The 288,358-nt window shown below is 47.5% G+C and overlaps 1 protein-coding gene and 1 pseudogene across 4 annotated transcripts; both read right to left on the bottom strand.

Moving 5' to 3' along the window:
* Positions 1–72,376: 72,376 nt before the first annotated feature.
* Positions 72,377–221,267, bottom strand: ets1 (ETS proto-oncogene 1, transcription factor). 4 transcript variants are annotated; one of them, XM_085968167.1, is made up of 10 exons: positions 221,108–221,267; positions 219,785–219,866; positions 216,371–216,512; positions 140,273–140,392; positions 138,560–138,760; positions 136,617–136,703; positions 135,846–136,088; positions 131,132–131,392; positions 80,417–80,535; positions 72,377–76,071 (listed from the first exon to the last, which is right to left on the bottom strand). In XM_085968167.1, the coding sequence occupies exons 2-10, from the start codon at positions 219,851–219,853 to the stop codon at positions 75,856–75,858; spliced, it is 1,458 nt and encodes a 485-aa protein (XP_085824293.1). In that variant the 5' UTR covers positions 219,854–219,866; positions 221,108–221,267; the 3' UTR covers positions 72,377–75,855. The 4 variants fall into 4 exon arrangements, with proteins under 4 accessions (XP_085824293.1, XP_085824296.1, XP_085824294.1 ...); XM_085968170.1 differs by lacking the exon at positions 135,846–136,088 and having other exon boundaries at positions 221,108–221,266; XM_085968168.1 differs by lacking the exons at positions 216,371–216,512; positions 219,785–219,866; positions 221,108–221,267 and adding an exon at positions 181,247–188,241.
* On the bottom strand, positions 168,625–173,974 carry LOC147100445 (uncharacterized; annotated as a pseudogene).
* Positions 221,268–288,358: the final 67,091 nt, after the last annotated feature.

Genomic DNA, 288,358 nt, shown 5'->3' with positions numbered 1-288,358 from the left:
TGAGTGGCGGCTGCAGTCACTGCTGTGCATCCGCGAGGCTGAGAGCTATGTGGATAGCACGTTTCGGGAGGTGGTCACCCCGCAGCTTAAGAGTGTACAGGCAGAGAGGGAATGGGTGACCGTCAGACAGAAGAGGAGGACCAGGTAGGTAGTGCAGGAGTCCCCTGAGTCCATCTTGCTCACCAGCCAATATTCGGTGCTGAGCACTGGTGAGGGCGATGGTTCCTCTGGGGAGTGCAGCCAGAGCCAAGTCCACAGCACCATGGAAGGCTCAGCTGCACAGGTGGTGGAGAAGAGGAGAGGGAGAGCAATAGTGATAGGGGATTCAATAGTTAGGGGGGCAGACAGGCGTTTCTGCGGCCGCAGACGTGACTCCAGGATGGTATGTTGCCTCCCTGGTTCCAGGGTCAAGGATGTCACTGAACGGCTGCGGGGCATTCTGAGGGGGGAGGGTGAACAGCCAGAGGTCCATATCGGTACCAACGACATAGGTAGGAAGAGGGATGAGGTCCTGCAGGCAGAGTTTAGGGAGCTAGGAAAGAGGTTAAAAACCTGAATCTCAAATGTAGTAATCTCCAGGTGCTGGTGAGTACAGAAATAGGAAGGCAGAGCAGATGAATGTGTGGCTGGAGAGATGGTGTAGGAGGGAGGGCTTGAGATTCCTGAGGAATTGGAACCGTTTCTGGGGGAGGTTGGACCTCTACAAGCCAGACGGGTTGCACCTCAACGGGAAAGGGAACAATATCCTCGTGGGAGGGTTTGCTAGTGCTGTTGGGGAGAGTTTAAGCTAGCTTGGCAGGGGGATGGGAACCTAAATATAGAGTCAGTAGGGTGGCAAGAAAAACTGGAATTGGAAAACAAAAAGGTAGAAAGTAAATTGGAAGGACAGAGGAATCAAGGGCTAGATAGTAGTCAACAAGGAGGTTTGCCTGTACTAAATGGGATATACTTCAATGCAAGGAGTACAGCGAACAAGGCAGATGAGCTGAGGGCACAGGTAGATACTTGGGACTATGATATTATAGCTATTTCAGAGACATGGCTGAAAGAGGGGCAGGTATGGCAGCTCAACATTCCTGGTTACAGGATTTTCAGACGGGATAGAGAGGGCGGTAAAAAGGGAGGGGGGGTCGCAGTATTGATTAAAGAAACTATTACAGCTGTGAGGAGTGATGATGTGTTGGAAGGATAGAAACATAGAAGATAGGAGCAGGAGTAGGCCATTCGGCCCTTCGAGCCTGCTCCGCCATTCAATGAGATCATGGCTGATCATTCAAATTCAGTACCCTGTCCCTGCCTTCTCCCCATATCCCTTGATCCCTTTAGCCTTAAGAAATATATCCAACTCTTTCTTGAATATATTTAATGAACTGGCCTCCACCGCCCTCTGTGGTAGAGAGTTCCACAGGTTTACCACTCTCTGGGTGAAGAAATTCCTCCTCATTTCAGTCCTAAATGGCCTACCCCTTATCCTTAGGCTATGACCCCTGGTTCTGGACTCCCCGGCCATCATAAACATCCTTCCTGCATCTAGCCTGTCCAGGCCTGACAGAATTTTATAGGTTTCGATGAGATCCCCTCTCAATCTTCCAAACTCCAGTGAGTATAAGCCCAATCGACACAATCTATCCTCATACGTCATTCCTGCCATCCCAAGTATCAGCCTGGTGAATCTTCGCTGCACTCCTTCCATGGCAAAAACGTCCTTCCTCAGGTAAGGCGACCAAAACTGCACACAATACTCAAGGTGCGGTCTCACCAAGGCCCTGTACAACTGTAGCAAGACATCCTTGTTCCTGCACTCGAACCCTCTCGCTACAAAGGCCAACATACCATTTGCCTTCTTAACCGCCTGCTGCACCTGCATGCTTACCTTCAGCGACTGGTGCACAAGAACACCCAGGTCTCTTTGCACTTCCCCTTCTCCCAATCTATTGCCATTCAAATAATAATCTGCCTTCCTGTTTTTGCCACCAAAGTGGATAACCTCACATTTATCCACATTATAGTGCATTTGCCATGTTTCTGCCCAGTCACCCAACCTGTCCAAATCGTACTGGAGTTTCACGACATCCTCCTCACAGCTTACCCTCCCACCCAGCTTTGTGTCGTCAAACGAGGCCATATGGGTCGAATTGAAAAGCAAAAAAGGGGCGATCACACTGCTGGGAGTGTACTACAGACCCCCAAACAGTGAGAGGGAGATTGAAGAACAAATATGTGGACAAGTTTCTGAGAAGTACATAAACTATAGGCCAGTAATAGTAGGGGATTTCAACTACCGCAATATTAACTGGGATAAAATTAGTGTGAAGGGTATAGAAGGTGCAGAATTCCTAAAATGCATCCAGGATAACTTTTTTAGCCAGTATGTAGCAAGCCCAACAAGGGAGGGGGCAGTTCTGGACTTAGTTTTAGGGAATGAAGCTGGGCAGGTAGAAGGCGTATCAGCGGGGGAGCATTTTGATGCTAGTGACCATAATTCTGTTAGATTTAAGGTAGTTATGGAAAAGGACAAGGATAGACCAGGAATAAAAATTCTAAATTGGGGAAAAGCAAATTTTGCTAAGCTCAGAGGGGATTTAGCCATAGTGGACTGGAAACAGCTACTTGAAGGTAAATCAGTGTCAGAGCAGTGGGAGGCATTCAAGGAGGAGACCCGAAGGGTTCAGGCCAAATATGTGCCCTTAAAGAAAAAAGGTGGGACTAACAAATCTAGAGCCCCCTGGATGTCTAGGGGCATACAGGGTAGGATAAAGAAAAAAAGGGAGGCGTATGACAGATACTGCGGGCTAAATGCTCCAGAATCTTTAGAGGAGTACAGAAAGTGCAGGGGTGCAATTAAAAAGGATATTAGGAAATCAAAGAGAGAGCATGAAACATTCTTGGCAAGTAAAATCAAGGAAAGCCCAAAGGTGTTTTATAAATATATTAAGAGTAAGAGGTTAACTAAAGAAAGGGTAGGGCCTATTAGAGATCATGAGGATAATCTGTGTGTGGAGGCGGGAGACGTCGGTAGGGTTCTTAATGAATACTTTGCGTCTGTTTTCACAAAGGAGAGGGGCGAAGCAGATATTGCTATCGGGGGGTGGGGAGGAGTGTGAAATATTAGATGAAATAAACATAGTGAGAGAGGAAGTATTAAGGAGATTAGCAGCTTTAAAACTGGATAAATCCCCAGGTCCGGATGAAATGTATCCCAGGCTGTTAAGCGAAGCAAAAGAGGAAATAGCAGAGGCCCTGACCATCATTTTTCAATCCTCTCTGGCTTCAGGTGTGGTGCCAGAGGACTGGAGGACTGCTAATGTGGTACCCTTGTTTAAAAAGGGAGAAAAGGATAGACCGAGTAATTATAGGCCAGTCAACCTAACCTCAGTGGTGGGAAAATTATTCGAAAGAATTCTGAAGGACAGGATAAATCTTCATTTAGAAAGACATGGATTAATCAACGATAGTCAGCACGGATTTGTTAAGGGAAGGTCGTGTCTGACAAACTTGATTGAATTTTTTGAATGGTTACAAGGAGGGTAGATGAGGGTAGTGCATTTTGTAGTGCCCGCGTAGCAATAACACACGGACTGCAGGAGAACGGTAATAACAGGTGTTTACTGAACAGAGGGTATGCTGGAACTGAAAGTGCAGAAGGCTGCTACGGCTTTATATACAGGTGTGGTCACTGCCGGTACTACAGTATAAAAGCAGTTCTCTCTTAAAGGTACATACACAGCAATTCCTCACCTTTTAGATAAACAGTACATAACATTCATTTTACAATTAAATAATAACTAATTACAATGGTTGAATTCCATATTCAATTAGAGGGTGAGAAGGTTGGATCTCAAACAAGCGTGCTAAGCTTGAATAAAGGAGACTATGAAGGTATGAGAGCGGAATTGAGTAGAGTGGATTGGGAAAATAGATTAAAGAGTAAGACGATACATGATCAGTGGTGTACATTTAAGGAGTTATTTTACAACTTCCAAAAAATATATATTCCAGAGAAGAAAAGGGTGTAAAAGAAAAGACAGCCATCCGTGGCTAAGTAAAGAAATTAAGAATAGTATTCGACTAAAAACAAGGGCATATAAGGTAGCCAAATCTAGTGGGAGGATAGAGGATTGGGAAAACTTTAAAAGACAGCAAAAAAATAACAAAAAGATTGATTAAGAAAGGGAAGATAGATTATGAAAGTAAATTAGCAAAAAATATAAAAACAGATAGTAAGAGTTTTTATAGTTATATAAAAAGAAAAAGGGTGGCTAAAGTAAATGTTGGTCCCTTAGAGGATGAGACCGGGAAATTAATGGTGGGAAATATGGAGATGGCAAAAACACTGAATGAATATTTTACATCAGTCTTTACAGTAGAAGACACTAAGAATATCCCAACACTGGACAAACAGGGGGCTAAAGGGGGGGGAGGAGCTAAACACGATCAAAATCACTAAGGAAGTGGTACTCGGTAAAATAATGGGACTCAAGGCGGATAAATCACCTGGACCTGATGGCTTACATCCTAGGGTCTTGAGGGAAGTGGCGGTAGGGATTGTGGATGCATTGGTAATAATTTTCCAAAACTCCCTGGACTCGGCAAAGGTCCCGGCAGACTGGAAAACTGCTAATGTAACACCCTTATTTAAAAAGGGCAGTAGACAGAAGGCTGGAAACTATAGACCGGTTAGCCTAACATCTGTGGTAGGTAAAATTTTGGAGTCCATTATTAAGGAGACAGTAACAGGACATTTGAATAATCATAATTTAATAAGACAAAGTCAGCATGGTTTTATGAAGGGGAAGTCATGTTTGACAAATTTGCTGGAGTTCTTTGAGGAAGTAACGTATAGGGTGGATAAAGGGGAACCAGTGGACATAGTGTATTTAGACTTCCAAAAGGCATTTGACAAGGTGCCACACAAAAGATTATTGCTTAAGATAAAAAAATCACGGGATTGGGGGTAATATTCTGGCATGGATAGAGGATTGGCTATCTAACAGAAGGCAGAGAGTTGGGATAAATGGTTCATTCTCAGACTGGCAATCAGTAACTAGTGGTGTTCCGCAGGGGTCAGTGCTGGGTCCCCAACTCTTTACAATCTATATTAACGATTTGGAGGAGGGGACCGAGTGTAACATATCAAAGTTTGCAGATGATACTAAGATGGGAGGGAAAGTCGTGAGTGGGGAGGACATAAAAAACCTGCAAGGGGACATCGACAGGCTAAGTAAGTGGGCAGAGATTTGGCAGATGGAATACAATACTGGAAAGTGTGAGGTTATGCACTTTGGCAGGAAAAATCGTAGAGCAAGTTATTATCTTAATGGCAAGAAACTGGAAAGTACTGAAGTACAAAGGGATCTGGGGGTCCTGGTGCACGAAACTCAAAAGGTTAGTATGCAGGTGCAGCAAGTGATTAAGAAGGCCAATGGAATGTTGGCTTTCATTGCTAGGGGGATAGAATATAAAAATAGGGAGGTATTCCTTCAGTTGTACAAGGTATTGGTGAGACCGCACCTGGAATACTGCGTACAGTTTTGGTGTCCATACTTAAGAAAGGACATACTTGCTCTCGAGTCAGTACAAAGAAGGTTTACTCGGTTAATCCCGGGAATGAGGGGATGGACATATGAGGAGAGGTTGAGTAGATTGGGACTCTACTCATTGGAGTTCAGAAGAATGAGAGGCGATCTTATTGAAACATATAAGATTGTGAAGGGGTTGGATCGGGTGGATGCGGGGAAGATGTTCCCGATGATGGGTGAAACTAGAACTAGGGGGCATAGGCTTAGAATAAGGGGCTGCTCTTTCAAAACTGAGATGAGAAGGAACTACTTCACTCAGAGGGTGGTAGGTCCATGGAATATGCTGCCCCAAAAAGCTGTAGAAGCTACATCATTACATAAATTTAAAACAGAAATAGACAGTTTCCTAGAAGTAAAGGGAATTAAGGGTTACAGGGAGCGGGCAGGAATTTGGACATGAGTCTAGGTTCAGATCGGTCATGGCCCTGTGGGTAGCGGAGCGGGCACAGGGGCCGTGTAGCCTGATCCTGCTCCGATTTCGTGTGTCTAATTCTGTTAGATTCAGGAGATGGTTCTGTGATAGTGGATTGGCGGTTAGGATCAGATCAGCCATGATCTTATTGAATGGCGGAGCAGGCTCGAGGGGCCGATTGGCCTACTCCTGCTCCTATTTCTTATGTTCTTATGTTCTTACAATTACAATTTTCTCTGTACTATATACATCAACTGAAGTAATCATTTATAAATTCAGTCTTTGAGGAGGCTTCCTGATCCTGACTGGATAGCGCCTTTCTCGAGTATCCTGTTCTTGCGGCGGAGTCGATTCTGGCTCATTGTCATTGGTTGGTTCGTCAGCTTCCAATACCACTGATTCTGAGGTAGACGCAATCTGTACTTCGGGTTCATCACCAGGTGCGCATGCTCGTGGTATGGGTTTGACTTGTTCCTGTGACTCTAGAATCTGGTCGGCATGGCATCTCACGATGCTCTCTCCAACGTCCAGTGTGTACATTAGTGGTCCCTGCTGTGTGCATATCGTTCCTGGCTGCCATTTTTCTGTTCGGTAGTCGCGGGCCAGGACTGGTTGCCCTATCTTGAAGCTCCTGGTTGGCTTCTCATTGATGTGCTGGAATTGCTTATCCTCAACATCTCATGTTATGTTTGGTTTGAGCAAATCCAGGCGACATCTTAACCTTCGGTTAAAGAACATCATGGCTGGAGCTTGGTTGGTGACTGCATGTGTCGCATTCCGGTAAGCAAACAAGAAATTATCCACCTTGTGTTGTAGTGGTATGTTGTCGTTATACATCGCCTTTATTGCTTTTTTAAAGGTCTGAACAAACCTCTCAGCCAATCCATTTGTGGCTGGGTGATATGGGGCAGATGTGTAATGTTTTACCCCATTATTCCTCAAAAACCTGCGGAAATCATTGGACACAAACTGTGGTCCATTGTCGGAGCAAATCTGTTCTGGCAAGCCATTACTGGCGAAGATGGTCCGTAGGACTGCAATAGTTTTCTCCGTGGTGGTGGAGGACATTTTGATGACCTCTGGCCATTTCGAATGTGCATCCACAGCGATTAAAAACATTGAGTCCATAAATGGACCAGCAAAATCAATGTGTACCCGTTGCCATGGAGATGAGGGCCACTCCCATGGGTGTAGCGGGGCCTGTGGTGGAGCGTTTTGGACTTTCTGGCATCCTGTGCATCTCTTGGTCATATCCTCGATTTCTTTATCGATTCCCGGCCACCACACAAACGCCCTGGCTAGGCTCTTCATTTTTACCCCTCCCAGATGACCCTCATGAAGCTCATTGAGCACTGTATCTCTCAACTTGGGTGGAATTACCACTCGGGATCCACACATCAAGGTCCCCCGGCACGCTGACAGCTGTTCTCTCCTTGGTGAGAATGCTGGCAACAGTGAGTCGCCATGTGCTGGCCATCCCTTCACCATCAAATCATAGACCCGAGAGAGTGTCGGGTCATTTCGGGTTTCCTTCTCTATACTTGAGTTTGTAACAGGTAGACATTCGACTATGGTCGAATGGAATATCTCAACAGGGTCCACTGCAGGTGCTTCCTCCACCGTAGGCAATGGCAGGTGCGACAGCCCATCAGCGTTTCCATGCTGTTTCGTACCCTTGTACTCTATGTCGTATTGATGTGCCCCTAGAAAAAGGGACCATCTTTGCAGCCGTTGCGCCGTCATCACCGGAACGCCCTTCTTTGGGTTAAAAATGGAGACAAGAGGCTGGTGATCAGTCAGTAGGGTGAATTTCTGCCCGTGCAGATAGTGATTGAACTTCTTCATCCCCCACACCAGGCTGAGGGCCTCCCTGTCAATCTGGGCGTAGTTACGCTTGGCTGAGGTTAACGAGCGCGACGCAAAGGCTATTGGCCTCTCTGAACCGTCAAGGAATTTGTGTGACAGCACCGCTCCAATGCCGTAGGGAAACGCATCACATGCCAACCGAATCGGTAGTGTTGGATTGTAGTGGGCCAATACTTCTTTTGAAGTGATTAGGCATTTACATTTCTGAAAGGCACGCTTACACTCATCACTCCATTTCCATGCTACTCCAGTTTGCAGCAGGGCTTTCAGTGGGTGCAGAATTGTAGATAAATTTGGCAAGAACTTATGGTAGTAGTTCACCAACCCGAGGAACGACCTCAGTTGCGACACATTTTCTGGTGCTGGAGCCTTGACTACTGCCTCAATCTTGTCTGGGGACTTATGTAACCCCTCTTCATCAATCATATGGCCACAATACGAGATTTGTTTCCTGAAAAACTCGCATTTGGGGCGGTTGGCTCGTAGCCCATATTCTTGTAATCTAGTGAGCACCTGCTCCAGGTTGGCAAGGTGTTCACTGTCATTTTCGCCCGTAACCAGGATGTCGTCCAAATAACACTGGGTCCCCGGGATCCCTGTCAGGACTTGTTCCATCGCCCTCTGCCAAATAGCCGGAGCTGATGCTACCCCGAATACCAGTCGGTTGTACTGGTAAAGACCTTTGTGAGTGTTTATCGTGAGGTATTTTCTAGATGCTTCTTCTACCTCCATTTGTAGATACGCTTGTGCCAGATCAATCTTCGTAAAGCATTTCCCTCCAGATAGTGAGGCGAAAATATCTTCTATCCGCGGAAGTGGATATTGTACTGTGTGCAGGACTGGGTTCACAGTTACCTTAAAGTCTCCACAGATGCGAACCTTCTTCGGTTCCCCAGGCGTGCTGCTCAATGATTTCTTCATTACAGGAATGATGGGTGTGGCCCACTCGCTCCAGTCCACCTTGGACAGCACACCCGAACGCTCCAGACTCTCCAGCTCTGCTTCGATGGCTGGGCGGATCGTGTACGGTATCGGTCTGGCCTTTAAAAAAATGTTGGGTTTGCGTTATCTTCAATTTTTATCATTGCCGTTATTCCTTTTAGAGTCCCAAGTCCTTGCTGGAACACCTCTTTTGCGTCAGTTAGAATTTTTGACAGTCGTCCAGGTGTGACGTCGTCATCCTTTTTGTCAGCTACAGTTAGCGCCTGAATGGAATGCCAATCCAATTGTATTTTTCGGATCCATTCACGTCCCAATAATGGTGGTCCTCCATCTTGTAGTATATATAGATACAGTTTCTGTGTTTCCTTGCCGTTGTATTTAACGGGCACCCTTATTTTTCCTCTGGGGTAGACTTTTTGCCCCGTATATGTCTTCAATACAATGGACGTGTCCTTCAAGGGTATGTGTGAGAATAGCCGCTCATAGTCTCGTCGATTCATGACTGTTAGGGCTGATCCTGTGTTCAATTCCATCTTTACTTGGGACCCTGCTATCATGAGGGTGACGCAAATGGTTCAGTGATCCTCCTTTGCGATCACGTTGTGTAACTTTAGATAACTTAGTCTCCTGCTCCCGGAGTCATTATCACTCTCCTGATCTTCTGAACTGCTGTCTGTCATTTTTTTTACTTTCTTGTACTTTTCCTTAGTAGTTCTTTTAGTGTTGGTTTTCTTTCCCGACCTGCAGACTCGTGCTATGTGTCCCACTTTTCCACATTGTCTGCATACTTTGTCCTTAAACCAGCAGTCCTTCTGGTCATGGGTTGTTCTGCCACAGCGATAGCACTTTTCTGCTCCATATGCCATTTCGTTGGTGCTATATTCTTACGGTTTCTGTTGTATTTCCGTAGCTCCCCGTGCTGCTGCTTCGTAGGATACTGCCACGCTGAAAGCCTTTTCTAGCGTAAGGTCCTTTTCCGAAAGTAGTCGTTTCTGGGTTCCTTCACTCTGGAGCCCGCAGACAAACTTATCCCGCAAGATATCTGCCAGTCCTGCTCCGAACTGGCAGTGCTTCGATAACTTGCGTAGTTCCGTAAGATAGTCAGCATTACTCTCATCTTTGTGCTGGTTTCTTTTATGGAACTTGAATCTTTCTGCTATCAGCAGCGGTGTAGGGTTTAGATGTTCCTGTAAGATATTAACAATCTCTTCAAAGCTTTTCTCCATTGGTTTAGTTGGGGTAATTAAATTCCGCAATAGGCCGTACGTTCTCGCGCCCATCAAATTTAATAATACCGACGCCTTCTTTTCATCGGCCACCCCATTTGCCTTGCAGTACACTTCAATTCTTTCCACATACGTGGTCCAGTCTTCTATTTCGTTGTCGAAAGCAGTGATACTGCCACTCTTCGGCATCTTTGGCGGTTTAAAATGGCGCCTCCCGCGCTTTTTCTTCTTCCCCAATGGATTAAAATGGCGCCTCCCGTGCTTTTCCTTCTTCCCCTTGCTGCCAATGCTGCTCCTAGTGTTCTAAATAGTAATGGCAGCGCCGCGTGGCTTCGGCACGTCTCTCTTTTGTTAGTTAAATTCCTTAGTTTTATTCTTCTTCGACGCTGTCCTTCCCCTCTTTTATTTTCTCTAACGCTGCCCGGCTCTTGAGCACCGACCGCGCCCTGTGCGCTCCACCCTCTCTCTCTCTTTTCCTTCCCGACGACGCTGCACGGCCCCCTTGCAGAGCCGCTCGATCGAGCTCAAGCCCGCCGCAGTCCAGAAGGGTCAGCACACTACCTGCTATCAGCAGGATTTGCTGGAACACCTTGACTGGGGAGCCAAGCCCAGCTTTCCACAGCTTCCCCTGCGATTCACTGAACTCCGATGGATCACTGGGCGGTTGCCCATGGTCGACACCCGTTACTCTGGCTTCGACCTCCAAGAAGCTTCTTTTCAGGGATGGATCCCCGTGAGGTGATGCAGTACTGCAGGTGAGTTCGAACCTGCTCGTCGCCACTGTATTATCCGCGTATCAATAACACACGGACTGCAGGAGAACGGTAATAACAGGTGTTTACTGAACAGAGGGTACGCTGGAACTGAAAGTACAGAAGCCTGCTACGGCTTTATATACAGGTGTGGTCACTGCCGGTACTACAGTATAAAAGCAGTTCTCTCTTAAAGGTACATACACAACACATTTGATGTAGTGTATATGGACTTTAGCAAGGCTTTTGATAAGGTTCCACATGGCAGACTGGTCACGAAGTTAAAAGCCCATGGGATCCAGGGCAAAGTGTCAAGTTGGATTCAATACTGGCTCAGAGACAGGAAGCAGAGGGTAATGGTTGATGGGTGTTTTTGTGACTGGAAGGCTGTTTCCAGTGGGGTTCCGCAGGGCTCAGTACTAGGTCCCTTGCTTTTTGTGGTATATATCAATGATCTACACTTGAATACAGGAAACTCTTTTTTATCCGGCACCGTCAGGACTGGCATGGTGCCGGTTGATCAAAAAGTCCGGATTACAGAGAGGTATAATTACCAAGCTTTGAGAGCCCCGTACACGGCCACAGATCCAGGAGTCCCTGTTGCATGGCCACAGGTGCAGGAACCCCGGTTACACGACCACAGATCCAGAAACCCCGGTTACACGGCCACTAATATATAGTAAAACTTACCTGAACCTTCTCCTGAATTTTGCCAGTTGAGAGAGATTTCTGGATATTTAGGTGTCGGTTAAAAGAGAGTTTCCTTATAAGGGGTAGGATTAAGAATTTTGCAGATGATACTAAAATCGGCTGTGTGGTTGATACTGAAGAAGGAAGCTGTATACTGCAGGAAGATATCAATAAATTGGTCAAGTGGGCAAAACAGTGGCAAATGGAATTCAATCCGGAGAAGTGTGAGGTAATGCATTTGGGGAGGGCTAACAAGGAAAGGGAATACACATTAAATGGTAGGACACTGAGTAGTGTAGAGTGTAATGTATACAACATTGAAGGGACTACTTTGTATTGTGAATGTACATCCTTAGTTGCGAGCGTATATAACAGACGCGTATCGATTTGTATAGTCAGTGCCGAAGTTCCAGTTACCCAGTAAAGATCACTTGAAGTTACTCTCAGTCTCTGCTACTTCATTATTTTATGTAGTTCTGTATAGCGGTACAAACACAACAAATTGGCGACGAGAATTATGAACCTATGTCTTCCTATTCTGGCATCGCATCCAGAGGACACCGAAACTTGGAAGAAAGGAGCGAGAAGGTAGAGAAAACGGAGCACGCTTGCTAAGCTAGGCAGGGGATACGTAAGTCAAGTGAAAAGTGCACAGGACTTGCATGACGCTAGCTGACTAGTAAAGAAAGAAAAACGGGTTTGGAAAAAAAAATGGCGATGATTGGCACGATTGCAGCATTTGATAGCAGCATTGAAGACTGGGCAACTTACATTGAAAGAGTGGAGTTGTACTGTGAGGCTAACGGAGTAGAGGTAGAAAAGAAACCCACTGTTTTGCTGAGTGTTATGGGCGTGAAGACATACGGGCTACTACGTAGTTTATTAACCCCTGAAAAGCCAGCAAACAAAACATTCAAACAAATAGTGGACACACTCCAAGACCATTTAAGCCCCAGACCACTGCTCATAGCTGAAAGATTTAAATTCCATAAACGGAACCAGAGCAAAAATGAAAGCATTTCTGAATATTTGGCAAAGTTGCGCAAATTATCAGAACATTGCCAATTTGGAGTGCGCTTATCAGACGCATTGAGGGACAGATTTGTGTGTGGCATGAAAAGTGAAAGCACACAAAAGAAGCTCCTGTCTGAAAAAGACCTCACATTGGAGAAGGCTCTAAGTATTGCAATATCAATGGAAGCAGCAGCACGTGGCGCCTTAGAAATTCAACAAAAATCCCTGGAATATTCCACTAACAAAATGTCACTGAAACAAGAAAAGAAGTGCTAGCGCTGTGGTAAAATGTCACATGACCACAATGACTGTTGGTTTAAAGACAAAGATTGCAGACAATGTGGCAAACGAGGGCACATTGAAAGAGTTTGCAAAGCAAAGAAGCAGAAAACTGATACAATACAGAGCAAAAAGGCACATCAAGTGACTGAAATCAAGAAACCTTTCAAAGATAGATACAAGAAGGTACACTACGTGACTGGAGACAGTTCAGATAAAGGAAAAAGTGACACAGACTCAGAGGAAGAGGATCTGGCTTGTCTAAAACTACACAGTGTGAAAGAAACAGAGGATCACAGAATAATATGGGTTACTCCAGAAGTGGCAGGAGTTAGGCTGAAAATGGAGTTGGACACAGGCTCAGCTTTAACAGTGATCTCTGTACATGACTACAAACGACTGTTTTCACACATACCGCTAAGGCCAACTAAAGTACTGTTAAAGACATACACAGGACAAAGAGTGTGCCCCAAAGGTAAAATAAAAGTGACAGTGACATACAAAGAAAAAAAAATACCACAATTGAACCTCTATGTAGTGGAAAATGGAGGACCACCATTGCTGGGACGCGAATGGCTCAGGAAAATACAGTTGGATTGGCACACCATCCAAGCACTGTTTGTGTCAGCAAAGGAGGACAGCAACGCCACTCCTGAGAGACTGTCACAAATACTCTCTGACTCTTAGGAAGTGTTCAAGAAGGGAATAGGAACACTTAAGGGCATGAAAGCAAAAATTAAGATTGAGGAGAACGCAAATCCAAAGTTCCACAAGGCCAGACCAGTGCCTTATGCAATTCGCCCTTCAGTAGAAGCAGAGCTGGAGAACTTGGAGCAGCTAGGGGTCCTGTCCAAGGTGGATTGGAGTGAATGGGCCACACCTATAGTTCCAGTGATGAAGAAAACCTCCAGCACAAAACCAGGAAAGCCAAGAAAAGTGCACATCCGTGGAGACTTTAAGGTGACTGTTAACCCAGTCCTCCACACAGTACAGTACCCATTGCCTCGCATTGAGGACATCTTTGCTTCCCTGTCAAGAGGGGAACGCTTCACAAAGATTGACTTGGCCCAGGCCTATCTCCAAATGGAAATTGATGATGCATCAAAGAAGTACCTGACAATAAATACGCACAAAGGCCTTTACCAGTACAATCGGCTGGTATTCGGAATAGCATCAGCTCCTGCAATCTGGCAAAGGGCAATGGACCAAGTCCTGCAGGGGATCCCAGGTACTCAGTGTTATCTTGATGACATCATCATTACTGGCAAGAATGACAACGACCACCTTTCCAACCTTGAACAGGTGCTCATCAGGTTACGGGAGTATGGGCTCCGAGCGAACCGAGACAAGTGTGAGTTTTTCAAAAAGGAAATCTCATACTGTGGACATGTGATTGACAAGGACGGTTTACACAAGTCTCCAGACAAGATTGAAGCTGTGATTAATGCACCAACACCTGAAAATGTGTCTCAGTTGAGATCATATCTTGGACTGGTGAACTACTATCACAAGTTCTTGCCCAACCTATCCACAGTGTTACATCCACTAAATGCACTGCTACAGACAGGGTCACAATGGAAGTGGAGTGACAGCTGTGAACAAGGTTATCAAGAGAGTAAAAGACTCATTACTTCAGAAAAGGTGCTAGCTCACTTTGACCCATCCTTACCTATTCGACTGGCATGTGATGCTTCACCCCATGGCATTGGTGCCGTGTTGTCACATAAGTTCCCAGACAGCTCAGAAAGACCAGTAACCTTTGCGTCAAGATCATTGACTACAGCTGAACGCAATTATGCACAGATTGATCGAGAGGCCCTCAGCCTTGTGTGGGGAGTCAAGAAATTCAACCACTACTTGTATGGTCAACAGTTTACACTGTTAACTGACCACCAGCCTCTCGTTTCAATCTTCAACCCAAGGAAGGGCGTTCCAGTGATGACGGCACAACGGCTACAGCGATGGTCACTCTTCCTAGGGGCTCACCTGTATGACATTGAATACAAGGGGACCAAGCAACATGGCAATGCCGATGGTTTGTCACGTTTACCACTGCCGACCTCAGAGGAAACTACAACAGTTGACTCAGCAGAGATATTTCACACAACAATAGTTGAGCAGCTACCAGTGACAAACTCCCTCATTGAAAGAGAAACACGCAATGACCCTACATTGTCAAAAGTTTATGACATCACTGTGAAGGGATGGCCAGTGCATGGTGACTCATTGTTTCCAGCATTCTCAGCTAGGAAGGAGCAGTTATCAGTGTGTCGAGGAACACTGATGTGCAGCTCACGAGTTGTGATTCCTCCCAAGCTTCGTAACCGAGTGCTAGATGAACTGCATGAAGGCCACTTAGGTACGGTAAAGATGAAAAGTCTTGCCCGTAGTTACGTGTGGTGGCCGGGAATTGACAAACAGATCGAGGACCTGACAAAGAGCTGCTCAGGATGTCAAAAGGTCCAGAATGCACCACCACAAGCCCCTCTCCATCCATGGGAATGGCCCTCATCACCATGGCAACGTGTGCACATCGACTTTGCTGGACCGTTCATGGACTCCATGTTCTTGATTGCAGTCGATGCACATTCCAAATGGCCCGAGGTCATTAAAATGAAATTAACCACATCTGAAAAGACCATTTCAGTTCTGAGGACCATGTTCACTAGAAATGGCCTACCAGAACAAATCTGCACAGACAATGGTCGACAATTTGTCTCTGATGAATTCCAAAGGTTCACGAGGAAAAATGGAATCAAGCACTACACATCTGCCCCGTACCATCCAGCTACAAATGGCTTGGCAGAAAGATTCGTACAGACTTTCAAGAAGGCCATCAAAGCAATGTACAGCGAGAATCTACCACTGCAACACAAGATAGACAATTTCCTCTTTGCTTATCGGAACGCAGTACACGCAGCCACTAATCAGACTCCAGCGATGATGTTTCTGAACAGGAACCTGAGATCTCGCATGGACCTTCTTAAACCGAATGTACGTCGTGACGTAGAGAACAAACAGTTCAAACATTTGAATGCTAAGCCAACAAGAAGCTTCAGTGTGGGACAGTCAGTTCTTGCTCGTGATTTCCGGATGGAAAAGTGGCAACCAGGTACAATATCCACAAGAGAGGGACCACTGATGTATACTGTGGATGTAGGAGAGAACGTTTTGAGACGTCATGTGGACCAAATTCTGGACGTTCAGGTGGAAAACACCCCTATACCTCGCCCAGACTCACCTGACATGGAAACAGACACTCCTGATTCATTAGCATCAGCACCAGCCTCATCCTCAGCTGAGAGCTCTACCTGTGCTGATAGCTCATCTGATGCAACTGTGCCTGTACAGTCTCATTCCCCAAAGCAAAAGAGTCTGGAGAGACGTTACCCAGAGAGGCAGAGGAGGCCTCCCCAGAGACTTGACTTGTAAAAGGGCTGTTGACAAAATAAAATGTTATGTTGGAATTTGAATTTTGTTACTGTAAAGACAGGCTCTGTATGTTAATTATAGAAATTTTGCGTTAATATACTATTAAACTAAAGGGGGAGGAAGTGTAATGTATACAACATTGAAGGGACTACTTTGTATTGCGGATGTATATCCTTAGTTGCGAGCGTATATAACAGACGCGTATCGATTTGTACAGTCAGTGCCGAAGTTCCAGTTACCCAGTAAAGATCACTTGAAGTTACTCTCAGTCTCTGCTACTTTATTATTTTATGTAGTTGTGTATAGCGGTACAAACACAACATAGAGGAACAAAGGGACCTTGGAGTGCATGTCCACAGATCCCTGAAGGCAGCAGGCCAGGTAGATGAGATGGTTAAGAAGGCATACGGAATGCTTGCCTTTATTAGCCGTGGCATAGAATACAAGAGCAGGGGGGTTATGCTTCAACTGTATAAAACACTAGTTAGGCCTCAGCTAGAGTACTGCGTGCAGTTCTGGTCACCACATTACAGGAAAGATGTGATTGCACTAGAGAGGGTACAGAGGAGATTTACAAGGATGTTGCTGGGAGTAGAGAATCTTAGCTATGAGGAAAGACTGGATAGGCTGGGTCTGTTTTCCTTGGAACAGAGGAGGCTGAGGGGAGACCTTATTGAGGTGTATAAAATTATGAGGGGCATAGATAAAGTGGATAGAAAGGACCTATTTCCCTTAGCAGAGGGGTCAAAAAACCAGGGAGTACAGATTTAAAGTAATTGGTGGAAGGTTTAAAGGGGATTTGAGGGGAAATTTCTTCACCCAGAGGGTTGTGGGTGTCTGGAACTCACTGCCTGAAAGGGTGGTAGAGGCAGGAATCCCAACCACATTTACAAAGTACTTGGATGTGCACTTGGGATGCTCTAACCTGCAGGGCTATGGACCAAGAGCTGGGAAGTGGGATTAGGCTGGATAGCTCTTTGTTGGCCGGCGCGGACACGATGGGCTGAAATGGCCTCCTCCGTGCTGTAACTTTCTATGGTTCTATGATCCTAGGCCCTAAATTCTGGAATTCCCTCCCTAAACCTCTCCACCTCTCTCTCTTGCTCTAAGTCACTCCTTAAACCAAGCTTTTGGTCACCTGCCCTAATATCTCTTCATGTGGCTCGGTGTCGATTTGTGTCTGCTCACGCACCTGTGAAGCGCCTTGGGACGTTTTACTCAGTTAAAGGCGCGGTATAAATACAAGTTATTGGTGTTGTTGAAAATTCAATGCAGTTGTTCAAAGTTGAGCCAGTCTCACAGCCATTGCTAGCTCCGCTACCAAAGAACAGAGGAAGAAGCATCACAAGGTCAGAGGTCACAATGATTGATGGCATTGGAGATGCTTGTGAGCAGAAACCTCACTGATGTTTGATTCAATCCCTCTAAAAAATGACACATCTTCAAGGAAAGCCAAGGCAAGTACTTTCAATTGTGATCTCTGAAACCGCAGGGGCCAGAAGTGTATGAAGGTATGTTGTAATTACTATTATTATATTAATTATTCATTTATTCCCAAATGTCTAATGATTTGCAGTGAAGTTGAGTGATTCAAATTGGCTGCAGAGCATTGCCTAGTCCTGACCATGTGGCATGGTTGAGCTATGATAAAGGTGTTGGCAATAGGGATAAAGGATCTTGAATGTGCAAGAACACTGCCCATTAATGTTCAATATTTCACTGGGTTATGCATTTAGAATGAAATCTGATGGTGTAATGTGCTATTTTTGCACAGCCTCTTCAACATGAAAGCACAGTGTGCAACGGGTCTGCATTCAATAGCTGCTTCTCTGAAACAGCTGTGTAAGCAACCGAGTAACCTGCTCGGGTGGGAGTCATTCATAAATTCTCATTAGCATTGCTGCGCTAATGAAAAGCAGACCCGAGGATTTCTTTTAATGAATGACTTGGTCCTTTGCAGATGCTGAGGTAAATTGACCAAAAAAAAACGTGTCTTTCATTTGGAAAACTATCTGGTAATCTCGCCACCCTGTCAAAGCTGGGTCAGGTTTTATTTGCATGTTTGGAAAGTCCCCAGATGCACCCTCAAAAGGGGACGCACTTTTGAGTTTTGGCTGAGTTGAAATTTTTTCACAACTTTTCTAGCTGAAGCTTGTTGCAGTGATCCTTGCAGACGTTTGCCCAACACAAGCAATCCTTCTCTGTCCTGTTGCAGTGACGCAGGACCCCAAAGAGTGGTGTGAAGAGCCATTTGAAATGTCTCGGGAGGGTTGATCCCAGGCTTAACAATAGTGTTGGGGAAAACCTAGCGTGGGTTCAGGAAGTGAGGAAGGTTAGGGGTCACTTTCGCTATAAGGACCTATTGCCCGAGTCACAGGACAATGCAGCAGATGAATTGGTTTTATTAATCATTTTCAGGTTTGTGATGTCCCAGCGATGAATTAAAGTACTGAAACCATTTTTTAAATCATTTCTTCTAACACAGAACGACCAGAGGAGAAAACAGAGTGTTGAATGGGGCTGCAAAAGTGTTAAGTAGACCAAGGCTGATCCAGAGCAGTGCCATTCAAAACTCACTCTGATTTAATTCAAGCAGTTGCCATGGTATTCATGACTTGCAGCATGGTATCTGGTGTCCCTGGGACGTGGCTGTTCAGTGGGATCAATCGCTCCCAGAACCAGTACAGCATAAGTTAGCAGGTGAATACAAAACCTCCCACGCTGATTCTACAATGTGCCACAACCCAGTCTCAGAAGAAAGGCACCCTCTACTTCACCAGTCAATGGAACTTTGCCAGTCAATCTTGTGTCAGCTTGTCTTAGTTGTCCCCTTTGTGTGAGAAGGATTGTCCCACACCAGAACCTCAGCACGTAGTCCAAGCTTAAAGACCAAGCAGTGCTGAGGTGATACTACGTTGCTGAAGATGTCATTGTTCAAATGTGATGCTAAAAATCCTACAACATGAATGATAGAATCATAGCATGACACAGCACATAAGGAGGCCATTCGGGCCATTTTGCCTGTGCCCCTGCCACAGTACTGATATGGCTCTTACCAAGGTCACAAATGACATCCAAATTGACTGCAACAAAGGTAATCTATCCCTTCTTGTCCTCTGGGCCTGCCTGCAGTCTTTGACATGGTTGACCACAAAATTCTGCTCCAAGGCCTCTCCACCGTCATCCAGCTGGATGAGACTGCACTCGCCTGGTTTCATTCCTATCTATCCAACCGTAACCATAGAATTAGTTGCAATGGCTTCTCTCCCCGATCCCACACCATCGCCTCTGGTGTCCCCCAAGGATCTATCCTTGGCTCCTTCCTATATCTCATCTACATGCTGCCCCTCAGTGACATCATCCAGCAACATGACATGAGTTTTCACATGTACGCTGATGATACCCAGCTCCACCTCTCCTCCACCTCGAACCCTCCACCATCTCTATACTATCAGACTGCTTGTCCGACATCCAGCACTGGATGAGTAGAAATTTCCTCCAATTAAATATCGGGAAGACCGAAGCCATTGCCTTCAATTCACGCCACAAACTCTGTTCCCTTTCCACTGATTTGATCTCTCTCCCCGGCAACTGTCTAAGGCTGATCCAGTCTGTTTGCAACCTTGGTGTCATATTTGATCACGAATTGCGCTTCCTACCTCATATTCGTTCTATCACTAAGACCGCCCATTTCCTTCGTAATATCGCCCGGCTCCGCCCTTACCTCAACTTATCTGCTGCTGAAACCCTCATCCATTCCGTTATCACCTCTAGACTTGATCATTCCAATCCACTCCTGGCCGACCTCCCTATTGCTACCCTCCATAAACTTGAGGTCATTCAAAACACTGCCACCCGTGTGCTAACTCGCACCAAGTCCCGCTCACCCATCTCCCCTGTGCTTGCTGACCTACATTGGCTCCCAGTTAAGCAACAACTAGATTTTAAAAATCTCATCCTTGTTTTCAAATCCCACCATGGCCTCGCCACTCCTTATCTCTGTAATCTCCTCCAGTCCTAGAATCCCCCCAGACCTCTGCGCTCCGCCTATTCTGGCCTTTTGGACATCAGTGATTTTAAATGCTCCATTATTGGCAGTCGTGCCTTCAGCTACCTGGGTCCTAAGCTCTGGAATTCCCTCCCTAAACCTCTCAACCTCTCCACTTATCTTTCTTCCTTTAAGACACTCTTTAAAACCTACCTCTTTGACCAAGCTTTTGGTCATCTGCCCATACATCTCCTTATATGGCTCGGTGTCAAATTTTGTATTTTTTTTTATAGCTCCTCCGAAGCACCTTGGGACGTTTTACTACGTTAAAGGTACTGCATAAATTTAAGTTGTCGTTGCTCTCTGAAAGAACTACCAAGCAATCCCACTCCCTGCTCGTTCCCCATAGTATGTGTTTCCTTTTCTCCAATTCCCTTTTGCTAGTTACTATTGAACCTGCTTCCACCGCCTTTTCAGGCAGTGCATTCCAGATCATCATAATTCACTGCATAAAAAGATTTCTCCTCATTGATCCCCTAGCTTTTATGCCAATTATTTCAAATCTGTGTCCTCTGGGTACCGACCCTCCTGCCAGTGGAAACAGATTCTCCTTATTTACTCTATCAAAACCCCTCATAACTTTGAACACCACCATTAAATCTCCCCTTAACCTTCTCTGCTCTAAGGAGAACAATCCCAGCTTCTCCAGTCTCTCCACATTTTGAAGTCCCTCATCCCTGGTACCAGTCTAATAAATCTCCTCTGCACCCTCTCTAAGGAATTTTGAATTGGAGAAGAACAGAATTCTCCCAGGATCTTTCCCAACTTTGCTCCTTCAACCAAACCTCATTCATCTCATTGTTGTTTCTGGATCTTGTTGGTGCAGAATGGCTGCTGTATTTACCAATATAATAACAGTCAATGCCCTTGAAAGTGAAACACTCGCTCCAGATATTTAGATGAGGCCGATGGTGATGTCAGTGAGTGTGTAACGCTGATTTGACGCACGATCTGCTATGTTGGACGTCACCGCTCCATTTAACACCCTCTCCTAATCACGACCAGCTGACCGTGCGTTCAGCAGCAGGAAGGACCTCCAGCAGCGTTAGTTGAAGTAACCATCAACAACTTGCAGCTGACTTGCTTTTTAGGTTCTACTGGCTCTGTCTAAGTTTGTGCAGCTGTTTGGAGTTTTCTAGAGTTGTAAAGTTGCTGAGGTGTCAGGGAGTATTGGTGCAAGTGGAGAACACCTTGCTTCTCATTTAAAGGCTTCTGCTCACACCACTTGCTCCCAGTCATGGGGGCTCCACTGCAGGCTCCCTCTTGCACGAGTGTGACAGGCAGATGAAGCGGAGGCAGTGAAGAAGAGGACAAGCTGCTCGCAGAGGGAAACATAGAAACATAGAAGATAGGAGCAGGAGTAGGCCATTCGGCCCCTCAAGCCTGCTCCACCATTCAATGAGATCATGGCTGATCATCCAAACTCAGTACCCTGTCCCTGCCTTCTCCCCAAATCCCTTGATCCCTTTAGCCTTAAGAAATATAGGGAGGAGGGGGAGGGGCAGGAGGGCTCTCAGCAGGCGGTCTTACCCGCCTAGGGTCTTCAGGGAGCAATTCTCCTTCCTGCAATCCGTGGGAAGGATATACTTGCCATAGAGGGAGTGCAATGAAGGTTCACCAGACTGATTCCTGGGATGGAAGGATTGTCCTATGAGGAGAGATTGAGTAGACTAGGCCTATATTCCCTAGAGTTTAGAAGATTGAGAGGTGATCTCATTGAAACATACAAAATTCTTACAAGGCTTGACAGGGTAGATGCAGGGAGGATGTTTCCCCTGGCTGGGGAGTCTAGAACCAGGGGTCGCAGTCTCAGAATAAGGGGTTGGCCATTTAGGACTGAGATGAGGAGAAATTTCTTCACTCAGAGGGCGGTGAATCTTTGGAATTCTCTACCCCAGAGAGCTGTGGAGGCTCAGTCGTTGAGCATATTCAAGACAGAGATCGATAGATTTTTGGATATTAAGCGAATCAAGGGATATGGGGATAGTGCAGGAAAGTGGAGATCAGGTAGAAGATCAGCCATGATCTTACTGAATGGCGGAGCAGGCTCGAGGACCTGAATGGCCTACTCCTGCTCCTATTTCTTATGTTCTTATGTTCTTAGAAGGGACTAGATTGTCTTCTCTTTGAACAGAGAGAAGCAGGAGGAGTGCGCATGTGGCTCTGCCAGAATATCCGGCTTCCCCATGGTCCAGGGCACCATTGACTGCACACACATGGCTTTGGGGGAGCCGCATAACAATCCTGAGATGTACGCAACTGCAAAGGCTACCACTCACTTAATGTGCAGTTGTTATGTGACCACGTCAGCATATCATGATGGTGAATACCCGGTATCCTGGCAGTCATGATGCCTTCATCCTAAGTCAGTCCGGCGTGCCAGAAATCTTCCAGCCACCACGTTGAACCCGAGCATGGCTGTTCGGAGACAAGGGCTATCCGCTCGGCACCTGGCTGATGATTCCTCTCCGCAACCCCACCTCTTGTGGCCAGCACTTATATAATGACAACCATGGGAGCACAAGGAACCTCACTGAGCAGACCATCGGGGTGCTACAGCAACGGTTCTGCTGCCTTGATACAGGAGCCCTCCAGTACACGCCGGAGCAGGTGTCCCATTTCGTGATGGTCTGCTGCATGTCCCACAATTTGGACACCCTTGCCACCGCGGATTCCGGGGACCACCTCAGGAGGAGGAGGAGGAGGATGGAGGAGGAGGTCGGCAGCAGATCCCCATTCTGGACAGGCTGTCCGTGAACGCTTCATCAGAATTCAGTTCCAATGAATGAAGCTCCAGGTCCCCATTGTTCACCACTTCCCCATCATTCCATCCCTCTGTCACAGAACCTCACAGCGTCCTTCTGGGCACAAAGCTGAAATGAGAGCCACCACAAAACACACATTCCAAACATAATTTATACATTTTTCAAATGCAATTCAAAAGAATAAAGTCAACTAATCACCATTGTACATTCCCTTAGGCCGCGATTTTATGAACCTCGGCTGGCGATGTCGGTGGTGGATCCCGACTCCACTGCTGTCTCCATCCCGGCCTCTGAAATGAATTTCCCCTGACTGGGCTTGTTAAGCCAGCCCAGCGTGTTTGCTTGCTAATTAGAGGAAATGGGTCTGGTGATGTCATTTTATGATGTGTTATCAGCCAGTTTCCTTAAAGGGACCATGGCCAAATTTAGTTTGACATTTGTGCTGTCAGTATTCTACAGCATTGAGGTGCTGCAAACACTGACAAGCACTGCACAGAGGTGCAGGGCTGCACCCAGGCTCTCCCATGACTCCCTCCATATGCTTATGGAGGGAGTCACAGTACGCAGGCAGGTCCTTTTCCCTTCCCATGGGCAGAAGAGACCTCCCCAGGAGACCAATGCAGTCTGGTTGCACATTGCACAGGAGGACACAAGCAGGGATGTGGTCAGGAGGACCAGGCTGCAGTGCCGCAAATGTTTCAATGATCTCAGTAGATCACGAAATGTTAGTACAAAGCCACACTCAACCTCATCCTGCTGTTCCTCTCATCACATCCACATCACTCTGCCTTCCCTATCCTACTCCTACGCATCCTTACTCACACCAACTTACCTTGCACCTCCACCCATCCCTCTCTATCTACACTATCACTTCCCCATCTCACTAGCCACCCCTCACATTCACCCTCATCCTAGTGCAATCATACCAACAAACAACACACAAAGGTAGGCACTTGGGTGCTTTACATAATGTTCATGTAAAGTTAATGTGCTGTCAAACATTGAAACCTTTATTTTCAACAGTTTATGTTCTTGGACAGAGTTGTGCGTACCTTTGGAAGTGTTTTAATGAGTTGCAGTGAATGGTGAGACATAACGGTACCCCCCCCCCCAGTGGTGATGAGTGAGAAAGGAATGGCTTGGGCATTGTAAGGATGCTTTATGGTGTTGGTGTAGGGTGGTGCCAACCTTATGCATCATGTGGCAGCCAGGGTGTACAGCATCAAGTGAAGTAAATCTGGCCATGGTGAAGCCATCGTTGGCCTTCTGGGCAGCAATGTGTCCTGTGCAGCATCAGTTGATTGCGGAGAAGGTTTGTGTTGTTGTTGGACATGCTGGTGTGCCTGGTGCTGCTGGTGTTGAGGCTGATCGTGATGGGATTCTGCGGACCAAGGTGAGAGAGTTTCAAGGGCATCCATGCTGATGGAGTAGATGGCAGGTGAAGTATAGTTGACAGAAGCGATCTGTCAATGGTGGGAGAGGTAATGAGGTCAGACTGGATGGAGACTTGTGTAAAGACTTGCAGCATCCTGAATCTGTAGTGGAAATGCAGTTTAGAGAAGCTACTGGTTAAGGGAACATTTCTCAATCAGCTGGGATCTTTGACTTGACATTTGAAGCTGTCAACTCATCAGCTGATTCAATGGCCACTGACCTCCCGCCTCAGCTTCACAGACGAGGTCTAGGCACTGCGGGAAAATGGTGGGCGACCTGTCAAATCCAAAAAGCTGGAAAAAAACCCATAGATAATTGGGTGTAAACAAGCCACCAATGATTTTAATTGCCTCCCCCACCGCTGCATGTTGGGTCTGCTCAGCGCTGACAGACCCGACATTTGGTAAAGGCGCGTGGTGGCGGGTTCACAGCGGGGTCCCAACCCGCTGGGGAAAATAAACACTTTCCCACCTGAACCGCCACCGATAGCACCCACTGACCCCCCGCAAAATCCAGCACTTAGTGTCTGTCTTTCATGTACCTTTTCCTACTCTAGTACTCCTAAGAGTGCTCGCCCAGTGGCTACATCATGGCTTGTGGAAGGCTGCTGGCTTTCAGTGAGGGAAACTGCAGATGGCCTTGGAGAATGACCTTGAGCAGATCTGGGCCTAGAAGGCCCAACTGTGGACTGCATTGTCTCGGCATGGGCGGCAGCAGTCTGGGCTGGCTGGATGACAGGCAGCTGCAAGGGCACTGGCGGAGTTGTCATCTCACAGCTTGCACACACTGCCAGCTATTCAACCACGACAGCCACATCACCCAAACAGATTGCACCACACTCACTGACACACTTCCCTGCCTCTTGCAGGAGAAGTTGGTGCACAACCGAAGGCCGCAGGAGCTAACCGGTGGGAGACAGGTGCTCCTGCATGCTCTAACCCCCATGGAGGAGACGGTAGTCGCCATTATCGGAACAGCCATTGCTGAGGCCGTGGCCAGTGGCGGGGCTGAGCGCATCGAAGATGACAGTATCCTCATTCCTAATCCTCCTTCTCAAATCCCACTTCCTCCTCATCCCACAATCTTTTCTGACTTACAAGCTGCAGATGCACGTGCACTTCTTACTTTCCCTTCCTACCCTCACCACAACCCAACCCTTGTGCCTTTCTCCTTTCAGATACCCAAGAACTGCAACTGCAACAATCTTCAGCTGCTTCATCAATGACCTTCCTCCATTTTAAGGTCAGAAATGGGGATGTTCGCTGATGATTGTACTGTACAGTGTTCAGTTCCATTCGCAGTTCCTCAGGTAATCAAGCAGTCCATGCCCGCATGCAGCAAGACCTGGACAACAGTCAGGCTTGGGCTGATAAGTGGCAAGTAAAATTTGCACCGCACAAGTGTTAGGCATTGACATAGAAACATAGAAAAATAGGAGTAGGAGTAGGCCATTCGGCCCTTCGAGCCTGCTCCGCCATTCAATATGATCATGGCTGATCCTTTATCTCAATACCATATTCCCGCTCTCTCCCCATACCACTTGATGCCTTTTATGTCCAGAAATCTATCTATCTCTTTCTTAAATATATTCAGTGACTATCTCCAACAAGCGAGAGTCTAACCACCTCCCCTTAACAGTCAATGGCATTACCATCGTCGAATCCCCACCATCAACATCCAGGGGGTCACCATTGACCAGAAAATTAACTGGACCAGCCACATAAAGATTGTCACTACAAGAGCAGGTCAGAGGCTGGGTATTCTGCAGTGAGTGACTCATCTTCTGACTCCCCAAACCCTGTGTTCAACGTGAAGGAGCATTGGGGAGTCTGGCACCACCTTGGCACAGGGCTTTGCACAGAGCTTGGAGCCCATCCTTTGCAGCATGGAATCGGTGGCCATCTCCATCAGCACACTTGTGGACCCATCCAACGTGCCCTCTTATTTTTTTTTCGATGCCCTTTAACTGGCTGCGCATCCCATATCAATTTCCGCGCATGCGCGGTTTCTGCTATACAGAAAAAGCCGGTGAACGACCTGCGCTGGACCTCAAGACCACTGAGCGGCCGCGTGACCGCACAGCTTAACAGGAACATGATGCAGCATCTGATGACTGATGTCTCAGGTTCCCAGGTTGCACAAACAGCTTCCACCAAAAGTCTGAGTGCTGCAGTGGAAGCTCAGTCTGAAGTCATGCAAAGTCAGCTTGCTGCCATCATGGCTGTGGATGGCAGTGTTCAAAGGGGCTTGCAGGGTGTCACATCAGTCCAGCAGTCTGTCCTCCAACAGATTACTAGGATTGCTGAGTCGCCGTCCTTGGGGAGTGGCAGTGGCTCCATGGAGCACGAACCTGCTGTCCTCTTTCACAAATGACAGCATTCGTGATCCCACCCCTGCCGCTCCGCCAGTGTCCTTGTTGTTGCTTGTCAGCCAGCCAGCCCAGACTGCTGCCGCCAATGCTGAGATGGTGCAGCCTGAAGCCGGGACTCCTAGGTGCAGAACTGTTTGAGGTCGACCTCCAAGGCCATCTGCAGTCTCCTCCACTGAAAGTCAAAGCCTTCCACCAGCCATGCTGCAGCCACTGGGGTAGCACTGCGTAGGAGCACTGGGACAGGCAAAGGCACACTGAAGACAGGCACTAAGGAAATGCACAAGGGTGATTAGTTTCCCTTTTGTATGCAATATGACATGGTTTCATTGATAAATTTGGTTTGGAATGATTATTTTGTGTTGACTTTTATTTTTGCATTATGACCAAGAGGACGATGTGATGGTCAGTGACAGAGGTGTGGGACTATTGGTGAATGGGGAATTGGGGTTGAAGTTACTGGTATCACACTCGGATTAGTTCTTCACATACAGCCCGGGCAGAAAGGGGCTGTTTAGGTTGCAGCCTCCCTTCCTTTTCCTCTCCTTCTGCCTCCTCCTCCCCCATCTCCTTCTCCTTTGGTTTGCTGTGGTGGTTGAAATACATCTGGCACAGCGGACTGCCGCTGAATGAAGGCATCATGACTGCTGCCAGGATACCAGGCATTGACCTGCTTGTGGAATCCCTTCCGGTTCTGGTACATGGCAGTGATGACATGCGGCGCCCGCAAAGCTGTGTGCGTGCTGTCAATGGCACCCTGCACCATGGGGAAACCTGCAATCTTTGCAAAGCCGCACGCTCACTCCGCCTGCTTGTCTCTGACTAGAGTGAATGGAATGAAGTTATTTCTCTTTGAATAGAGAGCCTCAGTGGCCTCCCTTAAGCAATCGTGCACTGCAAACGGCGAGATGTTGCCAATATCTTCAGCAGCAGGCTGGAAGGAGCCGGATACATAAAAGTTCATCGCCACGGTCACCTTCACAGCCACTGGCAGTGCTCTCCTCGCCTTGCTCTGAGGTTGTAGTTGTGGCTGCAGCAGGTGGCAGATTTCAGTGAGGACCTCCTTAGTGAAGCACAAACGTCTCACACATTGTTCCTCACTGAGGGTCAGGTAGGAGAATTGCTTCCAGAGGGCTGAGGGCCCTTCACCCACTCCTCCTCCTCCCTCTTCCAGCCGCTTGTCCTGCTCTGTGTGGCCTTGCTCATTCTCCCAGTTATGCTCGATTCCAAGAGGAACTCCAATGAGTGCACTCACGACTGGGGGCAACTGGTTTGTGCAGAAACCTTGAAGTCAGCAAAAAGTACTTCAGCGCTTGCCACACCTGTAACCTTTGGAAACTTGAAACAACTGTGGCAAGCACCAATAAACGTGTAGAATTGTAGCAACAGCCTGAAGAAATAAACCAGCAACTAATCTGTAAGTAGCTAATGATCCCTTTCAATAGCACTGGTGGGGGGTCCTTCCTGCTGCTTAGCGTCGTGTTCAGTTTGCCAGCTTAAGAGAGGGCGTCAGCTGAAGAGTGGAGCTCCAAAATGGCAGAGTTGGCGGCAAATCAACATTCCAAGCTGATTGACGTCATGATCTGCCTGCTCTGCATGCTTCGGGCGGGCATTAACTGCTCGCGCTAATACCTTTACCAAAATGGGAACTGGCACACTTCACATCATAAGTGTGCCCGCCCGCCGCAGATGCCATTTTGGATCCATCACGGAAATCGTAGTGCCATGAAAACGGGGTCTGCCAAGTTCAATATCTTGCTGACTCACTAACCCAGAATGAAATACTCCTGATGTGGGGGTCCAGTCAATGACTCCCCCTGATGTGGGGGTCCAATCAATGACTCCTGATGTGGGGGTCCAATCAATGACTCCTGATGTGGGGGTCCAGTCAATGACTCCTCCTGATGTGGGGGTCCAGTCAATGACTCCTGATGTGGGGGTCCAGTCAATGACTCCTGATGTGGGGGTCCAGTCAATGACTCCTGATGTGGGGGTCCAGTCAATGACTCCTGGTATGGGGGTCCAGTCAATGACTCCCCCTGGTGTGGGGGTCCAGTCAATGACTCCCCCTGATGTGGGGGTCCAGTCAATGGCTCCTGATGTGGGGGTCCAGTCAATGACTCCTCCTGATGTGGGGGTCCAGTCAATGACTCCTCCTGATGTGGGGGTCCAGTCAATGACTCCTGATGTGGGGGTCCAGTCAATGACTCCTCCTGATGTGGGGGTCCAGTCAATGACTCCTCCTGATGTGGGGGTCCAGTCAATGACTCCTCCTGGTGTGGGGGTCCAGTCAATGACTCCTCCTGATGTGGGGGTCCAGTCAATGACTCCTGATGTGGGGGTCCAGTCAATGACTCCTCCTGGTGTGGGGGTCCAGTCAATGACTCCTGATGTGGGGGTCCAGTCAATGACTCCTGATGTGGGGGTCCAGTCAATGACTCCTGATGTGGGGGTCCAGTCAATGACTCCTGATATGGGGGTCCAGTCAATGCCTCCTCCTGATGTGGGGGTCCAGTCAATGACTCCTGATGTGGGGGTCCAGTCAATGACTCCTCCTGATGTGGGGGTCCAGTCAATGACTCCTGATGTGGGGGTCCAGTCAATGACTCCTGATGTGGGGGTCCAGTCAATGACTCCTGATGTGGGGGTCCAGTCAATGACTCCCCCTGATGTGGGGGTCCAGTCAATGACTCCTGATGTGGGGGTCCAGTCAATGACTCCTGATGTGGGGGTCCAATCAATGACTCCTGATGTAGGGGTCCAGTCAATGACTCCTGATGTGGGGGTCCAATCAATGACTCCTGATGTGGGGGTCCAGTCAATGACTCCTGATGTGGGGGTCCAGTCAATGACTCCCCCTGATGTGGGGGTCCAGTCAATGACTCCCCCTGATGTGGGGGTCCAGTCAATGACTCCTGATGTGGGGGTCCAGTCAATGACTCCTGATGTGGGGGTCCAGTCAATGACTCCTGATGTGGGGGTCCAGTCAATGGCTCCTGATGTGGGGGTCCAGTCAATGACTCCTCCTGATGTGGGGGTCCAGTCAATGACTCCCCCTGGTGTGGGGGTCCAGTCAATGACTCCTGATGTGGGGGTCCAGTCAATGACTCCCCCTGATGTGGGGGTCCAGTCAATGACTCCTGATGTGGGGGTCCAGTCAATGACTCCCCCTGATGTGGGGGTCCAGTCAATGACTCCTGATGTGGGGGTCCAGTCGATGACTCCCCCTGATGTGGGGGTCCAGTCAATGACTCCCCCTGATGTGGGGGTCCAGTCAATGACTCCCCCTGATGTGGGGGTCCAGTCAATGACTCCCCCTGATGTGGGGGTCCAGTCAATGACTCCTGATATGGGGGTCCAGTCAATGACTCCTGATATGGGGGTCCAGTCAATGACTCCTCCTGATGTGGGGGTCCAGTCAATGACTCCTCCTGGTGTGGGGGTCCAGTCAATGACTCCTGATGTGGGGGTCCAGTCAATGACTCCTGATATGGGGGTCCAGTCAATGACTCCTGATGTGGGGGTCCAGTCAATGACTCCTCCTGATGTGGGGGTCCAGTCAATGCCTCCTCCTGATGTGGGGGTCCAGTCAATGACTCCTCCTGATGTGGGGGTCCAGTCAATGCCTCCTCCTGATGTGGGGGTCCAGTCAATGACTCCTCCTGATGTGGGGGTCCAGTCAATGACTCCTCCTGGTGTGGGGGTCCAGTCAATGCCTCCTCCTGATGCCGTACTGAAATCAAGAACACATCATGTGCGGACACACAGAGAAGGTCCCAGTTATTCCAGCCATAGAATCAGCTTCCACATCTACACTGACAACATCCAGCTTGCTTTCTCTTCACCTCCTCTCTCGACCCCTCCACCTGCTTGTTTCAACATTCAGTTGTGGATGAGATGTAATTTCCTGCAGCTGAGAATGGGGAAGAGCAAAGCTTTGCCTTCGGTACCCGCCACAAACTTCAACCCTAGCTACCGAATCCGTCCCCCTACCTGCTCACTGTCTCAGGCTGAACCAGACTGCTCACAACTTCAGTGTCATATTTGATCCTGAACTGAGTTGCTGACCCCATAGCCTCACCATCTCAAAGACCGCCCGGCTTCTACCTCCCTATAATCACCCATCTCCGCCCCTGCCTCAGCCCATCTGCTGCTGAAACCCTCACCCATGCCTTTGTCACCTCTAAACTCAACTATTCCAACTCTCTCTCGGGTGTCCTCCCATCGTCCACCGCCCGTAAACTTCAGATCATCCAAAGCTCTGCTGCTCGCATCATATATCGGCCCTCGTCCTGCTCACCATCACTCCTGCTCCATTGACCTACATTGGCTCCCATTCTCTCAATACCTCAAATTTAAAATTCTGATACTTCTGTTTAAACCTTTCATGGCTGCACCCCTCCCTCACTCTGTAACCTGCTCCAGCCCTACAAGTCTTTGTTTCTCTGAATCTGACCTTCCGTGGACCACCCCCCCTCACCCCCCCACTCCACCTGCCCTTCACCCCACCATCGGCGGCCCTGCCTTCAGCTTCTCAGGCCTAAGTTCTGGATTTCTCTCCCTAAACCTCTCCTCCACTCTCTCCTCCTTTAAGACCTTCCTTAAAACTCACATCTTCAACCAAGATTGTAGCCACTCCTCCTAATATCTCCTTCTTTGGTTCGATGTTCATATTTTCCAATGTGTCTGTGAAGCGCCTTGTTTTTACATTAACGGTGCTATATCAATACAAGTTGTTGTCGCTGAATCTTCTCAGGTCCCGGCCGGTGTAAGGTCGGAGTTTACTTGAGATGGCCGGTGGTGGAGCTGATGTGATTTATGGGAGGGATTTCCTAACCCTTTCAAGAGAAAAAGATTTTCAATTTTTGGAAAAACTTGTTTTATCACATGACCTCATGGAAAAAGTGACCAGTGATGAGAGCTACAGACTTAAAATGTTCTGAGAAACTACCCAGAACCACAAGGCTTCTTAATATGTCTGGCTATTGAGAGAATGGCAATTACTTAGAGGGAGAAATTCAGTATCACCCGTTTGGGGGCGGTAACTTGGAAACTTAGCGCCAGGCGCTAATGATTCTCAGCTTTTAAAAAATTGGGTTTTAGTGCGCCAGGGAGGAAGTAGAGCGCTAAATCAAGCTCCACTTCCTTCCTGGAGTGCAACAGGCAGCAGGCGGGGCGGTAGGTGCTGCACACTGGGCCGCGCAGCGCTGCCGTGTTGGAAGACTCCTTCCCTCCCTTAAAGGGAAGGGCCATCGCTGCAGGTTCTGCAGGGGGAAACCTTACCTGGTCCCCGACGGCAGCCGCGATCTGGCCCAATCAGCCCGATGCCCTGCAGCAGAGGCCGGGCTGATCGATCGCTGGCAAAAACAAAGGAAAAAAAATGAGGAAGAGCATTTCAGAATGTTTTTGACTTACCTTGACCACCTCACCTTTAAGTATCGCCCCCGAAGCGCCCGGCCTCCCGATGAACGCCTCCTGCATCTGCCGGTGTTTTCGTCCGGCGATGCTGTAGGGGGCGGAACCGAAGCTCGGGTCTGGGGCACTACCGGGGCGATGACCTCCCAATCTCCGGCCGAAGGAAATCGTGGCGCTAGGGGTTAACGCCCCCACAAACCGCCAGGTGAATTTCGTGGGTGGCGGTAACATTGCCGCGCCTGGGCGGTAAGTCCTTAGCGCCCTATTAGCGCCCCCCCCCCCACCCGGAGGCAATATGGTGCTAAGGAGGCCAATTTCTAGCCCAATCTATCACTTCCTGTATTTAAAGACTCTGTCATTGTTCACTGAGTTAAAGGGGCATTGTACTACAATTCCAATAACAATACATTCCATGTTTATCCTTTCCTGACACTTCCTTATGATTATTTTTAAGATCTATTTTGAGTGACACAACGCCAATTCTTTCGCATTTTTGATCTCATTTTAATTCCTGGATCATGTCTAACTGGGGACTGATGCAGCAGCTGTACTTGTCCATCGTTTCAACCGGGCTCTGGTTTACTGCAAATTCCTGCTGGTTCACAACACCCTACAGCTGTAGTTAAAGTGGTACATCCGAGAATCTCAGTCAGGGCGTTGTTGTGAGAATGTCTACACTAAAGCAAAAGGCCTTCAGCGATGTGATCAAAAGAAAGGACAGAATACTCCAGCCAGCAGAGGTAATCAGATTGACGTGTGTCCACAGATTGAAAGCTCCTCGTTGCTATAACACTAATGGGTTGTCCTTGCTTGCAGAACAGGGGTACCCCCTTGAAACATTCAACAGTCTGTTCTCTCCACAGATGCTGACTTATCTGTCAGAAGTTTCCAACTGTTTGTTTTAGTTTCAGATTCCCAGCGTCAGCCGTGTTTTGCTTTTTATTTGTAATTGCCTCAGTCTGTTCCATCACCTCTTTTCAGTAACGTTAGATTGTTTCCACTGCAGCGAGACCCCTCCAGAGTTCATTAACTCTTTCACGGTGAGCACCAGCACCTTGCACATCTCATCCCATGCCTCTCTTAGAACCCTGCGATAAAGATCCCCGGGGCTGTGCTTGTTTTTAACCCTGTTTTAGCCAATAGATTCCATGAGTAATCCTGTTTGAGACATACTGGCCCTGAAATTAGGATCGGGAGCTTGCCGCGTGTGCAAGCCCCCGATGTGCACTTACCCGGCGCGCTGACATTTTAATCCTGGCTCGCATTGCATTTCCTCTCACTGGCCCGCTTGAGGTCCTGCCGCGCTGTGCGTGCGTGACCCAGCAGCGTACTTAGTGCGATGAGCCGGCTGGGATCACGTGAGTACAGGGCAACCAATGGGAGGTTGCAAAAGTTCATTCGTGAGTTTGAGAGTAAGAGCTGTCAAACTCATGAAAACTCCTGGCCCCAAAACACTACTTAAACTTGAAAGGAAATTTTACAAAACATTGCACTACTTAGATGAACCATAAATAACTGTAAAAAACTATTTTAAACAATAATTTTAAAATTTGAAAAAAATTATTATATAAAAAATCAGGGCTAAAACTAAACTTACCTTACTGTAAATTCTTTAAAAATAATAAAACTGTGGAAAAAAATATTATAAATTGTATTAATAGACCACTTACCTGTAAAACTAAGTACTTACGTGTGGTTTTTCAATGCGTAAAAACCGGAGGCCTTTACACATGCGCAACTCTCTAAAAATAAAGGAAATCCAAGTCGCACGCGCAGACTCCTGCGCGCACGCGTTCAGCCTCTTAACCCCTTGGGTCAGAGGAGAGGAAATGCCGGTTTTCCCCGTATGCGCTGTGCATGCTGAAAACCGGCAATACCTCCGGGCACACGCGTGAGTACCCCGTCCGTACTCACGCGTTGGGACAGGAATTACTGGGCCACTGTATCTTTGCAAGATCCATTATAAGGGCAGGTCATCTGACAGTTAATTATCTACAGCCGATTTCAGGACACTTCAGCAAACAGGAGCTGACTTGACCTGATTAATAATGATTTACACTTGATATGCATCTTTATTCAGCTCTGCAGGCTGAGAGACTGATTGTTAATTTAGCTTTTAATACTTAATGTGATCAAGCCAACAGTATTCCATTTTCTTATTCTAATTTATGTTTCAAATCTATTTAAAAACTTCTTGTATTTCCCTGTGTTTTTGAGAATGGGGCCTATTAGGCCTGAATTGAGAAGAGGACCATTAGCCCTGCCAGCACCAGACTAAAGAACAACCTAGTAATAGCAATTATAATTGTAAATAACAGTTGAGAGAAAAATATTTTGGGCCATAATAGTATAAGTTCCAAGGTAGATATAAGGCTTCATGGTGCTAAATCATTTAGACCAGTAAATTAAAATTTATCAGTAATCTTGTACAAAGGAAATCAATTATTTTTCAGAATACTTCAATCAGGACATTATTCTGATGTATGCAGCTGCCACTTGTTCTGATACTAATGATTATCCCCACATTGATGCACATTTCAGTAAACACACCATGTCCTTTGTACATTGAATTGGATTATTCTGAATAGACTTGGATTTGTTTTCATGAAGAAGCTTAGATAAAGAGCAAAGGCCCACAGTGAAGGATGGCACTGTGATGAAATAACATAACAGGCACTAGGGTTGAAAAGCGGCAGAGAGTAGATGGGGTAAATTAAGAGCTAGGTGGCACTGGGCACTGTTAATCTGGTGGAGCAGGTCGCCCACCTATTATAGAACCTGTCTGATTTTCTTTGCATTGAAATCTATGGAATGAAAATCAGGTGGGTTCTATAAAGAGTGGGCAATCTGCTCCACCAAATTACCACCCAGGCAGTGAAGATGAAAATCTATCCTATTGAGTTTGTTCATTAATAGCCAGTAGATTGTAAGAGGACAGCAAGACAAAGTGAGGTAAGGAGTCCCACAGTTTTGACAGCACAAAGATAAATACAGCTGAGGGCAGCCATTTGTCCCATCTGAACCATCATTCCAATCACGCCGACAATCTCCCCATTGCAGCATCTACTACCTTTTGAATGGCTCCAGAGCTTGTCCCTCCCTTTCTCTGCCTTCTCCTACTCTACCCGACCTGGAAAACATTCCAGGTATTCGTCACTTAAGGTGTCAGCGGTGGGTAGCACTCTTGCCTATGTCTGACTCAGAAGGTTTTGAGTTTTGAGCCTTTCCACCACCTACAAGGCACACATCAGGAGTGTGATGGAATACTCTTCACTTACCCAGATAAGTGTAATGATATCAGCAAATAGAGATGGTATTTGCCTGTTCGATTATGATGCCTTAATAGCATGTTTGCAGGTATTGATTACTTATGCCTGACCAGCAGAGGTCATGTGACCGAGGCAAGCAAGGCAGTTAGTTTGGTTTCAGTTTCGTTCTAGATGCATCACGAGCATAATGGTGTCTCCTGAATGCTGTATAAAGAGTTGAACAGACTTTAGATTAAAACTCATTCTCTTTCATAAATGTCTCATCATTCAACCCACAAAGAAATCAATACATGGTGTCAGAAGTGGCTGAAAGAGAACAGAAGAGAAAAAATCTGAAGTTAAATCAGCTCTCCACAGATTAGCAAGCCAAAAGAGAACATCGTTGCTTACCATTGGAGAATAGCTAATGAAGTGAAAAAATGGAAGGTTTACACCCACCGGCGACGCTTCAGTTGACAGGTAATGTGGCTGAAAATTGGAGGCGGTTCAAACAACGTTTGGGGTTGTATTTATCAGCAATCGGAGCTGACGAGAAAAGTAATAAAAGGAAATCGTCACTGTTCTTACATGTCGTGGGTGATGAAGCGCTGGAGGTGTATAATAACTTCACATTCGCTGTTGATGGAGACAAAATGAAACTAGATAAAATAATGGAATGGTTTGAGGCCTACTGCATGCCTAAACGTAACGTGACGTTTGAGAGGCACAGATTTTTCACATGTGTACAGAAAACGGGTGAGACTATTGATCAGTATGTGACTGAACTGAGAAACAGAAGCAAATCGTGTGAATTTGGGGGACTGACAGACTCGCTGATAAAAGACAGGCTGGTGTGTGGTATTCCGGATAATGGTCTAAGGGAAAGACTGCTAAGAGAGCAAGATCTAGACCTGGGAAAAAGCCATAGCACTGTGTAGGGCTACAGAGACTGTGAAGTTGCAGGCAAAGGAGCTGTTCAGTGACAAAAGCTGCAACGTGGATGCAGTGAGAAAGAACGGATACAAACCGTTTAACAAAAAGAGCGCCAATGTGAAAAAAGAGGCGTGGCCAGCGAACGAAAATGAAAGGGACAATCGAAAGACATGTAGTCGATGCGGTACACAGCATCCACCAAAAAAGTGTCCAGCATATGGTAAAAAATGCAATAGTTGCAACAAGAACAACCATTATGCCCGTTGCTGTAAGAACCAAATGCAACAAAGCAAGGTCCATGCAGTAGATGAAAGCGACATAGAGGAGTTCTATGTAGATGTTGTGTCTGAAAACAAAAAAGAAGAAAGAGACTGGATGTTGACACTAAAAGTGAATGACATACACATTCCATTTAAATTGGATACTGGAGCACAAGTTAATGTGATATCAGAGACTGATTTTAAGAAAATTAGACCCAGACCAAAGATACATGGAATCAAAGTGAAAGTGACAGGATACTCAGGTACTGAAATACCAGTGAAAGGAAGATGCATTGTCAAAGTGACACACAAGGACAGAGAGCACACGTTAGCATTAATCGTGGTGCCAAAGGAGGTGCAAGCCATACTAGGTTTAAAAGCCTGTGAGAGACTGAACCTGGTAAAGAGAGTCCTCGTTGTGGAAAGCGAAGGAGAGACAGTCTATGATGAACTGAATGTTGCGTACACACCGGGTAAGCTGATGTATACAGCAGACACGTTGTCCAGAGCTGTTGACCCAGGAGAGCCCGCAAACACAGTGAAAAGACTGATGTACAAGGCAAAAGACAGTGGAACTGACTTCTACCAGAGCATGCTTGTATACCGCACAACGCCGCTCGAGTGTGGTATGTCACCAGCCCAACTCCTTATGGGACGTATGCTAAGGTCAAACCTACCCATCCCGGAGAACCTCCTGAAAACAAAAGAGGGGGAGAAAGTGAGGAAGTTCAAAGAACAACAGAAAGAAAAGCAAAAGTACTACTATGACAGAGGAACACAAAACCTACCTGAACTCCACACTGGTGACCAAGTAAGATTCAAAGACAAAACAAACACATGGACTCAGAAGGGAACTGTCCTGAGTGAAGTTCAACCAAGAGCATACACCATTCAGACAGATGAGGGTGCTGTTCTGAGAAGAAATCGTCGAGATCTTCTCATGGGACCAGCCACAGCAGGTCAAGAGACTGATACTGTTGAACAACCTGATCACACAGCTGAGAAACCATCATCTGAGGCAACAACTCAGATTCAAGGACAATCAATCAGAAAATCCTCAAGACATGTGAAGCCTCCTGAGAGACTCATTGAGCAAATTTAAGGACTATTGTTATAGAAGGAAGTAATGTTATCTTATTCTTTCTTCAAGTTCTAGTGTATTTACATATTTCATGTGAACACACCAAGCAAGGTTAAAAAACCTTGATCATGATAATGATAATGTAAGTTCATTAAGTGTTACAGTTAAAATGCAGATTAATACAAAGAAAACATGTTGTTAGTTAAAAGTAAAATACTTTTGTTTTAAGAAAAGGAGATGTAATGATATCAGCAAATAGAGATGGTATTTGCCTGTTCGATTATGATGCCTTAATAGCATGTTTGCAGGTATTGATTACTTATGCCTGACCAGCAGAGGTCATGTGACCGCGGCAAGCAAGGCAGTTAGTTTGGTTTCAGTTTTGTTCTAGTTGCATCACTAGCATAATGGTGTCTCCTGAATGCTGTATAAAGAGTTGAACAGACTTTAGATTAAAACTCATTCTCTTTCATAAATGTCTCATCATTGAACCCACAAAGAAATCAATACAATAAGTGCAGCTCCAACGACACTCAAGACGCTTGACACCATCCAGGACAAAGCAGCCTGCTTGATTGGCACCCCATCCACCACCTTAAACATTCATTCCTTCCATCACCAGCGTATCATGGCTGCAGTGTGTACCATCTACAAGATGCACCGCAACAACTCACCAAGGCTTCTTCAGCAGCACCTCCCAAACCCTCAACCGCTTCCACCTAGAAGGACAAGGGCAGCAGGCACATGGGAACATCACCACCTCCAAGTTCCCCTCCAAGTCACACACCATCCTGACTTGGAAGTATATCGCCGTTCCTTCATTGTCACTGGGTCAAAATCCTGGAACTCCCTCCCTAACAGCACTGTGGGAGTACCTTCACCACAGGGACTGCAGCGGTTCAAGAAGGTGGCTCACCACCACCTTCTCAAGGGCAACTAGGGATGGGCAATAAATGCTGGCATTGCCAGCGACACCCACCTCCCGTGAACGAATAAAAGAAAAGTTCAAGCCCCACCCCAGGGATTTGCACACATAATGGCTGATATTTCAGTGCTGTACCGAGGGAGTGCTGCACTGTCAGAGGTGCTGTGTTTTGGATGAGATATTAAACCGTGGCCCTGTCTACCTTCTTATAAAAGATCCCATGGCACTATTTGAAGAAGAGCAGGGGAGTTCTCCCCAGGAGTCCTGGCCAATTTTTTATCTCTCAACCAACATCCCTAAAACAAGTTATCCGGTCATTATCACATTGCTGTTTGTGGGATCTTGCTGTGTCCAAATTAGCTGCCACATTTCCTACATTACAACAGTGGCTACACTTCAAAAAGGTACTTAATTGGCTGTGAAGTGCTTCTGGACATCGTGAAGTTGTGAGAAGGTGTTATAGAAATGCACGTTTTTTCTTTTCGTGCACTCTTTGTGTAAAGAAGGGTTTCCTGACTTCAGTCTTGAACTTGTCTTTTATGTGATGTGATGCCTCAGGCATTACAACAGCGATTACACTTCAAAAGTACTTTATTGGTTGTAAAGCACTTTGGGACATGCTGAGGTTGTGAAATGCAAGACTTTCTCTTTTTAAAATTAAAAGTTCTCTCTGTAATGCCTGGAAAATACAAACATGACTGATGATCAATGTCTACTCCACAATTATATGCTCCCAACACTAAATATGATTATCTGTTTCAATTTGCAGATCAGAAATGTCTGGCTGTCAGACTGGATGAGATCTGTCAGTTGAAGGGTGCTCTGCAAACTGGTACTCTGCATTGATCACCAGGACTTGGAATGGCAATGTGCCAGAGAAATAGTTGTGGGCGTCACACCAGTGTGGTGAGCAGAGTGCCCAGAGAACACCAATTGTGCACAACCCAATTACATAGTATCATGAGGTGGCCATGTTAAAGTGCATCTCGTGCTCTGAGACAAGATGCTAAGGATATTCTCGATATCTCTTTAAACAGGCAAACAGCCAGCTTTGAAAAGCTGATGGGACATCAAAGGGCTTTTAACTGCCTTGTGTGAAAGGCTTGTGCCCTTGACTGCTGCTGTATCTCAGAGAAGAACATGGCAACGACCATCCTGTCACTTGGCAACACTCTGAGCAGTGTCTTTGCTGGATGGATGTGCGAGGATTGCCCACCAGCAGAGGATTCTTCATCCTGTTGCCTCATCGCTGCACAAGAATGCATTGCGACTGGTCAAGTAGATCGCAGTGGTCTTGTACATTCTCCTAAAACCAGCCAGCTGTGGCGACAAGCGGGACATTATTCAATTCATAACTTGAAAGTAAACATGCTGATGGCTTGGAGAAAGCCCGCAGCAGATGCCAGCTAGCACAGTTCAACTGCAGATAAGTAATACTTACAAACAATATAAGTACATAGACTTTTTCAGAGTAAGACTATAAAGTATTACACAGCAAACAAAACACATTATACATGTTGCAGTAGATTTACTATTAAATTTGATGCCTTTCAAGTCATGAGCAGCTTGCATCAATGTTGCAGATGCATGTGAAGTCTCCGCTGTTGTACTTGTGCTTCACAACTCGCCCATCTCAAGCTGCTTCATCGCATTTCTTACAATTGGGCCACAAACACTCCTGCGCAGAGAGGAAATCAGCAACACCGAGCAGTGCCTGCAGACACTGTCTGCAAACCCTGGCTTTCTGACTGAGACTTGACCAGCTTTGTTGATGGGCTCAGTGAAAATTACAATGGCCTTCTTCTGTCCATCGGTCAGCCACTCATTAAGTCGGTTGCCAAGCTGCTTGGGCCGGGATTGCTGGTTATGCCGACACTGGCACAGAAACTCCAAGGTCCTGGCAGGAGATTGTGAAGAAGGACATGACTGTGAATGCTGCATGTCTAACCTGGACAGTAAACACATCTACTGCTTCTCCTTGAGTTGGCCCTGAACAGTAGTTGACGATCAGTGTTTTTTGCTTTTCTCACTACCCATGCTGCTCCAGCTGTCCTATCCATCCTTCGATCTATTACACCATCCCCTACCAATAATCCCACAGCAGGCTCTTGGGCATAGGCAAAATATTCTTTCTTCCATCCTATACCCACCTTCAATCGTGTCTCTGTGATGAGAGTAAGGTTAATATTTTCATCAGCTGTATAATGTAGCATCCGTGTGTTGATAAAGACACTGAAGACAGGAGTTGGTTCATAGGTATTTACTAAGCAAAGTCTGGGGGGGGGGGGTTCTAACGGATATACACAATATACAGGCTTATATAGCCCGAGTGGCAATTGCCGGCATTACACCACACCTGGGGCTCTTAAAGGCACATACACTACAATTCCTCCCCTTTTAGCTAACCAGTACATCGTATTTTAAGTAATTATTAATTACATGTTATAAGCAAAATAATAATACATTGCTGTAGTTAATTAATTATAAGTCAGTCTCTCAGGAGGCTTCCTGACTCGGTCCGGATAACGCCTCGGGGGTGTAGTAGTTTCTGGTGGTGTAGTAGGTTCTTCTGGCAAGGCTGATTCGGCTTGAATGCCAGTGTCGGGTTCATCGGGTTCCAGTATCACCGGATCGGAGGTAGATATGGGTATCTCTACTTCATCGTTAGATTTATAGAGTTGTGGTGTAGGTTGTCCCTTTTCGGATGACTTTATGATTTGGTCAGCATGGCGCCTTATTATGCTTTCTCCGATGTCCACGGTATACATCAGTGGTCCTAGTCGTGTGCAGATAGTTCCAGGCTGCCATTTCTCGGTACGGTAGTCCCGGACCAAAACTTGTTGACCTATCTGGAAGGTTCTAGTTGGCCTTTCATTCATGCCTTGAAACTGCCGGTTCTCCACGTCCCTTCTGATGTTGGGCTTGACCAAATCCAGCCGGCATCTTAGGTTTCTATTGAAGAACATCATGGTGGGAGTTTGGTTGGTAACCATATGTGTTGCATTCCTGTATGCGAATAAGAAGTTATCCACCTTGTGCTGAAGTTTTATGTCTTCATTACCCATGGCCTTTATGGCCTTCTTGAAGGTCTGGAAAACCTTTCAGCCAATCCATTGGTGGCGGGATGGTATGGGGCGGACGTGTAGTGCTTAACCCCATTGTTTTTTAAGAACTTTCTGAATTCTTCGGACACAAATTGCGGTCCATTATCAGAACATATCTGTTCCGGCAGCCCATTCCTGGCAAATATGGTCCTTAATACTGTGATGGTTTTTTCCATGGTGGTGGAGGACATCTTTATTACCTCCGGCCACTTGGAGTGTGCATCAACCGCGATTAAGAACATTGAGTCCATAAATGGACCAGCAAAGTCGATGTGCACCCTTTGCCAGGGAGATGAGGGCCACTCCCATGGATGTAGAGGGGCTTGTGGTGGAGCGTTTTGGACCTTCTGACATCCTAGGCAGCTCTTGGTCATTTCTTCGATGTCTCCATCGATACCTGGCCACCATACAAACGCCCTAGCTAGGTTCTTCATTTTCACTCCACTCAGATGCCCCTCGTGAAGCTCCTTTAGCGCTTTATCCTGGAGTTTGGGTGGAATTACCACTCTGGATCCACACATCAAGGTTCCTCAGCACACTGACAGCTGTTCTCTTCTTTGCGAGAATGCTGGCAACAGTGGTTTGCCATGTGCTGGCCATCCCTTCACTGTTAAATCGTAGACCCGTGAGAGAGTCGGGTCATTTCTCGTCTCACTTTCAATGGCAGAATTTGTTACTGGTAGACATTCCACTATGGTAGAGTGGAACATCTCTACTGGGTCTACTGTAGGTGCCTCTTCTACCGTTGGCAACGGTAGGTGCGATAAACCGTCAGCATTCCCATGCTGTTTTGATCCTTTGTATTCTATGTTGTATTGGTGTGCCCCTAGAAAAAGGGACCACCTCTGTAGCCTTTGCGCTGTCATAATGGGAACACCTTTTTTAGGGTTGAATATGGAGATGAGGGGTTGATGGTCAGTCAACAAGGTAAATTTTTGTCCGTGTAGGTAGTGGTTGAATTTCTTCACTCCCCATACCAGGCTGAGTGCTTCCCTGTCGATTTGGGCATAGTTACGCTCAGCTGAGTTTAATGAGCGTGACGCAAAAGCTATCGGCCGTTCTGAGCCATCAGGGAATTTATGGGATAATACTGCTCCTATGCCGTAAGGGGATGCATCGCACGCCAGTCTGATTGGCAGTGATGGGTTGTAATGAGCCAAAACTTCTTCGGATGTGATTAAGTCTTTGCATTTATGGAAGGCACGTTTACAGTCTTTGTTCCATTTCCAAATCACTCCTGTTTGTAGCAGTGCGTTAAGAGGGTGTAGAAGAGTTGATAAGTTCGGTAAAAATTTATGATAGTAATTTATTAATCCCAGGAATGACCTTAATTGTGAAACATTTTCAGGTGCTGGGGCTTTTATGACCGCTTCAATTTTTTCAGGTGACTTATGCAACCCTTCATTATTAATTATGTGGCCACAATATGATATCTGATTTTGGAAAAATTCGCACTTGGGGCGATTCGCTCGTAGGCCCCGTTCTTTCAGCCGAGTGAGCACCTGCTCCAAATTGGCAAGGTGCTCGTTGTCGTTTTCTCCTGTTACAAGGATGTCGTCTAGGTAGCATTGAGTCCCCGGAATCCCTTGCAGGACTTGCTCCATAGCTCTTTGCCGGATAGCTGGAGCTGATGTTACTCCAAAAACCAGTCGATTGTACTGGTACAGGCCTTTGTGTGTGTTTATCGTGAGATACTTTTTAGAGGCCTCCTCAACCTCCATCTGTAGATATGCCTGTGCCAAGTCAATTTTGGTGAAACGTTTCCCTCCGGATAGTGAGGCGAAAATATCTTCTATCCTCGGAAGAGGATACTGTACTGATGCGAATTTTTCTCTGTTCTTCAGATTTATCTTTATTCAATGCTTTTTTCATGACTGGAACGATGGGTGTTGCCCACTCGCTCCAATCTATTTTGGATAATACGCCTGCTTTTTCCAAATTCTCCAGCTCTGCCTCGACTGCTGGACGTATTGCGTATGGCACCGATCTTGCCTTAAAAAATTTGGGAATTGCTGCATCTTCAACTTTTATTGAGGCGGTGATGCCTTTCCAGGTTCCTAGTTTCTCTTGAAACACTTCTTTGGCGTTGGCCAAGATGTCTTTTAATCGTTCAGGTATGATGTCATCATTGTTTTTTTCTTACTGGTCACCGTCAGTGCCTGAATGGAGTGCCAGTCTAAACGTATCTTTCTGATCCACTCACGTCCCAACAACGGTGGACCACCATCTTGTAGAATGTATAAATACAACTTTTGTATTTCTTTGCCATTGTATACAACAGGCACCCTTATTTTTCCTTTGGGGCATACTTTCTGACCCGTATATGTTTCTAAGATAATGGATGTGTCTTTTAGAGGTATATGCGAAAATAGCCTCTCGTAATCCCGTCGATTTATTACGGTTAGAGCTGATCCTGTATCTAGCTCCATTTTAACTGGGGACCCTGCTATCATGAGGGTAACCCAAATGGTTTGGTAATCATCTTTGGCAAGTACATTATGTAATTTGAGACAGCTTAGTCTCTTGTTTTCGAAGTCGCTATCGCTCTTCTGGTCTTTGGAGCTACTGTCTGTCATCATTTGTACCTTCCTGTACTTTTCTTTATTGATTTTTTATTTTCTGTCTGTGGATTTATTTTGTCCAGATCGGCATACCCGTGCAATGTGTCCAATCTTTCCGCATTGCCTGCATGCTTTGTCCTTGAACCAGCAGTCCCTCTGGTTATGGGTGGATCTGCCGCAGCGATAACATCTTTCGAAACCCTGTGTCATTTCATGGGTGCCGAAGTCCTGTGTCTTTTATTGTATCTCTGCAGCTCCTCTTGCTGCTGCTTCGTATGATACAGCCATACTGAAAGCTTTGTCCAATGTTAAATCTTTTTCAGAAAGCAGCCTTTTTTGTGTTCCTTCACTTAAGAGACCGCAAACGAATTTGTCTCAAAGATAATCTGATAGTCCTGCCCCGAATTGGCAGTACTTTGATAGCTTTCTTAATTTGGTTAGGTAATCAGCGTTACTTTCATTCTTGTGTTGATTTCTCTTGAAGAACTTGAATCGTTCCGCCATCAGCAGCGGTGTTGGGTTTAAGTGCTCCTGCAGGGTATCAACAATTTCTTTAAAATTCTTGTCCTTTGGTTTGGCTGGAGTGATTAAATTTCGTCACAGCCCGTATGCCTTTGCGCCCATTTAGTTCAGAAGTACTGAAGCTTTTTTTTCATCTTCTATTCCATTTGCAGTGCAATATACCTCTACTCTTTCCACGTATGTGGTCCAATCCTCTATTTCGCTATCAAAAGCATCAATATTGCCAGATATAGGCATTTCAGAAAAGATATGGCGCTTCCCGCGCTTTTTTTTCTTTTCTGCAGCAAAGATATGGCACTTCCCGCGCTTTCCCACCGCTGCTGCCGATGACAACGCTGTTTACTGCGGTTTCCGTTCTTTTTTTTTTAATTTACTGTTGGAGACTCGTTCCCGCCAGAGTTTCTCTCCAGGTCTGAACGCTGACCTGCTTGCCGCGCCGGCCGTCTCCTGAGTGCTCCCTCCCAGTCCGTTATTGCTTGCCTCCGATTTCGCTGCCTGTCTCAGCTGTAGAGCCAGCCGCTGGAGCCCCAGCCTGATGCCCAGGAAGGATTAGCGCAGTACCTGCCACCAGCTTGGCCAGCTGGTGAAACCACAGCTTCTCTCACTTCCTTGAGTCTTCTGGACGCCCGAGGAATCGATGTCCTTGAGGTGCTGCCGAATTGCAGGTAAGTCCGTTTCCACTTCGTCGCCACTGTAGTGTCCGTGTGTTGATAAAGACACTGAAGACAGGAGTTGGTTCATAGGTATTTACTAAGCAAAGTCTGGGGGGGGGATTCTAACGGATATACACAATATACAGGCTTATATAGCCCGAGTGGCAATTACCGGCATTACAGCACACCTGGGGCTCTTAAAGGCACATACACTACATATAAATACCTCCAATTCCAAATGTTTATTTCGAATGTTACTTGTTAATTCCTTTATTATAAAACATTTCATCGAATGCACCTTTTTCTTATTTAGTTCCCTTTCTTTGGTTTAAAAACATTAGTTTCGAAATTTGGTGCTCATTTTTGGGTGTGCAAAGGGCACAGAGTATGATTCCTGTGCCAGAATAGTGAGGCCCAAGGTGCCCCCGATATTGGTCCTCAGGCCTCATTGCCATAAAGTGGGTGAGCTGCGGAGAGTAAGAAGCAGCTCACCCAGCGAAACGTCACTGAAGATCGGGCCGCTGCGACGCTGGCACCTCCCCCCTCAGGTAAATGAGGAAGAGGGGGGCAAGTGGGTCGGGGGGTGGGGGGAATCGGTAGCTGGATCAGGGGGCTCGCTAGTTGGGTGAAAGGGGTTGGTGGCTGGAGCGATGGCGGCTCGTGCTCTTTCAGTGTGGGGTCGGGAGAAGGGTCACTCCTGCTCCATTCAGGTAAATACATTTTCAACACTTGCATTGCTGGTTGCGGCCTGCAGCGGTCCCTTTAAGGACCACCTGTTAAGCCGTATGTAGATCTGGTTTTACTGAGTGCGACGGTTCTGGCTGCCTCAGGCTCAACCAATCTGGCAGATGGGGCCTCAAAAACAAGCCTTCGGCGCTTTATTTGTATATGCAAAGAGATTAACCCCTGTTTCAGGCGTAGGCACTGCGTGCCGATTTTTTGGCCTTCAACAATATGGCGTGTGATGTACTAATGGCTCGTGATGAGTGTACACTTCCTGCACGTGATATTAGAAGCTCAGGAGGCCATTTAGTGCCTGAAAAACGGGTGTTGCACAGCCAAATTTCTAGGCCATTAATTGCTCCAGCTACAAATCTTTGCTCCTATAAATTCCCTAAACCATTGCCTCCCCCTTTCAAATCTAGTTTAAAATAGAATTCACTAAGGTTATTCTGCTATTCTAAACCTATCAGCCTTAAACCTCTAATGCGGATAAGGCAACGGTACTTAGTGTGGGAAGAGTTAAATTCATAAACTGCTTTGCTGCGATGAAACAATAAAAACTTAATGAATTTATTCCCAAGAGAAACAAGATTGCTTTTGTAAACTTCAAGGGACTGTGACATTTTATTGACTGGAGTTAGTGGCAATGGATGAATCGCCACTTAACCAGGATTTACGTCAGATCACTGGAATTCCCATTCACAGATCAAGAGCAGTAAAATCCTTGCGAGTCATCACATAGCATCCTCGCTGTAGTCCGAGTGGGTTTATTTTGGTGACAATTCTGGAGATGTTCCTCGGGCCTTGCCCGATTGGGACCAAGCATCGTGGAATGCAAACTGGTAACATGCACAAAGGTCATCCACATAACAGGAATGAATGCATTTCAAAAGTAACCCATTGGCTCCGAAGCATTTTGGGATGTCGAGAAGACATGACTGGCACCATATAAATGCATTCTTTCTCTGCCTAATTCAGGAGGAGAATGCCAAGTTCAGTCATGTCATTGAAAACACATTTTTTCATTTCTTTCTTTATTTTCCCAAGATCAAGACGCTGGGCATAATCAGTAGCATAGTGGTTATGTTACTGGATGAGTAATCCAGAGGCCTGGAATCATGATCGAGAGACGTGATCCCACCACGGCATCTGGGGAATTTAAATTCAGTTAATTAATAAATTTGGAATAAAAAGCTAGTATCAGTAATGGTAACCATGAAACTACCAAATTGTCGTAAAAACCCATCTGGTTCACTAATGTCCTTTAGGGAAGGAAATCTGCCGTCCTTACCCGGTCTGGCCTATGTGTGACTCCAGACCCACAGCATTGTGGGTGACTCTTAAGTGCCCTCTGAAATGGCCTCACAAGCCACTAGTGGTGGCAGCACAGTGGTATACAGTAGGGAAGGGGTGGCCCTAGGAGTCCTCAACATTGATTCCGGACCCCATGAATTCTCATGGCATCAGGTCAAATATGGGCAAGGAAACCTCCTGCTGGTTACCAGCTACTGCCCTCACACAGCTGATGAATCAGTACCCCTCCATGTTGAACACCACTTGGAAGAAGCACTGAGGGTAGCAAGGGCACAGAATGTACTCTGGGTGGGGGACTTCAATGTCCATCACCATGAGTGGCTCGGTAGCACCACTACTGACCGAGCTGGCCGAGTCCTGAAGGACATAACTGCCAGATTGGGCCTGCGGCAAATGGTGAGAGAACCAACACGAGGGAAAGACCTACTTGACCTCGTCCTCACCAATCTACCTGTTGCAGATGCATCTGTCCATGACAGTATTGATAAGAGTAACCACCGCACATTCACTGTGGAGACTAAGTCCCGTTTTCACACTGAGGACACCCTCCATCAAGTTGTGTGGCACTACCACTGTGCTAAATGGGATAGAATCAGAACAGATCTAGCAGCTCAAAACTGGGCATCCATGAGGCACTGTGGGTCATCATCAGCAGCAGAATTGTATTCCACCACAATCTGTAACCTCATGGCCTGGCATATCCCTCACTCTACCATTACCATCAAGCCAGGGGACCAACCCTTGTTCAATGAGGAGTTTAGAAGAGCATGCCAGGAGCAGCACCAAGCGTACCTAAAAATGAGGTGCCAACCTGGGGAAGCTGCAACACAGGACTACATGCATGCTAAAAAGCGGAAGCAGCATGCTATAGACAGAGCTAAGTGATCCCACAATCAACGGATCAGATCAAAGCTCTGCAGTCCTGTCACATCCAGTCATGAATGGTGGTGGACAATTAAACAACTAACGGGAGGAGGCGGCTCCATGAATATCCCCATCCTCAATGATGGTGGAGCCCAGCACGCGATTGCAAAAAACAAGGCTGAAGCGTTTGCAACCATTTCAGCCAGAAGTGCCGAGTGGATGATCCATATTGGCCTCCTCCTGAGGTCCCCACCATCACAGATGCCAGTCTTCAGCCAATTCAATTCACTCCACGTGATGTCAAGAAATGGCTGAGCACACTGGGTACAGCAAAGGCTATGGGCCCCGACAATATCCTGGCTGTCGTGCTGAAGGCTTGTGCTCCAGAACTAGCCGCGCCCCTAGCCAAGCTGTATTAGTACAGCTACAACACTGGCATCTATCCAACAAAGTGGAAAATCTCCCAGGTATGTCCTGTCTACAAAAAGCAGGGCAAATCCAATCCGGTCAATTACCACCCCATCAGTCTAATCTCTATCATCAGCAAAGTGATGGAAGGTGTCGTTGACAGTGCTATCACGCGGCACTTACTCACCAATAACCTGCTCACTGAAGTTCAGTTTGGGTTCTGCCAGGACCACTCGGCTCCAGACCTCATTACAGCCTTTGTCCAAACATGGACAAAAGAGCTGAATTCTAGAGGTGAGGTGAGAGTGACTGCCCTTGACAACAAGTCAGCATTTGACTGAGTGTGCAATCGAGAAGCCCTAGAGGAAAACTCTCCACTGGCTGGAGTCATACCTAGCACAAAGGAAGATGGTTGTGGTTGTTGAAGGTCAATCATCTCAGCCCCAGGACATTGCTGCAGGAGTTCCTCAGGGCAGTGTCGTAGGCCCAACCATCTTCAGCTGCTTCATCAATGACCTTCCCTCCATCATAAGGTCAGAAGTGGTGATGCTCCCTGATGATTGCACAAGGTTCAGTTCCATTCGCAACTCCTCAGATAATGAAGCAGTCTGTGTCCGCAGGCAGCAAGGCCTGGGCAACATTCAGACTTGGACTGATAATTGGCAAGTAACATTCGTGCCACACAAGTGCCAGGAAATCATCATTTCCAACAAGCGAGAGTCTAACCACCTCCCCTTGACATTGAACGGGATTACCATCGCCGAATCCCCCACCATCAAATTCCTGGGGGGGTCACCGAAGTTCCGGCTTTCCCGACCTCAAATCAATGTCCCCGCCCGCCTCCGAGCTAATATCCAGCCTAACATTTCAGGTCAGGGTGATCAAAAGTTAGGTTTTTAGGAGGGTCTTTAAAACTCCTGTGGAGGTGAGGGGCTTTTTTAGTTTATTCTCAGGAAGTGGACATTGTTCTCAAGGCTGGCATTCATGTCTACATCGCTAGATGCCCTGAGAAGGTGGTGGTGGGACTTCTTCTTGAACCGCTGGCAGTGGTCTGATAAAACTGAGTGACTTGCTTGGCCACTTCAGTGGACCGTTAAGAGGTAACCACATTGGTGTGTGACTGGTGTCACATATAGAGCAGGCCGGGTAAGGACGGCAGGGTTCCTTCCATAAAGAACATTAGTGAACCCTTTGGGTTTTTTATGACAATCCGACAGCTTTGTGGTCACTGTCATAAATCTCATCATCGAGAAACTACCTATGAAACAACACTGGACGGCCAGCTGGTGGCGCCGTCCAAGGAGTATAAATACTTGGGCGTTGGCCCCAGCTTGCCAGGGACATTTTGTAAAGACAAGGAGCTAGTGAAATACAACTAGGCCTCCATGTTCTGAAACAAGTTGATTAAAGCTTTGCTTTATGCTCAAACCAAGTGGGCAGTGAGTTTTATTACGTCAGTCACTTTTACTGGTACCAGCATTTTTTTATATAACTGAATTCAAATTCTCAAACTGCCATGATGGGAGTTGAACTCTGGTTGAATTATTAGTCCAGGCCTCTGGATTTCCATTCCAGTAACATGACCGCTTACACTACCGTCCCCCTTTGTAGCACGTGCAACGTAGGAAACATCCGAAGGCTTCAGCGAGGGGCTAGGCGTAGCTATCCATGAGTCAAGTTTCTGACAAAGCCACAATGTCAATGCTATCACCCACAATAAGGTCACACGGATGGCCTTGTTTGTAAGGGAAAGAACATTCGGTACTTTTAAATCTTTAGGTTTTAGAGTCAAACCCAATAAAGACCAGTGCTGGTGTGATGCACATGGTCACTTTGCCTGTTCAGCCCAGGGACTGCTTCATTCTCTCCAAATGGTGAGCAGCATCAGTTTAAAACATGACATCTATCTGCGTCACGTAAGGACACTGGACAAAGCTCCATGGTTGGAAGGTGCTGATGATGAAGCGAATGAAGCCCCTCAAATCTTTTGCACATTAAACTTTGTGAAGATAGATTTAAGTGTTTATTAATTAAAATATAGCATTTTTTCTGATAATAAACTCATTTTCTGGTTACAAGCATAGCCTTTAACCTAAAGGCTGATTTCTTTATTGACCTAAATTCAGCAGAAATAAAACGTGAAATTCAGACAAAAATGTGTGTTCATACTGTGTGGTATCCCAACCCGATTATCTCAAAATTCTAAAAACTAAGGCGTTCCTTACTCATTTCTGTATAAACCATTGCTCTGTGTCACAGACAAAGCTCTTTAATATCACAAACATAACCAGCTAAAGTGCTTTAGCTGACCACAGACTCGTAAACCTTTTCACACCTCGCCTAACTGTCAATTATCAAACCCAAACCACATTAACTATCAGCATATGCACGATGCACGGCCTGAGCTGTGGATTCACTCCCATCCCTGCCCTCCGCCCCCCCCCACACACGCACCAGCAACAGCAACAACTTGCATTTATATCATGTTTTTATTCATTACAACAGTGACTACACTTCAAAAGAATTTCATTGGCTGTAAAGTACTTTGGGAAGTCCTGAGATTGTGAAAGGTGCGACATAAATGCAAGTCTTTCGTTCTTTCTTTTAATTTAAATATATGTCCCAAGCTGCCTCACAGGAGTGTAATCAAACTAAAATCAATGCCAAAAGCTTGATCAAAGAGGTGGGTATTCAGGAGGGTCTTAAATGGGCAGAGGGAGGTAGAGAGGCGGAGAGGTTTCGGGAGGGAATTCCAGAACATAGGGGCTAGGCAGCTGATTGTAGGCAGGGCCACCAATGGTGGGGCAAAGGGAGTAGGGGATGCACAAGAGGCCAGTCAGAGGAATGCAGGGCTCTCGGGAAGCTGTTAGGGCTGGAGGGGGGTACAGAGGTAGGGCGGGGTGAGGCCATGAATGGATTTAAACATAAAATGGACTCCTAATCCAGTGAACGTGAGTTCAAATCCCACCATGCCAGTTTGAGAATTTGAATTTGGTTTAAAAAACAATCTGGGAATGAAAAGCTGGTAAAAGTAAAAGTGGCCATGAAGCTGTCAGGTTCCTACAGACCACCTAATAGTGGAAAGGAGGTGGAGGAAGAAATATGTGAAATGAGTAAAGGACATATAATAATAATAATGGGAGATTTTAACTACCCCCCAAATAAACTGTCAAGAAGAGGCAGCAAAAGGGGTTCAGGGAATGGAAATTTTGCAATGTGTACAGGACTCCTTTTTTACCCGGTATATAAAAATCCCAACAAGAGAAGAAGCACTGCTGGATCTTGTACTGGGAAATGAAGCAGAACAGATAAGAGAAGTAAGTGTAGGGGAATATCTAGGCAACAGCGATCACATCATAATATGTGATTCCAATATTTAAAAAGGGAGATAGAACAAGTCCAGGGAAGTATAGGCCAATTAACTTAATGTCAGTGGTAGGAAAGATAATGGAATCCTTACACAAATGATGTAATAGAAAAACATTTAGAAACTGGAAATATAATAGTCATCAACACAGATTCCAAAAGGGAAGGCCATGCCAATTCTGGCCTCTTGCGCATCCCTGGTTTTAATCGCTCCACGATTGGCATCCATGCCGTCAGCTGTCTAAGCTTTGTAATTTCCTCCCTTAACCTCGATGGCTCTCTACCTTTCTTTCCTTCTTTAAGATGCTCCTTAAAATCTACCTCGTTGACTAAGCTATTGGTCATCTGTCCTAATGTCTCCTTGGTTTCAAGTTGTGTTTGATAATGCTCTTGTGAAGTACCTTGGGATGTTTTACTCTGTTAAACGCACTATATGAATGCAAGTTGTTGTGTAGCTAATATAGAGGAGGATGGCGACAAAATAAAGGAAGACATTAATAAGCCTGCAGAATGGGCGTGTAATTGGCAAATGAACTTCAAGATAGATAAGTGTGAGGTGGTACATTTTGGTAGGAAGAATAAGGAGGCCACGTACTCCTTGGAAAATACCTGTCTAAATTGGATAGAGGAACAGAGGGATCTGGAGGTACAGATACACAAAAGTTAATAAGACCATAAAAATAAAGCAAACCAACCACTCGGGCTCATTTCTAGAGCGATAGAGTTGAAAAGCAGATAAGTTATGTTAAACTTGTATAGATCCTTGGTTAGACCACACTTGGAGTATGGTGAACAGTTCTATCATCAATATTATAAAAATAATATAGAGATACTGGAGAAGGTGCAAAAAAGATTTACAAAGCTGATACCAGAACTGAGAGGTTATACCTATCAAGGAAGACTGAAGAGGCTAAGGGGGTGAAATTTGGTATCGCCCCGTTTGGGGCGCGATTATCGGCTGGGCGCAAAGATTAGCGCCTGGCGCTAATTATCGCCTCCAACTGCAAACTTGGCTTCTATCACCCCTGGAGGTGATTGAGCGCTAAATCAGGCGCTTCACACCTCTCTTAAGGCGCTAACGCCAAGGAGCGAGGCGCTACCTCAGAGCGCTGGCGAAGCTCATGTGATGTCAGTCAGCAATGGAACACAGACACACTGGCACCGGCCAGTTCTTAAAGGGGAGGGTCAATCTTGCTCTCCATCCACACCCTGCTCATTGCAGCCTTGAATCTCGGCCTGGACAGACCTGTACATCAAATCTGCTGGAAAGAACAATGGAGAGACCCAGGGAAAGAGCTCAGAGTGCAGCCCCCATAGACTCTTCTAAATCGATGCAAGGAAGGTCAAATCAAAATGAACCTGCAAAGTGCTGCTCAGTACCCAAAACTCCTCAACACAGCGTTGAATCTCTCCAGAAATATCTCTCTCTCTCAGAATGTGTGGTGCAAAAACGTTGCCGACAAAAAAAGGTAGGAAGCGGTCGCCTTTAAATAGCGCTCCCCCAGTCCCTTCCCGACTGCAAAACACTCCCCTCAACCTATCGTTGCTAGCGGCAGGTGGTAAGGCAGGGGGCGCCACTCAATATTGGGTCCATGGCGCTACCGGGGCGTTGCGCACTCAACTGACGTCATGATCTGCGGGCGCAGGAGATTGTGGCGGTAGTGTTTAGCGCCGCCGCAAAATGTCTGGTCAATTTCGCGAGCGGCGCAAACATCGCCGCACCCGAGCGCTAGTTGCTTTGCGCCCCATTAGCGCCCTCTTAGGGCACTAACGGGAGGCACAAAGCAACCAAATTTTTCCCCCTATGAATCTGGGAAGTAACCTAAGAGAGCGCTTTATTATAAAAGGGTTTGATAGGGTAGACGTAGAGAAGATGTTTCCACTTGTGGGCAAAAACAGAACTCGAGGGGGGAAAAATTCAGTTGATTGCGCCTCCCGTCAGCGCCTTAAGAGGGTGCTAATGGGGCGCAAAGCAACTAGCGCCCGAGCGCAGCGATGTTTGCGCCGCTCACGAAATTAACTAGACATTTTGTGGCGGCGCTAAACACTACCGCCACGATCTCCTGCACCGGCAGATCGTGACATCAGTCGAGTGTGCAATGCCCCGGTGGCGCCCCAGACCGGATATTGAGTGGCACCCCCTGCCTTACCGCCTGACGCTAGCAATGACAGGTTACGGGGAGCGTTTTGCAGTCAGGAAGGGACTGGGGGAGCGCTGTTTAAAGGCGACCACTTCCTGCCTTTTTTTGTTGGTGACATTTTTGCACCACGCATTCTGAGAGAGAGAGAGAGACTTCTGGAGAGATTCAACGCTGTGTGAAGGAGTTTTGGGTACTGAGCAGCACTTTGCAGGTTCATTTTGATTTGCCCTTCCTTGCTTCACCAGCGCTCTGAGGTAGCGCCTCGCTCCTCAGCCTTTGCACGTTAAGACAGGTGTGAAGCACCTGATTTAGCGCTCCAATCACCTCCAGGGGCGAGAAAGGCCAAGTTTGCCGTCGGAGGTGATAATTAGCGCCAGGCGCTAAACTTTGCGCACGGCCGATAATCGCGCCCCAAACGGGGCGATACTGAATTATTCCCCCTTGGGGTCATAAATATAAGATTGTCACTAATAAAGCCAGTAGGGAATTCAAGAGAAACTTTTTTACCCAGAGAGTGGTGAGAATGTGGAACTTGCTACCACAGGGAGTGGTTGAGGTGAATAGCACAGGTCCACAACCCCTTATCCGAAACCCTTGGGGCCAGATGTGTTTCGGAATTCGGAATTTTTTGGATTTCAGAACGGTATTACGGTAACACCCTAGCGGGGGTCTGGGCAGCACCCCGTAAGCAAACACATTAATATTTCTGCAGCGAACCTTATGAATATTCACACTGAGTGGGATAAATAAAGACTATAAATAGTATTACAGTTTATTTGTACAGTAATAATTTGGTAAATTAAATAGTGGGATAAATATAGACCATAAATACTCTAGTACAGTTTATTTGTAAGGAAAACATTCAGTAAAACTTCAAACATATACAGGTACAAACTAAGCTAAATACCTGTACATATACATGCAGTAAAGGTACATTACATCTGTAATGTATATACCTTTAAGGGGGGAACTATGTTTTACAGCTCATATATACTGCAGTACCGGCAGTGACCACACCTGTATATAGCACTGAGTAGTAATCTGTACAGATCAGTTGCAGCGTGAGCCACGTTGAGTAAACACCTGTTGTACCGTTCTCCGCAGTCTGTGTTTTATTATACACGGACGCAACAACATCTGGCTTGAGGATCTTGGCGACGAGGGTACATCAGTGTTGTCATCGTTGTCATCAGGTTGGAGTCGGACATCTGAAGATGGGCCAGGAACAGGATTCTCAAGTGATGAAGAAGCACTACAACAGACGGCCTTTTTATATCAGAGAGCAGCAGATGCACGTGTGCCTGGTAGCAGCGCTGAGACACAACTGATGCCTCACACCTGCGTGGGTCAAGCATCGGCCGCGTCGGGTCATGTTTGGCGCCACTCGGGTCATGTCATGAACACGAGTGATGCTCCACGAAAAAACTTTAGGTTTTCAGAGCTTTTCGAAATTCGGAATTGCGGATAAAGGGTTGTGGACCTGTATAGGTCACATGAGGGAGAAAGGAATAGTCGGATATGTTGATGGGGTGAGATGCAGAAGGGTGGGAGGAGGCTCGTGTGAAGTATAAACACTGCAACAGACCAGTTGGGCCGAATGGCCTATTTCAGTGCGTTAACTGCTGTGTAATTCTATGCAACAGTTGTCCATACACCCAAAACCAGAACTTACATTCACCATTACCCAACATCCATGACAATCCATACAGATTTGCACAAAGATCAGAGAGAAAGAAACCTACATGGAGCAACTATTATATGGTCAGTAATTGCTGCAAACTAAGAATGCAGTTACCTCAGTGCAGCTGCCAGCGTAGCTGGAGAGCACCACAGCAGAGGTACCTCCTGTCAGCACCCCAGACTTTAACAGGAGTATACTCACTGCCAGGAACACAGGTCAACATCGGTTACAAATTAACTTCCACATAATGCGTGTAAGGCCTTGTGGGCACACTGGGATTCTTACACATTTAGCTGAGTAACTCAGTGCGAATGTTCTGCCGTGTACAACTGCATTAACAACGTTTTGGAGAGTCTGATTCATTAAGTGCCGACTAACATTTTAATACCTTTATTACTGGTGTATTCTGATTGGCTGAATGCATAGTAATCAGGCTTTGCAAAATACAGCTCTCCGGTAATTTCCTTCCCAGGCTGTGGGTTGGGGGAGGGGCAATAACCCCCAATGTGTCTAACCCAACCTCGGAAGTGGACCCAGAAACTTGAGGAACAGCACCTCATCTTTCGATTAGGCAATTTACAGCCTTCTGGACTCAACATTGAGTTCAACAAGTTCAGACTATAACCACTACTCCCATTTCCTCGGACACCAGGTGCTGGTAATGGTTCTGCTATTTCCATTTACACTTCAGCCGTGGCTCAGTGGGCAGCACTCTCTCGGTGGGAGGGGCTAGGAGTGAACAGGCGTTACTGGTTGCCTAATTGCAGCTGGGTGTTGGAGGGAGTTTTGTAAAAAGTTGGTGGTGGGTTTTGGGGTTTTGTTTTCAGGTTTTAGGGCCGGGCCCCTCGGAGGACAGTGTTCCCGAGAGGAATTTAATTAGGGAAGAAACTGTGGTGGGAAAGGAAAAAAGAAGGCCCAAAGATTTGGGCCGGGACCCCAGGAGGTTTGGTAAAGAAAACATGGTGGTGGTGCAGTGTGAGGATAAGAAGATTCGAGCCTGGGATATAATCCAGGCAGTTCATGAGGACTGTGGTGAGGGAAGCTGCTTTGCCTGCCAACCAAAGCCGAATGTGGGATTCGAGGTGACGGTCAGTGGCCGTGAGGAGGTGAAAAAACTGCTACTCAGTCTGAAAGTTGGTGAGAAATTCTTGGAGGTGACTGCTATATTCAGAGGAGGTGGTGGTTTCATTTTTGAACTTGCCAGTGTACATTGAGGACGAAGTGCTGAGCAAAAAGTTGGAGTCGTGGAACATTAAAATCTGTTCTGAAATAAAGAGGAGGTACTATCCGGGAACATGGGTAGTAGACAGAACCCGGTATGTAAAGGTGCGGTTCCCAGAGTGGGTGAGGTCTTTGCCGTACAGTGTGAAGTTCGAGACACTGGAAGGAGTGCAGTACTTTCGTGTGCTGCACGATAACCAAGTAAAGGTGTGCTATTATTATCTGGGACATGACCATCTCGTAAGAAACTGTCCAGATTTGTTTTGTTACAATTGCGGTGAGTCAGGACATATCGCTCGGAGCTGCAAGGCGGAGAGCTGTGGGGTGTGTCACAAAGGCCCCACCCGCTGTGAGTGTGTGGCAGAAGGGAGCGATATGAGTGATGAGGAGATGGGAGATGGGAGAAGGAGAAGGAGATGAGAGTGGAACGGCCGGAGGAGCGGTGCAGTCGGAGGACACAGCCGGTAAAATGAAGGAGAAAGGAGCACAGGAAGAGGCAGAGGATGGCGGAGCGGAGAACGGGATGGAGATGGCGGAAAACACGCCGCGTGCTGTGGTGGGGAACAAAGACAGCAGCGGGCAGCGAGGGTCGAGTGCAGACTCGAGCCTTAGTGCGGTTCGGCTCCCCCTGGGGAGTCTGGTGGCTGCGGGGGGAGAGGAGGCGGGAGCGGGGTGTGTGGTGGGTGTGGGTGCTCTGGGGAGAGGCGGGGAGTCGGATATCTTGGTGAGCAGGAGTTGGCAGGACGGGGAGAGGGAGCAAGAGGCAGGAGCCTTAAAGGGACAGCAGGGTGCGATCGGCGAGGTAGAGACGTCAGAAGGGAACAATTTAGGTGCGCCATTGTCCCATGGAGAGAGGGAACAGGGTGTAAGGGTCAGAGGTGGAGATGTGGTCAAAGGGAGCGGCACAGTGGGAGAAACTGCGATAGCAGGAAGACTCTCTATGGGAGATGAAGTATCTGATGGGGAGCAGGATTATGTATCGGACGGGGAGCAGGCACAGGGGGTTGCAGAAGATCTTGAGTGTGAGGAATTAGAGGGGGACAGAGACATGGAAGTCGGGGGTGGGGTGGCATCATGTGGAAAGGGAAAGGTTAGTGAGAGGCAGAAGGAGGGAGGAAGGGCAGCTCCTGGGCCCAAACTTAATGCAAGGAAGAGGCTGAAACAGCAGGGAAAGTTTAAACAGGAGGGGAAAAAGAGTCGGAGGCTGCAGGAAAAAGCAACAGCTGCCCGAGAAGTTGGGAAGGAGCATGTGAGGAGGGAAGGGCCAGAGATTAAATGATGGGGAGATTATCAGGCATACTTCCCTTCTTTGGAGCCATGATTACATTGGTCTTGATTAATGTGAACGGACTGAGGGGTGAGAAGAAATTGCAGAAGTTGTTGCAGGGTTTTAAAGGTACGGACTTGTTGTGTCTGCAAGAAACCTTTTGGGATGAGGATATCCTAGAAAGAGTTCAGAAGGTTTGGAAGGGAGAGGTGTTTGCAAGTTGTGCAAACAATAACCGTAGAGGGGTGGCTGTTCTGGTGAGTCCGTCCATAAAAGAGAACATTGCCTTGACGGACAAGGACGCTGAGGGGAGATTTTTACGGCTAAGGGTAAAAATGGAGGGATTTAATTGCGATCTCTTTAATATCTATGCACCGAACGACCATTGCAAGCGTCGTGAGTTTTTTCGGGGGTTATTCACTGAAGCGGCAGAGGTGGAAAATCCTTGTATAATGGGGGATTTTAATGTATTTTTATCTCGGATGGACATTTCAGCCCAGATGACCTTTAAAGATGATAACTCCAGAGGGCTGATTGTAAAAATGATGGCAAATTTAAATTTGAGAGACTTATGGAGGGACCGGAACCCCATAAAAAGGGAGTTCTCCAGATCAGGTTGGGTGGGTGATGTTTTAAAACAGAGCCGAATAGATTTTGTGTTAATGCGGGAAGGGTTAAGTTCTGGTGATGGAGATTTATTATAAAAAAGTATTTTTTAGCGATCACTCGGCTTTGGTTCTTAGAATTAGGAACAGCAGAGTTAAGATCGGTTCAGGGGTGTGGATTTTAAACAATCAATACCTGAAAGAAATTGTTTATAAAGAAGGGATTATAAATATAATAAAGGATGCTCGGAAGGAACCTTTGTTCTTGAAAGAAACAAGAGTTTGGTGGTATAATTTCAAATATGAGGTGAAAGTTTTTTCGGTACGTTATGGGAAAAAGAGGGCGGCAGCTAACCAGCGTCGAGAAGAGAATATAAATAAAAGGTTTATGGATGTCTGTAAAGCAGTTGATGGAGGGGATAAGGGAGCGGAGACTAAGTTCCGGGTGCTAAAGGAAGAGTGGGAATTATTGCAAGCTGAAAAATGCAAGGGGGCCATTCTCCGTGCAAAGGCTAGAGATGCATTGGAGGGCGAAAGATGCACTAGATATTTTCTAGAGCAAGAAAAGCTGCGACAGAGATTATCGTTAATTGAAGAGTTGAAGGTTGGGGAGAAGATCATTCATGAAAGTGGGGAGATTTTAGAGGCGGCTAGCAGCTTTTATCAAGAGTTATATACAAAAGAAGACATTTCCAAATTGGCGATGGAGAAGGTTACTGCTTTTATTGAAGAGGGTTTAAAGGAGGATGAGAGAAGCATGTGTGACAAAGAAGTAGGACAGCGGAAATAAAAGTAGCAATAAGTGGAATGAAGGGGGGGAAAAGCCCAGGGTCCGATGGACTAAGTGCAGAATTTTATAAAGAATTTTGCGAGATTTTAAGTCCATTGCTCTTAGGAGTTTTTAAGGAAATTAAAATTGAGGGAAGCCTGGCCCCATCTATGAGGAGAGGGATCATAAGCTTAGCTTATATAAAAATAAAGGGGATAGATGGGATCTGAAGAATTGGAGGCCCATCACATTATTAAATGTGGATTATAAGATCTTGGTGAGGGTTATGGCAAATCGTTTGAAGGAGGTGTTACCGCAGATAGTTTGGCCCTCTCAGTCCTATGGAGTCATAGGCCGGGACATCGCAGACTCTGTGGTTTCAATCCGAGATGCGACAGAGCTCATGGAAGAGAGTGGGAGGGAGGCTTATGTATTAAAGATAGATCAAGAGAAAGCCTTTGATAGAGTCTCTCATGAGTTTTTATTGAAGGTTTTAGAAGCATTTGGTTTCAAGGAAAATTTCATTCAGTGGATAAGGATTTTTTAATTCAATTCAATTCAATTTTATTTGTCATATATGCAGCAGACTTGTACTGCACAATGAAATGTTGATTTTTACGAGTCCTCCCAACATTGGAATAAATATGGCATAACAATGATAAAAATACTAATAGAAATACAGTAACAATAAATAAGACAACAGTAATAAATAATAATAAATTATTCATTCATGAGTCTTATGGCCTGGGGGTAGAAGCTGTTTCGAAACCTGCTGGTACGAGACCGTATGCTTCGGTATCTCTTACCGGACGGGAGCAGGGCGAAGAGGTTGTGGCTGGGGTGGCTCGCGTCTTTAATGATTCTCAGGGCCTTCCCCTGGCACCTCTCGGGGTAGATATCCTGGACAGCAGGTAGTTTAATTCCTATAGTATGTTGTGCAGCTTTCACCACCATCTGTAGAGCCTTGCGGTCTGTGGCGGTGCAGTTGCCATACCAGGTAGTGATGCAGCCGGACAGGATACTCTCGATGGTGCACCGGTAGAAGTTGGTGAGAATCTGGGGGGACATTCCAAATTTCTTCAGTCTCCTGAGGAAGAACAGGCGTTGGCATGCCTTCTTTCTTACGACGTCGATGTGATGGGACCACGTTAAGTCCTCCATAATGAATACACCCAGGAATTTGAAGCTGCTGACCCTCTCCACCTCAGCCCCTTTGATGTAGATTGGGGTGTGTCCCTCCCCCTGCCACTTCCTGTAGTCCACGATTATCATTCAAACATATTTAGCTGTGTTAAATGTAATGGTTTTTTATCGAAGTATTTTCCGATACAGAGATCAGTGAGACAGGGTTGTCCCCTGTCCCCATTGTTGTACACATTGGCCCCGATTTTCGGCTTGTGTGGGAAATGGTCGGGTTTCCCCGAATGTGGGGTTTCTGACACACATAAAAATGTGTCAGCCAGCTCCACGCAATTTTCCCTCAATTGGCCAATTAATTCCCAGCATGTGGGAAGCCTTGCTAATTGTCCAATTCGAGTCAGAAATCCCCACAGTATGATGTCATCATTCGTGGTGCTTTCAAGGTCCATAGCAAGCACTGCATCCTCTGAAGGCTTCCAAACGAACCATACAGGATGGCAGAGGAGCCTGCAGCAGCTGTGGCCAGTGCCAGACCCCGAGCTGCCTTCAAATTCGACGAGGCTTCACTGCAGGCATTATTGGATGGGGTTAGGGCCCACAGGGAGGTCCTCTTCCCTAGGTCAGGGAGGAAGAGGCCTCCCACTGAGACCAATGCTGCATGGATGCAGGTGTCAGCAGATGCCAACTCGCTGGGAGTCACCAAAAGAACCTTGGCATTACATCTCTAACTCCTTCCTTTACTCCCCCACAGTACCAACCAGAGCCCCCGTCCTCACTGTGGAGGAGGAAGAGGCTGTGCAGCCAGACTCCTCAGAGGAAGCTCCAACCTCTGAGGGCACAGCATCAGCAGAAGTAAGCGCACCCAGCACCAGCGCAGACACTCACACCTCAGGGGGACCTTCGGGACATAGAGTAGTGTTGTCACCTGGTGCTTCACAGCTCACAAGTGAGCCTCAGCAGATTCTGGAGACAGGGACAGCAGTGGAGAGTCCTCGTCGGAGGGCGCAGGACTCTGCCAGCTCAGCTCAGCTGCGCTGCATGTCGACCCTCTGCCTCTGGGTCCATCCGCAAGAGAAGAGGTGATGGATCTCCATGCACAGATGCAGGAGTCTCTGGCAGGTTTTGTCTCCAGGGTCGCTGCGAGTGTGGAGCGAATGGAGGAGTCCATAGCGACCATGAGCAGAGCCTTTGTGGAGTCATTGGCGCATGAACGCATCACCATGGAAAGGTTGGCAGCCTCCATGGAGGAGATAACTCACCAGGGTACGGAAAACATGGTGAGTGCTCATAAGAGAATGACATCTCCTGAGGAGCGTTGGCCATCTGTTGAACAGAGAAACCAGATCTTCATGGAAGTCCTTCTGAGTAGGACTGCCAGTGCAGATACGGGTCCCCATGGCCCCCTAAAGCACAGCAAGGTGCTCTCAAGCTACTTCCAAGCGCTGGCCCCTCCTGGCCTGTGCAGTTTCAGGTGATTGAGCAGCAGCCTGGTGCTCCTGGTGCTCATCCTGCTGTTCCTGGTTCTGCTGCTGCCGCCTCTGCTGCTGGAGATCCTGTAATGGCAAGAAGGGAAGGAAAAAAGGCGTCCCATGCTTCTCGTAGATGCCTCCGCTGAGGAAGCGCTGAGTGAGGGTGGCGAGAGCGGCTTCCCAGGAGATCGCATTGGAGAAGTGTGTGAGGCTCCAACCTTCCACAGCTGTGCCAAAACCTTGAAGTGATAGCCCCAAACCTGCAACAACAAGGTCCTTCAACATACAAGTGCTGTCCCTTTAAATCGCAGCTTTCCCGAATGACCTGCAGCTGACAGCAAGTAAGCCGGCAAGCTTCACGCCAGGTCTCAGCAGCGGGATTCCCCGCAGGCGGGTTTCACGTGGGGAAAGCCCCAAAGTCACAACGGCCCCGGAAAATCGACTTCAACAAGCTGATTATTGGTAATTAGTGTGCCGATGGCCAGTCCCGCCAGCGGCGGCCGGGACTGAAGCGGGGAGCGGGGAAACGGCGGTGCGAAAGTCGGACGGGGCGGGGAATCAGGCGGGGGGGGGTCCCGACCCGCTTTTTCGACGATTTTCGGCCCCCGGCCGCCTGAAAATCCGCCCGACGGCGGCCAGAAAATTGACCCCATTGGTAGCAGAACCATTAGGTTACATGATGCGAAAGAAACAAGGTGTAGTTGGGATTGTGGTCCCCAGTTCTGGGCTGGTGTCGGTGATACACAAATATGCAGGTGACACAACCTTAACATTGAGAAATGGGGAGTCAGTGAGGAAAGCTATGGATGTAGTGGAGGAATATTGTAGAGCTTCAGGAGCCAGAGTGAATTATAGTAAGTCCCAATGCCTGGTTGCAGGGAGGGGTAGGGGGGAATGGTTGGGGGAATGTCCCTTTAAGGTGGTGGAAGTTTTGAAAGTTCTGGGGGTGCATATGGGGTGCAAGAAAGACAGGGATGAAGTGGATCGATTAAATTGGGAACCGAAGGTTATGAAAATTAAAAAGATTTTGGGAAGATGGGAAAGAAGGTGGTTGAAAGTGCAAGGAAGAGCGACAGTGGTGTCTGCCCTCCTGCTATCTAAGCTATGGTACTTATTGACGGTGGAGGATATTCCTGAGTGGCCGGAAAAGTCCATCCGAGAGGCTTGTGTGAGGTTTTTATGGGAAGGGAAACCAGCCTTGGTGGCTTACAATACCATCATTGGATGGAGAAATCAGGGAGGACTCAATTTCCCAGATATTGATTTGAAGAAAAAATCCTTTAGAATCAAATGGGTGAAGAGATTTCTTCAGAAGTCAAATACAAGTTTTTGGAAGAGTTGTTTTGAGCATTTTTTAAAACGAAGTGGGAAAGGAGGGCAGGTGATATTGTATATGGAATACAATAATATGTTTTTGAAATCGATTAAACTTCTCCCTAGGTTTTATAAGGGGGTTGTAGAGACTTGGGCCCAATTTTTAAAAAGTGTGCAGTTTATGCCCAAGGGGGCGGAGGAATTTTTAGAACAGCTCTTATTTTTTGAACAGGTGGGTCAACATCGAAGGAGAGGTTTTATTTAATCAAGCTTTTATAAAAGCTGGGATTATATGTGTGAAAGATGTATTATACGAGGTGATTCCAGGTTGGTTGCCAGTGGCGATAGTGAGGGACATGGGCCTAAAAATTCAGTTGCTAGCGCCAGCCGCTAGCGCTTTAGGAGGAGAAGTGGGGCGCTAAGCGGCTAGCGCCCGGGCGCGGCGCAATCTGCGCCTCTCGTGAACTTCACTCAAGATTTAGCGCCGGCGCAAAACCGCAGCACCCGCTCAGCTGCGCGCGCAGATCCTGACGTCATTTCATGGTGCAACGCACTTGGTACGTCCCGAACCGGAACTTCAGTGGCGCCGCCCTTCTGTGCGCCTGGCGCCCCCAGTGACTGGTAGAGGGGAATGGTTCCCAGTCGCTGCGGGGCGCGGGGGGCGCTATTTAAAGGGGACTCCTCCTGCATTATAAGTGGCAGCCATTTTGTGCCAATCCTTCTGTGTGAGAGACGGATATTTGGAGAGAGACAAAGGGAGAGAGCTTTCTGCTTTGACTCAGTGCTCGCACAGGTACTTCTGGCTTCAGGCCAGAGCTTTGCACTTGGATTTAACTTTCAGTGCCATAGCCTTGAGTCGCCACATATAATGGGGGCTGCAATGGGTGGAAATGTTGGGCTTCTCCATTGCATTCAAAGGGCTCAGAGACGCCGTGAGAGAGTGCCAGTCATGGCCAGACGGAGAAGGGCCAACAGGCATCGGCACAGGAGGCCTTACCCACCCAGGGTATACCGCCAGCAGTTCTCATATCTGAACATGTCTGAGGAGCAGTGTGTTCGGAGGCTGCGATTCAGAAGGGAGGTGGTCACTGAGATCTGCCACCTGCTTCGCAGAGATCTGCAGCCACAGCTGAGGAGCAGGACGTCTCTGTCGGTGGCAGTGAAGGTGACGGTGGCTCTCAACTTCTATGCCACCGGCGCCTTCCAATCCGCTACTGGGGACATTGCCAACATCTCCCAGTTCGCGGTACATTGCTACATCTGCCAGGTGACCAATGCCCTTTTCAGAAGGAGACGTCAGTACATCTCCTTCCCCATGACCCTGGGCAAGCAGCAAGAGCGTGCAATGGGATTTGGAAGAATAGCGGCCTTCTCCATGGTCCTGGGCGTAGAACTGATGAACCCGCAATGGTCAGGCCTTGCTTCAGGGCTGCAGTGTGCAGGGCGTGCCAGCCAAACAAATCGACCCTCCCCCTTTAAGAGCTGACCGGCGCCAGCGTGTCTGCCTTCAATCAGCAACTCGCCGCACCTGCGCTGCGCCCGCCCTCGGTGTTAGCGCCTCGGCTCGCCGGCTTAGCACCTTATGATAGTCGTGCATCGCCTGCTTTAGCACAGCAGCAACCTCTTGGGGCGATGCAACTCAATTTCGGCGAAGGTGGCGCTAAGTTGCGTCGGGCGCTAAATTTAGCGAACGCCCGGCTGTAGCGCCCCAAACGTGGCGATACTGAATTTCTAGGCCATGGTGTGGGAGGAGGATCAGGAGGTAGAGGAAAAAGCAATAGGAATTATGTATGAGAAGATTGTGAGGGCAATGCCACAGGATTGGATGGAAGAAATAAATGCGCAAATCTCCAAAGGAAGTAAAATGCATCCTGCTTTTCCAAGCTTTGTACTGGAGAAAGGGGGAGAGTTGGTCCAATTTGACAACTGTAATACTCAAGATTTCTATGAGGTATTCAGAGAATGGAGATTCAAGACACCTGCTGGTCAGGAGTTTTGGCAGAGTATATACCCACAGCTGGACTTCAACAGAATTTGGAAGGGAGTGTAGGCGAATTTTAAATGTCTAGAGTGGATTGAACTGGATTTCAAATTGGCTCATAACCGGATTTTTACCATGACGGTCTTGTGCAAGATTGGATGAGTGGAGGCGGCAACTTGCCCAGTGTGTGGGACACGGGATGAGACTCTGTCCCATTTACTGGTGTTATGTCCGCAGTTAAATGACTTTAAGTACTATGTTCGACGGTTGTGTGAAGCTTTTTTGCTGGGTGGGGACCGAAGAGTGAGAATGGGAATCCCGTGGGACTCAATTTTGAGATGGGGATTGCAGGAGAGTCTGCCCGAGTCTAGTGGAGTGGCAATTAATTTAATGTTCAGTTTGGCTAGATTCATGATTGTGCAAAGAAGGAATGCGCTGTTTTTTAAGGGGAGGAGAATCAATCTAAAAGAGTATTTTAAATATAAGCTAAAAGATCATTATAAGGCTCTGTGGATGTTTTATTCAGAAAGGAATTTAAGGATAGTATTTTACAACCAATTTTTAAAGTACTATCGATTAATACATGTTACAGGAGACAAACTAAACTTCAGGTTTTCATGTTAAAATGTGGTGGCGGAATGGCTGTGCAGAGCGGCGGAATTGCTTTGTATCATACAATGAAATGATCAAGATGTTGTAAATGTTCTTAATGGTCAATAAAGTATATATTTATAAATAAAAAGTGGGTAGCACTCTCGCCTCTGAGTCAAAATGGTTGTGGGTTCAAGTCCCACTCCAAGGACTTGAGCATATAAAGCTAGGCTGACCCTCCCAGTGCAGTGCTGAGGGAGTGCTGCACTGTTGGAGCTGCTGTCTTTCAGAGGAGATGTTAAAACCGAGGCCCCGTCTGCTCTCTCATGTAGGTGTAAAAGATCCCATGGCACTGTTTCGAAGAAGAGTAGGGGAGTTATCCCTGGTACAACAACAAAAGATGCTGGAAAAACTCAGCAGGCCAGGCAACATCCGTGGAAAGAAATTATAGTCGACGTTTTGGGTCGAAACCCTTTTTCAAAACTGGAAAGGAAATGAAACAGATCGAAGGCAGGGCTACGATAGAACAAAAGAAGTAAAGAGACATTAAGAGGTATTAAAACCAGACGAGATGGTGATAGGACAGTGGAGACAAAAGACGGCTCAGATTCGGTGTGAAGTGTACTGGCAGGATGAGAGACAGCTGCCATGTGGGAGAGAGACAAAAAGTAAAGGGGGGGGGAAGGTAAAACCCAAAACAAAGGGGTGGAAAAAAAATAAGTAAAAATGTAATAGGGGCCGAGGTTATGATCTGAAATTGTTGAACTCGATATTGAGTTATCCCTGGTGTCTTGGCCAATATTTCTCCCTCAACCAAAATAACAAGAACAGATTATCTGGTCATTATCACATTGCTGTTTGTGGGAGCTTGCTTTGCGCAAATTGGCTGCCTTATTTCCCACATTACAACAGTGACTCTACTTCATTGGCTGTAAAGTGCTTTGAGATGTCTGGTGGTCATGAAAGGCGCTATATAAATGCAAGTCTTTTCATCTAGACCCATCTTTTGTTTCTTATCTTGTCCCATTACCATCCTCTTTTGCCTCGCACCATCATGCCCTTTGACCTTTAATCTTTGCTGCCTTCTACCCTATCACAGACCTTCCCTTTTGTTCTTTCCTCCCCTCCCCCTCTTTCCCTGCTTCTAAAAAAGATCTGAAAGGTTAAGTATAAAAAACTCAAACTACAGCAAGCTGTTTAAAACCTGTTACATCTTTAACATCTCCCAGTTCTGACAAAAGGTCACAGGCCTGAAACATTCACTCAGTTTCTCTCTCTTACAGTTACTGCCTAACCTGCTGAGTATTTCCAGCATTTTCTGTTTATATTTCAGAACAGTCTTAGCACATCTTTTTGGCAACTTTTCCATTCGTGGGCACAAGGGGACAAAAATGTAGAACCCTTTACCAAAACATTCGCATATATCTAATATATATTTCAACTCTGGGAAATCTGCATGGGTAACAAAGGTGGCTGGAATTATAAATGTGGAGATAGAAACCACAGATGGGTCGCCGAGCTGATATCACGTTTTACACTCTCGCCCCAGCATCACAATTACCCCCATAGTCGTGGAATGGAGTGCGGCAACAGCCATTTGATGGCTGGAGAAGTGGGGGTGGTTGCTGTATGAGGTGATGAGGAGGAGGATGGTCCTGTGTGCACTACATGGAGAACTAGAGGGCATGGCTGAAAGTTACTGCCACTGGCAGTACCGGTCCTGTGTCGCATGGTAGCTGCAGGTGTCCTTGCAGCAGATGGCACAGCTCTGCCCCTGCTGCTCCGGTGACTCCAGGCATCTGCACGCAGAGGTACTCTGACCAATACAGGCAGGCGTGCCCTGACTGTAAATGTGGGCGAGGATGCTGCCACTTGGGCACACCTATTTCTAGTGCAGTGTGACCTGCCTTGCATCCCCACCTTAATCCTTCTTCCAGAAAACAACTTAATCAAAGGATTCCATAGAGCAGCTCTTCGCATCAATATTGGGCAATGGGAGTACTAAACTATGTGACACAAAGCTTCCGGAGTATCTGACAAGAAAAAGATGTAAAAGGTTAAATGTAAAAAAAGCTCAAACTACAGCAACCTCTTCTCATAAGGCTCCTTGCAGTTCTGCAAATGACACTGCCAAGTTATATGGGCATGTTCTGGGATATTGTGATAGAAGTTCAAATGACGTTAAGCAAGGCCTCATTTAAATCTTACAACTGGTACTTCCAAAACCTGACCAGAAAATTAAGTGGGGCTCTAAATAGGCATGGTAAGCGGTTTCTGCCCAGATTTCCAATTAACTGCACCCATTTTATGCCCACTTATTGGGTCGAACAGTACCATGTCACTCTCGACACCTTGATCAGTTGACAGAGAACTCAGGTGCAGAGAAAGATGAACTGATAACCATGTAACTCAAATCGTCCATTTGATGATGATGGACCAAGGAGTCCTGATGTTGTTGATCTGTAAAGCACAACTCATTGGCCCAGAAATTCGGGTCGGGGGCTTCCCACGGGTGTAAGCCTCCGACCTGCACTTACCTTGTGCGCCGGCCATTGAGCTGTGGACCCCCGTGGAATTCCGATCCTGGGCCTGCTCCAGCTGCCGGCATGCAGTGCTTGCGTATCCCAGGGGCGCAGTTAGTTCGAAGCGTTCCCTGGGATCACGTGGGCCATGGGCAGCCAATCGGAGCAGGGAATGCTCCATTCATAAGACTTGACAGGAAGTGCTGTCAAGACTTATAAATACTACGGCCCCAAAATAGCACTAAACCTTCAAATACATTTTTTTTTAATCATATTTTTTAAATAAACTATAAATTGCATGAAATAACTATTTTAAACAATAATTTAAATTTTTGAAAAAAATAATTTTATATTCTAATGGGGCTAAAAATAAACTTACCTTACTTTAAAGTATTTAAAAATAATAAACCTGTGGAAAAAATGTTTTAATTTTAATTAATTCACCACTTACCTTGTAAAAAGCAGGCCTTACACCTGCTTTTTACATTTCTAAATTCTGCAGACTTACCCTCCCGGGAAAACCTGTAAAAAAAAACGAAGTTCGATGCGCACGCGCTGCCTCCCCCGCGCATGCGTTCGACCTCTGAACCTCTGCTTTCAGAGGAACGGAAGTGCTGGTTTCCCGCGCATGCGCAGTGCATGCAGGGAACCGGCACTTCCATCGGGCCTACGGGTGAGTACCCCGTGCGTACTCACCCGTGGAGACCCGAATTTCTGGGCCATTGTACCCTATGAGCTAAATACCTATGCTCCCAATCAAAGAACCCGATCTGATACTAGTTTATTCCACACGTTAAAAACCACTCATCCAGGTTCAACCAGAGGAAATGTTAGTCTCGGGACTGATTTTGTTTTTTGTGCAAAGTCTGCTTTGAGATAGATTGTATATTCTCGAGCCCTTGAAACAGTCTTCTGAATTAATGGCGAGAACGTAGCAACATCAGGGTGAACTGAGGCGTCATGGTAACTGTTGGTGTCTGACCAAAAGTTTGATGAAACAATCAGCTTCCAACGTTGTCAAATGTTGCCAATAAAAAATGGTTTCATGAAGCATTGTCCTGGTCAGGGGCACTTGAATCTCAACCAGCAATTGGTGAAGTCACAACCCGATACCATTGTAAGAGCGCCATCACAAGACTGCCGTGGTTAAAGGAGGAGGCCCAAAACCACCTTCTCAGGGCAACCTCAGATGGGTAACAAATGCAGGCTTGCCCGCGTTGGCCACATCCCATGAGAAAACACAGATGATTGGAGTCAAATAAGGAAAAATCATTAGCCAAACGAGAGAGCGCAGAAGGTCACAACGTTGTAGGAAATAACAGAATAGACTCTTACTGAGTCATCTTATCATTCAGGAAACACCAGGACTCATGGCAATGTAGGAACATACCGCCAGGTTTGGACATATTAGGGCGATGCAAAGGTCCCAACACAATTATGCAAATTAATTGCTGCTAAAATTGAAAATAAAAGGTTGAAAAGCAGCAAGCGTATACCCCGTTACCAACACATAGTGTATACCCTGATACTAACACATGGCATATACCCTGATACTAACACATGGCATATACCCTGATACCAACACATGGCATATACCCTGATACCAACACATGGCATATACCCTGATACCAACACATGGCATATACCCTGATACCAACACATGGCATATACCCTGATACCAACACATGGCATATACCCTGATACCAACACATGGCATATACCCTGATACCAACACATGGCATATACCCTGATACCAACACATGGCATATACCCTGATACCAACACATGGCATATACCCTGATACCAACACATAGCGTATAACCTGATACCAACACATGGCATATACCCTGATACCAACACATAACGTATAACCTGATACCAACACATGGCATATACCCTGATACTAACACATAGCGTATACCCTGATACCAACGCATGGCATATACCCTGATACCAACACATGGCATATACCCCGTTACCAACACATAGCGTATACCCTGATACTAACACATAGCGTATACCCTGATACTAACACATAGCATATACCCTGATACCAACACATAGCGTATACCCTGATACCAACACATAGCGTATACCCTGATATCAACACATAGCGTAGACCCTGATACCAACACATAGCGTATACCCTGTTACCAACACATAGCGTATACCCTGATACCAACACATGGCATATACCCTGATACCAACACATAGCGTATACCCTGATATCAACACATAGCATATACCCTGATACCAACACATAGCGTATACCCTGTTACCAACACATAGCGTATACCCTGATACCAACACATGGCATATACCCTGATACCAACACATACCGTATACCCTGATATCAACACATAGCATATACCCTGATACCAACACATGGCATATACCCTGATACTAACACATAGCGTATACCCTGATACCAACACATAGTGTATACCCTGATACCAACACATAGCGTATACCCTGATATCAACACATAGCGTAGACCGTGATACCAACACATAGCGTATACCCTGTTACCAACACATAGCGTATACCCTGATACCAACACATGGCATATACCCTGATACCAACACATAGCGTATACCCTGATATCAACACATAGCATATACCCTGATACCAACACATGGCATATACCCTGATACTAACACATAGCGTATACCCTGATACCAACACATAGTGTATACCCTGATATCAACACATAGCGTATACCCTGATACCAACACATGGCATATACCCTGATACTAACACATAGCGTATACCCTGTTACCAACACATAGCGTATACCCTGATACCAACACATGGCATATACCCTGATACCAACACATGGCATATACCTTGATATCAACACATAGCGTATACCCTGATACCAACACATGGCATATACCCTGATACCAACACATGGCATATACCCTGTTACCAACACATAGCATATACCCTGATACCAACACATGGCATATACCCTGATACCAACACATGGCATATACCCTGATATCAACACATAGTGTATACCCTGATACCAACACATAGCATATACCCTGATACCAACACATGGCATATACCCTGATACCAACACATGGCATATACCCTGATATCAACACATAGTGTATACCCTGATACCAACACATAGCGTATACCCTGTTACCAACACATAGTGTATACCCTGATACCAACACATAGCGTATACCCTGTTACCAACACATAGTGTATACCCTGATACCAACACATGCTGGTCATTGAACTACATTTTCAACGGAGGTTGATTTCTTCGCAGGCAACAACGTTGGTCAATTTCCAAGCCCAAAGGTCAAATGATAATGGTGTGTTGATTACCGGTCTGCATCTCCAGATTATGTTTATCTTCCATGAATTAAATCACTCAGAACTGGACTGAAAACCATGGGGACCATTGCAAGTCAACCTAGGAAAATTGCAATGACACATTCAATGTAAAAAAAAAATGGAAGGCAGAAAGACCAGACTGAATTGTAAAGAATAAGCACTTTTTTATTGAAATAACTCTTAATAAATTTCATAAAAACACAGAGTCTTGAGTTCCATCTCAAATGGATATGGAGGCACTAGCAGCCTTGCACTTGGGCCGCAGAGGGCGGAATTTGGATTGGAGCTACAGGAGGTAGATTCTAACAACTTTGATGTAAAAATCTTTTAAGAACATTGGCACTGGTATTACATTGGAGCCAAAAATAATCCAAGTTTCACAGCTCATCTCTTTTTATGAAGCATTTCCACAATTTGTAACATTTATATTTAAACTACAGTAAGAGTACAATTATATAAAATATCTCCAGCAACATGATGTGCCAGCATCAGCAACTAAATTTACAGGAATCCTCACTCTGCTCCAATGAGATCGCTACATCTCTAAGCTACCTCAGTTTACAAAGCACCAGCTTTCTTTTTGCTTTTTTGTCCTTTTAAAAAATATAAATTATTCTTAAAAAAAAGCTAAAAAATAAGTCTTGAACAAAATACATAAAACATCTTTTTTTATATCCACTATTTTAGACTTTAAACCCGCAGCAAGAAACTGTTTACTCTGTTGAGGCAATTCATCGGGATTAAAAAACAAAAATCACAGAGCCAATGAAATGTACAGTGGGTTAACACCTGGTCACGGCAACTCTGAAGCAGTGATTTGTGCTTTTGGATTCACACATACATGAGGACATTCTCTAAACAATGTTCCACATACTTGCAATATATCACCACATTCCAGCTCCTTGTTCACACCACCAGTGAGGCACACAAATCTGTTTAGAAGCAACTTTTTTCTTTGGCCACTTGCATGATGAACTGCACTGTACTCATTAGAGAGGTGGCTTCAGTCAATCTACGGAAACACTTTTGAGAGCTGGGCCCCAGCTCAAAGTCTCATATTCACCCTTGCATAATCCCAACCACTTCTTCATCAGGAACTCAGACATCACCCTTGAAACAACTACAGAAAGTGGACAAGTTGTAGACTACCTTTCCCCTAGTGCAGTAATACGCATCGTACATCTCTGGGGACATTTGTAGCCCGCCCTCCTTCACCTATGGCCCTCGGGAGACTTGCTATACCATGTGCATTCACAGCCTTAGGCCACTTGTGTAATGGTGTCCAAGCTGAGAATCAGCGCTGTTCCCTCTTCCTTTCTTGTTCTCGAGAAAAACAAAGCTAAGCGCTCATTAGGAAGCCTGTCTAGCTCAGCTTCCAAACAGCAAGTGAAGAGCCCTCTTAAATAGAACTATTGGCCCTGTAGCTTTTCCCACGTTCTCTTGGGAAGTGACTGGGCTTCCACTTAGTAACTGCCCTTCGTGAAAGAATTGAAAGTTACAGCTCACTGTTTGGGGGAAATCATTGACCCAGTGCCCTGGCCAATATTTATCCCTCAACCAACATCTAAAAACAGATTATCTGGTCATTATCACATTGCTGTTTGTGGGAGCTTGCTGTGCGCAAATTGGCTGCCGTGTTTCCTACGTTACAGCAGTGACTACACGTCAAAAGTACTTCATTGGCTGTAAACCACTTTGGGACTTCCTGAGGTCACGAAAGGTGTGATCTAAATGCAAGTCTTTCTTTATGTTCTATCCCTCGATCGTGCTGTGTTATCCAACATTCCTGGCAGTGACCCTTGCTTAACATATTGGCTTGGATTGGTGCCCTTGAGAAAAGGTTGGTAACAAAGCACAACTACATAACTCATTGGCAAATGAATATGAAATTCACACATGCCCTTGTCGTTCTAATAAATCTCATTTTCTCATTGCCTCCGTTTTCATCATCTTTTGATAGAGCTGGACGTGCTCGTTGGAAAGATAACATGTCCGGTGGGCCAAGTAACCATGAATCAACCAGCTGATACTTTACAGTGCAACATTTCAGTTCTTCACTGAGACACTGAGGGCAGTCAAACTGGGTTTGTAAGCAAACTGGATGAGATGGTGCCCAATGACGTTTCACGGGCGGTGTAACGTCACTTACTGATGGTTGGTAGAAACACCTCTCTAGCAATGTGGTCAGGAAAAGTGAGCAGAAAAATGAAGTGAAGTTACACAGTGCATTCCAGACAATGTCTAGACACCCTGGCCAAAAACTTTAAACTAGCAAGTCACACAACAGTCTTTGGCTCATTGAAGATAGCAAAGAACCATCTCCATTTGCATCCAGTGACCATACTTAAAGTCTCCCTAGTTCAGTAGTGACACAAAGTCACCAGGAAGACTGGCCTTCCCTTGCTTGGACGTAACAATGGAATTTCTCCTCAACTTCACGCAACTCTCCAATCAGACAGATTTCCTGTCTACCTCTTTCATTCCAGACTCTTTGAAGGTTCGAAATGTCCATTAATTCAAGGATACACCTGGCCTTCAAACTCTCCGTGCCCTCAGATTAGACAGAGGCTGCCTCAACTCAGTTCATTTGCGAGGCTTCAGAGCTGTGAGACCTCGAGGTGGACCTGGGTATACCTCTGCCCTTCACCTTATTTTGTTTGGCCAGACTCGAACGTGGAGATCTAATCAGGATTCATATCTATCCCATTGTTCCCTCATCTCTTTGGACCTCCCTGGCATAACACTAGGGCCAGTATTCAATTTACTTTTCCATGTAGCTTTTTATAAAGATCTTCCCAGAAGTGGTCTAGTTGCACAGAACATATTCTCTATACAGTATATAAGCAGTTGTGTCAGACAGTATCAGGAAACAATCACAGTGCTTCAGAGCATCTCATCTCCTGTATCTCTGTAGCTGACTATTCTCTATTTAAAAAAATAAAATGATGTAATGGACCACACTGATTGTCACACTGGACAAAGAACAAGTCACAGATTCCAACGGGATTGGCATAACGTGACGTGACGTTACGTTTTTCGGTGCTTCATCCTATTGCAGCCCCCTTTCAGATTCTTAATGAGTCTGACGTGGTCTACAGACCTTCAACACTTGATCAGATCACAGCTGGTAAGGTTCCTACACTGCAAATACTGAGACCAACTTAGATATGAGCTTAAGACAAAAATACTGGCAAATAAGGAACATAGTAAACTACCTAATACATTAGTTTCAGTCCACCAAATAGACCAAGTCTGTCAATGGACAAGTGGAGAGTGACAATCATGCAGCTGGCCATTGGTGGCAATGGTTTTCCTTGCAGGCAGCGTGCCTGTTACCATATTAGACAATGCTTTATGTCATCACAATCCTCGCACAGTCTGTCTGTTGCACTAGTAAGGCAGGAAAAACGAGAGTTTACAAAACCAAAAACACAGATAAAATGATTTTTTTTAAGAAGAAACTGGTTTTGTTTGCCTTATAGAGCCGTGCATTGTTTTTAAATGTCTGACTTCGAAGCGATGATTCTTGGCTTTCTCTACGAAGCTTAAGCAAACAAACCATATACAAGTTCTGTACGTGAGCACAGCTTGGAATTCAGTCCCCACAAGCGGATGCTCCTTATTCATCAGCGTCTGGTTTAACATCGAGCATGGCGTGTAGCTCCTCTGGTGTGTACCCCAGCAGGCTCTGGAGGTCGCAAACAAACCGGTACACGTAACGCTTGCCCGCTGTTTTGTGAATGATGTTCTTGTCATAGTAATAACGCAGGCCTCGGCTCAGCTTCTCGTAGTTCATCTTTGGCTTATTCTTCCTCTTTCCCCATCGTCTGGCAACCTGAAAAAGAGAAGAGGCATTCACAGAATTACATAGAATTTACAGCACGGAAACAGGCCATTCGGCCCAACAGGTCTGTGCCGGTGTTTATGATCCACACGAGCCTCCTCCCACCCTACTTCATCTAACTCCATCAGTGTATCCTTCTGTTCCCTTCTCCCTCCTGTGCTTATCTAGCTTCCCCTTAAATGCATCTACACTATTTCCCTTAACTACTCCCTGTGGTAGCGAGTTTCACATTCTAACCACTCTCTGGGTAAAGAAGTTTCTCCTGAATTCCCTATTGGATTTATTAGTGATTATCTTATATTGATGGCCTCTAGTTTTGGACTCCCGCACAAATGGAAATATTTTCTCTACGTCTACCCTATCAAACCCTTTGATAATTTTAAAGACCTCTATCAGGTCACCCCTTAGCCTTCTCTTTTCAAGAGAAAAGAGCCCAGCATGTTCAGTCTGCCCTGATAGTTATAACTTCTCAGTTCTGGTATCAGCCTTGTAAATATTTTTGTACCTTCACCAATGTCGCCATATCATTTTTATAAAATTGAGGCAAGAACTGTGCATTGTACTCCAAGTGTGGTCTTACCAAGGTTCTACACAAGTTTAACATTCACTGAGAAGGTGTCCCTTTAATACCAAAAATCCGTCACTTCCCTGCTTAGTGTTTGGTTCAGTGGATCAACATGATGGCAATCAAATTTGCTCCTAAATGGTTTAACTTCTCTTCCTATTACATATTATGGACCCAAAGCTATCATGGGAACTCTGCCAGGCAGTAATTATTTTTAGAAAATAGCCATTTGCCTGTCTGAATGCATCACACTTACAAAATAATTCCATCTTGACTTCAATTTTTGCAGAGGCAGTTGCTGTGATCTGGAATGCGCTGCCTGAAATAGTGGTGGAAGCAGATTCAATAATAACTTTCAAAAAGGAATTGGATAAATACTTGCAAAAGCAAAAAAATGCAGGGTTGTGGGAAAAACGCAGGAGGGTGGGATTAATTTGATGGCTCTTGCAAAGAGCCAGCACAGGAGCAATGGGCCGAATGGCCTCCTTCTGTACTGTATGATTCTATGTGACTGTAGAGTACATACAGCTGACTGGTGCTGTATGTTCTGAGGCTGCAGGAATGAATGGCAGAACCCCCAGTATATAAGCAGAACATAAGAACGTAGGCACAGGAGTGGGCCATTCAGCTCCTCGAGCCTGTCCTGCCATTCAATTAGATCATGGCTGATCTGTACCTCAACTGCACTTACCCGTGTTTGTTCCATATCCATTGATAGTTGTAAGAACATAAGAAATAGGAGCAGGAGTAGGCCTTTCGGCTCTTCGAGCCTGCTCCGTCATTCAATAAGATCATGGCTGATCTTCGACCTCAACTCCACCTTTCCCACTATTCCCATATCCCCTGATTCCCTTAGTATCCAAAAATCTATTGATCTCTGTCTTGAATATACTCAACGACTGAGCATCAACCGATCCCTGGGGTACAGAATTCCAAAGATTCACCACCCTCTGAGTGAAGACATTTCTCCTCATCTCAGTCCTAAATGGCCAACCCCTTATTCTGAGACTGTGACCCCTGGTTCTTGACTCCCCAGCCAGGGGAAATATCCTCCCTGCATCTACCCTGTCAAGTCCTGTAAGAATTTTGTATGTTTCAATGAGATCACCTCTCATTATTCTAAACTCCAGAGAATATAGGCCTAGTCTACTCAATCTGTCCTCATAGGACAATCCCCCCATCCCAGGAATCAGTCTGGTGAACCTTTGTTGCACTCCCTCTATGGCAAGTATATCCTTCCTTAGGTAAGGAGACCAAAACTGTACACAATACTCCAGGGGTGGTCTCACCAAGGCCCTATATAACTGTAGAAAGACTTCTTTACTCTTATACTCCAATCCTGTTGTAATAAAGGCCAACATACCATTTGCTTTCCTAATTGCTTACTGTACCTGCATATTAACTTTCTGTGATTTGTGTACAAGGACACCCAGGTCCCTCTTAATACCAACATTTCCCAGTCACTCAACAATTAAAAAATATTCTGCTTTTCTCATTTTCCTACCAAAGTGAATAACTTCACACTTCTCCACATTATATTCCATCTGCCATATTCTTGCCTACTCACTTAACTTGTCTATATCCCTTTGCAGCCTCTTTGCATCCTCCTCACAACTTACTTTCCCACCTAACATGATATCATCAGCAAACTCGGTCCTCTCATCTAAGTCATTGATGTAGATTGTAAATAGCTGAGGCCCAAGCACTGATCCTTGCGGTACCCCACCAACATTCCCTATAAGCTGCGCAGCCCGGGACTGGCTTTTGCAATGTTATTAGTTACAGCCTGCCAACCCGAGAATGACCTGTTTATTCCTACTCTCTGTTTTCTGTCCATTAACCAATCTTAAATCCATGTTAATATATTACCCCCAATCCCATGAGCCCTAATTTTGTGTAATAACCTCTTGTGTAGCACCTTATCGAATGCTTCCTGAAAATTCAAATACACCACATCCACTGGTTCTCCCTTATCTACCCTGCTAGTAACAAACTCAAAAACCTCTATTAGGTTTGTCAAACACGATTCCCTTTCATAAATCCATGTTGACTCTGCCCATTAATATTATGATTTTTGAAGTGCCCTGTTACCACGTCCCTAATAATAGATTCTAGCATTTTCCCTACTACTGATGTCAGGCTAACTGGTCTCTCTCTCCTTTCCTGAATAGCGGGGTTACTTTTGCTACCTTCCAATCCATGGGGTCTATTCCAGAATTCTGGAAGATCAAAACCAATGCTTCCACTATCTCTGTAGCCACTTCTTTAAAACCCTAGGATGTAGGCCATCAGGTCCAGGGGTATTTGTTGACTTAGCCTGACTTGATAAAAATCTATTGATCCCAGTCTTGAAAATTTCAACTGACCCAGCCTTTTGAGGGAGAGTGTTCCCTATTTCCACTGCCCTTTGTGTGAAAAAGTGCTCCCTGATTTCACCCCCTGAATGGCCTGACTCTAATTTTAAGATTGCGCTCCCTTGTTCTGGACTCCCTCACCAGAGGAAACAGTTTCTCTGTATCTATCCTAACGTTTCCTTTTATCATTTTAAACACCTATATTAGATCACTCCTCAATGCTCTAAACTCAAGGGAATACAACCTACGGTTATGCAGCCTGCCCTCATAATGTCACCCTTCTAGCCATGCTATGATTCTGGGAAATCTAGCTCAGTTGGTGAGTGGACTTGCCCAGTGTGGTTGAGCCATGCAAACCAGGAAGGTCCCAGGTCCAGTAGCTGGTCTGTGTTGAAGTTTGTTGATCTTGGAAGCATTCCAATTGGCCTCACTGTATCTGGGTTGGAGTGGAGCAGGGCAGAGGGAATAACAAAAATAAAGAAAGCCAGTGCTCGCACTCCAGGAACTCCTCAGGAATTGACACTGGGCGAGGCTTTAATGCAGCGCCATAGACCAGTTTTCATGCACCAGGGGCGCACCGCTCGTGTGAGTCGGGCAAGGTACTGAGAGGCTGGTTGCTTTCTAATGGAATCTTGCCCAAGCATGTTTCAGGCTAAGGAAAGAGTGAATGATACTGCACCTACATGCCAGCAATAAATTCACTAGGACTCATCTCCCTTCTCTAGTAACTGCATCACAGGAAAATGATATGCATTGATTGATTAATTAGAGTGTGGCGACTCTGAATTCTGACTCAGATTTCCAGAGTCTAAAAAATCTACCATTTGGACCAGTACCAAGGCTCGGAGGTCCCTACAGCTCCCTGGTCAACGTCGGGCTTCTCTAGATCTGAAGTTCCAAGAACTCCACCCAATCTCTTCAAGTGCCCACATCTCAAATTGGTCTGGCCGTTTATGCAAGGACAATATATCCACAAGATGGGGACACTAGGGGACAACAAGGCCAGCACCACGGCCATTTTGGGTGCAGAACACAGCCACAAGAATAACAACTCAATGATGGTTTTACTCTCATGAAGTACAATGTTAATACTGTTCAGAACTGGAATGATATGACAAAAAGGAAATAATTACAACCTTGGCCAACAAATTAATAGATTATAATTTCAAAAATCTCACTAAAAGCTCTTTACTCAAGAGCAGCAGAGATTTAATACAGAAACTGGAGAGAAAGATCAACTTTTACAGAGTCCCGAGTGGCTGGGGATCTGGCAGCCTGACCTCCGTCCCTGGGCTCTGTGCTGTAAACCTGCAGTCTGCGTAGGAATTTGAACACAAGTCTCTAAACCCAGCTTAATGTAAAAACCATAAAAAGTTGGCGATTGTTCATGACACACTCAATGTCACTACATCCTTACCTCATCGGGATCTGCCAGTTTGAACTCCCAGCCATCACCCGTCCAGCTGATAAACGACTGGCAAGATTTGTCGGTCAAGAGCTCCAACAGAAACTGCCACAACTGGATGGGTCCACTCCCTGTCACAGAGAGAGAGAAGAGGACGTTAATATACAGATCCCAGAGAGATCACAAAGCTTTGACCGTACCTGAATGGCCCGTGCTGCTGACAGGAATTTACGTGCACACAAATCCTAGCTAGTCATAGTCATAGATTTATACAGCACAGAAAGAGGCTCTTCAGCCCATCGTGTCTGCGCCAGCCATCAAGCCCTATCTATTCTAATCTCATTTTCCAGCACTTGGTCCGTAGCCTTGTATGCTATGGCGTTTCAAGTGCTCATCTAAATGCTTCTGTAATGTTGTGAGGATTCCTGCCTCTACCACCCTTTCAGGCAGTGAGTTCCAGATTCCAACCACCCTCTGGGTGAAAAAGTATTTCCTCAAATCCCCTCTAAACCTCCTGCCCCTTACCTTGAATCTATGCTCCCTGGTTATTGACCCCTCTACTAAGGGGAAAAGTTCCTTTCTATCTACCCTATCTATGCCCCTCATTATTTTGTACACCTCAATCAGGTCCCCCCTCAGCCTTCTCTGCTCCAAGGAAAACAACTCCAGCCTGTCCAGCCTCTCTTCATAGCTGAGGCGCTCCATCCCAGGTAACATCCTGGTGAATCTTTTCTGCACCCTCTCCAAAGCAATCACATCCTTCCTATAGTGAGGCGACCAGAACTGCACACAGTACTCCAGCTGTGGCCTCACCAGCGTTTTGTACAGCTCCATCATAACCTCCCTGCTCTTATATTCTATGCCTCGGCTAATGAAGGCAAGTATCCCATATGCCTTTTTAACCACCTTATCTACCTGCTCCGCTGCCTTCAGGGATCTATGTACATGTACACCAAGGTCCCTCTGACCCTCTGTACTTCCTAGGGTCCTACCACTCATTGTGTATTCCCTTGCCTTATTTGTCCGTCCAAAATGCATCACCTCGCACTTTTCAGGGTTAAATTCCATTTGCCACTTTTCCGCCCATCTGACCAACCCGTTTATATCGTCCTGTAGCCTGAGGCTTTCCTCCTCGCAATTTACCACCGCACCAATTTTCGTGTCATCTGCGAACTTACTGATCATACCTTTTACATTCTCATCCAAATCATTTATGTAGATCACAAACAGCAAGGGACCCAGCACCGATCCCTGAGGTACCCCACTGGACACAGGCTTCCAGTCACAAAAGCAACCTTCGACCATCACCCTCTGCCTCCTGCCACTCAGCCAGTTTAGGATCCAACGCGCCAAGGCACCCTGGATCCCATGGGCTCTTACCTTCTTGACCAGTCTCCTATGCGGGACTTTGTCAAAAGCTTTACTGAAGTCCATGTAAACCACATCCACAGCATTTCCCTCATCCACCCCACTAGTCACCCCCTCGAAAAATTCGATCAGATTTGTTAGACATGATTTACCCTTGACAAAGCCATGCTGACTATCCCCGATTAATCCTTGCCTCTCCAAGTGGAGATTAATTTTGTCCCTCAGAATTTTTTCCAATAATTTCCCCACCACAGATGTTAGACTCACTGGCCTGTAATTCCCTGGTTTATCCCTGCTACCCTTCTTGAATAATGGTACTACGTTAGCTGTTCTCCAGTCCTCTGGTACATCCCCTGTGGCCAGAGAGGTTCTGAAAATTAGTGTCAGAGCCCCTGCAATCTCCTCCCTTGCCTCCCACAGCAGCCTGGGATACATCTCGTCCGGGCCTGGGGATTTATCCACTTTTTGGCCCGCTAAAACCGCTAGCACCTCCTCCCTCTCGATGCTAATATGTTCAAGTATGTCACAGTCCCCTTGCCCGATTTCTATGTCTGCATCGTCTTTCTCCATAGTGAACACAGATGCAAAAAATTCATTTAAAACCCCGCCTACATCCTCTGGCTCTACACACAGATTGCCACTTTGGTCCCTAATGGGCCCTACCCTTTCCCTGGTTATCCTCTTGCCCTTAATATACTTATAAAACATCTTAGGATTTTCCTTTATTTTGCTCGCCAGTGTTATTTCATGGCCCCTCCTCGCCCTCCTAATTTCTTTTTTAAGTATGCCCCTGCACTTTTTATACTCCTCTAGGGCTTCTTCTGTCTTTAGTCTTTTGTAACTGCCAAAAGCCCCCCTTTTATTTCTAATGCATTTTTGTATATCCCTTGTCATCCAAGGTTCCCTTTGCTTGTTGGTCCCACCCTTGACCTTTACAGGAACATGTTGGCGTTGTACTCTCTCTATTTCCCTTCTGAAAGTCTCCCACTGTTTTGATGTGGATTTTCCTATAAGCAGCTGCTCCCAGTCCACTTTGGCCAGATCCTGCCTTATCATATTAAAATCGGCCTTCCCCCAATTTAGAACCCTTATTTCCGGGCCGTCTTTGTCTTTTTCCATGACCACCTTAAATCTCACCGAATTATGGTCACTGTCGCCAAAATGCTCTCCTACTGACACTTCCACCACTTGCCCGGCTACATTCCCCAGAATTAGGTCCAGTACCGCCCCCTCTCTTGTAGGACTTTCTACATGTTGGCTCAAAAAGCTCTCCTGGATGCACTTTAAGAATTCCGCACCCTCTAAGCCTTTCACACTCTGACTGTCCCAATTTATATTGGGGAAGTTGAAATCCCCCACTATTATTACCCTATTATTTTCGCACTTCTCTGAGATTTGCCTACATATCTGTTCCTCTATCTCCCCCTGACTGTTTGGGGGCCTATAGTACACTCCCAGCAAAGTGCTTGCCCCCTTTTTGTTTTTAAGTTCTACCCATATGGCCTCATTAGAGGAACCTGCTAAGATATCATCCCTCCTTACTGCTGTAATTGACTCCTTGATTAATATTGCGACACCCTCTCCTCTTTTATACCCCCCTCTGTCTCACCTGAAGATTCTATACCCCGGAATATTGAGCTGCCAGTCCTGCCCCTCCCTCAACCATGTCTCTGTGATAGCAACAATATCATACTCCCATGTGTTCATCAACACCTTTAATTCATCTGCCTTACTCATAAGGCTCCTTGCATTAAAATAAATGCCATCCAGCCTTGCCATACTCCCTTGTGCCATTACATATTTGCTCTGCCTTCCAGACTGACTTGTTTTCTCCTCTATATTTGGCTGTGCATCACCCCGTACTATAGCTCCACTCCATATCCCATCCCCCTGCCAAGTTAGTTTAACCCCGCCCCCAACAGCACTAGCAAACCTCCCCGCAAGAATGTTGGTCCCGTTCCGGTTCAGGTGCAACCTGTCCGACTTGTACAGGTCCCACCTTCCCCAGAAACAGACCCAGTGATCCAGGAAACTAAAGCCCTCCCTCCTGCACCAACTCTTTAGCCACGCATTCATCTGCTTTATCCTCCTATTGCTATACTCACTAGCACGTGGCACCGGGAGTAATCCAGAGATTACAACCTTTGAGGTCCTGCTTTTTAATCTGCTACCTAGCTCCCTAAATTCTTGTTGCAGGACCTCATCCCTCTTTCTACCCATGTCGTTGGTACCAATGTGAACCATGACCTCTGACTGTTCGCCCTCCCTCTTCAGAATGCCCTGCAGCCGTTCAGTGGCATCCTTGACCCTGGCACCAGGGAGGCAACATACCATCCTGGAGTCACGTCTGCGGCCGCACAAACGCCTGTCTGCACCCCTCACTATTGAGTCTCCTACCACTATTGCCCTTCCACTCTTCCTCCTCCCCCCTTGTGCAGCTGAGCCACCCACAGTGCCGTGAACTTGGCTCTGGCTGCACTCCCCAGAGGAACCGTCACTTTCACCATTTTCCAACACAGGAAAACAGTTGTTGAGTGAGATGCACTCTGGGGCTTTCCTGACTACCCGCTTGCCCCCTTCTTCTAACTGGTGTAAACTATCTGGGTGTAAAAATACAGTCTCTCGATAGTCCCACTGATTTGTTCTTAAGATGTCAGCGTTTTAATGGAAAAGCTGGCAGGTAGGGGGAAAGGAGGGATGTTGCAAGAGCGGAGTGAAGGGGAAAAAGACGGGAGAAGGAAAAGAGGGGAGGGGGAAAGGGAAGAGGGGAAAAAGGGGTGGAAGAGGACATGGGGAAGATAGGTGAGAAAGAGGAAGAGGGAAAGAGGGCATGGAGCAAGAGGATAGGTGAGAAAGAGGGCATGGGTAGTGTTATGTTCATTAATATGATCACTACAGGTAGGAGGGAAGGGGGGAGCTGCCAGGTAATCTCACTGGTAGAAGAGATTCACAAACATTACAATTCCCAATGAATGCATCATTCAACAGGAAATGCAGCCGCATTGATTGCACCAATCTGCATCATGGAAAAGGACAATGACTATTTAAAAAGTGTGAATGCTTGCAACAGAAGCGGTGAGAAAATCAATCAAGACCCGCTGGAATCACATGTATATATTGGAACCGAGAGGCAGCTTGAAGCGTGTAAAACATCAACAGCACAGCACTGGCAGCCTGGCTCCTCATGCACCCATACAATTGGCGGAGGCTCTGCCCACGGGCTTGGGGAAGGAAAGGTACACAGCCTGTGTGGAGGGCTCAGCAAAAACCAAAGACCTGCAAGCAGCTGCAACTGCGGCACGATGGGTGATTATTGTGATCACTCATCCCTCAACAAACAACCTTTGAACCCGAGCCACGGCGCAGGATAAAATTTGCAAGAGGAACAAGAAGTCCTGAAGGGGTTCCCCCGCTCAGTTGAGCAACTTGTAGGGGCAGTGCCAACAATCTGCAGGCTGCCCATGCAACACAAATGTTAATCTCTCCATCACAATCTAATTCTGGCATCTGACCACATTACCCTTGAGAGGGGGGTGGTGGGGGGGGGGGGAAATGCAACACAATCGGAACTCTTCAAACCCAATCCACTGAAAATACACTTTGCTTTGGATGACTATTGAGCAGGTTTACAGGGGTTTGTTTTATTTGTGTGTGGGGGGGGGGAGGCGGGCGGTAGAGAAGTTGCAGTATCTTCAAAACAAAAGTCAGGATCTATGACTCAATGGCACTGTTCTACCCACTACATCCATGACGCATATTACCCACCAGTTGCCACTGAGAACAAGGGCTAGGCCTGCTGCCCTTGGACAGCTTGATTACAGATCTGACCTACTATCCATCAACAGTAGATTTGGCAGCCTGCTATAAAGAAAAGACTCGCATTTCTACAGCACCTTTCACGACCGCAGGACGTCCTGAAGCGCTTTACAGCCAATTAAGTACTTTTTGAAGTGTAGTCACTGTTGTAATGTAGGAAACACGGCAGCCAATTTGCGCACAGCAAGCTCCCACAAACAGCAACGTGATAATGACCAGATAATCTGTTGGTTGAGGGATAAACATTGGCTAGGACACCGGGGAGAACTCTCCTGCTCTTCTACGAAATAGTGCCGTGGGATCTTTTACGTCCGCCTGAGGGGGTAGATGGGGCCTCGGTTTAACATCTCATCCAAAAGAGGGGACCTCTGTCAGCGCAGCGCTCCCTCAGTACCACACTGGAGTGTCAGCGTGGATTATACACTCAAGTCACTGGAGCGGTACTTGAACCCACAGCTTTTTGACTCAGGTGTTATCTCTGACACCTAAGCAAAGGATTCAAACTTACCCACCCACCTACTCGCTCACCCCCAATAATCAGCTAAATGTAGGGAAGCCTCTCAGGAAATGAACAGGCGTCACCCTGCATTAACCCTGCCCTTCCCAGCAAGCAGCCTAAGAATAGAGCGTGCACCAGGGATCACATGCTAAAGATTCCCCACAATGAGCACAGTGTCTGCTGAGCAAAATGCCCCCTCGCCCAAAATAAAAAGTTCATGCAGAAATATTTAAGCAGAACTCACAGATGTACGATGGCATCAGTTTATTAGAATGTGGAAGCTGAGTATTATGCCTCTCTGCTCCCAATTGGGAACAAGGCAGCGCATTGATGGGGCTGTGAAATGCAGTACAGATAATCACACACACTCAGTCAGTGTTTCCATCGGAGATGAGGTGACAGTGCTGGACTCTTTAGGTCTCTCCATTTTTTGGGTGATTTCACTAATAAATCCTTTTATGGCAGCGATGATCCAACTGTAGAAGAATGTGAGCAGACAGCGAGGGTCGCTCCAGGCAAGTGCCGCCAAAATAGGCAGCCAAGAAACAGTCATTGAGAGCCTTAAATCACAGGCTGCAACTCCCAGCAACACGCTCTTCAACTCCATTCATTCTCAGGCCTGAAAGTGCATCTTCCTCATTGCTCCAGCCTTTACTAAACCCGACAGCACCAGTTTAGGGGCTGTTTTCATTCGAACAGAAGGGATTAAGTGGTGATTTGATAGAGCTGTTTCAATTTATGAAGGATTGGGACAGGGTAGATAGAAACAAACTGTTCCCAGTGATTGAGAGGGTCTAGATAAAAAGGGACATAAATGTAAGATTAAATGCGAGAGATTAAGGGACAACATGCAGAAGCAACCTTTTTACACAGCGGAGTTGTGACGCTGTGGAATGCACTCCCAGAGTTAGTGATTGAAGCAGAGACTGTGACAACATTGAAGGGAAAGGGGGATAAAGGGAAATGGGGACAGGGCAGGCACATGGGATTAGGAGACTGTTCGTCTGGAGGATGAATACCAACATGGACTGGTTGGGCCGAATGGCCTGCTTCTACATTGTAATTTCTATTGTATTAACCCACTGATCATATCTATGGCACACACACACACACATACACTCACACACACATATACATACTCACACACATATACACACACACTCACACACACACTCACACACTCACACATATACACACACACTCACACATATACACACACACTCACACATATACACACACACTCACACACACATATATACACACTACACACAACACACACAGACTCACACACACACACAGACTCACACTCACAGCACACACACAGACTCGCAACACACAGCACACAGACACTCAAACACACACAGACTCACACACACACAAAAATGACCTAGACTTCAGAGCCATTGCGGACACTCTCAAGCTTGAATGGTACGAAGCTAAAGCTCACCTACAAGAGCAATTTAAATATGAAAGCCAAAAAATGTAGAAAGGGCAAGAAAGATCCAAAAAGCTAACAATGTCATCCTTTGGGTGAGACATTAAGCTAAGGGCCTGTTTGCCTATTGAGGAGGGTATTTAAAGTTGTAATGGGAGGGGGAGGACAAAGGACTCATCTCTAGGGTTCCTCACAAGACTCGGTTGAATTGTCCTGATAGGAGGTCAGGTGCTTCCTACAGCAAAGATGCAGTGCTCAAGACAACACTGGGCCAATCTACTAGTGGCTGCCTCCGGAGTAGCACAGGTTAGTACCTGGCAATAAAACTGGGGCTTAGAACAAATCAATGAGGGGGTAGGTTTCTTGGGACAGGGTGTGTATATGTGACTCCCAAAATAGCCCAGTTAGAAGGCCCTCGATTAGTGAGGAGGGGTTTCTTTCTCAAGATAGAATGAAAACTCTTCACTATTAAGTAGGGTCGAAGTGATTACAGTGAGAGACCCCTCCTCATTCACTGTCAGGGTCTGTGTTACAGTGAGAGACCCCTCCCCATTCACTGTCAGGGTCCGTGTTACAGTGAGAGACCCCTCCCCATTCACTGTCAGGGTCCGTGTTACAGTGAGAGACCTCTCCCCATTCACTGTCAGGGTCCCCGTGTTACAGTGAGAGACCCCTCCCCATTCACTGTCAGGGTCCGTGTTACAGTGAGAGACCCCTCCCCATTCACTGTCAGGGTCCCCGTGTTACAGTGAGAGACCTCTCCCCATTCACTGTCAGGGTCCCCGTGTTACAGTGAGAGACCCCTCCCCATTCACTGTCAGGGTCCCCGTGTTACAGTGAGAGACCCCTCCCCATTCACTGTCAGGGCCCGTGTTACAGTGAGAGACCCCTCCCCATTCACTGTCAGGGTCCGTGTTACAGTGAGAGACCCCTCCCCATTCACTGTCAGGGTCCATGTTACAGTGAGAGACCTCTCCCCATTCACTGTCAGGGTCCCCGTGTTACAGTGAGAGACCCCTCCCCATTCACTGTCAGGGTCCCCGTGTTACAGTGAGAGACCTCTCCCCATTCACTGTCAGGGTCCGTGTTACAGTGAGAGGCCCCTCCCCATTCACTGTCAGGGTCCGTGTTACAGTGAGAGACCCCTCCCCATTCACTGTCAGGGCCTGTGTTACAGTGAGAGACCCCTCCCCATTCACTGTCAGGGTCCCCGTGTTACAGTGAGAGACCCCTCCCCATTCACTGTCAGGGCCCGTGTTACAGTGAGAGACCCCTCCCCATTCACTGTCAGGGTCCCCGTGTTACAGTGAGAGACCCCTCCCCATTCACTGTCAGGGTCCCCGTGTTACAGTGAGAGACCCCTCCCCATTCACTGTCAGGGTCCGTGTTACAGTGAGAGACCCCTCCCCATTCACTGTCAGGGTCCGTGTTACAGTGAGAGACCCCTCCCCATTCACTGTCAGGGCCCGTGTTACAGTGAGAGACCCCTCCCCATTCACTGTCAGGGTCCGTGTTACAGTGAGAGACCCCTCCCCATTCACTGTCAGGATCCGTGTTACAGTGAGAGACCCCTCCCCATTCACTGTCAGGGCCTGTGTTACAGTGAGAGGCCCCTCCCCATTCACTGTCAGGGTCCCCGTGTTACAGTGAGAGACCCCTCCCCATTCACTGTTAGGGTCCGTGTTACAGTGAGAGACCCCTCCCCATTCACTGTCAGGGCCCGTGTTACAGTGAGAGACCCCTCCCCATTCACTGTCAGGGTCTGTGTTACAGTGAGAGACCCCTCCCCATTCACTGTCAGGGTCCCCGTGTTACAGTGAGAGACCCCTCCCCATTCACAGTCAGGGCCCGTGTTACAGTGAGAGACCCCTCCCCATTCACTGTCAGGGCCTGTGTTACAGTGAGAGACCCCTCCCCATTCACTGTCAGGGCCCGTGTTACAGTGAGAGACCCCTCCCCATTCACTGTTAGGGTCCGTGTTACAGTGAGAGACCCCTCCCCATTCACTGTCAGGGTCTGTGTTACAGTGAGAGACCCCTCCCCATTCACTGTCAGGGTCCCCGTGTTACAGTGAGAGACCCCTCCCCATTCACAGTCAGGGCCCGTGTTACAGTGAGAGACCCCTCCCCATTCACTGTCAGGGTCCCCGTGTTACAGTGAGAGACCCCTCCCCATTCACAGTCAGGGCCCGTGTTACAGTGAGAGACCCCTCCCCATTCACTGTCAGGGTCCCCGTGTTACAGTGAGAGACCCCTCCCCATTCACAGTCAGGGCCCGTGTTACAGTGAGAGACCCCTCCCCATTCACAGTCAGGGCCCGTGTTACAGTGAGAGACCCCTCCCCATTCACTGTCAGGGCCCGTGTTACAGTGAGAGACCCCTCCCCATTCACTGTCAGGGTCCCCGTGTTACAGTGAGAGACCCCTCCCCATTCACTGTCAGGGTCCCCGTGTTACAGTGAGAGACCCCTCCCCATTCACTGTCAGGGCCCGTGTTACAGTGAGAGACCCCTCCCCATTCACTGTCAGGGCCCGTGTTACAGTGAGAGACCTCTCCCCATTCACTGTCAGGGTCCCCGTGTTACAGTGAGAGACCCCTCCCCATTCACTGTCAGGGCCCGTGTTACAGTGAGAGACCCCTCCTCATTCAGCCTCAAGGTCTGTGAATTTATGATGAGCGTTCCTTTCTCCCCTTCTCGCTCCTGTGAGGATCGATATCCCAGACGGACAGTCGCACCGGTTAGTGTCAGCAGCATTCAGCTCAGGTCTGACTTCAAACAGCTTCAGTCAGGGAGTGAGTGTGTGAAGTCTCAGGGAAAGTCTCTCCAGCCAATCACCTTCAGCCCAATTCACAGGGTACAAGGGCTGAGATTAGATTTTATTTCAGCGCTCTGGTACAGCAGAAGTGGGCCAGAGTAACAGCGTCAAAATAACGGTGCGCCAAATAGCGCGCGCTGTTATTTATTCACAAATGCTACAGCAACTCCAGGCGAGGGCAGATGCGTGATTAAATGTGGAAATGCCGGTCTGAATTTGCTGTCTGAATTGCGCCGTGCTGCTATTAGCTTCACAAGAACGGCATCTCACTGTCTGGCTCCCCAATGACATGCATTGAACGGGTGATAATACTGTATTTGAAATAAACTCGCCGCAGAAAGCTAAGCCTCGTCCATTTCAGTCTAAATACACTTCTAACGAGATGATAACTGTTAATTACTGCTAATCAACCTCTCTGGCACTAAAAAGTAAATATTAGAAATGTGGAGTCTCAATCCTTCAGGATTTAATTTTTTAAATGTCAAATATGAAATTAAAACATTTTTGTTGACTTTTACTCTGTCACTCCTTTCTCTGTCTCTTAATCCAATCTTTCCTCCCATCTCTTTATTTCTCTTTCTGTATCTGAGTTGACACTGAATTCACCCGCACTAATTTACCCTTTCTTCTCAGTCCTTGCGCTGTTAATTTTACAATCGTTCAGCCCGATTGGTTGAGGACATGCCCTGTTGCTTTCCCGGTTCACTCAGGTCCCAGATGCCCAGTCTCCCTGGCTGCGCCATTAGCAGCTCGCACTTTCAGCAACTTGCTACACATAGGGGGGAAAATTCAGTATCGCCCCGTTGGTGGCGCCGTTATCGGCCGCGCGCAAAGTTTAGCGCCTGGCGCTAATTATCGCCTCCGACGGCAAACTTGGCTTTTATCGCCCCTGGAGGTGATTGGAGCGCTAAATCAGGCGCTTCACACCTGTCTTAAGGGGCAAAGGCCGAGGAGCGAGACACTGCCTCAGAGTGCTGGCGAAGCAAAGAAGGGGAAATCAAAATGAACCTGCAAAGTGCTGCTCAGTACCCAAAACTCCTTCACACCGCGTTGAATCTCTCCAGAAGTCTCTCTCTCTCTCTCAGAATGCGTGGTGCAAAAATGACACCAAGAAAAAAAGGCAGGAAGCGGCCGCCTTTAAATAGCGCTCCCCTAGTCCCTTCCTGACTGGAAAATGCTCCCCTCAACCTGTCGTTGCTAGCGGCAGGAGGTAAGGCAGGGGGCGCCACTCAATATCTGGTCTGGGGCGCTACCTGGGCGTTGCACACTCGACTGATGTCACAATCTGCCGGCGCTGGAGATCGTGGCGGTAGTGTTTAGCGCTGCCGCAAAATGTCTAATTAATCTCGCGAGCGGCGCAAACATCGCCGCGCCCGGGCACTAGTTGCTTTGCGCCCCACTAGCGCCCTCATAAGGCGCTAACGGGAGGCGCAATCAACTGAATTTCCCCCCCAAAATCTTTTAAACCTAACCATGCAAGGGCAAGTCTAACTCATGGCGGAGGATGACAGATGCCCTGCCATGACAAATTCAAGGCCAAATATCCAACAAACAATACAGCCGAAGACATCACTCTGTACAGTGTGACCCTATATTAGAACATTCTGTACAGTGTGACCCTATATTAGAACATTCTGTACAGCGTGACCCTATATTAGAACATTCTGTACAGCGTGACTGTATATTAGAACATTCTGTACAGTGTGACCCTATATTTGAAAACTCTGTACAGTGTGACCCTATATTCGAACACTCTGTACAGTGTGACCCTATATTCGAACATTCTGTACAGTGTGACCCTATATTAGAATATTCTGTAGTGACACTATATTAGAACATTCTGTACAGTGTGACCCTATATTTGAAAACTCTGTACAGTGTGACCCTATATTAGAACACTCTGTACAGTGTGACCCTATATTAGAATATTCTGTACAGCATGACCCAATATTAGAACACTCTGTAGTGTGACACTATATTAGAATATTCTGTACAGTGTGACCCTATATTAGAATATTCTGTACAGTGACCCTATATTTGAAAACTCTGTACAGTGTGACCCTATATTAGAACACTCTGTACAGTGTGACCCTATATTAGAATATTCTGTACAGTGTGACCCTATAATAGAACATTCTGTACAGTGTGACCCAATATTGGAACAGCTTCTGCAGCCGCCAAAGCACATGCCAAGGCAAAAGCTGCCCAGGCTCAATTGTCCTTCGCTGAAAAAGAAGCTAGTGTGATGAAGCAGAGAGCTGACTTCGACGCCAGTCTCCACATTCTCCAAAGCCAGAAAGCTGCCGCTGCCGCTGAAGCTTATGAAGAAGGTGAGGAGAACGAAGGCGGGGAGCACAGCCATGAAGCATATGTTCTAGAACAGCCCCTCAGTCCAGTGCAACGTACAAGTGAGTATGTCCAACAACACTCCAAATTGTTCTTCAAGGAAACATCCAGGTATCTCGACGCAGAACCAGCTACTCACCACAGTAACAAACAGCCTGTTTTCGGAGACACTGAGCTTAAAAGAGAAGAAACAAGTAAGACCTACCTGCAGAGACCTCCACAGCACTCGGCCAATCCAGCCAAGCAGTCCTCATCCGAGCCACAAGGTGCACAAGACCTCGCTAGGTACCTCATCCGCCGAGAATTGTTAAGTTCAGGTCTTCTAGAATTTGATGACCGCCCTGAAAATTATTGGTCATGGAAAGCGTCCTTCCTGAGTACCACCAAGGACTTGAATCTGTCAGCCAGAGAAGAACTAGATTTGATGACAAAGTGGCTCGGAGCTGAGTCGTCAGAACAGGCGAGGAGAATTCGCTCAGCGCACGTCTGCAATCCCACAGCAGGCCTCAACCTGGTTTGGCAACGTCTCGAAGACTGTTATGGGACACCAGAAGTCATTGAACACGCACTGCTTAAGAAGATTGAGGACTTTCCGAAGCTAACCAACAAAGATAATGTCGAGCTTCGAGAACTGGGTGACATTCTCCTCGAACTGGAGTGTGCTAAGGGAGAAGGTTACCTGACAGGCCTCTCGTATTTGGATACAGCTCGTGGGGTAAACCCAATAGTGGAAAAGCTCCCCTACAACCTTCAAGAGAAATGGATAGCTAAGGGATCCAAGTACAAGGAGGACTATGGAGTGGCATTTCCCCCCTTCTCTCTCTTCTCCAGGTTCGTCCAACAACAGGCAAAGGTGAGGAATGATCCAAGTTTCACTTTCTCCACCTCCAGCAGTTACGCTCCTTCGAGAACAGAGAAACCCACAAAGTACAGCAACAAAGCCTCTGTGAGCGTGCACAAAACAGATGTTCCAGCCGAACCCTCAGTCAACCGATCCAGTTCTGTTGGGAATAAAGTGGATGACCCAGATCGTCAGTGTCCAATACACAAGAAGCCCCACCCACTCAAAAAGTGTCAAAGCTTTAGAGGCAAGCCTATTGATGAGCGCAAATCATACCTGAAAGAGAATCGCATCTGCTTCAGGTGTTGTGGGTCGACTATGCACATGGCAAAAGACTGCAAGGCGACAATCAAGTGCTTCGAGTGCAACAGTGAAAAACACATCGCAGCCCTGCATCCAGGTCCTCCTCCTTCGACCACCGAGAGTGCTGCGGTTGACAAAGAGGATAGCGGGGAGCAAAGCGAAAGCGCATCTTCTTCAGTCACCTCCAAGTGTACAGAGGTTTGTGGAAATGCAAGCAGCCCACGCTCATGCTCCAAAATCTGCTTGGTTAAAGCATATCCTGCAGGGAGAAAGGAGAAGGCAATCAAGATGTACGCAGTGCTTGATGAGCAAAGTAACAAGTCTCTAGCGAAGACAGAATTCTTCAATCTCTTTGAAGTCAAGGCTAGCGCAGCTCCGTACATGCTAAAAACCTGTTCAGGGACAACAGAGACTACGGGAAGGAGAGTTGGCAACTTCATGATCGAGTCCATGGATGGGAAACTACAGCTTCCCCTCCCCACCTTAATTGAGTGTGACATGATGCCAGATGATAGGACGGAAATTCCCTCCCCAGAGGTCGCACGCCATCAGCCCCACCTACAGCCAGTTGCCAACAAGATTCCAGCTGTGGACCCGGACGCTCCAATCCTCCTGCTCTTGGGAAGAGACATCTTAAGGGTGCACAAGATGCATGAGCAAATCAACGGGCCCCACAATGCTCCTTATGCGCAGCGGCTTGACCTGGGATGGGTCCTCGTGGGTGGAGTTTGCCTGGGAATAGTCCAGAAACCAGCAGATGTCAACGTATATAAAGCAAACGTGTTGCACAACGGTCACACATCCTGTCTCAGCCAATGCCCAAACAGGATCCAGGTAAAGGAAGACTACGATGGCATGACGCCGCATCATAGGTCAACCTCCTCTGCCTGTGAGGAAGAGGCAGGCCTCAGTGTGAGCACAGACAGCCTAGGATGCTCAGTGTTTGAAAGGTCCAAGGATGATGACAAGCCAGCACTATCCATGGACGACAAAGCTTTCCTAACCATCAATGCTGAGGAGGTTTTTCTCAATCCGTGGTCCAGCCAAACTTCTCCGCTCCGACAGAGGGACTAACTTCATGGGTGCCTGTAAGGAGTTGGACATCCACACGGACGATGCAGCGGTAGGAAGCTACCTCCAAAAGAAAGGATGCACGTGGGTGTTTAACCCCCCGCATTCATCCCACATGGGTGGTTCATGGGAGAGGCTCATCGGTGTTGCCAGGCGTATTCTGGATGCTTTGCTGCTTCGGACGGGACCCACTCGTCTCACACACGACGTCTTGAGCATTCTCATGGCTGAAGTCATGGCGATCATGAATGTAAGACCCCTGGTGCCGGTGGCCACCGACCCAGACATGCCTGCAGTCCTCACCCCAGCGATGCTCCTGACTCAAAAGATGAGTGCTATTTCAGCCCCCTCTGGAAACTTCGACATGGCTGCTGCACGGGAAGCAGTGGAAGCAAGTCCAGTGTCTTGCAGACACTTTTTGGAAGAGATGGAGAGCAGAGTATTTGTCCACCCTACAGAGCCGTAGGAAATGGACAGAAGACAAGCCAAATGTCAAAGTGGGAGGTGTTGTCTTGCTGAAAGACAGCCAAACACACAGAAATGAATGGCCAGTGGGACTGGTTGTCAAAACTCTGCTGAACAGGGACAAGAGGGTCCGCAAGGTGGAGGTGAAGATTGTCAAGGAGGGGACTGTCAAAGTGTTTCTGAGGCCAGTCTCAGACATCGTAGTCCTTCTTTCTGAAGAAACCTAGAGAAAGGATTCTGAGTATGTTTGCAGCCAAAGGATGTTTTCTTTAGGTTTTATTTTGTATCTGTAGTGGTACAATGGAATTGTACCAAGCGGGGAGTGTGCTGCCTTCCTTTAGGAATTTATGTTAGTTTTCCAGTTAATTCAGGGGTTTGAGTAATTAGGGTCGATTTCCATTGTGTGCTGCCACCTAGTGGATATTTGGCACTACTGTATATCACAGACCTGCAGCCACACATGGTCTGGTAAGTTATATTCTTGCCACGCCCCAGCCTTGGGCACTATTTGTCTGTAAGTACTTGAGAATGTTATAGATGATTAGTGTACACTATATTTTGCAGAAAATGTTTAGTTTGTTACTTTTCTCTGTAAGCAAACTTACACAGCTAGCCGTGAAGTGCTCGCTCTCTGTCTAGCTGGTTAACTTGTAGCTGTATTTTGATGCACTATGTACAGGGCTAATTTAAAGAGAATGCCTTTCAGTTTGCTAAATGTATATTCACAGTAAGCTGTGTTTCCACGTGATTTGGTAAGTTACATGCCAAATGTACTCTGTTGCTCAGGCGTATTTAAATGTGTGTATGCATATCAGTTATGTGCTTGTATACTAATGTGTGCTTCCATTTCTGAATTGTATTTCAGTTTCACAATAAGAATCTTTCAGTAAAGTTTACAAGAAAAGTCAAGCCTTGTGACTTTTATGGGAAGATATCAAGTTGTTAGCTACCTGTCTAGCTCCGCATAGGAACGCGCTGCAAGGGCAGAATACCTATATTAGAACATTCTGTACAGTGTGAACCTATATTAGAAAACTCTGTACAGTGACCCTATATTAGAACACTCTGTACAGTGTGACCCGATATTAGAACATTCTGCACATTGTGACCCAATAATAGAACATTCTGTACAGTGTGACCCTATATTAGAACACTCTGTACAGTGTGACCCGATATTAGAACATTCTGTACAGTGTGACTCTATATTAAAACACTCTGTAGTGTGACCCTATATTAGAACACTCTGCACAGCGTGACCCTATATTAGAACACTCTGTAGTGTTGTGGTGATTATTCTTCATGTTTAGTAAGAAGTATTGTGATTGGTTGTTTGTTTCCTGCCTTGGGATATATGCTGTAATCTCATTGGTAGTTGATGTCATGTGATTTGTGGTGGCCATCTTAAATTCAGTTCTTTCCAGCCTTTAGTTGGGACTGGGTGTTGAAGATGTGCTACAGGATTTTTAAGTTAATAAAGCCTAGATTAGAAAGGCAAATCTATTCTTTATTTCAATTTATTAACTTTATGTCAGAATGGAGCGATATCTTCAACCAGAACGATTCAATGCTGACCCTAATTCTGCAGGAGTGGATGATAAATGGAAACACTGGTATTGTACATTTAAAAACTTTTTGGGCGTGTTGGATCAAGAGTCTCTAAATAAGCTGAATATGCTGATCAACTACATTGCTCCGGATGTGTATAAGTATATTTTGGACTGTAAAACTTACGAAGTGGCTATTTCTACACTGGAAAAGATTTTTGTTAAACCAAAGAATGAGGTATTTGCACGTCACCTTCTATCTACCCGTAGGCAGCAGGTGGGAGAATCTTTGGATACTTATTTACAAGCACTTCGGTGCCTTAGTGTTAACTGTAATTATAAGGCCGTGACGGCTGAAGAATATAAGGAAGAATCGGTACAGGATGCTTTTATGAATGGATTACTGTCTAGATCAATTCGTCAGCGGTTGTTAGAAAATAAGACTTTGGATCTTAAGAGTGCTTTTGAGCAAGCTTCTACATTGGATGTGGCTCAGAGAAGTTCGGATTCTTATGCTCTTTTTAATCGGCCTGTGACTGTGGTTTCAGCAGTTCCGGATGAAAAGGAATTATGTGGACTTAATAGGAGTGGTTTACTAGATTCTGAAACAGTTTCTACTTCAGCGGCTGTTGCCTCTAGGATTCAGAAGTGTTATTTTTGTGGGAACGTCCGGCACCCTCGTCTGAAGTGTCCTGCTCGGGAGGCTGTGTGTAGTAAATGCGGCAAGAGAGGTCATTACGCACGTGTGTGTAAATCATCAGGTTCAATTACCTCTTCTGTGACTATTCAGCCTTTAGATAGGGCGTTTATTGCATCAATTTCTGCTGCATTTGCTCATGGCCTAAACAAAGCTATAGTTACGGCCCAAGTTAATGGGTTGGAAGTGAAGGCCCTTATAGATACGGGCAGTACCGAGAGTTTTATAAGTCTTCAGTTTGCAAAGGAGAAGCATTTGAAAATTTCGCCTGTTTCCTATCAGGTGTGTATGGCTCAGACGACTCTCACTTCACAAGTAGCTGGTTGTTGCCTTGTGAAATTGATTCTTCTAGGTAATACGCATACTGATATACGCCTATCTGTTTTGCCTAATCTCTGTGCAGATATTTTGATTGGTCATGATGTGCTTCAGTTACACGAGTCTCTTAGTCTTTCATTTGGAGGGACTAAGCCACCTTTATCTATTTGTGGATTAACCTCTTTATCCATTTCTCCATTATCACTTTTTTCCAATTTGATGTCGGATTGTAAGCCAATTGCTACCAAGTCAAGAAGGTATAGCAGTCAGGATAGAGAATTTATTAATTCTGAAGTTCAACGTCTCTTATTGGAAGGAATCATTGAACCTAGTTGTTCGCCTTGGCGGGCACAGGTAGTTGTCACGACTAACGAGAGACATAAGAAACGAATGGTGATAGACTATTCCCAAACTATTAATAGGTATACTCAATTAGATGCATACCCTTTGCCTAAGATTGATGAGCTTATCAATAAAGTATCTCAGTATAAGGTTTTTAGCACTATTGACCTAAAGAGTGCTTATCATCAGATTCCTATTGTTAAGAAGGATCAACCATATACGGCCTTTGAGGCTGGTGGAAAGCTGTATCAGTTTTGCCGAATACCATTTGGTGTTACTAATGGTGTTGCTTGTTTTCAACGGGCAATGGATGCTTTTATAAGTGATAACTCTCTCTCTGACACCTTTTCATACTTAGATGACATCACGGTGTGTGGCAAATCAAGGGTGGAGCATGATTCTAATTTAGAAAGATTCCTTCAAGCTGCGGAAAAAGTTGGTTTAACTTTCAATAAAGAGAAGTGTACCTTTTCGACCACTGAGGTAAATCTACTGGGGTACATTATCTCGGGAAACAAGATTAAACCAGACCCAGAACGTCTGCGACCATTGATTGATTTACCTTGTCCTACTAATTCTAAGGCTTTGCAACGAGTTGTTGGACTGTTTTCTTACTATTCTAATTGGATTGCAAATTTTTCACAGAAGATCCGGCCTCTTATTCGGGTTACGACATATCCTCTATCATGGGAGGCCAGGACGTGTTTTGATAATTTTAAAAAGGATATCCTTGGAGCAGTTGTGCATTCTATTGATGAGCAGGTTCCTTTTGTGATTGAGACGGACGCTTCTGATTTTGCAATTGGGGCTACTCTGAACCAAAATGGAAGACCTGTGGCCTTTTTCTCACGTACCTTGAACAATAGTGAAAAAAGGCATTCTTCAATAGAGAAAGAGGCGTATGCAATAGTAGAAGCACTGCGTAAATGGAGACATTATTTATCGGGGCGACATTTTACGTTGGTAACTGATCAAAAGTCTGTGTCCTTTATGTTTGATGTCAAACATTTTGGAAAGATTAAGAATGATAAAATAATGAGGTGGAGGATTGAGTTGGCATGTTACCATTTTGATATAGTTTATCGTCCGGGGAAGGATAATGTTGCTGCTGATGCGCTGTCGAGGGCTTATTGTTCTGTGATTCACGGAGATACGCTTATTAATCTTCACAATGCCTTAAGCCATCCTGGGGTTACGGGGATGATACACTTCGTACGCAGTAAGAATTTGCCCTTTTCAGTTGAAGACGTCAAGTGGATGACTTCATCATGTTCTATCTGTGCTCGGTGTAAACCGGATTTCTTTAAGCCTCAACGAGCTCATCTTATAAAGGCTACTTCTCCTTTTGAACGTTTGAGCGTCGATTTTAAGGGGCCTCTTCCTTCAACTACTCAAAACCGATATATATTTACTGTTGTGGATGAGTTTTCAAGGTTCCCTTTTGCTTTTCCTTGCGCAGATGAATCAGCTGCTACAGTTATCAAATGTCTGACTCAACTTTTTGTCATCTTTGGGATGCCTGCGTATATCCATTCGGATCAGGGAAGTTCTTTTATGTCTTCCCAGTTGAAGGAATACCTTCAGAGTCGGGGAATTTCTACTAGCAGAACTACCCCGTATAATCCCCAGGGTAATGGACAGTGCGAACGATACAATGGGGTGATCTGGAAGGCAGTTATGTTGGCTTTGACATCCCGGAACCTTAAGAATACACAGTGGGAAATGGTACTGCCTGATGCCCTACATTCCATTAGATCATTGCTTTCAACGGCTACTAATGTGACCCCCCATGAAAGGCTCTTTAACTATCCGCGGAGATCTACTACGGGATATTCGGTACCTTCATGGCTTACTATGCAGGGACCTGTGCTGCTTCGACGCCATGTTAGATTGTCAAAATATGATCCTTTAGTGGAGGAGGTGGAGCTGTTGGAGGCAAATTCCCAATATGCTCATATTCGATTCCAAGATGGGAAAGAAAGTACCGTTTCAATTAAAGATTTGGCTCCTTGTGGTGGCCAGCCCTCTTCTGAGGATATTAACAATAGTCATGATTGAGATAATGTGGATGCTGTTACAGATACTATGAATATTTCCAATCCGACTGCAGATAATTATACTTCTATTAGTCAGCCCTCGATGGATGTTCATGACCGTCCCAGTTTACCTCCTGATGGGATTTCTAATCCGGAAACCGTTGAAAATCAGGATATGGATAGCCTTCCTGCAGAAGATACTTCTGTGTCTCCTGGTGTGGGAGGGCAAGGAATTTTACCAAGGTTAAGAAGGTCGACACGAACAAGATATCCGGTCGACCGATTGAAAATGGACTTTTAAATTGATAGTAATGTTTTAAAATTGTTGAAATATTATATTATATTGTTTTAGTTGAGAGATACTTAATACTTATGTGCAATGTTACTATTTGTTGTTGCTCACTTAGTATTGTGTCATGTTGAATAGATTTATTTTGTCTGTGTATAGTTTTAGTTGTAAATAATTAATTATAAATTGTAAAGGTTATTTAGGTTTGAGTATATTTTAAAAGGAGGGGTGAATGTGGTGATTATTCTTTATGTTTAGTAAGATGTATTGTGATTGGTTGTTTGTTTCCTGCCTTGGGATATATGCTGTAATCTCATTGGTAGTTGATGTCATGTGATTTGTGGTGGCCATCTTAAATTCAGTTCTTTCCAGCCTTTAGTTGGGACTGGGTGTTGAAGATGTGCTACAGGATTTTTAAGTTAATAAAGCCTAGATTAGAAAGGCAAATCTATTCTTTATTTCAAGTGTGACCCTATATTAGAACACTCTGCACAGCGTGACCCTATATTAGAACACTCTGTACAGTGTGACCCTATATCAGAACACTCTGTACAGTGTCATCCTATATTACAACATTCTGTACAGTGTGACCCTCTATTAGAACATTCTGCACAGTGTGACCCTATATTAGAACACTCTGTACAGTGTGACCCGAAATTAGAACATTCTGTATAGCGTGACCCTAAATTAGAACATTCCGTACATTGTGAAACTATATTAGAACATTCTGTGCAGTGTGACCCTATATTGGAACATTCTGTACAGCGTGACCCTATATTAGAACATGCTGTACAGTTTGACCCTAGATTAGAACACTCTGTACAGTGTGACCCTATATTAGAACGCTCTGTACAGTGTGACCCTATATTAGAACATTCTGTAGTTTGACCCTATATTAGAACACTCGCTACAGTGTGACACTATATTAGAATATTCTGTACAGTGTGACCATATATTAGAACACTCTGTACAGTGTGACCCTATATTAGAACATTCTGTACAGTGTGATCCTATATTAGAATATTCTGTACAGTGTGATCCTATATTAGAACACTCTGTACAGTGTGACCCTATATTAGAACATTCTGTACAGCGTGACCCTATATTAGAACATTCTGTACAGTGTGACCCAGTATTAGAACATTCTGTACAGTGTGGCCCTATATTAGAACACACTGTACACTGTGAACCTCTATTAGATCACTCTGTACAGTGTGACCCTATATTAGAACACTCTGTATAGCGTGACCTTATATTAGAACATTCTGTACAGCGTGACCCAATATTAAAACATTCTGTACAATGTGACCATATATTAGAACATTCTGTACAACGTGACCCTATATTGGAACATTCTGTACAGTGTGACCCTATATTAGAACATTCTGTACAGTGTGACCCTATATTAGAACATTCTGTACAGCGTGACCCTATATTAGAACATTCTGTACAGTGTGGCCCTATATTAGAACACTCTGTACATTGTGACCCTATATGAGAACACTCTGTGCAGCGTGACCCTATATTAGAACGTTCTGTACAGGATGACCCTATATTAGATCATTCTGTACAGCGTGACTCGATATTAGAACATTCTGCACAGTGTGACCCGATATTAGAACACTCTGTACAGTGTGACCCTATATTAGAACATTCTGTACAGCGTGACCCTATATTAAAACACTCTGTACAGCGTGACCCTATATTAAAACACTCTGTATAGCGTGACCCTAAATTAGAACATTCCGTACATTGTGAAACTATATTAGAACATTCTGTGCAGTGTGACCCTATATTGGAACATGCTGTACAGTTTGACCCTAGATTAGAACACTCTGTACAGTGTGACCCAATATTAGAACATTCTGTACAGTTTGACCCTATATTAGAACACTCGGTACAGTGTGACACTATATTAGAATATTCTGTACAGTGTGACCATATATTAGAACACTCTGTACAGTGTGACCCTATATTAGAACATTCTGTACAGTGATCCTATATTAGAATATTCTGTACAGCGTTACCATATATTAGAACACTCTGCACAGTGTGACCCTATATTAGAACATTCTGTACAGCGTGACCCTATATTAGAACACTCTGTGCAGCGTGACCCTATATTAGAACGTTCTGTACAGGATGACCCTATATTAGATCATTCTGTACAGCGTGACTCGATATTAGAACATTCTGCACAGTGTGACCCTATATTAGAACACTCTGTACAGTGTGACCCTATATTTGAATATTCTATACAGTGTGACCCTATATTAGAACATTCTGTACAGTGTGACCCTCTATTAGAACACTCTGTACAGTGTGACCCTATATTAGAACACTCTGCATAGCGTGACCCTAGATTAAGGCATTCTGTACAGCGTGACCCTATATTAGAACATTCTGTACAGCATGACCCAATATTAAAACATTCTGTGCAGCATGACCCAATATTAAAACATTCTGTACAGCGTGACCCTATATTAGAACATTCTGTACAGCATGACCCAATATTAAAACACTCTGTACAGCGTGACCCTATATTCGAACATTCTGTACAGAGTGACCCTATATTAGAACATTCTGTACAGTGTCACCCTATATTAGAAGACTCTGTACAGAGTGACCCTATATTAGAACATTCTGTACAGTGTGACCCTATATTAGAACATTCTGTACAGAGTGACCCTATATTAGAACATTCTGTACAGTGTGGCCCTATATTAGAACACACTGTACAGTGTGAACCTCTATTAGATCACTCTGTACAGTGTGACCCTATATTAGAACACTCTGTACAGCGTGATCTTATATTAGAACATTCTGTACAGCATGACCCAATATTAAAACATTCTGTACAATGTGACCATATATTAGAACACTCTGTACAACGTGACCCTATATTGGAACATTCTGTACAGTGTGACCCTATATTTGAACATTCTATACAGTGTGACCCGATATTAGAACATTTTGTAAAGTGTGACCCTATATTAGAACATTCTGTACAGCGTGACCCTATATTAGGCATTCTGTACAATGTGACCCTATATTAGAACATTCTGTACACTGTGACCCTATATTAGAACACTCTGTACAGCGTGACCCTACATTAGAACATTCTGTACAGTGTGACCCTGTATTAGAACATTCTGTACAGTGTGGCCCTATATTAGAACACTCTGTACAGTGTGACCCTGTACAGTGTGGCCCTATATTGGAACACTCTGTACATTGTGACCCTATATTAGAACATTCTGTACAGCGTGACCCTATATTAGAACACTCTGTGCAGCGTGACCCTATATTAGAACGTTCTGTACAGGATGACCCTATATTAGATCATTCTGTACAGCATGACTCGATATTAGAACATTCTGCACAGTGTGACCCTATATTAGAACACTCTGTACAGTGTGACCCTACATTAGAACATTCTGTACAGGGTGACCCTATAGTAGAACACTCTGTACAGAGTGACTCTATATTAGAACACTCTGCACAGTGTGACCCTATATTAGAACGCTCTGTACAGTGTGACCCTACATTAGCACACCCTGTACAGAGTGACTCTATATTAGAACACTCTGTACTGTGTGACCCTATATTAGAACATTCTGTACAGTGTGACCCTATATTAGAACATTCTGTACAGTGTGACCCTATATTAGAACACTCTGTACAGTGTGACCCTATATTAGAACACTCTGCATAGCGTGACCCTAGATTAGAGCATTCTGTACAGCGTGACCCTATATTAGAACATTCTGTACAGCATGACCCAATATTAAAACATTCTGTGCAGCATGACCCAATATTAAAACATTCTGTACAGCGTGACCCTATATTAGAACATTCTGTACAGCATGACCCAATATTAAAACACTCTGTACAGCGTGACCCTATATTAGAACATTCTGTACAGAGTGACCCTATATTAGAACATTCTGTACAGCGTGACCCAATATTAAAACATTCTGTATAGTGTGACCAGATATTAGAACATTCTGTACAGGGTGAACCTCTATTAGAACACTCTGTACAGTGTGACCCTATATTAGAACATTCTGTACAGCGTGACCCTATATTGGAACATTCTGTACAGTGTGACCCTATATTTGAATATTCTATACAGTGTGACCCTATATTAGAACACTCTGTACAGTGTGACCCTATATTAGAACACTCTGCATAGCGTGACCCTAGATTAGAGCATTCTGTACAGCGTGACCCTATATTAGAACATTCTGTACAGCATGACCCAATATTAAAACATTCTGTGCAGCATGACCCAATATTAAAACATTCTGTACAGCGTGACCCTATATTAAAACACTCTGTACAGCGTGACCCTATATTAGAACATTCTGTACAGCATGACCCAATATTAAAACACTCTGTACAGCGTGACCCTATATTAGAACATTCTGTACAGAGTGACCCTATATTAGAACATTCTGTACAGAGTGACCCTATATTAGAACATTCTGTACAGTGTCACCCTATATTAGAACACTCTGTACAGAGTGACCCTATATTAGAACATTCTGTACAGTGTGACCCTATATTAGAACACTCTGGACAGCGTGACTCTATATTAGAACATTCTGTACAGTGTGACCCTATATTAGAACATTCTGCACAGCGTGACCCTATATTAGCACATTCTGTACAGTGTGACCCTATATAAGAACATTCTGTACAGTGTGACCCTATCTTAGAACATTCTGTACAGTGTGACCCTATATTAGAATATTCTGTACAGCGTGACCTTATATTAGAACATGCTGTACAGTTTGACCCTATATTAGAACACTCTGTACAGTGTGACCCTGTACAGTGTGACCATATATTAGAACACTGTACACTGTGACCCTACATTAGAACTTTCTTTACAGGGTGACCCTATATTAGAACACTCTGTACAGCGTGACCTTACATTAGAACGTTCAGTACAGCGTGACCCTATATTGGAACATTCTGTACAGTGTCATCCTATATTAGAACATTCCATACAGCGTAACCCTATATTAGACAATCTCTACAGTGTGACCCTATATTAGAACACTCTCTACAGTGTGGCCCTATATTAGAACACTCTGTACAGAGTGACCCTATATTAGAACATTCTGTACAGTGTGACCCTGTATTAGAACATTCTGTGCAGTGTGACCCTATATTAGAACATTCTGTACAATGTGACTCTATATTGGAACACTCTGTACAGCGTGACCCTATATTGGAACATTCTGTACAGTGTGACCATATATTAGAACACTCTCTACAGTGTGACCCTATATTAGAACATTCTGTATAGCGTGACCCTATATTAGAACACTCTGTACACAGTGACTCTATATTAGAACATTCTGTACAGTGTGACCCTATATTAGAACACTCTGTACAGCGTGACCCTATATTAGAACATTCTGTACAGTATGACCGTATATTAGAACACTCTGTACAGCGTGACCCTATATTAGAGCATTCTGTGCAGTGTGACCCTATATTAGAACATTCTGCACAGCGTGACTCTATATTAGAACACTCTGTACAGCGTGACCCTATATTAGAACATTCTGTACAGCGTGACTCTATATTAGAACACTCTGTACAGCGTGACCCTATATTAGAACATTCTGTACAGTGTGACTCTGTATTGGAACACTCTGTACAGCGTGACCCTATATTAGAACACTCTGTACAGTGTGACCCTATATTAAAACATTCTGTACAGAATGACCCAATATTAGAACACTCTGTACAGCGTGACTCTATATTAGAACATTCTGTACAGTGTGACCCTATATTAGAACACTCTCTACAGTGTGGCCCTATATTAGAACACTCTGTACAGAGTGACTCTATATTAGAACATTCTGTACAGCGTGACCCTATATTAGAACATTCTGTACAGTGTGACCCTATATTAGAACACTCTGTACAGTGTGAACCTACATGAGAACATTCTGTACAGGGTGACCTACATTAGAACATTCTGTACAGGGTGACCCTATATTAGAACATTCTGTACAGTGTGACCCTATATTAGAACATTCTGTGCAGTGTGACCCTACATTAGAACATTCTGTGCAATGTGACCCTATATTAGAACATTCTGTACAGTGTGAGCCTATATTAGAACATTCTGTACAGTGTGACTCTATATTGGAACACTCTGTACAGCGTGACCCTATATTGGAACATTCTGTACAGTGTGACCATATATTAGAACACTCTGTACAGTGTGACCATATATTAGAACACTCTGTACATTGTCAACCTATATTAGAACATTCTGTGCAGTGTGACCTATATTAGAACACTCTGTATAGAGTGACTCTATATTAGAACATTCTGCACAGTGTGACCCTATATTGAACACTCTGTACAGAGTGACTCTATATTAGAACATTCTGCACAGTGTGACCCTGTATTAGAACATTCTGTACAGTGTGACCCTGTATTAGAACACTCTGTACAACGTGACCCTATATTAGAACACTCTGTACAGTGTGACCCTACATTAGAACACTCTGTACAGCGTGACCCTATATTAGGCATTCTGTACAATGTGACCCTATATTAGAACATTCTGCACAGTGTGACCCTATATTAGAACACTCTGTACAGTGTGACCCTACATTAGAACATTCTGTACAGGGTGACCCTATATTAGAACATTCTGTACAGCGTGACCCTATATTAGATCATTATGTTATGCGTGACTCGATATTAGAACATTCTGTAGTGTGACCCTATATGAGAACATTCTGTACAGTGTGACCCTATATTAGAACACTCTTTACTGCATGACCCTATATTAGAACATTCTATACAGTGTGACCCTATATTAGAACATTCTGTACAGCGTGACCCTATATTGGAACATTCTGTACAGAGTGACCCTATATTTGAACATTCTATACAGTGTGACCCTATATTAGAACATTCTGCACAGCATGACCCAATATTAAAACATTCTGTACAGCGTGACCCTATAACAGAACATTCTGTACAGCGTGACCCTATATTGGAACATTCTGCACAGCGTGATGCTAAATTAGACGTTCTGTACTGCGTGACCCCAGATTAGAGCATTCTGTACAGCGTGACCCTATATTAGAACATTCTGTACAGCATGACCCAATATTAAAACATTCTGTCCAGCGGGACCCTAGATTAGAGCATTCTGTACAGTGTGACCCTATATTAGAACATTCTGTACAGTGTGACTCTATATTAGAACATTCTGTACAGCGGGCCCCGATATTGGAACATTCTGTACAGTGTGACCCTATATTAGAACACTCTGTACAGCGTGACTCTATATTAGAACATTCTGTACAGCGTGACCCGATATTAGAACATTCTGTACAGTGTGACCCTGTATTAGAACATTCTGTACAGTGTGACCCTATATTCGAACATTCTGTACAGTGTGACCCTATATTAGAACACGCTGGACAGCGTGACCCTATATTAGAACATTCTGTACAGAGTGACCCTATATTAGAACATTCTGTACAGAGTGACCTTATATTAGAACACTCTGTACAGCGTGACTCGATATTAGAACATTCTGTACAGTGTGACCCTATATTATAACATTCTGTACAGTGTGACCCTATATTATAACATTCTGTACAGTGTGACCCTATATTGTAACATTCTGTACAGTGTGACCCTATGTTAGAACATTCTGTACAGAGTGACCCGATATTATAACATTCTGTACAGTGTGACACTATATTAAAACACTCTGTACAGCGAGACCCTATATTAGAACATTCTGCACAGCTTGACCCTGTATTAGAACACTCTGTGCAGCGTGACCTTATATTAGAACATTCTGTACAGCGTGACCCAATATTAAAACATTCTGTGCAGTGTGACCCTATATTAGAACATTCTGTACAGTGTGACCCTACATTAGAACATTCTGTACAGCGTGACCCTATATTAGAACACTCTGTGCAGAGTGACTCTATATTAGAACATTCTGTACAGTGTGGCCCTATATTAGAACACTCTGTACAGTGTGACTCTATATTAGAACATTCTGTACAGTGTGACCCTATATTAGAACATTCTGTACAGTGTGACCCTACATTAGAACATTCTGTACAGCGTGACTCTATATTAGAACACTCTGTGCAGCGTGACTCTATATTAGAACACTCTGTACAGAGTGACTCTATATTAGAACATTCTGTGCAGTGTGACCCTATATTAGAACACTCTGTACAGAGTGACTCTATATTAGAACATTCTGTACAGCGTGACTCTATATTAGAACACTCTGTACAGAGTGACTCTATATTAGAACATTCTGTGCAGTGTGACCCTATATTAGAACATTCTGTACAGTGTGACCCTATATTAGAACATTCTGTACAGTGTGACCCTACATTAGAACATTCTGTACAGCGTGACTCTATATTAGAACATTCTGTACAGTGTGGCCCTATATTAGAACACTCTGTACAGAGTGACTCTATATTAGAACATTCTGTACAGTGTGACCCTATATTAGAACACTCTGTACAGTGTGACCCTATATTGGAGCATTCTGTAGTGTGACCCTATATTACACCATTCTGTACAGCGTGACCCTATATCAGAACATTCTGTTAAGTGTGACGCTATATTAGAACACTCTGTGCAGCGTGACCCAATATTAGAACATTCTGTGCAGTGTGACCCAATATTTGAACATTCTATACAGTGTGGCCCTATATTAGAACACTCTGTACAGTGTGACCCTATATTAGAACATTCTGTACAGCGTGACCCTATATTGGAACATTCTGTACAGTGTGACCCTATATTTGAACATTCTATACAGTGTGACCCTATATTAGAACATTCTATACAGTGTGACCCTATATTAGAACATTCTATACAGTGTGACCCTATATTAGAACATTCTGTACAGCGTGACCCTATATTAGAACATTCTGTACAGCGTGACCCTATATTGGAACATTCTGCACAGTGTGACGCTAAATTAGGCGTTCGGTACAGCGTGACCCTAGATTAGAGCATTCTGTACAGCGTGACCCTATATTAGAACATTCTGTACAGCGTGACCCTATATTAGAACATTCTGTACAGCGTGACCCTATATTAGAACATTCTGTACAGTATGACCCTATATTAGAACACTCTGTACAGTGTGACCCAATAATAGAACATTCTGTACAGCGTGACCCTAGATTAGAGCATTCTGTACAGAGTGACCCTATATTAAAACACTCTGGACAGCGTGTCCCTCTATTAGAACATTCTGTACAGAGTGACCGTATATTAGAACATTCTGTACAGAGTGACCTTATATTAGAACACTCTGTACAGCGTGACTCGATATTAGAACATTCTGTACAGTGTGACCCTATATTATAAGATTCTGTGCAGTGTGACCCTACATTAGAACATTCTGTACAGTGTCACCCTATATTAGAACAGTCTGTACAGCGTGACCCTATATTAGAACATTCTATACAGTGTGACCCTATATTAGACATTCTATACAGTGTGACCCTATATTAGAACATTCTGTACAGTGTGACCCTATATTAGAACATTCTGTACAGTGTGGCCCTATATTAGAACATTCTGTACAGTGTGACCCTATATTAGAACATTCTGTACAGTGTGACCCTATATTAGAACATTCTGTACAGTGACCCTACATTAGAACACTCTGTACAGTGTGACCCTATATTAGAACACTCTGTACAGTGTGACCCTATTTTAGAACACTCTGTACAGCGTGACCTTATATTAGAACATTCTGTACAGCGTGACCCAATATTAAAACATTCTGTACAGCGTGACCATATATTAGAACACTCTGTACAGCGTGACCCTATATTCGACATTCTGTAAAGTGTGACCCTATATTAGAATACACTGTACAGCGTGACCATATATTAGAACATTCTGTACAGCGTGACCCTCTGTTGGAACATTCTGTACAGTGTGACCCTATATTTGAACATTCTATACAGTGACCCTATATTAGAACATTCTGTACAGAGTGACTCTATATTAGAACATTCTGTACAGTGTGACCCAATATTAGAACATTCTGTACAGTGTGACCCTATCTTGGAACATTCTGTACAGTGTGACCCTAGATTAGAGCATTCTGTACAGCGTGACCCTATATTAGAACATTCTGTACAGCGTGACCCTATATTAGAACATTCTGTACAGCGTGACCCTATATTAGAACATTCTGTACAGTGTGACCCTATATTAGAACACTCTGTACAGCGTGACCCTATATTAGAACATTCTGTACAGTGTGACCCTATATTAGAACATTCTGTACAGTGTGACCCAATATTAGAACATTCTGTACAGCGTGACCCTATATTAGAACATTCTGTACAGTGTGACCCAATATTAGAACATTCTGTACAGTGTGACCCTATATTAGAACATTCTGTACAGCGTGACGCTATATTGGAACATTCTGCACAGTGTGACCCTAGATTAGAGCATTCTGTACAGAGTGACCCTATATTAGAAAATTCTGTACAGAGTGACCTTATATTAGAACACTCTGTACAGCGTGACTCGATAGTAGAACATTCTGTGCAGTGTGACCCTATATTCAAACACTCTGTACAGCGTGACCCTACATTAGAACATTCTGTACAGCGTGACTCGATATTAGAACATTCTGTGCAGTGTGACGCTAAATTAGAACATTCTGTACAGTGTGACCCAATATTAAAACATTCTGTACAGTGTGACCATATATTAGAACACTCTGTACAGTGTGACCCTATATTAGAACATTCTGTACAGCGTGATCCTATATTAGAACACTCTGTGCAGCGTGACCCTATATTAGAACACTCTGTACAGTGTGACCCTATATTAAAACATTCTGTACAGTGTGACCCTATATTAGAACATTCTGTACAGTGTGACCCTGTATTAGAACATTCTGTACAGTGTGACCCTATATTAGAACACTCTGTACAGCGTGACCCTATATTAGAACATTCTGTACAGTGTGACCCTACATTAGAACATTCTGTACAGCGTGACCCTATATTAGAACATTCTGTACAGTGTGACCCTATATTATAACATTCTGCACAGTTTGACCCTATATTAGAACACTCTGTACAGTGTGGCTCTATATTAGATCATTCTGTACAGTGTGACCTTGTATTAGAACATTCTGTACAGTGTGACCCTATATTAGAACACTCTGTACAGTGTGACCCTGTACAGTGTGACCATATATTAGAACACTCTGTACAGTGTGACCCTACATTAGAACATTCTGTACAGGGTGACCCTATATTAGAACATTCTGTACAGAGTGACTCTATATTAGAACACTCTGTACTGTGTGAACCTCTATTAGAACACTCTGTACAGTGTGACCCTATATTAGAACACTCTGTACAGCGTGACCCTATATTCGACATTCTGTGAAGTGTGACCCTATATTAGAATACACTGTACAGCGTGACCATATATTAGAACACTCTGTACAGTGTCACCCTATATTAGAACACTCTGTACAGCGTGACGCTATATTAGAACATTCTGTACAGCGTGACCCTCTATTGGAACATTCTGTACAGTGTGACCCTATATTTGAACATTCTATACAGTGACCCTATATTAGAACATTCTGTACAGTGTGACCCTATATTAGAACATTCTGTACAGTGTGACCCTATATTAGAACATTCTGGATAGCGTGACCCTATATTAGAACTCTCTGTACAGAGTGACTCTATATTAGAACATTCTGTACAGTGTGACCCTATATTAGAACACTCTGTACAGTGTGACCCTATATTGGAGCATTCTGTACAGTGTGACGCTGTATTAGAACACTCTGTACAGTGTGACCCTATATTGGAACATTCTGCATAGTGTGACGCTAAATTAGATGTTCTGTACAGTGTGACGCTATATTAGAGTGACCCTAGATTAGAACATTCTGTACAGCGTGACCCTGTATTGATTTCTTTGTGGGTTCAATGACGAGACATTTATGAAAGAGAATGAGTTTCTAATCTAAAGTCTGTTCAACTCTTTTTAACAGCCTTTACAAGACACACCATGCTGTGATGCATCCAGAACGAAACTGAAACTAAACTGCACTGCCTTGCTTGTCTCGGTCACATGACCTCTGCTGGTCAGGCACAAGCAATCAATACATACAAACATGCTGTTAAGGCATGATAATCGAATAGGCAAATACCATCTCTATTTGCTGATATCATTACATCTCCTTTTCTTAAAACAAAAGTATTTTACTTTTAACTAACAACATGTTTTCTTTGTATTAATCTGCCTTTTAACTGTAACACTTAATGAACTTACATTATCATTATCATGATCAAGGTTTTTTAACCTTGCTTTGTGTGTTCACATGAAATATGTCAATACACTAGAACTTGAAGAAAGAATAAGATAACATTACTTCCTTCTATAACAATAGTCCTTAAATTTGCTCAATGAGTCTCTCAGGAGGCTTCACGCGTCTTGAGGATTTTCTGTTTGATTGTCCTTGAATCTGAGTTGTTGCCTCAGATGATTGGTTCTCAGCTGTGTGATCAGGTTCTTCAACAGTATCAGTCTCTTGACCTGCTATGGCTGGTCCCATGAGAAGATCTTGACGATTTCTTCTCAGAACAGCACCCTCATCTGTCTGAATGGTGTATGATCTTGGTTGAACTTCACTCAGGACAGTTCCCTTCTGAGTCCATGTGTTTGTTTTGTCTTTGAACCTTACTTGGTCACCAGTGTGGAGTTCAGGTAGGTTTTGTGTTCCTCTGTCATAGTAGTACTTTTGCTTTTCTTTCTGTTGCTCTTTGAACTTCCTCACTTTCTCCCCCTCTTTTGTTTTCAGGAGGTTCTCCGGGATGGGTAGGTTTGACCTTAGCCGACGTCCCATCAGGAGTTGGGCTGGTGACATACCACACTCGAGCGGCGTTGTGCGGTATACAAGCATGCTTTGGTAGAAGTCAGTTCCACTGTCTTTTGCCTTGTGCTTCAGTCTTTTCACTGTGTTTTCGGGCTCTCCTGGGTCAACAGCTCTGGACGACGTGTCTGCTGTATACATCAGCTTACCCGGTGTGTACGCAACATTCAGTTCATCATAGACTGTCTCTCTTTCACTTTCCACAACGAGGACTCTCTTTACCAGGTTCAGTCTCGCACAGGCTTTTAAACCTAGTATGGCTTGCACATCCTTTGGCACCACGATTAATGCTAGCGTGTGCTCTCTGTCCTTGTGTGTCACTTTGACAATGCATCTTCCTTTCACTGGTATATCAGTACCTGTGTAGCCTGTCACTTTCACTTTTATTCCATGTATCTTTGGTCTGGGTCTAATTTTCTTAAAATCAGTCTCTGATATCACATTAACTTGTGCTCCAGTATCCAATTTAAATGGAATGTGTATGTCATTCACTTTTAGTGTCAACATCCAGTCTCTTTCTTCTTTTTTGTTTTCAGACACAACATCTACATTGAACTCCTCCATCTCGCTTTCATCTACTGTATGGACCTTGCTTTGTTGCACTTGGTTCTTACAGCAACGGGCATAATGGTTGTTTTTGTTGCAACTATTGCATGTTTTACCATATGCTGGACACTTTCTTGGCGGATGCTGTGTACCGCATCGACTACATGACTTTCGATTGTCCCTTTCATTTTCGTTCGCTGGCCACGCCTCTTTTTTCACATTGGCGCTCGTTTTGTTAAACGGTTTGTATCCGTTCTTTCTCACTGCATCCACGTTGCAGCTATTGTCACTGAACAGCTCCTTTGCCTGCAACTTCACAGTCTCTGTAGCCCTACACAGTGCTATGGCTTTTCCCAGGTCTAGATCTTGCTCTCTTAGCAGTCTTTCCCTTAGATCATTATCTGGAATACCACACACCAGTCTGTCTTTTATCAGCGAGTCTGTCAGTCCCCCAAATTCACATGATTTGCTTCTGTTTCTCAGTTCAGTCACATACTGATCAATAGTCTCACCCGTTTTCTGAACACATGTGAAAAATCTGTGCCTCTCAAACGTCACGTTACGTTTAGGTATGCAGTAGGCCTCAAACTGTTCCATTATTTTATCTAGCTTCATTTTGTCTCCATCATCAGCGAATGTGAAGTTATTATACACCTCCAGCGCCTCATCACCCACGACATGTAAGAACAGTGACGATTTCTGTTTATTACTTTTCTCGTCAGCTCCGAGTGCTGATAAACACAATCCCACACGTTGTTTGAATCTCCTCCAATTTTCAGCCACATTACCTGTCAATTGAAGCGTCGCCGGTGGGTGTAAACCTTCCATTTTTTCACTTTGTTAGCTATTCTCTAATGGTAAGCAACGATGTTCTCTTTTGGCTTGCTAATTTGTGGAGAGCTGATTTAACTTCAGGTTTTTTCTCTTCATCTCCTTCAGCCACTTCTGACACCATGTATTGATTTCTTTGTGGGTTCAATGACGAGACATTTATGAAAGAGAATGAGTTTTTAATCTAAAGTCTGTTCAACTCTTTTTAACAGCCTTTACAAGACACACCATGCTGTGATGCATCTAGAACGAAACTGAAACTAAACTCCACTGCCTTGCTTGTCTCAGTCACATGACCTCTGCTGGTCAGGCACAAGCAATCAATACATACAAACATGCTGTTAAGGCATGATAATCGAACAGGCAAATACCATCTCTATTTGCTGATATCATTACAGACCCTATATTAGAACATTCTGTACAGCATGACCAAATATTAAAACATTCTGTGCAGCGTGACCCTATATTAGAACATGCTGCACAGCTTGACCCTATATTAGAACATTCTGTCAAGTGTGAACCTATATTAGAACACTCTGTACAGCGTGACCCTATATTAGAACACTCTGTACAGAGTGACTCTATATTAGAACATTCTGTACAGTGTGACCCTATATTAGAACATTCTGTACAGTGTGACCCTATATTAGAACATTCTGTACAGTGTGACCCTATATAAGAACATTCTGTACAGAGTGACTCTATATTAGAACATTCTGTACAGTGTGACCCTATATTAGAACATTCTGTACAGTGTGACCCTATATTAGAACATTCTGTACAGTGTGACCCTATATTAGAACATTCTGTACAGTGTGGCCCTATATTAGAACACTCTGTACAGCGTGACCCTATTAGTACATTCTGTACAGTGTGACCCTGTATTAGAACATTCTGTACAGAGTGACCCTATATTAGAACATTCTGTACAGAGTGACCCTATATTAGAACGCTCTGTACAGTGTGACCCTATATTAAAACATTCTGTACAGTGTGACCCTATATTAGAAGACTCTGTACAGTGTGACCCTGTACAGTGTGACCCGATATTAGAACACTCTGCACAGCGTGACCCTATATTAGAACATTCTGTACAGTGTGACCCTATATTAGAACATTCTGTACAGTGTGACCCTATATTAGAACATTCTGTACAGTGTGACCCTATATTAGAACATTCTGTACAGTGTGACCCTATATTAGAACATTCTGTACAGCGTGAAACTAGAACTAGGGGGCATAGTCTTAGAATAAGGGGCTGCTCTTTCAAAACTGAGATGAGGAGGAACTACTTCACTCAGAGGGTGGTAGGTCCATGGAATATGCTGCCCCAAAAAGCTGTAGAAGCTACATCATTACATAAATTTAAAACAGAAATAGACAGTTTCCTAGAAGTAAAGGGAATAAAGGGTTACGGGGAGCAGGCAGGAATTTGGACATGAGTCTAGGTTCGGATCGGCCATGGCCCTGTGGGTAGCGGAGAGGGCCCAGGGGCCGTGTAGCCTGATCCTGCTCCTATTTCGTGTGTCTAATTCTGTTAGATTCAGGAGATGGTTCTGTGATAGTAGATTGGCAGTTAGGATCAGATCAGCCATGATCTTATTGAATGGCGGAGCAGGCTCGAGGGGCCGATTGGCCTACTCCTGCTCCTATTTCTTATGTTCTTATGTGACCCTATATTAGAAGACTCTGTACAGTGTGACCCTATATTAGAACATTCTGTACAGTGTGACCCTATATTAGAACATTCTGTGCAGTGTGACCCTATATTAGAACATTCTGTACAGTGTGACCCTACATTGGAACATTCTGTACAGTGTGACCCTATATGAGACGTTCTGTACAGTGTGACCATATATTAGAACACTCTGTACAGCCTGACGCTATATTAGAACTCTCTGTACAGTGTGACCCTATATTAGAACATTCTGTACAGAGTGACCCTATATTAGAACACTCTGTACAGCGTGAACCTATATTAGAACATTCTGTACAGAGTGACCCTATATTAGAACTCTCTGTACAGTGTGACCCTATATTAGAACACTCTGTACAGCGTGAACCTATATTAGAACATTCTGTACAGTGACCCTATATTAGAACACTCTGTACAGTGTGACCCTATATTGGAACATTCTGTACAGTGTGACGTTAAATTAGACGTTCTGTACAGTGTGACCCTATATTAGAACACTCTGTACAGTGTGACCCTATATTAGAACATTCTGGATAGTGTGAACCTATATTAGAACATTCTGTACAGTGTGACCCTATATTGGAACATTCTGTACAGTGTGACCCTATATTGGAACATTCTGTACAGTGTGACGCTAAATTAGATGTTCTGTACAGTGTGACCCTATGATAGAACACTCTGTACAGCGTGACCCTATATTTGAACATTCTGTACAGTGTGACCCTATATTAGAACACTCTGTACAGTGCGACCCAACATTAGAACATTTTTTACAGCGTGAACCTATATTAGGACGCTCTGTACAACGTGACTCGATATTTGAACATTCTGTACAATGTGACCCTATATTAGAACATTCTGTACAGTGTGACCCTATATTAGAACATTCTGTACAGTGTGACCCTATATTAGAATGTTCTGTACAGCATGACCCTATATTAGAACATTCTGTACAATGTGACCCTATATTAGAACATTCTGTACAGTGTGACCCTATATTAGAACATTCTGTACAGTGTGACCCTATATTAGAACATTCTGTACAGTGTGACCCTATATTCACAGAAACCCCACAGTGCAGATAGAGGCCATTTCGGCCCATCGAGCCTGCACCGACACATATCCCACCCGATCCCCGTAACCCCACGTATTTAATCCCCCCTAACACTAAGGGTCAATTTATCATAGCCAATCATCCTAACCTGCACATCTTTGGACTGTGGGAGGAAACCGGGAGCACCCGGAGAAAACCGACGCAACCACAGAGAGAATGTGCAAACTCCACACAGACAGTCACCCGAGGCCGGATTCGAACCCAGGTCCCTGGCGCTGTGAGGCAACAGTGCTAACCAGTATGCCACCGTGCTGCCCTTAGAACACTCTGTACAGTGTGACCCGATATTAGAACACTCTGTACAGTGTGACCCGATATTAGAACACTCTGTACAGTGTGACCCTCAATTAGAACACTCTGTACAGCGCGACGCTATATTGGAACATTATGTACAGTGTGACCCTATATTGTAACACTCTGTACAGCGTGACCCTATATTAGAACATTCTGTACAGCGTGACTCTATATTAGAACATTCTGTACAGGGTGACCCTATATTAGAACATTCTGTACAGCGTGACTCGATATTAGAACATTCTGTACAGTGTGACTCTATATTAGAACATTCTGTACAGTGTGACCCTATATTAGAACATTCTGTACAGTGTGACCCTATATTAGAACACTCTGTACAGCGTGACCTTATATTAGAACACTCTGTACAGTGTGACCCTATATTAGAACACTCTGTACAGCGTGACCTTATATTAGAACACTCTGTACAGTGTGACCCTATATTAGAACACTCTGTACAGTGTGACCCTATATTAGAACACTCTGTACAGTGTGACCCTATATTAGAACACTCTCTACAGTATATATATGGTCATATATATGAGAGCAGTTGCAGTGCAGTATAGCCAGAGATGTATTGCATGGCAGTGAGGTAGAAAGCATCCTTTTACATCGTTTCACTGAACTGTTCTGAGTGCGAAGCAGCAGTGCTCATCTCCCCCTGTCCAATGCACAGAGTGTAATAAATATGTAGCAAAAGCTGTACTGGGTATGAGCTCACCGTTGTGAAGTAGTTTTACCTTTAAATGGTGCAGAGTGGAGCAGTACAGTTCAGCAGCACACACCGTGTTCCATGCTGATTGTGTGGTTAGACACGTGTCCTTACACAGCACTCCGAGCCCCAGCACAGGCCTCGCTAGAACAAGGGCAGCACCACATCGGAGACCTAGTGGGCAGCTGTGCCACAAACGTGACTGTGTGGGCATGCGCCACGTTCTGAGATCAAACAGTCTATTGCATGAAGCCTTTGCGAGTGGCCTATTTACACATCAGCCAGCACAACAAACCCAGGCTTAGTCACAGCCCCAGTGCAGTTCAGTAAATTGAAATTGGGTTACCTAAGATTACATAGAATACATAGCACAGAAACAGGCCATTCGGCCCAACCAGTCCATGCCGGCGTTTATGCTCCACTCGAGCCTCCTCCCGTCTTTCCTCATCTAAATCTATCAGCATAACCCTCTATTCCCTTCTCCCTCATATGCTTGTCCAGCCTCCCCTTAAATGCATCGATACTATTCGCTTCAACCACTCCCTGTGGTAGCGAGTTCCACATTCTCACCACTTTCTGGGTAAAGCAGTTTCTTCTGGCTTCCCCATTTGATTTCTTGGTGACTATCCCACATTGATGGCCTCGAGTTTTGCTCTTCCCCACAAGTGGAAACACTCTGGCTTCGAAATTCGGTAGGGCCTGAAAACGAGCGGGGGGACTGCGATCCGATAGGGTCCCACGCCCGTTCAGAGGACTGCAAGCAGCACGTAAGACCCATGCTGTCTACTATTTTGCACGATTGGAGCATTCAGCCGAGCGCTGATCAGGCTGCTGAGTGGCTGGCCGCCCAGCAGGGGGGGTCCCAAGTTCATGCGAGGCTAGCTCCAACTAAAACTAAGCTGCACCTCTTAAAGGGGAGGTGCCTTCTGCCTACAACAGGCAGTGAAAGTGATTGTGACCGCTGCTATCAGAAGAACAAGATTGAGTAGCGGCTCAACAGGCCAGAGAAAGGGCTCCAACATGCTCCAATGCAGCACTGGAGGCGTTGGTCCAGGAGGTCAACTCCAGGAGAGAGGTCCTCTTCCCTCAGGGGGGGCCAGGAGGCCCTCCAGGCAACAGACCAGACTGCAGTGGGAGCAGAGAGCCAATGTGGTCAATGCCAGCAGTATAGCCCCGAGGACCTGGACTCAGTGCAGGAAGCAGTTTAATGACCTGACACGCATGGTCAAGCTCAGTGAATTCATCTTCAAATGCCATGTCCCACCATCTGCACCACTCACACACTGCTCAATGCACCACATCCCCATCACTCACCTACCAACATTCTCTACCAAACACAACTCACATTCATAGCTTCACCTCACTTACCACTGCTGCAAGCCTCACACTCACATCTGACAGCTTGGACACCCTGTCATCTAGTCAACCATGACAGGCACATCAGCCAACACATTACACCACACTCACTGACACACTTCCCTTTCTCCCGCAGGACAAGGTGATGCATAACCGCAGGCAGCAGAGCTTGACCGGCGCAGGGTCAGGTGCACCTGCATCAACTCACCCCCATGTTGGAGACGGTGCTGGCCATTCCTGGCAGGGGTTGTGGCCAGCGGCAGAAGGAATTCAGAAAACTGGTATTGTCATATGTTATCCTCCTTCTCACATCCCACTTCCCCCTCATCCCACAATCTCTTCTGATTTACAATCTGCACATGGTGCCAGCATGCAGCTATTGCTCCCCACCCCCCCACCACAACACCACCCTTGTACTGTTCCCATTTCAGACACCCAACAACTGCAGCCTGCCCAGCCAGTGATCAGAGAACAAGAGGGGGAGGAGAGTGAAGAAGAAGAAGAAACACCGTTACTCGATTTCACACTCCCAGCCATTAGCTCAGATACTGACAGTCTACGTACTTTAGAGGATAGGTTAGACGCAGGATCTGCACGTGGTGAGACACCGGGCATGAGCGGCCTGTAGCCAAGGCAGGAGGAACGGGTCGCTCAGGTGCCGGCTCCCCAGAGGGCAAGGTCTACTAGGCCTAGAGCTCCTTGAGGTCGTCCTGTAAGGCCATCTGCAGTCTCCCCCACTGAGAGTCAGCAGCCTTCCACCAGCCATGCTGCAGCCACTGGGGTAGCACTGCGTAGGAGCATCAGGAGAGGCAAAGGCACACACAAGACAGTCACTAAGGGAATGCACAAGGGTGATTAGTTGAATTTTTCATGTATTATTGGATGGATGCAGGAAACTCTCGTTTAAACGGCACCTAAATATCCGGAATTCTCTGTTAACCAGCAAAATTCTCACTCCGAAAACAACACCTCAATAACCGGCAATGTTGCTGAATCCGAGTCTCCCGCGATGGCCGAGTTAGTCAGTGGGGGTAGTTCTCCAAACTGCCACTACTCGGCTTCTTGGCGCTGTCGGGAGTCGGAACACCTCAATAACAGGAGTCTGACTCTCCCGCGCTGCCGGTAGTCTCTTCTGATCCGCCATTTTACAGGGGTACTGTGTGTCTCCCGCGCTGCTGGTAGTCATTGCATTGCATTACCCTCAAGTGGCAGTACTGTACTTAATCAAGCATCTTCCACCATCCATTTAACACAACATTCTGTAGGTGAGTACCCAATTACTGTATACTGCACATTTCTTGATTTTTTTATTATACTTTGTTAAAAATAGCCTCGGTAGATAACCCTCTCCATCATCCGGAATTTTTAATCAACCGGCAACACACCGGTCCCGTCGGTGCCGGATACCAAAGAGTTTCCTGTATATGGATAAAGTTTAATTGGAATGTTTGCTTTGTGGTGGCTTTTATTTCAGCATTGTGGCCAAGAGGATGCTGTGATGGTCAGTAACAGAGGGAAGGTAAGGTGTGGGACTAATGGTGATTGGGAAATGGGGTTGTAGTAACTGGGACCGCAGGCGGATGATTCCATCCCGGCTATCCCGGCTATAAAGGGGTTGTCTGGGTTGCCACCTTCCTTCCGTTTCCTCCTCTTCTGCTTTCTCCTCTTCTGCCTCCTCTTCCTCTTCCTCCTCCTCCTCCTCCTCCTGACTGGTGGCTGTTTCCCTGGTGACAAGGGCTGTGGCCTCATGGTGGACAGCAGACCAATGCTGCAGTGAGTCCTCCAGAGCGATCCAGGCAGCGGAAGCATTGCTTCACGATGCCAATGGTCTGCTGTATGATGTTTCATGTGGCAGCATAGTTCTCATAAGCATGCTGCCTACGTGTGGTTGGGTTTCGGAGCGGAGCCATGAGCCAGGTGGTCAGCGGATCACCCTTGTTGCCCAATAGCCACCCTCTGGTTTGTCTTGGTGGCTCGAAGACTGATGGAACAGCGGACTGGCGCAGAATAAAAGCATCATGGCTGCTGCCAGGAAACTGGACATTCACCATCATGATGTGCTGAGCATGGTCACACACCAACTGCACATTCAGCGAGTGGCCACCTTTGCGGTTGCGGTCCATCTCAGCATTTATATACGGTGCCCGCAAAGCCACGTGCGTGCAGTTGATGGCATTGTGTATCATGGGGAAGTCCACTATCCTGGCCAAGCCACGTGCACGCTCAGCCTGCTTCTCTCTGGTTCCCCTCTCCTGGCATAACGAGCGTCTGTCACCTCTCTTATGCAGCAGTGGACGGCGAACTGGGAGATGTTACAGGTGTCGCCTGTTCCAGCCTGGAAGGATCCTGACGCGAAGAAATTCAGGGCCATGGTCACCTTCACAGCCACTGGTAGTGCTGTCCTTACCCTAGTGTGAGGCTGATGGTCTGGTTGCAAGAGGTGGCAGAGTTCCGTGAGCACCTCCTTCGTAAAACGCAGATGCCTCACACTCTGCTCCTGGCTCAGGCTGAGGTAAGAGAATTGCTCTCGGAAGACCCGAGATGGGTAAGGCCTCCTGCTGAGAGCCCTTCTCCCCCTCCTCCTCCTCCCTCTGCGAGCAGCTTGTCCTCTTCTTCACTGCCTCTGCTCCATCCCCCTGTCATGCTGCAGGCCAAGGGAGAATGACAACTAGAGAACCCACGACTAGGAGCAAGTGGTCTGACCAGAACCGTTGAAGTCAGAATCAAGGTCTTTGCCACTTGCAGCACCACTCCTGTCACCTCACCAACTTTAAATAACTCTAGAAAGCTCCAAACACTTCCACAAACTTACACAGAGCCAGTAGAAATCAAAAAGTTGTTGATGATCCCTTTAAATATTGCTGGTGGCGGGAGTCCTTCCTGCTGCTGAACGCATGTTCGGCTGTGCGAGGTTAAGAGAGGGCGTTAGCTCCAGCAATGACGACGAAAATGGCAGCGCTGGCATCAACTCAGCATTGCACGCTGACTGACACACTTCTAGCGCACGCTCCTAACGGCCGCCCTCACCAAGATGGCATCCGGCGCGGCCTGCACCAGAAGTGTGCGCGTGCTGCTCGGAAGCCATTTTGGTCCCAATTTGGTACCAGTAGCGCCCAAACAACGGGCACTATGGAACCAAATTTCTTGGTCACTCTCTTCAAGCCCCTCAAAGTGATTGAGCTTGCAAGCTGAGGTTCAGTCTGAATTCTCGTACTCATGGGCTTGTGCACTTACAGCTCTGGCAACAGAAATACTCTGCATCAGCCAGCATACTTTGTGACACATCACTGGGACCCACGTACAGTTACGGTGACTGTTGTTTGCAAGAATGAAGGAAGTGTAAACATGAATCACTCTGCCTGCTGAGCAGTGTATATTTTCTGCACTTTAACACACACACACACACACACACACACACACGCAGGTACGCACACACACGCACACATGTATATACACACATGCATATACACACACACACACACATACACAGGTACGCACACACACACACATAAGCACAGCAAATTAAACCAGAAACTAATACCAAAACCACAGAGCATATGGTTCAAATTCAACCCAGTTTGAATGCGTGTGCAAGAGTGTTTCTGCCAAGTAAGGATGGCTGGTGCCAGCTTGAAAGAACAGCACCTGTTAAAAAATATACCCTTGTCTTCTCATCTCTAGACCTGGGCCTGAATTTAACCCAGAGTGATGCAATAAAGTCCTGGCTGTCTCTGCTGGCTGTAGGAATGCTTCTCAAAATAAGTTCAGGTTAGTCTCGATTCAGTTCCCACTGCACGTGGCACAATGCTGCCCCTAACTCAGCACAAACTTCCACTAAAATTGGCAGTCACTCAGAGAGGCTGCTCCCTGAAGTAATAATCCACTCATTTCACAATTACATGGCTAGGGGGAGAGGGAGGGACAACTCTGAGCTGCTCAATACAGTGCAGCATCTGGGTATGTCCAGTACACCCTCGATCTAAGGTAGGTAAGGTGGCCAATCCTCCAGGATTGACCTGGCGTCTCCAGAAATTGACGATTAATCTCTAGGACACGGCTGTGAGATGAGGCGAGAGTGACTGCCCTTGACATCAAGGCAGCATTTGACCGAGTGCGGTATCAAGGAGTCTTAGTAACACTGAAGTCAATGGGAATTGTGGGAAAACTCTCCACTGGCTGGAGTCATACCTAGCACAAAGGGAGGTGGTTGTAGTTGTTGGAGGCCAATCATCTCAGCCCCAGGACATCACTGCAGGAGTCCTTCAGCTGAGTGTCGTAGGCCCAACCATATTCAGCATCTTCATCAATGACCTTCCCTCCATCATAAGGTCAGAAGTAGGGATGTTTGCTGCTAACTGCAGTGTTCAGTTCCATTTACAACTCCTCAGATAATGAAGCAGTCCATGCCCGCATGCAACAGGACCTGGACGACATTCAGGCTTGGGCTGCTAAGTGGCAAATAAAATTCACGCCACACAAGTGCCAGGCAATGACTATCTCCAACAACAAAGAGTCTAACCACCTCCCCTTGACATTCAACAGCATTACCATTGTCGAATCCCCACCCTTAACATCCTGGGGGTCACCATTGATCAGAAACTTAACTGGACCAGCCACATAAATACTGTGGCAACAAGAGCAGGTCAGAGGCTAAGTATCCTGCGGTGAGTGTCTCACCTCCTGACTCCCCAAAGCCTTTCCACCATCTACAAGGCACAAGTAAGGAGTGTGATGGAATACTCACCACTTGCCTGGATGAGTGCAGCTCCAACAACACTCAAGAAGCTCGACACCATTCAGGATAAAGCAGCCCGCCTGACTGGCACTCCATCCACCACCTTAAACATTCACTCCCTCCACCACCGGCGCACCGTGGCTGCAGTGTGTACCATCTACAAGATGCACTGCAGCAACTCGCCAAGGCTTCTTCGGCAGCACCTCCCAAACCCGCGACCTCTTCCACCTAGAAGGACAAGGGCAGCAGGTGCATGGGAACACCACCACTCCCAAGTTCCCCTCCAAGTCACACACCATCTTGACTTGGTAATATATCACCATTCCTTCATCGCCGCTGGGTCAAAATCCTGGAACTCCCTCCCTAACAGCACTGTGGGCGTACCATCACCACATGGACTGCAGCGGTTCAAGAAGGCGGCTCACCACCACCTTCTCAAGGCCAATTAGGGATGGGCAATAAATGCTGGGCTTGCCAGTAAAGCCCACATCCCATGAACGAATCAAATAACTCCAGAAGAGAAATCATGGGGGTATTAAAAAAATTGTGTGCCCTTTTTCATTTTCTTTAAACACTTGTTTATTAGTTGTAAAAATATTGGAGATGGGGATAAAGGCTGTTTGACTGACAGTCAAGAATTATCCAAATGGGTAATGAAGAGCCTGTTTGCTTTCTAATTGGCCATGGGAGGGAGGGGCACCGCGAGGATGGACGTGTTGGGCGACCAATGGCGGCGGGGACGGAGCAGCTGAAGGCAGGAGGTCAAACTGTGGTGAACCCGCCAGGAATACCTTCACCCGGAGTCGGCAACTCAACAGGAAGGGGAGACAGTTCACCAGGTCACTCGCACGGCACGTGACCGGGAGTAGTGCGCATCTCGTCCCGTCGGTCAGAGTGATGTGCGTCATGCTGGCGGCGCGGGAGGGACAGAAAGGGCAAGTCTGCCGCCATTTTGGATTGGGAATGTTTTGATGGGGGCCCCTCCCATTTCTGTTCAGTTGGCTGCTTTGTTGCGGTTAGTTTCAGAAATTAATTTGTTGAAGCTAAAATTAGCCGCAACATATCGCTTTGGTGTATTACACTCTAGACTACATGTAAATCCAGCTGTAGTCAACCTTCCTTCAGTCAAGTCTTCACCCTACATGGACCTTCTCAAGAATCAACCTGTAGTCCAAGACCCAGAAACCCACAGCACAACAGAGCTGACCCAGTCTGTCAAACACCCAATGCGCCCAAAACAACCAACCCAAAGGTTGTCTTGGTTTTTTAAAATATTTTGCTGTCACAAAAACTTGTTACAGTGAGGAATATAGCAAATCCCCTGCACCCCGTTCCACCAGCACCACCACCCCCGGTCCCAGCGAGCTCGGGGTAGTCACTGGGCTCTCCCCTTTCCCCTCCATCCTGCAAAACCCGAGAGGACAGAAAGGGGACTGAAGGGAGCAGCTTTCCCTGCACCAGTTCTCTCCCTTCCCCTCCTGAAGGCACCGACTCTTGCTGCCCTCTAGTACCTCACCCAAGTGCCCGTTCTGAATGTGATCCATATTTAGTATCAACAGGCTATTCCCATGCAGAGGGCATCACATCGGAGCTCAACTTTGTCCTCGTGCCACATCCACACACATGCCCTGACTGGACAGTGATTAGCAGTGAGAGCACTGGGTACTTTTTACCCCTTCTCGGGCCCAAAGCCAATTGTAGTTCTTATCGCTGCTGAGATCAGCTGGCGGGTGGTGACTGAAACCTTCTTGATTTCCGTTCTACCGCCCGTGCTGCTTTTCCCCAGCAAGCCACCAAATGAACTGAAAAAAGGGTCTTGAACGTTGCCAGTTGCCACTGTATTTAAGACCACGGAAAAGAGGATCAGTCAAAAATAACTGGGAGGCCTTCAAACGTGTGGTGTCTTCACATTACCACAAACCATCGAACCCAGGGCTGCTGGTCTCTGACTCATCTGTGACAATACTGGGTTCCATTTTATAACAGATAAGAGCTGGGTGACTGTTACTAACAGAGTGAAACATGCAATCACCTGAGGTGTCATTCATTGCGAGAGTATCTCAGTGCTTGCCGTGCACTCAGTCAGGGTGACAAGTCGAAGGACCCCTGCCGATTGGCAGAGCCTGAACCTTTTTCTCAGTGGAGTGAATCGGTGGCTTTTTTGAGAACTGCATTGGGACTGGAACTTCAAGATCACAGCAGTATCAACACACACTTGGCCCCAATAACGTGGCTCAACAACAGCCTGAGAGCAGGACACTACAGTGGAACATCACCTCGTCCCACACCAGCCACCTTTTGGTTTCTTTTGAGAGTGCCTACCAGTTTAGCGCCAGTGAGGACAGAATTGCGGGCTGTTCTGTGCTTAGGAACCATGTGGACAAGGGGCTAAGTTGAGGATGCCCCAAACACATTTCACTTCAGCCCCTTACAGCCAGCGCTACCAATCACGCTGCCCTGCACTGCAGCCTACCCTGAGCATTAGGAACATACTGAGAACTGATCCCGTCTCTGCCCCCCTGGACATAAAATGTGTTTGTTCTAAATCGGCAAGTGTGATGTGGTGCTCAGACTGTAAACAGGGGCAGAGCCTGCAGGATGAGTGTTCAGCGGGGAGGGAGGGAGCAAAGAGTAGGTAAATGCACCATTGAACAAGTCAGTGAACATCTCACTCAAGAGTCGAGACTCAAAGGAGAGGCAACTTTTAAAGCAGACGTGCAATTCTGTATCTTTCACTTTCTTATAGAAAAAAACCTTGTATGTGTGATTTTATCAGTCTCCACAACCTGACCTACTTCTACCAAAGGGGTTGAGGTTTTCATGACAACCAAAGGAGGCAAGAAAAAACAATCTGTATTGGTTTTTTTTTTAAAGTTGTCTCTTTGCAAGTGCATCTGCTAAAATATTAAAATTGGTGATGGGCTAAACTAGACTGGGAAAATCCAAGTCCCTGGTACTTGGAGCCACATTGGGCCCCAACACGGACTCTGCTCTCTCCTCGAATCTAATCTCTCCTCGTCACCGTGCTAACCACAGGTGATCAATAGCAAATGCACATTACCAACTGCCAAGATGTACATGAACTCTTCAAAGCTTTTCAGATTCAGTTTCAAACCATCAGAAGAATCACACCGTATTGTTTCAGAGTCTAGGTTAAAAGCCAAACCAAGGGTCATGAGGGTCCAGGAAAGAGCCACCTTGCACTACTGAAACTGGTCGACTCAAGAGTCTTCGTAGACTAGGGATTAACTGATGGTAAGCTAGGCATTAACTATAGTAAACTAAGCATTAATTGATACATTGCTGCTTCTAAATAGATGGGTTTTTGTTCAGTTTCATGTGACATTAAGGCTTCTTTATGTCAGTAGCATGGTGGTTACATTACTGGACTCATATTCGCTGAGAAGGCAAGTTCAAATCCCATCATGGCAGTTTGAGAATTTGAATTTGGTTTAAAAATCAATCTGGAAATAAAAAGCTGGTAAAAGTAAAAGTGACCATGAAGCAGTCAGATTATCGTAAAAACCCAACGGGTTCACTGATGTCCTTTAGGGAAGGGAACCTGCCGCCCTTACCCGGTCTGGCCTATACGTGACTCCAGTCCCACACTAACGTGGTTGACTCTGAACTGCCCTGTGAAGTGGCCCAGCGAGCCAGTTGGATCAAACCACTTGCAGTGGTTCAAGAAGGCGGCCCACCACCACCGCCTTCTCAGAGCAACGCGGCATGGGCAATAAATGCCAGCCTTGCCAGTGATGCCCACTTCCTGAGAATGAATTTAAAAAACTGCTACCAATGGCAGCCCAGGATTTAGCTCTAATGCAAATGAGACAGGCACGGAGACCAAGCTAAGGAAATGGCTCGCCGGCACCTTGGATATTAACGCTGCTGCCACTTTTACCGCCAGTCCGAACTGGGTACTCGGCCCAATCGCAGGTTTCCCAACTCTTGGTGTACACAGGCGGGGCCAGAAACAAAGCCCCAAATCACCAGCTTTCAAACTACTGTCTGTCAGGTGTCCCCACGCGGTGGAACCTTCCCGAAACATAAATTGGGCAAATCCCAGAGCGGGTCTGTGACATAAAGGCAGAAACATAGAAGATCGGAGCAGGAGTAGGCCATTCGGCCCCTCGAGCCTGCTCCGCCATTCAATGAGATCATGGCTGATCATCCAAGTTCAGTACCCTGTCCCTGCCTTCTCCCCATATCCCTTGATCCCTTTAGCCTTAAGAAATATATCCAACCCCTTCTTGAATATATTTAATGAATTGGCCTCAACTGCCTTGTGTGGTAGAGAATTCCACAGGTTCACCACTCTCTGGGTGACAGCAGCAGCAGCAAAAGGGGGCTCACTGTTCACACAATGCCGACAGGCTAAAGAGCTGGACACAGGGCTGAAAAACTTCAGTTGCCACCTGGCCTGGACTTCACCCATGGGCGAGAGGCAAAAAGCTCACCAGTGAGTCATGTGTATGGATTCTCCAATGCTCGGTTTCTTCAATTTCTTGCAGCACCCGACCCAATATCTTTTTCTGTCTCTGTTCCCTGACCAGCTCCTCAGCTCTACCAAGCTGCGGGTCAGTGGTAGCACTCTCGCCTCTGAGCCGCAAGGTCAAACCTTCAAAGCCTCATTCTTGACTTGAGAAAAGACTTGAGCAAAAGATCTAGACTGACACTTCAGTGCAGTACTGAGGGAGTGCTACACTGCCGGAGGGGCAGTACTGAGGGAGTGCTACACTGCCGGGAGGTCAGTACTGAGGGAGTGCTACACTGTCGGAGGGGCAGTACTGAGGGAGTGCTACACTGCCGGAGGGCAGTACTGAGGGAGTGCTACACTGCCGGAGGGCAGTACTGAGGGAGTGCTACACTGTCGGAGGGCAGTACTGAGGGAGTGCTACACTGTCGGAGGGCAGTACTGAGGGAGTGCTACACTGTCGGAGGGCAGTACTGAGGGAGTGCTACACTGCCGGAGGGCAGTACTGAGGGAGTGCTACACTGTCGGAGGGGCAGTACTGAGGGAGTGCCGCAATGTCGGAGGGCAGTACTGAGGGACTGCCGCACTGTCGGAGGGCAGTACTGAGGGACTGCCGCACTGTCGGAGGGCAGTACTGAGGGAGTGCTACACTGTCGGAGGGGCAGTACTGAGGGAGTGCTACACTGTCGGAGGGGCAGTACTGAGGGAGTGCCGCAATGTCGGAGGGCAGTACTGAGGGACTGCCGCACTGTCGGAGGGACAGTACCGAGGGAGCACTGCACTGTTGGAGGGACAGTGCTGATGGAGCGCTGCTCTGTCGGAGGGGCAGTACTGAGGGAGTGCTGCACTGTCGGAGGGGCAGTACTGAGGGAGTGCTGCACTGTCGGAGGGGCAGTACTGAGGGAGCGCTGCACTGTCGGAGGGACAGTACTGAGGGAGCACTGTCAAGAGGGACAGTACTGAGGCAGCGCTGCACTGTCAGAGGGACAGTACTGAGGGAGCACTGTCAGAGGGACAGTACTGAGGGAGCGCTGCACTGTCGGAGGGACAGTACTGAGGGAGCACTGTCAGAGGGACAGTACTGAGGGAGCACTGCACTATTGGAGGGACAGTGCTGAGAGAGCGTTGCACTGTCGGAGGGACAGAACTGAGGGAGCACTGCACTATTGGAGGGGCAGTACTGAGGGAGTGCTGCACTGTCGGAGGGGCAGAACTGAGGGAGCGCGCACTGTCGGAGGGTCAGTACTGAGGGAGCACGCACTGTCGGAGGTGCCGTCTTTTGAATGAGACATTAAACCGAGGCCTGGTCTATCCTCTCAGGTGGATGTAAAAGATCCCATGGCACTATTTGAAGAAGAGCATGGGAGGCCTGGCCAACATTTATCCCTCAACCAACCCCCTAAAGCAGATGATCTGGTCATTATCATATTGCTATTTGTGGGAGCTTGCTGTGTGCAAATTGGCTGCTGCGTTTCCTACATTACAAAGGTGACTATAGGTCAAATGTACTTCATTGGCTATAAAGTGTTTTGGGATGTCCTGAGGAAGTGAAAGGTGCTGTATAAAACACAAGTCTTTCTTTCTTTATGAAAAAAACACAGATTTGTGAAAACTGGGGGTCAGCATCCACTTCCAAACATAAACCAAGTCCTTGACCTAACCCACATCCCAAATCAGAACCTTCAAAATCCATCCAGCTATCCAGATTTGCATGCATACATCATAATCCCTCCAGCTGTTACTCCAGTTGTTGTACGTGCAGTACACAGGTCACATCTACAAAACCAGGGCACGGGGGCGGGGGCGGTGGACCTTACCTGTATATCCAGCCAGAGCAGCGGCAGGGATCACTGGCTTGTCCTTGTTTAGGTCGGTTCGTTCTCGCACGTAGTCCTTGAATGTCCCTTTGGGCTTGTGATTGGGCAGGTTGCTGGAGTAATCCTCTGAGTCAAAGCTGTCATAGGAGGGCACTCGCTGGAGGCTGCCGAAAGAGGACTGGCTGCTCCAGGATTGTGTCAAGCGGTCACAACTGTCAAAACTGTCGACGCTTTCAAAGGAATCCTGACCACCAAGCTTACCTAAAAGAGCAACAAGAGGACCAAGGGTCACCAGACAGTTTGAATGTCTACAGGATGCAAACCTCCCACTCCACCCTCCAAAAAAGGATTTAGGGGAAGAAAGGGAATTCACCCGTGATGTTAGATTTCTAAATATTTCTGTTTGGAGTTAGACATCTCAGTCTTAAAGTGGGAGTTACACCATACTAGCCGGTCGCGATTCAATTGGCAACACATCCTGAAAGTCTATATACCAAGTCTCTGCTTGGTTCAGTTGGCAGCAGTTTGAGGCGCCTTATTTTAAGACAGACATCATGGTCCTACAAAGGGTACAGAAGAAATTTACTACGATGATAGCAAGGATGAGAGGCTTTAGTTATGAAAAGAAACTAGAGTAACTGGGGCGCTTTTCATTACAACAAACAAGGTTAAGAGAAAATCTGTTTGAGGTGTTCAAAATTAGTCGGAGGTTTTGATTAAGGTAAATCAGGGAAAACTATTTTCACTGGCCAGTGAATCAGTAACTAGAGGGCGTCAACTGAAGGTCAGCGGCAAAAGAACAAAGGGAGAGACTTGGTCAAATTTTCTTTACACTGAGGGCTGTTAGGATATGGAATTCCCGACTGGAAGCAGTGGTGGGAACAGAATCCATAATAGCTTTTAAAAGAGGAGTGGAAAAATATTTTTCAAAGAAAAATTGAAAGTGTAAGGGAATGGGACTATGGGGTCGACCTTCAGAGAGATGGAACATGTAAGACTGGCCAAATGGCCTCCTTTGTGCTATAAGACTCCATGATTCCCCCTCATCTCTGGGTCAAGTCCAACTGCAGAACTTGATCGCAGTCGAGGTGCTTTTCTCCAGTTAAGACCTTAGTCTGAGCTCTCATCTGTCAGTTCCGCTGGATTTTAAAGATCCCATAATATTCAAAGAAGAGCAGGAGGTTCTCCTAATTTCCTGGCCAACAGTCCTCCCTCAATGAATGCCACCATTCATCTCATTGCTGTTTGTGGGATCGTTCTGTACACAGAATGTCTGTTGTTGTCGTTCTGTATGATGGGAAAAGCTTATAATGGGATGTCTAGTTTGGCTGTCCATTCAATGGCCTTCTGAGATGCCAAGTGGAGAAATGAGGTCCCTCCTGCAACAGGTGTTAGTGGGCGGGTTGATGTGATGTGTTTCGTGGTCTGGGACCCATGGCCACAGTCGCACTTCACACTCCACATCTTCCACTTGTGGAGCGGGTGTTCGCATCGTCCGCGCCCTGTGCGGACTGGGTTGGGCGCTGACCACTGTCATCGAGGGAGGTCGAAGCCAGTGACCTCTGCTGTTGGGTCACTGATGAGGTGTTGGTTCTTTATGTTGCATCCATCCCACAATTCCATCCATCTGGATAGTGAGTCCATACCAGCTGCAGGAATACTGGCTGCTGCTTCCCAGAACGGCCGGCGCGGTTTTAAGCGGTTTCGTTGTGGGTTTTTCAAGTCCATGAATGGGAAGGTCAATGTTGCTCATGACTTTTTCCATCTCAGGGAGCGCGGTGGCGTCGTGGCGAATGGCAGGCAGGGGAATGTGGGACAGCATCGGGAGCCACTCGGTTGGAGTGGACTTGAGCATCTCTGATGCTGTCCTCCTGGCGGTGTTTAGCTGAATGTCCACGATCTTTGTGTGGCGGCTGCAGGACCATGAGGCAGATCAGTATTCTGCAGCAGAGTATACGAGGGCCACTGTTGTGGTGCAAAGTGTTCAGGCTGTGCTCCCCCATGACGTTCCAGTGAGTTTCCGGACCAGGTTCACCCTGGTTTTTACTTTTTGGCCGGTGTTGGTGAGACGCGGCTGATAGGCGAGAGTCCTGTCCAGGGTGACACCCGGATATTTTGGGTGGGGTTCATGGGTAAGTCGCCTTCCACAGAAGGAAACGTTGAGTTCTTTCACGGTGGTTGTTGTTGTTCAGATGGAACGGCGACACAACTGTCTTCTCTGGATTGGGGCAGAGGCACAGGTCCAGAAGTAGCATTCCAGTAGGTCCAGGTCGCTTGTTAGCATCCTACCTGCTTCCTCTAGCATTGATGTCTGCGTCAACGCTGCTATTTCATTGGCATATGCGAATTTCCGGGATTTGGTGTAGAGCATGTCCCCCGTATAGATGTTGAAAAAGGTCGGTGCGCAGACCATTGTTGAGTGTCCGTGTTCAGCTAGTCTTATCACCAAGATAGACGCGGAACTTACGGTTGCTCGTTAGGGTGTTGATAAGCCCGAGAGCCTTGCGGCATTGGGCGATTATTCAAAGCTGTCGTGTTCACCTATATAAAGACTGCAATAGTAATTCAATGTATGTAAAGCGCTTTGGGATGTTTGGAAAGATGCAATAAGATGATATAAAAATGCAGGTCTGTTTTTATTTCCTAAATGGAGTAAAAACAGCATCTGGCACAAGCTGGGGCGGACCAGGGAACATGCATTTAAACTGTACATGAGGGTGGATGTTGGGCGGTTCTTCTTTTCCCAGAGAGTCGTCAGCCTGAAAAGGCGTGGGGCAGGTGATGGACCAGCTGGCCTTTCCAGGCCATCATTTTTGTATGTAAGATAATCGGCTCGCACCCCACCCCATTCAAAGAATGGATTCAAAACTGCCCAGTACACTGCCAGCTCGAACAACACTGCGTCTTTTATTCCTGAACAAGAGAATTTAATCATGATAGGGCCGGAATGTTACAGTTATATAAAGCTCTGGTTAGACCGCAACTGGAGTTCCGGGCCCCGCACCTCGGAGGATAGACTGGCCTCGGAGGGGGAGCAGCGCAGATTCACCAGACTGATACCGGGGCTAAAAGGGTTAAATTACGAGGACAGGTTGCAGAGACTAGGTGTGTATTCCCTCGAGTATAGAGGATTAAGGGGTGATCTAATTAAGGTGTTTAAGCTGATTAAAAGATTAGATAGGGTAGAGAGAGAGACACCATTTCCTCTGGTGGGGGGAGTCCAGAACAAGAGGCCATAACACTAAAATTAGAGCCAGGCTGTTCAGGGGTGATGTCACGAGGCACTTCTTCACACAAAGGGTGGTGGAAATCGGGAACTCTCGCTCCCCAAAAAGCTGTTGAGGCTGGGAGTCAATTGCAAATTTCAAAACTGAAGATTGATAGATTTTTGTTGGGTAAGTGTATTAAGGGTTACGGAACCAGGGCAGGTAGATGGAGTTAAGGTACAGATCAGCCATGATCTAATTGAATGGCGGAACAGGCTCGAAGGGCTGAATGGTTTACTCCTGTTCCTATTTAAAACACAAAGAAGCATTCATCAGGATATCCCAGCGACTGTCTTTACATCACCCCTTTAAAGGGACTAGGTTTTTTGACAGGGCTCTGTGAGTTCAATGGTTCCAGCAGTGACTAGGCCTGCCAGAAGGGCAGAAATAATCACTGCAGTAATTATTCATCTCTCTAACCTTTAGGCTCCGTGTCTCAGTTGTGAAACTACAGTTAATTGTCCCTTTCCCCACAGCCTCTGGTTGCGATATGGATGTATCTGGTTTGAAGCAAACACCTTTTCTCTCTCAGTGCAGGAGACTTTTGTGGCTTACGTCTGCTCTCAATCGGCTCTCTGATGCTGCAATTGTTTCCCGATTGTCAACGCAGACTTTGAACTTAAAAAAAAAAGACGACCACAAGAGGCAACAAAAACAATTGCTGATTAGCAACAGTGCAAAATCCAGCCCCACTGGCATCAATCTCTTGGTGTGCAGGAACAGTTCTTGATGCAAACAAGAATCATTCACAGAGCCAGTGCCGCAGACAAGTGTTGCACAAGTGTTAGTTACTGCAGCCAGTCTCCAGCTGTAGTCACCTCTCGATGCTGCTGGTCTGTCTCAGCCTCTCAGTTTCACTGGGGCCATCGACCCAGAGCATTTTTTCAACACAAGAAGTCATCCGCAGAAGTTGCTGAATTTCAGCGGCACGCCTCCATACTGCCCCCACACCATTCACAACCAAGTCAAGGGTCGCCAACTCTGATTGGGTGTATTCCTGGAGGTTGCACCACATGACCTCCCCGACCCCGCACTACTCCCGTCATTGGTCCATCCTTTGGGTGCACCGCCTTCCCACGGCCAATGAGAAAGGAAACAGACTCTTTGTTACCCAATTGGATTAATCTTGACTGTTAGTCAAACAGCCTTTCCCCCCCACCCCCATCCCATCGCCAATATTGTCCAGGCTAATAAATGAAAGTGGTCAAAGAAAAGGAAAACGCACAATTTTATTTAACGTCCCTGTGATCTTTCTCCCGAGTATCGCTCTCAGCAGTATCCGGGAGATCAATCTTCGATTCCTGGAGGGTTGGTGATCCGAACCAAGTCTCAGTCTCTCCTCTCAGGCTCTGCAGCTTTCACGGAGTGCTCCATATTCCTGGCAGGAATTCCACTGGGCTCCTGGCCACCCCGGCGCTCTGCCACCCTGCCCCGCGGCCCCAACCTACCTCGGCTGATGCGGCCCACGCACATGTTGTCGGGCGATACCACTTCCTGCTTGATGTAATACTCAGTCTGCAGTGAGTCCACGGGAGCGTCGCGCGTGATCACGGCCTGATAATCCGTCTCATACTTTAGTGACAGCAGCTCCTCTGAGCTGATGGGATGCAGAGTTTGGTAAGACTCAGTAATGAATCCCGGGTCGGAGTACTCGGAGGGAGGGACACACTGAGCGTGCTCAATGCCGTAGCCTGTGAGGAGAGAGGCTGAAATCAATGCACAGCGGGAAAGAGACAATCTCAGAGAAGCAGAATCAGAGCCTCAGCCTGCCCCAAGGATTAGAAAAACACAATGGAGGTACTCTGCCAGGAGCAGGAAACGGCCTCATACCGAATCGACTGCCCGATTTACACCATAACCGCTTCACACTGCTGATTAGTGATCAGGGAAACCCTGGCTAACTTTTGCTCTCCCTAGCCCAGGAGCACTGATCCAATTGTAGCTCACCTACCACTGCCCTGCATGGCTGGGTTTGACAGTGGGTAATTTCCCTCACCCACCAGCCGCTGCAAGCAGCCCAACACCCACGTCTGGGCGTGAGCCCGATACCCACATCTGGGCTGGAGATCGACACCCACGTCTGGGCGTGAGCCCGATACCCACATCTGGGCTGGAGATCGACACCCACACAAGAGAGCCCAACGCTGCCTAGTCAGCCCACTCGTCCCAGAGGTTGGTGACCCTCGAGTAATTCCTCTGGAGGTTCAGCTGTAACTTACCCATGGGGTAGGCAGAGAAGAGGCTGTTCTCGGAGTAACTGGAAACCACACCATTTACCACAAAAGGTTTGATGTCTTCTTGGCATTCTGGCGGAAGTGAAATTTGGACAGTCAGCAAACAACACATTTTAAAAACAGGCTTTTTATATACTCATCAAGTTGAGAGATGCTCGTGCTGCATAATGGGGCACTTTGCATTTCATGCACCCAATGTCAGCTTCATAAACTCCCAGAGCAGGTACAGCACAGCTTAGATACAGAGTAAAGCTCCCTCTACACTGTCCCCATCAAACACTCCCAGGGCAGGTACAGCATGGGTTAGATACAGAGTAAAGCTCCCTCTACACTGTCCCCATCAAACACTCCCAGGGCAGGTACAGCACGGGTTAGATACAGGGTAAAGCTCCCTCTACACTGTCCCATCAAACACTCCCAGGGCAGGTACAGCACAGGTTCAATACAGAGTAAAGCTCCCTCTACACTGTCCCATCAAACACTCCCAGGGCAGGTACAGCACAGGTTAGATACAGAGTAAAGCTCCCGCTACACTGTCCCATCAAACACTCCCAGGGTAGATACAGCACGGGTTAGATACAGAGTAAAGCTCCCTCTACACTGTGCCAACAATATGCAATAGCCCAAATCTCAAGTGCACTCCTTTGCTATAATAGTGTCACAATGTTAGTTCCCATATCAGCAATCTTGTGCCCTTTGAGTGAGATTGCCAATTTAAGATAGTTGCCAATTTTTTCCTCTGCTTATCAGTGAAGCACTACGTGATGTTCTTTGCATTAAAGGTCAGTATAAATGCAAGTTGGCGACGTATTATTGCAAAATCAGCGGCAGTTCTGTGCTCTGGACGCCAGTCTGCCAGGAGCCGAGTTTAGATTGCTCCAGGTAGGACCTTCCACAAGGCTGCAGACTGAAGAGACCTTCATCCCAGTCTGGGACAAAGTGGTAAAACCAGACAAGCACACTCCAGCCAGGCCCTGGCTACACCACGGCCCAGCATCCCAATACTGCCATGTACTGCGGCCCGTCTTCCAACACTGCACCAAAACTTGACACCACCTGGAACCTGCACCTTTAAACACATCAAAACGGAGTCATTCGACTCATTGTTAATCTGATTTATGCATCAAACTCGTTTCAATACTGGCAGGAACAGATGTGTGTGTGTGTGAGTGTGCGTCAGTGTGTACATGTGTATGTATGTGTATAGACACGTGTGTATGTGCGTGTGAGCTTGTGTATGCAGGTGTGTGTGCATGTGTACACTTGTGCACTCAACCTGATTGTGTATTCTGCAGGTCAAATCTTACTTCCTGCTGCCTAAACAAGACCAGTTTTGCATAGACTGTCCCACTGGACATCACCAGGCAAGGTGAGCGTGGTGTTTGGAGGAAGCCGTACCAGGGTAGGGCACACTCCCACTATCACCTGGCCAGTGCAGCAGAAAGTTAAGAACAAGGAAAATAATTAGTGTTTGAAAATGAAATGGAAGAAACACACAGCAAATTCTAAACGTATGCAAACCCTGTCGTACTTGGGCTGTGTACACAGTTTACTGTCAGTAATTAACCAGATTTATCTTTGAATACAGACACATGTCAAAATTGTGCTCTCCTCACTAGCACTAGCACTAGTACAGGCTCATGTCAATGCCCACAGAAAGAACGCTAACCTGTCTTTTATGGCTAGTGGACACACAGACCTTCAGCACTGGGGCATTGAGACTAGAATGTAAACTCCTCAATGGGCTGCAGCAGGACATCTTGGGGGAGGGGCTCCAGTGTAGCAGGTAAACGCCCAGCCGATGTGTAATATACTGTAATAGCACGAATTACGAATATTTTTATACTTTACACTAAGCCTTTACGAATCCCATGGGAAAGATCCGACACTTGGGACACAAAGATTAACACCATGAGTCTGCGGCCTACCTTTCTGAAGCTGCTCCAGATGTTCCCACAGGATGTCACCCACAAAGTCAGGGGCCAGCTCCAGAAAGCTGTCCCTGCCCAGCGCGCACAGGCTGGCTCCACTCATTCGGAACTGGTGGAAGTCCACATTCTTCAAACTGAATTCGTTGACAGCCCAGACTAACCAGTGTGTCACGTGCTCGTCCATCCATTGTCGTGGGTCTGCAGGGAGTCACAACACACACGTGGCATTTCTGTATCCCACAGCAATCATTATCATTCTCAAAGTACAGGCGGGGCCGTGCTGCAGCACTAGCTGGTCCCACGACACCAGAGGGTTTCACGGATGGTTCCACTCTGGGTACGGTTACCAGTCCTCCAGGATTGACCCGGAGTCTTCAGGAATTAAAGGTTAATCTCCTGGACACTGCCGGGAGAATTTTTTTTTTTTCATTTCTTTGAACACTTTTGTTTATATTAAAATATTGGAGATGGGGAAAAGGGCAGTTTGGCTGGGCGGGGCGGGGCGGTTGGAGGAGGAAGGCCATGTGGTGAAGCCTCCAGGTGTACGTCTAACCAGAGTTGCCGACCCTAACTCAGGGCCAGGCTGCAGCAGGTCACACCGACACCGAAGTCAGCTGAGCACTCGGAGTAATCGCTGGTCGATTCCTCTCGTCAGTGAAAGAGTGCGGCGATAGCTTGGACATGATTAGCTAACAGTCATACAAACTGACTGCCCGGCCCAGGGCTGGTGGTCATTGAAACAAGGAGCCCGCCTTTTGAGTAGGGATGGTAAGTAATCCCCAAAAGTACAAAGTAGACGCTGGATTTTTCAATTGGTTGTTACTTTAACACTGGAGGTAGCACATTTATTTTAAACTGATTAGAAATAGGTCACTGCTATTGAGACTGGCAATCTAGGTTCAACAGTTTGATATTTAAGAACACAAGTTTGTTTCTTCACTCATGTCCTTTGACCTGGAGATGTGAATTAGGATTCTTCAACAGCAGCAAAACAAAGTTCAGAACCTCAGGGCAGGATTCCACCGCCTTCATCACCCAACTGAAGCGATTCAAGAGGGCAGCCCAACACCACCCTTGGAGCAAGACAAGGAATGGGCAATAAATCTCGCCAGCCGTGTCCACGTCCCAAGAATTAATTAACAAAAAGTCCCGACCAACACCAAGTTAACGCAGTGCCAAATGGTATAGAATCAGAACCAGAACGTCATTGGTTGGTTAACATTCCACTTCACCCCTTCCCCCCCACAACCACACCTCCTTACTTCCAAACACTGATCCCAATATCAGCTCCCGATTTTGATCCAAACTCGCAGTTCACTGCCAGATTCAAACTGGCATGAATTTAAACAGATGGCGTAACCATAAATCATTCCCTCCCCCTGAAATGATTCATCCACCTCTACCCTGGAAATGCCTCAGCATTATTAGAGCTGTCCATGATTAATACAAAACGGAGGTGGCCCCCACGTTGTCTGATTTTGGAAGAACTGGGTGCCATTTTTGATGTCAAACATAAGAAAAAATGAGATATTAATAGTGTGAATCGCTTCCTGCTTCTAAAGAGGTGAGAAAGCCTTCCTGACAGTGTGCGAGAGACCTTTAACAATTGCATTGTCCCTGGCCACACCAGCATCTGATTGGAGGATACCCAAGGTGAAACAAACCAATAGATGAGGAGATCCCCCAATCGCAGGGAGTTGTAATGTTTACCTTTCGGGATTCCCAGTCTCTGCTGTTCCCTGGTGAATTCGCTAAATGTGGCCTTGAGGGCTTGAGACATCATTTTGTTGCTGCTGGGAGTCAGTAACGGTATATCCCCACATTCCAAATCTGAAAGGAATTTAGAAAAAAAGAGACACATTTTATACCAACTGTCACTCAACATCCAGGAGTCTCAACATACACTTTTGGATCTGCGAATGGATGAAGATATTACTTGGGCTGCGTGTCAGTTGGGTATGGGACATGACCGCAGGGTCCAACGCCAGACAACAATCATTTTGGATGTGATGGCACAATTGTGGGAACCACTGAAAATAACCTTGTGGAGACTGTGACTTGTGGTTGCTCACACGCCATCCTCTATCCCGTTCACACGCACGGTCGGTGAGGCTCTTTTAAGGAGAAGTAGCTGGGTAATGGAATCGTCAGCCAGCTTGGACTTTAGGCGGGAGAGTCCAGAGCCATCTATCGCTTTACAATAAAATAGCAGCAAAATACTGTGGGTGCTGGGAATTTGGAATAAAAACAGAAAATGCTGGTAACACTCAGCACGTCAGGCAGCATCTGTGGAGAGAGACCATGTTCTGATGAAAGGTCATTGACCTGAAACATTGGCCGGAATTTTGCCGGCGCTCAGCGGACGGGATGGGTGGTGGGTTAGCTGTTAAATTTAAAATGATTGACAGCGGGTCGGGAACCCACTGTCAAAATGCGCACACTGGACTTTCCCGATGTCGGGTCTGTCAGTGCTGAGCAGACCCGACATGCAGCAGCAGGGAAGGCAATTAAAATCATTAGTGGCTTGTTTACAGCCACTTAACAATGGTTTTTTTTCCAGCTTTTTGGATTTGACAGCTCGCCCACCAGTTTCCCACTGTGCTTAGACCTCAAGCTGAGGGGGAGGTCAGTGGCCATTGAATCAGCTGATGAGTTGACAGCTTCAAATGTCAAGTCAAAGCTCCCAGCTGATTGAGAAATGTTCCCTTAACCACTAGCCTCTCTAAACTGCATTTCCACTACAGGTTCAGGATGCTGCAAGTCTTTACACAAGTCTCCATCCAGTCTGACCTCATTACCTCTCCCACCATTGACAGATCGCTTCTGCCATCTCTACTTCACCTGCCATCTATTAAATCAGAATTGGTGCCTTTTATACTCTCACCTTGGTCCTCAGAATCCCTCCATGATCAGCCTCAACACCAGCAGCACCAGGCACACCAGCAACACCAACAACAACACTAACATTCTCCGTAATCACCTGATGCTGCACAGGACACCAGCGCCCGACCACATTGCTGCCCGGACGCCAGGGATGGTCTCACCATGTCCAGATTTACTTCACTTGACACTGTACTGGCTGCCACATGATGTGCCAGGTTGGCACCACCCCACACCAACACCATAAAACATCCCTACAATGCCCAAGCCATTTCTCCCGCACTCATCGCCATTGTGGGAGGTACCATTTTGTCTCACCGTTCACTGCAACTCACTGAGACACTTCCAAAGGTGTCCAAGAATCTGTCCAAGAATGCAAAGTGTTGAAAATGTGAAAAAAGATTTCAACATTTGATAGCACATTAACAGAAACTTTACATGAACATTGGCTAAAACACCCAAGTGCCTACCCTTGTGCGGTGTTAGTTGGTATGATTGGACTAGGATGAGGGTGAGTGTGAGGGGTGGCTAGTGAGATGGGGATGTGATAATATAGATAGAGAGGGATGGGTGGAGACGCAAGGTAAGTTGGTGTGAGCAAGGATGTGCAGGAGTAGGGTAGGGAAGGCAGAGTGATGGGGATGTGATGAGTGGCACAGCAGGATGAGGTTGAGTGTGGCTTTGCAGTAACGTTTCGTGATCTAATGAGGTCACTGAAATGTTTGCGGCACTGCACTCAGGTCCTCCTGACCACATTCCTGCTTGTGACCTCCTGTGCAATGTGCAACCAGGCTGTATTGATCTCCTGGGGAGGTCTCTTCCACTCTTGGGAAAGGGAAAAGAACCCCTTGCGTGCTGTGACTCCCTCCATAAGCATATGCATATGGAGGGAGTCATGGGAGAGCCTGGGTGCAGCCCTGTACCTCTGTGCAGTGATTGTCAGTGTTTGCAGCACCTCAATGCTGTAGAACACTGACAGCACAAATGTCAAACTAAATTTGCACATGGTCCCTTTAAGGAAACCGGCTGGTGACACATCAGAAATGATGTCATCAAACCCGCTTCCCTCAATTGGCCGGAAGACTCACTGGGTGGGTTTAACAAGCCCAATCATCGGAAAATCATTTCGCAGGCCAGGGTGCAGACAGCAGTGGGGTCGGGACCCACCAAGGTTAGTAAAATTGTAGCTGTTAACTCTGTTTCTCTCGCCACAGATACTCCCTCACTTGCTGAGTGTTTCCAGCATTTTCCCTTATTATCATTTTGCAATTTCTGCTACCATCCAGTTCACCCCTCCCCCCACCACCCCCCCGCTCCATCTCCTCTCCTGAAGGCAGATTGGTGCTGAGGTAGAATTTGGTGGGCATCCATTGCCTTCCCATACCTCATCCAAGTGGCCATCCTACACGTGATTATGTTTCTGTTCATGGTTGGACACTATGCGAGGCGTGCAACTGAATTACTAATGCCGATATGATGCGCACACTTTGGCACAAGTTTCCAATACACACCTCACACCAGGGACTGTAGATATCAGCTCAATTAACGAAGCCAGTTTGGTATCATCAGCCTGTTCCAACACGGACGAAAGGGGTAAATCAGGAGCAGAGCAGAAACATGGAGAACGAGAAGCAGCATCATGTCACACAGGAAACCGAGGAATGGAATGAGACAGTAATTTGGGGGAGGTAACAGATCCTGGTCAGCTCAGAATGCAGCAATCGGCATTCTCCTACAACCTGCAGTAATTCAACCCCACAACGCCCACCTCTAGAACCTGAAACCAGGGCAGCAAGGACAGAACGAAAGTCAGAACTGAGCGATTCTGCAGTAACTCAGGTGACTCGGTCGCCCACACACCACTGACTTTTTCTAATATATTATTTTGAACATGCAGCTTACACACTCGCGCAAGGACTGGCTTGATACACAGTACGTGCTATATAGCAGGTTACACAATGCTCAAAGTATATGAAGAGTGAAGGTCAAATTCCCAGCTCTCAATTTGCTTCCCATCTGGGAATTGCAATCAACGTGGGGACAGGCACAAGGCAAGCAGCTGGTCCAGGTCACGCTGCAGTTTATACACTTCCTCTTTCTCAGGGCGTATTTCAGACTGCAACAATAGTATTGGTGGGTCCCACCAATACACTAAATTATACGTATTAATTATTCCTTAAGAATTAGATGGTAATTAGGATTCTCATTTCATGATCCGCTCTTCAACAGACTGAAATCCTGGCACTGGAGTCTGCCCATCACCATCACGCTTGTGAGGACTGTGCTTGGTATAAGCCATTCAGTGGGTTGCTATGGATATGGACAACGAAAGATCAGTGAGCTCCTCTCCTGCTAATAAGCATTAACAGCTCTAAATTAACACCAACCAATAAAGAGACTTAAGCTCACTGCAAAGGGTGGGGCTCTGAAAGAGACCAGATTAGATACCTCCCTGGGGAAAGGAGGTGGACAAGGACAGAGGAGAAAGGGACCGGGTCGGAGGGAGAAGGAGAGTCTATACGGAGGGAGAGGGGACGAGGAGGGAGAAGAGAGATGATGGGGAGGAGAGGACCAGAAGCTGCTACAGGGGGCGAAAGCTTGAAGGTAGTGGATGCAAACCGCAAGACCAGAAGAGTTGGAAGAGCAGGCCAGAAATCACAAAACATAAATTTTCTCAGTGTCAGTCACTGTGAAAAATAAACACAGCTCCATGTCTTCATCAGACTTCTAATCTATGTTGCTGGGCATAAATAAAATGACTCCAAATAGTTCCCTGATGTCATCATTGAGAAAAACGTACCTTCCGACTCTCTGTTCCCCTTTGCCATCCGGCTGAGCAGGAATCGATAGACAACACTGACTGAACGCACACATTCCCTCTCCTGTTTCAGTCTGTAGACATTACTTAGAAGCTAGGTGAAGTGCCAAGGCCCATAGTGCAGGTTAACACCATGACATATAATCTAGCGACACCAAGATTGGGTTTTAGAGCCTGTAAATTGTAGGGAGGAGACTGAGGGACCGGAAATATTCCACACTGGTGAGGTTCTGGGGCAGAACACGGTACAGCAGCAGACAGTGCAATGAGTCTGGATTATTTATTATTCCATTGAAGGCAATGGAAAGGAAAGTGGAGTGGCATGAATAATGACCGATCAATCGACCACCACCTGTTCTGGGCCCCGTCAAACTGAATCTTACCTCAGTGTCTGGGATCATCAATTTTGAGATTAGGAAGAAGAGATAGTAGTATCGGAGGAGGGGAGAGTATGAAAGAGAGAGGGAGAGAGGAGAAAGAGATAGGGAAGAGAGAGAGAGAAGGGGAGAGAGGGGAAAGACCAAGGGTGAGAGAGGGGAGAGAGAGATGGGGAAAGAGAGGGAGAGAGGGGAGAGAGAGATGGGGAAGAGAGAGGGAGGGGGAGAGAGGGGGAGAGAGAGGGAGGGGTAGGGAGGGGGAGAGAGAGGGGAGAGAGAGAGAGAGAGGGGGAGAGGGAGGGGTAGGGAGGGGGAGAGAGGGGAGAGAGAGAGAGGGGGAGAGAGAGGGGAGAGAGAGAGGAGAGAGAGGGAGGGGGAGAGAGAGGGGAGAGAGAGGGAGGCGGGGAGAGGGAGGGGGGAGAGAGGGGGAGAGAGAGAGGAGAGAGAGGGAGGGGGAGAGAGAGAGGAGAGAGAGGGGAGGGGGAGAGAGAGGGAGGGGGGGGAGAGGGGGAGAGAGAGGGGAGAGAGAGGGGGGGGAGAGAGAGGGGACAGAGGGGGGAGAGAGAGGGGGAGAGAGAGGGGGAGAGAGAGGGGGAGAGAGAGAAAGAGGGGGAAGAGAAAGAGGGGGAAGAGAAAGAGGGGGAAGAGAGAGGGAGAGAGGCAGAGAGAAGGGGAGAGAGAGGGGAGAGAGGGTAATGAGGGAGGGAGAGAGAGGGGGAGAGATAGAAGGGAAGGGGGAATTGTAGTGTATGTACCCTGAAGAAGGAACTATATTCTGCAGCCCCTGTATACTGCAGTACCAGTAGTGACCACCCCGGTATATAAGCCTGTGTAGTAACTTTGTATAGTAGTTCCAGTTTTGTCTCCATTCAGTAAACACCTGTTATAACCAACTTCTGCAGTCCGTGTCTCAATTACACACGGACATTACATTGGCGACGAACAGATCCGAACTTACCTACAGTTCTGCACCACCTCACGGGGATCCATCCCTGAAGCAAAGTTATTAGAGGTCGAAGCCAGAAGGAAGAAATCCAAAAAGAAAAAAAAACAAACAGAAGAAACGGGCGTCGACCGTAGCCAACCGCCCTCTGATTCATCGAATTCGAAGATTTGTAGGGGAGGCTGTCAAGAGCTGGGCTTGGTTCTCCAGTCTATGGTGTTCCAGCTAATCGGGCTGGTGGCAGGTAGTACACTGATCCTTCCTGGGCTGCGGCGGGCTAGAGCTCGATCGGGTGGCTTTTCAACGGGGCCGAACAGCGTTGTCGGGAAGTGCAGAGAGAGAGAGAGAGTGGAGCACACAGGGCGCGGCCGGTGCTACGAAGCCGGGCAGCGTACAGACCCGAGAAGAGGGAGGAGAGTGTCCCATAGGATCTGCTCTGATGACGGGAACAGTAATTAAAATAAAAGAAGTTAGAAGCGCAGAAAGCCGCGAGGAGCTGCAGTTTGCCACGGGGACCGCGGAGAGCGGCGTTGGCAGCAGCGCGGGGGGGGGGGGGGAAGTGCGCGAAGACCATAGGGCGTCGCCATCAAGGCATAAAAACGCCAGCAACAACGCTGGCAGCAGCGGAAAAGACAGAAAGCGCGGGAGGCGCCATCTTAATCCAGTGGGGAAGAAGGCAAAGCGCGGGAGGCGCCATTTTGTTCAATCGGGGAAGAAGGCAAAGCGCGGGAGGCGCCATCTTAGATCTCCAAGATGCCGAAGACTGGCAATATCACTGCCTTCGATAATGCAATAGAAGACTGGACCACGTATGTGGAAAGAGTCGAAGTATATTGCAAGGCAAATGAAGTAGCCGATGAGAAAAAGGCATCGGGACTACTAAACTTAATGGGCGCAAGAACGTACGGCCTATTGCGGAACCTGATCACTCCAGTCAAACCGATGGAGAAGAGTTTTAACGAAATTGTTGATATCCTACAGGAACACCTAAATCCTACACCGCTGCTGATAGCAGAAAGATTTAAATTCCACAAGAGAAATCAGCATAAAGATGAGAGCAATGCTGATTACCTTACGGAACTACGCAAGCTATCAAAGCACTGCCAGTTCGGAGCAGGACTGGCAGATACCCTACGGGACAAATTTGTCTGTGGACTCCTGAGTGAAGGAACCCAGAAGAGGTTACTCTCAGAGAAAGAGCTGACGCTAGATAAGGCTTTCAGCGTGGCAGTATCGTACGAAGCAGCAGCAAGGGGAGCTGTGGAAATACAGCAAAAGCCACAGGAGTACAGCACCCATGAAATGACAGGGGGATTTGAAAAATGTTATCGCTGCGGCAGAGCAACCCATGACCAGAAGGACTTGCTGGTCCAAGGACAAAACATGCAGGCAATGCGGAAAGATGGGACACATTGCACGAGTTTGCAGGTCCGGGAAGAAGCACGAGTTTGCAGGTCCGGGAAGAAGACTAACGACAACAAAAAGACTACTAAGGAAAAGTACAGGAAAGTACAAAAGATGACGGACAGTAGTTCCGAAGACCAGAAGAGCGATAGTGAATCCGGGAATAAGAGACTAAGCTGTCTCAAACTACACAACTTAATCACAAAAGAGGATCACCGAACCATTTGGGTCACCCTCACGATAGCAGGGTCCCAAGTCAAAATGAAATTGGATACAGGATCAGTCCTGACCATCATGAATCGACGAGACTACAAGCGGCTATTCTCACACATACCCTTGAAAGACACATCCATTATCTTGAAGACATATACGGGGCAGAAAGTATACCCCAGAGGGAAAATAAGGGTGCCTGTCGGATACAACGGCAAGGAAATACAGAAATTGTATCTGTACATACTGCAAGATGGTGGACCACCGTTATTGGGACGTGAATGGATCAGAAAGATAAGTTTAGACTGGCACTCCATTCAGGCACTGACTGTGGCTGGTAAAAAGGATGACGACGTCACACCTGAACGATTGTCAAAAATCTTGGCTAACGCTAAAGAGGTATTTCAACAAGAACTGGGAACTCTTAAAGGCGTAACCGCCTCGATAAAAATAGAAGAGAATGCAATTCCCAAGTTTTTCAAAGCAAGACCGGTACCGTATGCAATTCGTCCAGCCGTCAAGGCAGAGCTGGAGAATCTGGAGAATGCAGGCGTGTTAACTAAGGTAGACTGGAGCGAGTGGGCGACACCCATCGTTCCTGTCATGAAGAAAATGTTAAACAATAAGTCTGAGGAGCCAAGGAAGGTTCGCATCTGTGGGGACTTCAAGGTGACTGTGAACCCAGTCCTTCACACAGTACAGTATCCTCTTCCGAGGATAGAAGATATTTTCGCCTCACTATCTGGAGGGAAACGTTTTACAAAAATTGACCTAGCACAAGCGTATTTGCAGATGGAGGTTGAAGAATCCTCTAGGAAATATCTCACGATAAACACTCACAAAGGTCTTTACCAGTATAATTGACTGGTATTCGGAGTTGCATCAGCTCCGGCTATATGGCAAAGAGCGATGGAACAAGTCCTGCAAGGGATTCCGGGGACTCAGTGTTACTTGGACGACATCCTAGTGACAGGTGAAGATGACAGTGAACACCTTGCCAACCTAGAGCAGGTGCTCACTAGACTAAGAGAACATGGGCTACGAGCCAATCGCCCCAAGTGCGAGTTTTTAAGAAACAAATATCATATTGTGGCCACGTGATTGATGAAGAGGGGTTACATAAGTCCCCTGACAAAATTGAAGCGGTAGTTAAGGCTCCAGCGCCTGAAAATGTGTCGCAACTGAGGTCATTCCTCGGATTGCTGAATTACTACCATAAGTTTTTGCCGAATTTGTCCACAATTCTGCACCCACTGAACGCCCTGCTACAAACGGGAGTAGCATGGAAATGGAGCGATGAATGTAAGCGGGCCTTTCAGAAGTGTAAAGGCCTGATCACTTCAAGAGAAGTATTGGCTCACTACAACCCATCACTACCGATAAGACTGGCGTGTGATGCGTCTCCCTATGGCGTTGGAGCGGTACTGTCACATAAATCCCTTGATGGTTCAGAGAGGCCGATAGCTTTTGCGTCACGCTCGTTAACTGCAGCCGAGCGTAACTACGCCCAAATTGACAGAGAGGCCCTCAGCCTGGTGTGGGGGGTGAAGAAGTTCAATCACTACCTGCACGGACAGAAATTTACTCTACTAACTGATCATCAACCTCTTGTCTCCATTTTCAACCCTAAGAAGGGCGTCCCGATAATGACAGCACAACGGCTACAGAGGTGGTCCCTTTTCCTAGGGGCACACCAATATGACATCGAGTACAAAGGAACTAAACAGCATGGGAATGCTGATGGATTGTCGCGCCTACCGTTGCCGACGGTGGAAGAAGCACCTGCAGTGGATCCTGTGGAGATATTCCACTCGACCATAGTCGAATGTCTACCTGTGACGAATGCAAACATAGAAAAGGAAACACGAAATGACCCGACACTCTCCAGGGTCTATGATTTAACAGTGAAGGGATGGCCAGCACATGGCGAACCACTGTTGCCAGCATTCTCGCCGAGAAGAGAACAGCTGTCAGTGTGCCGAGGAACCTTGATGTGTGGATCCAGAGTAGTAATTCCACGCAAATTGAAGGATAGAGTGCTCAATGAGCTTCATGAGGGTCATCTGGGAGGGGTAAAAATGAAGAACTTAGCCAGAGCGTTTGTGTGGTGGCCGGGAATCGATAGAGAAATCGAAGAGATGACCAAGAGCTGTACAGGATGCCAGAAGGTCCAAAACGCCCCACCACAAGCCCCTCTACATCCATGGGAGTGGCCCTCATCTCCATGGCAAAGGGTACACATTGATTTTGCTGGTCCATTTATGGACTCGATGTTTTTAATTGCGGTGGATGCACAAAGTGGCCAGAGGTAATAAAAATGTCCTCAACCACCACAGAAAAAACTATCACCGTCTTACGAACCATATTCGCCAGAAATGGGCTGCCTGAACAGATTTGCTCCGACAATGGACCACAGTTTGTGTCTGAAGAGTTCCGGAGGTTCTTAAAGAACAATGGTGTTAAGCATTACACATCCGCCCCATATCATCCAGCCACCAATGGATTGGCTGAGAGGTTCGTTCAAACATTCAAGAAGGCTATCAAGGCAATGTGTAATGAAGACATACCCCTACAACACAAGGTGGATAACTTCTTGTTTGCCTACTGGAATGCGACACATGCGGTTACCAACCAAACTCCAGCCATGATGTTCTTCAATCGAAGACTAAGATGCCGCTTGGATTTGGTTAAGCCAAACATCAGAAGAGATGTGGAGAACAGGCAGTTTCAGAATATGAATGAAAGGCCAACCAGGAGTTTCAAGATAGGTCAACCAGTTTTGGCCCGGGACTACCGCACAGAGAAATGGCAGCCAGGAACGATCTGCACACGGCAAGGACCTCTAATGTATACCGTGGACGTTGGGGAGAGCATTGTAAGACGCCATGCTGACCAGATTCTAGAGTCACTGGAAAACATCAAATCTACACCACGATCCTATACACCTGGCGATGAAACCAAAGTACCAATGGCATCTACCTCAGAATCGGTGATATTGGAAGCAGACGAACCAAACAACGACGTTGATCCCGAATCAACTTTGCCAGAAGAACCTGATACCCCAAAGAGGCGCTATCCGGACAGAATCAGGAAGCCTCCTCAAAGGCTGAATTTATAATTGATTAACTTCAGCTAATGTATATAGCAACTGTAATTGTAAATATGTTATTTAATTATTAATTGAATGTTATGTACTGTTTAGCTAAAAGGGGAGGAATTGTAGTATATGTACCTTGAAGAAGGAACTATATTCTGTAGCCCCTGTATACTGCAGTACCAGTAGTGACCACCCCTGTATATAAGCCTGTGTAGTAACTTTGTATAGTAGTTCCAGTTTTGTCTCCATTCAGTAAACACCTGTTATAACCAACTCCTGCAGTCCGTGTCTCAATTACACACGGACATTACAGGAAATATGAATGCAAATATTTAGCAGACAAGAAGAATTTTTCATTTTAAATTCCTTCAAAGAAGACATCTCTCTGAAACTGGCCAATGTTTACACAATAAACACCGGGTAATGGGAGTACTTTTTCATTAGAGAACCCAAGACACACAGCAGCCCCGTAGCAACAATCCCCATGCAAACCTCTCACCAGCCCATCATCACCAGCGACTCTCCTTCACACTGCAGCAACACAGCAGCTTTGGGGCTTGAACAACCGTCAGCTAAGCCCACACCGATCAATCTGCTAACTCAGAGAGAGAGAGAACGCAGGCAGATGTGAGTCAGGAGGTCCTGCAGCTCCAGATTGCTGAGCTGCTGGTCATTCGCCACTCGCCTTCAAAGCAAGATAAACCCCAAACTTGGACACAATTACACATCAGGAACGCGGATATTATGGCCTATCATGAGCTCTGCTGCTCAACCTGGGAATGGAGCCATCTAGTCTAAGTCAGAGAGCTGAGGTTCTTCACCGATGACCCCTGCCCATTACTGCAGTTCAACATCCCAACTGGAATACTGAACATTTGGTCCGATCATTTAGGAAAACCCTAACTGCAAGTTACACAAGGTTGCATTGACAAAGCAGCTCATAAGACGTTCATGCCTGTCTCTCGTCACAAAATCACAACACACAGGAAATTAGCCAGTGTTTAGATTGCACACAATAGCACACACTGTCCACTCCTGTTAACACCCGGAGCCCAACCCTGTGCACTCCCGTTAGCAGCTGGAGCTCCGGCCATGTTCACTGCCGTTAACGTCTGGAACCCCAGCCAATCTTGGGACATTCTCTGGTAAAGGATTAGTTCCCTTTGGTGGAGAGGAAACCATCTAATCCATCAATGCCAAACTATCAACAGATATTGGCTACTTGGATGATCTGTTTCAACAGAACCCGTTTTCCTGCCAGCCTGCTTGTTTGCTCAGAGCTGGACAGGCAGGTCAGATACAAAACAGATTCTGGCATGTTCAAGGACATGAGAACTGAGAAGGGACAACTTCACAGCAGAGTGCAACAATCTCATCAACTAAAACATTTGGCAAGTTAAACAGGGAAAGACTGATACAGACACGCGTGTTAAAGCCAGAGAAATGTCAGTGGGTATTGTTTAATGAGGAGTGAGGGGGAGGAGACACAGTGATAGTTACTGTGCACAGACAGAACATGCCAGAGACTTCAGACCTCAGACACAAACCAGAATCTCTGCTCAAAGCAGAGCGTTTTGAGTGATATTCTCTCTCTCCGAGGCTGTCGGGAGAAAAACAGAATTCATTTCTTTCTTCCCCACCAAAGGGAACTAATTCCGTTACACAAAATGTCCACGATCAGCTGGAGCTCCAGATGTTAACAGGAATGGACAGAGACAGGCTCCAGATGTTAGCGGGAGTGGACAAGGCCGGAGCTCCAGATGTTACCGGGAGTGGACAGAGCCGGAGCTCCAGATGTTAATGGGAACGGATAGAGCCGGAGCTCCAGATGTTTATGGGAGTGGACAGAGCCGGAGCTCCAGGTGTTTACGGGAGTGGGCAGGGCTGGAGCTCCAGATGTTTATGGGAGTGGATAGAGCCAGAGCTCCAGCCGTTAATAGGAGTGGACAGAGCCGGAGCTCCAGATGTTACCGGGAGTGGACAGAGCCAGAGCTCCAGCCGTTAATAGGAGTGGACAGAGCCGGAGCTCCAGATGTTACCGGGAGTGGATAGAGCCAGAGCTCCAGCCGTTAATAGGAGTGGACAGAGCCAGAGCTCCAGATGTTTATGGGAGTGGATAGAGCCAGAGCTCCAGCCGTTAATAGGAGTGGACAGAGCCGGAGCTCCAGATGTTACCGGGAGTGGATAGAGCCAGAGCTCCAGCCGTTAATAGGAGTGGACAGAGCCGGGGCTCCAGATGTTAGTAGGAATGAAAAGGGTCGGGATCCAGATGTTAACTAGGGCTTGGTGAGCCAGCTTTAAATGACCACACTGTCCAAACGTTTTGTTTCCTGAATATTCCCAGCAGTTCGGAAAAAAGGATTCAACACAAAAACAAAGGTTGAAATAACCTCCCTCACAGATTTCCTGCTGTATAGTGGAAGTTACTTCATAAACTTCACAGTATATTTTTCAAAGACTCCAATTGACAAGAACAGAGTGTTTGACTGTTTCCTTTTGCAGGGCCGCAGTCAGGCCCTGTCCCGGTTCACTCACTCCAAACAACATGGCGAGGGTTATCAGTCACGCCCTACCCTTCCCCATCGGCCTTCCCATGGACTGTTCACCGGATCACTGATTTGAGGTCCTGAGATTATCGCAACGTGATACCTTTTCCATAAGCATTCAGCACATATTCCAATATTCCAAATGTTATTCCCGGACCCTCGAGTCCCAGGAACTTCAAGCTAAGTACAAGGAGCTGAGGCACACAACAGCCATGAGGCAACACCGTTAAACAGAGGTGGAGGGAGTGGGATCGACTACATTGGAGGGAGGGAGGGTGGGAACTGATTTTTTTTCCCCGCAATCAATTCCTTTCGAAAAGAATGATTTTTGTCTTCTGATGTAAACAAGAGCCATTCTGCCGTCCCCAGCTTAAAGCGCCATTGTACAGCCTCAGATTGTGGAGCACATCACCACCCCAGGGGACAATCTCTCTCCCCAAACTAACACCATACCTTCAGCTAAAGAAAGAACAGTAGCTCCAATGTACTAAGATGTGATTTGAGGGCAAAGCCCTGGCTGTGCCTGACCCAGGGTGACTTGGCCCTTGTAACCAGGGACAGGCTGCAGGTCACGCTCTGATACATTACAGGCTCTGTTTCCAGCAACCCCTTGGACAGTGAGTAGCTGGTGGTTGTCCTCAATGAATTGTGATCAAAGGGCTCCTTGTATGTCGGCTTTGAGAGCTATATAAAATCTCTCAGAGACACGGGGTTGGAAAGGAGCGAAGTGCTGAATCTCAAAGCACATACTGCAGTCACTGTGCTGCTACAGTGTCTGAATGTACATCTCTCTCTCTCCCTCTATCTATCTCTTCCCCCCTCTCTCCCCTCTCTCTCTTTCTCCCTCTCTCTCTCTTTCTCCCCCTCTCTTTCCCTTCCTCGCTCTCTCTCCCTATCTCCCTCTCTCTCTCCCTCTCTCTCTCTCTACCCCCTCTCTTTCCCTTCCTCGCTCTCTCTCCCTATCTCCCTCTCTCTCTCCCTCTCTCTCTCTCTACCCCCCTCTCTCCCCTCTCTCTCTTTCTCCCTCTCTCTCTCTCCCTCTTTCTCCCCTGCTTTCTCCCCCCTCTCTTTCCCTTCCTCACTCTCTCTCCCTATCTCCCTCTCTCTCTCTATCTCTTCCCCCCTCTCTCCCCTCTCTCTCTTTCTCCCTCTCTCTCCTTTCTCTTTCTCCCCCGCTTTCTCCCCACTCTCGTTCCCTTCCTTGCTCTCTCCCTATCTATCTCTTCCCCCCTCTCTCCCCTCTCTCTTTCTCCCTCTCTCTCTCCCTCTTTCTCCCCCCTTCCTCGCTCTCTCTCCCTATCTCCCTCTCTTCCTCCCCACAGAAGCCCACATCTACTTCACCTCCAAACTCCAGTTTTATTTCAAGGTGTTTCAGTTTCTAGTCGATCCTGTCAGATAATTTCGCGATATCTGTCCCAAACAGAGCACCTAACTTACAAAAGAAAATTTCAGGTGAAAAGTAAAATAATTCCATTGAGAAAAGCCGAAATCAGCAGGTTTGTGAAAAATGGGAACGATCACAATGTATCGAACAGGATCAGCCCGTCAGTAATTTCCCGGCACTGTGTGTAGTTGAGGGACAGTGTGTGATGACTGCATTGGTGAGCAGGAGTCCCAGCTCCGATCCCCTGCCGGCCAGTAGTTGGGACCTCCGTACCATTGGGTTAAGGAGACAAGGGGGCGATCCCAGTTATCCCTACTGCATAGTACACGAGTGTAGGCATAGAGTGACGATGAAATGTGGGCTCGGACGTGAGGCCTCAGGTAGTTGAATAGCCTGCTGACATTCGATGTCTAGGCTCCCATTTGGGTGCTGCCAATTACTGTGGGACTCTGCCCTAAACACAGATCCTGCAGCATTTGTTCTGCTCAAAAAGATTAGCAATCTGCTTCAAGCACACAGTTGCTGTAACAAGATGGTTGAGGGACATTGTTTTTTGCAGGAGTTTCGCATGGCCTGGCTAGGAGACCCAGCCTGCTTTGTGCGGTCAGCCTCTACCCCCTACTGTCTGCAGGAGGTGTGATGTATTTAAAGGTAAGAACACCCGGGCAGTGTGTTCTGCTCTCCAGGTCTGAGAATACCTAGGCAGTGTGTTCCTCTCCCCAGGTCTGAGAATACCCGGGCAGTGTGTTCCTCTCCCCAGGTCTGAGAATACCCGGGCAGTGTGTTCTGCTCTCCAGGTCTGAGAATACCCAGGCAGTGTGTTCCTCTCCCCAGGTCTGAGAATACCCGGGCAGTGTGTTCCTCTCCCCAGGTCTGAGAATACCCGGGCAGTGTGTTCCTCTCCCCAGGTCTGAGAATACCCGGGCAGTGTGTTCCTCTCCCCAGGTCTGAGAATACCCGGGCAGTGTGTTCCTCTCCCCAGGACTGAGAATACCCGGGCAGTGTGTTCCTCTCCCCAGGACTGAGAATACCCGGGCAGTGTGTTCCTCTCCCCAGGTCAGAGAATACCCGGGCAGTGTGTTCCTCTCCCCAGGACTGAGAATACCCGGGCAGTGTGTTCCTCTCCCCAGGTCTGAGAATACCCGGGCAGTGTGTTCCTCTCCCCAGGTCAGAGAATACCCGGACAGTGTGTTCCTCTCCCCAGGACTGAGAATACCCGGGCAGTGTGTTCCTCTCCCCAGGTCAGAGAATACCCGGGCAGTGTGTTCCTCTCCCCAGGACTGAGAATACCCGGGCAGTGTGTTCCTCTCCCCAGGTCAGAGAATACCCGGGCAGTGTGTTCCTCTCCCCAGGACTGAGAATACCCGGGCAGTGTGTTCCTCTCCCCAGGTCTGAGAATACCCGGGCAGTGTGTTCCTCTCCCCAGGTCTCAGAATACCCGGGCAGTGTGTTCCTCTCCCCAGGTCTGAGAATACCCGGGCAGTGTGTTCCTCTCCCCAGGTCTCAGAATACCCGGGCAGTGTGTTCCTCTCCCCAGTTCCGAGTACACCCGGGCAGTGTGTTCCTCTCCCCAGGTCTGAGAATACCCGGGCAGTGTGTTCCTCTCCCCAGGTCTGAGAATACCCGGGCAGTGTGTTCCTCTCCCCAGGTCAGAGAATACCCGGGCAGTGTGTTCCTCTCCCCAGGTCAGAGAATACCCGGCAGTGTGTTCCTCTCCCCAGGTCTGAGAATACCCGGGCAGTGTGTTCCTCTCCCCAGGTCAGAGAATACCCGGGCAGTGTGTTCCTCTCCCCAGGTCTGAGAATACCCGGGCAGTGTGTTCCTCTCTCCAGGTCTGAGAATACCCGGGCAGTGTGTTCCTCTCCCCAGGTCTGAGAATACCCGGGCAGTGTGTTCCTCTCTCCAGGTCTGAGAATACCCGGGCAGTGTGTTCCTCTCCCCAGTTCCGAGTACACCCGGGCAGTGTGTTCCTCTCCCCAGGTCTGAGAATACCCGGGCAGTGTGTTCCTCTCCCCAGGTCTGAGAACACCCAGGCAGTGTGTTCCTCTCCCCAGGTCTGAGAATACCCGGGCAGTGTGTTCCTCTCCCCAGGTCTGAGAATACCCGGGCAGTGTGTTCCTCTCCCCAGGTCTGAGAATACCCGGGCAGTGTGTTCCTCTCCCCAGGTCTGAGAATACCCAGGCAGTGTGTTCCTCTCTCCAGGTCAGAGAATACCCGGGCAGTGTGTTCCTCTCCCCAGGTCTGAGAATACCCGGGCAGTGTGTTCCTCTCCCCAGGTCTGAGAATACCCGGGCAGTGTGTTCCTCTCCCCAGGACTGAGAATACCCGGGCAGTGTGTTCCTCTCCCCAGGTCTGAGAATACCCGGGCAGTGTGTTCCTCTCCCCAGGTCTGAGAATACCCGGGCAGTGTGTTCCTCTCCCCAGGTCTGAGAATACCCGGGCAGTGTGTTCCTCTCTCCAGGTCCGAGTACACCCGGGCAGTGTGTTCCTCTCCCCAGGTCCGAGAATACCCGGGCAGTGTGTTCCTCTCCCCAGGACTGAGAATACCCGGGCAGTGTGTTCCTCTCCCCAGGTCTGAGAATACCCGGGCAGTGTGTTCCTCTCTCCAGGTCCGAGTACACCCGGGCAGTGTGTTCCTCTCCCCAGGTCTGAGAATACCCGGGCAGTGTGTTCTGCTCTCCAGGTCTGAGAATACCCAGGCAGTGTGTTCCTCTCCCCAGGTCCGAGAATACCCGGGCAGTGTGTTCCTCTCCCCAGGTCTGAGAATACCCGGGCAGTGTGTTCCTCTCCCCAGGTCCGAGTACACCCGGGCAGTGTGTTCCTCTCCCCAGGTCAGAGAATACCCGGGCAGTGTGTTCCTCTCTCCAGGTCCGAGTACACCCGGGCAGTGTGTTCCTCTCCCCAGGTCAGAGAATACCCGGGCAGTGTGTTCCTCTCCCCAGGTCTGAGAATACCCGGGCAGTGTGTTCCTCTCCCCAGGTCCGAGAATACCCGGGCAGTGTGTTCCTCTCCCCAGGTCTGAGAATACCCGGGCAGTGTGTTCCTCTCCCCAGGTCTGAGAATACCCGGGCAGTGTGTTCCTCTCCCCAGGTCTGAGAATACCCGGGCAGTGTGTTCCTCTCCCCAGGTCTGAGAATACCCGGGCAGTGTGTTCCTCTCCCCAGGTCTGAGAATACCCGGGCAGTGTGTTCCTCTCCCCAGGTCAGAGAATACCCGGGCAGTGTGTTCCTCTCCCCAGGTCTGAGAATACCCGGGCAGTGTGTTCCTCTCTCCAGGTCTGAGAATACCCGGGCAGTGTGTTCCTCTCCCCAGGTCTGAGAATACCCGGGCAGTGTGTTCCTCTCTCCAGGTCTGAGAATACCCGGGCAGTGTGTTCCTCTCCCCAGTTCCGAGTACACCCGGGCAGTGTGTTCCTCTCCCCAGGTCTGAGAATACCCGGGCAGTGTGTTCCTCTCCCCAGGTCTGAGAATACCCAGGCAGTGTGTTCCTCTCCCCAGGTCTGAGAATACCCGGGCAGTGTGTTCCTCTCCCCAGGTCTGAGAATACCCGGGCAGTGTGTTCCTCTCCCCAGGTCTGAGAATACCCGGGCAGTGTGTTCCTCTCCCCAGGTCTGAGAATACCCGGGCAGTGTGTTCCTCTCCCGAGGACTGAGAATACCCAGGCAGTGTGTTCCTCTCTCCAGGTCCGAGTACACCCGGGCAGTGTGTTCCTCTCCCCAGGTCCGAGAATACCCGGGCAGTGTGTTCCTCTCCCCAGGACTGAGAATACCCGGGCAGTGTGTTCCTCTCCCCAGGTCTGAGAATACCCGGGCAGTGTGTTCCTCTCCCCAGGTCTGAGAATACCCAGGCAGTGTGTTCCTCTCCCCAGGACTGAGAATACCCGGGCAGTGTGTTCCTCTCTCCAGGTCCGAGTACACCCGGGCAGTGTGTTCCTCTCCCCAGGTCCGAGAATACCCGGGCAGTGTGTTCCTCTCCCCAGGTCTGAGAATACCCGGGCAGTGTGTTCCTCTCCCCAAGACTGAGAATACCCGGGCAGTGTGTTCCTCTCCCCAGGTCTGAGAATACCCGGGCAGTGTGTTCCTCTCCCCAGGTCTGAGAATACCCGGGCAGTGTGTTCCTCTCCCCAGGTCTGAGAATACCCGGGCAGTGTGTTCCTTTCTCCAGGTCTGAGAATACCCGGGCAGTGTGTTCCTCTCCCCAGGTCTGAGAATACCCGGGCAGTGTGTTCCTCTCCCCAGGTCTGAGAATACCCGGGCAATGTGTTCCTCTCCCCAGGTCTGAGAATACCCAGGCAGTGTGTTCCTCTCCCCAGGTCCGAGAACATTCGGGCAGTGTGTTCCTCTCCCCAGGTCTGAGAATACCCGGGCAGTGTGTTCCTCTCCCCAGGTCTGAGAACATCCAGGCAGTGTGTTCCTCTCCCCAGGTCTGAGAATACCCGGGCAGTGTGTTCCTCTCTCCGGGTCTGAGAATACCCGGGCAGTGTGTTCCTCTCCCCAGGTCCGAGTACACCCGGGCAGTGTGTTCCTCTCCCCAGGTCTGAGAATACCCGGGCAGTGTGTTCCTCTCCCCAGGTCTGAGAATACCCGGGCAGTGTGTTCCTCTCCCCAGGTCCGAGAATACCTGAGCAGTGTGTTCCTCTCCCCAGGCCTGATACAGGTCTGCTGTGCAGTCCATTTAACAAACAGACTGTTTCTCTAGACCAGTGCAGTGGATTAATGAACAAGCACAATTATACCCACACCAAGGTGGGGGAGTAACATGCATCTGATCATGGGGTACAGACCACAGTTAACTCTCGTTAACCCAGGTTACGCATCAGCCTATATTGACTAAAGCCAGACCTTCACAAGCACAACCTTCGGCCAGTAACACCAGCAACCAGGAGACTGTTGGAATCTTTGAAAAGGAAAGTAAAGCAAATTCAAACTGGGAATATTCTGAATGGATTCCAGCTTGTGAATTCTCACTTTCCCAAGTAGTGATGGAGTAACAGTTTAACATTATTATAACCACCTATAAGTGGGTTTGGAGCAATCAGTGAACTCTTCATGATTTGGAAGATGTCGTGCAGTTTCTTTTCTGAAGTTTGCGTCATCTCACAGCATGGTTGGTTGGCTCTGCAATCGCGGTACAGTCAATATCCTGGAACATGAGGATGAGGGGGTGGGTGGAATAGTGCAGGATGTCAAGGTCCAGAGCCGCCTGCAGCAGGAGTAGATATAGCTGGCAGCACCCAACAGCTGGTCAGAGGAGATCAGCGAGTGCGGTCAACTTGACATGCATGGAATTAAACAGTTGCTGTTTGACCGCGGGACCCTGTAGCTTCAGCTAGGAGAAGGAAAACCTGAGTTTTAATAGGATGCTGGTCCAGGTCTCTTGAGAAATAACTAGCAGCAATAACCTGGTGCCAAAACTGGGACAATCTGGGGCTCGGAAGGTGTCTGGTTCTTTCTTCAGTGCAGAGACTCGCTTAGATCCAATACCAATCCGAAGTATTGTTTTCACAAAGAGAGAGTGCACCAAACTAGCTGGTACAAGAACCAGAGCATGGTTTCACTGGCCTGTGCTGTGAGCTCAGCCTCCACCATTGCTGCTTACCCTCCGTCAACCAGGTTGGTACATTCCAGTGTTCAGACTGGCTTCCCTCTTATTCCAGTGTAATTTTCCACATTCAAGAAAAATTCTTCAAAAGTCAAAACAAAGATGATGAAAGAGTCTCGCTCACCCTGAGCAGACAGAACTCGAGGAGTGTCAGCGGGTAGGCTCCAGTGTGACTATCAGCCGGTAATTAATGGAGTCTCTCTGTGTTCCAACTCCTGCCCAGGACTAATCACCACAACCCCGCTGGGGCAGGATGAACATCTCCTCAGTGGAATAGCTCTGGACACTGGAAATAACTTGATAAGAATCCTTGGGAAGCAGGGCTGGACTCTAGCGAGAGGTGGGTAGAATCCTGCGGTGGGATCCAACTCAACAGCAGATCTAATGAAATGCTGCCCTCAAAACGGCAGTGAAGAAGGAACATGGACCTAATTTCAGAACAGAGAGACTCCCCCACCCAGTGTGACACTAGGGTTAGAGGCTTGATGCCCAGTCTGTGCCGAACTACCTAACATGACCCAGTGCAGCAGCCGGCCACTACAGCTGGCCAGAGAAGCGGTCAGCCACAACAGCTCGCCTTAGTGTACTTGGACTGGGTGAGGAAAATCTGCCAGAGTTCTTGCTCCTGCTCGCTGTCCAGTGACCCTTGCTGGCTACAATGCCTTCTGCAGTCAAATAGCCTGCTAACACTCACTGGCTAGGCTCACACATTAAGAATGACCACTGGGTGAGATACCTTAGGATTGCTCTGTCTGTGGAATGTGTATCCCAACACGAGTCAGTACCTTCAGAAGGGTAAAAGGTGGAACCAGCTGAAGGACCACTCATGGAAGCCATTGGACAGTTAGGTGAGCCACTGTCATGAGGTGTTCCCAGCACAATTCCAGCCGGAACGTCATAGAGCTTCGGCATATCTCAATGGAAATACAGGTTGAGCATCCCAAATCCGGAGTTCCAGAATCCGGACTCCGGGACGATTGGTGGCAGGGGTCTGAAATCCGCAAAATGTTCCAGAATCCGGACACCCTGAGGGAGGCTTACCAAAAACCGGAAATAGCGCAACCTGGGCCCAGGCATTTCCAGACTCGGCACGTGTTTCTGATGTCCGAAATCCGGAAATAATCGCAACCTGGGCTCGAGCGTTTCCGGACTTCAGACATCAGAAACACATTCCGAAGTCCGGAAAAACCCAAAAACCGGCTCGGCCTCGGTCCCGAGGTTGCCGGATTCGGGACGCTCAACCTGTATGTAGATTTTTATCCTCAAGTATTTTCTGCTCTCCCGCTGGTGTTGACTCATCCTGGGGTGCAGGTTCCACAATCCCAGGCTACGCCAGTACACAACTCATTCTTGTTTTGTGAGCCTCGACAGTGAATGCTGACAAGCTGTTGAATCGTGGTAGGGCATAATAGCTGAACCAATTTAAATGTTCACAGTAGAAGATGCTGGATAGCCATCAGAACCATGGCAGATTGTCCGACCTCTCCAAGAGCACTCATGCTAAATATAGCACACCTACCTCCATCCTATATTCATCCCGATAATTCACAAACCCCTCCGAGTTAATATCCAAAGTATCGGTGCCAATTGGACTGAAACTAATACGTTAATGCTGTGGGATCTGTTTACACCCTTAAGTCCTCACCTTAAGTAAGAGAGAGAAATAAGGGATACGGGGGCAGGGTGGAGCGAGGTGATTAGCATGGGAGGAGACTCGTGTGGAGTATAAACATACACCTGTATTTCTTTCTGTTTCCTCACATGGTGGCTGTTAATGTTGCTGCCATCATCGTTCGCACATCATCTAGAGCCATCTTTTGTTTCTTAACTTGTCCCATTACCCTCTCCTTTTGCCTTGCACTATCATCCCTTTTGTCAGTCTCTCCTGCCTTCCATCCCATCACAGACCTTCCCTTTGTTCTTTCCTCCCCTCCTCCCTACCCCTGCTTAAAAATCTCTCCTCCCGAACCCTTTCCAGTCCTGACGAAGGGTTCGGCCCGAAACGTCGACTCTGTTTCTCCTCTCCTCGATGCTGCCTGACCTGCTGAGTGTTTCTGTTACTGTTTCAGATTTCCAGCATCCGCAGTATTTTGCTATTGGAAACATACACCAGTTGGGCCAAATTGCCTGTTTCTGTGCTGTACATTCTATTTTTTTTTTAAATTAGTGCCATCAATACCACCAGTGACAGGCCTGAACCACCTCACGCTCAAACACTCTCCACAGGCAAAACTCACGTTTTGAAGGACAGAAACCAAAATGGGTGTTTTTCACACTTCAAGTGAAAACAATAACACCAACTATTGGGCTTCAATGAAATCCCGGAAATAATAATGGCCAGGGTGGCTCTGCAACATATCACGGTGAACACTGAGGTGTCACAGTATGCAACTCACCCCAACTGTCTCTCTACTCATCACACAGAAATATACAGTATTCACAAGGTCCCTTGTGTGCAGCATAAACTCCAGTTTAGACCAGTTGGGCCACATGGCCTGTTTCCGTGCTGTAGGTATGCCATTCTACGTTAAAAAAAAAAGCACCCCCAAATCAGCAAATCAGGCAAAGGAACCTAATCGCCCAGAATTCTCTAGCACCCAAAGTGGTTCAGTGCCTTTAACGGTACAATGTTCTGATTATAGGCCGAATACTGCACATTACCTTCGTGAGTACGAATTGAATGAGCTGTTTCAACACACAGCGCAGCATCAATCAATCAGACACTATAACATCTCAGCAACAGCAAACTTCCCACCAACAGACCAGCTCCATATGGGGAGGGGAAGCGGGGATCTTTGAAAGCTGCAATTGACCGGAAAACAAGGCCGTGGCTTAAACAGGAGCAGAACCTGCAGTGGAAATGGAGTGTTAATCTGCATCATAAGTCTGAGGCTGGGGAGGGGAGAAAGTCTGAGGAATGGGGGGCGTGGGGTGAGAAAATGATAGGCCTCTCCTGTATTGTACAACTCTTTACACAGACCTTGATCTCCCTGGACACGTGGCAGGATGCCGTGTGCATTTAACCCAGTTGAAGACAAAGCAGCTCTCTGAGACCAAGGCTTCCTGCAGATCAGAATAAACATCACATTACGGCTAACCAAAGCTTTCATGTGGCCCAATTCACTGTGAATTCACTGACCTACAAAAAGTTGCACAGATCCCATCTGCAATGCACCTGAACATCATTCACACCTCAGCCTCTCTTGTATTCTTACCTGCTGTCAGTCATTATCAGTAAGGCTCCAACTTAGCTCCTTACTGCTCATGGCAGGAGCGGACAGAGGGAAGATAAAACAGAACCTGAAACCCCTCCTGATGGGATTTTCTACAGGAAAAGGAGTGTTTCCCAGTTTTTTCAGCCCTATTACTGTGAAGGAATAAGCCATATCACCTATTCAGAAAAATACACCATTCTATGAAAGAATTCTGGCTTTATTAAAACATGACAAACTGGGTCGGGAAATCTAGAAAACTAACTGAAAAAGCTGTGATAGCATTCTGGCTATTGAGATAAGATAAGTTGTTGACACTGAATCAATAACCTTATTGAAACAGAAGGTTGGAGGCTCCTGACGGTCTGAATCTTTGGAAAGAAGACAATGGTGTATCCTGCTTAAGGTGTTCTAAGTAACACTTCGTAAAGAGGCACATAAAATTAAGAAACATATGCCTTCGTAAAAATGACATCAAGTAAAAGAAACACCTGCTACCACACCGTTTTTGTGTTAAACTTAGAACACCTACGGAGGAGAGACACAATTCTGTGTTACAACCAGCTGAGGTGACTAAGAATTGCATAGATTACCCTAGTTAAGGTGTTCTAATTGCAAGAGCACAAACAGAAGGCCTTAGTAACAATGACATCAAATAGAAGCACCTGCTGTCACACCGTTTTTATGGTAAGTTTGGGACACCTGGGGTAGAGATATAAGTCTGTAATACAATCAGCTGAGGTGACTGTAAGAATTGCAGGGGTCAGCAGAAAAATGACGAGTTAATTAGCTTACATCAGCAGAAAACTTCAAAGGAAACACCACTGAAAAAGAGTATAAATATTGAACTTTTAAATGGGATAATAGACTCGCTGTAAAGGGGTAAAGCGATTTTCAGGCTTCAGAGGTGGCTCTGTAAGTCTACAACTCTTTGTATTTCAGGGATCAAGGTACAGGAAACTTTCGTTTAACCGGAGGTTAAAAGTCCGGAAAGCTCTATCTACCGGCAAAATTCAGGAGCCGTTTTCTATAAGTTTTTTTTACTTCTCGTTTTTTTTTTTTCCCCAGTCAGGCTCTGCAAGGTCTGTAGCTAAGCAACAGCTTCAGCTAGAGATGCTTGCAGCTGCAGCCGACTGTTTTGAAGCTGTTGCTAAGCAACAGGGTTTGTTGATTCACACGGAGCTGAAAAGCTCTGTATGTTTTAACATTAACGCTGGTTTATACGGCAGTTTTGATCTAACGGCACCAGCTCGGTCCCGTCAGTGCCGGATACCAGAAAGTTTCCTGTACTGTATTTGATTTTGGTGGATATCCTGAATAAAACTGAGAACTGTAAAACTGTAGTGAAATTAAGATTTGAGAATAAGGATCTCTGATAATAAGATTGAAAAGCTTTCTCTTTTTGGAACTGTTAATGTTGCGATTGACTCACCAACTGTAAAATACATGTTGGTTCTTTAATAAATCTATATATTTTTAGAATGATCTAACATAATACTTCTGTATCAAACTCGCGAACTCAATCTCTGTACACTCTTTGGTGAGGAGTTGCAGAATTCTGCGGGAGTTTTCCGGACCCTCATCATATCCAGAACGTTACAGTCTAGCTAAACTTATTAAAAGTGCTATCTGGAGGACTGTAACATTTTCAGATTGTTCCTTTCCTTTAGGGAAAGATAGTCTGGACCTTTAGACCCAATTAAGCGTCTTTAGGATTTGGCTACCTCAAACTTTGGTTGAAAGTGAACGTCTGAATAATACGTCTGATCTGGTGTAGCCCTAAAGGGGCTAGGACCAGTAATAATCCTTTCATTACAACCTTGAATTTCTCACTCAATACATTGGCACACCATACTTCCATAAAATTGCTTCTCTACCATCAACCTTTAACTGAAAATTATACTGCAACTCCAAAGACTGAGTCTCCCACTCTCTGTATGTTTACTGCCGAATCCTAGTTTAAAGCATCTTAGTTACCAGATAGGATCAATGAGCTGGCTCGCTATACTTTGGAGTAGCGTAGACTCGGACAATGATTTTATTGAGCTTTATAAGATAATGTGTTTGTGTAGATCAATTGTTTCAACAGAATAAGTTAGGGAGGACATAGGAACTCTCTTACAAGTTTGGTAAGGGCAGAGCTAGGTTAGATGTTAGGAGGTTCTTCTTTTTCCAGAGAATAGTGGATCTACGGAACAGGCTGCTGGCTCGTGCGGTGAGCGCTGATTCACTGCATTCCTTCTAGTGAGAGCTGGACCTGTTTCTGGCTGGGGCGGTGATCACCTTGGATAAGTGATAGATATGCATTATTCAGGGTCAGGGTGATCTCCTGGGCTCGTTTTGATTGCTTAAGGGGATCGGGGAGGAATTTTCCAAATATTTTCCCCCTACTTAGCCTGGGTTTTTATCTGGTTTCTCACCTCTCCTGGGAGGGCGCCGGGTGGGGTGGGGAGTGTATGTATTGTGTTGCACAAGGCATTGCAGTTTGTGGGACAGGTTGGATAGACCAGTAGATCTTTACCTATTCATTTTTCGTAAGTTCATATGGCACTACAATACCAATGTAATCTGCCTCAGGTTAACTGTCTAGCCACTGCAATCTGGGCCCAAAATGTCATCAGTCATTTTGTTTTTCAGCTAAGCCTGTTCATTAAAGTCCACCACAGGACAGGATACTGTTCCTAAATTACCCGTGGTATTAACACAGAAACATAGAAGATAGGAGCAGGAGTAGGCCATTCAGCCCCTCGAGCCTACTCCGCCATTCTATGAGATCATGGCTGATCATACAAACTCAGTACCCTGTCCCTGCTTTCTCCCCATATCCCTTGATCCCTTTAGCCTTAAGAAATATATCTAACTCCTTCTTGAATATATTTAATGAATTGGCCTCAACTGCCTTCTGTGGTAGAGAATTCCACAGGTTCACCACTCTCTGGGTGAAGAAATTCCTACTCATCTCTGTCCGAAATGGCTTACCCCTTATCCTTAGACTGTGACCCCTGGTTCTGGACTCCCCGACCATCAGGAATATCCTTCCTGCATCTAGTCTGTCTAGTCCTGTTAGAATTTTATAAGTTTCAATGAGATCCCCTCTCATTCTTCTAAACTCCAGCGAGTATAAGCCCAATCGACCCAATCTCTACTCATACGTCATTCCTGCCATCCCAGGTATCAGTCTGGTGAATCTTCGCTGCACTCCCTCCATGGCAAGAACATCCTTCCTCAGATAAGGATTGCGTGCGGTCAATTGACGGGTAGAGTTTTTTTACGTACAAGATGGTGATGGAGTTGGGAGAAAGACTACAGAAACCTGCTCTACAGAGCTACCTACTGGCCAGAGCCCACAACTACATCTGGACAGTTGACTTGGCAACATTACCATAGCAATTTACAATAGTAAATGTTGACCGCAAATAGTGACAAAAAATCGTGCTAACAGGAAGTGAGGTTTGGGGGACAGGTAGTGTATGCCCTGCACAAGATTTTTAAATGATTCTATAGATGGCCCTGTTCCTCTAAATGCATTCTGTACATTAGGATATGCTAACCAGGAATCTTTTCCACACCCTTCACCATGTAACAACATGGAAGACCTCCAATAATTGAATCATTCACACCATATGCTCACAGAACAGCAATTGGGCAGCCGTGATTCAAGCAGCTAACAGCAAACTGAGACACTCCACAGCCCCGATAAGCTCCTCCACTTCTGTTCAATAATCAACATGATAGTGAAGTTCCAGGACTGGGTTGCTATCGGGCTTTGTGTAATGGGAGTTACATCTCTGGACACAGCATTGAAAACTGGTTTCTTGTTTCAACATAAACACACAGAGAAATTCAATCAAAGAATGTTACTGAACTCAAATTTTTTTTTAAAAGTTAATCTTAAATTCTTGAAAGATTGCTCGTTGGAAAGGGTTACAGAACCTCCTCGTCTCTCACTGGCTACAGAACTAAACCCATCTCTGTTGCTTTATTTGGAACTGATTATGTTGAGTTTTGATGAACTTGTGAACCATTTGGAATGGGACCCACTCGCACACCCACGCAAGAAACTGTTTACTTTACGTCAATCCCTATAACCCCTTCCACAGACAGTGCTAAGAGACCGATTTGTGTGTGAAGCACTGCAGTCCTCAAAATTTGCACAGTGTCCTCCACCCTCCCATATTATCCCCGCTCTCCTGAAGATGGTCCTCCCTCTAGAGTCGGCCTCCGCTTTCACCGCACCCACCACCCCCCACGTGGCCAGATTTCACCAGGGACCTTGGGCAATAAACCTCAGTGGTATAATCCTCTGGTAGGGGCACCAGAGCTGAGCCTGACCCTGTTACACTCAACACCCACATACACTTTCCAGCAGGGTCGATCGGAAGCAAGACTGAGGGTGGGTGTCCTTCCCTGACCTCGGGTACTGAGGCAAATGTGGTAACCCTCTAACTGCAGTTGGTTAACAGAGCAGTCACAGAGGTAAACCTGGGTTCTGCTGACTGGTATGGCTCAGTAATTCACCATGTGATGCATTTGATCGATAGATTTCTGTTCGGTAACGGTATCAAGGGATGTGTAGTTAAGGCGGGTAAATGGAATTGAGGTAAAGATCAGCCACGATCTAATTGAATGACGGAGCAAGCTCGAGGGGCTGAATGGCCTCCTCCTGTTCCTAGGTTCCTATTTTACACACTGAGCATGAAGGCTGGGAGGGGAAGAGAAAAGGAATCACAATGAAGATGTCCTTTCTGTCCACACAGAAACGCACTGACTAGACATTATGGTTATCATAGTCATGGTGATCACCAGCTGCCTCACTATTGTAGCCTTTCAATCAGAAATGACAGTGCAACTCCAGACATCGAGGCCAACATATTTTCTGTGAGGGGCAGAATCTGATTTGCAGCAAATCCCCATGTTATACTAGTTTAATGGATCTCTGGGAGTCGTTACAAGGCTCCCATCAATTCATAGAATCATAGAAAGTTACAGCACGGAGGAGGCCATTCGGCCCATCGTGTCCGCGCCAGCCAACAAAGAGCTATCCAGCCTAATCCCACTTCCCAGCTCTTGGTCCGTAGCCCTGCAGGTTACAGCATCCCAAGTGCACATCCAAGTACTTTTTTAATGTGGTTAGGGTTCCTGCCTCTACCACCCTTTCAGGCCGTGAGTTCCAGACCCCCACAACCCTCTGGGTGAAAAGATTTCCCCTCAAATCCCCTCTAAAACTTCCCCCAATTACTTTAAATCTGTGCCCCCTGGTTTTTGACCCCTCTGCTAAGGGAAATAGGTCCTTTCTATCCACTTTATCTAGGCCCCTCATAATTTTATACACCTCAATAAGGTCTCCCCTAAGCCTCCTCTGTTCCAAGGAAAACAGACCCAGCCTATCCAGTCTTTCCTCATAGCTAAGATTCTCTACTCCCAGCAACATCCTTGTAAATCTCCTCTGTACCCTCTCTAGTGCAATCACATCTTTCCTGTAATGTGGTGACCAGAACTGCACGCAGTACTCTAGCTGAGGCCTAACTAGTGTTTTATACAGTTGAAGCATAACCCCCCTGCTCTTGTATTCTATGCCACGGCTAATAAAGGCAAGCATTCCGTATGCCTTCTTAACTACCTTATCTACCTGGCCTGCTACCTTCAGGGATCTGTGGACATGCACTCCAAGGTCCCTTTGTTCTTCTACACTACTCAGTGTCCTACCATTTAATGTGTATTCTCTTTCCTTGTTAGCCCTCCCCAAATGCATTACCTCACACTTCTCCAGATTGAATTCCATTTGCCACTGTTCTGCCCACCTGACCTATTTATTGAAATCTTCCTGCAGTCTACAGCTTCCTTCTTCAGTATCAACCACACAGCCGATTTTAGTATCATCGGCAAACTTCTTAATCATACCTCCTATATTCAAGTCTAGATCATTGATATATACCACAAAAAGCAAGGGACCTAGTACTGAGCCCTGCGGAGCCCCACTGGAAACAGCCTTCCAGTCACAAGAACACCCATCAATGGCTAATAAAGGCAAGCATTCCGTATGCCTTCCTAACCACCTTATCTACCTGGCCTGCTACCTTCAGGGAGCTGTGGGCATTGGCAGAGTTCAGATGATATAACAAAGTGTGAAAGCACATCACGGGCAGTCTCACCTCTGAACCCCTAGCATCGGGTGACTGCACCATGGATACCAGCCAAATGCCACTGCTACATACTGCAAACGTTCCAGCCTTCACCTCACAAACAGTGGATTTTGTGTCCAAGGTGTGGGACCTTGGCACTGAGCAATAGAACACGTTCCTACTTCTGGCTCCCATTGTCATCATCAATCATTCCCTGGTTAAGCCTTCTAGTTCGACAGAGAATAAATCTCCCTCCACACTGAACCATGTGCCTTAGTCCCATCCATCTCTGGCCAAAGAACTGTCTCTAACTGGCGACTGCTCTCTGACAGGCCAGAGAATGCCTGGCCCGTGAAATGGAAAATGTCACACTGGTGCATTTGGGCATGTTCTCCTTGATGTTGCGTGGAAAGGGAGCTTTACTTTGAATTTAACATTGCATCTGCCCTATAGGACAGTGCAGAAACATCTTTACTCTGTATCTAACCTGTGCTGTACCTGCCCTGGGAGTGTTTGATGGAACAGTGTAGAGGGAGCTTTACTCTGTATCTAACCCGTGCTGTACCTGCCCTGGGAGTGTTTGATGGGACAGTGTAGAGGGAGCTTTACTCTGTATCTAACCCGTGCTGTACCTGCCCTGGGAGTGTTTGATGGGACAGTGTAGAGGAAGCTTTACTCTGTATCTAACCCGTGCTGTACCTGCCCTGGGAGTCTTTGATGGGACAGTGTAGAAGGAGCTTTACTCTGTATCTAACCCGTGCTGTACCTGCTCTGGGAGTGTTTGATGGAACAGTGTAGAGGAAGCTTTACTCTGTATCTAACCTGTGCTGTACCTGCCCTGGGAGTGTTTGATGGGACAGTGTAGAGGAAGCTTTACTCTGTATCTAACCTGTGCTGTACCTGCCCTGGGAGTGTTTGATGGGACAGTGTAGCGGGAGCTTTACTCTGTATCTAACCCGTGCTGTACCTGCCCTGGGAGTGTTTGATGGGACAGTGTAGCGGGAGCTTTACTCTGTATCTAACCCGTGCTGTACCTGCCCTGGGAGTGTTTGATGGGACAGTGTAGCGGGAGCTTTACTCTGTATCTAACCCGTGCTGTACCTGCCCTGGGAGTCTTTGATGGGACAGTGTAGAGGGAGCTTTACTCTGTATCTAACCCGTGCTGTACCTGCCCTGGGAGTGTTTGATGGGACAGTGTAGAGGGAGCTTTACTCTGTATCTAACCCGTGCTGTACCTGCCCTGGGAGTGTTTGATGGGACAGTGTAGCGGGAGCTTTACTCTGTATCTAACCCGTGCTGTACCTGCCCTGGGAGTGTTTGATGGGACAGTGTAGAGGGAGCTTTACTCTGTATCTAACCCGTGCTGTACCTGCCCTGGGAGTGTTTGATGGGACAGTGTAGAGGGAGCTTTACTCTGTATCTAACCCGTGCTGTACCTGCCCTGGGAGTGTTTGATGGGACAGTGTAGAGGGAGCTTTACTCTGTATCTAACCCGTGCTGTACCTGCTCTGGGAGTGTTTGATGGGACAGTGTAGAGGGAGCTTTACTCTGTATCTAACCCTTGCTGTACCTGCCCTGGGAGTGTTTGATGGGACAGTGTAGAGGGAGCTTTACTCTGTATCTAACCCGTGCTGTACCTGCCCTGGGGGTGTTTGATGGGACAGTGTAGAGGGAGCTTTACTCTGTATCTAACCCGTGCTGTACCTGCCCTGGGAGTGTTTGATGGGACAGTGTAGAGGGAGCTTTACTCTGTATCTAACCCGTGCTGTACCTGCCCTGGGAGTGTTTGATGGGACAGTGTAGAGGGAGCTTTACTCTGTATCTAACCCGTGCTGTACCTGCCCTGGGAGTGTTTGATGGGACAGTGTAGAGGGAGCTTTACTCTGTATCTAACCCGTGCTGTACCTGCCCTGGGAGTGTTTGATGGGACCTGAAATAGAAAGCGTCTCAATCCGCAGGACCAACACCTTATGCATAAAATACACAAGGAGACTGGACATGGGCAGTTCGGATCCGTATGTAAAGACTTTTGTGTCTAGCATGTTTTATTCACCACATTCAACATATCATACTTTGTCAGAGATGCAAAACAATATTTAAAGAAAGCCAGTCATTTAATGCCGGATGCCTCTGACCTGGAGCTTGAAACTATATTTTCCAACCTGCAAATTCCCTTACCAAACAACAATTACATTCTGATTGACATGAAACTGCTTACTGAACAACAATTAAACTTTGTGGCCTTAAAAGGACATTGCTCCACCTTAGCAGTACAATAATACATTGTGCATTGCATAACACCCCTGTCCATCACATCATTCACCTGAAATCTATTAGTTTCCCCTGAAATCAATGACCACATTTCCCCCACGTTATCCACTCGCAGTTACAGCACAATTCCTACTCACTTAAGAATGTTCATCCCTTGGAATCTGCAGGCTGCTGCAGCCTTAGAGTAGGCCCAGAAATCAATGAGAAATAACCTTCTGTGCCCCTGTGAAATACGATGGAATTACTGAAGAATTTACATCTGTCCTACAAGACCTTCTCTTAACCTACAAGCTCCTTGAGGATGTGAGAGGCCGGTGGTCGAAGCGTGGTTGAGGTGTAACTACCCTCAGACTTCCACCTGAAGGGGGGAGAAGGAGAAAACTCCAAGCACCAGTCTCGAGACAGGGAATGCGTCTGCTTGTAAAAGTAGTAAGTCCCTGTCTGCAGTCATGAAACCGAGAGAAGGCGAGTCTTAGTTACATCTGTCAGCTAGCTAGAGTTAATGTGACACTGCCTTCTCAAAATGTGTTAGCTAACAAAAAAAGGAGAGTTTGACATACACTCAATCAATGTAAACCTGGCTGAGGAACATCTTACCATGTTATAATCACCGCACAAATGACCTGGTCCTTACCCCTACTCATTTCAATCACTATGACCGTGGTCCTCTCTAGGTTTATCAATAATAATAAGAAAGAAAGAACTGGCATTTACATAGAGCCTTTCACAACCTCAGCACACCCCAAAGTGCTTTACAGCCTATGAAGTACTTTTGATGTGTAGTGTCGTAATGTAGAGAAACGCAGCAGCCAATTTGCAAACAGCAAGCTCCCACAAACAGCAATGAGGTAAATGACCAGATAACCACAAGGAGTGGTTGAGATGAATAACATTGGTGAATGTTCACTAGGGGTTGAGGGGAAGCTCGATAAGTACATGAGAGAGAAAGGAACAGAAGGTTGTGTTGATGGGGTTAGATGAAGAAAGGTGGGAGAAGGCTCATGTGGAGCATAAACACTGGCAGAGACCAGTGGGGCCGAATGGACTGTTGTTTCTGTGCTGTAATTTCTATGCAATAATCTGTTTTTACTGATAAAAGAAAGACTTCACAGAAATCACAGAAACCCCACAGTGCAGATAGAGGCCATTTCGGCCCATCGAGCCTGCACCGACACATATCCCACCCGATCCCCGTAACCCCTACACCAACACATATCCCACCCTATCCCCGTAACCCCGCGTATTTAATCCCCCTAACACTAAGGGTCAATTTATCATAGCCAATCAACCTAACCCGCACATCTTTGGACTGTGGGAGGAAACCGGAGCACCCGGAGGAAACCCACGCAAACACGGGGAGAATGTGCAAACTCCACACAGACAGTCACCCGAGGCCGGATTCGAACCCGGGTCCCTGGTGCTGTGAGGCAACAGTGCTAACCACTATGCCACCTTGCATTTATATAGCGCCTTTCACAACCTCAGGACGTCCCAAAGCGCTTTACAGCCAATGGAGTATTTTTGAAGTGTAGTCACTGTTGTAAGGTAGGAATGTTGGTTGAGGGATGATGTTGAGGGATAAATATTGGCCAGGACACTGGGGTGAATTCCCCTGCTCTTCTTTGAATAGTGCCAGGGGATTTTGTACATCCACCCAAGAGGGAAGATTTCCATTTGACTGCAACATGAATTACTTTGTGAGTGTTGAAAGGTTCATCAAAAAACATCTCTTCAACAAGGATTACTGACTATTACTCTAGGTTTTCTCTGGGTTTAACATCTCATTTGAAAGACAGTACCTCTAACAGTGCAGCACTCCCTCAATACAAACACATGCAGTCAGTTGAGTTCACGATTCATCTGAAAAAGATACAGGATTCCTAGTCCCTACCCCTCCAAGTCTGCAAGACTTTTCATCATGAAGATGGTGACCCTCAACCCCTAGTGAACAGCCCGTCCCTTTCCACCATTCACGAAAAAGCACATTCCAGACTCCAGACTTCAATCCCTCCTACAGTGAGCACAGAAAACCTCCCCCGCATATAATTAACAAAAAAGTATTTCACTTTTTCTTTCCTTTTAATGAACATGAGAATGAAATGACTAACTGGTCTCTTTCTCTAAATTGTGGTTTTATGGAATCTGCCTGGGCAGACTGCACGGACAGTGACATTCCAGCAGAATTATGTCAACTAATCAGCAGCACATGAGTCTCATTTACTACATGGAACTTTATTACATTTACGCCAATGAATTGAGAGATCACAGTTAGAAAGTAATGTAATTGCAATAAAACACTACACCATTATTTATGAAAAAGACAAAAGTAGAACCCAGAACACTCAGCTGGAAATTCATCCAAATAAACTCCCTCCCCCTCCCAGCACCGGTAAACTGGTTACCGGTCACTGGTCACGGGTCGCTGGTGTGCCGGTGAACTGGTCACTGATGTACCGGTGAACTGGTTACTGGTACACTGGGTACTTGTGTACTGGTGAATTGTTGTACTGCTCAACATATGGTTGGTTTCACTGACCTCTGAAGCCATGTCAACTTAATCAATGTCACTCCAGAAAATTAGGACCAACCTCGTCAAATTATCAGGTCTAACCCAAACAGTCTCTATCATACCATGAGATTCAGGAGACCCCATAGGTCAATTTTACACCAGAGTAAAGCTCACGTTACATTGCTTTGCTATCAGAGTACAATGAGCAGCAGATAGGGAATGCAGACAAAGCTGGGTACAGAGAAGGGCTACACGGTTATCCCTGAACTTAAGGGAATGATGCACGAGGAAAGATCGACGGCCTTTTCACTCTTGAAAAGAGAAGGCTGAGAGAGGATATGATGGAAGTGTTTAAAATGATGAAAGGCTTGGACAAAAGTAAGCTTTGCTGCCCCGTGTACAGAATGTAAGAACAAGGCGTTATATTTACAAATTAAAGATATAAAAAGTAAATCTCAAATGCAGATGGACTAAAAGGATGGTCAATATGTGGTACAGATTATGAGCACAGGGGGTGGAACAAGAAATGTTAATACATTTCAAGAAGGAACTAAACAGGTTCTTGTCAACAAATGGGATTCAGAGCTATGAGAAAAGCTACTGAGAATAGTAGGGCTAGATGGTCAAAGGTGTCCTCCTGCCTGAAACTATTACTATGTTACAACATCTGGAATGGTTCCCTGATTGAAGTAACTCTCAATAACGAATGTTTGGGATTTAACAATGTCAAAATTGATCTGCATTGAAAACAATGGGCAGTCTCAACCCAGCGCTCATGGCACAAAGCTACCCTTAATTCAACACTAATTGGCTCCCTCTCATTCAGAGGTCAGAATAGTTGCTGCTGCTGGACATGTCACGTTGGTGCAGTGGAGAGTTCAACATTGGCGTTAAGGAACAGTGACAAGGTATTGTGGGAGACTTACACTGAATCTAATCTAAGACACTACCTGACCAGTATAAAGGAACTATTAACCCGTGCTGTACCTGCCCTGGGAGTGTTTGATGGGACAGTGTAGAGGGAGCTTTACTCTGTATCTAACCCGTGCTGTACCTGCCCTGGGAGTGTTTGATGGGACAGTGTAGAGGGAGCTTTACTCTGTATCTAACCCAGGGCAAAAAGTCAAAGCTTTTTTTTAAATTTTCTCTTAAGATTTCAATGGTTTGTGGTTAAGCTATGAATATCTTTGCTCACTCAGCCTAAGTCCAACGTACACAGCTGTACATATTTGGACAGCATCAGATACAGGCGCATCCAGGGGATCTGTTGACTGGAGGCTGTGGTCAGGAGGGAAGCCAAGCCAGGATTAACATCTCTCACTTTGACACGCACAAAAAAAATAATTAGGATTATTTTCATCAGTTTTGCATTGGCTCCAGGTTCTGAGTTGTATTGGTGGTTTCATGGAAATAAAAAGGGCGGGGAGCAGAGGAGAAGGAGGGCGAGGGGTGGGGAGCAGAGAGAGGGTGAGGGGTGGGGAGCAGAGAGAGGGCGAGGGGTGGGGAGCAGAGCGAGGGCGAGGGGTGGGGAGCAGAGAGAGGGCGAGGGGTGGGGAGCAGAGAGAGGGCGAGGGGTGGGGAGCAGAGCGAGGGCGAGGGCTGGGGAGCAGAGGGAGGGCGAGGGGTGGGGAGCAGAGAGAGGGCGAGGGGAGCAGAGAGAGGGCGAGGGGTGGGGAGCAGAGGGAGGGCGAGGGGTGGGGAGCAGAGGGAGGGCGAGGGGTGGGCAGCAGAGAGAGGGCGAGGGGTGGGGAGCAGAGAGAGGGCTAGGGGTGGGGAGCAGAGGGAGGGCGAGGGGTGGGGAGCAGAGAGAGGGCGAGGGGTGGGGAGCAGAGGGAGGGCGAGGGGTGGGGAGCAGAGAGAGGGCGAGGGGTGGGGAGCAGAGGGAGGGCGAGGGGTGGGGAGCAGAGAGAGGGCGAGGGGTGGGGAGCAGAGGGAGGGCGAGGGGTGGGGAGCAGAGAGAGGGCGAGGGGTGGGGAGCAGAGGGAGGGCGAGGGGTGGGGAGCAGAGAGAGGGCGAGGGGTGGGGAGCAGAGGGAGGGCGAGGGGTGGGGAGCAGAGGGAGGGCGAGGGGTGGGGAGCAGAGGGAGGGCGAGGGGTGGGGAGCAGAGAGAGGGCGAGGGGTGGGGAGCAGAGGGAGGGCGAGGGGTGGGGAGCAGAGGGAGGGCGAGGGGTGGGGAGCAGAGAGAGGGCGAGGGGTGGGGAGCAGAGGGAGGGCGAGGGGTGGGGAGCAGAGGGAGGGCGAGGGGAGCAGAGAGAGGGCGAGGGGTGGGGAGCAGAGCGAGGGCGAGGGGTGGGGAGCAGAGGGAGGGCGAGGGGTGGGGAGCAGAGCGAGGGCGAGGGGTGGGGAGCAGAGGGAGGGCGAGGGGTGGGGAGCAGAGCGAGGGCGAGGGGTGGGGAGCAGAGGGAGGGCGAGGGGTGGGGAGCAGAGAGAGGGCGAGGGGTGGGGAGCAGAGAGAGGGTGAGGGGTGGGGAGGAGAGGGAGGGCGAGGGTACAGGGAGTAGAGGGAGGGTGGGGGGGCGAGTGGCAGAGGGAGGGTGAGGGTGAGAGCAGAGGGAGGGTGAGGGGCACAGGGAGGGTGAGGGGCGAGGGGCAGAAGGAGGGTGAGGGCGAGGGGCAAAGGGAGGGCGAGAGGCGAGGAGCAGAGGGAGGGTGAGGGGCGAGGAGTAGAGGGAGGGCGAGGGGTGGGAGCAGAGGGAGGGCGAGGGGAGCAGAGAGAGGGCGAGGGGCGGGAGCAGAGGGGGGCGAGGGGCGAGGAGCAGAGGGAGGGCGAGAACAGAGGGAGGGTGAGGGCCGAGGAGCAGAGGGAGGGCGAGGGGCGGGAACAGAGGGAGGGTGAGGGCCGTGGAGCAGAGGGAGGGCGAGGGGCGAGAACAGAGGGAGGGTGAGGGCCGAGGAGCAGAGGGAGGGCGAGGGGCGGGAGCAGAGGGAGAGTGACGGGCGGGAGCAGAGGGAGGACAAGGGCCGAGAGGCAAAGGGAGGGCGAGAGGCGAGGGGCAGAGGGAGGGCGAGGAGCAAGGGTGAGGGTCAGAGGGAGGGCGAGGGGTGGGAGCAGAGGGAGGGTGAGAGCGAGGGGCAGAGGGAGGGCGAGGGCCAGGGAGCAGAGGGAGGGCGAGGGACATTGAAGAAATACATTAGAGATGTTTTACTGATATTAACACTTTGAAAACCCTAATATAAGTGAAGAGTTCAGGCGGGGTTTCTGATACAGCCCAACCAAAGGCAACAGTTATTAGGATGAAAAATGAGTCACAGTGCATCACCCACGACCCCTCCCCCTCCCCCGGTTGGCTGCCGGCAGAGACAGGGGTAATCAGAGGTCTGCATCCTCACCCACTATAGGCAATGGTGCACAGACCTGTAGACTGCGAGAGGAATCAAAACACAAAATAGGGGAAGTGATTGGGTTTCTTATATTAAACACAACACACTCCATGCGCCACAATATATGTTCTGACTTTATTTTACGCACCCACATGTACATAAAGTAGGAAGATACCAACTGCTCAGAGGGTGAGTCCGCTCGCCGTGGTATTCAGCCACACAGCAACCAACACCGTGAGAAACTAGTCATTCATCTCATCGCTGGTTGTGGGATCTTGCTGTGCACCACCTACATGAGAGTCACTGAACACCAAAGCAGTTGACTGATACGAGGCAGTTTGTGACATTTCTGAGAGATACGACGAGGCTTTATATAAATGGAGGACGGGGAGCAGGCCAGGTGTGATCGCTGATCTGTCCCATGTTAGCTGGTCCTGGCGAGGATACAGAGCTACTGCAATTGGCCTCCATGTACCTGTACCAGGGAGGGGGAAGCAGAAACTCAGCGAGGTTCCCATCCCTAATCCCGGTGCCCCTTGAGCCCTATCCAGTGACCTTTGACCCCTATCCTTCATGTGTGAATGTTGGATGAGGTCAGGGTGAGGCTCAACTATGACGCCCCCCATGGTTAAACAACACGTCCTGGGCTCACACGAAGAAGCATGGCCTCTTATCTGCGGTACTGGTGAACCACTGGCTCCTGTGGCTCTGTGTCCCAGTGTCAACAGGAAAGAAAAAACAATACAAAATGACTTTAAGGTACATCTTCATTTTAATATGCAATCATTTGTGAGTCGTCAGTTGTGATAACTCTCTTATGTTGCCGACGTTCCCAGCTGCTCTGGGGCAGTGCAATCCAAATGTAGGAGGCCATTTTTGGATCCATTGCCGAAGCCCTTCAGCGATCTCCCCTCAGCCTTGATGACCGATGGCGAAATGCTTGGAAGAACAGCGACATGCTGAATGGATTCCTTACAGAGGACCCCACAGTATAACCTGAAGGATCAAACCTTCCTCGCAAACAGTGGACAACCATCAACCTCCTCAGAACCGGCCATGGTCGATGCTGCCACTTTCTCCATAGATGGAAGATTAAAGCATCCCCATCATGTGACTGTGGAGCTCCTGATCAGACCCTGGAGCACATCATTGAGCACTGCCCTCAGAGGAAATTCGCAGGCAGCCTACAAGATATCCACGCGGTTACACCAGAAGCTTTGGCCTGGATATCTGACTTAGATATTGACGTTTGATTTGCTTTGGTACTGGCATACGAAAGGAGGGCAATCCAGCTCTCGCCTCGCCAGTCAGTGCCTGCACCCACGCCACACAATGACGTCCAGATGCCCACAGGCATGTCACATGTGTCAGACCGTGGCTTACTGGGTAGCACACCCGCCTCCGAGTCAGAAGGTTGTGAGTTCATAGTCCCACTGCAGGGACTTGAGCACAAAAATCTACGCTGACACTGAAGGTGCAGTCGGAACAACATAAGAACATAAGAAGCAGGAGCAGGAGTTGGCCACACGGCCCCTCGAGCCTGCTCCGCCATTCAATAAGATCATGGCTGATCATCAACCTCAGCTCCACTTTCCCACCCGATCCCCATATCCCTTGATTCCCCAAGTCCAAAAATCTATCGACAGGAAGGTGCCGTCTTTTGGATGAGATGTAAAACCGAGGTCCCGCAGACGTAAAAGATCCCACGGCACTATTTCAAAGAAGAGCAGGGAGTTATCCCCGGTGTCCTGGCTGATATTTATCCCTCAATCAACATAACAAAAAACAGATTATCTGGTCATTAGCACATTGCTGTTTGTAGGAGCTTGCTGTGCGCAAATTGGCTGCCGCGTTTCCCACATTGCAACAGTGATTCCACTCCAAAAAAAAGTACTTCATTGGCTGTAAAGCGCTTTGGGACGTCCAGTGTTCGTGAAAGGCGCTATATAAATGCAAATCTTTCTCTTTTACTGTTGGGGCCAGCTGGTAGCGGCCCAACACACCAGCCCGAGCCCAGCCTGAGAGGAGAGGTTGAGCGAGGGACTTGCAGCGACCAGCAGCCGAGCTGGGAGGAGGAACAAACAGCCGTTATTCGGACTGCAGTGAGTTATTTGCCTGTAATTTGCCGCTTTGTCCTTTTCCCCGGAGTCAGTTTGCGGGGAGGCAGGCAGGGCTATTGTATGCTAATGAGCCCGAGGCTGAGCCTATTTCGGGCTGCACATTAAAGCCAACACTCGGATGTGATGTCAGTAATAAGGGAGCCAGAAATGTGAGCAAGAAGTCAGATTCCGTGGCCTTGCTGTGCTCTGTGTGACACCGTCGCCTCAGTCCAGAGCAGCGGACACTTTGCACATGAGCATTTACTGAAACCCAAAGCCCTTGTGCCTGGACCCTGAATCTTATGTAAACTCTCTTTTCAGTTTTGAATAAGTCTGTAGCTGTCATTGGAGTCAAAAATGAATCTCTCTCTCTCTCTCTGCCTCTCCCCGCACCTTTCCCAGAAAGTCTGAACGCACATTGCAACTGGGCTGCACCATCGACTGACTCTAAGCTAGCGATTCTGTAAAACAGCACACGTCAGATAAAGGAGACTTTGAGCATGTTTTTGAACAACAAGCCAAACACGTTAACTCCCACATAGTGCTGGGCAAGGGAGGAGGGAGTTCCTGGAAATCTTCTCAAAGGGAGAGTCTTGTTTTTTTTTAAACAGAATTTCACAAGTGATCAACCAAAGCTGCGCCAATCTGGATATAAATCTAAAGTAAAATGAGCTCCCAGACAGTAACCACTGCCCTTTCAAAGGCTGTTTGTAACATCGCTGCACCCTCACTCCTCTCTGCACCTCACTTCTCCCATCCGCTGAGAAATTGTTGGCGGGTTTCTCCTCTGGAGCCTGCTCCAGAACAACAGTTCCAGCCCTTCAAAAAGTAACAGTCTGGAGAGACATGCTGATAGCGTGTTTTCGGCGTTACTGTTTCCCCACATCCACTGAAGTCCTGACTAAGAAAGGCATTATCACCCAATGTGAATCATTCCTGTACTCTAACGCTACCTTTGAACCAGCAAAATCAACCCACCCCACCCAAACCAGGGGCTGACTGACACTTCGGCTCCAACCAGGGCAGCCTCTTGTACGGTGTGGATTTGCACATTTTATTGCACCCTGTAATTTTACAATCAAATCCCAGGGATTAAATCCTGAAGGTTGGCCCGTTGTGACCATCTCACACAGCTGCCAATATGGGTCACACCTACATCAGGGGTATTGAGACCCCCTCGCGAGAGTAATCACTATAACATAAACCAACCCCCCCCCCCCCCCCCCCCCCCCCCCCACACAGGAATAAATCACAGAGGGCCAGGAAGAGGTTAATGTATAACAACAGCAACTCTCTGTGAAGTGCAGGCTGTAAGTCCAATATCGCCCAGAGCTGCATCCATTGGATCCGTGTCTTTCAGAGCTCCAGCCCAATAAACATGCAATGCAGGGTTTGGAGCGAGGCCAGGGATCGGTGAAAGCACACACTGGGGTTAGAATCAAACTGCCACAATAAAACGAACTGAAACTGTTTAAAACGGGAGAGATTCGATGTCTGAGCAGGGTACAGTGTCCTCTCACACTTCAAGAGAGCGCAGGCTGTCACTTCACTCAGGAAAGACTTGCTGGCTCCTGGTCCAACAGGTAGGAGTTCAGGGCTGGGAGCGGTGACAGTTCTCCAGCTCATCGCCAACTTGAAAACTCACACACACATCAAATCTAGCCCAATCAAACTTGCGGCTCGCCTCTCTTTCCTTGAGAAATAAATAAATGCAATCAGGAAAACGACGCGGTGACAAACTCGGCCCCACAGGGTACCGAGCTTCAAACACAAAGCGACATTACGGCCAAAGGAAGACAGACACCTTCAGAGCTCGCAGACACCGACTGACAGCTCGCAGTCCGTCCCATTCCCAAATACACAGAGAGGGTAAATCCGCACTGAAACTCACCATCGGGCTTCTCGATCTTAATGATAGTCAGAGTCGGCTGGTCTACAGCTGGCTTCATCGTCCTCGGCTCACACCAGGAGTGGAGACTGAGCAACAAAAACTTCACCCAGTTGATGCACCAACCTTTGGGCGTGTTGCTGGTTAAGGAGTTGGACGCTGCTCTGCTCTCTCTCCAATATCTGTGTGTGTGTAGATGAGATCTCACTGAGCGAGGCTCAGTCACTCACTGATTCAGGGCGTCTCTCAGAGAGTGTGTGTGTGTGTTGGGTGGGTTTGAGTGGCATCGAACTCCAGCTCAGCTCACAGGCTCCTCCAGCACTCAAAGCAGGGCTCAATCTCCCAAACACTCAGCTTTTTGCTGTCAAGATTCACTGAGGACTCCCTTCGCCACCAGCCTGATAATTAAATCTCCCCCCTTCTGGACTGGATCAGGCGGATGTGACGCCAACCTTGTTTCTGCTTTTTTTTTCAGTCTCTCTTTTCTCTCTCTGTCTCTCTTCTGGTGAAGTGTGTGCGTTTTTAACAGATTACAATCGCTGTTTCCTCTCTTCCCATAACCTCCCAGACCTTGCGGCTCATGTGTTTACACTGAAATATATTTGGAAAAAAAAAATGACTCCAATCTGAGCCCTCTCCCCAGCTCTGAGCCCACAGCTGGCCGGCTGCAGCTCCAGAGGACAGCATTAAACAGAAAGCTCACCATCCTGCTATCAGCATTCTCTAAACACCACACATCTGCAGACATACTCCTGCAAAGCCACACGACTCCCACTCCAGCCTCGATTTTCAAAAATCGAACCATTCTCACACTCCATAGAATCGTTGAATGGTTACAGCACGGGAGGAGGCCATTCGGCCCGTCGAGCCCGTGCTGGCTCTCTGCAAGAGCACTTCAGCTAGTCCCACTCCCCCGTCCTTTCCCCGTAGCCCAACATTTTTTTTCCCTTCAGATATTTATTCAATTCCCTTATGAAAGCCGTGATTGAATCTGCCTCCACCACCCTTCCAGGCAGTGCATTCCAGATCTTAACCACTCGCTGCGTAAAAAAGCTTTTCCTCATGTCGCCTTTGGTTCTTCTGCCAATCACCTTAAATCTGTGTCCTCTGGTTCTCGGCCTTTCCGCCAATGGGAACAGTTTCTCTCTATTTACTCTGTCCAGACCCCTCATGATTTTGAACACCTCTATCAAATCTCCTCTCAACCTTCTCTGCTCCAAGGAGAACAACCCCAGCTTCTCCAGTCTATCAATGTAACTGAAGTCCCTCATCCCTGGAACCATTCTTGTAAATCTTTTCTCCACCCTCTCTAAGTCCTTCACATCCTTCCTAAAGTGTGGTGCCCAGAATTGGACACAATACTCCAGTTGAGACCAAACTAGTGTTTTATACAGGTTCATTATCATTTCCACACTTTTGTACTCTATACCTCTATTTATGAAGCCCAGGATCCCGTAAGCCTCTTTAACCGCTTTCTCAACCTGCCCTGCCACCTTCAACGATTTGTGCATACATACCCCCAAGTCTCTCTGTTCATTCACCCACTTTAGAATTGTACCATTTAGTTTATATGTCCTCTCCTCATTCTTTCTACCGAAATGTATCATTTCACACTTTTCTGCATTAAATTTCGTCCGCCCATTTCACCAGCCTGTCTATGTCTTCCTGGAGTCTATCACTATCCTCTTCACTGTTCACTATACTTCCAAGTTTTGTGTCATCTGCACACCCACGTCCAAGTCATTAATATATATCAAGAAAAGCAGTGGTGAACCGACTCCTGGGGAACACCACTGTGTACCTTCCTCCAGTCAGAAAAACAACCGTTCACCACTACTCTCTGTTTCCTGTCACTTAGCCAATTCCGTATCCATGCTGCCACTGTCCCTTTTATTCCATGGGCTTCAACTTTGCTGACAAGCCTATTATGTGGCACTTTGTTAAACGCCTTTTGGAAATCCATGTACACCACATCAACCGCATTACCCTCATCAACCCTCTCTGTTACCTCATCAAAAAACTCAATCAAGTTGGTTAAACACGATTTGCCTTTAACAAATCTGTGCTGGCTTTCCTTAATTAATCCACACTTGTCCAAGTGACTGTTAATTTTGTCCTTGATTACTGTTTCTAAAAGCTTCCCCACTACCAAGGTCAAACTGACTGGCCTGTAGTCGCTGGGTTTATCTTTACACCCTTTTTTGAACAATGGTGTAACATTTGTAATTCTCCAGTCCTCTGGCACCACCACCGTATCAAAGGAGGATTGGAATATTATGGCCAATAGCTCCGCGATTTCCACCCTCAATTCCCTCAGCATTCTAGATGCATCCCATCCGCTCCTGGTGACTTATCTACTTTAAGTACAGCCAGCCTTTCTAATATCTCCTCTTTATCAATTTTTAGTCTATCAAGTGTCTCCACTACCTCCTCCTTTACTACGTCTATGGCAGCATCCTCTTCTTTAGTGAAGACAGATGCAAAGTACTCGTTTAGTACCTCAGCCATACCCTCTGCCTCCATGCATAGGTCTCCTTTTTAGTCCCTAATCGGCCCCACCCCTCCTCTTACTACCCGTTTACTATTTATATGCCTATAGAAGACTTTTGGATTCCCTTTTTTGTTGGCTGCCATTCTATTCTCATATCCTCTCTTTGCCCCTCTTATTTTCTTTTTCACTTCTCCTCTGACCTTTCTATATATATAGCCTGATTCTCAGATGTATTTTCAACCTGACATCTGTCATACGCACACTTTTTCTGCTTCATCATATTGTCTATCTGTTTCATCATCCAGGGAGCCCTGACTTTAGTTGCCCTGCCTTTCCCCCTAGTGAGAATGTACCTCAACAGTACCTGAACTATTTCCTCTTTAAAGGCAGCCCATTGTTCCACTACAGTTTTGCCTGTCAATCTTTGATTCCAGTTTACCCGGGTCAGATCCATTCTCATCCCACTGAAATTAGCCTTTCCCCAGTTAAACATTTTTACTCTAGATTGCTGCCTGTCCTTTTCCATAGCTAATCTAAACCTTATGATACTATGATCACTGTTCCCTAAATGTTCCTTCACCTACTGACACTTGCACCACTTGACCCACCTCATTCCCCAGAACCAGATCCAGCAATGCCTCCTCCCTCGTCGGGCCGGAAACATACTGATCAAGAAAGTTCTCCTGAACACACTTCAGAAATTCTTCTCCTTCTCTGCCCTTTACACTATTACAATCCCAGTCTATATTAGGACAGTTGAAGTCCCCCATTATCACTACCCTATAGTTCTTGCACCTCTCTGTAATTTCTCTGCAAATTTGCTCCTCCGTATCTTTCCCACTAGTTGGTGGTCTATAGAATACACCTAGTAGAGTAATGGCACCTCTATTATTTCTTAACTCTAGCCATATAGAGTCTGTCCTTGACCCCTCCAGGACATCCTCCCTCTCCAGCACTGTAACATTCTCCTTGACCAACACTGCCACACCACCTCCTATCTTTCCTTCCTTCTCTTTCCTGAACACTTTATATCCAGGAATATTTAATACCCAATCCTGCCCTTTTCTGAGCCAGGTCTCAGTTATTGCCACAACATCATATTCCCATGTGTCTATTTGTACCTGCAGCTCACTTACCTTGTTTACTACGCTTTGTGCGTTCACATACATACTCTGTAAACCCATCTTAGACCATCCTGTATTCTCTCTTAGTTTGACCCCCCCCAATACCTTACTATTTCTTACTCTAGTGCTCTCTGCCTCTCCCAATCCTTTGAGCACTTTATTTCCCCTCTCTAATGTTACATCCTGGTTCCCATCCCCCTGCCAAATTAATTTAAACCCTCCCCAACAGCACTAGCAAACCTCCCCGTGAGAATATTGGTTCCGGCCCTGTTGAGCTGCAACCCGTCCAGCCTGTACAGGTCCCACCTTCCCCAGAACCGGTCCTAATGCCTCAGGAATCTAAAGCCCTCCCTCCTGCACCATCTCTCCAGCCATGCGCTATCTGCGCTGTCCTCCTACTTCTATACTCACTAGCGCGTGGCACCAGGAGTAATCCGGAGATTACTACCTTTGAGGTCCTGCTTTTTAATCTCTTTCCTTGCTCCCTGAAATCTGCCTGCAGGACCTCATCCCTCTTTCTACCTATGTCGTTGGTACCGTTGGTTCACCTTCCCCCCTCAGAGTGTTCTGCAGCCGCTCGGTGACATCCTTGACCCTGGCACCAGGGAGGCAACATGCCATCCTGGAGTCACATCTGCGGCTGCAGAAACGCCTGTCTGCTCCCCTAACTATCGAATCCCCTACCACTATTGCTTTCTCACTCTTCTTCCTCCCCCCTGTACAGTTGAGCCACCTGTGGTGCCACAGACTTGGCTCTGGCTATACTCCCCAGAGGAACCATCGCCCTCACCAGTACTCAGAACCGAATACTGGTTGGAGAGTGAGATGCACTCAGGGCACTCCTGCACTACCTGCCTGGTCCTCCTCTTCTGTCTGGTGTTCACCCATTCCCTCTCTGCCTGCACACTCTTTATCTGCGGGGTTACCACCTCCTGAAACGTGCTACCCACGTAGCTCTCAGCCTCACGGATGTACCGCAGTGACACCAACTGCTGCTCAAGCTCCAAAACCCGGAGCTCGAGCTCCTCCAGCTGACGACACTTCCTTCACATGTGGTTGTCCAGGACACGGGAAGTGTCCTGGAGTCCCCACATGGCACAGGATGTGCATTCCACGGGACTGAGCTGCCCTGCCATGCCTTTACTTAATAGACTATTAACTAGAAACACCTACCAACTACTCACCGATCAGCTCCTTCCCTGGTTGTGACGTCACTTTAACTGTTTTGCAGTTGTTGCTTTTGTTGTTGTTGTTTTCGCTGGTGCAGCATCTCCAGTCCTTGAAGATTATTTTACTGTCTACTCTGTTTTCTTAACAAGAAACCCAACTTTGCCCCAGTCTTCAAATTGCTGAAAGTTCTTTTCAGTTTTGGTTTTACCCTTACTCTGGCATCAGTTCCCACGTTTATCTCCTTATCAGTTCAACTGTAGGGGAATACAAGGGTCTATGGAAGTAATGGGAAGATGGTATCCCCGTACCATCCAGTCTCTCCCTCCTTACGTCTTGGAGGTGTTGGCGCTCTTCTATACCCGAGTGCCCTTCTATACTTTCCCCAGAAGGCTGTGCTTCCTATGTGAACCCAAACAGTGGGTGTCACTATTTGCCTGGAGGAGGCGTCACAGCCAGTCACAATTCTATCTTCATTCAACAACCACACGTGAACTTTCCGACAGGGGTCAATGGATTGCGAGCAGGAATGGAAGCCCAGGCTCATTTTGCTCTCACAGGCCCAAGGGCATTGAGGTCAATTCTAGTGCCCAACTGAGGCCAGCTAACTCAGCAAAGGCCCATGGTTTGAACCTGGGACATTCTGAAATGGGATACACACTGACTTAACAACTGTGTCATCAAAGGAGCTAGAAGCACTATTTTTAAACTAAGTACGTTGCTTGAGGCTAGTCTCATGTCTGGAGTATGCTTTTAATGTTCAGTTTCTAACCTGGCCTCTGACTTTAAGGCAACAGCTCTAATTAGAAAATCCAGGTAATTGGAGCTGCTTATATACTGAGGTCAAAGGGCTGTTGTACCTGCTTGTAAATGTGAGGGTCCAAGTCAATGACTGGCTGTGAACTGCGTTCGCTGACCTACATTGGCTCCCGGTCCCTGAGTGCCTCGATTTTAAAGTTCTCATACTCGTGTTCAAATCCCTCCATGGCCTCACCCCCTCCCTATCTCTGTAACCTCCTCCAGACCTACAACCCTCCGAGAACTCTGTGTTCCTCCAATTCTGGCCTCTTGTGCATCCCTGACTTCCTTCGTCCCACCATTGGCGGCCATGCCTTCAGCTATCTAGGTCTTCCAAGCTCTGGAATCACAGCTGACACCTCAGTGCAGTGCTGAGGGAGTGCTGCACTGTCGGAGGTGTCGTCTTTCAAATGAGGCGTTAAACCGAGGCCTTGTCTGCCCTCTCGGATGGATGCAAAAGATCCTATGGCAATATTCGAAGACGAGCATGTGAGTTCTCCCCGGTGGCCTGGCCAATATTTATCCCTCAACCAACATCACTAAAAAAGCAGAATATCTGGTCATTCATCACATTGCTGTTTGTGGGAGCTTGCTGTGCACAAATTGGCTGCTGCGTTTTCTACATTACAACAGTGACTGCGTTTCAAAAGTACTTCATTAGCCGTAAAGTGCTTTGGATCATCCTGAGAGATGCTATAGAAATACAAGTTCTTTCTTTCTGTGGAGTCACTGGAACAATTCAAACCACACTCTGAAGAAGAGAAATTCAAGACGTTTAAGGGAATAGTTGCATCTCAGAAGCACGAGTGGCAACAGCGACGCCACAGGGCTAAGGGGGAAGGAGTGAGAGTAACCCTAGCACTCGTAGAATACAGAGGCTCAGCAGGTAGACGGAACAACAACAGGGTAGAAAGTCAATGTGGACAGCACAGGACGAGGGCAGTATCGATACAGCACATACAGCTCAAACCACAATGCTAACAGAAGCCGACCAATAGCTTCAAAAAAGCTCCCAAGATGGTGACACCTCAAGAACGCCCCTGATCATAAGGCTTTCATGTGGGAACAAGTAGTAATACAGGCCTTGTAACTTAAGCTGTCGGTATACACAACATTCCTTGACTTTCATTGGAGGGAAGAAAGCATAAGTACATGAAGGCATGAATGGGGCATTCCAAATGCTGAAGGCACAAATTTGGTCATACACCTCTCGTGGTCCTTTGACAATATTGCATTTTTATATTAAAATAATGCATTCTGGGTTTTTTTCATCTTAAAAAAGGAAAAACAAAGTGACATTTGGATTTCATCAACCAACCAGACTGACACTTCCCCAAATGTTAGCTCAACAATCATTTTCTAACATCCAGCTTCCCTCTTCCATGCTTCAGTTCACAGAGACACTCCACTCCCCCAGACCTAGATCACAGAGACACTCCACTCCCCCAGACCTAGATCACAGAGACACTCCACTCCCCCAGACCTAGATCACAGAGACACTCCACTCCCCCAGACCTAGATCACAGAGACACTCCACTCCCCCAGACCTAGATCACAGAGACACTCCACTCCCCCAGACCTAGATCACAGAGACACTCCACTCCCCCAGACCTAGATCACAGAGACACTCCACTCCCCCAGACCTAGATCACAGAGACACTCCACTCCCCCAGACCTAGATCACAGAGACACTCCGCTCCCCCAGACCTAGATCACAGAGACACTCCGCTCCCCCAGACCTAGATCACAGAGACACTCCACTCCCCCAGACCTAGATCACAGAGACACTCCACTCCCCCAGACCTAGATCACAGAGACACTCCGCTCCCCCAGACCTAGATCACAGAGACACTCTACTCCCCCAGACCTAGATCACAGAGACACTCCGCTCCCCCAGACCTAGATCACAGAGACACTCCACTCCCCCAGACCTAGATCACAGAGACACTCTACTCCCCCAGACCTAGATCACAGAGACACTCCACTCCCCCAGACCTAGATCACAGAGACACTCCACTCCCCAGACCTAGATCACAGAGACACTCCACTCCCCCAGACCTAGATCACAGAGACACTCCACTCCCCCAGACCTCGATCACAGAGACACTCCACTCCCCCAGACCTAGATCACAGAGACACTCCACTCCCCCAGACCTAGATCACAGAGACACTCCACTCCCCCAGACCTAGATCACAGAGACACTCCACTCCCCCAGACCTAGATCACAGAGACACTCCACTCCCCCAGACCTAGATCACAGAGACACTCCACTCCCCCAGACCTAGATCAGAGACACTCCACTCCCCAGACCTAGATCACAGAGACACTCCACTCCCCCAGACCTAGATCACAGAGACACTCCACTCCCCCAGACCTAGATCACAGAGACACTCCACTCCCCCAGACCTAGATCACAGAGACACTCCACTCCCCCAGACCTCGATCACAGAGACACTCCACTTCCCCAGACCAAGATCACAGAGACACTCCACTCCCCCAGACCTAGATCACAGAGACACTCCACTCCCCCAGACCTAGATCACAGAGACACTCCACTCCCCCAGACCTCGATCACAGAGACACTCCACTCCCCCAGACCTCGATCACAGAGACACTCCACTCCCCCAGACCTAGATCACAGAGACACTCCACTCCCCCAGACCTCGATCACAGAGACACTCCACTCCCCCAGACCTAGATCATGGAGACACTCCACTCCCCCAGACCTCGATCACAGAGACACTCCACTCCCCCAGACCTCGATCACAGAGACACTCCACTCCCCCAGACCTAGATCACAGACACTCTACTCCCCCAGACCTCGATCACAGAGACACTCCACTCCCCAGACCTCGATCACAGAGACACTCCACTCCCCCAGACCTCGATCACAGAGACACTCCACTCCCCAGACCTAGATCACAGAGACACTCCACTCCCCCAGACCTAGATCACAGAGACACTCCACTCCCCCAGACCTCGATCACAGAGACACTCCACTCCCCCGACCTAGATCACAGAGACACTCCACTCCCCAGACCTAGATCACAGAGACACTCCACTCCCCAGACCTAGATCACAGAGACACTCCACTCCCCCAGACCTCGATCACAGAGACACTCCACTCCCCCAGACCTAGATCACAGGGACACTCCACTCCCCAGACCTAGATCACAGAGACACTCCACTCCCCCAGACCTAGATCACAGAGACACTCCACTCCCCCAGACCTCGATCACAGAGACACTCCACTCCCCCAGACCTCGATCACAGAGACACTCCACTCCCCCAGACCTAGATCACAGAGACACTCCACTCCCCCAGACCTAGATCACAGAGACACTCTACTCCCCCAGACCTAGATCACAGACACTCCACTCCCCCAGACCTAGATCACAGAGACACTCCACTCCCCAGACCTAGATCACAGAGACACTCCACTCCCCCAGACCTAGATCACAGAGACACTCCACTCCCCAGACCTAGATCACAGAGTCACTCCACTCCCCCAGACCTAGATCACAGAGTCACTCTACCCCATTCAACTCTCCACCCTTTCAACTCTACCCATGTCCATCCTTCCCAGCTCATTGTAAGAAATAGGAGCCGGAGTTGGCCATACGTCCCCTCGAGCCTGCTCCGCCATTCAACAAGATCATGGCTGATCATGAACCTCAACTCCACTTTCTCGCCTGATCTCCATATCCTTTGATTCCCTGAGAGTCCAAAAATCTATCTACCTCAGCCTTGAATAATCAAAGACTCAGCATCCACAGCCCTCTGGGGCAGATAATTCCAAAGATTCACAACCCGCTGAGTGAAGAAATTCCTCCTCATCTCGGTCTTAAATGGCCAACCCCTTATCCTGAGACGATCAGCTCCGATGGACGGGCCACATCGTCCGCATGCCCGATACAAGGCTCCCAAAACAAGCACTCTACTCAGAGCTCCGACACAGTAAGAGAGCCTCAGGTGGGCAGAGGAAATGCTTCAAGGACACCCTCAAAGCCTCCTTGAAAAAGTGCAACATCCCCACCGACACCTGGGAATCCCTGGCCCAAGACTGCACAAAGTGGAGGAAAAGCATCCGGGAAGGCGCCGAACACCTCGAGTCTCTTCGCCAGGAGCAAGTGGAAGCCAAGCGCAAACAGCGGAATGAGCGCATGTCAACCCAAGCACCCCACCCACCCGCCCCTTCAACTACCGTCTGCCCCACCTGTGACAGAGACTGTGGGCTGGATTTTCATTCAGGAGTCGGGTAGGAGGCGGGACTACAACTTTTGGGGTTGTAGTCCCACCTCCATCGAGATGCAGCCAATCCACGCGATTTTAACTTGATTGACCTTGTTGAGCCCACCCAGCGGGCTCAGCAGGCCAATTAAGGGCCACCCGGCAACAGGTGACGTCACAGACTGAAATTTCATCTGTCAAGACGTGTTGACAGATGAAATATCAGCGTTTCACAGCTGTTTGAAGCTGTCAAACACTGACAGTCTTACTTCTAACCTGAGACCTTCTACGCAGACTCAGTTAGAGATCTCTCCTGCACAGAAAGCTGCAGGCTGTCACTTTTGACAGTTTGCAGCCATTCTGCTTTCTGTGCCGGTGAGATGAGGGAATCCGAAACCTAAAGGAAGGAAGGCTGAAAAGGTCATTTAAACTTCTTTAAACACTTTAGACACACGAAACACACTTATCTTTGCACTCATGCACACATCACTCACCTGAACACCGACATCTCGACCCCTCCAAGTTCTTCAACCCAACAGCCCGCCTCGCAAACTTGGCGTGGTTTGGAGCTGTCGGGAATCCCTCACTTCAGCATTAAAAATAGGGATTAGGGTAAAAACTGCCTGTTAACTACCTGTTAACAGGCAGTTAATTGTCACTAATCCCTTCCCACCTCGGGTAAACGGGTCCCAGTGCGGGGCAGGTACCCGCCTCCTTTGAAACTGGCATGGAGGCGGGTTGGGGTCGTGACCCCTGATTTCGGGATTTTAACCCCCCACACGCCTCCAATCCCAACTCCACGGCCCAATGAAAATCCTGCCCTGTAGGTCCCGCATTGGACTCATCAGTCACCTGAGAACTAATTTTTAGTGTGGAAGCAAGTCATCCTCAGTTCCGAGGGACTGCCTAAGAAAAGACGACTCCCTCTGCCACCTTACTGCCCACTCACTCAGTCTATCTCTATCCCATTGCAGACTCTTTGGGCTGGATTTTGCCAGGCCCGAGGAGGCGGGAATGGAGGCGTGTGGGGTGTTAAAATTGCAAAAAGTGGTGGGCGGGCCCGACCCCACCTCCATCCCGCCTCCAAGCAATTTTCCCAAATGCGTGGTTTCTGATCCCGTCTCTGTCCCGCCTCCAAGAGGCGGGATAGGCCCTTAAGGCCCTTAACAACCACTAAATTGCCTCTATAATCCCATTTGGAGAGCCCTTTCCGATTTTAACACTTTCCCACATGATTCACGCCTGCTCTGAAACACGACAGTGAAACCTGGCGGGAGCACAATTGGATTGCTGACTATCAGCTGCAGCTCCACCATTAAATAGGATATTTGATCGGTCATCATTTGCAGGTGGCAGGACTTTGTTGTCTCAGGTCTGGGGGAACTTTTAGCAGGCATAACCATAGTTGTAGAAGTTTGGAGCCTGACACCCATCTCCACTGTGACCTCCTGGGAAACCCCTCTCCCCACCTTGACTGAGCGCTTCCTCAACCGAGGCATATACCAGAAGCATGGGAACCATTTATTTCCTTTCCTCCTGGACATCAGATGAGGGCGAAGACCAGCCGCGGCAGCAGCAGAACCATGAACAACAGCGCCACCAACAGCAGCAGCAACAACAGGAGCGCCAAGCTGCTGCTCACCCACCTGAAGCTGCACAGGCCAGAAGGCACCAGCGCACGACCACATTGCTGCCCGGGATGCAAGGAACGCACTCATCTTGGCCAGATTTGCTTAGCCTAGCCAATCAAGTACTTTTGCCTTGTAGCTTCTTACCAGAGCATCGACAATGGCCAAGAACCAGCGGATTCCTAGTGCTCTGACCACCATACTGACAATTGCAAGTAATCCTAAGCCCTCAATGTGAAAGTCCCATTTGCGAAATGACACAGACCACAACTGCAACAGTTGCCATCAGAATTTTAATTTACAATAACCAACTGATGGCATTTAAAAAATAAACACAACATTTCAGCCAAGTGACTACCCTTGTGACTATTTATGCAGTATCTTTCTCTTACGCGTGCTCCTACGTGGTGCTTCCCCTGTGGCTTCAGCAGATGTGGAGGCCCCTTGCTCACTTTCTTGCTGCTCCTGTCTTGACACCTTTGGCGGGCATCCTCTGGGGTTGTGAACCTGTGAAGGCTCGTCAACAGTCTGCTGCTCCTGCGGCTGTGCAGGGGTTGAGACACCGATTTCAGTTGGGTGGAGACTCTGGTGGGGCTCTGACCGAGGGCTCTGCAGTGGCATGGAAGTGTGAGCGCTTGGAGAGGAGCCCCCACTTCCTTGATGTCTGCCACCAACTTCCCTCTCATGGGTCAGGTCCCCCTCAGCACTTGCAAGTGGCTTGAGAGCACCTTGCTGCACATCAGGGGGGCCACGGGAACCCGTATCTGCACTGGCAGTCCTATTCAGAAGGACTTCCATGAAGCTCTGGCTTCTCTGTTCAATAGCTGACCATCACTCTTCCAGAGATGTCAGTCTATTCTGAACACTCACCGTGTTTTCCTCACTCCGGTGACTTACTGCCTCCATGGCCGTAGCCAGCCTTTCCACGGAGGTTGCCATCCTTTCCGTTCATGTGCCAATTACTCCACAAAGGCTCTGCTCATGTTCGCGATGGACTCCTCCATTCGCTCCACACTCGCAGCGACCCTGGAGTCAAAACCTGCCAGAGACTCCTGCATCTGTTCCTGGAATTCCAGCACCGCTGTTCTTATGGATGGACCCAGAGGCAGAGGGTCGACATGCAGCTGAGCCAAGCTGGGAGAGTCCTGCGCTCTCCGACTAGGACTCTCCACTGCTGTCCCTGTCTCCACAATCTGCTGATGCTCACTTGTGAGCTATGATACACCAGGTGACAACACTACTCTATCTCGTGATGGACCCACCGAGGTGTGAGTGTCTGCGCTGGTGCTGGGTTGGCTGAATTCTGCTGACGCTGCGCCCTCAGAGGTTGCAGCTTCCTCTGAGTAGTCTGGAGACTCAGGCTCTTCCTCCTGGCTAGTGGGGACGGGTGCTTGCGGTGGTCCTCTGGGGGAGTAAAGGAAAGAGTCAGAGATGTGAGGCCAAGGTTACATGCACATTGCATATTGCAGATGATCATAAGTCCACCTGTTAGAGCTTCAGAATCATTATCAGCGACTCATGCAATGTCAATGAGAGAGATGGAAAACTATTCTGTCACCAGCTTTCTCTGATGCGCCCGTCTGTCCATCCCCCACTTGCGCATCGTCCTCGAGTCCCACAATCTCCAGGACCGCCTCCTCCCAGGGGGTGAGGTGGGCTACTGAGGGTGGCCCTCCTCCTGTCCTCGCTCTTTCCCTCTTATTGTGAGCTCTCTTTTCCTGCAATGAGGGAGACAAGTGGAGTTTGAGTGAGAATGAAGGAGTGAGTGTAGAAAATCCATAGCATACATGCTTAGAAGGAGACAAAGATGGAGTGAGTTGGCAAGACCAAGGGCCCTCCCTGTGTTTTGTAAGTTGTTTTCATAGCATCACAGTGATAGGGAGTGTGAGGGCTGCATAGTTGAATAGTTAGGTGAATGTGACCATAGAGAGAGAGGGAATGGGTAAGGGTGCAGGGATGTCAGTGTCAAGTGGGATGTGGAGGAAGAGATTGCTAAAGCTGAGTGCTGGTGAGGAGAGGCGCTGGGGATCAGATTGAGGGTGATGGGAAAGTCATACTCACTTTTCCAGTGCGCAGAAGGTCATGAAATCTCTTCCTGCACTGAAGCCAGGTTCTGCGGATGAGGGACAACAAGTTCACCTCCTGGGCCACCTGGATCCACACAGCCTTCGTCTGCTGGGGAGGCTTCTTCCTCCCTGAAGAAGGGAAGAGCACCTCCTTATTAGCTCTTGCTCCCTCCACCAAAGCTTGCAGGGCGACGTCATCAAATCTGGGAGCAGACTTAGGTCTCCCGCTGCTCATTCTGCCTCCAGGTCCCTCTCACTGCAAAGGCCAAAAGGTTTGCAGTCTGCAGAAGAAGCAAGGCTTCTTGCAGACCTTAAATGCAGCAGCAATGATGACGTCATCGGAGGCGAGTTTCAGACTGAAAAAATTAATTGGGCCATGGGTTCCCACACGCTGGAACTCAATTGCCCAATTATGTGAAAATCTCCCACATCGATTTGGAATCGGGTGGATAACACAAAAAGCGGATGACACGACCCCAGCCCGCCCCAATGACAAAATCCAGCCCTTTGTGTTCTCACAGCTTACTGTCCCACCTAGCTTTGTATCGTCAGCAAACTTGGATACATTACACTCGGTCCCTTCATCTAGGTCATTAATATAGATTGTAAATAGCTGAGGCCCCAACACTGATTCTTGTGGCACCCCACTAGTTACAGTTTGCCAACCTGAAAAAGACACATTTATCCCTACTCTCTGTGTTCTGTCCGTTAACCAATCCTCTATCCATGCTAATATATTACCCTCAACCCCATGAGCCCTTACCTTGTGTAATAACCTTTTATGTGACACCTTATCAAATGCCTTTTGGAAATACAAATATACTACATCCACTGGTTCTCCTTTATCTAACCGTCCTAGTTACATCCTCAAAAACCTCTAATAAATTTGTCAAACACGATTTCCCTTTCATAAAACCATGTTGACTCTGCCTAACCATGTTATGATTTTATAAGTGCCCTGATACCACTTCCTTAACACTGGATTCCAGCATTCCCCGACGACTGATGTCAGGCTAACTGGCCTGTAGTTCCCGGTTTTCTTGCTCCCTCCTTTCTCGAATAGTAGGGTTACATTTGCTACCTTCCAATCTGCTGGGACCGTTCTAGAATCTAGGGAATTTTGGAAGATCACAACCAATGCATCCACTATCTCTGCAGCCACCTAATTTAGAACCCTAGGATGTAGGCCGTCAGGTCCTGGGGATTTGTCGGCTTTTAGTCATAGAAACATAGAAACATAGAAGATAGGAGCAGGAGTAGGCCATTCGGCCCCTCGAGCCTGCTCCACCATTTAATGAGATCATGGCTGATCATCCAAATTCAGTACCCTGTCCCTGCTTTCTCCCCATATCCCTTGATCCCTTTAGCCGTAAGAAATGTATCTAACTCCTTCTTGAATATATTTAATGAATTGGCCTCAACTGCCTTCTGTGGTAGAGAATTCCACAGGTTCACCACTCTCTGGGTGAAGAAATTCCTCCTCATCTCAGTCCTAAATGGCTTACCCCTTATCCTTAGACTGCGACCCCTGGTTCTGGACTCCCCTGCCATCGGGAACATCCTTCCTGCATCTAGTCTGTCTAGTCCTGTTAGAATTTTATAAGTTTCAATGAGATCCCCTCTCATTCTTCTAAACTCTAGCGAATATAAGCCTAATCGACCCAATCTCTCCTCATTCCTGCCATCCCAGGTATCAGTCTGGTGAATCTTCGCTGCACTCCCTCCATGGCAAGGACATCCTTCCTCAGAGAAGGCAACCAAAACTGCACACAATACTCAAGGTGTGGTCTCACCAAGGCCCTGTACAACTGCAGCAGGACATCCTTGTTCCTGTACTCGAATCCTCTCGCTATGAAGGCCAACATACCATTTGCCTTCTTAATCGCCTGCTGCACGGGCATGCTTACCTTCAGCGACTGGTGCACAAGGACACCCAGGTCTCGTTGCACTTCCCCTTTTCCCAATCTATTGCCGTTCAGATAATAATCGGTCTTCCTGTTTTTGCCACCAAAGTGGATAACCTCGCATTTATCCACATTATACTGCATCTGCCATGCATCTGCCCAATCACCCAACCTGTCCAAATCATACTGGAGTTTCTCTGCATCCTCCTCACAGCACACACACCCACCCAGCTTTGTGTCATCTGCAAACTTGGAGATATTACATCTAGTTCCCTCATCTAGATCATTAATATATATAGTCCCATTAGTTTCTCTAGTGCTTTTTCTCTACTTATATAAATTACGTTAAGTTCTTCACCCTCCTTAGACCCTTGGTTCCCCACCATTTTTGGTATGCTTTTTGTGTCTTCTACTGTAAAGACAGATACAAAATATTTGTTTAACGTTTCTGCCATTTCCTTATTCCCCATAATAATTTCTCCTGTCTCAGCCTCTAAGGGACCAACATTTACTTTTCCTACTCTCTTCCTTTTTACATACATGTAGAAGCTCTTACAATCTGTTTTTTATATTTCTTGCTAGTTTTCTCTCATATTCTATTTTTTCCCTTTTTATGAATTTTTTGGTCAACCTTTGCTAATTTCTGAAACTCTCCCAATCCTCAGGTTTACTACTATTCTTCGCAACATTATAAGCTTCTTCTTTCAATCTAATGCTATCCTTAACTTCTTTAGTTAGCCACGGATGGATCACTTTTCCTGTGGAGTTTTTGTTTCTCAATGGAATGTATTTTTGTTGAGAATTATGAAATATTTCTTTAAATGCTAGCCTCTGCTTATCTACCGCAATACCTTTTAATCTATCTTTCCAATCTGCCTTAGCCAGCACGCCCCTCATACCTATGCAACTGGCTTTATTTACGTTTAAGACTCTAGTTTCAGACTTAGGCAAGTCACTCTCAAACTTAACGTGAAATTCTATCATATTATGATCACTCTGCCCCAGAGGATCCTTTACTATGAGTTTGCTAATTAACCCTGTCTCAAGACACAATTCAAGTTGACACTCTTCTCCCACTCCATTCCAGTTCGTGCCGGAACTTATCTTCCATCCCCCTTATTCAAGGTGGTACTCTTTCCTCCCCCATCAATTAAATCTGCCACTCTTTCTCCCACTCCCAATTCATGCTGGTATGCTCCCTCCCCATCAGTTAATACTGGTGCTCTCCCTGTTCTCTCACCCAAATTGTCACTCCCAGCTTCTGCCCGTTGGCTCTCCCTTCATTGTCCTTCCCCTCCTCTCGTCATTGCCATCCATTTCCCTCTCCTCTTTCCTCTCACCTTCTTTACCTTCCCCTCTCCCCCAAGTCCCATTCCTACCTAAGTCTGGCTGCTACTGACAAGACTAGGCTGCTCTTTCCTCACCATCTCTCCTAATGGAAGTGATTCTGGCCTCTCCTTACTGAATTCTCAAACGAATAGGACGTTCTACCTACAGTCTGCAGAGGCCAGAAACTCTTCCATTACCACTAGGAGAGGCCTGGAGGAGAGAAGGGACCTGAGCCGGTTAGCAGCAGGACTTGTGTAAGAATGGGATTGAGGGAAGAGGGATCCTGGACCCCGCTGATTTTTGGTAGCATATGCTGATACAGTAATTGTCAACTTGACACGCCGATAGTTGGCATGTGCCAGCGAAACCTGGCCTCGGGACACCTCGGTGACTTGTGCCATTATCCGATGTAACAAATCAGTTGTCCTAAATGTGAAAAAAGGCACTTAGGTAAGTTATTGGAGAGTGGCTGACTCCATGGGACTAAACCCCTTCAAGAAAAGCGTGGAGAAAATCAGCAAATAATGGAGGACCAGTACTGAGCTGAAAAGTATGTATCACACTGTGCTCAATAGTGACACTTCTGGTGTGTCAGGAACTGCATCTCAAACAAGCAAGAAACAATAGGAATACAGAGAAATAACAGCAGAAAATGCTGGGAAACTCAGCAGGCCAGGGCAGCATCCGTGGAGAGAGGAACAGAGTTAACGTTTCAGGTCTGTGACCCTTCATCAGAACTGGAGAAAAAAAGAGAGTTCTGTGTGCGATTTTTGTCAAGGAACAGTAATTAGCTCAGTTTTAATCATTTTTATTCTACTTTATCAGAAAGAATGAAGGAAGTTGGGTATGTAAAGAACCTATCGCACCCCCACAAAGTCCCAAAACACCTTTTGAAGTGCAGCCACTGTTGTTAGTAAATAAGTCCCACAAATAACTAATGAGATGAATCCATTTCTGGTAGTGCTAGCTGAGGAAAGATTGTTGGCCAGGGCGTCGGGAGAACTCCCTGCTCTTCTTTGAATAGTGCCGTGGGATCAGTAACATCCACCTGAACGGGCAGACAGGTCCTCAACTTAAGCGGGTCGGTTTTCAGCTTGCCACCTGGGCGTAAAGCTAGCGGTGTGGATGGGCTGCCGATTATAGAAACTGCCCGATTTGTATATCAAGTGATTTAATGGGAATGAACATCAGAAGGTTTCTATATCGGGCGGCTGATTTGCAAGGTCAGTTTTATGCCAGGCAGCTAGTTGAAAATCTACTCCAATGTCTCATCCAAATGACAGCAGCCCTGAGAACACAGCAGTCCCTCAGTACTGCACTGAAGGGTATGCCTAAGTTACATATTGAAGTCCTGGAGGGGAGCTGGACACAACCTGCTCAATCAGAAGTGAGAAGTCTGCTGAGTCCAGCATTTAGGACCATTAGGTTTTTGTCACTGTTTTTCTTTAATGGGGACAGAGGCGGTTCAGTATTGTGTACATCAAAGTCAGTGTGGTCAGCATTGAGCAGTGGAAATGCCTCCACTCTTCCCCCTAATGTTAGCAAAGGCAAGAGCATAGGTTAAACGTTGAGTGAAGCTCCCTCTCTATTTATTCCACCTTGAGAACTTCCCCAACATCCTTGGAAGAGCAGTCCTTACGGAGCCACTGTGGGATTTCTGTTCCCTCGGGCTCTCAATCCTGACAGTGATTTGCCATCATTAAAATTCTGGTGGGGGAGGCCCGTGAGCAGAGCTCCTTAAGTGCGTTTAAGTCCATGTGAGAAGCCCCACCTTCTGCATCTTCACAGCGATGTGATGGAGCAGTGAAAACATGGCTCCTGCTTTATTGCAGTGACAATAGAACCAAATTAGCATCTGTCCATTGGTAGCTGAAGGTTGTCTGCTACCTGTAGTCACAAAAAGGCCCTGGCAGGCTGAATGTTGCTTAACGATAGATGCTGAACTTTTGACCAGGGTTCAAAAAACTGATGGGATGAAGCTCTCCCTTGTCTGCTCCCTGCAAGAGATCTGCATGAAAAGAGTTTTCCACTGTCTCATTCCAGTTCCTCGTCCCACAAAGAGAAACCTCGTCCGGAAAGGTACGACTGTAATTGGTAATCTCACTGAAATAGGAAATGGAAAAACAACCACACTGGTACAGGTGGGGACAACCTTGTAAAGTTGGGGCTGAGGCACATTGTCGGGAAAAACTAGTGGGAGCTTTACTCTGTATCTAACCCGTGCTGTACCTGCCCTGGGAGTGTTTGATGGGACAGTGTGGAGGGAGCTTTACTCTGTATCTAACCCGTGCTGTACCTGCCGAGGGAGTGTTTGATGAGACAGTGTAGCGGGAGCTTTACTCTGTATCTAACCCGTGCTGTACCTGTCCTGGGAGTGTTTGGGGCAGTGTAGAGGGAGCTTTACTCTGTATCTAACCCGTGCTGTACCTGCCGAGGGAGTGTTTGATGGGGCAGTGTAGAGGGAGATTTACTCTGTATCTAACCCCGTGCTGTACCTGCCCTGGGAGTGTTTGATGGGACAGTGTAGAGGGAGCTTTACTCTGTATCTAACCTGTGCTGTACCTGCCCTGGGAGTGTTTGATGGGACAGTGTAGAGCGAGCTTTACTCTGTATCTAACCCGTGCTGTACCTGCCCTGGGAGTGTTTGATGGGACAGTGTAGAGGGAGCTTTACTCTGTATCTAACCCGTGCTGTACCTGCCTTGGGAGTGTTTGATGGGACAGTGTAGAGGGAGCTTTACTCTGTACCTAATCCATGCTGTACCTGCCCAGGGAGTGTTTGATGGGACAGTGTAGAGGGAGCTTTACTCTGTATCTAACCCGTGCTGTACCTGCCCTGGGAGTGCCTAAAGCTGAGTAACTAATTCTCCAACACAGATTCATACAACATAGTCATTTTATTTTATAAATAATAATCAAAAAAAGTATCTTAACTGGAATAAAAATCTCACCATCACCTTCTTCTCCCCAAGAAACAAAAACTCACTGTACTATGTACAAATGGTGTCCCTTAGGTTTGCAGGTGAGGAAACACCTATTAAATCAATTGTATGTCTCTGTGTATATTTTTGGATTTCATATGAAAAGATTAGAGTTTCATGTTACAGCCCACCTTCTCGCTGGCCCTGTTTCCCAGGCAGTGTGTGGTTCAGTGACAGACGTGCTAAACTGATTCAGTTCAAATCAGTGATGGAGCAAAAGATACAGTTGGTGAGAGACTGGTGTGACGGGTTTCGGAGCAGCATCACAAATATAACTAAGGGATGTATGAAATTTAAACTGCAGCACACAGCACAGGGACAGGACTGTGTAATAATCTATTACCTATCATCTGCCAAATTGGAAAAGAAAAGGATAAATATCGGCAAATATGCCAGTCACAATCCTTTGAGCAATTAGATATTAACAGCTCACTCACAGGTAACACCCCCCACAGGTAACACCCCCCCACTGGTAACAGCCTTAACAGGTAACACCGCTCACAGGTAACACCCCCCACAGGTAAAACACCACCTCACAGGTAACACCCCCTCACAGGTAACCCCACCTCACAGGTAACAACCCCCCCCCACAGGTAACACCCCTCACAGGTAACACCCCCTCACAGGTAACACCCCCTCACAGGTAACCCCACTTCACAGGTAACAGCCCCCCACACGTAACAGCCCCCCTCACGGTAACACACCTCACAGGTAACACCCCTCACAGGTAACACACCACACAGGTAACACCCCTCACAGGTAACACCCCCTCACAGGTAACACCCCCTCACAGGTAACACCCCCCACAGGTAACACCCCCTCACAGGTAACACCCCCTCACAGGTAACACCCCTCACAGGTAACACACCACACAGGTAACACCCCCCACAGGTAACACCCCCTCACAGGTAACACCCCTCACAGGTAACACCCCTCACAGGTACCACTCCTCACAGGTAACACTCCTCACAGGTAACACCCCCTGACAAGTAACACCCCCTCACAGGTAACACCCCCTGACAGGTAACAACCCCACTTCACAGGTAACAGCCCCCCACACGTAACAGCCCCCCTCACGGTAACACACCTCACAGGTAACACCCCTCACAGGTAACACACCACACAGGTAACACCCCTCACAGGTAACACCCCCTCACAGGTAACACCCCCTCACAGGTAACACCCCCCACAGGTAACACCCCCTCACAGGTAACACCCCCTCACAGGTAACACCCCTCACAGGTAACACACCACACAGGTAACACCCCCCACAGGTAACACCCCCTCACAGGTAACACCCCTCACAGGTAACACCCCTCACAGGTACCACTCCTCACAGGTAACACTCCTCACAGGTAACACCCCCTGACAAGTAACACCCCCTCACAGGTAACACCCCCTGACAGGTAACAACCCCCCTCACAGGTAACAGCCCCCCACAGGTAACAGCCCCCCTCACGGTAACACACCTCACAGGTAACACCCCTCACAGGTAACACACCACACAGGTAACCCCCCCTCACAGGTAACCCCCCCTCACAGGTAACACCCTCCTCACAGGTAACACCCCCCCACAGGTAACAGCCCTCACAGGTAACAGCCCCTCACAGGTAACACCCCCCCACAGGTAACACCCCTCACAGGTAACACCCCCTCACAGGTAACCCCCCCTCACAGGTAACACCACCCTCACAGGTAACACCGCTCACAGGTAACACCCCCCCACAGGTAACACCCCCCCACAGGTAATAACACCCCCCCCCACAGGTAATAACACCACTCACAGGTAACAGCCCCCCACAGGTAACAGCCCTCACAGGTAACCCCCCCTCACAGGTAACACGCCCCCACAGGTAACACGCCCCCACAGGTAACACGCCCCCACAGGTAACAGCCCTCACAGGTAACAGCCCCTCACAGGTAACAGCCCTCTCAGGTAACACGCCCTCTCAGGTAACACCCCCTCTCAGGTAACACCCCCTCACAGGTAACAGCCCCTCACAGGTAACACCCCCCCACAGCTAACACCCCCCACAGTAACCCCCCTCACAGGTAACACCCCCCCACAGGTAACACCCCCCACAGGTAACACCCCCTCACAGGTAACACCCCCTCACAGGTAACACCCCCTCACAGGTAACACCCTTAACAGAATTATACCTTTCAGCCAATGTCCCAAACTCCTCCATCACCATCCCTGGGTATGTCCTGTCCCACCGGCAGGACAGACCCACCAGGGGTGGCGGCACAGTGGTATACAGTCGGGAAGGAGTGGCCCTGGGAGTCCTCGACATTGACTCTGGATCCCATGAAGTCTCATGGTTTCAGGTCAAGCATGGGCCAGGAAACCTCCTGCTGATTACTGCCCTCCCTCAGCTGATGAATCAGTACTCCTCCACGTTGAACACCACTTGGAAGAAGCACTGAGAGTAGCAAGGGCACAGAATGTACTCTAGGTGGGGGACTTCAATGTCCATCACCAAGAGTGGTTCGGTAGCACCACTACTGACTGAGCTGGCCGAGTCCTGAAGGACATAACTGCCAGTCTGGGCCTGCAACAGGTGGTGAGAGAACCAACACGAGGGAAAAACCTACTTGACCTCGTCCTCACCAATCTACCTGTCGCAGATGCATCTGTCTATGACAGCATTGGTAGCAGTGACCACCGCCCAGTCATTGTGGAGACGAAGTCCTGTCTTCACACCGAGGACACCCTCCATCGTGTTGTGTGGCACTACCACTGTGCTAAATGGGATAGATTCAGAACAGATCTAGCAGCTTAAAACTAGGCATCCATGAGGTGTTGTGGGCCATCAACAGCAGCAGAATTGTATTCCACCACAATCTGTAACCTCATGGCCCAGCATATCCCTCACTCTACCATTACACCAAGCTAGTGGACCAACCCTGCTTCAATAAGGATGTAGAAGAGCATGCCAGGAGCAGCACGTGAGTGCAAAAGACAAGGCTGAAGCATTTTCAACCATCTTCAGCCAGGAGTGCCAAGTGGATGATCCATATCGGCCTACTCCTGAGGTCCCCACCATCACAGAAGCCAGTCTTCAGCCAATTCGATTCACGCCACGTGATACCAACAAACGGCTGAGCGCACTGGATACAGCAAAGGCTATGGGCCCTGACAACATCCCGGCTATCGTGCTGAAGACTTGTGCTCCAGAACTAGCCGCGCCTCTAACCAAGTTGCTCCAGTACAGCTACAACACTGGTATCTATCCGCCAATGTGGAAAACTGCCCTGGTATGTCCTGTCCACAAAAAGCAGGACAAATCCAATCCGGCCAGTTACGGCCCCATCAGTCAATCATCAGCAAAGTGATGGAAGGTGTCATCAACAGTGCTATCAAGCGGCAGTTACTCACCAATAACCTGCTCACTGATGCCCAGTTTGGGTTCCGCCAAGACCACTCAGCTCCCGACCTCATTACAGCTTTGGTCCAAACATGGACAAAGGAGCTGAATTCCAGAGGTGAGGTGAGAGTGACTGCCCTTGACACCAAGGCAACATTTGACCGAGTGTGGCATCAAGGAGCCCTAGTAAAACTGAAGTCAATGGGAATCGGGGGGAAAACTCTTCACTGGTTCCTAGCACAAAGCAAGATGGTTGTGGTGGTTGGAGGTCACAGCTCCAGGACATTGCTGCAGGAGTTCCTCATGGCCGTATCCTAGGCCCAACCATGTTCAGCTGCTTCATCAATGACCTTCCCTCCAACATAAGGTCAGAAATGGGGATATTTGCTGATGACTGCAGTGTTCAGCGCCATTCACAACTCCTCAGATAATGAAGCAGTCCATGCCCACATGCAACAAATCCTGGACGACATTCAGGCTTGGGCTGATAAGTGGCAGGTAACATTCGCACCACAGAAGTGCCAGGGAATGACTATCTCCAACAACAAAGAGTCTAACCACATTCAACAGCATTACCATCGCCAAATCCCCCACCATCAACATCCTGGGGGTCACCATTGACCAGAAACTGGACCAGCCACATAAATACTGTGGCAACAAGAGCAGGTCAGAGGCTGGGTATTCTGCGGCGAATGTCTCACCTCCTCAAAGCTTTTCTACCATCTACAAGGCACAAGTCAGGAGTGTGATGGAATACTCTCCACTTGTCTGGATGAGTGCAGCTCCAACAACACTCAAGAAGCTCGACACCATCCAGGACAAAGCAGCCCACTTGATTGGCACCCCATCCACCGCCTTAAACATTCACTCCCTCCACCACCGGCGTACCGTGGCTGCAGTGTGTACCATCTACAAGATGCACTGCAGCAAATCACCAAGGCTTCTTCGGCAGCACCTCCCAAACCCGTAACCTCTTCCACCTAGAAAGACAAGGGCAGCAGGCGCATCTCTCAGTGTCTATCCCTCTCTCTCCAATCTCTCAGTGTCTATCCCTCTCTCTCCAAACTCTCAGTGATTATTTCAGGCATTCAGAGATGTCATCAAGTACTGCCCGGTCTGACAAAGCACAGTTACAGTCCCTGTGATCAGCGTTTTCAAGGAGGTTTATGACCTACTGGAATAGATCTCGGGGTTTATGATGCCAGGTTTTTGATCCTGGGGTTTATGATCCCGGGGTTTATGATCCCGGGGTTTATGATGACAGGGTTTATGATCCCGGGGTTTATGATCCCGGGGTTTATGATCCCGGGGTTTATGATGCCGGGGTTTATGATCCCGGGGTTTATGATCCCGGGGTTTACGATCCCAAGGTTTATGATCCCGGGGTTTATGATCTCGGGGTTTTTGATCCTGGGGTTTATGATCCCAGGGTTCTTTGATGCCGGGGTTTATGAAATGCTCGTCACATCCATATTTACACCCGATTTGATGGAAATTGCAAAGTACAAACACATCCCAGTGTAAGTCCTTTTTAGTTTCACTGTTTTGCATTCTTTAATCTTTATCAGATATTTACAGAATAAACAAATAACACATCAAGAATTATGAACAAGCTCTATGACTTTGAAAAATGTGATTTTAAACATCAATATATAGCAATCTCAGTGGGAAGAAAGACTGTGATGTTGATGATAGTTATCAGGACTGACTGACTAAGAAGAACGTAGTCCTACATCCCATAACTCTCAATATTAAGGCAATGAAAATATGAAATGTGAAAGTTTAGACCCAAAACATCAGCCAGTGATTTAACAAAGCACCTACCTTCAGACAACAATGTACTTGTGATTGCTCCTGACTTTGCAAAAGGAAATCAATGATTATTATCTGTAGATAGACTTAAACCCAGCTTCAATATATGCAGTCAAATTCACAGGTATCAGAGAGAAATCCCCTAAATATCAAACAGCAATTTCAATAGATGTTAACTGTCTTTATTAATGTACCATAATACAACTAATAGAGAGGAATGCAAAGCAGGAACTAAACTGAATTTGGAAATATGTCAGTCATTGATAGCAAGCAAGCCAGAATCCAGATAAGAGTTTACATCAGGTCCACAAATAAGTACCTAGTCCAATCAGCGGCTCAATATGCAGGATACAGGAGAGCCTATTTCATTTGTGTTGGTGTTTGTACAAAACAGACCCATCATTTGAGTTTGTGTTTGACTACACATGATGTGATGAAGATTCAGTGAAGGAAGGAGTCGACAGTGATGATGGACTAACGTAGTAATGAATATGTAGACACTCTTTATAAAGTCACTGCTTTGCATATTTCATGACCAGGTTGCAATCAACGGGTATGAATCTTTCAGTCTGGAGTCTCGTATCAGCCAACAATACATTTTACAAAGTTTTCTATTGGTTTCCAACGTGAATTTAGCAATAATAACAGCACTAAAGCAACAAGTGACAGTGTTGCAATAGGAAGTTGTAGCTCCGGCTTAATCTAACACACAAGAGCAGAGCTGGTATTGGCAAATACTGCCTTTTTAAGTTCAAACTGTTACCAAACTAGTGAATATGATCAAACCACTCAACCCCTCCTCAACATACAGGCTAGAGTCAGAAGTAGAGTCCAACCACTTTGCCTCAGCAATGTGTTTAGCTCTAACCTCAGAAGACTATCTCTTTACTGCACGAACGTGGTATTTTTCCATTTCCCATACCAGCCATTCTGTGGTTTCTCTGAGTGAGATTGCTAAAGAGTGCAGAACTAGGTCTGGTCTGCACCATGAGCTGACTCTCACTGGTAATCCCAGTTCAGTGTGTGCCTAATTCAGTAAATCAAAAAAATATAATTCTGCAAAACTGCCTTCTTCCAATAAAATGCAAAAACAAATCTACACCTAGTGCACGACCTTTTAGATCAGCCACACTGACAGAGGCCTTGGCTTCATGCAAATGAGGACCGTCTACCGGAGAGATTTGTGGAAAACCCCCTCAAACCAATAGCACAGTATACAGATAGCACAATGTACAGCGGTGGTGAAAATGGCAAACAGTATCTTAGGATGTATAAGTCAAGAGAGAGATCACATGTCCTGAGAAGTGATCATTAGTTTATACGAAGCACTGGTTCATCCCCCACCTTGAGTATTGCGTAGTGTTCTGGGTAGGGGGCATCTCAGCCTTGGGGGGGGGGGGGATGAGAAAGAAGAGCAACCAAGTTAAAAGAAACAAAACTAAGTTGATGGATGGCACTGGGCGTCTGAGTATGTGAAAGGATTAAGGCCGGGAATTTCCTTGGAGCTGCTCCCGCTCCGTCACCATAACCTCGTCGTAAGTACGTTGGAAATCTGTTTCCGCACATAAACAAGGTTTCTGCCACACTTCTGGCAAAGTTATGGCAACAGGAGCAGCTCCAAGGAAATTCACGACTTAAGTGTACAGGGAACAAATGGCTTCGAGGTGATCTTATTTATGATCATAAATTGGCATTACACAAGTACCCATTACCTACTAGAAACTCTCAATCCCATAAATTGTGTTGCCTAAGTATGCAGATCAATTGTAAATGGAAGGTGGAGAGAAATACAAATATTGAGGCAGAAAGCACATTGGCAGCTGTACGCGACTTGTGGTTTGTCACCTTGTGATCTGTATTTCCACAGTTAGAGAATGGTTTACGTAGCAGGTATGACAGAATATATTCAAGTTTGGATGGAGATTTTTGATTTAAATTTTTTTTAATTTCCTCCAATTAAATATCGGGAAGACAATAGCCATTGCCTTCAGTTCACGCCACAAACTCCGTTCCCTTTTCACTGATTCGATCTCTCTCTCCGGCAACGGTCTAAGGCTGACCAAGTCTGTTCGCAACCTTGGTGTCATATTTGATCACGAATTGAGCTTCCTACCTCATATTCGTTCTATCACTAAGACCGCCCATTTTCACTTTCATAATATCGCCCAGCTCTGCCCTTACCTCAACCTATCTGCTGCCGAAACCCTCATCCATTCCGTTATCACCTCGAGACTTGACCATTCCAATCCACTCCTGGCCGGCCTCCCTCTTTCTACCCTCCATAAACCTGAGTTTATCTAAAACGCTGCCACCCGTGTCCTAACTCACACCGAGTCCCACTCCCCCATCTCCCCTACACTGGCTCCCAGTTAAACAATGCCTCGATTTTAAAATTTTCATCTTTGTTTTCAAATCCCACTCACCACTCCTTACCTCTGTAAGCTCCCCGAGCCCTAGAATCCCCCTAGACCTCTGCGCTCTGCCTATTCTGGCCTTTTGAACATCCGATTTTAATTGCTCTACCATTGGTGGCCGTGTCTTTAGCTGCCTTGGCCCCAAGCTCTGGGATTCCCTCCCTTAATCTCTCCTTCTCTCTACCTCTCTTTCCTCCTTTAAGACGCTCCTTAAAACCTACATCTTTGATCAAGCTTTTGGTCACCTGTCCTAACAGCTCCTTGTCTGGCTTGGTGTCAAATTTGGGGTTTTTTGATAGCACTCCTGTGGAGTGCCTTGGGATATTTTATTATATTTATATAGCGCCTTTAATGTAGGTTGTTGTTGTTTTTTTACTTATAAGTGACACCTGAGAGGCTTTAACACCAAGAGCTGATTTTGAACCTGACCCTGTACATGTTGAACTATTTTCAGAAACTTGTAGCGATTTCTAAAAAATTGCCATCATTTCCTCTGTTGACTTTACATCCAGAGTAACTCCAGTCACTGCAATACAGAGCCAATCTCAGTCTCATTTCACGGCAATACGGAGCCAATCTCAGTCTCGTTTCACTGTAATACGGAGCCAATCTCAGTCTCGTTTCACTGTAATACGGAGCCAATCTCAGTCTCGTTTCACTGTAATACGGGGCCAATCTCAGTCTCGTTTCACTGTAATACGGAGCCAATTTGAGCCTAGATATCAGCCTTGGCTCAGTCAGTAGCATTTTGTCTATAAGTCAGAAGGTTGTGGGTTCAAGCCCCACTCTAGACAGCTGAGTGCATAATCTAGGCTGAAACTTCAGTGCAGCACTGGGGGATTGCTGTACTGTCAGAGGTGCAGTCTTTTGGAGGAGACGTTAAAGCGAGGCCCAGTCTGACGTACCAGGTGGATTTAAAAGATCCCATGCCACTCTTCGTAGCGAGAGGGTTCGAGGACAGGAACAAGGATGTCTTGCTACAGTTGTACAGGGCCTTGGTGAGACCACACCTTGAGTACTGTGTGCAGTTTTGGGATATTTATCATCCTTTGTTGTCTAAATTTTCCGCACCAGCACTTAAAAAGAAGCACTATTCAATATGGAAGTAAAGGGCAGGTCAAGAGCTAATGAGGCAATACTCAACCAAAATTAGATAAGACGAGTTAACACTTTGTACAGGGCAAGTACTCGCCACAAACCACACGTTTTTGTGCAAATGAAAACTGATGAATATGTAATACATCAGCGAATCAAAGACTGAAATGAGTTGGAGCAGGACACAGGTACAAAGACTCTTCACTTCAACTTGGTCAAATTATGGAGAGGGAAGAGTGTGAAGGAAGGCTTACTTGGAGCTTAGAAGGAACAAGAGATTCACTAGAACGGTTCTAAGGATGAGGGAATACAGTGACGTGGATAGACTGGAGAAGCTGGGGTTGTTCTCCTTAGACCAGTGAAGGATAAGAGGAGATTTAATAGAGGTGTTTAAAATTATAAAGGGTTTCGGCAGAATAAATAAAGAGAAACTGTTTCCAATGGCTGAAGGGTCGATAACCAGAGGGCACAGATTTAAGGTGATTGGCAAAAGAACCAGAAGCGACCTGAGGAAAAACATTTTACACAACAAGTGGTTAGGGTTTGGAATGCATTGCCGGACAGGGTGGTGGAAACAGATTCAATAGTCGCCTTCAAAAGGGAACTGGACAAATACTTGAAGAAGAAAAACATTTCAGGGATATGGGGAAAGAGCAGGGGAGTGGGACTAACTGGATTGCTCTGTGAAGAGCCGGCGCAGACTCCATGGGCCGAATGGCCTCCTTCTGTGCTGTACTATTCAATGATTCTATAAGAGTGGAAACTTGAAAGAAGCACTAACCTTCATGATAAAATAGAAAAACACAAGAAAGGTTGTGATGGAGCTGCTATTTTAGCGGTGATGACTCAATGTGGTTTGTGATAAGGCTCACATCAGATGTGTGGTAACGCTGCACTAGGTGCAGAGGCTGGCCTTCCTGTTTGTAGTTCTCTGATCACAAGGCATTATTATTGTGTTGGTTTGTGGTGCTGTACTGCTCTTTCTGGAATGAATTCTGCCACCTTTTTTTTTTGCTAAAAGTAACACTTTAACACTGGTTTAAGGTGTGCCAACCTGTAGCACCGAGTAATACTATCTGCTCACCAGCGTCAGGAATGCCAGTGACATTTTTATTGTAAAACAAAGAGCCAGCTGTACTGCTAGCTCTTTATTAACATAAGAAATCTGCTGGGCCCTTTTTTAATCATTCAAATAAAGTTTAACTGGATTTTTTTGCATCGGATGCTGTTGCACTGCAAGCCCCGAGTGATGTAACACTACCTGCTAATGATAGTCTCACACCACTTGTCAACATTCTCGTCACGGTCAGATTGCAGCCCTCAGTCTGCACTTTGTGCTTCAATCAACACACAAGTTGCAGGACGAATGTCCTTTAAACTCAGTTTTGTTGTGGTGTTAAAGGAAGTGGGTGGATAGCTGGGCCAGAACGCCAAGGCGAGGTGGGGTGGGAAATGCTGGGACACTTGCCATCCAGTGAAAACACCATGGTTAGAAGCGACTCAGTTCAGACTGATGCACAGGTCCTACCACTGAACTATCCTAAACCCACGAAGATAAACTCCTGCACCATTAGCACACTTGCAGCTCCTTTCCGAACAACCCCTAAGAACAAGAGTTAAAGCAGTGAAAGAATGGATTAATGCAGATCAGTTACATCATTCACATCAGTTTTGATGAAGGTTTTTTAGTCGAAGGTGTGAACCTGCCTTTTCTCTTTCAAATGCCAATGAACTGCTGCGTATTTCCAGCATTTTCTGGTATTTTTTTGCATAAGATTTTGTTCTTTTATCTTTATTTATAGCCATTAGAGAGAGACCTTCATCAGAGAGAGGAGATACTCATCAGAGAGAGGTCAGATCGCTAACCTACGTCAAAGAGAGAGAGCACCTTCATCAGAGAAAAGAGGCCTTCATCGGAGGGAGAAGATCATCGGAGTGAGGAGATCAAAGAAAGGAAATAATCAAAAGACAGGGGCCTAGAAATTCAGTATAGCCACTTTTGGGGCGGTAAAGTCGGGCGGCCGCTAAAGTTTGCGCCCGCCGGAAAGTGGAGGCCACTTCGCCGAAATTCAGTAGCTTTGGCCAAGGAGTTTGCTCGAGCGCTAAAACTGGCGATGCACGGCTATCCTTAGGCGCTAAGCCGGCGGTGCAGACTGATACCGCCGAGGCCGGGCGCAGCGCAGGTGCGGTCATGTTTTGATTGACAGCAGACACCCTGGCGCCGGCCAGCTCTTAAAGGGGGAAGGGTCGACTTGGTCTGCTGCCACGCCCTGGATACTGCAGCCCTCCAGCTAGGCCTAAACACTGCTGCTGGAGAGAAATAGCGCCAGGAAGGATGCAGAGGGCCCGTGAGCGAGCGCAGCGCTTCTCTGGCCATGATTTAAAGGTGCTGGTTAGGGCTTTGGAGAAGAGAAGCCATATCTTGTTCCCGGACAGTGGCAAGAAGCCTCCCAACAGGGTGTACGGGAGAGCCTGGAGGGATATCGCCCAGAGGGTCACAGCCACCTGCGATGTCCCCCGGACTGTTGTCCAATGCCGGAAAAAGTTTAGCGACCTCACTCGGATTGTCAGGGTGAGTACCCTTTCCAGTGTCCTCCTCATCCTTGCATGTGCACCTCACATTATGGGCAAAGGGACCTCAAAGGCCTAATGGCCAGCCCTCATCCAGCAGCTATGGCACTGGCATGAACATCAATTGCACTTTCTGCACTTTACACACTGGCCAAGCTATTCGACCATGGGAGGCAGTGCACACAACAACAGGGCACCACACTGTACTTAGAGGCCGTCCTTTCTCTTGCAGGCCAAGCTGGCCCAGAATCTGAAGAGCCGGACTGTCACCGGGGGAGGCCGTCCCCAGTTCCAGCAGCTCAGTGACCTGGAGGAGCGCGTGGGTCGACTCATGGGTTCCCGGGTGATTGGCCCCGTTGCAATTGGAGATGCCGACCCTGTGCTGGGCCCCAATGGTAAGGACATGACCTTTTGGACCGCTCTCGTTCCCCTTGCGCTTCAGATCTACATCCTTTGCCACTGTCCGACCAATGCGCAGAATGCCACCACTCATGCCTCCCTCGCTGACGCCCTGTCCTCACTCTAAAGCTACTCTTGTGCCTTCCTGCTTTCAGCTGGTGAGGAGGAGGTCCCTGAAGCTGCGAGTGTCAGTCCCTCGGAAGAGGAGGACGAGGAGGAGCAAGAGGAAGGCGGCCCATCGGGGGAACCCTCATCCGCGCCAGGGGATGGCAATGGAGGGGACACGTCTTCCCTGGAGGAGAGCCAGGGGAAGTGTTGCAGGGGGGTGTAGCTCCTGTGCCCAGTGGCGTCCAGCCACGCGGGAAGGGTCGGGCAGCACGGCTGCCTTCTCCCCAGAGGGGGGGGGAAGTGTTGCAGGGGAGTGTAGCTCCTGTGCCCAGTGGCGTCCAGCCACGCGGGAAGGGTCGGGCAGCTCGGCTGCCTTCTCCCCAGAGGGGGGAAGTGTTGCAGGGGAGTGTAGTTGCTGGGCCCAGTGGCGTGCAGCCACGCGGGAAGGGTCGGGCAGCTCGGTTGCCTTCTCCCCAGAGGGAGAGTCCGGCCTCCAGTCCGGAGACGGTCCTCGCCCAGGAGGTGCGCCTCCTTGATCAAATGTCCGCGGACTCGGATCGTCGGCACACCGAGTTCATGGGGGTTGTGGCACGGTTGCCTGAGGCCATTGAGTCCCTGGCTCATAGTGTGTCTGATTTCGGGGCCTCACAGGCCAGGGGTTTCGAACAACTCGCGGCAGCACAGGCCAGAGGTCTCGAACAATTCGGGGCATCACAGGACGCGAGTCGGGCCGAATTCGGGGCATCACAGGACGCGAGTCGGGCCGAATTGAGGGCAGCACAGGACGCGAGTCGGGACGAATTCAGGGCCGCACAGGCAGCGAGTGGACAGTTGATCAGTGGTGCCGTGCAGTCAGTGGCTGGTCTGATGCGGGCACAGACCAGGGCAGTACGGGCACGCACTGCTGCCACACTCGCTGTGTCAGGCAGGCATCGCCAGGGCACCCGCCGCGCTGCAGCAGCACAGCGGTCTGGCCTTCACCAGATTGCTGCGCTTGCTGCAGTGCCAGCCCGGCCGAGTGCCAGTGTCTCAGGCGAGCAGCGAGCGCCTGGCATCAGCCAGCTTGCCCCCATTGCTGCAGCCGCCACTGCCACTCCCCCAGCGAAGCTGCGACGAGCTGCTGGAGGGACTGATGCTGCCCAGCCACAGCTGCAGCAGTCAGCAGCCGGCCCCTCGAGGGCCAGAGCTCGTCTAGGCCGACCCCCAAGGGCATCTGCCGTCACGCAATGTGCCCCTCAGGAGCCTTCCCCCAGCCTTGCAGCACCCACAGGGCCCAGGTTGAGGCGGAGCAGCAGGTCGGCCAGGGGCCGGAAAAGCCTGGACAAGGACTCGCCCTCTCGGCACACAAAGTAGAGTGTGTTGGCAAATGTTTTTTTATATGGGGGTGGTTGTGTTGTCTATGGGGGGGGTTCTTTTGGTAAGGCCGAGGATGAAGGCCATTTGGATGGACAAGTTTTGTTATTCCTCCCCAGGTTGTGGGAGTGAGATATGTTTTTGACTGTTTTTTGTGGGTGTTGTCTGTTTTTGGGTTTCATGTGGGAAGGGCCCTGAGTTTGTTCAATAAAGCTTTTTCTTTATTCAGCTTGTCCATGTGTGATGTTTCAAGTGGTTGTTGTGTTAACCGGCTGAGGGCTTGCGGAGCGGCTGCATTCATGTGCCTTCATTGCCACAAGCCATTCCCTGACAGGGGGCCTAGAAGTGTCATTCAATAAGCTGCCGACGGACGGCCCTTGGACCTTGTGGCTCCCTCCTGGGCTGGTACTCCTCCTCCTCCTCCTCATGGTCCTCCTGAGGTGGTGGTCCAACGTGAGGTGGCAGTGCCTGAGTCCTGCGGATAGCCAGGTTGTGCAGCATGCAGCAAACGACGACGAACTGGGAGACTCTATCCGGCGAATACTGCAGAGATCCGCCGGAGCGATCCAGGCAGCGGAACCGTTGCTTGAGGACGCCAATCGTTTGCTCTATGATGTTCCTTGTGGCTTGATGGCTTTCGTTGTATGCCTCCTCAGCAGGGGTCCTGGGCGCGCGGAGCGGGGTCATGAGCCATGTACACAAAGGATAGCCTTTGTCCCCGATAAGCCATCCTCTTGGGGGAGGCTGTGCCTGGAACATGTCAGCCACAGTAGTCTGGCGCAGGATAAATGCATCGTGGCTGCTGCCTGGAAAGCGGGCATTGACAGCTAGGATGCGCTGCCTGTGGTCACACACCAGCTGTACATTGAGGGAATGGTAGCCCTTCCGGTTGCGGTAATCCTCGGCATTGTCGATAGGTGCCCGCAAAGCCACATGCGTGCAGTCAATGGCGCCCTGCACCATGGGGAAGTCGGCAATCCTCACAAATCCGACTGCACGCTGCTCCTGCCTCTCTAGGGTCATGGGGAAGGAGATGAATTGGTGTCCCCTTGTGAAAAGGGCATCGGTGACCTGCCGGATGCAGCGGTGCACGGCGAATTGGGAGATGTTAGCTATGTCCCCAGCAGCAGCTTGGAAGGAGCCGCTTGCATAAAAGTTCAGAGCCACCGTGACCTTCACTTCCACCGACAGAGACGTCCTGCACATCAGCTGTGGACGCAGATCTCTGTAAAGCAGCTGGCAGATCTCTGCAACCACCTCCCTTCTGAAGCGCAGCCTCTTAACACACTGCGCGGCAGTCATGGTGAGATAGGACACCTGCTGGCGGTATTCCCTGAGTGGGTAAGGCCTACGTTGCCGACGCCTGATGCCTCCTCTGCGTCTCGGCATGGCTGCCCCTCTCACACAGCGTCTGCGAGCCCTTCGCACATAATGCTGGAACTGAGGGTTGGAACCCCATGCAGCCCCCATAATATACTTGCAAACAATGAAATCACAATGAAGCAAATTTCCAAGCTCTGGCCAGAAGCCAAAAATACCTCTCCTATGTTGGGCCAAATCAGTAAGGTCTCTTCCTTGGTCTCTGTCCAGAAATCCGTTGCAGAAAAGTCATTGCAGCAAAATGGCTGGCCTTTATAGTTCAGTGTAAGTGCCCTTTAATTAGCGCTCCCCGAGGCCCGCAGGGCCTCTGCTGCGTTCCACTTCACAGTTCTTAACACTGCCACGCCCACATTGGGCGGGCGCGACTGAAGTTCCGGTTTGGGGCGCACAAAGGGCGTTGCACGACGAAATGACGTCATAAGATGCGCGCGCAGCTGAGCGCGCGCAAACACTTTGCGCCGGCGCTAAATGTCTACTGAAGTTGGGCGTAGGCGCAGATCGTCCTGCGCCCGGGCGCTAAGTGCCTAGCGCTCGAGTTCTACCCCTCCTAAGGCGCTAACGGCTGGCGAACGCAACTGAATTTCTAGGCCAGGAGGCCTTAATCAAAGAGGGAGAGTCTCACTGGAGAGATAAGATCTTCAACAGAGATAGAAAATCTTCATCCATATGTGTAAACTTTCATCAACGATGAGACCTTCAGCAGAGGCAGGGAACCTTCCTCCTTCTGATCAGTCTTGATTTGAAGCCATTTCCATGGATGAAATGCCGGTTTTCCAACCCATTGCACCAAGCCGCCTCCGTAATGAAGTCAGATACATTCAGAGATGGAGTTGCAAAGCACACATTTCTTTTGGGAGGAGGGGGGAGTTGGATGGTAATTGGTGTGTTGTGTCCCTCTATATCTCTTACCTGGAGTGGAGTACTCAAGACCAGTGGGCACCTCCTGAGCTGCGAACTCATCCTGCTGTTGGTAGTAGAATCTTTGTTGGTAGCAGTTATCAGGAAATCCTACCAAGGATGGATCCTCACACATGTCAACAGGGACCTGCCTCTGAAATACAGGAAGCAACATCTCATTATATGGAAGCCCGCTTCAGATACATACAAGCATTACTCACTAATTTTGTATTAGGGGACACAATCCCAGCCAGTATCTTGGTTGATGGACACAATCGGAAAGGTTACAACATGCTGTATTATGGAGTGATAGGACTCAGGCACAGATAAGATGCAGAATACCATTCCGTCAACACTGCCGCATTAAGCACACTCAATTCAGGTACAGCAAGGGTTGGATACAGAGTAAAGCTCCCTCTACACTGTCCCATCAAACACTCCCAGGGCAGGTACAGCACGGGGTTAGATACAGAGTAAAGCTCCCTCTACACTGTCCCATCAAACACTCCCAGGGCAGGTACAGCACGGGTTAGATACAGAGTAAAGCTCCCTCTACACTGTCCCATCAAACACTCCCAGGGCAGGTACAGCACGGGTTAGATACAGAGTAAAGCTCCCTCTACACTGTCCCATCAAACACTCCCAGGGCAGGTACAGCACGGGTTAGATACAGAGTAAAGCTCTCTCTACACTGTCCCATCAAACACTCCCAGGGCAGGTACAGCATGGGTTAGATACAGAGTAAAGCTCCCTCTACACTGTCCCATCAAACACTCCCAGGGCAGGTACAGCACGGGTTAGATACAGAGTAAAGCTCCCTCTACACTGTCCCATCAAACACTCCCAGGGCAGGTACAGCACGGGTTAGATACAGAGTAAAGTACCCTCCACAGTAAAGCTCTAACTATGTGTCTATACTCAGGCACGCATGCTCACTTGCACATTTCCAGTATTTAAATATCTACAACTTTTAGTCTCCAGTCTTCTTTATTAGGTAAAATTCTGAGACTAGCTGAAACAATGTGGAGCACAACAACAACAACAACTTGTGTTTATACAACACCTTTAATGTAGAAAAACTTCCCAAGGTGCTTCACAGGGATGCAAGAAAAAGAATGGATGCCGAGCCAAAGAAGGGTGACCAAAGCTTGGTCAAAGATTTGGGTTATAGGGTCTTAAAGGGAGAGCGCAATGTGGAGAGGTTGAGGGAGGCAATTCCATAGCTTGGGGGCTAAGCAGCTGAAAGAACCGCCACCAACGATGGGGCAAAGGGAGAGGGAGATGCCCAGGACACCAGAGTGCGAGGAATGGAGAGTTGTTGGTGGTGAGGGGAGTGTTGTTGCATTGGATGAGGTTACAGAGATAAGGAGGAGCAAGGCCATAAAGGGATTTGAACATGAGGATAGGAATTTTATATGTGAGGCTTTGGGTGATTGGGAACCAATGTAGATCAGTAAGGATAGGAGTGATGGGTGAACGGGAATTGCTGTGCCCAGTAGAGTTTTGAATGAGCTGAAATTTACAGAAGGCGCAGGATGGGATACCAGCCCGGAGGGCATGAGAACAGTTGAACTGGAGCTGGCGATGACATGGATGAGGGTTTCAGCTGCAGCTGGGCTGAGGCTGGGGCGGAGACAGCTGATGTTATCAAGCTCGATGGAAGCAGTCTCGCTAATGGAGAGCATATCAGGTCAGAGGCTCAGCTCAGGGTCAAGTAGGACAGGAAAGTTGTGAACAGCCTGGTTCAGCCTGAAATAGTAACCGGAGAGGGGGATGGAGTAAGTGGCAAGGGCATGGAGTTTGTGACGAAGGGCTGAAGGCAATGGCTTCGGTCTTCCCAATGATTAACTGGAGGAAATTGCGGCTCATCCAAGATTGAATGTGTGAGAATTAGAATTATAGCGGATGTTTGACTACTACAAGTAGATCTAGAGGCGTTGGGGGATTTTGCCCGAGATTAGCAAATGCCGTTTAACTTAGATAAGTGCAGCATTATGACTGTGGGCCGGTCAAATGCTGAACATACATACACCCATCAGGGAAAAGAACTAAAGCCAGTGGTGAAAAAAAGATCTGGGTGTTTTAGTGCATCATAGAAACATAGAAGATAGGAGCAGGAGTAGGCCATTCGGCCCCTCGAGCCTGCTCTGCCATTCAATGCGATCATGGCTGATCATCCAAATTCAGTACCCGGTCCCTGCTTTCTCCCCATACCTCTTGATCCCTTTAGCCTTAAGAAATATATCCAACTCCTTCTTGAATATATTTAATGAATTGGCCTCTACTGCCTTCTGTGGTAGAGAATTCCACAGGTTCACCACTCTCTGGGTGAAGAAATTCCTCCTCATTTCTGTCCTAAATGGCCTACCCTTTATCCTTAGACTGTGACCCCTGGTTCTGGACTCCCCGACCATCGGGAACATCCTTCCTGCATCTAGTCTGTCCAGTCCTGTCAGAATTTTATAAGTTTCAATGAGATCCCCTCTCATTCTTCTAAACTCCAGCCAGTACAAGCTCAATCGACCCAATTTCTCCTCATACGTCATTCCTGCCATCCCAGGTATCAGTCTGGTGAATCTTCGCTGAACTCCTTCCATGGCAAGAATATCCTTCCTCAGATAAGGCGACCAAAACTGCACACAATACTCAAGATGTGGTCTCACCAAGGCCCTGTACAACTGCAGCAACAACTTGTTCCTGTACTCAAAACCTCTCGCTACGAAGGCCAACATACCATTTGCCTTCTTAACCGTCTGCTGCACCTGCATGCTTACCTTCAGCGACTGGTGCACAAGGACACCCAGGTCTCGTTGCACTTCCCCTTCTCCCAATCTATTGCCATTCAGATAATAATCTGTCTTCCTGTTTTTGCCACCAAAGTGGATAACCTCGCATTTATCCACATTACACTGCATCTGCCATGCATCTGCCCAATCACCCAACCTGTCCAAATCATACTGGAGTTTCTCGGCATCCTCCTCACAGCACTCACGCCCACCCAGCTTTGTGTCGTCTGCAAACTTGGAGATATTACATCTAGTTCCCTCGTCTAGATCATTAATATATACTGTGAATAGCTGGGGTCCTAGCACCGATCCCTGCGGTACCCCACTAGTCACTGCCTGCCATTCGGAAAAAGACCCGTTTATTCCAACTCTTTGCTTCCTGTCTGCCAACCAGTTCTCTATCCAAGTCAGTACCTTACCCCCAATCCTAACATTCTAACAGTCGAGTTGGGAGATTGTAAGCTCTCCCCCCCCCCCTCATTAGGAGGATAGCTGAGAGGGGGAGTATGGAGGGGCTGTGACAGGGTAAGTAATGTTTGTTGGCATGCACCTCTGCCTGGGTTGTGTGTTTTTACCATTTCCTACCTCTCTCTCTCTCGAGGCTCAGAGAGCAGGATGCCCGGCTGTCAGTACAACTTACCATCAGGCCCATGTAAGGTGGAAGGTATGAACTGCAGCTTCCAGCCATTGCCTCGGGGTAATAATTCATCTTCAAGATCTGCCTAAAACCACAAGGAGCAAGAGCCTGTTAGATCCTCGGACAGTCCCCAGGCAAAGTAATTTACTCCTATTTCACCATTTGTATATTTTTCTTAATGGATTTCTTTCAATCTTTTGCACACATTTATGTCAAAACTAAACTTAAAGTGTGACAGGTCATCTGCACCTGGCTTTCTGGCAATGCTTTACTGACGATAACACAAAATGTAGTTCAACAATGCGGTTGAAGTGTTTAATATGTTCTTAATGTGACTGCAGTAATAAAATGCAGTCTATATAAGGTGGGCACTGATTTACATGGGTAATGAATGGTGCACACAGCACAGTGGCACACACTGTTGTGGGTAGTTACTGACGCACACTACACTGTGCACACTGATTAATATACAATGTTGTACACAATGGCTGATACACACTGTCGTGCAATGATTAACCCACTGCTGTGTATAACGTTTCATATATTCACTGTGCAGTGATTGATGTATGCACATTAATTGATACACATTCTTGTGCACACACATTGTTCACACTGATTGATACACCGTTGTGAATAATGACCTGATACACATTGTTAAACGGTTATTGATACATGCTTTGTTGTGCACAATGATTTTGCACAGATTAATACACTTTACACATAATTGATGCATTTTGCTGTGCACATTCACTGGCACACATGTTGCACATAATGATTGACACTCAGTGATTGATACAGTGACTGATGTGCCCGGTGATTAATACACGTGTTATAGTGACTGATACATTTGTGCACACCGGCTAATGCACAAACTGTTGTGCACATTAAATGATGCACATTGCTGTGCAGTGCACAGTAACTATTGCACACACTGCTGTGCACAGTGACTGAAATACACGTGAACAGTGACCGAGGCTTGGTGATTGTTATCCAGTCCCTATTACACGCTCAATGCACAATTGCTTCCCCAGAATCGCACATCTTAGCCCTGAAAGCAGACCCGCTGCCCCGTGCTGCACAAACAGTTGTGGACTGTGGGCTCAGGGAAGATTTTTTACAGAATAACAAAACTGATTTATAGAAACTGAAGCCTTGCTCAGAATTGCAAGTTCTCATTGACTGACAGCACAAAACCTCGGGATCATTTCCCCAGGAACCTTCAAACCAGAGCAGCAGAGGTTTCAGAATAAGAGACATTTCAAATTCATATCCGCATGTGCGACAACTCCGCACAAATATACCACAGAATAACAACCAGCAATGTACCTTGAGGCTCAGCACAGGGCTGAGTGGTTCCCTCAGCGGCTGATTCACCTCTCTCGCTACCCTGAGCTCCCGGAGCCGGCTCCCAATTCTCACTCCCTTGTCCTCACTTCTCACCAATCTCCAAAGCCTCGGGGCCACAGTGTCAGGGACAGTGCGTGGACTCCACCTATTTAACAGCCCAGTGGCATTGACATCACGTCCTACCGGATCCCAACCTTCCTGAAACAGGAATTGCGAGCGGTCGCCCGGGACTGGTCGAGTTCCACATGTATCGGGAGGATTCAATCTCACTAATGCTCGAGCATGACTCGGCCGGGCCGGGCTGGGCCGACACTAGGACGGTTCGGAAGTCTGGTGTTTGAGCACACTAGGGTCACTGTGACAGCCGCCGGGGGTAAGGTGACTGGGATACAGTGACCAGGGACAGAGTAACCAGGGATACAGTGACCAGGGATACAGTGACTGGGACAGAGTAACCAGGGATACATTGACCAGGGACAGAGTGACCAGAAATACAGTGACCAGAAATACAGTGACTGGGATACAGTGACCAGAAATACAGTGACTGGGATACAGTGACCAGAAATACAGTGACTGGGATACAGTGACCAGGGATACAGTGACTGGGATACAGTGACCAGAAATACAGTGACTGGGATACAGTGACCAGAAATACAGTGACTGGGATACAGTGACCAGAAATACAGTGACTGGGATACAGTGACCAGAAATACAGTGACTGGGATACAGTGACCAGAAATACAGTGACTGGGATACAGTGACCAGGGATACAGTGACTGGGACAGAGTGACCAGGGATACAGTGACTGGGACAGAGTGACCACAAATACAGTGACTGGGATACAGTGACCAGAAATACAGTGACTGGGATACAGTGACCAGGGATACAGTGACTGGGACAGAGTGACCAGGGATACAGTGACTGGGACAGAGTGACCAGAAATACAGTGACCAGGGACAGAGTGACCAGGGATACAGTGACTGGGATACAGTGACCAGGGACAGAGTGGCCAGGGATACAGTGACTGGGATACAGTGCCCAGGGACAGCCTGACCAGAAATACAGTGACTGGGATACAGTGACCAGAAATACAGTGACTGGGATACAATGACCAGGGATACAGTGACCAGGGATACAGTGACCAGGGATACAGTGACCAGGGATACAGTGACTGGGATACAGTGACCTGGGATACAGTGACCAGGGATACAGTGACTGGGATACAGTGACCAGAAATACAGTGACCGGGATACAGTGACCAGGGATACAGTGACTGGGATACAGTGACCAGAAATACAGTGACCGGGATACAGTGACCAGGGATACAGTGACTGGGACACAGTGACCAGGGACAGAGTGACCAGAAATACAGTGACTGGGACAGAGTGACCAGGGACACAGTGACTGGGACAGAGTAACCAGGGATACAGTGACTGGGATACAGTGACCAGGGATACAGTGACCAGGGATACAGTGACCAGGGATACAGTGACCAGCGATACAGTGACTGGGATACAGTGACCAGGGATACAGTGACCAGGGATACAGTGACCAGCGATACAGTGACCAGGGACACAGTGACTGGGATACAGTGACCAGGGACACAGTGACACAGATACAGTGACCAGGGATACAGATACCAAGGATACAGTGACAGTGATACAGTGACCATGGATACAGTCACCAGAGATACAGTGACCAGGGTTACAGTGACCAGGAATACAGTGACTAGAGATACAGTGACCAGGGACACAATAACCAGGGTTACAGTCACCAGGGATAGAGTCACCAGGGATACAGTATCCAGGTATAAACTGTCCAGTGTTACAGTGACTAGAAATATAGTGACCAGGGATACAGTGACCAGGGACACCGTGACCAATGATACAGTGACTGGGATACAGTGACCAGGGATACAGTGACTGGGATACAGTGACCAATGATACAGTGACCAGGGATACAGTGGCTGGGATACAGTGACCAATGATACAGTGACTGGGATACAGTGACTGGGATACTATTATTAAGGACGTGGTAACAGGGCACTTACTGGAAAATAATAATAGGATTGGGCAGAGTGAACAGGGATTTATGAAAGGGAAATCGTGTTTGACGAATCTGTTAGAGTTTTTTGAGGTTGTAACTAGCAAAATAGATAAGGGGGCACCAGTGGATGTGGTGTACTTGGATTTTCAGAAGGCATTCGATAAGGTGCCACACAAGAGGTTATTAAACAAAATTAGAGCTCATGGGATTGGGGGTAATATACTAGCATGGATTGAGGATTGGTTAACGGACAGAAAACAGAGAGTAGGAATAAACGGGTCATTTTCGGGTTGGCAGGCTGTAACTAGTGGGGTACCGCAAGGATCAGTGCTTGGGCCTCAGTTATTCACAATCTACATCAATGATTTGGATGAGGGGACCAAATGTAATATATCCAAGTTTGCTGATGATACAAAGCTGGGTGGGAATGTAAGTTGTGAGGAGGATGCTAGGAGGCTTCAAGGGGATATAGACAAGCTACGTGAGTGGGCAAGAACACGGCAAATGGAATATAATGTGGAGAAATGTGAAGTTATCCACTTTGGTAGGAAAAATAGAAAAGCAGAGTATTTTTTAAATGGTGAGAGATTGGGAAATGTTTGTGTTCAGAGGGACCTGGGTGTCCTTGTACTCGAATCACTGGAAGTTAACATGCGGGTACAGCAAGCAATTAGGAAAGGAAATGATATGCTGGCCATTATTACAAGGGAATTTGAATATAAGAGTAAAGACATCTTACTGCAATTATATAGGGCCCTGGTGAGACCACACCTGGAGTATTGTGTACAGTTTTGGTCTCCTTACCTAAGGAAGGATATAATTATCATAGAGGGAGTGCAACAAAGGGTCACCAGACTGGTTCCTGGGATGGGGGGATTGTCCTTTGAGGAGAGATTGAGTAGACTAGGCTTATATTCTCTAGAGTTTAGAAGAATGAGAGGTGATCGCATTGAAACATACAAAATTCTTACAGGACTTGACAGGATGATGCAGGGAGGATGTTCCCCCTGGCTGGGGAGTCTAGAACCAGGGGTCACAGTCTCAGAATAAGGGGTCGGCCATTTAGGGCTGAGATGAGAAGAGATTTCTTCACTCAGAGGGTGATGAATCTTTGGAATTCTCTACCCCAGAGGGCTGTGGAGGCTCAGTCATTGAGTATATTCAAGACAGAGATCGATAAATTTTTGAAAATTAAGGAAATCAAGGGGTGTGGGGATAGTGCAGGAAAGTTGAGATGAGGTAGAAGATCAGCCATGATCTTATTGAATTTGGCTCGAGGGGCCAAATGGCCTACTCCTGCTCCTATTTCTTATATGCTTATGATACAGTGACCAGGGACACAGTGACCATGGATACAGTGACCAGGGATACAGTGACCAGGGATACAATGACCATGGATACAGTGACCAGGGATACAGTGACCATGGATACAGTGACCAGGGACACAGTGACTAGGGATACAGTGACCAGGGATACAATGACCATGGATACAGTGACTAGGGATACAGTGACCAGGGATACAATGACCATGGATACAGTGACCAGGGATACAGTGACCAGGGATACAGTGACCAGGGACACAGTGACCAGGGATACAGTGACCAGGGACACAGTGACCAGGGACACAGTGACCAGGGACACAGTGACCAGGGATACAATGACCATGGATACAGTGACCAGGGATACAGTGACCAGGGATACAGTGACCAGGGACACAGTGACCAGGGACACAGTGACCAGGGATACAGTGACCAGGGATACAGTGACCAGGGATACAATGACCAGGGACTAAGTGACCAGGGACACAGTGACCAGGGACACAGTGACCAGGGACACAGTGACCAGGGATACAGTGACCAGGGATACAGTGACCAGGGATACAATGACCAGGGACTAAGTGACCAGGGACACAGTGACCAGGGACACAGTGACCAGGGACACAGTGACCAGGGATACAGTGACCAGGGACACAGTGTCTAGGGATACAGTGACCAGGGATACAATGACCAGGGATACAGTGACCAGGGACACAGTGACCAGGGACACGGTGACCAGGGACACGGTGACCAGCGATACGGTGACCAGGGATACGGTGACCAGGGACACGGTGACCAGGGACACAGTGACCAGGGACACAGTGACCAGGGATACAGTGACCAGGGATACAGTGACCAGGGACACAGTGACCAGGGATACAGTGTTCAGGGATACAGTGACCAGGGACACAGTGACCAGGGACACAGTGACCAGGGACACAGTGTCTAGGGATACAGGGACACAGTGACCAGGGATACGGTGACCAGGGACACGGTGACCAGGGACACAGTGACCAGGGATACAGTGTTCAGGGATACAGTGACCAGGGATACAGTGACCAGGGATACAGTGACCAGGGACACAGTGACCAGGGACACAGTGACCAGTTACACAGTGACCAGGGATACAGTGACCAGGGATACAGTGACCAGGGATACAGTGACTGGGATACAGTGACCAGGGATACAGTGACCAGGGACACAGTGACCAGAGACACAGTGACCAGGGATACAGTGACCAGCGATACAGTGACCAGGGATACATTGTAACAAGCAATAGTGACTGGTAGGGTATTGTGCCCAGGGGCTACTGGACCAGGGATAATATGGTGGTGAGTGGATATGCTGACTGAGTGATACGATGATAGGGAATATGGTGTGGTGGATATGATGACTGGGGATACCATGACGGGAGGTTTGATGGCTGTGGATACAGTAAGTGGGGTAACTATGACTGGGATTAATCTGTGACCCAGCAACCAGTTTACAGACACATTAATAGGCTCAGGCTTTCACCAACTTTACCAGTTAGCCTTACGTTGCATTAAAGATGGGCCTACCTTTAATATGTAATATTTTTGTTCTAATCTATTACATGTAAACAGACATACATCCATTAAGGGAATAATTTGTTTCCAGAGCCCCTTAAATATCTGCAAGTTACTGAAGGGATACTTTTAGAGAATCCTCGGAGGTAGAGTACATATCAGGAATTGTAAAAGACTGTCAGAGTAGAGAAAATTTTACATTTTCTTCGGGCTGCGATAAGATTACTGCCCCTTCACCTCCCTGAAGTCAGTACCCCTGAAAATCAAAATGCCAATCCCTTCCAGATGAATGAAATCCTCCTGGTTCTGGGACTGCCAGTAAACCTGCTTGCAGAAAATTTGCACCAAATGTGCATCAGGAAGGAAACCAGTCAGATCCGTTTAGGGTTGAGGAAATAGATAAACGAAAGAAAGAAAAACTTGAATTTTTATAGCACCTTTGGCCTCCTCAGGATGCCCCAAATTTACAGCCAATGAAGTACTTTTTGAAGTGTATTCACTGTTGTAATGTCGGAAACACGGCGGCCAATTTGCGTACAGCAAGCTCCCATAAACAGCAATGTGTTAATGACCAGATAATCTGTTTTAGTGATGTTGGTTGAGGGATAAATATTGGCCAGGATACCGGGGAGAACTCCCCTGCTCTTCTTCGAAATAGTGGCCGTGGGATTTTCTACGTCCACCTGAAATAAATTAGGACCAGTGTCAGGGTTAGTGTTGAGATCAGGGCAAATCTGATTACTGCTATATTTAAGATTAGAGTGATTGGGATTTTAGTTAGGGTTAGTTGTGGGGTTAATGTGAATGGTAATAGTGTTATACAGGTTGAGCACCCAAAATCCGGAGTTCCGGAATCCGGACTCCGGGACGATTGGTGGCAGGGTCATCCGGAATCCGTAAAATGTTCCGGAATCCGGACACCCTGTTTCCACCGCCAGCTGGGCCCAGACATTTCCGGACTCGGAACGTGTTTCTGATGTCCGAAGTCCGGGAACGCCCGAGTCCAGGTTGCGACATTTCCGGGAGGGTCAGGACTGGCAGCTCAATATTCCGGGGTATAGAATCTTCAGGCGAGACAGAGGGGGGTGTAAAAGGGGAGGGGGTGTTGCAATATTAATTAAGGAGTCAATTACTGCTGTAAGGAGGGATGATATATTAGCGGGTTCCTCAAATGAGGCCACATGGGTAGAACTTAAAAACAAAAAGGGGGCAAGCACTTTGCTGGGAGTGTACTATAGGCCCCCAAACAGTCAGGGGGAGATAGAGGAACAGATATGTAGGCAAATCTCAGAGAAGTGTGAAAATAATAGGGTAATAATAGTGGGGGATTTCAACTTCCCCAATATAAATTGGGATAGTCAGAGTGTGAAAGGCTTAGAGGGTGCAGAATTCTTAAAGTGCATCCAGGAGAGCTTTTTGAGCCAACATGTAGAAAGTCCTACAAGAGAGGGGGCGGTACTGGACCTAATTCTGGGGAATGTAGCCGGGCAAGTGGTGGAAGTATCAGTAGGAGAGCATTTTGGTGACAGTGACCATAATTCGGTGAAATTTAAGGTGGGGGAAGGACGATTTTAATATGATAAGGCAGGATCTGGCCAAAGTGGACTGGGAGCAGCTACTTATAGGAAAATCCACATCAAAACAGTGGGAGACTTTCAGAAGGGAAATAGAGAGAGTACAGCGCCAACATGTTCCTGTAAAGGTCAAGGGTGGGACCAACAAGCAAAGGGAACCTTGGATGACAAGGGAGATACAAAAATGCATTAGAAATAAAAGGGGGGCTTTTGGCAGTTACAAAAGACTAAAGACGGAAGAAGCCCTAGAGGAGTATAAAAAGTGCAGGGGCATACTTAAAAAAGAAATTAGGAGGGCGAGGAGGGGCCATGAAATAACACTGGCGAGCAAAATAAAGGAAAATCCTAAGATGTTTTATAAGTATATTAAGGGCAAGAGGATAACCAGGGAAAGGGTAGGGCCCATTAGGGACCAAAGTGGCAATCTGTGTGTAGAGCCAGATGATGTAGGCGGGGTTTTAAATGAATTTTTTGCATCTGTGTTCACTATGGAGAAAGACGATGCAGACATAGAAATCGGGCAAGGGGACTGTGACATACTTGAACATATTAGCATCGAGAGGGAGGAGGTGCTAGCGGTTTTAGCAGGCCAAAAAGTGGATAAATCCCCAGGCCCGGACGAGATGTATCCCAGGCTGCTGTGGGAGGCAAAGGAGGAGATTGCAGGGGCTCTGACACAAATTTTCAGAACCTCTCTGGCCACAGGGGATGTACCAGAGGACTGGAGAACAGCTAATGTAGTACCATTATACAAGAAGGGTAGCAGGGATAAACCAGGGAATTACAGGCCAGTGAGCCTAACATCTGTGGTAGGGAAATTATTGGAAAAAATTCTGAGGGACAAAATTAGTCTCCACTTGGAGAGGCAAGGATTAATCGGGGATAGTCAGCATGGCTTTGTCAAGGGTAAATCATGTCTGACAAATCTGATTGAATTTTTCGAGGGGGTGACTAGGGAGGTGGATGAGGGAAATGCTGTGGATGTGGTTTACATGGACTTCAGTAAAGCTTTTGACAAAGTCCCGCATAGGGGACTGGTCAAGAAGGTAAGAGCCCATGGGATCCAGGGTGCCTTGGCGCGTTGGATCCTAAACTGGCTGAGTGGCAGGAGGCAGAGGGTGATGGTCGAAGGTTGCTTTTGTGACTGGAAGCCTGTGTCCAGTGGGGTACCTCAGGGATCGGTGCTGGGTCCCTTGTTGTTTGTGATCTACATAAATGATTTGGATGAGAATGTAAAAGAGATGATCAGTAAGTTTGCAGATGACACGAAAATTGGTGGGGTGGTAAATTGCAAGGAGGAAAGCCTCAGGCTACAGGACGATATGGACGGGTTGGTCAGTTGGGCGCAAAAGTGGCAAATGGAATTTAACCCTGAAAAGTGCGAGGTGATGCATTTTGGACAGACAAATAAGGCAAGGGAATACACAATGAGTGGTAGGACCCTAGGAAGTACAGAGGGTCAGAGGGACCTTGGTGTACATGTACATAGATCTCTGAAGGCAGCGGAACAGGTAGATAAGGTGGTTAAAAAGGCATATGGGATACTTGCCTTCATTAGCCGAGGCATAGAATATAAGAGCAGGGAGGTTATGATGGAGCTGTACAAAACGCTGGTGAGGCCACAGCTGGAGTACTGTGTGCAGTTCTGGTCGCCTCACTATAGGAAGGATGTGATTGCTTTGGAGAGGGTGCAGAGAAGATTCACCAGGATGTTACCTGGGACGGAGCGCCTCAGCTATGAAGAAAGACTAAACAGGCTGGGGTTGTTTTCCTTGGAGCAAAGAAGGCTGAGGGGGGACCTGATTGAGGTGTACAAAATGATGAGGGGCATAGATAGGGTAGACAAAGAGGAACTTTTCCCCTTAGTAGGGGGGTCAATAACAAGGGGGCATAGATTCAGGGTAAGGGGCAGGAGATTTAGAGGGGATTTGAGGAGGAACTTTTTCACCCAGAGGGTGGTTGGAATGTGGAACTCAATGCCTAAAAGGGTGGTAGAGGCAGGAACCCTCACAACATTCAAGAAGCATTTGGATGAGCACTTGAAATGCCATTGCATACAGGGCTATGGACCAAATGCTGGAAAATGGGATTAGACTGGACAGGGATGGATGGGCGGCGCAGACACGATGGGCCGAAGGGCCTCTTTCTGTGCTGTAAAACTCTATGACTCTATGACTCTATGATCAGAAACACGTTCCGAAGTCCGGAAAACGTGAAAACCGGCTCGGCCTCGGCCCCGAAGTTGCCGGATTCGGGACGTGTAACCTGTATTTAGGGTTAGTATTGGAATCAGAGCAAACATAGCAGCACTATGATCAGGGTAGAATATGACGATAAATGTAAGATGTGAGAATAATTCGGAATTCTTGTTAAATTTGCGAGTTGAGGTAGAGAAGAGAACGAATCAACCCTCCGGGTTTCAATTAGGGTTGGTCTTGGAATAGAAACAGTGCAGGGTTTTGGCTTATGTTGTATTGGAATCACAGTATGGTGAAGATTAGGGTTTGGGGAGGGGGCCAGGGTACATCCCCGATTTCCTTTGTCTCATCAATGGGGGCGATATGACTGAGGATACAGTAACCAGGGTAACAATGACTGGGATTAACCTGTTCCCCAGCAACCACAATTTGAGTATTTTACAGGCACATTAATAGGCACAGGCTTCCTCGACTAAATGCAAATTCTTGTAATGTCTTGCTTTTACAGATGAAACCAAAGTTATGTAGTGGTCTGAGCTATTCCACCCCCGGGGGAAGTTACTGCAGTAACAGTGTCAATGGACAGTTGTGCACAGATGGGGAAGATTTACATTGTGTGTTATGTGTACCTGAATATTAATCTGTTCTATTTAAACAAATTTGCCATTTTGTTGTGCAGATGGAATTCCCCCTCCCCCGCCACTGTTTCACATGCAAAGGTAAGGAGGGTACTTACTGTTAGAGAAAGTGGTTGTGTCACTATGTGCCCCCTCTCATGCCATCATGATCCCATGTCCCTTTGTCTGGTTTTCAATTGTACCTTTTCTAAGATGTTTTACCTTCTCCGCAACCCCAGGGATGTCCCTGTCACCATAGCCCTCCTTTATAGTCAGGTGAGGTAACAACAGCAACTTGTATTTATATAGCGCCTTTAACGTAGTAAAACGTCCCAAGGCGCTTCACAGGAGCGATATCAAACAGTACGAGCCACAGAAGAGATATTAGGACAGGTGACCAAAAGCTTGGCCAAAGAGGTAGGTTTTAAGGAGCGTCTTAAAGGAGGAGGGAGGTAAAGAGATGGATAGGCTTAGGGAGGGAATTCCAGAGCTTAGGGCCTTGGCAGCTGAAAGCAGGCCACCAAAGTGATTAAAATTGGGGATGCATAAGAGACCAGAATTGGAGAAGCACAAATATCTCGGAGGTTTGTAGGGCTGGAAGAGGTTAGAGGTTGGGCGGGGCGAGGCCATGGAGGGATTCGAAAACAAGAATGAGACTTTTAAAATTAAGGCATTGCCGATTGGGAACTAATGTAGGTCAGCGAGCGCAGGGGTGACAGGGTCAGGCAGTGTTACCTGAACATCAACCTGACCCCAGTCTCAGGGCAAATGGCAATGTAGCTCTGTGGCATGGATGGAGATAGCTATATATTCCTTGGAATATGATGTGCTGTGGAGACTATAGAAATTATTTCTTTTGTTTGGCTGGCCAGTATCTGACACAGGCAGAAATCTATCTCTATGTTTAAGACTCTCCAACTTAAGCTCCTGTAGGCTCTCTGTTTGCCCAGTATGGAATAAACATTCTCTCCACATAGGAACACACTCCGTTTACCTGTCAAGAGAGTTGAGGTGAAGGTTGACAGAACCAAGTGAAGTCCTTCAAGTGTGTGCAGGCCTACTGGTGAAGCTTAATCAGCTAAAACCCTGTGCTTTACCATCACAGAGCAGTGGTTTCTGTTTGTCCAGCTAGGATCAGCCTACCCATTAGAGAGCTGGCCTTCAGGGTTGATCTGGAGCTGAGTGGGAAAAATCCCAGCCCCCAGTGACAGGTCTACCCCTCCGGGTTCCATTAATAAACCAGGCTGGCTGGTCAATCATTAGCAGAGCCCCGGAGTACTGTGGCCCTGACTAGTTCAAGTATCAGATTACCGAGTCTGCCATAGAGGGCTGACACTCTATATATGTATATCTATCGCCAGATGTGTCACCCTGGAACCACTTTGACCCCATAGACCCACCCCCCTAACCAGTTCTCTGTGAAAAGCAATTGGTAGGTTGAATAATGTAGACTGTTGTAATGTTAAACAGATAATCTGCACATTTTGCTCCATTATCCTTTGGAGCAGGAGAATCTCTTTACAGGACACTCTCTCAGATTGAATAAGCGATGTAAACTCTGTGAAAGAATAGGTTGTTCACTGTTTCTGGAATAAATTTACAAGTGCCAGTTTGGCTCAGTTGGCTGTGGGCTCAAGCTGCATTATGGATTTGAGCTTCAGTGCAGCACTGAGAGAGTGTTGTCAGAGAGGCCTGCCTTCTTTCAGGTGAGATGTTAAACTGAGGCCCCGTCTGCCTGTTCACGTTGACGACACTATTCAAAGAAGATCAGGAGAATTCTCCTGATGTCCTGGTCAACTTTATTCCCTCGACCACCACCACCAAGAACAAATTATCTGGTCATTCATTCATTTGCTATTTGTGGGACTTTGTTATGTACCAATTAGTGGCTATGTTTGACTATTTAGTCGCTGCGCTTCAGAAGTAATCCATTGAATGTGAAATAATTTGGGATTTTCTGAGGATGTGTTAAGGTGCCATATTTTGCAAGTTTTTTCTTACTAACAATCTCAATGCGAAGTGTATTTTGCCTGAAATGTTTAATTATTCTTCAGGCTGCTATATTGTGGATACTGCAAAGGTTCTGTCCACTATTATATTTCATAGTTGGAAATAATCTGACTCAGACTGACCAGTCTCATAACAAAGAGTTCAATTAGTGAAACGTCATTAATGGAATGGAATAAATGCTGGCGAGGGAGCTGTACAGATTCAGACAGGATTGCAGAGCAGAGAGACTGAAATCCCAGAGACAGGCAGAAGCTGAGCCCTTTGCCCTTTGTGTTAATTCAAAGATTTACATGTGCAATTGAGGTTCTGGGCGATGATTGCTGAGAGCTGGTAACAGAGCATCTGGGGGTCCGGTATCCAGTGCTGCCCATTCTTTGCCATCATTTACAACCTCCGCCTCCTCCCCCTGCCAGCAACTGCTTGTCATCTGAGGGTCTGGAAGAGGTAAAAAAAAACAGCTGGATTTTATCGCGGCACAGCTTGGAACTGATTTGTGATTATTGCAGTTCTGTTCTGTGGAATTAGCTGGTGTATTTAAACCCAGTACAAACGGTTCAAGGCTATACTTACTCCTAATTTGACAAACAATTTACATTTAATCACTTAATGGAGGGTAAACATCCTCACAGAGGTGCTGGGGCACTGTGAAGGAGTCAGGGTGCACATGCTACAATATAAAGTAGAGTCAGTTTTCTCACAGAGTGTCTGGCAAGCCCTGGGTCTAACATGGAATCTGTCAAACTGGTAAACTGCACTGAGAGACAGCAAAAAAAACTGCAGATGCCGGAAATCTGAAAGAGGAGCAGAAACTGCTGGCAACGCTCAGCCAGTCAGGCAGCATCTGTGGAGTGCTGAGAGGGTGCAGAGCCTTCATCAAGTCTACAGGTTATTACAGGTGGAAAACATTTGAGTAACGGAACAAGTGGGAGGGGAGTAAAAGACACACACACACAAGAGAAGAAATGGAACGAGCTGTAAAATGCTTAATTGGACAACAGCAGGTATTTAAATAGCAGAACCTTGCTGGGGGAAGGGATTCGGCAACACTGGTGTCGACCTGCTCCCCCCTCCCAGGCTCGAGTGCTTTGGGCCTGCTGTTTTTGAACAGTGTAGCATGCTTCCATTTCTAGCTGGCCGCCCCCATCACCACAGCTATTCACACCTTCTCTGTGCCTCCTAAATGTCTTTAATTTCTGTGATTTCGTGCACTATGCCTCCTATTGTCTCGTGCTAATGTCATTCTTCCATTTCTCCATCTCCTGCTTTTCACTTAAGCAGTTTACAGGTCATTCTGTTCCTGTGTGTGTGAGTGAGTGAGTGAGTGAGTGAGTGAGTGAGTGTGTGTGTGTGTGTGTGTGTGTGTGAGTGAGTGCACACCCGCAGTGACTACCCGCACATGTGTTTATGTGTGAGTGTGCACCGTGAGTGTGTTTTCCTCCCTCTTCCCTGTGTTCTGTTCCTTTTTAAACGGTGTTCCACTGTAATATGCTCCAGTTCTGATGAAGGGGCCACACCTGAAGCATTAACTTGCCTGTTCACAGAATCACAGAAACCCCACAGTGCAGATAGAGGCCATTTCGGCCCATCGAGCCTGCACCGACACATATCCCACCCGATCCCTGTAACCCCTACATCAACACATATCCCACCCTATCCCCGTAACCCCACGTATTTAATCCCTCTAACACTAAGGGTCAATTTATCATAGCCAATCAACCTAACCCGCACATCTTTGGACTGTGGGAGGAAACCGGAGCACCCGGAGGAAACCCACGCAAACACGGGGAGAATGTGCAAACTCCACACAGACAGTCGCCCGAGGCCGGATTCGAACCCGGGTCCCTGGCGCTGTGAGGCAACAGTGCTAACCACTATGCCACCGTGCTGTTCTCTCCGCAGATACTTATTAACTGCTCTGAAATATTTTGGGAGGGAATTCAGATGTGACATGGAAATGAAATGGGACACAGGGACAGACTTTACAGTTATTTAAAACAAATGCATGCATATTTATTTAAGAACAAAGGACAAACTCTTTGTGTGGAGTGAACCCAATCTCACCCTTCCAACACTCCCAAAGCCCCGAGTGCATTGACACTATCTGCATTAACAGAGGGATCCAGAAATACAAGGGTCAGAAAAGCAGTAGTGCGAAAGAATAAGGGTCTTATTACCCTGATAGAGACCCAGACAGAGATTGACAGTGGGCTGCTAGAAGATTAATATGGCAGCATCTCCCTGAAAGAGACTGCCTGGAGCCCCAGCAGTGGAACCCTGAGTGACATGGGCACTCTATCAATTAACATAATGAATTATTTCACAGCGACACTGAAACAGCCCCATGTCCTAAATCACAAGGTGTTAATGTGTGAAAGAGCAGACTGTTCTACCAGCCACATGATGAGGGTACCTGGATTCCTGAGGATAAGTTTGTAACAGTGTGTGCGGTGCTGATTGTTCTGCCTCTCTGATTCTCGGATTGTCTCTGGCTAGCGAGATAAGTTTGTTGTGACGTTTGGTGTCTGTGTTTTTCCTGCTGTTTCTGGGTGTATGGGGCAGGGCTCTGCTCTCTCCCCCTCCGGAACTGCCTTTATTTTTAGCTCAGGTTGACGTGTGGGATGTGAGTCTTTCCGCTGTTGTGAGGCTGTCAGGAAACAACAGGAAAACTGGTTGTAATTTTCACAGAGGGATCAGAGCGAGCTGTGTCAGCACCTTGACATTCCTGCTCTTTATCTCCAGCCCCCTCACCTCGCCAGACTATCTCGCTAGCCAGACACATTCATAAAAAGTACGTCGAAACAGGCAAACCTCCACTGCACTGAATCTAATCTCTTGGTGCCGAAAGTAGAAACACACACAGCCCCCAGTGTTACTGCCTAATATCATAGCACTTGCCTTTTGGTAATATTAATTCAACAAAAAACTCCCGCTGAATTCATGTGTGTAGTGGTTATATATCTATAAATAAAAGGGAACAGTCTAACCCTACAATCCAGGCAGAAACTGTAGACTTTAATCCTCCCAGTTCCCCCACGAGTTAGCGGTTTTGCCCAACATGTACCTGAGCCCTACAAAGCAGCTGTGCCCCAGGATTGATTCGTGGCCTGCACTAAATTAGCTGATCCGGCAGGGTGTTACACTCATTGTCGGCACCTCCAGATTAGACTGGGGAAACTCAGCCAGAGATCTCCGTGCTGACTGCTGCCCTGCGACACCTTGCTGGGAAGTGTGTGGGAGCGTGTTTGTCAAGTGAGGGAGGGATCAGTCTCGACTGCAATGGCCCTTGTGGTCGAATACCCTGCCGCTACTCAGTGACGTGAGTATCCCAGTAACATTACCGTTCCCGGTAGTATAGTGGTAATGTTACTGAGCAAGTAATCCAGAGGCCTGGAATAATGATCACAGAGACATGAGTTCAGATTCCACCATGGCAGCTGGGGAATTTAAATTCAGTTAATTAAATAAATCTGTATTAGTAATGGTGACCATGAAACTACCGGATTGTCGTAAAAACCCATCTGGTTCACTAATGTCCTTTAGGGACGGAAATCTGCCGCCCTTACCCGGTCTGGCCTATATGTGACTCCAGACCCACAGCAATGTGGCTAAAATGGCCTAGCAAGCCACTCAGTTGTAACAAACTGCTACAAAACACAATAATAAGAATAAAACCGGACGGATCACCCGGCATCAACCTTGGCTATGGCAAAGGGACGGCCAGTCGGCCCTGCAAAGTCCTCCTCACCAACATCTGGGGACTTGTGCCAAAATTGGGAGAGCTGGCCCACAGACTAGTCAAGCAACAGCCTGACACAGTCATACTCACAGAAACATACATTTCAGCCAATGTCCTCCATCACCAGCCCTGGTGGTACAGTCGGGAAGGAGTGGCCCTGAGAGTCCTCAGCATTGACTCCAGACCCCATGGCTTCAGGTCAAACATGGGCAAGGAAACCTCCTGCTTATTACCACCTACTGCCCTCCCTCAGCTGATGAATCAGTACACCACTTGGAAGAAGCACTGAGAGAATGTACTCTGGGTGGGGGACTTCAATGTCCATCACCAAGAGTGGCTCGGTAGCACCACTACTGACCGAGCTGGCGGACTCCTGAAGGACATAGCTGCCAGTCTGGGCCTGCGACAGGTGGTGAGTGAACCAACACGAGGGAAAAACCTACTTGACCTCATCCTCACCAATCTACCTGTCGCAGATGCGTCTGTCCATGACAGTATCGGTAGCAGGTGACCACAGTCACTGTAGAGATGAAGTCCCGCCTTCACACTGAGGCCACCCTCTATCGTGGTTAAATAGGACAGATTCAGAACAGATCTAGCAGCTCAAAACTGGGCATCCATGAGGCGCTATAGGCCATCAGTAGCAATCTGTAACCTCATGGCCCGGCATATCCCTCAGTCTACCATTACCATCAAGCCAGGGGACCAACCCTGGTTCAATAAGGAGTGTACAGGAGCAGCACCAGGCGTACCTAAAAATGAGGTGTCAACCTGGGGAAGCTGCAACACAGGACTACATGCATGCTAAAAAGTGGAAGCAGCATGCTATAGACATGGCTAATCAATCCCACAATCAACAGATCAGGTCAAAGCTCTGCAGTCATGAATGGTGGTGGACCATTAAACAACTAATGGGAGGAGGAGGTTACATGAATATTCCCAATGATGGTGGAGCCTAGCACGTGAGTGCAAAAGACAAGGCTGAAGTGTATGTAACCATCTTCAGCCAGAATGCCGAGTGGATGATCCATATCAGCCTCCTCCTGAGGTCCCCACCATCACAGAAGCCAGTCTTCAGCCAATTCGATTCACTCCACTCCACTATTAAGAAATGGCAGAGCGCACTGGATATAGCAAAGTCTATGGGCCCTGACAGTAGCCCAGATATCATGCTGAAGACTTGTGCTCCCACTAGCCGCGCCTCTAGACAAGCTGTTCCAGTACAGCTACAACACTGGCATCTATCCGACAATGTGGAAAGCTGCCCGGGTATGTCTTGTCCACAAAAAGCAGGACAAATCCAATCCGGCCAATTACCGCCCCATCAGTCTTCTCTCAATCATCAGCAAAGTGATGGAAGGCGTCATAGACGGTGCTATCAAGCAGCACATACTCACCAATAACCTGCTCACGGATGCCCAGTTTGGGTTTCGCCAAGACCACTCGGCTCCCGACTTCATTACAGCCTTTGTCCAAACATGGACAAAGGAGCTGAATTCCAGGGGTGAGTTGAGAGTGACTGCCCTTGACATCAAGGCAGCATTTGACCGAGTGTGGCATCAAGGAGCCCTAGTAAAACCAAATTCAATGAGAATCGGGGGGAAAACTCTTCACTGGCTGGAGTCATACCTAGCACAAAGGAAGATGGTTGTGGTGGTTGAAGGTCAATCATCACAGCCCAGGACATTGCTGCAGGAGTTCCTCAGGGCAGTGTCCTAGGCTCAACTATCTTCAGTTGCTTCATCAATGACCTTCCCTCCAACATAAGTTCAGAAATGAGGATGTTTGCTGATGACTGCACAGTGTTCAGTGCCATTCACAACTCCTCAGATAATGAAGCAGTCCATGCCCGCATGCAACAAGACCTGGATGATGTTCAGGCTTGGGCTGATAAGTGGCAAGTAACATTTACACTACACAAGTGCCAGGCAATGACTATCTCCAACAAGCAAGAGTCTAATCACCGCCCCATGACATTCAACGGCATTACCATTGCCGAATCTACCACCATCAACATCCTGGGGGTTACCATTGACCAGAAAATTAACTGGACCAGCCACATAAATACAGTGGCAACAAGAGCAGGTCAGAGGCTAGGTATTCTGCGGCAAGTGTCTCACCTCCTGACTCCCCAAAGCCTTTCCACCATCTACAAGGCACAAGTCAGGAGTGTGATGGAATGCTTTCCACTTGCCTGGATGAGTGCAGCTCCAACAACACTCAAGAAGCTCGACACCATCCAGCCCGCTTGATTGGCACCCCATCCACCACCTTAAACATTCACTCCCTCCACCACCGGCGCACCGTGGCTGCAGTGTGTACCATCTACAAGATGCACTGCAGCAACTCGCCAAGGCTTCTTCGGCAGCACCTCCCAAACCCACGACCTCTTCCACCCAGAAGGACAAGGGCAGCAGGCGCATGGGAACACCACCACCTCCAAGTTCCCCTCCAAGTCACACACCATCCTGACTTGGAAATATATCGCCGATCCTTCATCGTCGCTGGGCCAAAACCCTGGAACTCCCTCCCGAACAGCATTGTGGGAGTACCTTCACCACACGGACTGCAGCGGTTCAAGAAGGTGGCTCACCACCACCTTCTCCAGGGCAATTAGGGATGGGCAATAAATGCTGGGCTTGGCAGCGATGCCCAGATCCCATGACCGAATAAATAAATGGTCACTTGAACCAGGTACATGGGGGCCTGCGGAACCAGGGACAAACACCAGCGTGAAGGCATGGCTTTGGGAATGGTGGGAAAACCTGATAAGAGGGGAAAGAATGAAAAAGGTCAAGAAATCAAGGCATTTGACAGAAAGAATTGGGCGCTGTACAGCTGGTCCTAGTTGCAATCTGCTAGTGGGGTGATTATAATGTGTTAAATATGAACTATTTTAAGCTTTGGTAAGCAATTATATTCAATAAGTCAATAGGATTCAGTTTGGTACTTTGGAGTTTAACATTCAAATGTGCAGAGGCCATGGGAATACAGAGCATTGGATACCTGGGGGTGATTACCAGGCAATCAGCATCCAGATGGCATCGTAAACCACAAGAGTGAAAGTTCAGTGGTTCATAATCATTATCTGAATGTGAAGCTGAGATTCTTTCCTTTCAATCACTCCAGGGAGAAGGGCATGTTAAGAAAGTGTCACTAGAGGAACTCAAGCCATGATCTTATTGAATGGCGGAGCAGGCTCGAGGGGCCAAGTGGCCTATTCCTGCTCCTATTTCTTATGTTCCAAGCCTTTTCTGCCAATCTAAGTAATGCAACACCAGTACTGAAGTGGATCGGCAGTCTAGCCCCAGGGTTATGTCTGCAAGTGGTGGTGATATGGGGTTGAATTTCCATGGGGATTCTCCTGATCGACCACCGCAATCTCGATGGATAATCCTCAGAAACATCTCCGCCATTTCTTTGGGGTTTTTGCGGATCTTCCACTGAAGTTACAGCAGATGATTGGGAGAACTCCAGTGGAAATTCAACCCCTTTCTGGTTTTTAAAAAGCATTGTGGGGACAGTAAACACTCACTGACCCAGTAAAGCACAGTTAGATGATGAGTAAGAATCCCTCTACCCTGCCCAAACAATGCACCTGAGCTCCAAGTTCCAAAGAGTCTAATGTTCACTTTTTTCAGTGTTTTTTTCTCCCCGTACCAATTTTTTTCCCCTCCCTCCCATGAGGCACATAATCCCTGTTGGTGCATGTTTCATAAGTGCCAATTAGCCTCTGGTATCTTGCCCAAGTGGTAATTATCAGCCATGACCTAATTGAATGGCAGAGCAGGCCTGAGGGGCTGAATGGCCTCCCCTTGTTTCTACTGTTCCTATTACCCCTGCTGCAGCATGAAAATTGATCACTCCCATCAGGAATTGTAAGAGGTCACACAACACCAAGTTATAGTCCAACAGTTTTATTTGAAATCACAAGCTTTCAGAGCGCTGCTCCTTCATCAGGTGAAGTGGAGAGGTGCCTATAGACACAGCTTATATAGTCAGAGAATAATGCCAGATGATTACCGGTAATCTTTCTAACTGCCATTTATCGTAGAAAGATTACCTGCAATCATCTGGCATTATTCTCTGACTATATAATCTGTGTCTACAGGCATCTCTCCACTTCACCTGATGAAGGAGCAGCGCTCCGAAAGCTTGTGATTTCAAATAATGCTGTTGGACTATAACCTGGTGTTGTGTGACTTCTTACATTTGTCCACCCCACTCCAACACCGGCATCTCCACACCATCAGGAATTGTGTGTCCTCGTTGAGGGCAATTTCCAAACTAGTGTTGAATTTGTGGCAGTATTGTGTGGTGGACCCATTGGCCAGAGCAGCTGGACTGAGCTTGCCCCAGCCCATAGTGAGCTCAGCATTTTTCTTTGTTGGTGATTGGAGCCAACTGCCAGCATAACATTTTCAGGAGTGAGAGCAATAGAATTTTGTTAGGTCAGGGTAGCAAGAGATATGGAGCAAAAGTACATAAAAGGAATGGAGGTACAGGTCAGCCATGATCTATTTGGATGGTGGAACCTGCTCGAGGGGCTGAATGGCCTCCTCCTGTTCCTAGGTTCATTCCTATGTGCACAACCCTGCTCTTCCATATTCAGAAGAACCTTTGCAATGAATCAGAGAGTGAAGAAAGATATTCTGACTCTGTAGTCATTGCAAACCATTAAATAACATAGGAGTATGTTATCTCTCTCAAGCACGTGGGTCATGGGGTCCATGTAATTTGTATATACACATGTGAATAAATGTAATTGCAAACACCAGTAATATTCCTATTTATGCTTACAAAGGCATTGTGTACAAGTGTCCGATTATCAACAGTATTCAATGATAGCATTTGGTACCCTCGGTAACCTAGCAACCACAACAACAACAACTTGTATTTATATAGCGCTTTTAACATGGTAAAATGTCCCATGGTGCTTCACAGGAGCGATTATCAACAAAATTTGACACCGAGCCACATAAGGAGATATTAGGTCAGATGACCAAAAGCTTGGTCAAAGAGGTAGGTTTTAAGGGAAGTCTTAAAGGAGGAGAGAGAGGTAGAGAGACGGAGAGCTTTAGGGAGGGAATTCCAGAGCTTAGTGTCTTGGTAGCTGAAGGCACGGATGCCAATGGTGGAGCGATTAAAATTAGGATTAGGACATGGGCAGCAGATTTTTGGATGACCTTAAGTTCACGGAGGGTAGAACATGGGAGGCAGCCAGGAGTGCATTGGAATATTCAAGTCTAGAGGTAACAAAGGCATGGATGAGGGTTTCAGCAGCAGATGAGCTGAGGCGGGGCGGAGACGGGCGATGTTACGGAGGTGGAAATAGGCGGTCTTAGTGATGCTACGGTTACGTGGCCGGAAGCTCATTTCAGGGTCAAATATGACACCAAGGTTGCGAACAGTGTGGTTCAGCCTCAAGCCAGTTGCCAGGGAGAGGGATGGAGTCGATGGCTAGGGAACGGAGTTTGTGGTGGGTTTAGAAAACAATGGCTTTGGTCTTCCCAATATTTAGTTGGAGGAAATTACTGATCATCCAGTACTGGATGTCAGACAAGCAGTGTGACAATTTTGAGACAGTGGAGGGGCCGAGAGAGGTGATGGTGAGGTAGAGCTGGGTATCGTCAGTATATGTGTAGAACCTGACGCTGTGTTTTTGGATGATGTCACCAAGGGACAGCATGTAGATGAGAAATATGAGGGGCCAAGGACAGATCCTTGGGGGACACCAGAGGTAACAATGCGGGAGCGGAAAGAGAAGCCATTACAGGTGATTCTCTGGCTATGACTGGAGAGATAAGAATGGAACCAGGCGAGTGCAGTCCCACCCAGCTGGACGACGGTGGAGAGACGTTGGAGCAGGATGGTGTGGTCAACCATGTCAAAGGCTGTAGATGGGTCGAGGAGAATGAGGAGAAATAGTTTACCTCTGTCACAGTCACAAAGGATGTCATTTGTGACTTTGATGAGAGCCGTTTCAGTCCTGTGGCGGGGCGGAAACCCGATTGGAGGGATTCAAACATGGAGTTCCAGGAAAGATGGGCACGGATTTGGAAGGTGACAACACGTTTGAGGACTTTGCTGAGGAAAGGGAGGTTGGGGATGGTGCGGGAGTTTGCAAGGGCAGAGGGATTAAGGGTTGGTTTTTTGAGGACTGAAAGGAAAAGAAAGATAAACTTACATTTATAAAGAGCCTTTCGCAATGGTGAGGGGGTGATGACGTCAGATTTGGAGGAGAGGGGGACAGTGCCTGAGGAGAGAGAACTGTTAATAATATCAGCTAACATGGGGGCCAGGAAGGGAAGTTGGGTGGTCAGCAGTTTAGTGGGAATAGGGTCGAGTGAGCAGGAGGTGGGTCTCATGGACAAGATGAGCTCAGAGAGGGCATGAGAGGAGATAAGAGAGAAACTGGAGAAAGATGTGAGTTCAGGGCTCGGGCGGGGAGAATATTAAGGGAAGTTTGGCCCGGTGGGCTAGGGGAAGGAAGGGAAGCAGCAGAGGCAGCTGAACAAATGGTCTCAATCTTAGTGACAAAGAAGTCCATGAGCTCCTCGCACTTGCTGTTGGAGGTGAGGGTGGAGGCAGGTGAGAGGGGTTTAAGAAGATGGTTTACAGTAGAGAAAAGAAGCCGAAGGTTATCTTTGCATTCCAGGATGTTCCTGGAATAGTGAGCAGTTTTGGCCGAGGGGAGCAGGACCCGATGCACTGTTCAATGACAGCGATCGGTAACCTGGTAACCACATCAGACTGTTCAATGACAGCGATCGGTAACCTGGTAACCACATCAGACTGTTCAATGACAGCGCTCGGTAACCTGGTAACCACATCAGACTGTTCAATGACAGCGCTCGGTAACCTGGTAACCACATCAGACTGTTCAATGACAGCGCTCGGTAACCTGGTAACCACATCAGACTGTTCAATGACAGCGCTCGGTAACCTGGTAACCACATCAGACTGTTCAATGACAGCGCTCGGTAACCTGGTAACCACATCAGACTGTTCAATGACAGCGCTCGGTAACCTGGTAACCACATCAGACTGTTCAATGACAGCGCTCGGTAACCTGGTAACCACATCAGACTGTTCAATGACAGCGATCGGTAACCTGGTAACCACATCAGACTGTTCAATGACAGCGCTCAGTAACCTGGTAACCACATCAGACTGTTCAATGACAGCGCTCGGTAACCTGGTAACTGATGCGCTATCAATTACTCATAAAAGACTGAGAGTTAAGAGAGTAACTAAAGGCTTTTATTAACAAAAGAATGAAGGTCTGCCTCGAGTGGTCGACCGGTCCAGAAACACAAAGGGCTGGGGAGCAGTCACCTTTATACTAGGACTTGTGGGAGGAGTCAGCCGAGGCATGTCCAGGCATGTACACAGTGGAATACAAACAGTGGTTTACCACATTCACCCCTTGTTTAAAATTGAGTCCGGCGGGGTGAAGTGTATTAAAAGTTAGTGTATTGGAGTCTCTCCGGAGGTCTTGTCTGCCGCTGTGATCGGCGTGGCGACGGCAGGGGTAGTGGAGCTTCCGGCGTCGAGTCCTGCGTGGGCTGTGGCACAGGCGTGTCGTCCTCGTAGATGTCGAGCGGGTCGCGGGGCCCAGGCCTGCCGTCTGCTGGGGCTGGATATCGGATCGTGGGGGGGGGTGGTAGTGAGTAGTGGGTTACTGCGGCCCCCGAGGGTGCAAGGTCTCTTATGGAGACTGTGTCCTCCCGCCCGTCCGGGTATGCAATGTAAGCATACTGGGGGTTGGCGTGGAGGAGGTCGACCCTCTCGACCAGGGGGTCCGTTTTATGGGTCCTCACGTGCCTTCTCAGTAGGACCGGCCCTGGGGACGTCAGCCATGGCGGTAGCGATGTCCCCGATGTGGACTTCCTTGGGAAGACAAACATTTTCTCATGAGGGGTGGCGTTAGTGGCAGTGCAGAGCAGTGACCGAATAGAGTGGAGCACATCGGGGAGCACATCCTGCCAGCGGGAGGTTGGAAGGCCCCTAGACTTTAAGGCTAGCAGGGCGGCCTTCCAAACTGTCGCATTTTCTCTTTCCACCTGTCCGTTCCCCCGGGGGTTGTAACTGGTGGTCCTGCTTGTGGCAATACCCCTAGTTAGCAGGTACTGACGGAGTTCGTTGCTCATAAACGATGAGCCCCGGTCGCTATGGATATAGCTGGGGAAACCGAACAGGGTGAAGAGGTCGTTCAGACATTTAATGACCGTGGCACTGGTCATGTCTGGGCAGGGGATGGCGAACGGGAAACGGGAGTACTCATCAATAATATTGAGGAAGTACATATTGCGGTCGGAGGAGGGGAGAGGCCCTTTAAAATCAATGCTCAGGCGCTCGAAGGGGCAAGTGGCTTTTATCAGGTGGGCCCTGTCTGGTCTATAAAAGTGCGGTTTGCACTCAGCGCAGACTTGGCAGTTCCTGGTCATGGTCCTGACCTCCTCAATAGAGTAAGGCAGGTTGCGGGCCTTGATGAAGTGGAAGAACCTGGTGACCCCCGGGTGGCAGAGGTCATTGTGGAGGGCCCGCAGTCTATCGATCTGCGCGCTGGCGCAGGTGCCACGCGATAGCGCATCCGGGGGTTCATTGAGCTTCCCGGGCCGGTACAAGATCTCGTAATTGTAGGTGGAAAGTTCGATTCTCCACCTCAAGATCTTGTCATTTTTGATTTTGCCCCTCTGCTTGTTGTTAAACATGAAAGCAACTGAACGTTGGTCAGTGAGCAGGGTAAATCGTTTTCCGGCCAGGTAGTGCCTCCAATGATGCACAGCCTCCACAATCGCCTGGGCCTCCTTCTCAACAGCGGAGTGTCTGGTCTCCGGGCCTTGGAGGGTTCGTGAAAAGAAGGCCACGGGTCTCCCCGCCTGATTGAGGGTAGCGGCCAGGGCAAAGTCGGACGCGTCGCTTTCCACCTGGAAGGGGATGGATTCGTTCACTGCGTGCATGGTGGCTTTGGCAATGTCTTCCTTGATACGGTGGAAGGCTAAGCGGGCCTCTGCCGTCAAGGGAAAAGAGGTGGACTTGATCAGCGGATGGGCCTTGTCCGCATAGTAGGGGACCCACTGGGCATAATAGGAGAAAAACCCTAGGCACCTCTTCAGGGCCTTGAGGCAGTGGGGCGGTGGGAGTTCCATAAGGGGACGCATCCGATCGGGGTCGGGGCCGATGACTCCGTGTTCCACAACACAGCCAAGGATGGCGAGGCGGTTTGTGCGGAATATGCACTTCTCCTTGTTATATGTCAGGTTCAGGAGTTGGGCGGTGCGGAGGAATTTTTCGAGGTTTGCGCCATGGTACTGCAAGTCACGGCCGCAGATGGTCACATTGTCCAGATATGGGAAAGTGGCCTGCAACGCATTTTGATCTACCATCCGGTCCATCTCCCTTTGGAAGACGGAGACCCCGTTGGTGACGCCAAAGGGAACCCTAAGGAAGTGGTAGAGGCGGCCGTTTGCCTCAAAGGCAGTATACTGGCGGTCCTCAGGGCGGATAGGGAGCTGGTGGTACGCTGATTTCAGGTCAATGGTCGAGAAGACGCGGTACTGCGCGATCTGGTTGACCATATCAGCTATGCGGGGGAGTGGGTAGGCGTCCAGCAGGGTGTAGCGATTTATTGTCTGGCTGTAGTCGATGACCAGGCGCTGCTTCTCGCCGGTCTTAACGACCACACCCTGGGCTCGCCAGGGGCTGGTGCTGCCCTCAATAATCCCTTCCTTCAGGAGCCGCTCCACTTCGGTTTTAATGAAAACCCTGTCCCCGGCACTGTATCGCCTGCTCTTTGTGGCGATGGGCTTACAGTCGGGGGTGAGGTTAGCAAACAGTGGGGGGGGGGGGTGACTCTGAGTGTGGAGAGGTTGCACCTGGTGCGCGGCGGGCAATTTGGGAGCTGCTGGCTGCGGACTGTGAGTGGGGGTAGGGGTCCACCGTACGCCATCGTAACACTTTTAAGGTGGCACTGAAAATCTAACCCCAGCAGGACGGCAGCGCAGAGGTCGGGCAGGACCAGAAGTTTAAAATGATCGTACACGGTCCCGTCTACTATGAGTGTCACTACGCAGTAGCCGCCGATGTCCGCCGACTGGGACTCGGAGGCCATAGAAATCCGCTGGTGCGCAGGCAGGACTGGGAGAGAGCAACGCCGCACCGTGTCGGGGTGGATGAAGCTCTCCGTACTCCCAGAGTCAAAAAGGCAAATTGTATCGTGGCCATTTACCTTAATGTCCATTGTGGAACTGGCCAGCTGGTGCGGTCTCGCTTGGTCCAGTGTAATGGATGCCAGCGTAGGGGTCGGTGTGTCGCTGCGGGTATCAGATGAGGCGGTGTTGGGGGCCTGCTGCATTCCGGCTGTCGTCCAAGATGGCGGCGTCCATGATCCCCATGTGGCTGGAGGCGTCCAAAATGGCTGCTGTACCGGTGGTTCGCACATGGCCGGGGAGGCCCAAGATGGCGGCCCGCATGGCCCACACGCGGCGCTGCTGGGGTTCGGGGTGGCTTTGGCCCTGCAGACGTTAGCGTAGTGTCCCTTCTTCCCGCAGCCCGAGCAGATCGCGTTTTTCGCCGGGCAGCGCGCTCTGGGGTGTTTTGCCTGGCCACAGAAGTAGCATTTCTGGCCTTGGGGCACTGCTGTCTGGCCTTGGGACAATGCTGCGGTAGTTGGGCCGTTGCTGGGGTGTGGCTGGGGTGGCACGGCGCTATGAGGCGGTCCTACCGTGTCCCAGGCTGTCATTCCCCGCGGCGTCCACGGTGCAGAGGAGTAGGCATCCATGCCCCGGTAGGCTGCATCCAATGATAGTGCGAGTTCAGAGGCCTTGTTGAGGTCGAGGTCACTCTGCTCCAACAGTCGCTGTCGGGTGTAATTGGATCTGTGGCCCGCTACAAAAGCCTCCCGGATAAGTTCCTCTGTGTACACGGCGGCCTTTACATCCTTACAGCCACAGGCCCGGCCAAGCACAGACAGTGCCTAAAGGTATTCCACGGTCGATTCCCCAGGTTGTTGTTTACGACTCCCCAGAAGGTGCCTGGCGTACACTTCGTTCACTGGGCGCGTGTACTGGTCCTTGAGGAGCTTGATAGCGTCCGCGTACGAGGTCGCGTCTTGGATGACCGAGTACACTCGGTGGTTCACTTTGGAGGTCAGGCCATCCAGTTTGTCCTCGTCCGATTTGATTGCTGCGGAGGCGGTCAGGAATTTTTCGAAACACTTAAGCCAGTGAGTAAACTTGGTGGATGAGTCCGCCTCCCGATGATCTAAGTCCAGGCATGCTGGTGTGAGGATCTTCTCCATTATAAAAATTTTGTTAATAAAATTGATGCGCTATCAATTACTCATAAAAGACTGAGAGTTAAGAGAGTAACTAAAGGCTTTTATTAACAAAAGAATGAAGGTCTGCCTCGAGTGGTCGACCGGTCCAGAAATACAAAGGGCTGGGGAGCAGTCACCTTTATACTAGGACTTGTGGGAGGAGTCAGCCGAGGCATGTCCAGGCATGTACATAGTGGAATACAAACAGTGGTTTACCACAGTAACCACATCAGACTGTTCAATGACAGCGCTCGGTAACCTGGTAACCACATCAGACTGTTCAATGACAGCGCTCGGTAACCTGGTAACCACATCAGACTGTTCAATGACAGCGCTCGGTAACCTGGTAACCACATCAGACTGTTCAATGACAGCGCTCGGTAACCTGGTAACCACATCAGACCGTTCAATGACAGCGCTCGGTTACCTGGTAACCACATCAGACCGTTCAATGACAGCGCTCGGTAACCTGGTAACCACATCAGACCGTTCAATGACAGCGCTCGGTAACCTGGTAACCACATCAGACCGTTCAATGACAGCGCTCGGTAACCTGGTAACCACATCAGACTGTTCAATGACAGCGCTCGGTAACCTGGTAACCACATCAGACTGTTCAATGACAGCGCTTGGTAACCTGGTAACCACATCAGACTGTTGAATGATAGCGCTTGATACCATTGGTAACCTGGTAACCACATCAGACTGTTCAATGACAGCGCTTGATAACCTGGTAACCACATCAGACTGTTGAATGATAGCGCTTGATACCATTGGTAACCTGGTAACCACATCAGACTGTTCAATGACAGCGCTTGATAACCTGGTAACCACATCAGACTGTTGAATGATAGCGCTCGATACCATTGGTAACCTGGTAACCACATCAGACTGTTCAATAATAGCGCTCGATACCGTTGGTAACCTGGTAACTTCGGTAACACACTGTTGCTGAGCTGTCAGTTCCTGCTGTTGTGCTTCAGGAAAATAAAACTTCCTGCGAATCTAAAAAAAGGTCTCCCTGCGAGGGGGTGGGGCATTGTGATTGGAAGGAAATTTTCGACTTTCCTTCCTGTTTGGCCATCTCCGATACCTTCTTTTAGAAAATGAGGTTAAGGCATGTTTTGCAGCCATAAAACTTTCATCGAACCAGTCAGAATGTTTCTGTTTTGCAAACTGTTTTACTTATTGATAAAAAATTCAGATATGTAGAAAGCTGAAAAGCTGGTGATATTTTGGTTAGAACCAGAATTCTCACTTATAAGTAACACACCTTGATGATGCCCTTACATGGAGTGTTGAGAACTGGAAGCGACCATTGTAATCCCTCTGGTCAGTCCCAGTGGAAGATACCTAATAACAGTATATGATAGGTGTGAGTGATAATAAAATATTCTCCTCTCAGGTTTCAGGTGATTTGTTCTAATGGTTTAGCATATTATCTGAACTCCTCAGATGAGGTTTCCCTCTTCCATTCACTCCCAGACACCCGTTCTCTGTGTTTTGGACATGGTCTGGTTGGAGCTCAGTCACTCTCGCCTCTGAGTCACAAGGTTGTGGGTTCAAGTCCCACTCCAGAGATGCGAGCACAAATTCTAGGCTGGCACTCCATTGAAGTACTGAGGGAGTGCTGAACTGTTGGAGATGCCATCTTTTCAATGAGATGTTAAACCGAGACCTCTGGGGTGGGTGTAAAAGATCCCACGGCATTATTTGATGAAGAGCAGGGGCGTTCTCTCCAGTGTCCTGGCCAATATTTCTCCCTCAACCAACATCATTAAAACACATTATCTGGTTATGGGACCTTGGCTGGGGCATTTCTTACATTACAACAGTGATTATATTTCCAAAGTATTTCATTGGTCGTAAAGCAATTTGGGACTTCCTGAGGGTGTGAAAGGCGCATTATAAATACAAGTGCTTTCTTTCTTTCCTGCAGACAGTTTGATATTATCGGCAAACTTGGAGAGCTTCCTCCAAACTGTTACTGTACATTAAAAAACAAGGACAGCTGATCCCCGAGGTACCCCAGTCACCACCTTCCATAACAGCTGAGGGAACCGCAACAGACATCGGTAGAGAGAGCAGCTATACCAGGGGCAACGTTACTGCTTCAATCGATGTGAGCGGAGGCATATGTGCCGCCTTCTCTTCTGCCAGTGATACTGGTTTTAAGAAAGAAATAACTTGCTCTTATGTGGCACCTTTCATATCCTCAGGATGTCCCAAAGTACTTCACAACCACTGAATTACTTTAGAAGTGCAGTCACTGTTCTAATATGGGGAAATGTGGCAGCTAATTTGCACAAAGCCAGGTCCCACTAACAGCAGAGCAATAAATGAGCAGGTAATCTGCTTTCGTCATGTACTGTAGATTGAAGGATAATGTTTTGACCAAGAAACCAGGAAAAAGGCTGTTTTCCCCTAGCTGGAGAGTCTGGAACTAGGGATCATAGTCTCAGGATAAGGGGTTGGCCATTTAGGGCTAAGATAAGAGGAAATTTCTTCATTCAGAGATCTGTGAATTTTTGGAATTCTCTACTCAAGAGCGCTGTGGATGCTCAGTTGATAATTATATTCAAGACTGAGATCGATAGATTTTTGAAAACTATGGGAATCAAGGGATCTGGGGATAGGCCGGAAAAGTGGAGTTGATCTGGAAGTTCAGCCATAATATTGAATGGCGGAGCAGGCTCTAGGGGCTGTATGGTCTACTCCTGCTCCTATTTATTATGTTCTTATGTTATGTCGGAGAATTCACCAATGTCGGAGGTCACCAATGTAGGAAATCGGGGTCACCAATGTGGGTATTGATGTATTCCTAACTAATAACTGAGGTCGACTCAGGAGAAGAATCAAATAGGTCTTTAATGTAAGATTCGACGAATGGCAGAGAACAACAGAGATCGATGCAGGAGAACCGTGGAGCAGGTCTTCACCCGACGGGGACGCCACAAGGACTGAGTAGGCAGTCCCGTGGATTGCGACATGACTTCATCGCGTTTGGCCGCACTTGGGGCGGTAACGTGATGTGCGACGTGATGTCATCGCGTTTGCCCGCGCTTAGGGCGGTCACGTGATGTGCGACGTGACGTCATCGCGTTAGGTCGCGTTCTTCAAGGGGCAATGCCCCGTACATGCAAACTCTATATAAACATAGTTAAAGGGAATTATGTACAGTAAGTAAGAGACACTCGGAGGTACCGCTACATACGCCCCCCCCAGAATTCGCTTTAACTGACAAAGTCAAACGATGAGGTGGTCTGACGAGCCTGTCCGAAGGACTCCAGTAGTGTCGAGGCAGAGGCTGCTGAGCGGCTGGCGGTCTGGCGGGCGGTCGGACTTGGTCTGCCGTGTAGTCTCGAGGCGGAGGCTACTGGGCGGCTGGCGGGCGGTCGCACGAGGTCTGCCGTGTAGTCTCGAGGCGGAGGCTGCTGGGCGGCTAGCGGTCTGGCGGGCGGTCGCACTTGGTCTGCCGTAACGCCGATGGGTGTCCGACCTCATCGCGGCGGTTGTGCTGTTCCGACGGGGCGGTGGAGATCTAAATGTGCTGGTCGTGAGTGGATCCTTACGTGTGTCGTGGTGCATAAAATGTATTCAGCCTCGTGAAGGACCGTAGAAACGTGTGACCTCTGCAGCCCGTGGTTCGAAGCGGGCACCGGTGCGAAACCTCTGGCCGCCTTTTAGTGACTGGCAGGCTGGGTAGATGCGGACCATGGCTCTGTCGGTGTTGTTAGGAAGTCCCCTGTCGAACGAAATATCGGTGGGAACGCCGAAACGGGCGATCCAGGAGGAAATGAACGTGGGTCTTGTCGGTCGGGGAACTAGCCGAGCAGGCGAGCGAACTCATCGAAAGTCGAAAACACACTGGAGACGGTGCGCGACATAGTGCTACAACGGTAACACCGAAGCGAGGTAACAGTTGCTGCATTGATCAGTGATCAGGTATGGTCAGCAATAGCCCCGTGTGGCCGATCGCGGCCGTGGGATGCCCGTAGACCCGTACCTCATTGGTCGCTGTGTCGGTTGTTATTTCGTTCTTGGGGGAAACTGCCGGGAGGGCGGCAATGCTTCGCTTTCGTGCCAAACTGCGCGTGGCAGAAAACACAACCAGCAGGCTGACGGGCTGGTGCGTCGTCGGTGGGGAATGAGTCTTCGTGTTTCACGAGGGATGAGTCCTCGTGGTTTGCGAGGGAAAAGTCCTCGTGGTTTGCGAGGGAAAAGTCCTCATGGTTCGCGAGGGATGGGTCCTCGTGGGTCAAGGGGAGTGCGTCCTCGTGGTTTGTGAGGAGCGAGTCCTCATGGGTTGCAAGGGGCGAATCGTCGTGGTTCGTGAGGAGCGAGTCCTCGTGGGTTGCGAGGCGTGGTTTGCGAGGACTGAGTCCTCGTGTCATCTCTGCCGGGGCGCGCTCCGATCTTCTGGGCCCGAAAACCTGCAGTACCCGCGCTTTGAGGGGTTTCATACTTGCTGTTCCGTTGGGAGATATCGAGGAGGCGGACGATCCGAGAGGCGATAGTCTGTCGAGTAGGAGACCGTATACAGGTACGTGGTCTGCGCCACATCGATGTCGCACAGGGCGAACGGGGCTTCTACCAGAATAAAGCACGAGGGCGGTTGTTGCTCCCAGAACTGTGGTAGCGTTAGCGAAACGGCTGTTGCTTGCATGGCGTGTTTCTTTTGTGATAAACGTTTACAAAAATCGGGGTCCGGCTGCGCTGCTTCGTGAAAAACGTTCACGAAAACCGGGGTCACCAATGTAGGAATTCACCAATGTCAGAGGTCACCGATGTAGGAATTCGGGGTCACCAATGTGGGTATTGATGTATTCCTAACTAATAACTGAGGTCGACTCAGGAGAAAAATCAAATAGGTCTTTAATATAAGATTCGACGAATGGCAGAGAACAACAGAGATTGATGCAGGAGAGCCGTGGAGCAGGTCTTCACCCGACGGGGACGCCACGAGGACTGAGTAGGCAGTCCCGTGGATTGCGTCGTGACATCATCGCGTTTGCCCGCGCTTAGGGCCGTCTCGTGATGTGTGACATGACATCATCGTGTTTGTCCGCGCTTAGGGCGGTCACGTGATGTGCGACGTGACGTCATCGCTTTTGCCCGCGCTTAGGGTGGTTACGTGATGTGTGACATGACGTCATCGCATTTGCCCGCGCTTAGGGCAGTCACGTGATGTGCGACGTGACGTCAGCGCTTTTGCCCGCGCTTAGGGCGGTTACGTGATGTGTGACATGACGTCATCGCGTTTGCCCGCGCTTAGGGCGGTCACGTGATGTGCGACGTGACGTCATCGCGTTAGGTCGCGTTCTTCAAGGGGCAACGCCCCGTACATGCAAACTCTATATAAACATAGTTAAAGGGAATTATGTACAGTAAGAGACACTCGGTGGTACCGCTACACTACTCTATTTTGAATAGTGACATTGGAGCTTTAGCATCCACCTGGATAGGCAGACATCTCATTGGAAAGATGGCACTTCCAATAATGCATCGCTCCCTCCATAGTGCACTGGTGTTAGTTTAGATTACATAGAATCTACAGCACAGAAACAGGCTTGCGCTGGTGTTTATATTCCACACGAGCCTTCTCCCACTCTAATGACCTCTTCTCCCCCTACCTCTGCATCCCTCTATTCCCTTCACCTTCATACATTTCCCTAAATGCACCGGTGCTCTCTGCTTCAACCACTCCCCGTGGCAGCAAGTTCCACATTCTCACCACTCTCTGTGTAAAGAGGTTCCTCCCAAATCCTTTATTTGATCTGTTAGTGACTGTCTTATATTTATGTCCCCTTGTTCTGACTTGCACACAAGTGGAAACAGTTTCTCCACATCTACCCTATCGAACCCCTTCATAATTTCAAAGGCCTCTATCAGGTTTCCTCTTAGTCTTCTCTGTTCCAGAGAAAAGAGCCCCAGCCTGCTCAACATTTCCTGATTGTTGCGTCCTCTCAATTCTGGTAACATCCTTGTAAATCTTTGCTGCACTTTCTCCAGTGCTTCTATATCCTTTCCTTACACACTCATTCATGAGCCTTGAGCTCACAACTGTTAAGTATGTGTATTGTATTGAACAATTAACACAAAGACTTAAACGTATAACTCAAACAGGTCTTTACTGGTTGGAGGTAGGGACTATACATAGGTCTTTACTTCATGCCCACAGGCGGGAACTGAGGGGAGATCAGTACCCACAGTACTATTTATACCCCTATGGCCAGGAGTGGTACTGCGTATCACTACGCCCAACAAGTAGTGCAGTCCTGTCCATAGGTTCAAAGTAGCACACATATTACATACACAACATTCCTCCCTTCCTAGCTTTACAGTCATCTCCCCATTTAACATAACGTAATAACATATATACATATATAACTTCAGGTTTACATAACAGAATAACATAGATACATAGATAACTTCATGTCAAAACAGATCACAGATTCAGTCTCTGCGGAAAACAGTTCACAGATTCAATCTCTGTGGTGGAGTCGGTTCACGTTGCTGGAGTGACTCATTCAATAGTCCTTCCATGGATTTAACAGTTTGAACTTCCGAACTGAATTGGCTCCGTTCGGAGGGACCACGTGTGTGATCTGGTAGAGGTAATAATGGTTCAGATGGGTCATCTTCTGTTTCGACTTTTCCTTTTCTGCTTCTTGGAGACTCTCTGGGCTCCACTGTCAGCTGCCAGCTGCATGCGCAGTTCCTCCTTCTCTCCCTCCTTTTTCCGTAGTAGAGCCACCTTCTCCCGATGTTCCGTAGACTTTCGGTGCTCCTCCATGATTTCTGTATGGTGGGAGTCGAAGTTACAAGTTGGGCAGGACAGGACATAGTAATATTCGGTGTCGTCCTGATCTAGGCCAGCGAGAGGGTCTTCTATTTCCTCCATACCCAGCTGGGCGTTAGCCAGCTTTTGTTCCAAGTCCAGACATCTTTCCTGAAGAGACTTCTTCATGCGTACCTCTTCATCCAGCTTTTTCTGGGCTTTCAGCAAGTCGTTTACTAATGACCTCATTTGAGATTTTACTACTTCAACTTCTTTTGGAGATTGATTGATCGGACTATTCAATCCCTCTACCACCGGAGCAGCTGTTTCAGCGGTCTGTTGTTCTACGTTGACGTGAGTCAGCGTACTTTTGGCATCCAAGGGCTGCTCTGTTGCAGTCATCTCAGTCTGTGTTGCCACCTCAGCTCTTCCAATAACCTTTGAGAGCTCCGAACCCCTTTCGTTTGAATATTGAAGTTCGTGTTCAAGTTTTTCCCATTTCAGAGTCCTGTCCTTCAGCATATGCAGGAGTTGGCTGACCGTTAACTCCTCTGACATCAGACGTTTTGTGTGCTCCTGCTCCATTTTCTCCATCAGCTGCTTCTGTTGTCTTTCCAGATTCTCCAACTCTATATCAAAGAACTCTTTCGTTGCATTCAACTCTTGCTCACAACGGCGAAGCATTTGTTCTAATTGCTGTTGTAGTTTGAAATGGAGTTGAGTTCGAGCCCGGTGTCCCTCAGAAATGGGCACATCAGTAGACTTGCCAGACTCAGAATCCACAGTTAAACTATGTTGTTGTTGCTCAGTGGAATTCTGTGCTGAAACTTTGTCTTTTGCACCTGAGTTGGGCTTACCATCATCCGTTCCAGAGTCTGGGCCGACTATCTTCACCGAGTTCTCACTCGTTATTGTTTGTAAGAAATGCCAGTCCATATTCATTTTCCTAATCCACTCCCGTCCTAGTAGTGGAGAACCTCCTTCAGATATCACATATAAGTCCATTATTTGACTGTCTTCGCCCTTGTGGACCACTGCAACCTCTATTTTCCTGATGGGGTACACTCTTTGCCCCGTGTATGTTTTCAATATAATCCCCGTATCCTGTAGGGGAATATGTTGGAATAACTTTCCGTAATCTTTCTTATTTATGACCGTCAATGCCGATCCAGTGTCCAATTCCAGTTTTACTTGGACTCCTTCTATCTGAAGAGTGACCCAAATTGTCTGGAGGTCTGCACCCTTACCAGCGTTGAGTACTCTTAAGCTAGCCAGTTCATTACAGCTTAAGCTAGCCAGTTCATTACTGCTAGCGTCTGAATCGGACTCCTGTTCGGTCACCTTGTGTACCTTTGCGTATTTTCCTTGCGGTGACTTCTTGTTGCTGGTCTTCTTCCCTGACCTGCATACTCTAGCTATGTGTCCAAGCCTACCACAAGTTCTACATTCTTGGTTTTTAAACCAACACTGGTTCTGATCATGCGTTGTCTTTCCACAACGATAACATTTGCCAGAACTCACACCCAATTTGTGTGCACTGAGCTCCGGTGACCGTAGCTGCATTACTGCCGTGCCTCTCGCTGCGGCTTCGTGTGCTGCTGCCACAGTGACCGCCTTCTCAAGCGTCAGCTCATTCTCCTCGAGCAGTCGCTTTTGTGTATCCTGTTTAAATAAACCACACACAAATTTGTCTCGAAGTGCCTCTGTCAGTCCCGTTCCAAACTGGCAATATTTCGCTAATTTACGCAATTCCAGCAAATAATCAGCATTGCTTTCATGCTGTAGCTGCCTTCTGTCGTAAAATTTAAATCGTTCCGCTAGCATCAGCGACGTGGGGTTTAGATGATCTTTCAGGACAGTAACAATCTCATCGAACGTCTTATCCGCCGGTTCATCTGGTGATAACAGGTGTTTCAATTGCCCGTATGTCTTCGCACCCATTAAATTTAATAATGTTAGAGCTTTATCTTGGTCATGAATTTTATTGGCCTTGCAATAATTTTTTACTCTTTCAACATATATGGCCCAATCTTCAAGGTCACTATCAAAGGTGCTAATATTCCCGTGTTTAGGCATTGTAGATTTGCAATTTCTCAGATTTTATTTTGTTTACTTGTTATCAAAGATGGCGGCTTCCCGCTCTTGCCGTCGTCCTCCGCCCACAAAATGGCGGTTTTCCCGCGCTTGGCGGTCTTCACCCGTCCCCCGACGCCGTCTCCCTTCAGCCCCCGAGTGCAGCCCTTATCTTTGGTTCCGATCGCTGGCCCGCGCTGCGCCTCGCACTTGAAGCGGCTCCCGGCCTCTGGCTCACCCGCTCGCGCGGCTCTTGCTCGCTCCCTCCCGGGCTCTGGCTTACCCGCTCGCGCGTTTCACCGCGGCTCTTATCAGGGATTGCGATCGCCCTTATCTTCTCCAACTTCCCCAGCCCTGTCTTTGCAGCCAACACTGCACGGCTTACCCCACCACCTAGGTTGAACAAGGAAACTGCAGAAAGACTTCTGTCAGTCGCTGGAAGCTGTCAGGATGTTTGCTGCACTCCAGTGCTCAGTCGCTGATGGAGGCTTCAGAGTCCTAAAGCCTGTCGCTTCTAGTGGGGTGGTGATGTTTGAAACCTCTCTTCAACTGCCGCAAGGTAAGAACCTGACTCGTCGCCAGTGTTAAGTATGTGTATTGTATTGAACAATTAACACAAAGACTTAAACGTATAACTCAAACAGGTCTTTACTGGTTGGAGGTAGGGACTATACATAGGTCTTTACTTCATGCCCACAGGCGGGAACTGAGGGGAGATCAGTACCCACAGTACTATTTATACCCCTATGGCCAGGAGTGGTACTGCGTATCACTACGCCCAACAAGTAGTGCAGTCCTGTCCATAGGTTCAAAGTAGCACACATATTACATACACAACAACAACCATCTGGTTCAGAGGTGTGACTGCTGCCTCTGAGCTCCCTTCTGGCTGGTCTATGACATTAGGATCCTGGCAGTTAAACACAAGCTTCCCCACGGCCACATTTTTATATTATTCAGCCATTTCCTGATGTCGCAATTCCTTTTATCCTTCTGGACCTTACTGTATTTATTAATCTGCAAAATTTCCTCTTAGCGGGCATTTACTCCTCTGATCCTTATGTGTTGGAATTAAGACTCAACTCATTGCATTGCTTCCTAAACCAGGACGATTGAGAAAGAAAGACTTGCATTTATATAGCGCCTTTCACGACCACCGGACGTCTCAAAGCGCTTTACAACCAATGAAGCACTTTTTGAAGTGGAGCCACTGTTGTAATGTGGGAAACGCAGCAGCCAATTTGTGCACAGCAAGCTCTCACAAACAACAATGTGATAATGACCAGATAATCTGTTTTTGTTACGTTGGTTGAGGGATAAATATTGGCCAGGAAACCAGGGATAACTCCCCTGCTCTTCTCTGAAATAATGCCGTGGGATCTGTTACGTTCACCTGAGAGAGCAGACGGGACCTCGGTTTAATGTCTCATCTGAAAGACAGCACCTCCGACAGTGCAGCACTCCCTCAGTACTGCACTGGAGTGTCAGCCTGGATTTTTGTGCTCAAGTCTCTGGAGTGGGACCTGAACCCACAATCTTCTGACTCAGAGATGAGAGTGCTGCCCACTGAGCCACAGCTGATACAGCTAAGGGATAGAGGGTTTGGATTAAAGGAGCAATTATGTAAATTGGGCATGTTCTCAGTGGAGAAGAGAAGGTAGAAGAGAAGGTTGGGAGGTGATATGATTGCTGTTTTAAGATTCTAAGGGAACTAGATCTGTAGACCACGACAAGCTGTTTCACCGTGTCCAGAACAGTAGAACCAGAGGACACAGCCTGTGCTTGAAGGGGGAAAATTCAAAACTAATCTGCAGAAATAATGGCTTTAATATCAACCCCTCCCCCCCTCGCTCCCACTCTCCCCCAACAATGGGCCGGAGTGGGTTGTGAGGGGGTTAAAGAGTTAAATATGGGGAACGCAACCCCAACATCCCACGCACATGCCCACTGCCTTTTTTATGGCTGCGGATATTGGGGTATTGAGACAATTAATTAACATGTTTAAATCGGACTCCTACAGTGCAACTGGGAGCCCAATTTAAATATGACTGTTGCTGCGCGGGTTTCCCAGGCTTCAGGAAACCTGGCAGTGACAGGGAGCCGGGAGCTGCTGGCTCCACAGGTAAGTGTCTTTTACAGCACTCCTTGTGGGCCAGGAGGACCTGGAGTGCATCCCTCGGCCCTCAAGGAAGCCTTCGGCCTCCCCCCCTGGGCCAATCGCTGACCTCCACCCTAAGCCCTTCTGATCACCAACCTCTCTCCACCCACCCGCTCGCAGCCTCTCTCTCTCCTCCCGATTGCTGGGGACCATCTCAAGGGTCTTTCGCTGCAGCCTGCTACTGCTGGTGTTCCTTCTCGGCTGCCAGCCAGACAGTCCACTTGACCAACTGCGGGTGGGAAACGGATCTGACAACAATTAATGAGGCCCTCCCGTTAAGTTCGGCAGGACCTCCGCGTTCCTGGCCTTGCTAGTTTCTCCGGCCTTTTTCACCCTCACCCAAACACTCCCTGCCTCCCCATAAATATCGGGGCCAAAAATTCAGTGAGTGAGTGGTCAATCTATGGAACAGGCTCCCAAGGGAGATGGTGGAAACAGTCAGTATTTATTAATTCAAATGCAAATTAGATAGATTTCTTTTAGAACAAAAACAATTTGGGATACAGTATACGAATAATCTGAGACATGACAAGTGGTAAGTGTAGCATGTGTGGGAGGAACAGGCAACTTTGAACCTCTGGTTCCCAAAGCTCTTCACCACTGGGGTTTTCCTCGCCTCATGTCTGGGTCTGTTGTGGATTGCTTGTTATGATTAGTCAACAACTCCATTATCGTCGTATTATGTGAGTGCCAAGTTGGTAGAAGGTGAACTCAATGGACCTTGGTATTTTTTCGTTTAGCAATTCCTATGTTCCTAATGTTCCCGCCTCCCTTAGCTCTGAACTCACATCTTTCTCTAGATTCTATCCCATCTCCTACTGTGCTCGCTCCGAGCTCATCTTGTCCATGAGACCCACCTCCTGCTCCCTCAACCCTATTCCCACTAAACTGTTGATCACCCAACTTGCCTTCCTAGCCCCCATGTTAGCTGATGTTGTTAACGGCTCCCTGTCCTCAGGTGCTGTCCCCCTCCCCTTCAAATCTGCCGTCATCACCTCTCTCCTCAAAAAACCCATTCTTGATGCCTCTGTCCTTGCAAACTACCACCGCATCTCCAACCTCCCTCTCCAAAGTCCTTGAATGAGTTGTCACCTTCCAAATCCGTGCCCATCTTTCCCGCAATTCCATGTTTGAATCCCTCCAATCAGGTTTCCGCTCCCACCACAGTACTGCAAATGTACTTATCAGTGAATGTGACTGTAGTAAACTAACTCTCCTCACCCTTCTTGACCTATCTGCAGACTTCAATACAGTTGGCCTCCTCCAACATCTCTCCTCTGTCGTCCAGCTGGGTGGAACTGCCCTTGCCTGGTTGCATTCTTACCTATCAAATCTTAACCAAAGAATCGCCTTTAACGGCTTCTCTTCTCGCTCCCACACCGTTAACTTTGGAGTCCCCCCAAGGATCTATCCTTGGCCACCTTCTGTTTCTCATCTACATGCTGCCCCTTGGCAATATCATCTGAAAACACAACATCAGGTTCCACATGTACGTTGACGACACCCAGCTCTATCGCACCACCACCTCTCTTGACCCCTCCATTGTCTCTGATTGGTCAGCCTGCTTGCCGACATCCAGTATTGGATGAGCAGACATTTCCTCCAACTAAATATTGGGAAGATTGAAGCCATTGTCTTCGGTCCCTGCCACAAACTCCATTCCCTGGCCACCATTTCCATCCTGGCAACTCTCTGAAGCTGAGCTAGACCTTTCACAACCTTGGTGTTGTTTGCCCCCGAGATGAGCTTCCGACCACATATCCGCTGCATCACCAAGACCGCCTACTTCCACCCCTGTAACATCGCCCGACTCCACTCCTGCCTCAGCTCATCTACTGCTGAAACCCTCATCCATGCCTTTGTTACCTCTAGATTTGACTATTCCAATGCTCCCCTGGCCGGTTCCCATCTTCTACCCTACATAAACTTGGGCTCATCCAAAACTCTCTTCTAACTCGCACCAAGACCTGTTCACCTATCACCCCTGTGCTCGCTGACATACACTGGCTCCCAGTGCGTCAACGTCTCGATTTTAAAATTCTCATCCTTGTTTTAAAACCTCCATGGTCTCACCCCTCCCTGTCTCTGTAACTTCCTCCAGCCCCACAAGCCTTCGAGATCTCTGCACTCCTCCAATTCTGGCCTCTTGAGCATCCCCGATTTTAATCGCTCCACCATTGGCTGCGATTTCAGCTGCCTTGGCCTAAGCTCTTTCGCTCCCTAAACCTCTCCGCCTCTTTACCTCTCTTGCCTCCTTAAAGATGCTCCTTAAAACCTACCTCTTTGACCAAGCTTTTAGTCTTCTGCCCTAATATCTCCTTTCGTGGTTTGGTGTCAAAATGTGTATTGATAATGCCCTTGTTAAACACCTTGGGACGTTTTGCTCCTTTAAAGGTGCTATATAAATACAAGTTGTTGTTGTATTGTAAGCCACAGCATCTCAATAGTGCCGGACTCTTTACCTGCTTTGTGCTTCTCCCTTCGTCCCACACTGTCTTGGCTGAGATCAGCTAACTCAGCACTGACCGCAGTTGAACTAACAACTTTCTCATCTCGATTCCTTTTTTAGAACTACATCAGGCAATCGGGCGAGAGGAATTTTTCTATATTTTGTTGAGATGACGTTGATCATTGCTGCTCTGAATTTAACAGCTTGCATTGATAGAGCGACTTTAATGTAGAAACGTGTTAAAAGATGCTTCGTAATGGAGAACGGGAGCAAGCACTGAGCCTTTGTGCCAGGTGCACTCACACCTGCAGTCCTCAGACCTAAAGGTGCGAAGCTGGGAGCTATACCAGAGATGGAGCAACGTCGTGGGAGTCAGAGGTAGAAGTGAGGTAGCTACTTGGCAGGTTAATAGTGGCAGTGAAATCAATACTCAGCCCTCAACACACACATACAAACATACAACGCACACAACATAGTACACACACAACATACAACAGACACATAACATACAATTCATACAGTACGCACACAACATACAACAGAGTACACACAACGTGTAACACATACAGTACAGATATATGTTGTATGTTGTGTGTGTACTTTGTTAAAATGTGTACTTTTTAAAAATCACCTCAATTTTAAAATCCTACTTGTTTTCAAATGCCTCCATGACCTCGCCTGTCCCTATCTCTGTAACTTCCTCTAACTCTACAATCTTCCGAGATCTCTGCGTTCCTCCAATTCTGGCCTCTTGTGCATCCCTGATTTTAATCGCTCCACCATTGGCGGCCATAAGAACATAAGAACATAAGAAATAGGAGCAGGAGTAGGCCAATCGGCCCCTCGAGCCTGCTCCGCCATTCAATAAGATCATGGCTGATCTGATCCTAACCGCCAATCTACTATCACAGAACCATCTCCTGAATCTAACAGAATTAGACACACGAAATAGGAGCAGGATCAGGCTACACGGCCCCTGGGCCCGCTCCGCTACCCACAGGGCCATGACCGATCCGAACCTAGACTCATGTCCAAATTCCTGCCCGCTCCCCGTAACCCTTAATTCCCTTTACTTCTAGGAAACTGTCTATTTCTGTTTTAAATTTATGTAATGATGAAGCTTCTACAGCTTTTTGGGGCAGCATATTCCATGGACCTACCACCCTCTGAGTGAAGTAGTTCCTCCGCATCTCAGTTTTGAAAGAGCAGCCCCTTATTCTAAGACTATGCCCCCTAGTTCTAGTTTCACCCATCATCGGGAACATCCCCCCGGCATCCACCCGATCCAACCCCTTCACAATCTTATATGTTTCAATAAGATCGCCTCTCATTCTTCTGAACTCCAATGAGTAGAGTCCCAATCTACTCAACCTCTCCTCATATGTCCATCCCCTCATCTCCGGGATTAACCGAGTGAACCTTCTTTGTACTGACTCGAGAGCAAGTATGTCTTTTCTTAAGTATGGACACCAAAACTGTATGCAGTATTCCAGGTGCGGTCTCACCAATACCTTGTACAACTGAAGCAATACCTCCCTATTTTTATATTCTATCCCCCTAGCAATGAAAGCCAACATTCCATTGGCCTTCTTAATCACTTGCTGCACCTGCATACTAACCTTTTGAGTTTCGTGCACCAGGACCCCCAGATCCCTTTGTACTTCAGTACTTTCCAGTTTCTTGCCATTAAGATAATAACTTGCTCTACGATTTTTCCTGCCAAAGTGCATAACCTCACACTTTCCAGTATTGTATTCCATCTGCCAAATCTCTGCCCACTTACTTAGCCTGTCTATGTCCCCTTGCAGGTTTTTTATGTCCTCCTCACTCACTACTTTCCCTCCCATCTTAGTATCATCTGCAAACTTTGATATGTTACACTCGGTCCCCTCCTCCAAATCGTTAATATAGATTGTAAAGAGTTGGGGACCCAGCACTGACCCCTGTGGAACACCACTAGTTACTGATTGCCAGTCCGAGAATGAACCATTTATCCCAACTCTCTGCCTTCTGTTAGATAGCCAATCCTCTATCCATGCCAGAATATTATCCCCAATCCCGTGATTTTTTATCTTAAGCAATAATCTTTTGTGTGGCACCTTGTCAAATGCCTTTTGGAAGTCTAAATACACTACGTCCACTGGTTCCCCTTTATCCACCCCATATGTTACTTCCTCAAAGAACTCCAACAAATTTGTCAAACATGACTTCCCCTTCATAAAACCATGCTGACTTTGTCCTATTAAATTATGATTATCCAAATGTCCTGTTACTGTCTCCTTAATAATGGACTCCAATATTTTACCTACCACAGATGTTAGGCTAACCGGTCTATAGTTTCCAGCCTTCTGTCTACTGCCCTTTTTAAATAAGGGCGTTACATTAGCAGTTTTCCAGTCTGCTGGGACCTTTGCTGAGTCCAGGGAGTTTTGGAAAATTATTACCAATGCATCCACAATACCTACCGCCACTTCCCTCAAGACCCTAGGATGCAAGCCATCAGGTCCAGGTGATTTATCCGCCTTGGGTCCCATTATTTTACCGAGTACCACTTCCTTAGTGATTTTGATCGTGTTTAGCTCCTCCCCCCCTATAGCCCCCTGTTTGTCCAGTGTTGGGATATTCTTAGTGTCTTCTACTGTAAAGACTGATACAAAATATTCATTCAGTTTTTTTGCCATCTCCATATTTCCCACCATTAATTTCCCGGTCTCATCCTCTAAGGGACCAACATTTACTTTAGCCACCCTTTTTCTTTTTATATAACTATAAAAACTCTTACTATCTGTTTTTATATTTTTTGCTAATTTACTTTCATAATCTATCTTCCCTTTCTTAATCAATCTTTTTGTTATTTTTTGCTGTCTTTTAAAGTTTTCCCAATCCTCTATCCTCCCACTAGATTTGGCTACCTTATATGCCCTAGTTTTTAGTCGAATACTATCCTTAATTTCTTTACTTAGCCATGGATGGCTGTCTTTTCTTTTACACCCTTTTCTTCTCAGTGGAATATATATTTTTTGGAAGTTGTAAAATAACTCCTTAAATGTACACCACTGATCATGTATCGTCTTACCCTTTAATCTATTTTCCCAATCCACTCTACTCAATTCCGCTCTCATACCTTCATCGCCTCCTTTATTCAAGCTTAGCACGCTTGTTTGAGATCCAACCTTCTCACCCTCTAATTGAATATGGAATTCAACCATGTTATGGTCACTCATTCCAAGGGGATCCTTTACTGGGACATTTTTAATTAATCCTGTCTCGTTACACAGGACCAGATCTAAGATTGCTTGCCCCCTGGTCGGTTCAGTTACATACTGCTCAAGAAACCCATCCTTAATACACTCAATGAACTCATCCTCAAGGCAGCCCTGCCCAATTTGATTTGTCCAATTAATATGATAGTTAAAATCCCCCATAATTATAGATGTTCCCTTATTACAAGCCTCAACTATTTCCTGATTGATACTCCGTCCAACAGAGTTGCAACTGTTCAGAGGCCTATAGACTACGCCCACTAGTGTTTTTTTCCCCTTATTATTCCTTACCTCCACCCAAACTGTTTCATTATCCTGATCTTTTGACCCAATATCATTTCTCTGTATTACAGTGATTCCTTCCTTTATTAACATAGCCACCCCACCTCCCCTTCCTTCCTGCCTGTCCCTCCTGATCGTTAAATAACCTGGTATGTTTAATTCCCAGGCATTGTCACCCTGCAGCCATGTTTCTGTAATGGCCACAAGATCATACCCACATGTAGTTATTTGTGCCATTAACTCATCTATTTTGTTACGAATGCTACGTGCATTCAGATAGAGAACTTTCAAATATGTTTTGTGACACTTAGTTCCTGCTTTTGCCCTTTTTATTACTTTACCTTTTACTCCATACCTTCTGCCCCTTCCTGACACGCTCTGGTTTTTAATTTCCCCACTGCTACCTAAGTCTATGACCTTCTCTGTTGTCATTTTTATTATTTGCTCTCTAGGAACCTCCCCCCCACTAGTTAGTTTAAAGCCCTCTCTACAGCCCTAGTTATATGATCCGCCAGGACTCTTGTCCCAGCACTGGCCAAGTGAAGCCTGTCCCAACGGAACAGCTCCCTCCTGCCCCAGTACTGGTGCCAGTGTCCCAGGAAGCAAAACCCATTTCTCCCACACCAGTCTTTGAGCCATGCATTTAACTCTCTAATTTTATTTGTCCTAGCCAAATTCGCTCATGGCTCAGGTAATAATCCTTATTACCCTTGAGGTTCTGTTTATTAATTTGACCCCTAGCTGCTCATACTCCTTTAAAAGAACCGGCTTCCTAGTCCTATCTATGTCACTTGTACCAACATGGACCATGACAACTGGATCCACCCCCTCCCACTGCAAGTTTCTTTCCAGCCCAGAGGAGATGTCCTTAACCCTGGCACCGTAGGCAACACAGCCTTCAGGACTCTCGCTCTCGGCTGCAGAGAACTCTATCTATCCCCCTAATAATACTATCCCCTACCACAACAACATTTCTATTTACTCCCCCCTCTTGAATGGCCCCCCATTCCACGGTGCTGTGGCCAGGTTGCTCATCCTCCCTGCAGTCCCTGCTCCTGTCCCCACAGGGAGTAAGAACCTCGAACCTGTTGGTCAAGAGCAAGGGCTGCGGCTCCTCCAGCTCTACCTCCTGGATCCCCGTACCTGCCTCACTCGTAGTCACACTGTCCTGTCCCTGACCATGGGCTACATCTGAATTACTTAACTTCATAGGTGTGACCATCTCCTGAAACACAGAGTCCAGGTACTTTCCCCCTCCCTGATGTGTCGCAGTGTCCGAAGCTCAGACTCCAGCTCATCAACACGGAGCTGGAGTTCCTGTAGCAGCAGACACTTGTCACAGACGTAATCACCGTAAGCCTCAATGGGGTTCACTGGCTCCCACATCTCGCAACAGTAACACATCACCTGCTCCATTCTATGTAATTAATTAAATTTTTTATTGTTAGTTATGGACACCCTCTGCCCGATTTTAGATGCTAGTATCCCCTTTAATTAATTGGATTTAAATTAAATCAACCCCTCTAGTTACACCAGTTAAATGGTTTACCAACAGTCACTCTGCGCCAGAAAGGCCTTGGTACACCACAGCAACCTTAAAAACTATAAACCACAGACTTAAAGTTTTAAAACAAGAGAAATACTCCAACCAATCACCTACCTGTTTTGTGGTGACGTCACACCCTGAATACTTTTTACCTCTCTCCTTGCCGGAGATTGGTGGGGCCTACCTGAGCCTCTGGGGCCTCTTGTAGTCGCCCTGCCGCGCTGCTCCGCCTCCACCCACTGCCGATGCTGCACTGAGGCCTACCTGAGCCTCTGGGGCCTCTTGTAGTCGCTCTGCCGCGTTGCTTCGCCTCCACCCGCTGCCGATGCCGCACGGAGGCCTACCTGAGCCTCTGGGGCCTCTTGTAGTCGCTCTGCCGCGCTGCTCCGCCTCCACCCGCTGCCGATGCCGCACGGAGGCCTACCTGAGCCTCTGGGGCCTCTTGTAGTCGCTCTGCCGCGCTGCTCTGCCTCCACCCGCTGCCGATGCCGCACGGAGGCCTACCTGAGCCTCTGGGGCCTCTTGTAGTTGCTCTGCCGCGCTGCTCCGCCTCCACCCGCTGCCGATGCCGCACTGAGGCCTACCTGAGCCTCTGGGGCCTCTTGTAGTCGCTCTGCCGCGCTGCTCCGCCTCCACCCGCTGCCGATGCCGCACTGAGGCCTACCTGAGCCTCTGGGGCCTCTTGTAGTCGCTCTGCCGTGCTACTCCGCCTCCACCCGCTGCCGATGCCGCACTGAGGCCTACCTGAGCCTCTGGGGCCTCTTGTAGTCGCTCTGCCGCGCTGCTCCGCCTCCACCCGCTGCCGATGCTGCACTGAGGCCTACCTGAGCCTCTGGGACCTCTTGTAGTCGCTCTGCCCTGCTGCTCCGCCTCCACCCGCTGCCGATGCCGCACTGAGGCCTACCTGAGCCTCTGGGGCCTCTTGTAGTCGCTCTGCCGCGCTACTCCGCCTCCACCCGCTGCCGATGCCGCACTGAGGCCTACCTGAGCCTCTGGGGCCTCTTGTAGTCGCTCTGCCGCGCTGCTCCGCCTCCACCCGCTGCCGATGCTGCCATGCCTTCAGCTGCCAAGGCCCTAAGCTCTGGAATTCCCTCCCTAAACCTCTCCGCCTCTCTTTCCTCCTTTTAGAGAGAGACTACGGACCAGACAGTTTTAGAGAGAGGGTACAATCAGAGACCCCTTCAGTGACCTCGAAGAGGACAGTCCATGAGAATGTGGGTACTTTCCCACATTACAACAGTGACTCCACTTCAAAAGTACTTCATTGGCTGTAAAAGCACTTTGAGACGTCCGGTGGTCATGAAAGGCACTGTATAAATGCAAGTCTTTCTTTCTTACTGTTTTATTGGGACTGAATGATTTAAAATTTCTTTACAGAATTTCATGAGATTTTTGTATATGTTTTTAGAATCACTTTCTGCAATTCCATCTCTCTTTCATTAGGGCCACTGATCCATGGAGACTGCATTAGTCAAGTGTCATTTTCATTACATGGGATTCCAGGTGGGTTTTGCCAATTATCGGGGGACGCCACTCTGTAATTCTGTCCATGTTTCTATGGAACTGCAAGCCAGGCTTGTACATGGGCAGTTGTCTCTGAAAGGCATCTTTGATGACAAGGCAACTGTGGAAATATGACACAGACTGGCTAACACCCTGCAATATAAATCTTATTGTACCGTCAACAAATTTACCAGTGAATTTACTTAAATATTGATTTACACACGTCAAGGTGATGCAGGTGAAAGCTGTTTTTTGTCACAGAAGCTGAAGTTAAAACGAGCCTCTTACATACAGCTGTCAAAGTGTCTTTTTTGGTGTTTGTTTCTCAGTTTGTAATCAACAAGTCAAAACCCAGCACCTTGAAACAGCAATCACAGGCAAGCACATCCTGCCTTCTCCGGTGCCGCATGGGTAATAGTGAGAGGGAACCACCGCAGACTAATTAAAAAATCAAAACCCAACATCTGAATAAATTAACAAAAGGGAGATTTCACTGAGATAGGACCAGAATTACAAGAAAATGGAGTAGGATAGTCCTGCATTACAGCAGGACAGTGAAGCTGCTAACCCTAGATTAGGTCAGAGGATTGGAGCAGGATTATACCAGATTATACTAAGGGAACGGTGCAGGATAGTCTTGGATTATACCAGGAGTTTGGAGAAGGATATTCCTGGATTATACCAGGAGTTTAGAGAAGGATAGTCTTGGATTATACCAGGAGTTGGAGAAGAGTAGTCCTGGATTATACCAGGAGTTGGAGAAGGATATTCCTGGATTATACCAGGAGTTTGGAGAAGGATATTCCTGGATTATACCAGGAGTTTGGAGAAGGATAGTCCTGGATTATACCAGAAGTTTGGAGAAGGATATTCCTGGATTATACCAGGAGTTTGGAGAAGGATATTCCTGGATTGTACCAGGAGTTTGGAGAAGGATAGTCCTGGATTATACCAGGAGTTTGGAGAAGGATAGTCCTGGATTGTACCAGGAGTTTGGAGAAGGATAGTCCTGGATTATACCAGGAGTTTAGAGAAGGATAGTCCTGGATTATACCAGGAGTTTGGAGAAGGATAGTCCTGGATTATACCAGGAGTTTGGAGAAGAACAGTCCTGGATTGTGCCAGGAGTTTGGAGAAGGATATTCCTGGATTATACCAGGAGTTTGGAGAAGGATAGTCCTGGATTATGCCAGGAGTTTGGAGAAGAACAGTCCTGGATTATACCAGGAGTTTGGAGAAGGATAGTCCTGGATTATACCAGGAGTTTGGAGAAGGATAGTCCTGGATTGTACCAGGAGTTTGGAGAAGGATAGTCCTGGATTATACCAGGAGTTTGGAGAAGGATAGTCCTGGATTATACCAGGAGTTTGGAGAAGGATAGTCCTGGATTATACCAGGAGTTTGGAGAAGGATAGTCCTGGATTATGCCAGGAGTTTGGAGAAGGATAGTCCTGGATTATACCAGGAGTTTGGAGAAGGATAGTCCTGGATTATACCAGGAGTTTGGAGAAGGATAGTCCTGGATTATGCCAGGAGTTTGGAGAAGAACAGTCCTGGATTATACCAGGAGTTTGGAGAAGGATAGTCCTGGATTATACCAGGAGTTTGGAGAAGGATAGTCCTGGATTATGCCAGGAGTTTGGAGAAGAATAGTCCTGGATTATACCAGGAGTTTGGAGAAGGATATTCCTGGATTATACCAGGAGTTTGGAGAAGGATATTCCTGGATTATACCAGGAGTTTGGAGACGGATATTCCTGGATTATACCAGGAGTTTGGAGAAGAGTAGTCCTGGATTATACCAGGAGTTTGGAGAAGGATAGTCCTGGATTATACCAGGAGTTTGGAGAAGGATAGTCCTGGATTATACCAGGAGTTTGGAGAAGGATAGTCCTGGATTATGCCAGGAGTTTGGAGAAGAACAGTCCTGGATTATACCAGGAGTTTGGAGAAGGATAGTCCTGGATTATACCAGGAGTTTGGAGAAGGATATTCCTGGATTATACCAGGAGTTTGGAGAAGGATAGTCCTGGATTATATCAGGAGTTTGGAGAAGGATAGTCCTGGTTTATACCAGGAGAATCGACCATATAATTGTGGATTATGCTGACATTATGATGATATGCTTGACAGCACAGGCCAGTTCTCAGTTTGTGGGCAGACTGGCTGATTTTAACAGTCACATTCCGACAAGTACTCGCTGGCCTCTGTTTCCAAGTGCTAAACCTTGGCCCTGGCTGGCTTCATACTTCACAACAATCTTATGTCGTTTACTGAAAATCTGTAAGTAGGCGGAACAGCGGCATTTGAAATGTACTATTTTTTTCATCAACACACTTGCCTCCGAAAAGGCTATGGAAATAAATTTGAGGGTATACAGAATTTATTTTGAACAAAGTAAAATATAGAAGAGCAGAAATGTGCGGAAGAAAGTAACACATGATTTCTGAATGTTATCTGGGGCTTCTTATCTGATGAGACAGCATCTGCCACTGGCACTCGGCCCAAACTCCCCCTGCACTTCTGCAAATATAAAAAACCTTCATCTATCAATGCTGCACCCACACCTTCTGAAACAAAAAAGTTATCTGAAAGTTGCAGGATGTTCTCTGTTGAACATGTCGCAAACAAAAGAAACTCACCAACGTCTGTAAGATTAACTCTGAACCTATTGGTTATTGTGTGACTGACTCGCCAACTAAAAGGATAAAAAATAACTTGCATTTCTATAGCGCCTTTCATGACCTCAGGACGTCCCAAAGCGCTTTACAACCAATGAATTGCTTTTGAAGTGTAGTCACTGTTGCAATGTAGCGAATCGAGGCCGCCAATTTGCACACAGCAAGATCCCACAAACCGCAATGTGATAATGACCAGATAACCTGTTTTACTGACGTTGGTTAAGGGCTAAATATTGGCCAGGACACCAGGGATATCTCCCCTGCTCTTCTTCCAAATAGTGCCATGGGATCCTTCACGTCTACCTGAGAGGGCAGATGGGGCTTCAGCTTAACGTCTCATCTGAAAGACGGCACCTCCGACAGTGCAGCACTCCCTCAGCACTGCACTGGAGTGTCAGCCTGGATTTTGTGCTCAAGTCTTTGCAGTGGGACGACCTTCTGACTCCGAGGCGAGAGTGCTACCCACTGAGCCATAGCTGATAGGAGAAAGCTGGAGAGGCCATTTGGCAACTCAAAACTGGGCATCCATGAGGCGCTGTGGGCCATCAGCAGCAGCAGAATTGTATTCAACCACAATCTGCAACCTCATGGCCCGGCATATCCCTCACTCTACCATTACCATCAAGCCAGGAGATCAACCCTGGTTTAACGAAGAGTGCAGGAGAGCATGCCAGGAACAGCACCAGGCATACCGAAAAATGAGGTGTCAACCTGGTGAGGCTACAACACAGGACTACTTGCATGCCAAACAACGGAAGCAACATGCGAATGACAGAGCTAAGCGATCTCACAACCATCGGATCATAAGAACATAAGAACATAAGAAATAGGAGCAGAAGTCGGCCAATCGGCCCCTCGAGCCTGCTCCGCCATTCAATAAGATCATGGCTGATCTGATCCTAACCGCCAATCCACTATCACAGAACCATCTCCTGAATCTAACAGGATTAGACACACGAAATAGGAGCAGGATCAGGCTACACCGGCCCTGGGCCCGCTCCGCTACCCACAGGGCCATGACCGATCCGAACCTAGACTCATGTCCAAATTCCTGCCCGCTCCCCATAACCCTTAATTCCCTTTACTTCTAGGAAACTGTCTATTTCTGTTTTAAATTTATGTAATGATGTAGCTTCTACAGCTTTTTGGGGCAGCATATTCCATGGACCTACCACCCTCTGAGTGAAGTAGTTCGTCCTCATCTCAGTTTTGAAATCAAATCAAAGCTCTGCAGTCCTGCCACATCCAGTCATGAGTGGTGGTGGACAATTAAACAGTTAACAGGAGGAGGAGGCTCCAAAAATATCCCCATCCTCAATGACGGTGGAGCCCAGCACATGAGTGCAAAAGACAAGGCTGAAGCATTTGCAACTATCTTCAGCCAGAAGTGCCGAGTGGATGATCCATCTCGGCCTCCTCCTGAGGTCCCCTCATCCCCGGGATGCCACTCTTCAGCCCATTCAATTCACTCCACGTGATGTCAAGAAACGGCTGAAGACACTGGATACTGCAAAGGCTATGGGCCCTGACAACATTCCGGCAATAGTACTGAAGACTTGTGCTCCAGAACTAGCTGCGCCCCTAGCCAAGCTCTTCCAGTACAGCTACAACCCTGGCATCTACCCGGCAATGTGGAAAATTGCCCAAGTATGTCCTGTCTACAAAAAGCAGGACAAATCCGAACCAGCCAATTACCGTCCCATCAGTCTACTCTCAATCATCAGCAAAGTGATGGAAGGTGTCGTCGACAGTGCTATCAAGCGGCACTTACTCAGCAATAACCTGCTAACTGACGCCCAGTTTGGGTTTCGCCAGGGCCACTCAGCTCCTGACCTCATTACAGCCTTGGTCCAAACATGGACAAAAGAGCTGAACTCAAGAGGTGAGGTGAGAGTGACTGCCCTTGACATCAAGGCAGCATTTGATTGAGTGTGGCATCAAGGAGCCCTAGCAAAACTGAAGTCAATGGGAATCAAGGGGAAAATTCTCCATTGGTTGGAATCATACCTAGCACAAAGGAAGTTGGCTGTGGTTGTTGGAGGTCATTCATCTCAATCACATGACATCACTGCAGGAGTTCCTCAGGGCAGTGCCCTAGGCCCAACCATCTTCAGCTGTTTCATCAATGACCTTCCCTCCATCATAAGGTCAGAAGTGGGGATGTTCGCTGATGATTGCACACTGTTCAGCACCATTCGAGACTCGTCAGATACTGACGCAGTCCGTGTCCATATGCAGCAAAACCTGGACAACATTCAGACTTGGGCTGACAAGTGGCAAGTAACATTTGCACCACACAAGTGCCAGGCAATGACCATCTCCAACAAGCGAGACGCTAACCATCTCCCCTTGACATTCAATGGCATTACCATCGCTGAATCCCCCACTATCAACATCCTGGGGGTTATTACCATTGATCAGAAACTGAACTGGACCAGCCATATAAATACTGTGGCTACAAGAGCAGTCCAGAGGCTGGGAATTCTGCGGCGAGTGTCTCACCTCCTGACTCCCCAAAGCCTTTCCACCATCTACAAGGCACAAGTCAGGAGTGTGATGGAATACTCTCCACTTGCCTGGATGAGTGCAGCTCCAACAACACTCAAGAAGCTCGACACCATTCAGGATAAAGCAGCCCGCCTGATTGGCACCTTCAACATTCACTCCCTCCACCACCGGCGCACTGTGGCTGCAGTGTGTACCATCTACAAGATGCACTGCAGCAACTCGCCAAAGCTCCTTCAACAGCACCTTACAAACCCGCGACCTCTACCACTTAGAAGGACAAGGGCAGCAGACGCATGGGAACATCACCACCTACAAGTTCCCCTCCAAGCCACATACCATCCTGACTTGGACCTGTATCGCCGTTCCTTCACTGTCGCTGGGCCAAAATCCTGGAACTCCCTTCCTAACAGCATTGTGGGTGTACCTACACCATATGGACTGCAGCAGTTCAAGAAGGCGGCTCACCACCATCTTCTCAAGGGCAATTAGGGATGGGCACTAAATGCTGGCCTAGCCAGCGACGCCCACATCCCATCAATGAATTTTTTTAAAAATGCCCTCCGTCACACTGATATTTTTCTATTTTCTACTGCAGCCACCTGAGCTAATTTGGGGAGGGCGGTGGGTGGCGGTGCGGGCGGGGGGATGAGATAATCCCTGAGATGACCCCTGTGCCACTCCTCCGAGAGTGCATATTGCAGAACTCCACATTCGCAGTCCATTCAAAAATGTTCCTGAGCCAACACAAGTGGAAGCAACTTCATGGATGTGCAGACTGGCCGTTGAGCCCTGTCTGGTTTTTGGACTGGGCGATAGGTGTCAGTCCTAGGCATGAATCATAACATTCCCAAGAAAAGGAAAATCATCCTTCTGTTTGGAATTCCCGCTTCCCAATAGAGCACTTTTTCTCTGTTGAGAAGTTGATGTAGACCTCTGCACTCCCTGTCCATCTGGCAGGCCATCAAGATTGTTCTGTGTGTACTCAGTTTATCAATACTCAGCCCTCAAAACCTCAAATCATGAAACCAAAACACAACAAGTACGGCAGGTCGGCTGCAGAATCATTCACAGTCAGGCTCTGATTCAGAGTGATCAGTATGTGTGCTGGATGTTTCAGTGCTGCCTCTGTGTGTGTGTGTGTGTGTGTGTGTGTGTGTGTGTGATGTTTCAGTGCTGCCTGATGTGTGTGTGTGTGTGTGTGTGTGCAGGATGTTTTATATCTGCCTGTGTGTGCTGCATGCCAACACATCAAGTATGGCCATTAAGTTGCAGAATCATTCAGTCAGGCACTGACTCACAGCTACTGATTAGTGTGTGTGTTTTAGATGTTTCTGTTCTGCCTTTTTGTGTGTGTTGGCTGTTTCAGTTTTGCCTTTGTGTGTGATATCTTCACTGCTTTCCTCCCTCAGCCTCTGCATCGAGCGTCTTATCCTCGGTGATTTCAACCGCCATCTCATCTCATCATGCTCCCTTCCCTCTCAGTTCACTGCCCTCCTACCCTCATTTAAACTCTCCCTCAACAACAACAACAACTTGTATTTATATAGCACCTTTAAAGTAGTAAAACATCCCAAGGCGCTTCACAAGAGTGTTATAAGACAAAAAATTTACACCGAGCCACATATGAAATTAGGGCAGATGACCAAAAGCTTGGTCAAGGAGGTAGATTTTAAGTAGCGTCTTAAAGGAGGAAGGAGAGGTAGAGAGGCGGAGAGGTTTAGGGAGGGAATTCTGGAGCTTAGGGCCGAGGCAACAGAAGGCACAGCCACTGATGGTTGAGCGATTATATTCAGGGATGCTCAAGAGAGAAGAATTTGAGGAGCGCAGATATTGTTGTGTCTGTGTATAATAAGACACAGACTGCAGGAGAACGGTACAACAGGTGTTTACTCAACGTGGCTCACACAGATTACTACTCAGTGCTATATACAGGTGTGGTCACTGCCAGTACTGCAGTATACATGAGCTGTAAAAGATAGTTCCCCCCTTAAAGGTATATACATTACAATTCCTCCCCTTTTAGATTAACAGTACCATAACACTCATTTAACAATTAAATATCAAACTAATTACAATTAACACTTTTAACATGCAACATTAGCTGAAAATGGTCAATTTATATATTCAGTCTTTGGGGAGGCTTCCTGATCCTTTCTGGATAGCGCCTTTCCCGAGTGTCTTGCTCTTGGTGCGGAGGCGATTCTGGCCCCCTGTCGTCGGTTGGTTCATCAGCTTCCGATGCTACTGTTTCTGGGGTAGATGCGACCTGTACATCGGGTTCATCACCAGGTACGTATGGGCGAGGCATGGGGTTGACTTGTTCCTGTGACTCTAGGATCTGGTCAGCACGGCATCTCACGATGTTCTCCCCAACGTCCACTGTGTACATTAGTGGGCCCTGCCGTCTGCATATCGTTCCTGGCTGCCATTTTTCTGTTCGGTGGTCACGGGCCAAGACTGGTTGCCCTACATTGAAGCTCCTTGTTGGCTTCTCATGGATGTGCTGGAATTGCTTACTCTCAACATCTCTTGGTACGTTTGGTCTGAGCAAATCCAGGCGAGATCTTAACCTTCGGTTAAAGAACATCATGGCTGCGGCCTGGTTGGTGACTGCATGTGTCGCATTCCGGTAGGCAAACAGGAAGTTGTCCACCTTGTGCTGCAGCGGAATGTTGTCATTGTACACAGCCTTTATTGCCTTCTTAACGGTTTGTACGAACCTCTCAGCCAATCCATTTGTGGCTGGATGATACGGGGCGGATGTGTAATGCCTTACCCCATTCTTTTTCAAGAACCTCTGGAACTCTTCGGACACAAACTGTGGTCCATTGTCGGTGCAAATCTGTTCCGGCAAGCCATTCCTGGCAAAAATGGTCCGTAGGACTGCAATAGTTTTCTCCGTGGTGGTGGAGGACATTATGATGACCTCAGGCCATTTTGAGTGCGCATCCACGGCTATTAAAAACATTGAGTTCATGAATGGACCAGCAAAATCAATATGCACCCGTTGCCATGGAGATGAGGGCCACTCCCATGGGTGTAGAGGGGCCTGTGGTGGTGCATTTTGGACTTTCTGGCATCCTGAGCAGCTCTTGGTCAGGTCCTCGATTTGTTTATCGATTCCCGGCCACCACACATTAGCTCTGGCTAGGCTTTTCATTTTTACCCCTCCCAGATGACCCTCATGAAGCTCATTGAGCACTCTATCCCTTAACTTGGGTGGAATTACCACTCGGGATCCACACATCAAGGTCCCCCGGCACACTGACAGCTGTTCTCTCCTTGTCGAGAATGCTGGCAACAGTGAGTCGCCATGTGCTGGCCATCCCTTCACCGTCAAATCATATACCCGAGACAGTGTCGGGTCATTTCGGGTTTCCTTTTCGATACAAGCGTTAGTTACCGGTAGGTATTCAACTATAGTCGAATGGAATATTTCGACAGGATCCACTGCTGGTGCTTCCTCCGCAGTAGGCAGTGGCAGGCGTGATAGCCCATCAGCATTTCTATGCTGTTTCGTGCCCTTATATTCAATCTCATAGTGGTGCGCCCCAAGAAAAAGTGACCATCTTTGTAGCCGTTGCGCAGTCATCACCGGAACGCCCTTCTTCGGATTAAAAATGGAGACAAGAGGCTGGTGATCAGTCAGCAAGGTGAATTTCTGCCCGTGCAGATAGTGATTGAACTTTTTCACTCCCCACACTAGGCTGAGGGCCTCCCTGTCAATCTGGGCGTAGTTACGCTCGGCTGAGGTTAGTGATCATGACGCAAATGCTATTGGCCTCTCTGAGCCGTCCGAGAATTTGTGCAACAGCACCGCTCCAATGCCGTAGGGTGACGCATCACATGCCAACCGAATTGGTAATGCCGGGTTGTAATGGGCCAATACCTCTTTCGATGTGATTAGTGTTTTGCTCTTCTGGAAAGCTCGTCTACATTCGTCACTCCACTTCCATGGCACCCCAGTTTGCAGTAGGGTGTTCAGTGGGTGTAGTATTGTAGACAAATTGGGCAAGAACTTATGGTAGTAGTTTACCAGCCCGAGGAACGACCTCAGTTGTGACACATTTTCCGGTGCTGGAGCCTTGACTACTGCCTCAATCTTCTCTGGGGACTTATGTAACCCCTCTTTATCGATAACGTGGCCACAATACGAGATCTGTTTTCTAAAAAACTCGCATTTGGGGCGGTTAGCTCAGAGCCCATATTCCTGCAATCTAGTGAGCACCTGCTCCAGGCTGGCAAGGTGATCACTGTCATTTTCGCCCGTGACCAGGATGTCGTCCAAATAACACTGGGTCCCTGGGATCTGTAGTGTATGTACTTTGCAGAAGGAACTATATTCTGCAGCCCCTGTATACTGCAGTACCAGTAGTGACCACCCCTGTATATAAGCCTGTGTAGTAACTTTGCATAGTAGTTCCAGTTTTGTCTCCACTCAGTAAACAACTGTTGTAACCAACTCCTGCAGTCCGTGTCTCAATTACTCACGGACATAATAGGATCCCTTGCAGGACTTGTTCCATTGCCCTCTGCCAAATAGCCGGAGCTGATGCTACCCCGAATACCAGCCGGTTGTATTGGTAGAGACCTTTATGGGTGTTGATTGTGAGGTATTTTTTTGATGCTTCTTCTACCTCCATTTGCAGATACGCCTGGGCCAGATCAATCTTAGTGAAGCGTTTCCCTCCAGATAGCGAGGCGAAAATATCTTCAATCCGCGGAAGTGGATATTGTACGGTGTGAAGGACTGGGTTCACTGTTACCTTAAAGTCCCCACAGATGCGAACCTTCCTTGGTTCCCCAGGCGTGCTGCTCAACGACTTTTTCATCACAGGGACGATGGGTGTAGCCCACTCGCTCCAGTCTACCTTGGACAGTGCACCTGAACGTTCCAGACTCTCCAGCTCTGCTTCGACGGCTGGGCGGATCGCATAAGGTACCGGTCTGGCCTTTAAAAATTTTGGGCTTGCGTTTTCTTCAATTTTAATCATCGCTGTCATGCCTTTTAGTGTTCCGAGTCCTTGCTGGAACACTTCTTTCGCGTCAGGTAGGATCTTTGACAGTTGCCCAGGTGTGACGTCGTCATCCTTTTTGTCAGCCACAGTCAGTGCCTGTATGGAATGCCAATCCAGTTGTATTTTCCGGATCCATTCACGTCCCAGTAATGGTGGTCCTCCATCTTGCAATACATACAGGTCTAGTTTTGGTGTTTCCTTACCATTATATATAATGGTCACCCTTATTTTTCCTTTGGGGTAGACTTTTTGCCCCGTGCACGTCTTCAAAATAATTTTTGTGTCTCTCAAAGGTATATGTGAGAATAGCCGCTCGTAGTCCCGTCAGTTTATGACTGTTAGGGCTGATCCTGTGTCCAATTCCATCTTTACCTGGACTCCTGCTATCTTGAGAGTGACCCAAATGGTTCGGTGATCCTCCATTGTGATCACATTATGTAGTTTCAGACAACTCAGTTCCCTGCTTTCGGAGTCGTTATCACTCTTTTGTTCGTCTGAACTATTCTCCGTCATCTTATGTACCTTCTTGTACTTTTCTTTGGTAGGTTTCTTATTGCTGGTTTTCTTTCCCGACCTGCAGACTCGTGCTATGTGTCCTACTTTTCCACACTGTCTGCACACTTTGTCTTTGAACCAGCAATCATTCTGGTCGTGTGTTGTTCTGCCGCAGCGATAGCACTTCTCTGTTCCATATGACATTTCGTTTGTGCCATATTCTTGCGGTCTCTGTTGTATCTCTGCAGCGCCCCGTGCTGCTGCTTCATATGATACCGCAATGCTGAAAGCCTTTTCCAGCGTAAGGTCCTTTTCAGATAAAAGCCGTTTCTGGGTTCCTTCACTTTGAAGCCCACACACAAACTTGTCCCTTAAGGTATCTGCCAGTCCCGCTCCAAACTGGCAGTGTTTCGATAGTTTGCACAGTTCTGTTAAATAATCAGCATTGCTTTCATCCTTATGCTGGTTCCGTTTGTGAAACTTGAATCTTTCTGCTATCAGCAGCGGTGTGGGGTTTAAATGTTCCTGTAGTATCGTTACTATGTCTTCAAAACTCTTTTCTATTGGCTTCGTTGGGGTTACTCGATTTCGTAATAAACCATACGTCTTTGCACCCATTAAATTTAACAATACCGACGCTTTCTTGTCATCTGACACCTCATTTGCCTTGCAGTATACCTCTATTCGTTCGACATATGTAGTCCAATCTTCGACTTCATTGTCAAATGCGGTGATACTGCCACTCTTCGGCATTTTGGGTGTGGTTTAAAATGGCATCTCCCAATGGCTTAAAATGGCATCTCCCGCGCTTTCCTTCCTCCCCCACTGCTGCCAACGCCGCTCCCGACGGTTCTCGTGGCAATAGCGGCGCCCTGTAGGTTTCGCGCGCTTCTCCTGCGCTGCTGCCAACGCCGCTCTCAGCGGTCCTCATGGCAATGGCGGCGCCTCGCGGGTTTCTGTGCGTCTCTCTCTCCCTCTCTTCGATGCTGCTCGGCCCCTGAACACCGGCTGCACCCTGTGCGCTCTGCCCTCTCTCTCTCCCCCGTCGACGCTGCTCGGCCCTTTGCTGTGCCGCTCGGTCGGGCTCTAGCCTGCCGCTGTCCGGGAAGGGTCTGCGCACTACCTGTTGCCAGCCCGTTTCGCTGGACCACCTCGACTGGAAAGCCAAGCCTGGCTCTCGACAGCCTCCACCGCAATTCTCGAGTCTCTGCTGGATGACTGGGCGGTTGCCCGTGGTCGACGCCCGAGTCTCTGGCCTTGACCTCCAATCCACTGATCTCCAGGAACGAATCCCCGGGAGGTGATGCAGAGTTGCAGGTAGGTTCGAACTTGCCTCGTCGCCAATGTTGTGTCTGTGTATAATAAGACACAGACTGCAGGAGAATGGTACAACAGGTGTTTACTCAACTTGGCTCACACTGGAACTGATCTGTATAGATTACTACTCAGTGCTATATACAGGTGTGGTCACTGCTGGTACTTCAGTATACTAGAGCTGTAAAAGATAGTTCCCCCTTTAAAGGTATATACATTACAGATATCTGTGGGGCTGAAGGAGATTACAGAGATAGGGAGGGGCGAGGCCATGGAGGGAGATCGTTTTTGGAAGATCGGACGAATCTTCGGAGCAGCACGGGGCCGGGAGCTGCCAACCATGACGGTAGGGACGTCCCATGAGTGCAGCGTCGCTGGAACCTGAAGAATCGCTCATGAGGAGTGACATTGGTGGACGCGTCAGGGAGCATAGATTCCCGCTGCTGGTCTGGTAGGTTGTGTGACCTCAGTGCAAGACAAACAACGTTCCAAATGATAGCGTTGTATATCTCAACATGTCCGTTACCGATGGGATGATACGGTGTTGCTTTATTTGTGGCGATTCCCCGTTGGGAAAGATAACCTTTGAGTTTGCTTGACATGAAGGAGGGACCCTGATCAGAGTGGATGAAATTGGCCGTACCGCAAAGGGCAAAGACTTGATCGAGGCATTTGATCACTGTGGAAGTAAGCATATTGGGACAGGGGAAAGCAAAGGGAAAGCGTGAATATTCGTCCACCATAGTAAGTAAGTAGGTGTTTCATGTTGAGGAAGGCAATGGTCCTTTAAAGTCAATGCTGAGTCGCTGCATAGGCTGCATAGCGTGTATGAGCGAGCCATCCGATGGACGGAAGAATTGCGGTTTTAATTCCGCACAAATTTTACAGGTGGAGCATATTCATTTCACATCTTCCATAGAAAATGGGAGATTTTTAGATCGCACAAAGTACAACATACGGGTAACACCAGGATGGCATAAGTCAGTATGAAGATCCGTAAGAGTCGAAGTTGACATAGAAGAGCAGAATGCACGCGTAAAGGTATCCGGGACTACATTCTCTTTGCTGGGTCGATAATGTATGGTGTAGCCAAAGGCAGCCAATTCCATCCTCCAGAGCTGTATTTTGTTATTCTTGATCTTAGTGCGTTTCCGGTTATCCAGCATAAAGTACCGCTTCGATGATAGCCGTAGCCTCCTTCTCGACAGGAGGATAATGGAGCTCGCTACCCTGCAAAGTTCTGGACAGAGATACCATGGGTCGACCACTCGTAGCCGAGATCGCCACCTCCGATGCATCGCACTCGACCACGAAAGGAAGATTTTCATTGATGGAACGAAGCATGGCTTTTTCCAGTTGCCGCTTGAGGAGGTTGAAAGCTGAAATAGCCATTGCCTCCAACGGAAATGACTTCGCAGAAGCAGGGGCTGGATCTTGCCGGAGAAGTGGGGTATCCACTTCGCATAATAGGCGAACATGCCGAATGCCCGATGAAGAGAGTCAAGATTCGTAGGGGGAGGGAGCTCCTGAAGCAGACGAAGTCGCTCCAGATCCGGTTTGATGACACCGTTGCCCACCCAATAGCCAAGGACTGATGGTACTGATTTCACAGATTTGGACTCATTTAAGGTTAAGTTGCGACGACGGAGAAAGTCAAAAAATTTCTGGAGGTTGGCATCATGCTTCTTCTGGTCATGACCCACAATGGTGATATTGTCCAGATATGGAAAAGTGTCCGTTAAGTTCTCCTGTTTGACTAGGCTATCCATTGCCCGTTGAAAGATGGCCACCCCATTGGTGACCCCAAATGGAAGGCGACAAAACTGATAAAGCTGACCATTGGCCTCAAAGACCATATACTTTTTGTCAGAGTCCTTTAACGGTACTTGATGGTATGCGCTCTTTAAATCAAAAGTTGAAAATACCTTGTAGTTGGCAAGGTTATTGACCATTTCATCGATGTGTGGTAGTGCATAGGCATCCAGGTCGGTATACTGGTTAATGTAATGATATCAGCAAATAGTGATGTTATTTGCCTGTTCGATTATGATGCCTTAATAGCATGATTGCAGGTATTGATTGCTTGTGCCTGACCAGCGGAGGTCATGTGACCAGACAAGCAGGCTGAGAGTTTTTTAGTTTCACTTTAGCTGCAGCTCAAGCATGGTGTGTCCTGAAAAGCTGTATGAATTCTTGAACAAACCTCAGATTAAAAGTTATTGGCCTAGAAATTCAGTCGCATTTGCGTCCACTTATTGGCTAAAGAGTGGTTTGCGCCGGAAGTTTTTTAGCGCCCGAAATTCAGTTGGTCCCTAACATCGGCGTTAGCCGGTAGCGCTGCGCCGGCACCGATGACGTCATCGGTGTGCGCAGCGCCCCGGTTCCAATGCGATTCCGTGCCGACCGCCAAATTCAGTTGCGGCCGCCTCGCCCGTGGCGGCCGCAAACAGCGTTTGAAAAACGGGGCCTTGCAGCTCCGAGAGGCCGGCGCATAAAGGTGGAGGGGCGGTCGGCCGCTTTCCCGGCGGCCGCCTGGCCGCACCTCCCTCCCCGGACTCCTGCACCACCCCCCCGCGGCATTGGTGTCTGACTCCCGCGAGCCCGGCACTTCTCCGTGGTGCCGGGCTCATTTGCCGGGGGAATCCAGCGGCGATCTCACGGCTGCAGGCAGCTCCTCCTTAAGAGAAGGAGGAGGCCTGCAGTACCCCAGCCTGCCGCACCGCATCGGGTGCCGCAGCGGCAGCTGGACGCCTGCAATTGACTTTCATCGCCCCAAGCGAGGCGGCCAAACCCTGCAATAGTGCCCGCCTCCGTCTTGGGGCGCCGCAACTGAATTTCAGGCGGGCGCTACGGGAATCCGGGCGAGCGCTAAATTTCGGGCGCTAAAGACCTGGCGGGGCCTTACTGAATTTCTAGGCCATTCTCTTTTATATAAATGTCTCATCATTGAACCCACAAGGAAATCAATACATGGTGTCAGAAGTGGCTGAAAGAGAGGGACTGAAAGCCATGAAGAGAAAAAATCTGAAGTTAGCAACTCGATGGGACAGTGAAAGGAGTTGTGGCAAGTAAGTGAAATCAGCTCTCCACATATGAGCAAGCCAGAAGAGAACATCGTTGCTTACCATTAGAGAATAGCTAACGAAGTGAAAAATGGAAGGTTTACTCCCACCGGCGACGCTTCAGTTGTCAGGTAATGTGGCTGAAAATTGGAGAAGGTTCAAACAACCGGAGCTGACGAGAAAAGTGATAAACAGAAATCGTCCGTGTTCTTACATGTAGTGGGTGATGCAACGCTGGAGGTATATAATAATTTCATATTTGCTGTTGATGGAGACAAAATGAAGCTAGATAAAATAATGTAACAGTTTGAGGCCTACTGCATACCTAAACGCAACGTGACCTTTGAGAGGCACAAATTTTTCACATGTGTACAGAAAATCGGCGAGACTATTGATCAGTATGTGACTGAACTGAGAAACCGAAGCAAATCGTGTGAATTTTGGGGGACTCACAGACTCGCTGATAAAAGACAGACTGGTGTGTGGTATTCCAGATAATGGTCTAAGGGAAAGACTGCTAAGAGAGCAAGATCTAGACCTGGGAAAAGCCATAGCACTGTGTAGGGCTACAGAGACTGTGAAGTTGCAGGCAAAGGAACTGTTCAGTGACAGTAGCTGCAACGTGGATGCAGTGAGAAAGAACGGATACAAACCGTTTAACAAAGAGAGCGCCAATGTGAAAAAAGAGACGTGGCCAGCAAACGAAAATGAAAGGGACAATCGGAAGTCATGTAGTCGATCAAAGCAAGGTCCATACAGTAGATGAACGTGAGATAGAGGAATTCTATGTAGATGTGGTGTCTGAAAACAAAAAAGAAGAAAGAGACTGGATGTTGACACTAAAAGTGAACGACATACACATTTCATTTAAATTGGATACTGGAGCACAAGTTAATGTGATATCAGAGACCGATTTTAAGAGAATTAGACCCAGACCAAAGTTACATGGAATACAAGTGAAAGTGACCGGATACTCAGGTACTGATATACCAGTGAAAGGAAAATGCATTGTCAAAGTAACACACAAGGACAGAGAGCACACGCTAGCATTAATCGTGGTGCCAAAGGATGTACAAGCCATACTAGGGTTAAAAGCCTGTGAGAGACTGAACCTGGTAAAGAGAGTCCTCGTTGTGGAAAGCGAAGGAGAGACAGTCTATGATGAACTCATGAAAGAGTACAAAGACCTATTTAAGGGTCTGGGCTGCATTCCAGGATCAGAGTAGATAAAAGTATGACACCGGTCATACATCCATGCAGAAAAGTTCTGTTTGCTCTTCAAAAGCAACTGAAGGCAGAGTTGGACAGGATGGAAAGCCTGAACGTGATTCAAAAGATAGATGAGCCAACTGAGTGGGTGAGTTCCCTCGTCGTAGTGGACAAGAAGAATGGAAAGCTCAGAATTTGCCTGGATCCAAGAGATCTAAACAGAGCAATAAAGAGAGAGCACTTCAAGCTTCCTACACGTGAGGAAATCATGGCAGTTTGCAAATGCAAAATATTTCAGCAAGTTAGATGCATCCTCAGGATTTTGGCAGATGAAGCTGGACGAAGCAAGTTCAAGACTGTGCACGTTCAACACTCTATATGGCAGATACAGATTCCTAAGGTTACCATTTGGCATTGCCTCAGCTCCTGAAGTGTATCACAAGACTATCCATATGATCTATGAGCACCTGGAGGGAGTTGATACATCAATGGATGACATCATAGTATGGGGAACCACGAGAACTGAGCATGACGAGAGACTGAAAAAAGTGCTGGAAGCAACAAGGAAAACAAACCTGAAGCTGAATAGAGAGAAATGCCAGCTCGGGGTGACAGAACTGACATTTGTGGGAGATATCCTTAGCAGTGAGGGCATCAGACCAGATCCCAGAAAGGTGTCCGCCATTGAGAATATGCCAAGGCCACAATGCAAAAAGGATGTGCAGAGGTTTAATGGAATGATCAACTACATGGGTAAATTCATACCCAACCTCTCAGAAAAAATAGCACCACTGAGAAGACTAACTGAAAAGAACATAGAATGGGAATGGAAAAATGAGCATGAGAAGTCATGGAGCGATCTAAAGAAACTGCTCACAGAGGAACCAGTTCTGAGGTTTTATGACCCAGCAAGACCCATCAAGATATCATCAGATGCATCACAGAGTGGGCTCGGTGCCGTTCTTCTGCAACAATATGACTACTGGCAACCTATTGCATATGCATCGCGCTCAATGACAGACGCGGAGACGCGATATGCTCAAATAGAAAAGGAGCTGCTCAGCATCACATACGCCTGTGAAAGATTTCACCAGTTTGTGGCAGGACAAGCAATCAGTGTAGAGACTGACCATAAGCCCTTGATTGCATTGTTCCAAAAGCCACTAAATAGCTGTCCGCTTAGAATACAAAGAATGATGATCAGGCTGCAACGCTATACACTGAATGTTGCGTACACACCGGGTAAGCTGATGTATACAGCAGACACGTTGTCCAGAGCTGTTGACCCAAGTGAGCCCGCAAACACCACAATGGATGAAAAAGTGAACGCCTATGTGGACATGATCACAAGTGCACTGCCCATAGCAGATGCAAAAATGGAGCTCATAAAGACTAAGACAAACAAAGATGAAACAATGAGACGACTGAAGAAAAGCACCTTGGATGGATGGCCCAACATGAAGCAAGACTGCTCACCTGACATAGCAGAGTACTGGAACTGCAGGGTGGAACTATCAGTGGTCGAAGATATCATCTACAAAGGAAGTAAAAGAGCCTGAGAAAAGAGATGCTAAAAAAGATCCATGGAGGACATCTGGGAATCGAAAAGTGTAAGAAACGAGCACGAGAGGTGATGTACTGGCCACGAATGAACCAAGATGTGACAAATGAGGTGTCAAACTGCACAATATGCCTGAAATATCGAGCAAGCAATCCGGTAGAACCACTAAAGCCACACCCAGCACCAGACAGACCTTACCAGAAGGTAGGCGCTGACCTATTCGTATGTCAAGGGAAGGACTATCTTGTCGTCACAGACTATTACTCCCTGTATCCAGAGGTTTGTAGACTGTACACCACCACCGCAGAAGCTGTGATAAGAAGTATGAAAGCCATATTCTCCAGACATGGCGTGGCAAGCGAGGTCTTCACAGACAATGGACCCCAGTTTAACAATGCAAATTTCCGACACTTTGCCAAAGAGTGGGACTTTGTCCACACAACGTCAAGGCCTCACTATCCACAGTCCAATGGACTAGTGGAAAAATCGGTCCAGACAGTGAAAAGACTGATGTACAAGGCAAAAGACAGTGGAACTGACTTCTACCAAAGCATGCTTGTATACCGCACAATGCCGCTCGATTGTGGTATGTCACCAGCCCAACTCCTGATGGGATGTCGGCTAAGGTCAAACCTACCCATCCCGGAGAACCTCCTGAAAACAAAAGAGGGGGAGAAAGTGAGGAAGTTCAAAGAACAACAGAAAGAAAAGCAAAAGTACTATTATGACAGAGGAACACAAAACCTACCTGAACTCCACACTGGTGACCAAGTAAGGTTCAAAGACAAAACAAACACATGGACGGAGAAGGGAACTGTCCTGAGTGAAGTTCAACCAAGATCATACACCATTCAGACAGATGAGGGTGCTGTTCTGAGAAGAAATCGTCGAGATCTTCTCATGGAACCAGCCACAGCAGGTCAAGAGACTGATACTGTTGAACAACCTGATCACACAGCTGAGAACCAATCATCTGAGGCAACAACTCAGATTCAAGGACAATCAATCAGAAAATCCTCAAGACACGTGAAGCCTCCTGAGAGACTCATTGAGCAAATTTAGGGACTATTGTTATAGAAGGAAGTAATGTTATCTTATTCTTTCTTCAAGTTCTAGTGTATTGACATATTTCATGTGAACACACAAAGCAAGGTTAAAAAACCTTGATCATGATAATGATAATGTAAGTTCATTAAGTGTTACAGTTAAAATGCAGATTAATACAAAGAAAACATGTTGTTAGTTAAAAGTAAAATACTTTTGTTTTAAGAAAGGGAGATGTAATGATATCAGCAAATAGTGATGTTATTTGCCTGTTCGATTATGATGCCTTAATAGCATGATTGCAGGTATTGATTGCTTGTGCCTGACCAGCAGAGGTCATGTGACCAGACAAGCAGGCTGAGAGTTTTTTAGTTTCACTTTAGCTGCAGCTCAAGCATGGTGTGTCCTGAAAAGCTGTATGAATTCTTGAACAAACCTTGGATTAAAAGTTATTCTCTTTTATATAAATGTCTCATCATTGAACCCACAAGGAAATCAATACAGTTAATAGTTTGCGAGTAATCAGTGCAAAGACGTTTCTTGTGTTGCTTCAGAGGATTTTTAACAACAACGACTTGAGCCCACCAGGAAGATGAACATGGCTCAATGATACCATCAGCTAGAAGGCAAGAGATTTCTGCCTCGATAAAGGATCGATCATCTTGGCTGAAACGTCATGATTTAGTGACTATAGGCTTACATCGGGGGGAAAGATTGGAAAACAAGGAGGGCTCGTCGAGCGAAGCCACCGAAAGCGCACAAAACGGTACTTTGGAAATAATAAGCTCCAGCTTTGACCCTCCAAACTCGAAAGTGAGTCTTTTGTGTTGTTTCTGGAAATCCTGTCCCAGGAGCACATCACTGCATAGGTTCTTGAGCACCCCGAGCCGGGTGGAGAAATAAGTGCGGCCATTGAGAATAAGGTCGACAAGACAAAAACCGGAAGAGTTGGTGGTCAGTGTCGTCCGAGCCATTGCAATTTCCCTGTCTGAGGGGTAAATATGCAGTTTTAACTTACTGACAGCCCGCTCACTAATGAAGCTGTCAGAGTTGCATGAGTCGATTAGTGTACTCAAAATGTGTCCATTTACCGAAACCTTTGTGGCTGCATGGGACAGACTTTGGGGAAAAACAGCTGTGATGGGAGGAGGGGCAGTTTTACCCTTGACAGCTGTAACCTTAGTAGTGGTTCTTGGGGGAGGAGCAGTTTTATAGATAGCAGCTGCAAAACTAACAGGGGCTCTCAACCGGTATACCTTAGAAAAGTGGCCTTTCTTACTAACAGAGGCTCTTGACTGGCATACCTTAGAAAAGTGACCTTTCTTACTGCAATGATTGCAGACTGCCTTACGAGCAGGGCAAGATTTCCTACAATGGAATGCACCTCCACAGACGAAACACTTCCTTCCAGATTGCCAAGATGCCGCTAGGGCAGGGTCGTCATCAGTGAAGGCTTCTAGGGCACGGTTGTCATCAGCCAGGTGGGAGTCATCATCCGTGAGGGCTTTCGCCCGAGGCCTGTCGAAGGAGTCACTAAAAGTGATAGCAGCAGCCTGTGCACGTGGTGAAAGATAGGTATCTGCATTCCTCTTTGCTAAGTCCAGAGAGCATGCCTGGTCATAGGCAGCCTGTAACTCGAGAGTTTTATTCTCCAACAGACGCTGACGTATGAAGGGAGACGCAATCCCATTAATAAAGGAATCACAAATTAACTCCTCCTGGTACTGCTCAGCTGTGACAGCTTTAAGATTACAATCCTTGCTGAGCCTGCGAAGTTTCTGAAGGAATTCGTCAAGTGATTCCCCAGGTTGTTGTTGAGCTGTGGCCAGTAGATGCCGAGCAAAAATGTCATTTGGGGACTTAACATATAGTTGCTGTAGTATTTGGATAGCGGCGTCATAGTCTACACAGTCTTC

Source organism: Somniosus microcephalus, chromosome 26 (assembly GCF_052327205.1).
Source record: "Somniosus microcephalus isolate GS21.2 chromosome 26, FLI_Smic_1.0, whole genome shotgun sequence".
In the NCBI taxonomy this organism is placed as follows: domain Eukaryota; kingdom Metazoa; phylum Chordata; class Chondrichthyes; order Squaliformes; family Somniosidae; genus Somniosus; species Somniosus microcephalus.
This window is presented reverse-complemented; position numbering and strand designations above follow the sequence as displayed.

What these genes read in the sequence shown, in the direction of transcription:
- ets1 (XM_085968167.1), bottom strand. Translation starts at nt 219,853, where the DNA reads ATGAATTATTACCCCGAGGCAATGGCTGGAAGCTGCAGTTCATACCTT. An exon ending in CACCTTACATGGGCCTGATG is followed by an intron (nt 216,513 to 219,784) that starts GTAAGTTGTACT and finishes CCTGTATTTCAG; the next exon opens with AGGCAGGTCCCTGTTGACAT. An exon ending in TCTGGAGCAGCTTCAGAAAG is followed by an intron (nt 136,704 to 138,559) that starts GTAGGCCGCAGA and finishes CACTTCCGCCAG; the next exon opens with AATGCCAAGAAGACATCAAA.